This window comes from Marmota monax, unplaced genomic scaffold (assembly GCF_021218885.2).
Source record: "Marmota monax isolate L192 unplaced genomic scaffold, Marmota_monax_Labrador192_F-V1.1 WCK01_AAM20220418_F8-fsc00048, whole genome shotgun sequence".
NCBI classification, from domain to species: Eukaryota; Metazoa; Chordata; class Mammalia; order Rodentia; family Sciuridae; genus Marmota; species Marmota monax.
In genome coordinates this window covers 11056952-11345309 of record NW_026694895.1, presented here as the reverse complement: position 1 = coordinate 11345309, position 288358 = coordinate 11056952, and positions in this window count along the sequence as shown.

Sequence of the window (288358 nt, the reverse complement as noted above, 5' to 3'; positions counted from 1 at the left end):
TGCATACAGCATATATTTTAGCAGTATTAGAACTGAATCTTTATCAATTATTATTACTTACTAAACTGAACTATTAGATTCTCTTCAATTTGCAGTTTTATTTCATCTCATGAGTGAAAAAAAAATTAAAATTCATATGGTGTCTTAAACTTGCTTGCTAAAATGTATTCTTTATCCTCATTGGAAATTATCTAATATGATTTTTATATATTTCTTACAACCAACTTTAATTTTTAAATATTCCCAAATCCACCAAATATATTGTACCTTGGTTTACCAATTTCTATCCTTATTATAATATTTGTGGAAATATCTGAGATTTAACAATGTAGTGACATTTTATCTCTCAACATTTATGCACTCATTTCCTAAGAACAATAACATTATTCTATATGAATCTGGAAAGTGTTTACAGGAAGGAAACTTTAACACATCTAATATTTAATATATAGCCAAAATGTAAATTCTCCCAGTTGTTCCTTTTCTGGCTTTGTTCCTTTTCTTCTTTAACTTAGTTGTCATGTCTTCTCTTAGCAGATGATGAAGTGTTCAAAATCGTGGCAGGCCATATTAAAAGGTTCTAAAAGAGCTCATTGGCCAAATTAGAGACAAGCTAGAATGAAATAAAAATTGGCCAATACATTTTAAAATATTGTTAAGCAAAGGATCCACATGGACTTATTGATGGTATAAAACAAATCATTAAAATCAAGGCTGATGTGAGTCCTTTTTCTAATAAACTTCTGTATACTTACTAATAAAACAGAAGGAATAATTGAAATAGAAATAGAAAGTTATCACCTTACTACAAGCATAGTCACGATTGTTTCAAGAAAAAAATATTGATAATAGGTGTTAAATGGGTGACAGAGAACTGGAGAACAGAACACTCAGTGTCAGTGTATTATCCCACAGACTACATATTAACAAAGAAAGAGAAGAATTAATAACTGATGATCTCATGGCCACCTGAACCAAAAGACTACACTTAGCATCACCCATATGGGACAAACTGACATCATATGTCCTCTGATGTGATACTGGAAGGACATTACATCAATTTAATAGCAAGTTCAAGAAAGAATTATAATCTATTTTGCAATGGACGGTTGCAAAACAGCCCAAGAAATTTATCAGAGATGGAACATCTAGATGATTTAATTTATCATGCTCATTTTGTTTTGATGACATGTATATGGAGTCTAATTTACAATTAAAAAGATAAATAAAACCCCTCACTTGTTAAAGTATCTGACTCACTGACTGAAAGATTTAGTAAAACACTTAAATATTCCTAAATATGCAAATGTACCTTATGGGAAATCAATCCAGGTATGACTGAAATTTTCAATTTCCCTGAATTCTTAGTTTTAGAAAAGGATCTCAATATATAATGAAGTTGGTAAATTACATGATTTTTGAAATTAGTTTTCTTTCCCATATAAAAGGATAGAAACTTAAGATTTCAAATAATAAGCAGAGAATGAATGATAGGATGATAGCTATTTTGTCTCATCATTCCTATGTCACTCATCTATTAGCTTTTAAAGATACTTGAAAAAATAAATTTGTGTAATGGAGAGCTATTTCTCCCTGTTTTTAAAACACAGTAACTAGAAAAAACTATAATCACATGATATATATTTACAATAGGAATAAAGAAAACACATGGTTTGGGGATAAGGCCATCTACGTTTTTACTTCATCTACTTTAAATGCCATATTTTGTAGGTACTCTTTTTTAATTGGAAAAAAAAAATTCTTTCCCAGGCTGCCCTTTAGTACTTTGGAAAGTTAAATGCAAGAGGAATTTTTTTTCATAGTGAAAAAAACCATATAACCCCATGAAAACCAGGGTTTATGATGGCCTTCAGCAACAGTACGATGCATGGCGCCTCTATAATTTTATTTGATCCAGAAAAAAAAATAGTTTAAGTTATATAACGGACATTCCCTTCAAATTTCCTTTCTTTGCAGACTTGCACATGTATTGTTTTATATATATCAATGTCAGTCCTTATGATATGATGCTGCCAAAAGTACTCTTTGATGAATGCTAATAAATTCAAACGCCTAATATTACCCTGTAGTTTTTAAGATTGGGTGAGGGGTGGAAAAGAACAAAAGCCAAGTCTGAATAAATTATAGTCCACACTTGACATTGAAAGTTGCGCCAAATACTCATGGCTTCAAAAGATGGAATCTGTCCAGCTAGAATATCTCTTTCTCCCACTGTCTGGGTTAATCAGTAGGACTGCTTAATATAAAAAATCTTTACAGTGCATACCAGCAAATATGGAATCAAATGTTACAACACAATAGTCTACAGTTAATGGATGTAGAGGTTTTAGCAAAATTCCATGACATGTTGGAATGCATGTTATGGTTATGTTTCTTAAAAATTAGATGAGTAACACATGATATTGGGATTCTGAAAAATTCATCTATCCCAGCGTTAGAATTTTGTCAATGCTTTCCAATTGAATGAGGAATATAGAAATTTTCACTCTATATTTAATAGTAACTAATTATGAAAATGATTGTTAAGCCATTATCTATGTGAAAACTAGATTTACATAATCTTTCACCAGAACATGATGAATACTCATTTTTGACTATCCTACCATAATTTCATGTCAAAATCAACTGGCATTTATTTTTCATAAATAAATTTAGATATTCTGCCTAATAATTCAAGGAGGCCATACATTTGTCCTAGAAATTTATGAACATTTATCAAAATATGGCATGAAAAAACTGAAAGAGTTAACATATGTAGGATGGCAATATAAATTATCATTTGAAGAGAAGCACTTTAGAGGACAAAATGGGGTACTATCTAGGCATGGTGTCAGGTAACTAACAGGGCTTTCCTGTGGGAAAATGAGACCCATGGCAACTCAAGAAGAGCAACTCTGAGACTGGAATGTCACAGACCTAATAACTGTGAAGTTCTTGGACTCCAAAGACTTTGGTTTTATATTTTCTTATATGTCATGACACCAACCCAAAGTTAAAATGCCTCACATAAAATACTCTGTAAATTTGACTTCTACACTAACTTGCTTGTTTTTATCAATAGTAACATCCTTCTCCATTATACTCAATTTTACATGAAAAATAAATCTATTTGGCAATGTTAATCATTTTCCTTGTGGAGGTTGTGTCTTATTAATTAGGCAAAACTTTACTTAAAATTGTTCTTTGTATGCCAGAAACTGCAGGCATTTCCTAAATTACATTTGATATTGCTATATTTCTTCATTTTCCAATTGTTAATCATATCTCCTAGAGTTTTAATTGATAATTGCCTAAATACTACTGAGTTTATGTATCATTCTCTATGCTTACTGGTCATTTGTTTCTTTTCTGTGAAATACCTGTTCATATTGCTTATCACATTTAAACTGAGTGATTGTCTTTTTCATATTGATTTGTCATTCATTTTATATGATAGAACTTGAATTTTCTTTCAATTAATAGAATCATATCTATATTGTATGTATTCTTAACTTTATTCATTACTCCTGTAGAGTAAAAGTTCTTAAATCAAAGATGTCAAATTTCTCATATATTCCTTTTATGAGTTCTTTTATCATTAGTTGTGCTAAGGAATTCTTTTTATAATTTTTTTAGAATAAATGCTATTTTAACTATACTTTCATATGTCTGCTCCTGTTGAATAGAGATGCCATAGATTTCTGTGTATCTATCTTATAGATACCTAGAATAGTGATGAAACTATTTTTGTGTTGTATATGTAAATAATCATAGTATCTGTTGTATTTCCTCTTTTAAGATCATTTACTTGTATTTGATTATTGGTCACTATTTTCTTATTCCTTCCTAGAATTTTAATATAAAATTGAATGTAAAGGAGATGATGGGCATAATTTTTTATTTAATACAAAAAGATTAGAATTTCTTCAGTTGACAATAGTGTTTTCTGAAGGTTTTTTGGTAAGTAACCTTAAGGGATTACTTTGTTAGTATAGTCAATGATAAATATATTTTAAACATTATCCAATATATTTTTTTTGCTTCTTGTGAATTTATGACAAGTGGTTATCACACATTCTCCTGTTTTAATCTTTTCTGTGATAAATTAACATTTTACACTTTCTAATGTTAATCCAACCTTTAAATCCTGGTATAAATTCAAGCTTGCTCATAATGGATAATCATTTTTTATACATTGTAATACTTGATTTGTGAATAAAAGACTTTTGATCTACATTCACAGCAAGATTGGCCTGTAAATTGGTTTTCTTGTGCTATCATTGTCTAGATTCAGGATAAAGATTATATTGGTTTAATAGAAATAATTGTGAAGTGTTCTGTCTTGGTTGTTGCATATAATTGAAATTACCTGTTCATTGAAAGTATGTCAAATTTTCCTGTAAATCCATCTGGACCTGGAATTTTCCCATAATGAATTTAAACTACTTCTATTTCTTGATTAGTTGTAAGAGTATTGATGTGGAATTTTTGTTTGTTTGTTTTTTGCTAATTTGGTTTTGGTAACTTTAGTTTCCTATGTATTTAACCATTTCATCTAACTGTCCAACATAATTGGGATAAATTTAATAACATTATTTGATTTTTTTTTGTACAAGGGATTGAACTACTGAACCATGTCCTTAGCCCCACCACCACCTTTTTTTTTTTTTTTTGTACTTTTTATTTTGAGACAGGGTCTTGCTAAGTTGCTTAGGGACTCACTAAGTTGCTGAGGCTGTATTTGAACTTGAGATCCTCCTGCTTCAGCTTCCTAAGCCTCTGGGAATATATGCATGTGCAACCTGTCCATCTACTAATAATATTCTTTATTATATTATCCAACTTATTCTCAATTCATGATGGTTTTATGTGTGTCTTCATTTTTTTCTCATTAACCTAGAACATTATTTACTTCTATTATTGGACTCTTCAAAGCACAAACTTGCTTTCTTGATCCTTTCTGTTCTTCTTTTGTTGTTTAATTGCTTTTTGTTTTGTTTTGGTTTGGTTTTGGTTTGCTTGCCTGTTGTACTTTGAACTCAAGTCCCACATAAGTTAGACAAGTGCTCTATGACTGAGCTACACATCTTGTTACGAAAAATTAATATTACCTTTGTTTTATCTTATTTTTTCCTTAGTTCAATATTATTTACATGTATTGTTAGGGTCAGTATTTCTAAAGTATGATGTTAATATATTCATTTTTTAATAATCTACATAGTAATGCTATAAATATTATTTAATATTACCCTTTCTTGTTTCCCAAAATTGTCATAAATAACAATATCATAATAATTTATCAGTAAGTCTTTTTTGTTAAATACATCCATAAATAGTCTTGTGATGCTACAACAAATAGTATTATTTTGTATTTTATTTTGTAGTTGTTTATTTAGTAAGTGGTTGATCAGATTTTTCCTATGGACCTCTCATACTAGTATGTAAATATTTTACATTTCATTTACGACCATTTATCTTTTGTTCCATGAGTTATTGGAAGAATTTAATTACTTTTCCAAACACATGTGCGTTTTTAAATATATAGTTTGTACATATTAATTTAATTGAATTTTTTATTCTTTATGTTTTGGATTTTTCATTATTTATGATTGATAAAAAGCCATTTTATAAAAATGTTTCACACTAATTGAAAAGAATGCGTGCCCTTTTATTTTAGACCTAAAAGTTGTTTTTATATTTTATTTTCACATTTTTTATTGCTAAGATATATCCTACTGTTTTAACAAAAATTGATTAAACATATTTACTAAATTAATTATTAAAACTGTCTATTGTACTCATTTATGTACATATGTGCAAAGCTTGTGTTTATGTTAGTGCACCTTGTTAAATATATTGTTCATATTTAATGATTATATATTTTTATTCATCTTTTTCTGCCTAATCTATCAAATACGGAAAGCAATTGTGCATGCCTATAATCTCAGTGCCTATGTCACAAAAAAAGGTTGAGGCAGGAGGATGGCTAGTTTGAGTCCAGCCTCAGCAACTTAGTGAAACCCTATCTCAAAAAAAAAAGAAAGAAGGCTCGGAGGGTAACAATGTAGTCAACTGGTAAAGTGCACCTGAGTTCAATCATCAGTCCTAGAAAAAAAAAAAAAAAAACTGGAAGAAATCTCCATATTTTGTCTTATAATTTAGTTAATGGGTAAATATTATTTTGTTTCATAACTATATTGAAGTCTAAAATAATATTTTTCTATGAATATTTTAAAAAATATTATTTTAATAATCATGTTGCTGATTTTGTACATAATAATACTTTTTTCTTTAAGTCTATATTGGCTAAAATTAATATGAGTACTTCAAGTTATTCAGTATTCTCTCTGTGAGATATATCTACTTTTATATCTACATCTATATCTATTCAAAATAAATTTTCTCTCAAATCTTCCATTTTAGATATTTATATATGTGTGTGTGTATATATATATATATTTATTTATTTATTTCATAGCATATATCTTGAATTTTGGTAAATTATAATGTTACAACACTGAGTGTAAATTGAAAATTTGTATATTTAAATTTTTTGTATGCTTGAATTATTTAAAATGGTAATTGAAACTTTATTCATTTATAATCAATTTTTTTACCTTTTATTTTTAGATAATTGCTTGTGTGCTCCACCCCCTTCTACTTGCTTCCCTCCTTAAAAATAAAAAAAAAAGAATAAATAAGAATAACACATTCTATTGTTTTATTCTTATAGCGCTTACTTTTAAAATTTGGCTATTTACTTTCAGTCTGCCCAAATTTAATTACAAACATTTTCTTAGTATCTGTATTAGTTTATTTTTTTGTTACTTTAATAAAATAATTAAGGTAGGTTAAAGAAAAAATTTTCATTTAGCTCACAGCTTTTAGGAATGAAAGCCTAAACACTATAGCTCACCTGATCTAGGAATCCCCCTGGCTCTGTCACCTCATGGCAGATGGTAATGGCAGAGGTGCCTGTGAAAGTAAGCAAGAGATCACCTTTTGAAACAGGACACCAAAGAGATAGGTGTTCCACAGTCCCCTTTGAGGCTATGCTCCTAACTAACTGATCTATTAAGCCCACCTCTTCAAGGTTCCATGCCACATCCCAATACCACCAACCTGAGTACCAAGTTCCCAATGTGTGTACCTTGGAAGACAGGCAACAGTCAAGCCATAGCACTGGCGTTCCTTAACAGCAGAATGTTGTGAAAGCTCACAGCAGCCTTTTCCAACTCAAATGTTGTTTTATACCCAGAATTTTAGTTTTGTTCCTTAAAATACAATAACACCATATTAGCTGTTACTTTTGTTATTATTGCTTCATGAAAAACATTTTTGTTTTCCCCCATGTATTTGCCTACTAATTTATTATCTCTTCTTGTATCTAATACCGTTTTTCCAGGATTAGTTTCCTTTTACTTAAATAAATTCATTTCAGGTTCCTTTAGCATAAATTTTTTCATAGTAATCTGTTTTATTGTAGTTGCATATTTCTTCACATTGTTTTTTACAAGATATATTTCTGGGTGCATAAGTATATTTAACATTATTATGTGTGTTCCTTGAAGTTAGATTTACATCTCTCTTGACTGTCATGCTATTGAGAATTCTAACTATTTATAAACATTTCTTTGTATATGTGATTTTCTTTTCTATTCTAATGTAGCTGATTTGGATTTGAAAATTTGTGATTTCATTACAAAACACCTTGCATGAATTTCTTTTCTATTTATCCTCTTTGAAATATTTTGTTTTTCTAAAATCTAAAGATTTGTGGATAAATGATTAAATAATTGTTTTAGAAAATTTCTGAGATATTGCTGCTTTAAATATTGCTCCTTCTACATTCTATTTTCCATTTTTTAACTCTAATGCTCTAAATGCTAAATCTTTACCCTTTTTATATACCTTAAATTTTCTATCATAGATTCCATCTTCTTTCTCCACATATTTCATTCTCAGAAAATTTTTCAGATATATTTTTTAGTTGTCTAGTTTAAATACTTGCCTAATTTACTCTTTATTATAATCAACATATTTTTAATTTTAATATTTTTAGATTTGTTTTAGTTAACATTAAACTTATATAAAATTTACATATATATATTTATATATCATATGAACTATACATTTGCATATATAAAGATATGTACTATTTATTTAATATGCATAGTCATTTTAGAAAATTTCTTATTGCTTTTACCATTCATATATTTGCTAAATATTTTACCATCGCAATTCTGGATTCCTAATTTAATCATTTCAATATGAACTTAATGGAGAAGGAGCATTTATATCTGCTGTTTTTGGTTCCTCTTTTGCTCGCTGTAAGTCAGGTATTTGGTAATTCTGGATTATAAATTTATATATGCTTGATTTTTTATCTATTCTATGATATTGAGCCTAAATTGAGGAACATGTACTCAGAATTATTTTTTTTTTCCGGTTTGAGCCAGTTTTGTGGGTCCTGGCTGATCTTCTTCCTCCTGGCAGATGACAAATCTTGCACTATGAGAGGCATTTTCCCCCAGGGCAGCTGTTTTTTTCTCCTTCCTCCCATGTCATTTATGGCACAAGGTAAAATCCATTTGTTAGGTGGTTTCCTTCAGATGTTACTTCTTGATTACAAACTCACCAAAACATCCAGAATTTCTTATTTCATATGATATGTAGATTATCTATTCAAACTTGTAGTACTGATTTTAAGTTAATGTCCAGATACAAAAGTTAAGGTGATCAGATAACATACAGACCTGTCTATTGTCACTTATTACTTTTATTGAACAATGATGTATATTTCTCTTCAGATATACCTGTAAATCATATTGATTAAGCAAGGCTAAAGTTTTAATAAATGAAAATTAGAGTTAGAATTCAAAATATTATCATGAAAAACCACCGTGTTCTCTAATGAGTGTATTAAATACAGTTGGAATGATGCTGAAGTGATGGAGAAAGCAGCTAATTGCCCAGCTTTCCCTGTGTGTGTGTGTGTGTGTGTGTGTGTGTGTGTTGAATTCAGCCCATCATTGTTATGTTTATATTCCTTAATTATTTATAATACTCACAGTACATAAATAATAGTTGATGTTTTCACTGATAAAAAAGAGGCCCATTGTGTAAGATAGAGTCCACTTTGGATCACTTCCATTTAGATTAATAATAAATATGATATCAATCTACTATATGATCTTAAATTCTTAAGATATTCTAGAAATTTTAAAATAATTGTTCCATGTGTTTGTGTTTTATTAGATTACCTGTTGCATATTCTTTAAGAACCCTAAAAGGAATATACATATACACACACACACACACACACAAGTAGGCAGGATGATGTGAACATTCAAAAATATTAATGAATGTTAATAACACACTTAGCCCATGTCTATCAAACTCAAATAGAATTTTAAACTTCCATCACTGTTGAACTTCAGTTTAACATTTTTGCATAGCGATTTAATTTTGTTCTATGAAGTATGAAGTCAGACATGATTCCTCCTGTTTTATGTTGGTTTGCATTATGATTTGCTGTTAATATTGACTTTTTATCTCTATTAAATCTGAGTTGCAATTTTGAACACATACCTGGCACCAACCCTACTATTTAGCTAAAGAAAAGTTGTCACTTGATTAATGAATTTCAAGTCTTTCATGTGTGTCTCAAAAGAGACATCAAATATATATTATAAATACCATAATGTATAATATATACACTGTATAATATTTGGGGTCTATAATAACCTGATCATAGCTTTTATCCTAAATTATATGAAATTGTGATCTCCCGAGCGATACCTGTGCTGCCATGCTCATTGACACATTACTCATAATATGCAAGGTATGGAAACGATCAAATTGTACATGGACAGACAAATGGATAAAGAAAAACTCGTATATATATCCACTGTAATATTATTCTGCTTTAAAAAAGGATTAAACCCTTTCGTTTGTGACAACACAGAAGAACCTGAAGGATATTATGCTAAGAACATGAGCCAATTATGGAAGGACAAAAATGTGCTTCCATTCACATAATGTATGTGAAATGATAAACTTATGGAAGCCAGAACTATTATAATGAATTCATAGAAGTAGAGTGTTATACTGGTTGCCATGGGCTGGCCTGCAGGGGTAAACAGGCTTCTCCGTGCCTTGGGTCTGAAGTTTTCGTTTTGCTGTTTGAGTAAGTTCTATAGATCTGCTCTACAGCATGGTGCCTATAGTTAATAATATCATATTGTGCACTTCAAAATTTTAGAATTCATTCTGAGTATAGATCTCATGTCAAGTGTTCATACTAAAAACAAGCAAGCAAAACCCCCAAACAAAGAAAAAAAATGAAAGCAGGGACATATTAGGGAGTGTGTGAAGTATCTGTTACCTCCTTGGTGATGAGGCTGTCATTGTTTGTTTATGCCCTAACATATCCAGCTGTGTGTATTATATATGTATAGATCTTTGTATTCAATTCTATCTCAAAAAATCTGTAAATGAATAAATGCATGCTAATTAAAATTAGATACAATACTTTGTGTGGTGGTTTGGGTATGATAAGCAGTCAATTACTGCGGTTCTAATTTTGATTCAGTTGGAGCAAAATTTACTTTTTCTTGTAATTCACTCCTATTTTGAACAAATTAAGATATTGTAGTAAATTCACCTTTGAAAACTTCATATATCAGTTGCCACCCCGAAAAAAATAAACCTAAATTAATTATTATAAGTCTTGATACCTCTGAACTTTTAAAAAAATGATAATTCTTCCAAAAACATTTACAATAATGACGAACATTTATAAACTTCCTTTCAATACACAGTAATTTTTTTTTTCTCATAACAACTCTGCAAATTGGGCTGGCATCATTGACATAATCCACTTTTTTTCTGATATAAGATATTCAGAAAAGCTTAGTAATATGTCTAAAGTAATTCAGCCCTCATAAAGACAGAAGAAGGACATTAACTCATGTCTTGGGATTCTAAAACCGTTTCACCTTCACTGCAATATGTGTACATTTCTTTCATGAACTTCAATGACCTCTCATCAGACATCTCAAAGTATTAGTGATCTGGAGCACCTGGGTCAAAATGTATAAAGTCCCTGATTAGGATAATCATTATTTAATTTTTTAATAGTGTTTCTTGAAAACTTCTAAAACCCACATGTTTATAGATACAATTTTGCAAAGTTTGTCTTCTGTATTTATTAAAACATAAGGGAATTGTTTTTTTTTATGGTCCTTACTGCCTATGACAATTAAGAGTTCAAGCACTTACAAAATCCTGTATGAAATTTAATATATATTTTCTTATATTGTTTTTTTCATTCTTAAAAAAAAGAGCCAGTGTTTCTTCACTAAAATTACAAAGACAGGAAAAAAATATTGTTTTCAATTTCTATTTTTATTTTTTTTTCACAGCATTTGGCTTTAGAGGCTTTTCTAGAGTTTTGTTTCTACAGAGGCAGTTTGGATCATAATTTATGAGGTAGGTTGAATCAGATAATAATGTATGTCATTTATACTTTATCATACTCACATAGCTTTATGGGTGTGTACCTTAGAGGCACAGAGGCAAATTTTTATTAACACATGTTTATACATAATTGACCAATTGGGAAGTGGTAAGAAGTAATGGCTGTGATTTACATAGACTAAGAAATGTCTTAGAGCACCTCACCCTGTCTGGAGCCCCCACTGTGACAGATGAGCCAATGCCTGTGGGGGATGACAGCATGCTATTTATGGCATTTCCTTCAGAGACAATTAAGTAACATATGCCAAGACCATAGGGATTATCTTTGAGCTACACAGTATGTAACTCTATCTGAAGAGAAATATAATATTTTACAAATTTGACAAACTATAAGAAAGCTTAAATTGATTCACTCATTTTAATAAATGCAATAACATTTTTGTGCCTTAATAAGATTTACTTCCTGATAAAAGTATGTTATAAAAGATTAACATTATACACATGTATTATTCAGAAAATATGGCTATTTATTTTGTTGGGGTACAATGTTCACAATAAACTCTTACATAGGCTTCTAAATTTAACATGTTTTTAACAATTTATTTGAACTAATACAAATGGAAAATTTGGTTCACTTTAGAAATAATAAAAGCCAATGTCTTATAGTAGTATTTCACTGTTTCCCTGCATGTTACAGTTTGGAAAAGACAGTGGGTTGACTAGGGCTAATGAGAGATAAGAGGAAGAGTTAGGAATCAGGATGAATGCATTGCTTTGACCTTGTCCTCAGTGATGCTGGTGACTCAATTCAGAAGGAGCCTGTACATAGTCCTGACTGTGGCCTCAGGCTTTTTAGGCATATCCTTACCATTTTATTATAGAAGTCATTGAAGTCTAGGAAGATTTACCTAAAAATTGATGTTCCAATGGGAAATAGGTTAAAAATTACAGATAACACATTAATAAAGCTGGGATTAAAAAGTCCATAAAGGATAAATGACAAAGTCAATTCCATACCTCCATAGCCAAGCTGATTTCCTTGGCACAAGGTAATAATTGAGGAAATATTTGTTAGATGAATGAATGCACAAAGAGTAGACATAGTGTTTTTTCTCCATATCTTTACGGATTTCTTGTCCCACTCTATGTAATCTATGACTGAATTTCTCTTGTGTTTCTTTTTTTTAAAAAAAGATAGACTTTATTCAGAGAGAGAGAGAGAGAGAGAATTTTTCAATGTTTATTTTTTAGTTCTCGGCGGACACAACATCTTTATTTTATTTTTATTTATATGGTGCTAGGGTCGAACCCAGTGCCATTTCATGCAGCATGCCCATGGATTTCCACAAATATTTTGGATTGTATGTTAAGGTGTGTGTGGGATCCACTCTGGTAAATGAAGGAGCAAAGGTTGGAACAAACAAGGGAAGAAAGGAAGGCAGGGAAGAGAAAAGAAGGGAGGAACATGTGAAAAACTAACTTCAATAGAAATTAACTGACCTCCTGGATGCACACAAAGTTATTTCTTAGTCTCTCAAATAGTAGCATTTTATTAGAGTTTCATTATAACATTTGTGTGTGTGTGTCTTTTGTTACTGGCAAATGAATCCATGGTGATGTACCACTTATCTACATTCCCAGTGCTTTTAATTTTTATTTTGAGACAGGGTCTTCTTAAGTTGATAAGAGTCTCACTAATACCATGACTAATGATCCTCCAAATTCAGCATCCAAAGTCCCTGGGATTATAAGCATGCACCACTATGCCTAGCTACTTTATAACAATTTTTGAGCCAAACGACACACATGGCATATCATTGCTTATGATATAGCCATGAAATGATATTCCTATTTGGCCATTTGAATAGGTGAGGAGACCTGAGATTGGGTAGTAAAACAGTGACAATTTCAGATATTAATATCAGATCCATAGACCTTTCAGTGGGCTTTGCTGGCTTTTTAATAATTTGATATATAAAAATACTTCATATTTATATAGTGCTTTGGTATTTAGAAATTACTTTACACATAGATCATTCAGTCTGTACTCTTAACTTTAGTAGCAATTTATTCTAGAATCAATCAACTCTTTAAAATACATCAAGGCATGGAAAAAAAGCAAATTCTCTTAACTTTGTGACATTCAAAAATCCACCTTACATTTAATTCTTCTTTCTGTTTTTTGTTTGTTTGTTTATCTTACTAGTTTATTTTGGTAAAGTAGTATATTATGATAAAATTATGATTCCTTGGTTTATAGTAATCTTTACTCCCTTCTCCTTTCCTTTGCTGTGTTTCTCTCTCTTTTGTCTCTCTCCTTCCTTCTACTCATTTCTTCCATGAGGCAGTCACTGCAATAAATGCTATTCTCCTCATTCTGTGCAGTTCTTCTTGGTCCTCCAAAACCTACATGGTTAGAATCACAGCAATCTTTTGGCTCCATACCCTAAATATGTATTTTTTTAATGTATAAGGAATAACACAAAGTAGCATGAAAAGTATTTATAAGCTAGGGTTCATATTCATGGAAGAATAAGAGAGAGTGATAGTGACCTATCATAGAAGAATAAGAGAGAGGGATAGTGATTTTTTTTAAAGAGAGAGAGAGAGAGAGAGAGAGAGAGAGAGAGAGAGAGAGAGAGAGAGAGAATTTTAATATTTTATTTTTTAGTTATTGGCGGACACAACATCTTTGTTTGTACGTGGTGCTGAGGATCGAACCTGGGCCACACGTATGCCAGGCGAGCATGCTACCGCTTGAGCCACATCCCCAGCCCGGGATAGTGATGTTAATCATCATAATTTGCTGAATATGGGTATATTAGGGAGCACAGGTGAGAGTATTGCAGTACCTATGCAGAGGCACCAACACAGGATATTTTTCGAGTATTACTTCATGAATGCTGCCTCTCATATATTAGCTCCTAAAGTAAGTGGATTTCCATTAATTATTTCTAATTATATGCAGTTCCTTCCCATTAAGAAAAGGTGATACTGATGTAGTCCTGTAACATAAGCGTTTAATTGTCCCAGCATTTTTCACTGTTCATTTTCACTATTTTTCAGTAAAAATGAAAGTTTTATTTCCAATCATTACTCCCATGTGACCAGAATAAACTTTCTGAAAAATAATAACTTCAGTGGAGAAGATATATATATATATATATATATATATATATATATATATATATATATATATGTATATATATATATATATATATATTTGTGTCTCCCTCACAGCCCTCTCTCTATATACATATATCATGTGAGCAGTTTCCCCAATAATTTGCCTGATGCCTACTATAAACCAGAGAAAATTACATATATACATATCCTTTGAATTATAAATAACAGAGTGAGTTAATTTATTAGAAGGATATTGAGAATTTTCAAGATTGTCTAGAGAGCAGAGAAATAGTGCTGGAAATGTCTGCAAAAGTCCATTTCTAAGGCTGTGAAGTGAGGCCCAGCCATTATACATTTAGTTGGAATGACCAGACCAGGACAGAGGAAAAGGAATGAATTAATCCTCTGCATTTTAAAACTTTTATTTAAAAAAAATCATATTTGTAACTCTCCAGGAATAGAAAAAAAATTCTAATGAGAGTAATAGAGTTAATTAATCACCCCTCTTTCTTCAAGTCCTTGAGTTAGAAAAAAGACGCACTGAAGGCTCACTGGGCCTTCAATGAGCTGAATGTAGACTAGGTACTCTTGCACCAGCTGCCAGCAGCAAGCAGAGGGCAAAGCATCCCTTTCCATGTCTAAAGATGGAGATGGGTGAAAAAAAAATGGCCTCTGGGGTACCATGGCAAGGAAGTGGGAGCAGGAACAATTCCTAAATGTGAAAGACATGTGGATGCCAGCATTCATGAAGTAATAGTCGAAATATTTTAAAGTTTTAAAATATACAGGAAATAATAATTTTAAGTGATAGTAAACTTATTGTAATATGAAGAGTGCAAACAAAAGAAATAGGTAGGAGGAATTTGGCAGGCAGCTAAAATCAGAGATTGCTGGAACAGCATGGGATCCCAATTTACAGAGTCATACAGCTAAAGGCAGATGAAGAGAGCCTGCCATTGACAATAATTTTGTTGAGAAGTAAGCTGATACTCCAGATAGAATTATTTGTAAACTGCCACCATACATTTCCAAAGAAGGACTTGCATCCAGTTTTTTGGAGTCCCTTCTAATGCTTATTCAAATTTCCTAAAGACTGCATGTTCCTCAAAAGTAAATGAACTCCTCCCAGGGCCTCCCTTCACCCACTCAGTCCTGCCAAGGCATCTGTGACATTACTTGTTGAGTTTCCAAGAATTTCTTTAAAGCAACAACCAAAGCAGAGCAGCTGATCACAAGCAATAAAGTGCTGGGATCATAGTGGTGGTGCACATAATGTCAAGGTTAAACACAAACCTAATCATTTTGATAAACTGACCATTTAATAACTGGATATTAAAATATTTCTTAAAGTGAAACGCATGGTTTTCAACCACTCTATTGTAACTATACAGCAATTCTATTTATGTCATAGGCATGTGGAAAATATCACCTCTTTTATCAGCTTTTCTTTATTCCTTTAAATTGACCTAATATATTTTTGTCCCGGAAGCTTTTTATTTTACTTCTAGCTTTTGTGATCTTAAGTTAGGAAGCTTGTTTTACTTATGTTCGCATATTTGTATCTCCCTCATCACCCTCTCTATATATACATATATCATGTGATCAGTGTCCCCAATAATAGCAGTGTCCCTACTATAAACTAGAGAGAATTACATTTTTAAGAAATCTATCAAATCCTCCAAAATGGGTCAAAGCATCAACCTCCTGCTAAAAGGGAAAAACAAATATTGACCCTCATGGAAAATTTGCAAAATCTCATGCTAAAATAAAGGAAAATTTTGCAATACTGAGAAAACTGTTACATTTTTGTTTTGTTAAGTTTCTTAAGATTGAAGTAGAATATTAAAAATACAAAATGTGCAAGAAACAGATACTCTACTACTCTGCTTATAGGCATGTAAATTGCTACAACAACCCTGGAAGAATAGTTATCAAAATTCAACGCAATTATAAATGTGCCTGCCCTGTGATCAGCATTTCTGTTTCCAAGAATGCATCCTAAAAAATGTCTAGAACTAGTGCACAAAGAAAAAATATAAGAAGACTCATTAGGACATGGTTACTAATATACAAAACTGGAAACTACCTGAATGTACATCAGTCAAGTTATGGCTAGTTGAGTGTGGTATATTTTTATTAGTAAAATAATTTACAAAATATAAGAAGATAAAATTATGGCATTTGGTGGGAAAGGGATGGAACTGGAGACTATCATATTAAGTGAAATAAGCCAGACTCAGAAAGCCAAAGTTTGAATGTTTTCTCTAATATGTGGAAGCTAATCCAAAAGAAGGGGGTTGGGGGATGGGAGGGAAACAGCGAGAGAAAGGGGAAAAGGGTATGTTTCCATCAAAATAGAAGAAAGAAGGAGACCACTGAAGGGGAGGGAGAAGGGATGGGATAACTGAAGAATAACAAAATGAGTCTGACCTAAGTTTTCTATGGACCTATGTGAATATGCCACACAGTGAATCTTACCATCACATACATCCAAAAGATACTAACAACAATAACAGTAAATGTTAAGGTCTGTAAACAAGTCTGGATGGCGCCTGGCATTTTGCCAGAGGGAGTGGTTTGTGAAGTAATGTCAGCTAGCTATTAAGTGTGGAGATTCCTTATTGGTTGACTGCTGTATCTAGTTTATGTTAATTAAGATAAGCTGTGTGGAATATATAAATACCTCTGTTGTCCTACAATAAATGGCTCCCTCTCCTGCTGTATCAACGTACACAAGTTGTTTGTCACCCCCTTGGTTATTTTGCCCAGCCAGCCGGACTAAGGCAAGTAAATAAAACTAAAAGTAAAAAAAAAGATAAACAGCAGAGAGGACAGTAGAGCAGAGAGAAGGGAACAGCATCAAGCAGGTGGGGGAGGGAAAAGGCAAATACTGAGTGCTGAATTAGAGCAAATTTTATCTCATGATTTTATAATTGTGTCAAAATGAATCCTAATGCTATGTATAAGTATAAAGTACCAATTAAAAAAAGAAACAAATTGAATGGATCATCATGTAGTGAGTTGAAAAGATGATCAAACTATATTGAAATAAAAAGCATGATGCTTATGTTACAGGGCTAGGTCTTCCAGGAAACTGAGGCAGTGTGAAGATCATCCTCCTTCAAACTGATGCTTGTGGTGAGGTAAGAATGATTTTAGAGATGTGGCTCAGAATAACAGGCATGAGTTTATTGAAAGAATAGGAAAAAGAGAAAGGGGACATTCTCAGGGGAGAGAGTGGGTCCTCTCAGAGAGGAGAGGAACAGAATGCCTCTCCTGCACTCCGGTTTTATTGGGTATCCAAAAGAAGTTTCCAGAGAGTCCTGCCCAAGTCCACCTCTTCACTTGTGACTGCTGGCAGAATGACATCAGACTTTCAAGTACCTACTGTCATAACAACCCTAGATCACTTTGGCCCATGCTGACCAGTTCTAATTGGATTCTTAATCACAAATTCTTACAGATTTAAAAGGAAAATCATACAATAAACTATTGTTTCATAGAGTTAATAAATATATAGCAATGAGCTGGGAATGTGCCTTAGTGGGAAAGTGTTTGCCTAGCATATAAGAGGCCCTGGGTTCAATCCCCATTACCATTTAAAACAAAAACATCAATAACAACAACAAAACACACAAACCAACATTCTAACTTGTTTTTTTGTTTTTAAAGAGAGAGAGAGAGAGAGAGAGAGAGAGAGAGAATTTTTTAATATTTACTTTTTAGTTTTCGGTGGACACAACATCTTTATTTTATTTTTATGTGGTTCTGAGGATTGAACCCAGCGCCTCGCGCATGCCAGGCAAGTGCACTACTGCTTGAGCCACATCCCCAGCCCAGCATTCTAACTTATAAATGATTTAGCTAGTATTGTACATATTAAAAGATGGTTTGATTTCAATGAATCAAACCTCACATGGATATTTTATAGAAAATTTCAACAATTCGTCATTTAATTTTTTCAACTATTATAATTTATCCACATTATATAATATATTCACATTTACCATTTATGTATAGCCAACTTTTTCATGAATACCAAATAATGAAGTTTAACATACAGGAATTTAGACTGTTGGAATGCTTCAAGAAACTTGAAGCTATACTCAGCAATTTTACAATTAAAGAAATAATTCTCAGCAAATATTGTGTTATCTCCTAACAATAATCTTAAGAATAATCAGCATTAGAATACCCATTTTACTGATGATGAAACTTAGGCACAGAGAAATTAAATAACTTTCTCCAAGATTAGGATTCAAAATAGCAAAATATTCTAATGATTGAATCACTAGAAGGCCTTATATCCATTAAGAAAGAAGTATTAGTCAAGGAACTTGGTAGAGTGTACATACTCTAGTGTTCTTCATGGATTTAGGACACAATCAGTACTTAGGGTCACTTATGTTCCCCAACTGTCCTTTTTCAATTCCCATGCTACCAATTAATCTATAAGATAAAAACTTACATCATTTAATTTGTAAGAGTTCTGAGAAGATTCTAGAACAATGAGTTAAAATCTCCAAAGGTTTTCTTTACTTTATTGAAGTTATTGTGTGTATATTGGATTGCAAAATCGAGAGCATATTTCAAGTTCTGAGAAGACAAAGAATCCATTTGAACACATCTCCTTTCAGTGTCCTGATTTCTGGCATTTCAGTCTATTCCCTAGTTATTCATTTGGTGCTGATATTTCTCAGCTATGAGTTTTCCAGTAGAGGTCAGTTAGAATGTTCTGTGGAAATACTCATTAATAAGGTCCTATTTACTTGTGCATGTATATGTTTTTTAACAGCATTATGACCTTGGTTTATTTTATTTTTCTATGGTGCTGAGGATCGAACCCAGTGCCTCACACATGCTAGGCAAGCACACTACTACTAAGTCACAAGTGCAGTCCCTGTGTTTAGATTTTTGAAAATTTACATATAATATTTGAAGACAGAAAGGGGATTTAAAATAAATGATTTTATAGCAATAAAATTTTGTGAGCATGAGATGTTTTGGAATAGACAGTTTTCTGAGTACTCCATAAAATCTGCCACACAAGCAAACCTTGATCATACTTTTAGAGGAATCTCATTAAAACTATTTTTTTTAACTCATGGCAGTGTTACAACAGGCATTGTATACCTGTCCAAAAAAAAAAAAAGAAGAAGAATGAAAAGAAAAGGAAAAGAAGAGAGAAGAGGAAGGAGAAAATAAGTCTTACAATACTGAGGAAAAACTTCATAATTTTTATTCAGATTTGATTACATTAAAATAAAGTTATAAGACTTCAATCATATCTAATTCTTTCTTTGTCTGCTGCACCTCTACTTACTGCCTCTTCCCTTTTTCCCATGGTTGGCAACACACACACATTTCATTAGTTGAGTTTAAGGCCAAATCGACTTGATTTGGAGTCCACATCCTTCTCATATTAGCTGTGTAGCCTTTGGCGAATTCTTTAACTTCTCTGTGCCTCAGTTCCTGATGCTATAAAAAGAAAACAATAGTGGTATCCATGTCAAAGGATGCTTATGAGGATTGAGTAATTTAATACACACAAAGTTCTTAGAAGAGTCTCTGGTATATAAATGAGCTATATAGTGGTTAGTTATTACTGTTTTACAAAGATTAAACCAGGCATGCTGTAGTTTAATGTAGTTCTATAGAACACTTATTTTTAATTACATATTTTTATTATAAAACCAATACATGCTCATTACTCAAACATCAAAAAAAATACATACAAACCAAAGGAATATAAAATTCCCCCGTGTTGTAACCCATAGACAGGTAGTGGCAATACTTTAATCTTATTTTTATATGCACTTATGACACATATTATACACAAACATAAAGTGCTATTTTTCCCTGATTATAAATAAGTATAGCTCTATGGAATCTCAGGTCAAGATGCTAGGGTGAGAACACTTATTTTCCAACCTTCCATGTTTTCCTGTCTTCAACTGTCTAAAAATAATCCAAAATGTTGTTTTTTAAAAATGTTTTAATGATCTAAGGAAACAAGTGATAAGTCACGAACCCTTACACATCTAGGATAAGCTTCTAAAGACAAATAAAAGGAGTCAGAAAGAATAGAGAAAAATTAAATTACAACCCTCTAAATAGTACATTTGGAAAACTGTTGAGGAGAGAATATATCCAGAAAAAACTAAACCTGAGAAATCAACAAATATACAGGGAAAAAAAAAAACAAAAACGTGTCCTGAAATAGAAGAATCACCTTGAGTTTGGCTTCCGAAGAGCAGCCAAGCTGCTCTGGTTTCAGTCCTGGCATTCATACAAGGAGCAACAGGCCCAGGAAGCACTGGACTCTGAGGACCAGGGAGGGGCGTGCATTCTTTTTCCCAGGTGGTCACCAAGTTGAGTGAGGGAGAAACCGAGGTAACTACAGATTTTAAAGCAGGACTACCAAGAAAACCAGTTGTTAAGGAGAGAAACAACTGAGTTTCACCCAGTGGCCAACTCAAACAATCCTCCCTTTAGAATCTGGAGGACTTAAATTGCTAGCTATCACAATATCAAGGTCCTCCATAACAAAGCCTTTATCTTGTGATCTTCAGTCCCCTTACAAGGAGCCAGCAGGCTTCCAGCCCATTAAGGGATAGTCTATTTTGGAAACATTTTAGTAAACTGCTGAAGGAACCAACACCACTACCCACCATAACTGAGTTAGTTCATCACTCATAACTGATGATGAAGGACAGAAACCTATGGACAGAGAAGGACCATGAGCATTTAGAACAGCAGACCCGTAAAACAGGAAGCCTGCAGTGACTAAGAGCAAAACAATAATTGACATCTTTAGAATAGATGACAGGCCATTTCTTTGCGAACAACGGAAAGGGAATGTTCAGAAAGCAAGGAAGTTACTAGGAGATAAAACTGATAAGAAGATCTCAATAATAGAATGGGCTTACTTGACATAATAAATCTTGGCATTGAAAACATTCCTGGAGTGGTGGTTGAATGGGCTAAATTTAAAAATTCATGATTAGACCTATGATATTTCTAAAATTACTAAGAACTTTTCTGATAGTAAAAAAAAAATAAAAATAAGAGTCAGATTTATAATTAAGTAGAAGTTAGGCCAGAATGTCTTGATATAGGGCAAGTTCTTTATGTAATAATGATTTTATACTAAGGACCCCCGGACTAGTTAAATACAAAAGAACAGCAAAATAAAAGGAATCTACATCAGGAAAATAACAAGATAATTTCCTTTTGAAATTCTCCCTCTGAAAGAATCAGAATGACTGTAACAAAGTGAAAAAAAAAAATGTACACACAGAAGAGGAATTGTGAACCAGCAAACAGCAGTGGTATAGAGAAACCACTAAGTGGTTTTAATTAACACATCCAACAAAACCCACATGAATGATTTTCTCCTTCTTAGACACATTTGGCAAATATATTTGCCACAAATGGAAGATTGATAGCATTTTAAAAGAAAGTTTCTTGAAAACAAGGAAACGTAGCCCAATAGGTTTATTTTTAAATAGTTTGCAGTTTACTTGATAAAACACACGTGGCCGTAAACAAATGAATGTGTTAAAATTCATAAGAAACTAAGACAATACATACGAAAATACCATAACTTCATGTTCTCTTCCATACATTGGAAAGAAATACATGTATGTGATAATATCCAATGGAAGGAAGATGCTCAATAAGATGGAAGAATTAGTTAAGATTCTCCAAATGCCTAGCAAAATTCAAATTACACATGTCCTCTAACCAAGGAACTATGCTTCTATATATGTACCTTCAGAAATGCAAATGCATAAGTAAGGATATTAATTCCCATATTGATATCAATAATCAAATATGAGATGCCACCATAGCATCTTTTAACAAATAAAAATAATGATCTCTTACTGATGTAATATAATAATCCATATTAAGTAATATCTGTATGCATTAGGATAAAAGTATCTTGAAAGTATCACTGAGCAAAAGCAATTTTTTTCGGCCCTTGCTAAGATGTGGAGGCTGGTCTCACTCCGGAGATCCTCTTGTCTCAGCCTCCAAAGTCACTGGAATTACTAATATGCCTCATCATACCCAGTCTGAGTAAAAAAGCAATTTGGAACCCAGTAACTACTTTGATTATGGTATATAAAATAAGAAGCAGCTGTAGTTTTAAGTGTACGTACTCTACTAATTATAAGGACTTCAGATCTACCTCTTGAAACTGGAAACATAAATAGGAGCTGTTTAAGCAAATTGGGGGCTTTTGGCTTTGTTTGTAGAAAGAAATGTAGAGATAAACCATGCAGTATTAAAACATTATCAGGAATCCAGCATCCAGAATTTCCTCTCTTGGCTGATTTCAAAGTGTGGCTCCTTGTCATTATGTTTACAAGACAGGCTGCTGACTCAGTGCCCTCTTCTCTGCACCCAGAAGTCTTGACGGAGCTTTAGCAAGGTCAGTAAAAGACAAGAGGTAAAGTGGAGTGTGACCAAAGAATGTTCCTACCTTTAAAAGTTTCTCCAAAACTTTACTTCTGCTGATGTTCTTCTGGCCAGATGGACATTATACCCCTTTCCCCAGGGAAGCAATGAGAGAAGGTAATTCTTTCCCTTCTCTAAGGCATTAAATAACAAGTCACTGTTTCCTATAAGAAGAAAAGTAGAAAACTAAGTCTGGAGAGTTCCCTGGGAAAACACTGGGTTATTGATTTTAGACAACTGGAGACAGAGGGGAAGAGTCAAGGCATGAAGAAGTATTTTGATGTTTTATACTACATTTCTGTAGTACGAAAGATCACCTCTTCCTTTTCATCCCTCCTACCCTTTTTCCTTTTAAGACAATCTGTTGAAGATTTATTTCCAAAGGTTTCTCTCTCTCTTAAAGCTAGTCCTGTATCCTTTTAATGTCATCTGAATGTAAGATATCAAAGCAGAACAAGAGAGTTGGAGAGACCACTAAAACTCAGACACATTCTCTTGCTTCTGGGGCTACTTCCTTATCACCCAGCGTGTGATGACAGCATGGAGCACACTGACTCGGCACAAGAATTGTCTTCAGGCTACTAACCTAAGAGAAAAGGAGGGATTTAAATTCAGGGAAATTTGGAGAGATATTGGATCTGGGCAGTTTTGGTCTAGTCTCATGTAGAGAGCTGATCCTTCCAGGATAAGGTTGATAAGAGATAGGTGTGAATAATAATCAATTTTTGGCAAAGTTGCACAGATTAGGCAGTTGTTGCATCTTTAATTGATGTATCATTTAACCTTATGTTAATTATACATTTTTAGGATTTTGTTTCTTCACACAGTAGGTATGTGTGCTAATGTGTCTGGGTCATTGAGAGATTTTTTTTCTGGAGATACACAGGAACCTAGACCATTTTCTTCCCTGTAATCACATTTTAAAAATATCCATCAGTGTCACAGACCTGGAAAAGAATTTCTTCATATATACATGCACAAAATTTTCATGTTTGTGTACAATTCATCTGAATAAAAGAACAAACTTTTTTTCCCCTTGTATACATTAATTGGTACTAATAGACACAGAAGAAAATAGCCTTATGCTCTTATTTCTGTCATTGTTGTTTCTATTCTAAATTTTAATAATTAGATTATTATTATTCTTTGGCATGTAATTTTCCTGGATGGATGCTTGCAAGTGTCTTTATTAAAGAAATTATAACTGCTTTAAAAAGTAAAAGCTTAAAATTCTTGCTGCAAAATAAGAATGTAATTTAATAAAGTATTGATGAAACATACAATTTTACCAATGTTCAATAGTTTGAAGGGAACATGGAGGAACTATTTTCTTTATCTTTCTCTGATTATTGTCTCATTCATGATTTTTTAAAGATGCTTAAGAGTTTCATGATTAAGAGAAACATTATCAAAATGTATTCATTTTTTATTTAAACTTAGTGTCTTCAAGATCTTTGGCAAATATTCAGTTAATGCTTTTTATCTCATAGGTGAGAAAATGATATACTTGGACAATACTATATCTTTGACATGAGTGCAGCTCTACCAATATTATTATAATTAATGATTACATCATGCTTTAGGAGGATAGTACAGAGAAAGTTGTATTAACATGCACCACACACCATTGTGATATCAATACTCATTTTACTGTTCAGATTTTTTTAAAAGCTAATAGCTGTCAAAAATACCCATTATAGGCTAGTCTATAATTTGTAGAAGTCAAGTAATACATTTTTTCTGAAGGTATAATGGATGCTCCATGGAGCAATTATTTTAGAAAGACAACTTCATCTCAGCTGTCTCGTGCCAGCAGAACTATTTAAGAGCCCGAGATGCATAATTCAACATGGAAGGGCTGTCAGAGTTGAGAATACCTTTAAATTATAAAAACTTAGCACCACGAGTCAGTTATAATTATAATGGAAATGTAGTTTTCTGTCATTTTATCATGGCAAACATCTCTCAAGAAGCAATTTTGCGTGTTAAAATATTTTGGCAAAGTGACTTTTGATTCCAAAGGGATACAGATTATCTGGTTTTATACCTGAATATTTTTCTTACAAATTGAGTTTAACAGCCTGCACTGCTTATGATGGCAAACATAAGAGTGTTATTAAAATCCCATTGGAAAATCTTTCAGGGAGACCACAGGCTATAGTAACTCACTAAGGCAGGTCAGGTTATACATAGAAATATATTATTTTAATAGCAAAATATGACAGGCAGTTCTTCATCTGACATCCAATTATTTTACATGGCAAATATATGAATATAAAAATGGCTGCCATTTCAAACAATCTTTTTTTTTCTTAGCAAATGTTTACATGATTGAAAATTAAAGTTTTAATAGTTCAATATTCTCCAGGATATGTGGCCTTTGCCTTTAATGATTTTACCCCCAATTTTATAGACACCAGGTGGTGGTCTTTCCTTCCTCCTGTTTTTACTTTTACAATGCTTTTACTTTTGTATAAGATTTAAAAAACTAATAATAAAGTTGTTTTTAAGAAAATTAAGCTACTATGTAAGAGCATGGAATCATATTCTCCTTTAAATTCTAATAGATGGAATATTAAAATGAGCTCAGTTTCCATAGCAGTATTCTACTTAGTATGAATAACATGGATTACACAGATCACTGAATTTTGTAAATTGACATCAGAACCATTATCTAGCATAAAGAGTATACATTTTAAATTTATTTTACACTTTTTTATATTTATCATGAAAATAAAATATTTTTTTCCAAATAATTTGAGTAAACTTTGGACACTTATTTCCAAAAATGAGTCAGCTGAGTCAGAAGTCTTCATTTCCTCAGTACATTTATTGAGTTCTTACTATATATATACATCACTCTTTCCAATTTGTACTTGAAACCAAAATATGAATAATTTCTCAATATTACTCAAAATATTAAATTGTTCTTAGTAAAATGCTAAGAAAAAACTATAATGAATCCACATAGACTGAGCAAAAAGTGTAACAACTCAAATACAGATTGTATTTTCAAATCTGTAAATGTTTGTTGAGCAAAAATATATCTGACTTATTTTTCTAGCCACTGGAGATGTATCAATAAGAAAGGATTAAAATGTTTCTACCATATGATTGTGTTATTAATCTAATGAAAAAGTAGGAAGTTTGGTGAGCTAAACACAAGCTTCAGAGATAATAAATATATTTAACTCAGATTTTTTATCATAAGGCTTTCATATTTTCTTGAAGACATTATTCAATAGAACAAGAGAGCTTGATTAATACACTTATTTTTAAAGATACAAGAAATGGAAAATCACTACCCTTACCTTAAGAAATTTCTGAAAGTAATTAAGAAATTAATTTTTTTGTTGTTGTTGTTGTTTTTTCTTAGTTTATACTAGATGCTTTGGTTTTTGTTATATCCCTTTGCTTACACAATGATATTAGGGAATGAAATCTCCATTCTGCAGGTTAAAATTAAGAATTAAATGGGTAAGTAGCTTTTCTAACAATTTGTAAGTTTTTTATTTCTTTTCAAAGTAATGAAATGAAAGTATTTCTAATACTCTAACTTCTCTGAATTATTTTTAGAAAATTTTCACAAATTAAACAACCTGAAATTATATTTTCAGACACATTATTTAATTTCCCTCTGGAGAGTTCCATGAGTTTTCCAAGAAGATATTTTTAAAAATGATTTAAGTTATATGTTTCCTTTTGTTCTGCATTGATTTTTTACCATATATATATATATATATATATATATATATATATATATACATTCAGAGTTTTTTAAAAAACATCTCATCAAGGATTTTGGATAATTTTGAAATGCCAAACTAATACCCTGTCCCCTATTTGCCTACTATAAACAAAATTATATAATACTTGAAATCAGTAACTGATTTTTTTTCTATATTGAGATATAGATATGGCTATAAATGCTTTGCTGTTCATGTACAAAATGGTACAATCTTATAGACATTGTAATGCACTGATTTCTTTATCATTACCAGAATTAAGTGTACTTTGCTGAGAAATTGAATGTAGTTACAGCATTATTTTTATTGTATCACGGAGGTAATCATTATCTAGAAAATAAGGAATAATGCATTACAGTAATGCACCACACATATGATTACTTTTAGTATAATGCAGTATAATGCTTAAATTAATTCCAAGCTACTTCCTAATTTTATTTCAGTACCACTAGATCTCAAGTCATTGGAAAGGAGAATATAAAATGTAACCAATATTATATTTGATTCATTTTGACTATATCATGAACTGCTATGACACAAGAAGGTTCTGAAAATGTTAATTGCTTCAGAAGAAAATCTAATCATTTCTTTGGTCATCATTCTGAGTAAATGAATGGAATTCAGAGCTGACAGTAATATGCAAAGTTCTGTTTGTTTGGTTTGGGGTGAAGGAAAATTTTAAGAAAGGAATGAGGAGAGCAGAAGAAAAGAGATAGTGGGAAACAGATACAAAATAGTAGTGTGATTTCACAGGGTACATAAGAGGCAAGAAGAAAAGAGCTTATATGTGTGTTCAGCAAATTGGGAAACTAAATAGGCAAAGCTCTCAGTTTAACTTTTAGATTTACCTTTTTTGTATTCTTCTCTAATATAACAGTTCAAATGGGGACTTAAAATTAATGCTATAAATACAGCCTTTTAATACAGTGCTGCAATGTGCAGAATATCACATTAGGTCTTTCTAATGAGTCAACAAAATTTTTACATTGCCCTCTAATACTCTAAAATTAAGAAATTCAATAATAATTAATAATAAATATATGCATTTTAATAGAGGAAGAGTTAGTTGCACAACTTTTACCGTGCCAAGCTTACTATTCAGCTCCAACTGTGAGGCAGGGTGTTTGTGGTGTGGAATCCTGTCAGTACATTTCTCCAGTTTGAAGACAAGGATGTGGTTTATTCATAATTTCATCAACTAAAGGGACAGTGTGTCAGTATTTTCATCTAGGTATAGAATTTTACCAAATATTGCTAACATAATTTTCTTTCTCTTATTCATCTGTTTCTTTACTTTTGCTGTATATCTCTCTGTTGATCTCTTTCTTCTTTGTTTGACTCTCACAACATTAACTAAAACCCAACTATTAATTCAATGAAATTACATACTCATATTCCTAAGTTCAAAACTATTAAGTATAGAAGTAATGTTTTTATTCTGCTTTACTTGTGAAATTTGCTTGTATATTGTTAACTGTGTAGTTAAATTGATCTTAAAATTGTTTGATCCCAGTTTATTTAGCATTAGGAATGTCATAGAGTGTAGATTATAAAATATCAAATGATTAAAAATGTACTTTTGATGAGAGAGTGATATTTACATCACAGAAAATTCAAAGATGTTAAGGTGATTGAAACTATCTGAGTGTACCCCATTTTGGATGACTGTCAACTAACACTGCCCCCAGAAGACCTAATCATTATACTCCACCACACTTTTTGCTTAAGTAATGTAGTCCCCAAAAACATTTTTCAATAACTGTAAATGGCCAGAATATTATACATTCAAGCAGAAAATTTAGAAAATACCTAAAGGCTCAAACACCACCAAATCACCTGACACCTTACTATACCCTCAAAATGATTTATATTGTTCTGTGTGGAGCTTCCCATTAATATATATCAGGCATGAGTGTGGGTTTATGCATATTTTACATCTATGAGAGTTTTTTAGCTTGGACTTTGCAATGTGTAGAGAAAAATAATGAAAATGCTTTGTTCATAATCAGTGTTTGAATGAATGGAAAAAGACAAAAACAACATTTATAGTTGAGTGTCAAACAATGAGGGAAATTATTTCCCAAGCCATCTTCACAGTATAGAAGATGAATAGTTTGAACATAATGTGGTTCAGAAAGGGAAGGGAAGTTTGGGAGAAGAGATGACAGCAGCAGATTAAAACCTTGGATTCTAAGTTCACTGTTTATTTTGATGGCTGTCTGATTTGGAGACATCTTTTTGTGGGTGAAGTGAATGTAGCAAGTATTCTTTGTTGTACTCAGCTTTTTTTATATCCCCCAAAGTTTCAGACTCCGTGTGTTGTTTAGATTTGTTCTCTCCCCTGATTCCACTTTCTTTACTTCCCTCCACCTATGTACACTTCATAAGCTCACATAACTTTTTAATAAGAACTGTTACAAAAATTCACAAGTACCTAAAAAACCTCTTGTGGCTTGAGGGCTGGTAAAACAGTTATGTGGGCTGAGCTGAAGGAGCAGACTCATCTACAGGGAACCTAATGCCAGTCTAACGTTCTAAAATCAGTAGTTTTAACCCAAATTTCATTTTATAAGACTATGTTAAAGCCAGACCCTGGAATCCCATCATAACCAGGCCCAGCCTTTCCCTTTCTTCCCCTTTTCACAAAGACTTTATGATCTAAAAAATGTCTTGGTCCAATATTCGTGAATTCTATTAGCAGAGGCATTCTTGCACTTACGTCAAGTTATACTGCATATAAATGGAGGATAAAAGGATTACCAGATTATAAATCAAACGAGAGTTTCTGGCAATATAAATCTCAGCTATGTCAGGCTCTCGTGTTAATGGAATTGCAGGATTCCATTGGCCAGTAAGAATTTAAATTCTGTGTTAGAGACCTCGCTAATTTTTCACAGGACTCCTTTGGTAAAATACTGAAACATAAAGTGGAAGGTTTGCTCACAAATTTGTATTAAGTCTTAATGTTGTTTTCTAACACAGTTCCAGAAAATATTACTGTCATTTGAAAATACATGATAAAATCCACATTTCACAATAAAAAGGTAGTCTCAAAATTCATGTAGCTCTCTTATTGCTTAAATGAATGCAGCTAAATTGTGTAACATACAAACTAAATAGTATATGCAACATTGAGACGAATAGTGTGATGTCGTCAATGGATTAGAATCCAATAAGGCAATGTCAACCTAACCCATATGTTCAGGCTATTCAATCAATTCACACAATTATATAAAATTTTTATGTTTGAGATTATATATCTTATATATACATAAATGCAGACTTAATGGTTTTTGGAATTAACATAGGTTAAGCAGTTGTGTTTGGATGATAAGGATTTTCTTTATTTCTAAATATGTACCTAATATTGACACACATGGTGGTGTTAACTTGATTTATTAAAATTATATTTAGTACATAGTGGTTATATATTGTGGATTTGGGGATGATAAAAATAATTTTTAATGGAAATTTTGAAAAAAAATATTTTTATTTAAAATAATCTAGATATTATCTAATATATTGAATATTAATTCATTCATCATATTATATTTCATGAGCAGCAAAAATTTATAAAATGTGTTTATGCAAAAAAGGAAGCACAGATTTCTACTTCAGTAAGAACTGAAGCAATTATTCTTTCTGTGCAACCATTAATGATCAAAAAACCACTACTGCTGAATCTTTTACCAACATTCTCTATATAAAGTAGCACGTGACTGGATACTGTCCATCCACACAAGGTCATACTGAGGTAATCTTTCATTTTATTCTCAGATATCCGACCACCACAGACAATACAGCTCAGATCTCTCAGTGCTTAAGAACAATGACCCTGACGTCAAAAATTCATTATAAGAGGAAATGGATCTCAGAAGGCAAACTTTTCTGACTCCTTGGCTCCCAGTATTCCCTTTTATCTTTTAAAACTGTTTTAAAAATACACTTTAAATCAGGGCAGAAAACATTCATTACTTTAGGTAGGACCCATGTTGAGTCTTGGGTGTAAAATGCTTTTAAAGAACTGATTTCCCCCAACTTGGTGTTCTCCTACATTATTGTAAGCCCCAAGAGACCATTCTTCAAAAGTGGAGTCTGGCACCCATATCTTACTAGCAAATATTGAGTATAATATAACATAATCATGAATGGAAACAGTTTCTGTGGTTTATGTATTTACAGTGTATTTAGAAACAGAGACCATATTTTAGCAGACTTTTTTAATGGAACTTTTTGACATGGCCATCAGGAATAATAAGGAGTATGTCAGACATTGAAAATGAGGAAATGTACAGAAAGCCAAGGAGAAATAATAGGTAATAGCATCAGGTAGGTGCCAAATTATGGTGGCTGCAATATCTGAAGGAGCTATCATGTGGATAGAGCAGAAAGAGACATGAGGAAATTTATGTTTCATGGTGATGTCTCTGGGAATAATGTGTGAAGTAGAAGGAGGAACTGAACTCAGAAACAGTCATTGGGCAATTATTACAAGAAATCATAAAAAAGATAATAAGAGCCCGATAGTTAGAATGTTAGAACTCAGAGGAGTTAGATTCAAACATCAGTTCTGCAGAGAACATGAGGGTGACGATCTCACCATTACTCTGTCCTGTCATCTGTTGATGTGGGAATGCATACTGCCCAGAGCTTGACTAAAGTCAATATATTAATGGTACAGCTTATTAGATATGTAACCATGCCGCAGTCTGGCTGGGCAAAAGTCACGAGCCACTGAAGCAGGAACAAACTTTATTTTTAAACTGCAGGAAAACACTTCACACAGCTCCCGGGGAATCCTCCCCAACGCCACGAGGCTTGTCCAGGAACCCCCAGCCAGTAATATCTCTCCCGGAAATCCCTCCTCCTGCACTTCCCCAACCAATGGGAACTCTCGGGGAATCCCCGGAAATCCCCAGGAGAACTCCAAAATAGTGCGAGAACTCAAAAGTTGTGGCAGAGGCGGATAGTAATGCCTCGCCTGTCAATCAATACTGTTGGCAAAATGCCAGGGGCCATACAGACTCGGCTGTGGCTCTCAGCATAACCATGGACAAGTTATTTCATATTTCTCTTTTTTTCCCTGTGTTAAAAGCATCAACACCTGATAGTGGTTGCAAATAAAAGTTGTTTTAAAGCTAGTGTGGATATTTTGTCTTTATTAAATTTGCAGAAAAATCATATTCATACAGTAAATTTGATTATAATCTCTAAACTATGGAGGAAGCACACAGCATATGCCATAATGTTATTCAGGCTCCAAGTTGGTGGTTCTCCAGAAACTTGAAAATGGTATTCCTGGGATAAAGGAATTTTGAGGAATCAGGATATTGGAATAGAATACAAGAGTCATTTTTAAAGAAGATTCCAGGTGATTCTAATGCACACCTTAAACTGATTACCACTGCTGGAAGGGTTTCAGTTCAATAAATCTCAAAATTGAATGTGCATAAAAATCACATGGGAAACCTGTTGAAATTCACATTGTGATTCAGTAGACCTGGGGTGGAGTCTGAGATTCTACATTTCCCACGAGATTGCAGTGATTGGCTCATAGCGGGTAAGTGGGCTGTTTTAGTCAGCTTTTTCACTACTGGCATGAGAAAAACAATTTTAGAGGAAGAAAAGTTTATTTGGTACTCATGATTTCAGTGGTCTCAGCCCACAGATAGCTGGCTTCATAGCTCTGGACCCAGGAGAGGCAGAACATCATGGTGCATAGGTGTGGCAGAAGAAAACAATCCAGAATGTGGAACAAGGAAGCAAACATAGAGAGACACTTTTCTTTCCAGACACAAAATATAAACCCAAAGCTTTGCCCTCAGGGACCCACCTCCTCCATGCACACCCTACCTGCCTACAGTTACCACCCAGTTAATCCCTAGCAGGGGACTAATGCTCTGATTGAGTAAAGGCTCTTATAACCTAACCATTTTACCTCTGAACTTTCTTTCATTGTCTCACACATGAGATTTTAGAGGACACCTCACATATAAACCATACCATGGACCAAATTTTAAATAGAATCTATATGATTGAGAGTGAAGTGATTGCTATAGACTAGGAAATCTGACAGTTGAATGGGCTGGATGTCAATGGTTGGGGATTCCATTTCAGATGAACAGAAGGGGATGAACAAGGAGTATAAATGGACAATGCATGCAGAACAACAAGATTTAATGCACAATTAGATTTTGAGGGAGCAGTAGAAGATAAAACTGAAGCATGGGGGATGTAAGAGACCAGAAATCTTTGGAGAGATGTCCAGGCTTTTCCTTCTGATTTAGAAAGAAACTGGTAAGCAGTGTGGATCTGAGGCACACTGAACTATGGGGAAGAGAACTGGATTTTAGAAAGATGCCTCCATGGGAAGTCTATATACACAGAATCAGAAATGAGAGTTGAAGTAAGGAAGGGGTGAATGGCAGTCTTTCCCTAATAATAAAGGGCCTGTGGCAAGAGAATAAATGGAAGTGTAATTTTTATAAATAGTTGCAATAATTATAATAATAAATAACATTAATTGATTTTATATATGCCAAGTGCTCTGATAAACACTTCTGGCTGATTGTATAATTTCATTCTCATAATGAATCTGTGAGACAGGTAATATTATTCTAGTGCATTGTTTGTGAAACTAAAATAATTGGAAAATTAGTATCCTGCCCAAAGTTACAGAACTGAGTAAATTCAGAGCTGACTGATCCATTATCTCACTCATTGCCAATTTTTCAGAGACATCACACTACCATTTCAACTTTAAAAAAATTTCAAATTACCAGGTTTATAATTTTTTACTGATACACTACTAAAATACAAGTTTTAGTGCAAACTGAGTAAGCTACTACAAATTTGTCCAATCTCAGCTGAAGATGCAGAAATACTGTGCATGCATCAGTTTGTGAAACCATATAAGTTTCAATATTTGTAAAGGTTTATATATAATCATTTAGAAGCATATCTTCCAAAATAATATTGATTTATGGGTATTAGGATTATACAATCAATTTAAACTGGAGCACATAATTCCACAGAGAATTTGTTCTTACACTTTAATCATAAATGTATAGTAGTATTACAGTATTAATATATTACTATAATATACAGTAATACATTCATGCTTAAAGTGTAGGAACAAATTCTTACACAAAATTAAAAAAAAATTCTGATATAACCTGATTAAACTGAGCTGTTACAAGGCCCAGGAATCAAAAATGTTCGCAAGAAACTTATGTAAAAAAAATGTTATCCAAGAAAACCTGTTTGAGAAATACTACCTTAGATCAACAAATTCTACAAATGGTGATCATTTTAAGACACCTTTAGCAACAGTTTTCTGAAAACCATGATTAACCTAATAGCAATGTGGATACCTTTACCCTAAGAAATAGATGATTTTTTTTCTGTATGTCATGTATATAGTAAAAGATAGCTTAAATAGTCAAACTCTTCTAACTAGGTAAAGTAGCTACATAAATTGTATCCTGCATAACCCTGAATAATGCTGCCATGAGGATACAGGGAGACAGTTACCACTGTCATTTTCCTATATAACAACAGCTCTCAGACAGTTTTATTTCTACATGAAGAAGAAAATAGTTTGGGACAGAAATGTTCTCAGATATCTGCATAACTTGCCTGCCCAAGGCAAATATTTTCCTGAAAAATTTCTTCTGGTCATCCGAGTTCTGCAGTTTCTTCATTAAACTCAAGTCTCTGGGCCACAGATTTCTACTGGGTATGAGAATGAAAGCAATTCACAGAACAATCTCCAAAATAACGTGGTGACACCTTAAGTGTGAAATCAGGATACAATTTCATTCATTCAAACACAAATAACATTAGACAGGACAGACTCTTGTCTGAGCATTGAGCAATTGTGAGTCCATTGTACATTTTGCCAATGATAGAATAACACAATTGTATAAATTCTACTTCATTGTAATGTTTAGGCAGAAATTGAGTAGAATTTCGCTTCTGAGGTTTAGTATTATACCTAACAAAAAATGGGAAGAAAGAGATGAGACTGAAAACTTTATCTGTCTGACAGCGATGGTGTTTAAAGCATTTAATGATTAGAAACTTGAAAAAGACAGATTGTCATTGAACTATAAGCTATATCTTTTCCTACAACTCACAAGGCCAAATAATGTCAGATATTAGAAACACAAAAATAAAGGTAAAAGAAAATTAGTGCCTGAAGATGCTTCTCAAGATGATAAATTTAAGATACCTCTAAAAGTCACATGGTAGGGTTTTAGGAAAATTCCTGACAGCTCAGAGAATACTTGAAAGAGAAACAAAATGAAAAATATCCCCAGGAATCAGAGAAAGATAAATATAAAATAGTGATTCAAGGACAACATGAACTTATTGCCTTCTGATTTTCCTCACAATAATACTTTTTTGCTGATTATTATAAGAAATAAATGTCAATGAGACAATCTGGCAGGAGTTGATTCTGCTGGGTTGGTAAAAATTTGAAGGATATTTTTTACTTGAAAGGTTGGCTGAGAGTTTATAAATATGGTTTCTGGACAGATTGAAAACAAATGAGCTTCAGTGTAAGACATTTCAAGGCATGTTTTATGTTTTCTTGATCTATGAACAATCAGGTATTTAATGTTTAACTAGGCATGGGATTATTTATTGGGAAGGAGGGAAAAAAATCAACTCTGTTTTATAAGAAAAAGTGCAATGGGAAAGTCCTTTGAGTACTGTGTTATATTACAAAGAATTTCCAACAAAAAGGTTTCACTAGGTGCTTACAAATGCATGCTCTACATCAGGACATACCACTAGAATAATTAGAACACACTGAGAAGACATGACCCTCGACAATTCAGGGGGCTGAAGAGGAGGGAGGCAAGAAGATATTAAATCATGTTTCCTTCTGTCATTAACAATTATATATTCAGGCTCCAAGTCAACGTTTAATATATCATCAGAGCAATGCATTACCATTCTAGTAGGGCTGGCACAGCCAAATTAACATCACTCTGATGTCATATTAGACCCTGGCACAGAGCCACAATGAGCATGAAAGTTTAGCCATCCTGAGAAGTGTCTCTGGTATTTTTTTCTCAAGTAAATGATTAATATTAAGCCAAACTAAAGAAACAACTCATTTGAAGAAGTGGAGGTCATTTTCCAACTGTTACTTCATAGTGTACACTGGCATTATGCCAAAGAGACAGAAGGGAAAGCCCTGTAATAAAATATGTTTTAATAAATTATTAATTTTTTCATTGCCAGGCTAAAGATTTAGAAGGAGGATGGCATTTCTAACTAGGCCAGAGGCTTATTGAGGTTAAAATTCTTTTTCTTTTGCCCAACATTGCAATATGGATGAGCCTTTGCTCTGGCTTATGGTAACTGCAGTGCACAATCGATATTTAAATCCTGAAAGATCAGCAATAATGGATGCAAACTGAACAGATCAATATTTAGCCTTTTGTGGACTGTAACTTTTATCTTAGCCCCAATTACTCCATGGCACAAGGGTTGATTTTTAATGTCTTTGGGTGTTTAAGATCTCAATAATTTTAATTTTAATTTCAAATGATAGAGCATACATTATGAAATACCTGTGGAGACAACTGTTGAAAAAAAAAGTCCAAATATATTTAAATAGGTTTAAAGTCTTTTGAGGATCATTTAGTATCAACAAATTTCAATCGTAACATATATATTGAATTTCTTTTTAAATTTAGAATGTTTCAGATTATTTTAAAATTCATGAATAGATATTTCCTTATGATGTCCTGCAGCTGTATTGCATGGTCATATGAGAATCATTGTACAGTTCACATTTTTAGGATGAAAACTAATTACCAATCTGATAAAATATTAGCACCCAAATAGTGTTCAATTTTTCAGGTATCAAAATTTAATCAATAAAAATAAAATCAAGGCATTAGCAGGTAAATGGATGAAGATGGAGCATATTATGCTAAGTGAAGTAAGCCAATTCGAAAAACCAAAGGCCAAATGTTTTCTCAGATATGTGGATGCTGACCCATATTGGGGTTGGTGGGGGAGCATGGGAAGAATGGAGGAACTTTAGATAGGGCAAAGGGGAGGGAGGGGAAGGTCAGAGGCTGAGTTAAGAAAGATGGTGGAAGGAGATGGACATCATTACCCTAAGACATGAATGGTGTGACTCTACTTTGTGTACAACCAGAGACACAAAAAAATTGTGCTCTATATGTGACTAATTGAAATACATCCTGCTGTCATATATATAACAAGTTAGAATAATTAAACTTTAAAAAAATAATTTGTAACTAAAGTTATATAAAGGATTTTAAGGAAATCAAGATTCTGGGGAAGAATTCATCCTTACAGATAGCAATTTCCATTCATCACTCCTGAGAAAATAACTATTCATAAATATAAGCTCTGTTCCATAAGCTCAACCTTTTCTAAGGATAAAAAAAATAATTGAATAAATAGTACTTTTTAGTAGTTAAGCAAATTAAAACATATACTATAAAGAAGTGCAGGGAGTAATTGCTTTGGAAAACTTCTAGTTCTGAAGTGTGTGTGTGTGTGTGTGTGTGTGCGCGCGCGCGCGCGTGCGTGCATGCTCACATGCATGTAATTGCTTCAGAATTTAAGGGGAGAGGTGAGATGTAGTTGAAGTAAGCATGCTGTGGCACATTGGTACTTAAAACTTGGCAAAACACAGAAAGCAATTACCTGAAGGATCTGAAAAGAAAGAACAACAGACAGTATATTAAAACTTAAATAACAATGAGTAATTTCAAGATTATTTCTTGCTATTTTTTTGTTGTTGTTCTTAATCTCCCCACTGTGAGAAAAATAAAACTGCATACTAGACATTGCCATCAAAATCACTTAGTAATCCATATTTCCAGCCAGAAGACCAGAAGCCTCCTTTAAGCAGAAAAAAGAAAAGAGCAATCTTCATTTCCTTCCTCCATTTTGCTTCCTCTCCCAGCCCAGCTCCAGAGCCCTCCTGACCTGGGATCCTTCAGTACAGCACTGGCTCAAGTACCTACAGACATGAAAAAAGACCATCACTCTAGATTTGGAAACAGAACAGTTTGCTATTGTACAAAGAATGAAGAGGGATTTCCAAAGCTTTTCTCTATTTTGTCTGTATTTGCTTTGCCCCCAAAGACAGGTTCAGTTGTATGAAACTGTACCATAGAATGAAAGGCTAAAAAATGAAACAATTTCTCTTCTCTCTTCCCCCACTTCCCTTAGTTTAGAAGAACCACATCAAAATACCCCGCATATAATACAAAGCTTGGGAGAAATCTCAGAGAAAAATGAGCTGGAAAAGGGGGACCTGTATTTGTATGAGCCCACACAAGTTCTGAGCTCATCTCAACTATCCATGGGTAGAACATACCCTTTCAAAGCAAAGTGAGCAAGAGTTGGAGAAGTGAGCCACTCTACACCCCTGCTGAAGACCCAGCCCATCTTTTGATTTGCTCAGGAGAGAGATGGATTCAAAGAATATAGTAAACAGTTTAAAAGTCAAACTTATATAGGAATCACCACATTAGAATTACCAGATTAGACTCAAAAGGCAGTGAGTTGCATTCTATACTTGAGTTGATTACCTACTAAAGGAAACAAAAATTTAACATGCATACTGGATTTGAGATGACTCAGTTTCTCTCTGAAACTACTAGAAGAAAATTACTAGAGTAAACGCTTCGGGACATTGGACTTTACAGCTTTTTTTTTTTTTGGCAAAACCCTCAAAGCACAGAAAACAGTAACAAAAATAGATAAATGCTATTTAATCAAACTAAAAATGCTTCTGCACAGATAAGGGAGCAACATCAAAAAAGTGAAGAGACAACCTATAGCCTAGAAGAAATATTTATAAATTATACATCTGACAGGGCTAATATCCTGAATAGATGAGAAACTACAAAATTTAATAGAAAAAAATAAATTATCCAATTTAAAAATTGGCACTAGGCATGGTACACACTAAAATCCTAGCTATTTAGGAAGCTGAGGTAGATGGATCACAAACTCAAGACCAGCCTGGAAAACTTAGTGAGATCCTGTCTGAACATAAAAAGTAAAAAAAAAAGGACTGAGGATGTAACTCAATGGAAAAGCACTCCTGGATTCAAACCCCAGTGCAGCAATAAATATAAACAAACAAATAAGCAAGTAGCAGACCTAAATAGACATTTCTCAAAAGAATATTCAAATAGCCAACAGGTGTATGAAACAAAAACACTCAACATCACCATTCATCAGGGATATATGAATCAAATGCAATGAAATATCACCTCACTGCAAAAATTCTAAAGATTAAAAGTGTTGGTGAAGATGTGTAGAAAAGGGAACTCTTATGCACTTTGTTTAGAATGTAAATTAGTACAACCTTTCTGTAAATATCATGGAGTTTCCCCATGAACTTAAAAATAGAGTTACCTTATGTCCCAGAATTCTCACTATGGGTTATATATACAAAAGAAATGAAATCAGTATGTCCAAGAGACATCTGCATTCTTTTCTTCATTAGCACTACTCAGACCAACCAAGAAATAAAAACAGCTAAAGAAACCTATGAATGGATAGAGAAATTGTGATACATATACACACATTGGAATATTATTCAGCCATAAAAGAGTGAAATCATGCCATTTGAGACTACATGGGTGGAACTAGAGATGACTGTATTAAATGAAATAATATAGGCACATAAAGACAAGTACTTCATGATCTCCTTCCCTTATGAGAAAGAATTTGATCTCATAGAAATTGAGAGTAGAATGGTGTTTACCAGAGCCTGGAGAGGAGAGGGAGGGATAGTTGGGAGAGGTTGACCAGTGGGTACCAAATTATAGATAGACAGCTATAAGAATGTCTAGTGTCCTATTGCACAGTAGGGAAACCATAGATAATGACAATATGATATGCATTTTTAAAAGTTGGTGTTAGGGTCTGTAAACAAGGCAGGATGGCACCTGGCAAAATGCCAGAGGGAGTGGTTTGTGAAGTAACGCCAGCGAGCCATTAAGTGTGGAGATTCCTTATTGGTTGACTGCTGTATCTAGTTTATGTTAATTAAGATAAGCTGTGTGGAATGTATAAATATCTCTGTTGTCCTACAATAAACAGTTCCCACTCCTGCTGTATCAATCTACACAAGTTGCTGGTCACCCCTGGTTATTTTGCTGCAGCCGGACTGCGGCAGTTGGGAAAATGAGTTTTGATTAACATAAAGAAATGGTAAATATATATATATATATATATATATATATATATATATTACACAGTATCGGTCCCAATATATCCAATATGTTTTATTCAACATGTTTTATTATGTTTTAGCTAAAACTTTAATTTGAAAATAAAACAGATTGAAATTTGTAAATATTCATTTTCTTTTTTACTTGTATTTTTTACAATTTCTATCAAATAATTGTTTTACCTTTTAAATTTAGAAAGGTTATTAAAAACTCTATTTTGAGACTTATCTCTTAATATGTAAGTACAAATTTTTCAATTCAAAGACAAAGGAGGAGAAGGATAAGGAGGAGGTAAAAAGAAAATCTTTACAAGAGTTTCCAAATGTCCAGGTTACAATCCAAAGTTACTCAAAATATTAAAACCCAGGAAAATATGATGAACTCTCTAGGGAAAAGATAATCAATAGGTGAGAATCCTGAGATGATCCAGAAGGTAGAAATACTAAAACTATTATAGTCTCTCGTTTTATGAGGTAAATGTCAACTTTCTTGAATAGAAGTTAGACATTTTAAAGCAGAAAAACAGATCCTTGATTTTAATCATTTCTTGTGCTTTAGGAGTCTTATTAAGGAAGTCAGACCTAATCATATATAATGAAGATTTGGGTCTACTTCTTCTTCTATTAGGTGCAGGGTCTCAATTTGTAGGTCCTTGATCCATTTTGAGTTGACTTTTGTGCATTGGATGGATTCAAACTTAAAACATTCTTTACAGCAAAAGAAACCATCAGTGAGGTGAATAAACTAGCCTACAGAATGGGAGAAAATTTTTAACACACACACACACACACACCAGATAGAGCATTAATCTTTAGGATATATAAAGAACTCAAAAACCTTAACACCAAAAACACAAATAACCCAATCAATAAATGGACCAGGGAACTGAACAGACACTTCTCAGAAGAAGATATACATCAATCAACAGAAAATGTTCAACATCTCTAGCAATCAGAGAAATTAAAATCAAAACTACTTTAAGGTATCTCACTCTAGTCAGAATGGCAGCTATTAAGAATACAAACAATAATAAGTGTTGATGAGGATGTTCGGGGAAAGGCAAACTCTTACATTACTGGTGAGACTGCAAATTGGTGCAGCCCATCTGGAAAGCAATATGAAGATTCCTTGGAGAACTAGGAATGGAACCACCATTTGACCCAACTATCTCACTTCATGGTATATACCCCAAAGACTTAAAAACAGCATACTATAGTGATGCAGCCACATCAATATTTATAGCAGCACAATTCACAATAGCTAAACTTTGGAATCAACTTAGATGCCCTTCAGTAGATGAATGGATAAAGAAACTGTGGTATATATACACAATGGAATATTACTTACCCTTAACAGATAATAAAATCTGTAGCATTTTCAGGTAAATGGATTGAGTTGAATATAATGCTAAGTGAGGTAAGCCAATCCCAAAAAACCAAATGCCAAAGGTCTTTTCTGATATGAGGATGCTGCTCCATAATGGGGATGGGGTGGGGGAGACCATGGGAGAAAAACCTTACATAGGGCAAAGGAGAAGAGGGGAAGGAAGGGGGCAAGTGGGTAGAAAAGAGGGTGGAATGAGATGGACATCATTATCCTAAGTACATGTATGAAGACACAAATGGTGTGACTCTACTTTGTGTACAACCAGGCATGAAAAAATGTGCTCCATATGTGTACTATGAATTGAAATGCATTCTTCTGTCCTATATAACAGATTAAATAAATAAATAAAATTTAAAAAATAAAGCAGAAAAACAGAAAGTATAAAATCAGCAGCAAATGAAAATTTTACAACAGAAATGCAATAATTGAAATAAAATTACAATTTGGAATATAATTCAGCCTATACAAAGCAGGAAATTCTGTCATTTTTAACAACCTTACATGAACCAAGAGGAAATTATGCTAAATGAAATAAGCAAAGCATAGAAAGTTCTCACCTACATATGGAATTTGAGACAATTGAGATCATGGAAGTTGAAAGTGGTGTGAGGTTATAAAAAGCTGGAGGTGAGGAATATGGACAGAAGAAGGAGTAATTTTGGTAAAACACCACAAAATTTCAGTTAAACAGCATTGGACAGCATTGTGGCTATGGTTAATAATAAAATATTGCATATTTCAAAGTTGCTATAACAATGGATTTTAAATAGTCTCACCACAAAAAAATGGTAACTATTTTAAGTTGTGGACATGGTAGTTCGACTAACTTACTAATTACACAATGCACACATGTTGCAAGACATGATATTGTAGCCAATAAATATATACAAGTATTATTTGTCAATTAATGAAATAAAATTTAAAATGAATAAACCATCCCTCGGTTGGTTTGAATAGAGATGACAGAGAAAATAGTAAAATTGAAGACAGAAAACTAGAAACAATCCAATCTAATCAACATAATGAAGAAATGAGAACAAAAGGGAACAGGACCCTATGTATCTGTAGAATAATATTTAGATACCAAATATTTTTGTCCTTGGAGTTACATAAAGTGTAAAAAAAATGTTTTGTTCAAAGTATATTTGAGGAAATAGTGGTTAAAAGAATCCCAAACTTGATAAAAGGTTTGCATTTATAGATTCAAGAAGTTCACTAGCCACTGAACACCTCATCTTAATGTATTACATCAATAATTCAAAAATATGGAAAAATAGTAAAAATTGAGAAAAAAGATTAATAGAAAAATATATCCACAGCACTTAAAGGATTAAAATTATTACTGTTTCATGGATGTGAGCTAGAAAGTCAACAAAATTTGTGTTTTTCACAAGTCATTGGAAGAGACTGGAAAAGAATACAAGTAAACTGATTGTATCTTAGTTCTTCTCTGTCCTAGAAGCTGACATGTATTCTGTGAAGGCAAAACATTTGTTGGTGTGGTGCTAAGGTCACAATCGACTTCTATCTTTGTCTTTCTTAACCCTGTGAAATGAATTGCATGAAAGTGTATAAATTATAATTCATATGCTAGAATATACTCTGCATTTCTTTAAATATTTTCATGTTACCTCACTAAATTTCCCAGTGAGATTAAAGTTTCCAATAGATAAAATTAACATCTTTAATCATTCATAAAAAAAGATATCTGAGTCCTTCTTCTGTAAGATTGAATTGAATAAGATTTATTTCAATCATTAGTTTATCTGAACCCCTTGATTCTGGTGTAATCTGGATTTAAGTCATTAAATAATTGTTATGTTGTAATATGACATAGAAGAACTCAGAACATATCAGCACCTTAAGCAAAGGTGGGGAGATATAAATTAAAAAGAATACTTCAGAACTGCTTCTTGTTAAGAGATGTTTCTGATTTGCATTATTTACCATCTTTCAATTTTTACTCTAATCTAGTCCTGATAAAAAGCTATATCAATTTCACATTTTTGGAAAGAACTATACCAAAATCAAACAAATGTTCATGGGAAAGTATAATGTTTGTTTTTTTCCACCAAATAAAGGCATTTGGATTTTGTTAGTAGCCTCTTTTTCATCTGTGGGTTTACATTCCATCTTTAATTGATTTCAACAAACTTCTTTATGTGCCAATTAATAGGACATTGACACATGGAAGGGAAGTTCAGTAACTGACCAGGCTTTTTTAAAATGAGAGATAATGCTCTTTACAAAGATAAATTTTTAAAAATCACCAGTATATTATTTAGCATTTCCTGTCACTTTTTGGTGTATTTTAAAGAAATATGTTTGATTTACCACCAAGAAAAATGCTACAAAACATATTTTTTAAAAAGTTACTTTTAGTTAATATTATTACATGAGTAGTCAATTCTCCTCTAAAATCGTTTAGTATGGCAGACTTTTTAGAATTAACTCTTTCTTTGTAATGTACCATCCATACAGTCATACATTTTATTGTTGGACAAAAATAACATACACCTTCCCGTCCAATGGAGCCTATGCCTCATTTATATATTTAATCATTCATTTGATTTCACTGATAATTATTTTTTATTCACAAATACAAGTTTTATTTTTAATAATTTCTCATTGATTTTTGGTCATCTGAAGTTTGCTCATGGATCCTATGGGAAATAAATCTTTAATCTTCCTAAAATACACCACAGCTTCTTTAAAATAAGAGGCATATGGACTAGCCAACCTGAGCTCATCTACATAATGACTAAATATTTAATGTTGTCTTTTTGTGGTTAATTAAGTCAATGAGTAAGTACCCCCCAGCATCTTCTTTTTTTTTCCTGCCTTAAATGTCTGACCCTTTCATAGACACATTTTTTGGGGGTGTCCATACAGCATAATAAGGAAAATAGGCATACAGGAGGAATAGGAAGGCAGCAGAAATCACTGGTTACCTGTGACTGGAAAGCATTCATAGGTAGGCTCAGTTCTGCTACAATGCCAACACTGCACAGAGTCTCTGTTGCCTGAGTTTGCCAAGGGATGTCATTTACACTCCATTACTTGAAATTTCCCATCAGAATAATCCATGTGGGGGTCTTGCCCAGGTTCTCCTAGAACTTTGTGGTTAGATCATGTCATGAATCTTTCAATCAATTACTCTTTTTCTTAAGTTCTATTTTTTTAAAAAACTTGAGAATTTTTCATTCTATAAACCCCGAATAAACAGGGACCAAAAAAACACATGCTGAGATATACTGGAATGTGTCTGTGTCTGGTTCTTAATATGACTGTCAGTTTCTTTAATTCTCTGAAGTTTAATAAATTGAAGCTCTTGTACCAGTGAGAATAGGGACAACATGAAAACATGTCACATGTTTTAAGGTAATTGAATAGCTGGTGTGCCTTTTGTGCAAGGAAATTTTATTCCTATGGTTACTCTGATTATCAACATCATTGGTTTAAGCAATAACCTATAATATATCAAAAGTCAGAATTGTTGCTGAGTGTAGTGGTACATGCTTATAATCCCAGCAGCTTTGGAGGCTGAGACAGGAGGATCACGAGTTTAAAGCCAGCCTCAGCAAAAGCAAAGAGCAAAGCAACTCACTGAGACCCTGCTCTAAATATAAAATACAGAATAGGACAGGGGATGTGGCTCAGTGGTCAAGTGCCCCTGAGTTCAATCCCTGGTAACTCTCCCCTGCTCAAAAAAGGAAATCTCTTCCACATTTCCCTCTTCTTTAAATGATAGAAGAAAATGTACTGTGTGCTTAAGTTTAAATTTACCCTCAAGTTTGGGAACTCTTATGTATTAGTTTGAGGAGCAGTTTGGGGTAGAGCTTACAGTTACCATATGGAAGATTCTTTATGGGTGTAAATGGCTTGAGGGACTGCTGAGATGTCTTCCCTGAAACTCAGAAACGTTCTCTCTCCCTGAAACAAAATCCTTTATCACATTTTTCTAAATTAATTATAAAAGTTAAAAATGAAATCTTACTTTTGTCCCCACCATTAATCCTAAGTAGATCAGGGTTTTTTTGTCCATATTAATGGGAGCATAGCACTAGTGAGATTTAATTTCAAACTTTTGTAATTATAGCTAAAATTAAATTTTACCATGGATGAATTGTCCATGTCCATAGATGAAAGCAGAGTATGAGGATTAGCAACTGGACCTCCAGTATGACTTATGTTATCTTTGATGATTAATTAAAATCAATGTGTAGAGGCCTATATTTGGAACACTAGGAGTTTCCAAGCAGGGATTTTTCAAATTCCTTTCCAAGTTTGGTGTATGGAATGGGGAAATGGCACTGCTTTGGTGAAACTCCAGTTGGCCAAAAAGTAGAGGGGTAAACCTAATTGTACCTTATTTTCTTTACTGTAGCATACAGAATTAAGTGCTCTTCCTGCTATACTCTAGAAATCTCACAAAGTTGAGACACTGTATTTCTATCTCCTTAAAGGATAAACTCTTTATAAGCCATTATGTTGAGTGAGGAGACTGGATAATTTATTGTTAAAATCAATCCTATAAAAAGACTTACAGGTAAGTGGAGGAGGAAGCCTATTAACCCGAAGAACTTTTCGAAAATGAGCAAATATAAAACTAAAATTCCTAGTTAAATCTTAAAGCATAACTATTTTAATGGTAATGGCCAGGGTAGATACAAAATGGTGCAATGGTGTTGTGGTATAACTACATATTAGTAAAACAGGATATCATTTAAAAAGAATTGCCAAAGAGAAAGTTTTTTGAAGCCTTTGAAGACAAAGATCCTATAAATTCCCAAAGTAGTAATCAGAGCAAATAACATTATCAAGTCCAGGAACCTAAGCCACTAAAGAATTTAACTGGATTTTTAGCTTTTTTATAAAAGACATACCAGAGCACAGAGCATTATATAAAAGTGTCACACCATTAGTAAGTCCAGCAGACATCTGCTTCCCTTATCCTGGTAGCATTATGCTCTCCAAGCAGGTTGGGGCTGTACTGAAGAAGCAGCATCCCCTCCTTATAGCAAGAGCCGATGTCTTAGTGTCTCCATAGCAGGCAAAAACTAATTTGAATAATATATGTTAATTAATACCTTTTGTCTCAACATCTTTCCACTACCCTTGTCCAGACTTTAACTTAAGAAATTTTTGACATTCCCAATAATGTTGATTTTTTTTCATAAATTAAATACACAGGTAAAACATCTGAAACTTTAACTTTGCATATGATCTTGTAGCAATTGTGTCTGTGTGGAGAAAGAGGAAGGAGGACCTTTATCCTAATACATATTTACTTGAGATTTGATGGATTTATTTCCTTCAGATCTTCCTTTGACATTTACTTAACAATTTAGTGTTCTGATCATTTGAGTTTTCAGGGTGAGTTGAATCCCACTCCAGTACAAGCCAGAGAAGCCATAAATTGGACTTAAAAATATTATATATCCCACTTCTGTGCCTGATCAATTGTTAATGTGGTTGTAGCTATATTGACTCTTGTGCCTGAGTTTTTGCTCATTTTCAGACTTTGTTTTTCTCCCAGTTCTATCAGTCATTGATGTCAATTGTAGCCTCAGTCTTCAAAGATTTCCCAGCCCACTCCAGACATTGCATGTACCTCCACTCTACATTTGTAGCATTTCACTTCCTTACATTGTTCTGTTAAATCAATAACTAAGGTTGGTATTTGTATATTGTCCATAAATGCTTATTTCATTTCTGTAACTAGAATATAAGGTGCATCATTTACATTTCTGTCTCCTGCCATCTTGACCTTTGTCCTATATTTAAGATGAATTAAGACAGTGTCTTTGATATTAAAGTTGCTCTCTTTTTCTCTGTTATGAGCTCCCTCTTCTCCTCCTCTCTCTCTGTACACAGACCTTGGGCATGCTAAGTAAGTGTTCTACCACATAGCCACCTCCCCAATACTCTCAAGTATTACAGATTCACATTTATAATTCACATTTTGGTTGCCAATTCTAAGTAGAGTCCACACAATTCCTTAATTATAATGCTTAGGCATTTTAAATAATTTGATATGAACAAGAAGATACTTAATCAAAAAAAATTGGAGTAGAAGTGAAAAAAATCTGATAAGGAGCAGTAGCTGAATTGGTGTCTACCAATATTTTGTCTTAATGAATGATGATTCAATGACCAACTGTCATTCAGGAAAAATAGATTAATTTTGTCTTACAGAGTAATAATAAGAACTTCAATAACTTTTTTTTAAATGAAAAGCAACATGTTTGCCTCCAAATATATAATGGAGAGACCGTAACCTTCCATAATTATCACTATCTATAATATGATCCAAATCATCAATACCACCACTATTAGGCCACTAATAATTGGCAGTTCACAATCACAAATTTCCTTTGACACAACAGCATGTCCACATCTATTATCACTGCACTCCACTGCTTCTGCATATTTATATTAACATTCTATTGACCTAATATTTGTCATCTCCTACTTGTCACAACATAAGGACATAGTCACAACTCCTTTCTGAGAGTTATAGGGATGACACAAGGTTATATAAAAGCCTAGATCCTGAAAACCTGTGCCCAAGAGCTGTTGAATCCTTGGTTAGATTTTATGCTGCTTAGCTAGAATTCCACTCAAAAGCCATTGAACACATTAGAAAGATTACTTTGCCCCTTCTGACTCTAACAGATGCAATACACCCAAACGCGATGGAAAGACTATGAATTCATGGCCTCTGAGCTTAACAGTTGGAAATAATAAATGACCAGGCTGGCTGTTATGACAGTGTCCATCACTGAAAGTCCATAGGCTTTTCCCATCTGTATCTTCAGTTTGTTTGGAGTAGGCATTTTCTTTTTTCCACTATAAGAGTGTTGACTTAAATGTTCAAGATACGTTCACTAATCTACACGGCTGCTTTCATGTTTCACTCTACCCTTGCCATGGGTTTCTAGGGGCTCTCATCTTGGGACTGACTCCACTGTAAAGTTTTCATTTATTTAGCTAATTTGACCCTTCCACTTTGTTGGCAGAAAGGACCTCTGAAAATCACAACTTTAAAATTAACCTATGCAGTTCACTTTTTTCCCGGTGTCTGAATAGTTTCTGAGATTAACACTTTAGTCATATGGTTACTTTCTTGCCTTTGCCCAGAAATGCCTTTAACAAATGGTACATTCCTGCATGCTTTTATTCCTCCTTTTAATCTATTGCTGATTTTTCCACATCCCCCAAAGCAGTCATTATATCTAAGTTTAACTGACATGATTGATACTGACTAGCCTTATACCTTTACACCTGAGAGTCCTTTTCACATATTCCCCAGACTGTATCATCCTTTACAAGAGTCATGCAGACATCAGTTCCCAAAATGCCCTCAGAAAATGGAAAGCAAAACATTGTGGGTTGGTGGGCATAAAACCTCTAGCTAAAATGTGTGCTGAGGACATTTTCATGGATTAATGTTCTTGTCAGGAACACACAGTTATTAGACCTACCAGAGCTATTGGATGATGATAGAAATGGAAGGAAACACAGGAAGATTATGAACTTCCAAATACGAGACTGAATGTATGTGGCAATCACTATCACTTTGCTTCCTGCACCAAGAATTACCAGTTCTTGGGTAGAGTGATAACTGGGAAAAGAGACCTCTTCTTTGTAATAGGCAGGTGAGTGAACACCAGATGAGTTAAGTCAAGCAAGGTGGGTGGGGTGGGGTGGAATGCATCCAAAGGAGACCTGAGTCTTTTTTGGTGATGCAACATCATAACTCTTTCTTATTATAGGCATTTGAAAGAGGGAGGGAGGAAAAAGAAGTAAAATATCTAGTAAGAGAAGGCTTTGGTAAATTTTATGGACTTTCAGAAGAAGAAAAAGACTAACAGATTAATAATAAAACAGTACTAATTTAAAACACTTTTATTAGTACTGTTAATGAAAAAAGATATCACTAGACACCCCAAGATAGAATAGACTTGATCGGATTAGTCATAAGTACTAGGAATGACTGTTCTTTATGTACTCTATGTGAGAGGGGCTGTTACAAAACACTTACAAAGTGCTCTGAAAGCATCACCACACTTTCTGAGGTTGGTGAACCACTTTACAGAAGAAGACAAATGAAGCCTGGTGACAGTGGATCCATTTAACATCACACAGCTAGTTAGGTAGTAGAGCTGAGATTTAAATGCCATTAGGTAATATCTAAAAATTTTTTTTTCATTTGTTTTGGCTTTTACTAAAGATGAAAAATATTTGACACTATATCTTAAGATTAGAATCTGATAGACAAAGCAACATGCTTACTCTGGGGTCTAGTATGGAGGTAGATCTTTTTATTCCTCTGCCCAGAGTAGGCAGCTTGGAGAAAGAATGATATTTTCCCATGCACTATGTTATCAGGTACATACTTTAGAGATCAATATGATTTTTTATGCTTCCCCTAGAGAGAACATAATGATGCAGGATTTCGGTTTGAACCATCCACGCACAGGAGAAACAACAATAGTTTCCATCTGTGTAAATTAGAAGACAAACAACAAGACTTGTTGGGAGTCAGGTACTTCTTAGGTTTAAATCACTGAAAAAGTAAGATTCTGTCATGTCTTAATAAGGCGTGTGTTTTAAAATAGCAAATGCAGTAACTTCAAATAAGAATTATTTCTGAAAGAGGAAGTTCAAAATGATAGAATCTTACATGATGTCTGAAATCCAGAACTGTTTATATGTCTTATGTCAGCTGAGGGTACCCAAATACTTAAAGTCTGTGATTGCATTATGTATTTCAACTACAGATGTTTAGCTTAGGTTTTATTTTTCATTTTATCTTAGACTTCTTTTAATATGAACAAATGAACAAAGGAAAAAAGTATACAATTTGCTCTGAGGGCCTGAAAGTAGATGCAGATTTCAGTAGTAGATTTAAATGGCTGTGAATTTACCTTGACCTTTCAGTGTCCCTGTTTACCCTAACATGCACATACCATTCTCCCCCTTTGGTGCCTTTGGTGACTTGATTAATGACTCCTCACTTCTTTTCTGTAGTTTCTCTTTTTCTTAACTTCCCTGTTGATAAGTATGTTTCAATTTGAAAGCAGAGTGTCACCACAGAGCTGGGGGTCACTTCCTGTTGGTCTTAGTTACTTGGAATTGTCAGCCCCATGGGTTTAGCTTTTGCAGTGCTACAAATATTTCATCTTGCTTTTGTAGGCCCTGTGACTGGGCCACATTGTCTATTATTTTAGATTGAGTGGCCCGTGTTTCCTTTTTTTGTATGGCACTTGAGTAACACTGTATGACTGCTGTCCCCAAAGAAAATGAGATGTGCCTCCCACAAGACAAAAGCAAGTACTGACACTTCTAAATAATGTTTAAATAGAAGTCAATGCACTAACTCTGGACTATAAATATAGGCATGCTTTCTAAGTTCTCAAACTTAATTTTTCTTACATCCCCCAAGTGCCAGTTCCACTTGCACTGAATCGTGAAAACTGTAAGATCGTTAACCACTTTGTCCCTTTAAGCATCTAGGGTGCACAGACCTAATTTTATTAGAGAGTGAGAACTTCTCTGAAAATTAAAACTCAAAACAAGACTCTAGCTCTGGGGGTTCAAATTCTTGGTTGCAGCCATTTCCTCCTACATAGAAGACCCACAACCCTCAGGTAAAACTGATGTGTCTGATATTTTTTCATGACCTGACAAAATGAACTTCAACATTTTGTTCCCCAAATGATCAAATAAAGTTTTTGAAGTAACTTGAGAGTAACAAAGGTGGCGATGGAATCATTCCCTTTCTCTCTCCCTCTTTCTCTCTCTCTCTCCTTCTCCTGCTCCCTCTTTTTCTGTGAAACATGCAATAAGAAAACAAATCTCCATTTTAGTTGGTTACATTTTTTCCCATGATGCAGTCTGTCATTATTTGGATGACTAAAAGCTTTAATTATTTACTTTTGGGAGTCCCTGAAACCCATGTCATCGCAAATACTGAAGAATTTTCTGGGAAAGCTTTGAAACGCTTCCAGTTATACTCTTGTCTTAATATCTCAAGAAGGGAAAAAAATAATGTTTCTACCACATATTTTATTAAACCCTTTAGGTCCTTTTACAAGAGAGGAAATACCAATTAACGTATAATTTAGCAGAACAAAATATTATCCCATTTCAACCAGTACCCACTTCCTTGAAGTTTATTCAAGCATTAATAACCATTTAATGCAATTTAACTAGACTGAGGTATCCATTACATTAATATAATATATCCATCAGGAAATTATAGTTTTGTCTCCATGAATTTTGTATTATAAGAAGGTCCTTATAATTTTATTCTGCATTTTATGATGCTTCATTTTAAATCTTCAGTCTCTGTTACAGTGTGAGATGATCAAAATGTCCCTAATGTTAAAAGATTACAATTACTTGATTTATTGAGCCACACGTCACAAATGTTTTTCATGTATACATGTACATATCATTCACATATTTGAGCATTTAAACCACTAGATGGATCAGGATCATCAAACCTCATTAGGAAATGTAACAATGTGACCACATTTTGGAGAAATAATCATTAACAGTGATCCTTTTAAAACATATGTATTAGAGTGGGCTCTGTACATATGGTCTGGGCCTACACAATGATTCCAAGGATAAATTATATTACCTGCTTGAACAATCTCAGCAGTGATGCATTTCTACATGCTTTAGCTCAAGAAGTATCTGATCACTGAATCTTTGCTACCATTAGTCTGACAGCCTATGTTAGAACACTAGATACTTGGAGAACCTGAGAGGCTTTCTATTATATGTCCTTTATTTTTTAGTAAATGCTTACAGTGCTAAAAATCTCAACAAAACCAATTTGGCAACTTAACATTGGAATCAGAGCTCAAGGTTCTAGGTGTCCAGGTTAAAGGACTTCCTACAAACCTATCAGGCTCTCTTTATCTAGGCAAGGAATGAGCATGTGCAGACAGCAGATACCACTCATACTTTGGAGTGTGTGTTTCTACATGGAGAGTATGGAGGGACATTCTCTTAGGCTTTCTGCACCCTTGCCAGGTTCTCCTCATAACACCACAGAATGCAGCAAGCCTTACTGTCAAAAGTCACCCTACTTTCATGTAGAAAAGGCTATGAACCCACCTGGGTCAGATTTGATGTTTTTAAGTAAAAAGTGGATTATTATCTCAGGTTTGTTACTCTTTTGCATATATATATATATATATATATATATATATATATATATATATATATATACTATCATTATTAATATTATTACATAGTGTTTACTTAAATGTCATCTGCAAAAAGAATATTTTGAAATTAGAAGTCTGAAAGATAAAACAAAAACAGTGAGAAGCTCAGAAAATCCTGCTAACTGAATGCCTCAGGTCATAATTTCATTAACTCAAGGGAAAAATCCAGCTACTGAAGAGATCAGAATGGTGTTAGTGTTGGGGAATATCCAGGAAAAGACTGGCAGGTATTCTATGAATTTCAGCAAGGAAGATCAACAATATGGACCTGTCTGACTCATTGTCTACTCAAAAGTTGAGACTTTCTCTGAGGAAACAGAATAATTTTCTAAGTTTTCCTGCCCACATATCCTAATTGATGCAGTTGAAAAGGTTACTCATGATGACTCTTCTAAATGCTAAAAGGCAAACAAATGTAAGAAAGATAAATGTATTTCCCCAAGAACTTTTAGCTCAGTCCATCTGCATAAGTGTTTGTGTCCCTAGCTCTCTATTTCTACTCCATCTTTACAATCTATATACCTTGTAATGAAATGAAGTAAGATTACCAACATATGTTCTTTGTCCCTATTTATCTTACTGATCAGTTAGGATGAGGTTCTTAAGGAGCAATGCCTCAGAGAGAATAGATCATTAACTTCAAATTCAACTAAGAGGATTTTCATGCTATGAGACAAGGAGGAATGAAGACAGAAGAGAGTAAAGAGAGGTAGCCAAGTACGTGCTTTGGCATAGAAATGGGTTCTGGAAGGACCATATGAGCATTTTGAAAGGAGGTAAGTCCACTCCAGATTTGTCATGATTTTTTTGGAGCTTCACATCTTTTCTTGCACATGTCCTCCATCCCCAATTTTCTCACATTTGTTTTTAGGTAAAATAAACAACTTCTCTTGTTGTTTTTATTGTATTATGTGTCTATCAAACTTATAAGCAAACTTTAATGCTTATTTATTCATTAAACAATCATTAGACACTTACTATATACCAAACATGCTTAGCTTCTGGCTCTTGCATCTCTCTTTGGTCTTGCCATCTGCTTCCTAACTTTGTTCCATCCTGAAGATGTACTGGGATGGTAGTGCTGTCTGCACCAGCCAAGTTCTGGCCCACAAATCCAGATATTCAGGGGCTGTATATGTATCACAGAACATCCAACTCCAAAATTATTCATCACATTTCATCAATTCCCCAGTTCTACAGAAGTTAATTTTAGCCAGACTAAAAAGAAAAAAAAATGTTACTTTATTCATTGAAAATAAGATGTAACTGGAATATGAAAGCCCTTATCAAGGGCATTTTCATTTAAAATTCAAAAAGTAATTGTTGAATAATTTTTAGATGAATCCTCTCATAAATAAATTATTACAAAGTTTTAGAGAAATATATTGACCTACATATCTGTCAAATCCTGAGCTCTTATCTATACACCTTGGAATCTGTCTCTTCTATCAGTGTATTAAATCAAAACTGACCTAATGAGTTAGTCATTATGACTGGCTATCCATAAAACCGACAGACTGATTCTTAATGTATCTGTTTATCTTTCCCTGAGATAATGTAATCATAAATTTGAGGAAAAAGTATTGAATACAGATGCCAGAATTAATTTCTATGAAAGAAAACAAGGGTCAAAGCAAGAAATGAAACAAACAAGAAAAATCTTGGTCATCTTGGGAAAGTCATCATGGGAAAGTTGTATGAAGGTTTTTTTTTTTTTTTTTTTTTTTTTTTGAGAATGTTAAGGAAATTTTGTGAGCATATCCATCACTAACGTTCATGTTACATGGATTTTGTGTTCTTTTTCACTGTTGATTGCATCTCTTAAGAGAAGTTTATTAGAACAAACTGAAATGTATTTGATATTTCATATTTTGGTGTCCAGAATCCTATTCTGAATCAATGATTTGTATTCACCAAGAAAAAAATTAATACTTTTTTGTTTTACCAACAGAATATATAGATAGAAAAAATTAAAAAAAATAGAATAACTCTTGCATCTATATTAAGCAGAACCAATGTGGAATCAGTTGATTTGCCAATAGCTTTATGGATGAGGAAATTGTTTTTAACCAATATAAAATATAATAATTAGTAAAATATTTAACTTATTAAAAATAAGATGCCTTTAGTTTCAATTGTCAGGGATACTGACAGAGTTTGCATGTTTAATTTGACTTGATCTTTTTAGATTTAACAGTTAATTCAAATTAAAATTAATGCTGAGACACCCTTTCATTATGACTGAAAGTATAATGCTTGTAGTTTAAACTATGTAAATTTCAACTTGTTCAAATTAAACAACATGTTATACCCTGAAAAAATTAAAATAGCATTGGCACTATATTCATTTATTTACCCAACTTTTACATTTTGCTCCATTAATACTATCTTTTAAAATATTAACTCTTAAGTCATTTCAATAAAATTATAATTTTTATTCTCTGAATGCTCACAATATAACCAGGATTATGGGAGATAGTATCAATGAATCAATCACAATGTGTGAAAAAGTATTATTTCTGATTTTCAGTGTTCAAATATAAAGCTTTAAAGAAGCAAAATAACTTAGCCTAGGTAACTAGTGTTATAAACTATAGGGCCTAATGACTCAAATCTGAGTCTACCTGCTTCTAAAGTTTTTGTCCTTTTAATCAAACTTCACAAACATGAACAATTTTTATGTCTGTAGCTCTGGAAGATAAGATCTTGTCTGTATTCTAATACTAAGATTTTTTTTAATTGGATGTAAATGCATATATGTGCTAAAGTTATTCTTCAAGATATTATAAATATGAAACATTAGGTATAGAACAAATTTCCTTTCACTTGAATTCCCAATTAAGAAAGCAAACACTGAAGAGAAAAATTCAATCATTGCATCAGTTTACACACACATACACACACACACATATACACCATTTGCTTAAGTTTTCATGTTCTAAGCATCCAAACTACAAGGCATTGCTTAACTACAACAATTAGAAATGACAGATTTTGGTATTATGAAAGATATAGCACCCAGCAAATAACTGGTTGGTTTTTCAAAATAGTTCTTCCTTTTTGATGTTGATTTATAACTGTTATTTATTGTATCTACTTTTCAAAGCAGATACAGTTTATTTATTCTAATAAAATTAGTTTTCTAAAGGTTTACTGCTCATCCATTTTGCTGTAAATAAAACAAACAGAAAAGATAGGAGGTGAAGACTTGGATTTATTTCTGTATCCATTCCTTGCAGAATAAACACAAGAAAGAATACTCTACAATCAATAATATCACTTTAAAAAAATCTTCTTATTCTTTTAAATAATAATAGCAAAAGAATAGATATTCTGTTTATAAAAGTTTTTCTAATTTCATTTTTTTAATAATTCCATTATTTTCATATAGATGAAGTGTAAATTATAAAATGTGTATATTCTGGAGTCAGTGATACCTTCTCTATACTCATAACTTCTCCGTTTATTGAGTTCTACCACACTGAGATATCACCCAGTCTTCGATGCCTCAGCCTTGTTGTCTGTAGAGAAAATAATCTGTACTTTTCACTATTATCATGAAGGGAAAAGACTGTACAAAGCAAGCCCTCAGTAAATAGTGGTCATTATGATTGTTTGAGATTTGCTGTGAGGACAATTACCCATTAGACTTGTACCTGTGGCATTCTGTACCTGTGGGAATCACACACACACACACACACGCACACAAACGCACACCCCCACACACACTATCTACAACAAAGTTGTCTTCAAAAAGAACAAATGAAGTACTATAATCCAAGCTACTTTTTAAGAACTATGTTAATTTTGTTTTGTCTTGTTTACTGTCAACACAGAATCGAAAGACTTGAAGATGTGGGTAAAATGGGATTGTAATTAAAATGGAGAATTATGCTTGGTGTTTCATTTCCCTTTCATTTTGCCATTTTTTTCTTAGTGGGCATCTCTCCAAGTGGAATTAAGTAGATGTCACAAGCTTCAGTAGGATAAAGATTGGTCCTCACCACAATATGAAAACCCTCCCAGGAAGACAGGATGACTACCCACTTCCCTCCAGAGTTAGGGATCAGTACAGACATGGGGACATTGGGATCATAAATGTGACTCCTCCTCATCACCAGAGAACATACAGAGGACACTAGCTGAACAAATGAGGCCTGCTGTTTTAATCAAATAGTATTTTATTCTCTGCACTAAATTAAATGTTATCCAATATTTAGGCACTTACTTAGCGTTTGGTATTTCTGTTTTTTTTAGATAATGAAAATAGATGAGTCGAGATCCATGCATTGTCTATAATATTGTGTAGTAAATAAGTTGGTGCTTACCTTCTAATCATGTTTATTGACAGTGGATTTGGGTGGTAATATCTGCTGACAAGATTGTCATGACTCACAATTTGCCAGGCATGGAACCTCTTCCAAACTTGTTGGCTTTAAAATGATCATTAATACAATTGAGTCCATAATTGGAACAGTGTATGAAGATGAAAAATTATCTCAGAAATGCAGAGATACTATGTTTGTCCTCTCCCTCCTCTTTCAGTAAGTGGATGGATATTTGCTCTGGGACTTTAGTAACCTCTGCTAATTTCCCCCACTACCTAGATACCTCACTGCTGTCTATGTACATCACGCAATTTTGCCTTTCATTCATTTAAGTCAATTTTGCTTTCCTATTATTAGTTCTTCTTACAACTAGAAGAGAAGTGTCTTGGGAAAGGGGCTGTGTCTTATCCATGTAATCCTACATAGACCACAATCTCCACAGTGCAGACAGAAGTCACTCAACTAGTGCTCAGTTAATAAATCTTAAGTTTTCTAGCTCTAGCATAGCATGTGGGACTGTGAACCTGCTTGGGAACAATCAGTGGGAATATAAATTTATACAGCCTTTCTAGAGAATTTATTGTGTATCAAAATGTAAAATGTTAAGTCTTGCCATTTTTAATTTTCTAGCTGGACCCCTTTTTAGCTAGGAAAAGCTATACTATCTCACCTTTTAAAAATGTTTCAGAGTTAAATAGTAATTATTACCAGCTTTCTTAAGACATAACTGACAAATAAAAATAGTATATATTTAAGATGTACAATATGTCTAGATAAAAATGTACATTGTGAAATTCTTAGCACAGTTGAGCTAAACAACATATCCATCACCTCGTGGTAATTACGTGTGTGTGTGTGTGTGTGTTTCAAGAACCTTTAAGATATTAGCTTAAATACTACATCTTTTTGAAACCTCTTCTGAATCTTAAAATAGAGGTTTCATTTTGGTTTCCCTGATGTATCTATTATCTCAGTTTTTGTTATTTATTTATGCAACTGCTGTGCCCTCTATGCAGACCAGAGTTTACAGTATACTGTTCATACTTAGCATCTATTAAATTAATGAGTAAAAGTGAGTGGATGAATGAACTGATGCACTTGAACCTATGTTCTAGATTAATTGTAAATATTTAAAAATCACAACATTAAAATTTACCAACCCCCATAATATTAAAATGTACCCACCATCATAATGTTAGTATCTTTTTTATAGTGGAATATCCTTATTTCATTAAAAGATAATTAAAATATAAAAGCAAAGCCAAAATTGATGTTTTTTTCTATTATCACTGTATCAAAGAATCATTGAAATGCCTATTATAAACATCCTTTCAGTAATTATGATAGTGAGGTCTTTAAATAAAAAATGTATAGAACTGGGACCTCAATTACAGGGATCATAGAATGGAGAATAATCCACTCTGTGATCTCTGAAGTACTTTTGCCCATATTTTCCCACACCAACTGGGATTTATTCCTCAAGATCACTGCAGTGGCATGTCTAAGCAGGGGATCTTCTTGTATGTGTGTGGGGGGGGCGGTTTTCTGTAAGGACTGAGCATAAACACCTAACAGAGATGACACTCTTCACCCCCAATCTGGTTCTTGGTACCCCACAAATTACCTCCCACTTCAATCATTATGTTACTTTAAAGTGTTGTTAATGACATTTTAGATTCTAATATTTGTAAATGTCTATCTAATACTCACCTATCTTTGAACTCATTTTAATTAATACTCTGAATTTTTTAACATATTCACCAAACATGAAAGTGCCTAAAACACACATATGCATATGTTTTCTCTCTCTCTCTCTCTCTCTCTCTCTCTCTCTCTCTCTCTCTCTCTCACACACACACACACACACACACACACACACACACACACACACACATACACACACAATCACATACTGCATTTCCTTACTAAACCAAGGGTTGTAATAGTTCCTGTCCAAAAGAAAAACAAAAATCAATTTATTTATCATGCAAATATTTCCTATGACTCTCTTCCCCCCACCACCCGTTGGGGAGATTAATTGTGTGACAAATGACATGAGATGGCCTTATGAAATTTCAGTCTGGAGCAATTTTTACTGCTAATGGAAATTATAAATAATATGTGCCTTTTGTCTACTGCATTCTTCAGTAATCTAATTGTACCAAGCTAATGAGACCTGGGTTAGGCAATGTTCTGAGGTTCCCATGCCCCAGGTCAGGGAAAGCTGAAGACGTCGCTGAGCAGATGTGCTCAGTCTCAGGAGGATGGCAGCTGGAACACTTGGCCACTCCCCAGAGCGCTGGCTGTGCAGCAGCCTGTGCACTTGACCTTTCTGCAAGAGGTAAAGGGCTTTCCTGTTGGTTAGCAGCAAAAAAAAAAAAAAAAAAAATGAGGAGGGAGGAGGGCAGAAGATAAGATCCAGATTCTGGCCCCTAGTTCCCCCACCTTTTCTTTTAGTAATTGTATGGAAGATTCTTCCCAGGGAAAAATGGCTGAAAATGCTGCCTTTTGATAAACTAACATGTGTGTTGATGTCTGTGTGGGTTGAAGGAGGGCAAGGGGCCAGGAGAAGGGTTGCATGAGAACTAAAACACCTCTTTTCTCCTTTTCCCCAAATCAATATTGTTTACTCCACATTTCCAAAGGTTGATGCAACATCACTTCAAGCTGTTATTGACTTCAATTGCTTCAAAGATGATTTTATATTACTGTTGGATGAGATGTCTTTACTGAAAAATTTCAGCATGTTCTAAAGTGGCATGTACTGTAGCCCTGCTCCAACCTTGAGGTTAGGAAGTGTGGGCGGCAGGGCTGGGATATAATTACCTACATCCTACAAATGATGTCATGTAAGGGCAAGACAACCTTAGGAACTGATTCCAATATTTTGTTTAATCTCCAAAAATCTAATATGGAATTTTTCCCCCATAGTTACTAATGTGTTTTATTTAAAAATCATATATATTTTTAGACTTCGATTCAGCTGGGAAATAGTTTTCTTTCTCTTATTTTTTCCTTTGTTTTCATTTAATCATAATACAAGGAACCCTACATTTCCATTCTCCCAAACCCCACGTACCCAGGGACTAAAGATGCACATGTACACACGTGAGTCTGTCACATCTGTGCTGCCTTCCTTTCTCTGTCCCAAGGGACCACTGAATCCATAGTATCACACTAACAAAGAACTGTTCCTTTAGTAAGTCTTCTGGGGTTTTATTTAGAATGTTTCAAATGTCCCAAGAATGAGGACACCCACAGCTTTTCTAAAACTGCAGTCCGTTCTCACGGTGAACATTTCCCCCTCTCTTCTCATATTTAACTCAAGTTCTTCCCTCTGGTTTCTTTGTGCTCTCCATTTGCATCCTGCCAAAGGATTCTTCCTCTCTTGAGGCTTTTACATCTCTCAAATATTTGCAGACTGTTATCATTTTCCTCTTAGCAATCACTTAGCCAAAATATACATTACTCTGTACTCTTTTAATCTCTCCACATAAATCACAGCCTTGGTCCCCTAATCATTTGGTCATTCTCCTGTGAAGTCACTCCAACTTGGCTTTGTGTTCTGAGGTGACAAAAATGGAAGACAGATTTCCCTGTTTAGACTCAATGCTGTCATGTTGCGACACCATTGCTTTGTGCTCCTCAGTATGAAGCTTTTCCACAATGCCAACTGAATCAATATCCTCTCCTATTGTTGGATCCCATTGCTGTTACATCCCCTTCTCCCTGGAGGTCCAACCTGGTGGGAACCTTGAAGTGGTTCATTATGTTATTTTTGAGCAATAATAAGAGTAGAAATCATATGCACTTTTATACAGACAGTAGAAACAGACCTCCATGCCCTCACCCCAAACTTCCCAAACATTTATTGGATCTATGTTTTTTTGTTTTTGTTTTTTCACATTTTTTCCAGGGAGTTTCCATTAAGAATGAAACCAGACATGGAAATTTCTAAGCCCCCAAAGGAAAGATTTTTTTTTAGGAGAGGAAAGAAGGAGTTTATAATGAAAATACCTCTTTCGACTTTCTCAAATATACTTTGATACAGGCACAGAATCAAAAGTAGTTTCTTTTATAAGCATTTGCTAAATTTCAGAAAGAAAACTAAATGAAATCTGAATACTTATGAAGTTCTTGGAGGCATTTTCTTCCATAAGTGTATCAAATTGCTGCTTTTAAATTTGTGTCATTCAGTGATAATCCCTCAGTTTCCTGATTGGGTAAGTATTGGAACTGGCTTGCCTTTGAATCACTCTTTATGCTGAGGGCGGGTGTGGATGTTAATCTGTAGGTCATTAACACCTCATATATGTTAGTTCAGAATCTGGGGCATGCCTGTGTCTGCACTGCCAACATTTGTAGTATTTCTTGGAAATTCAGAAGTTTTGTTTTCTGAGGGTTTGATTTGAAATATTTTCCACAAAGGCATGCTCACGGTCACTCTGAGTAATCACTTTTTTTGGAATTTGGTTTTATTTTAATTCTTCTTTTCTGAACTCATTGATTAGTGGTGATATGTACCAGCTGGAATGTTGAACAGGAGATATGAGGCTTGCTTAATTGCTCACTAGAGACAGTATCTTAGGTAAAATAAGCATCTCATCTGTTTCAGCTACACCTTGTCTCCAATTCTGAAATTTGGTCAACAGAAAATACTTTCATTCTTGACAAATTTACAAACCTCCAAATTTGACTGGATAAATTTGATTCTCTACTTTTCTATTTATGTTAAAAAGTGAGCAAATTTTCATTTCATCCTCTCCAGAATTTGACTCTTCATGCCATCTCGTATCAATCTTTATTTTTAATGTAAATATTACAACTAAGTAGATGAATTTATATTTATGTAAAAGTATATATGTGTTACCAACACCCATAATATTAAAATGCACCCACCCTCATAAAGTTAATACCTTTTTATAGTGGAATATCTTTATTTCATTAAAAGACAATTAAAATATAAAAGCAAAGCTAATGTTGATATTTTTTTCTATAACCACTGTATCAAACAATCATTGAAATGCCTACTGTAAACATCCTCTTACTAATTATGATCATGAGGTCTTTAAATAAAAAACGCATAGAACTGGGTCGTCAATTAAGGGAATCGTAAAATGCAGAATGAACCACTCCATGATCTCTGAATTACTTTTGCCCATATTCTCCCACAGTATGTATCCAACTGGGATACATTCCTCAAGAACACTGACTGCAGTGACATGTCTAAGCAGGGGAATTCAAATAGTATTCAAATATGGGAAGAGGTTTATAAGGAGTTCTGAGGTACATGCTTTTACTGGATATTTGTACTTAATCATATGGATAAAGAGGAAGTTTGATTTAAAGGGTGAGATTGGTGGTCATAGAGGTGAGACAAACACAAACACACACACACACACACACACACACACACATATGGCCCTATATTTCTAATCACATCTCCATGTACATTAATGTGAAATTCTTGCTTTTCTTTCATTAAAGTAAACACATATTCCAAACCATACAATCAATGAAAAGTTCTTGCCTATTTTGCACATAATTTCTCAAAAAAACAAGAATTCCTGAGAAAATAATCTATTGAAAGAAAATCAAGGTAAATAAAGTTAAACACATTAAAGAAAAGTTTGTTTTGGAAAACTTATATATTTGCAGATATGAAATAAGTCACTTTATAACTCCAGAGCAAATAATCCAAAATGGTAATAGCCAAGCTCAACTCCTTGCTGCAGCACAGCAGGAATCCTGGACCCTGACTCATCTGGGCAGTGTTTTCCTGACACCAATCCTTTGCAGCTGATGTTCCTTCCACTTACCACGGGATTCCCTCAAACACACATCACTTTTGCTTCCATCATAATTTTAGTGAAATGTTCCCTTTTTAAAGAGGTCACCTTCAGAAGATATAAATTGCAACATTCATACAAGTTTCATTTCGTTTCCCTATCATATATTAATATCAAGCATATCAGATGCTTTGCATATTATCCTGTTTTTTTTTAATCTCTCCTGCTGCATTATAGACCACAAAGGGAAACACTCTTTTCGAATTTTTATGTCTTTATAACTCAACAGATATTTGCCAAATGAATAAACAAATCTAAAATTCTGATAGGATCAAACAAATTAGAAAGTACCTGGAAGTTTAAAAATATATTTATTTAGTTGTCAATGGAACTTTTATTTACTTATTTACTCACTTATTCATTTATTTATTTATATACAGTGCTGAAGATTGAACCCCAGAGCCTCACACATCCCAGGCAAGCACTCTACCACTGAGCCACAACCACAGCCCAAGTACCTGGAATTTTCTTCAGACAGATTGATGTCTAAAATATACCTTTTAGTTAAAAACGATGTAAGTATAATTGAATTGCAGAATTGAATTTAGGGGACTCTGTATCCAATAAGAATATTTTATTTCACCTTTATTTTTACATTATACATGTAGACCCATTTCTGTAAGATATAAAATAGACAATATTGATTCAATTAAGAGTGCTTATGCAAAAAGTAATATTTTCCAAATTCTCTCCTTCTACAAGGATTAAATGAGATCATAGCTCTCAAAAGGAACCACTGCCAGCTACTCCAGTCCATAGTATTATTCCCTTCTCTGCATCCATATACTTATTAAATGTTTTTTTGAGAATTTCTTATGCCACACACCATCTAGGTGCTAGAGACAAAGCCAAAGTGACAAAATCTGATGAGATAGAGTCTTTGTTAATTGGATTTTACTATGATCTTGTTTTATTAAAAAAAATTCACTTGTGGTTCACACTTACTGCCTTTGTTAGTTCTTTGCATATACTAGTATAATCTACCATATTTTACTTTTAAAATATTTTAACATTTTAGCCTACTTAATTTTTTATCCACTTACTTATAGTTCTTCTCTTTAATGAAAAGTATGTAATTCTTTAGCATATGTAAAATTCTTTAGCCTATGTATATAGAACACTTATATCCTGTCTTTCTTTGACATCATCTGAAATGTAAAAAAAAAAAAAAAAAAAAAAAAAAAACTACTGTATCCACCAAGATTCAACTGGAATAAAAGCACAAACTACTCTATCTAAACCATTGGGAATTCAAGATAGGCAATTAGTTACAGCAAGATCTAGAAGAGGCTACAAAGACAGCCAGGGTATATGGAGACAACCCAGAAATTAGCAATAACAGAAAAGTGCTTATCATTTTTACCCTGAGATAAAATGAGCCAGATGGGCTGTTAGAACCCATGTTCATATGAAGGAAGTTAGAACCATGACAAGCTCCTGCAGTAGGAACTGAGCCACAAAAGAAATGGTATCTGCGGCAGAGACACTGCTAAAGGACAGAGAAGTAAACTCATTCCATTTTCCCTGTTCCTGTCCTCCAACTTCCTTACAGTGCCTCCTACTGGTGAAACTTGACAAAATGTTGTTGAACTTGAGAAACCCATTCTTCAGAATACACCTAGAAGCAAATTAGACAGACTAGGGGGCAAAGGTGCCGGCAAATTCCAAAATGTCCAGCAACTGAAAATGCCTAACAAGGCAAAATTTCTGTCCAACACTATTTAAAGGATTTAATCCAATTAAGTTTCCTAACCCGCATGAAGATTCTATAAGCTTTCTGAAAATTATGCCAGTGAATATTCGAACAGTGAAAAGATGGTTCAGTTATGGACAGAGTTTTATAAGGAGTTCTCTGATACGTGCTCTTACTGGATGTTTGTACTTAGTCTTGTAGATACAGAGTAAGTTTGATTAAAAGGGTGAGGTCAGTGGTGGAAGTTGGTGGGAGGCAGGTACTTAAGATACTTTCAGAAGAAAATTTAGAGATTGGAGTTAAGAAAGAAAAGTTGTAGGGTCTAATCTCTTCTATTTGAAAATATAAACATAACCCAAAGAATGTATTTGCTTGTAATTTATATTTTCTATTTAAAGAAAATAAATAATGGATACAAAATTGTTGGATAATTTAGGTTTTTAGGTGACCGAGAAATAAAAACTAAGTGCTCTTTGTGACCTCTTATGAAGAAAATGCAAGAAGAAAGAAAGGAAAATTCTGGAAATACTATATTAAGAAGGATCCTCTGTAAATTCAGGATTTTGGTGGATATTTTTCAAGCTACTTAATACTGCTGACTGGACATCTTAACATGACAAACACCAGATGGAAAAATCAGTTGAGAGTCACAAGCTGAGGATGATTTCATTATAAAATGAACATTTACTCATAATTATCCAGAAAAGCCCAAAATTCTACAGTACTTTCATAATAACATTTGTGTTCCCAAAACACAGCATGAGTATACTTTTGCTAAAAGTTTACATTCTAATCTGCAGGGAAAACCTAATTATTCTAATATGATAAACACATAAAATGCCTGTCTAATTTTAAAATTGGAATTTCGATTTCCAGGAACACATATCACCATGACACCATTTGCAGTTTTTCTCCTTAACTGCTATCTGCAAAAATATTGTAAAAACACAGCTTCTCTGATTAACCAAACAACAAATAGTCAAGAAGACAGAGTGAGTTACTCTCATCCATATGTAAATAAAAAGCTTATTTTTTCTCTAACAGCTTCTCATAACAATAAATAAAATGCTTTTAATAAGTTCTAAAAGACTTAGACTGAAAAATCAATCTACCAAGTCCCCTTTCAGTGACTGCATCAGAACATGTTTGTATGGTTATTTGGTGGTAAACAAAATGAAAAGATCTGTCACTGAAACTTAAATAAGAGAGATTGGTTACATAAACTGCACCATTCTAAGCCTTGGTACTGTAGAGTCAACAGCTTGAAACTGCTCTCCCAGCCAAATACAGTGGATTGTTTTTCCAGAGAGGAAAGATTAATAGCTAAAAATCATGAACTTTGACTTCTGGCATAAATTCTTAGAAGTGAAATGCAATTTGAAAAACTGGTAAAACCTTAAGTTACTGCTACACTGCAGAATAATGATCATATATCTACAATAACTAAATATATATATATCCTGTTTGGAGTCACAAATTTTTTCTCCAGCCTAGCGACTATTCAATAAATGTGCAGGTCTAGTATTCGATCCCTTTTGTACATTTACAGAGTAAAGACTCAAATTGTTGATCCCCTAGATAATGCACATTATTTACAAGTATATCCAGAAAAAATAAGCCTTTATTAATACAAAGAATCTGTTTCCACTGGCATTTTAATAGCCCCTATTTAGAAGTCACATTATATAGGCATTACTTTGTAATATTGTAATTTTGAGACTTCTTGAAGAACAGAGCCTGATAAGTTCTGCTGTACCTTAAACAAGCTAAAATTAGACAGTTATCATAAAATTTTGCATATGTATCAATTCTTTGAAAGAAAAACATATATCTCTTATTATTGACCACAACTTTCCACAGTAATTTATTTAAAATTGACACTACAAAAAGAATATTATAGCTTAACTATAAATAATACAAAATGTATTATGATATCATTCATTACTCATTTGTGACCATAATAAAATATCAGATATAGAAAACTAGCAGGAACAAGTCAAATTGGTAACTTAATTGCCTTCAATCATGCCTCAAATAAATAAGTGATTAAATTAATACCTATGTACCAAATGAATGTGCAATAAAGAGTTAATGGTCCTTCCTTTCACTACAATGTAAAAATGGAATTCCAAATAGTATTCAGTGGCACAAAAGCGGCTCATCAAAATTCACTTTTCTTATTACTTGAGGAATAACCTATTATATTGTAAAACCAAAGGAAAAAGATCCCAGGATGACAGAACTGATAAGTACTGATGAGTGAGATAAAACCTTCCTGTAAAAATAGAAAACACCCTTTTTCATAAATCCCATAATACTGGGTAGACCTATGCAATGACACATAGACAGTGTCATCAGTTTTCAAAAGAAAAGAAACACACACACACACACACACACACACACAAACTGTTACTCACTCAGTTCATTTTTATAATCTTGAGAGGCCAACCCTGAACAGATGACTCAATTTTGAACTTCAAATTTTCTGTTCATTCATTGGTTACTATAGACTTGCTTCGGTCTTGAAGTGAAAAGAAACCTTAAGGAAGAATTTCCCTTTGCCAGTCTTCTCTTAAACTGTATCATTTTGCTTACAAGAGGGTTAAGATAACTTGTTACTGTTCTTGCAGAAAAGAGAGGCAGGTGTTTTGCTGTATATTTTAAATGTGTGTGACACTAATATTTATTTCAGGATGAACTATTAGAAACCTGAGCATTTGTTTATCTCTTCTTGACTTTCATTTGGGAATAGTGTACTGAGCAAATGGATTTATCTCCTTCTCTAGAGATCTAGTTGAGAAAAATATAGAGAGAGGGAAAGAGATCCACCAGTCTGTACAAAATGGATAAAAATAGAGAAGGTCACAGCCTTGACTATCAAGATCCTAGGGGTGTCAATGAGGTTTGGGAAGACTGAAAGTAGACATAGTATGGAAATCAACCATCAGACCAGAATTTGCCATTAAGGTACTGCTCTGGTTGAGGGCCAACCTTCTCATCAGAAATAAAAAATGGCTTTGGTCTCAGGTTGCATGAGAGGGTGAGAGGTAGTACAAAAGTGAGATGACAATTATCTATGTCAGTATTTGAGATTGCTGTCACAAGCATCCCAGCTAGCCCCCTAGCAGAGCCCAGGCAGCCCAACATTTTCTCTCTGTAGGAAAACAACAGAGATTTCTTTACCAGCAAAATTAAATGAGCTATCTAAGGACAGAAGCTTCAAGAAGATGGGAATAAATAAATCTTTTTCCATTGTGACACCTATCTGTAACCATACACCCAGCACCTTGCCTGCTAAGGTGAAGCTTGCCAGGCGACCTTACTTACTCGTGCACAAATCCTACTTATTCAAGAGAGGAGCAGAAATATAATTATTTGCAAATATGTCTAAGAAACCTATTCCTGTTAACCTATTCTGATGTTGCACTTTAAATATGAATAGGCAAAAGATAATTATCAGATGTGTACAAAAATCAAAAGCATAGAAAAGAAAAACCTAGATAAACAGCAAAGGTAATAACAGAGGAAAGGTAATTTAGAAAAGAAATAAAAAGAAACAAACAACAAAAACTCTCATCTGTAAAAAGTAATTGGAGCTAATATTTCCACATAAACAAAAACATGATATTATAAAATAGGGGAATTGATCAAAAACCAAATATATGTGCTTAGATATATAGAAATAATAAAAAAATAGAAGAGGGAGCATAGAAGTATGTTCTAATATGTGCAAGAGAAATATGAACCAAAACTGTAAGAGAAAAAATACCCTTCACAAAAGAACAATATCCTACTAAAAGAAAATTGAGAAGGAATGATGTGAGGAAATTATCTCATTATCAGAAATGTTATAGGTGAGAACTTCACAGACATAAGTCAGAATACCAGACTATTAAAGAATTCAGCATTTCAATAAAAATAGGAAAAGAAGAACTTAAATTATCACTATTTGCAGTTGACATGATTCTATACCCAGCAGACCCAAAAGGGTCTACAAAGAAACTATTAGAGCTAATAAATGAATTCAGCAAAGTGGCAGGATATAAAATCAACACGCATAAATCAAAGGCATTCCTGTATATCAGTGACAAACCCTCTGAAATGGAAATGAGGACAACCACTCCATTCACAATATCTTCAAAAAAAATAAAATACTTGGGAATCAACCTAACAAAAGAGGTGAAAGACTTATACAATGAAAACTACAGAACCCTAAGAGAGAAACCCTAAAGAGAGATCTTAGAAGATGGAAAAATATATCCTGTTCATGGATAGGCAGAACTAACATCATCAAAATGGCGATATTACCAAAAGTTCTCTATAGGTTTAATGCAATGCCAATCAAAATCCCAACGGCATTTCTTGTAGAAATAGAGAAAGCAATCATGAAATTCATATGGAAAAATAAAAGACCCAGAATAGCAAAAACAATGCTAAGCAGGAAGTGTGAATCAGGCAGTATAGCGATACCAGACTTCAAACTATACTACAGAGAAATAGTAACAAAAACAGCATGGTACTGGTACCAAAACAGGCGGGTGGACGAATGGTACAGAATAGAGGACACAGAAACCAATCCACAAAACTACAACTATCTTATATTTGATAAAGGGGCTAAAATCATGCAATGGAGGAAGGATAGCATCTTCAACAAATGGTGCTGGGAAAACTGGAAATCCATATGCAACAAAATGAAACTGAATCCCTTTCTCTTGCCATGCACAAAAGTTAATTCAAAATGGATCAAGGAGCTTGATATCAAATCAGAGACACGCCGTCTGATAGAAGAAAAAGTTGGTTACGATCTACATACTGTGGGGTCGGGCTCCAAATTCCTCAATAGGACACCCATAGCACAAAAGTTAATAACTAGAATCAACAAATGGGACCTGACTTACTCAAACTAAAAAGTTTTTTCTCAGCAAAAGAAACAATAAGAGAGGTAAATAGGGAGCCTACATCCTGGGAACAAATCTTTACTCCTCACACTTCAGATAGAGCCCTAATATCCAGAGTATACAAAGAACTCAAAAAACTTAAACATTAAGATAACAAATAACCCAATCAACAAATGGGCCAAGGACCTGAACAGACACTTCTCAGAGGAGGACATACAGTCAATCAACAAGTACATGAAAAAATGCTCACCATCTCTAGCAGTCAGAGAAATGCAAATCAAAACCACCCTAAGATACCATCTCACTCCAGGAAGATTGGCAGCCATTAGGAAGTCAAACAACAATAAGTGCTGGCGAGGATGTGGGGAAAAGGGTACACTTGTACATTGCTGGTGGGACTGCAAATTGGTGCAGCCAATTTGGAAAGCAGTATGGAGATTTCTTGGAAAGCTGGGAATGGAGCCACCATTTGACCCAGCTATTCCCCTTCTCGGTCTATTCCCTAAAGACCTAAAAAGAGCATGCTACAGGGACACTGCTACATTGATGTTCATAGCAGCAGAATTCACAATAGCAAGACTGTGGAACCAACCTAGATGCCCTTCAATAGACGAATGGATAAAAAAAAATGTGGAATTTATACACAATGGAGTATTACTCTGCATTAAAAAATGACAAAATCATAGAATTTGCAGGGAAATGGATGGCATTAGAGCAGATTATGCTAAGTGAGGCTAGCCAATCCCTAAAAAACAAATGCCAAATGTCTTCTTTGATATAAGGAGAGTAACTAAGAACAGAGTAGGGACGAAGAGCAGGAGAAGAAGATTAACATTAAATAGGGATGAGAGGTGGGAAGGAAAGGGAGAGAGAAGGGAAATTGCATGGAAATGGAAGGAGACCCTCAGGGTTATACAAAAGTACATACAAGAGGAAGTGAGGGGAAAGGGAAAAATAATACAAGGGGGAGAAATGAATGACAGCAGAGAGGGTAGAGAGAGGAGAGGGGAGGGGAGGGGAGGGGAGGGGGGATAGTAGAGGATAGGAAAGGCAGCAGAACACAACAGACACTAGTATGGCAATATGTAAATCAATGGATGTGTAACTGATGTGATTCTGCAATCTGTATATGGGGTAAAAATGGGAGTTCATAACCCTCTTGAATCAAAGTGTGAAATATGATATATCAAGAAATTTGTAATGTTTTGAACAACCAACAATAAAAAAAATTAAAAAAAAAGAATTCAGCATTTCAGAAGAGAAACATGTTTTTTTGTTTGTTTGTTTTGTTTTGTTTTGGTGGTGGTGGGTGGGGGGGATATAACAGGGATTGAACCAAGGTGCTTAACCACTGAGCAACATCCCCAGTCCATTTTTATTTTATTTTAATTTACTAGAGCTTTATAGTCATACATAACAGTTGGATTCTTTCTGACAAACTCGTATATGCATATGCTTCTATTTCAGTTATTGATTCTGCCTTTTCCCACACACTTTTTCTTCCCATCCTCCTTTTTCTCTTCCATTCTTCTTGGTATACCATAATAAACTTCCTTTCATTTGTCTATTGATTTATAATTGATTGGGTTTTTTTATACCTATGCATAAAGGTGAAGTTCCCTGGCATATATTTGTATAGGCATATAATATGATTTTCTAAGGATTCATTCTGCATTGCTTCCCCTTACCCTCCCCTCTAGTCTGCCTCTCAATCTCCTTCTTCTACATTATGACATTCCATTGTCTTTATGTTATCTTATCCTTTTCTTCCCCTTTCCTTTATTTTACTCTAGCTTCTGCATATGAAAGAAAACATTCAACCTTTGAGTTCCTGAGTTTGGCTAATTTCAGTCAGCTTGATATTCTCCATTTCTATTCATTTACTGGCAAATGTCATAACTTCATCATATTTTATGGCTGAATAGAAATCCAGTGTGTGTGTGTGTGTGTGTGTGTGTGTGTGTCTCACAATTTCTTAACCCATTCATCTATTTACTGGCATCTGGGTTCATTCCATCATTTAGCTATTGCAAATTGTGCTGCTATAACATTGAGGTGCCTATATCACTGTAATATGCTAATTTTAGATCTTTTAGGAAAATACCAAGGAGTGGGATAGCTGGGTTATGTGGTGCTTCCATCCCTAGCTTTTGAGGAATCTCCATGCTGCTTTCTAGAGTGGTTGCACTGGTCTGCAGTCCCACCAAAAATACACAAGTGTCCCTTTTCCCCTACAATCTCACCAGCATTTATTTTTGTTTATATTCTTGATCATTACAATTGTGACTAGAGTGAGATGAAAAATCTTAGTGTGGTTATAATTTGCATTTCCCTGATTACTAGAGATGTTGAATATTTGAGAAATATAAGTTTGGTTGAACTAAATGTCATGTCAAATTTGAAGCCCAAATTGACCTTCTCAAATGGACAAGTTTTCCAAAGATACACCTTTTATATATCACTCTTAATAATAAAATTATTTGAATATATGTCCCAAAACAGATATATGCAAAATAAAAATAAGAAGATATTGGATATAAGGAGGGGATATCCTTGAAGGCACGTTTGGCTTTATTGTTGTACATAGGACTAAAAATGAACTGGTCCAAATTGGAGAATGCAAAACACAGGTGTTGAACAGAAAGGCCTCTGAGTGACAGAGGCAGAGATCATGTCACATAAGAGAGTGTAGGAGAGGACAAAATCTGGAGATATAGATAAAAAAATAAAGAGGCATTGAAGTTTTATAAAAGATGCTTAAAATTCTATACTACAAATATAAGAATAAATAAAATATTTAAAAAAGGAAATAAGAATCCAATTGTCATTGGTGCAAAAAAAGACTTAAAAAAATGTCCCAGGCATCCAAATACTAGATTGTTTTGAGGAAGGAAATTTAATCCTATTTGTTTTGGCACTGAACAATATTCATGGGGTCATGATAATGCAAACAGTCTAAATTGGTTTCCAACTTTAAAACTCAACTATGGACAAAATGTGTAAGAATTGCTTTGATATGAAGAAGAGAATGTTAAATATAAACCTGCTGTATGAATTAAACCAGAAGGATGGATAAAGGGGCAGGTGAAAGGAAGCAGAATTTAAAACTCTAACTGAAGTGGATGGCTCAATGAACACAGGTGCAGGCACTCTATTCAGAGGTAACACAGGGAAGAACTCAGTGATAAAATTGGGATGGGAATCTGAAATAGAACTAGAGTTCAGGATAGAATATAACAGCATTGATTTATTTTGCTGGAAAACATCTTCTTCACCCCATGCATAAGGGAATTTCATTCAAGTCTCCTCAAGTCACCTATTGAAGAGAACTTTATGGATATCATCACTTAAAGTACCACTCCTCTGCCTCCAGCACAATAGCCCCTTAATTTCACTTTTCTTTACAAAATATTCCAATGCCAAAATTTTCTCATACTATATGCTATTTTTTTACTTTTTTTTTTTACTAGAGTGTAAACAGCATGAAGACAGGAGTTGTATCTGTTTTGTTCACTGATTTGAGTAGGCAATGACTAACCCTTGGCTGGTGCTTAATAAATGAATTTAAGTCTTATGCTCCTTGAATGGAAAATAATTTTGTAGTTGAATAGCCATCAACAAGCTTCAAACAAAATCTGACATTGATTCCACAAGGGAATGTTTGACAGGAAGTAGACAGGACAACAGGCTGTATCATAACTCTGGAAGGAGACACTCAAAGTCTAAACCAGTAGAGGTATAGGAAGGGAGCAGGAGGAGCACAGTTTTGCAGTATAGGCAGAACATTTATTCTAAATCCATCTGTATCTCTGTTATTGTGGCTACAAGAAGGAGCATGATTTTTGTATTACCATGAGTATGTAAAAAGGCATTTATATTCATTACAATATTAGACAAAAGTTCTATCTCACTATGGGCTGAATATTAAAATTATGACAGTGCCCTTCCTGGTCTCCTACTCTTTTCTTAGTGTTTACTTGATCTTACACTTAGCATTGTAGTTTTCTTAGAACATGTTTCTAAATGCAAAAAACTGTATTCCACATAATTATTCTTTGCACTGGAAAGTTTTAAATGTTTAAAATATTGGAAGTATATTGAAAACTTATGCCAATATCAACCTTGGAAGATAAAGTCTTTAGAATTGTGATTTCTCATTTTTCCCCTAATATTTGCTATTATACAACATCAGTGCAGGGAGATGATAATTTCACACTCAAGTATAAACTAACCAAATTGAAAAGAAAACTGCTTTATGGTAGCGCTTTAAATAATGCAAAATGTAACTAAAATTTCTGTTCCATCTCATTTGCCCAATTTGATCAACTGGTGAAATTTACTAGCTGATCGGAGAACTAAGAAGGGGTAATTATTATTATTAACAGCGGGAATGGAGTCTCAGAGAAAGTGAACAAAATGAAACACACTTTAATTTGGTGTTGCTGCAGAGTCTGGAAAAATAAGGGGTGTATATTTATGCTGGCCACCAAATGAGACAAAACACCACAACCTTTCTCAGTCAATTGCATTGTAAAGCAGAATATATATAGTAACGTTAAGATATTAACATATGCTCCTAAAATCAAAATCACAGAATTTCACAGCATCACAATCCATATCCAAAAGTAAAATAACTGAAGCCTACAAGAGTCAAACTGAAGAAGGGCATGGTAAGACTACCTGGAAAATCTGCTGTATGCCCCAGAAACCCATAATTCCACACCCACCATGGGTGTGAGAACATCCACGCTGTGCAAATGGGTGAGGGTCCACCCTGTGTTTCTGGATCTCATCTTGTAAGCACAATTACAGCATGGCCCCGGAGATCTAGACTACCCAGATTGAAGTCTGGACATTTACAATTTATTGCATGTCTCTGAGAACAGAAAGCCTCTCCTAAATCTGTTTCTTCATATGTTAAAAAAAGAGAACATAATCTGTTACTTGCCCACAGTTGCTGGGAGAATTACATTACCAAACTCATGAAAAGTTCTAAATTCATACCTGGCACATAATAAACACTCAATAAATGTTAAGTGTTACTTTTATTTGTAACCAAGGCCAAATATTCTCAGTACACTGTAAGATGTACTCCACATTCATGAGAAGGTTTTTGTTTTTATTTTGGTGGATTTTAGTGATAAAAATTAATGGATTTGCTTTGCTTTGTCTTAAAGTGTAGAAACATGCTTGGCAACTCCAAAGGACTGCTGGGCCTATGATTTTTGTTCATACATGTCTGCACAGGTATTCTCTTGTAATCTTGTGCTAGTCAACCTTCTAATACCATGACAAAATGCCTGAGGTAATCAAGTTATTAGGAAGAAAGGTTTATTTTAACTTACAGATTTACAGATTTCAGTGTGTGGTTTGTAGGTTCATTACCTTGGGGTCTATAGTGAGGCAGCACATCCTGGTGGGGAGCACATGGCAGAGGAAGCAGTTCATCTCATGACAGCCAGAAAGCTAAGAGAGAGAGGGTAAATGCCAAGGTCCCAATATTGCCTAGAGAGCATGCCCATGCATGATCAGAAAACTGCCAACTAGGCTCCAAGTCTTAAAGGGTCTACCACCTCCCAGTGGTACCCTGGACTGGAGACCAAGCTTTTAACCCATGAGCCTTTGGAGGACACTTAACAAACCATAGAAAATATCCTCTAGAACTGGTACCACTGACTACTGTTATTGCCTCTGGACACTTGTGCCTCAGTGTTTCACATACAGGGAGATCAAACCTCTAAAGGAATGGCAAATTTCACTTTTAAACACAGTTGACCATCCATACAATAGATCCTCACATAGACATATTTTTTTCAATGAAATTTTCTTATCCCCTCAGTTATTATTATTGTTTTCATCTTTTTATTCATTCCATTAATATTTCCACACATATTAACTGAACCCAAATTTTCTCAAATCAACCCTTTCATTAACACATTTCAATTACTTTCAATTGCTTTAAATACCAGTTTACTTTAAAGACTACCCCCCACCCCAAGGCTACACCCAGCCCATTGCTCTAGTTTCTTCTAGAAGTAGCTTGCTCATTGCCTCCTGATCCTGGCTCACTTCACTCTTTCAGTTTTGTAGACACTCTTGTTTCTTTCTGATTTCTCTCACAGCACCTTTCTATTCCGTTTACAAAGTCATCTTCCAAAAAGTAAGCCGCCGTGGCAACACTTGCATTTCTCTCTCTCTCTCTCTCTCTCTCTCTCTCTCTCTCTCTCTCTCTCACACACACACACACACACACACACACACAAATATTTATATATACACATGTGAATGCTAAAATGCATAAATATGTACGTAGGAATATATAATAGTGGAGTATCATGAAGCCAGGAAGCACCATATTTCCTGTGCTCTGCTCCAAATTTTGGATCCCTGGGTGAAATGAATGATCTTTGTGCCTTTAAGCCATTAAGTAATACAGTAGTTAAGTACCAACCAATAATTGCAACACCTTGCTTGCATCCAAGCAGACAAACATCACTAGAAAAAAGCCCACAAGTGTGATGAAGCACAGTTTATGTAACTTGTTCAAGATCTCAGAAAATAACAAATGACTAGGAAAATAACAAATGACTAGGATGGACTAAATACCCAGACATGGAACTTCCAGAACCTGTGACCTTGAATGGTCATGCTTCTAGAATATCACACACATGCACAACCTCACAACATACTCCTAAACACCTGTACACACATATGTGCCATTTGTATGAGGGAGGAAGAGGATCTGCATGCACAGTTTTTCTAACTGAATAGTTGCCAGCATGGTAGGAAGGGCAGAAGGGGTGCAGAGTGGTGAAGAGAGGCCCTGTGAACCTCTGTCATGGTTCCCCCTCACTATGTAACGCAGCAATCCCTCAGGGGTTGGTAGACTCAAAGCCCCCTTACATTTACAAAGCCCTGGGATGAAATGTGCAATGCAGCACCAAGCACCCAAGGTTAAGAATTAGCACACTCCTCCGTCATTATCAAGCAATTGTTCAAGTAAAGTTTGTAGGTCTGCGCGTCTACCTTACATAAACAAGCATAATACCTATAAATACACATATATTTTTGTATATGTAGTATCTGTAAAAGTACTCCTTAGTCATCCTACTGTAGCTAATGACTTTCTTTCTCCTGTGCATTTATTGCAATATAATAACAGAAGATCATCTTGGCCTTTTCATGAATCCTGTGCTCATAGCACATTGTTTAATCTGTGTCCGCTATAGACTCATATTTCACATGAAACTCCATCATCTGTCATCTTTCTCTCAACAGTAAATAGTGGACCAGAATAAAGAACAGAATTATATTTGCAATTATGCATCAATTCAATTAAGTGAGTGAGGCTGAGAGGAAATGCAGTTTCTCTGACAAACACCTAAATTGGTGCTTAGGACGCATTGGGCTCACCACTCCCACCACCCGAGTGTCTCCCCCAGGATTTACAATGGCATAGCTCCCCTTTTTAGCAAATTAAACCTTATGTCAGGGCCTCAAATTAAATCCAAGTCTGTCTCCTTTCTCTGCAGAAGGAATAAATTGGCCCCACATGCTAGTAGTTGAAGAGCACTGGCAGGAAGTAGAGTGGAGAGAGAGTCCCCAACCTGGATGGCATCACATGGCCAAACCAACTGGGAGACACAGGCAACTCCACTTGAGGTTTTACATAAAAAGACTGGTAAAATACAAGAGTTTAAATATAAGTTTTTTTTCATACCACACAAAACTGACTGGGTGCCAACATTTTACATTTCTGTGCTGTGCAAGCACTTTATAGGGAATGTGCTTTTTATTCTACTTTTACATGTTTATTATGAGTCTGTTTTGCAAAGATCGCTCCAAGCCTAGGTAATAAAAATAAAAATGCACACAAATGGCCATGATTAACACATAGAGCAATCTATGCTTCTATACATATGAAATGCATAATATCCCTTTCTAGATATTTCAATACAGCAAAATATGTGTATGTTGCTCTAGTTTACACAAATTCATTGTAGCAGCACATCTTGCTGTGGAACTATTCTGAAAGTCCTAGTTTTGTAGACTTATTTTGCCAGGAAAATATTCTGAGTCTGTTTCTTATATGTTACTTGGCATCAGGGTCTATATTAAGAATTGACAAGAATTGCTTCTCCATAGAAATCCGAGAAAGTGCCACGCATATGAAAAACTTCTAAATACATTATTAGATTGTCATCTTAAAATGAGATGTGTGTGTTGGTCATTGCACAAATAACTGTCATATTTTGGAGGACACTTTGATCACCAAATCAGTGTGATGACTTCCAAAATAAGTGGAACAAAATCTGGTTGAAAATGTAACCAGCGGGGAATGGAGAGCAGTTCCTGATGAAAAACCACTTTTTTACCATTTTATCTTTAGGATGCATTTCTAAATGTGAGTATGTTTCCCCACTGTTAACACAGGAGAGATAGGCATGTGAGTTTTTCATGGGAAAGCTGACCCAGAGAAATTTAAATTTTTATATAGTGTGCATGTATCCTTACCAAGGTGGAACACTACACAGTTCTAAGAGAATGTCATTCCTGTGTGTGTCAAGATAGATATATATTTTTTTTGTTCCTTAAATATCTCATGGAAAAGTTGCCATTTTGTTGTTGTTTGTTTTGTAAATATAGGATATCATTTGGGCTAAGAAGATAGGCATTTCAGAAGTGACAGAAAAACAACTTTCCTTTTAATGACCCAATGGATGAGGAATAGATGTAATAAGAGCATGGGAATTCACTTTTGTTTTTTGCTTGCTTCTGTATGGAATGTTTTAAATTTGGGCAGAAACTTAATTTAATTCTCTCAGTATCACTTTGGTATTTTGAACATAGTTTTCAGAAACTAACATCTAAAAGTGAAGAATTTAGGGAACAAGATAAAGAGGCTATCAGCATATTATTAAAATTAATTCTCATGTATTTTCTTCTCTCATATTCTTTTTGTTTTCCTTTGTAATTTAATTCCAAGTTTGTTCATCCCCCATCAACACCTGGCAGCATACAGGGAAGAGTATGTTAGTTGCCAATTTATTTTGTAGTTATTTAGTTTAGAGTTACATGTGGAGTGATATAAAAAGTTGATCTCTTTGTCTAATGGAGTACCCTAAGTTCAACTTCAGTTTCACAAAGTCGTGGATAGACAGCAACTTCAAGTTTACTTTCTTAGAGAAATTTTATTTTTCATAAATCAACTAGGTAGATGTTTGAGGAAAATAAAGAGAAACCTGATTCATTCCAAGACATGCAATTTCATGTATATGCATGCCCCTGCATGCCTTTTTTAGAACAGATAAGTCAATTCAATGATGATGTATTTGTTGCAGTTCAGTTTGGAAATCAGTAACAAAGAAGTCATCCTGGAGGGAGGCATGAATTGTTGAATTGTTCTGAACAAGTTACCCAGCAATTTCTGTCAGTCATTGAAGAGACCTACACCCATTTCATCAATTTGTGAAATCTGTCCACATCCTTGAAAGATTCATTCCAATATTGCCCATAAGTTGAAATGAGAGTAAAATAAGCTTTTGCCCAAGTTTTACCTTACTATTTAGTCTGGATAAGGTCTTTGAGGAAACTCCTCCCTCTAGATAGAGTGGTGCTTGCTGGAATCTCAGCTACTCTGGAGGCTGAGGCAGGAAGATCCCAAATTTGAGGCCAGTATGGGCAATTCAGTGAGACCCTATCTCAAAAAACAAATAATAAACATAAAAAGTCTGAGGATGTAGCTCAGTGATGCAGTGCCCCTGGGTTCAGTTCCCAGTACCTTGAAAAGAAAAGACAAAAAGGAACAAAAGAGCTTCCTTTCTACTTCCTTCCTCCTGCTTCCCAGGAAGAATGTCAATAATTGAATCCCATAGAACAGAATGGACCCTTTACATTCCAATTAAGTGGATTGTAAAATGCCAATTATGTGTCCCAGCAGTGTCAAGGAAAGGCCATGGAGAGATCTTCCAGAAATGTGAAGCTATGAATGAGGCTCTGTCTGCAATTTCAGGTCATTTTCCTCTGGCTGTTTCTCCAAAACATAAAATTTCTGTGTCCCACTAATACAATGGCAGAGAAGCGATTGGTTCATTGAATCTTAATTTTGGAGCATGTTCTCACGGGCATCTGAATTTTTTCAGTAGTTTTTGGTTTTGTCACTTTTGGCTTCCTGCAAACCAGCCGTAGGTCCTTGGAACTCTTTGTATGACCAGGTCTGTCACCTCAGCAGTCCTCATCTATCTGTTTCCAGGCTGCCCACATGGCCTCCATGGACCTGGGAAGAATTCTGCTGAGATTGGAAACTCATTTAAGTTCCCATTCATTACTTGTATTTCATAAAAAGAGGTGGATTCCAGAATAATCACACACACACACAAAATTCAGAATGTATGTTGAATGAACATTGGTGGCTGCTTTTCAAAGTGAGGTATATCTCTGAAGGTAGTTTGCATAGAATTTTTCCTAAAACTATTTGTTGATTTCAGAAGAAACTTCCAACTCTATTGTTATTTATTTTTATATGAAGCTGCAATTATATTTAAAAAGATTTTTATAAACTGTTCCAAGATTTATTTTCTTGTATAGAGCAGCTCAGGTGACATTGTCAAAAAGAGACTAACAAGAAATACTATTCATGAATTCTCAAAATCAAACTATGGAATATATGAGCCTCTAAGACTTTATTTTAATATAATTATAAATTTATTAAAATATTTTTAACTTGATATGATGTATGCTATAACATACAAAATGTCTTGATAGTATTTAATAGTCAATAACATTGTGTTATTAATTATCACAGTAAGATTAAATGTGTTCCATTTTAAAATAAATGCTCCATATTCCCCATTACAGATGGAAAAGATAAAAATCAATTATAGCGCATTTACCAAAATAATAGATTTTAAGTGTAATCAGAGCAACCAAACTGTCAAAAACAAAAAAAAACCTTGTATATCAAATTTTTCTGGTTCCAATCTCTCTTTCTCTCTTGCTCATTCTCCATGTCTTATTCCTCACTCTCCTCTCCCCAGCCCTCAATTTCTCTGCTGTTCCTATAACTATACAATTGAAAGTTATGGGAATTTTGCTAACAGGAAAATACCGTGGGGAATGTAAATTAGACAATTCCTGCTCTCTCCCCTTTTGCCATTATATATATATATATATATATATATATATATATATATATACACACACACACACACACACACACACACACACACAATCCCTACTTAGAAGCTTTCTCTGATGTCAAATTAGGATGCTTGCTACTTGGAAAGACAATTTTGTTTTGAGTGAATTGTCAAAACAGGCAAATACATTTCTGTAAATAGAACTGATTCTATTTTAAATAAGTTATGCCAGGATCCAAGTGACCATTTTAGCGGTGAGACTTCCAGGCAGACCCAGGCGTTCTTACCGTTATTTGTTATTTATCTCCATGTCATGCCCCATCTGATGTCTAGAAAAATATACTTGGGTCGCCATAGTCACCAGAAACAACTGCCTCTCTCAATTTGGCAAATTAAAACCAACCAACCAACCAAGATTGCCATGAAGAGAAAATGATATTATTGATAAAAATACAATTTGAAACTGCCAGTTGTGAGGACATTGTTAAAAATAATGAAACTAATATGGCAATCGGAGAGTCTGAATGTCATTGACAATGATCAGAGACATCCCACAAATAACGTAAAATTCTAAAGTCAAATTACACCATATAAATGCTCTCCTCTTCAAGGTCCTTTCAGGGAATGGATGGAAACATTTTGAGAAAGAAAGTGAATAAATGAAGTATTTTCAAAGATAGAGGCAAAGTGTAGTGTACCTTGCAGGAGTGGTGACACCTGGGGCTGGCGATAATGGCATACCTAAAGACCTAGTCTCAGAGTCACAGTAGGACAGCTGCTCAGCTCAGCCACAGAGCTCTGTCAGCAGAGAGGACCCCAGAGCACATGTCCAGGACTGTAAATTCCCTAAGTAACTCTCTTTCCAGCTCCCCTGACAAACCCCTCCTAGGCCAAGTGGCAGGGGCTTGTGGCTATTGCTCAGGTGTGGCACTGCATGGGCAGAGGCTCTGTTAGAACAAAGGGACATTTGGATCATGAGAAGGAAAAAAAAAAACACAAAGAACAATTCTGATGCCTAGTGATTTATGTACACAGATTAGGATTAGAGTTAAGATCAAGTCAGTGAATTTCTTTTGGAGTATGTTGTAGAGGTTGACATACATGTTCCTTTTTATATAAAAGTGCTATGTACTCTCCTGTGAACTTTACATATATTAACTCTTCCCTGGTTGTCCAGTGGTTTGTGGTTTTTCATTTCCTTTTCTTTAATCACCATTGTTAGTCTCACCATTTGGCAGATGAAGGCACACAGAAACACCAAGCAGTTAAGAAAGGTTTCACATATAGGACTTCCAACCAGAGCTCCCACCTGTTACTCTCAATCCAGTCCATACTCTGCAGTGGCCACAATGTCCCTGTGTTTATTCCATTCATCTAAGTGAGTTTGACAGTATCATATATCATCTGAATTTATTCACTCTTAGAAACACTTATGTATATAGTACAATATTAATAATACACTCAATACATTTTCATATCATCCAAAACCATTATCTTTTTCATCCCAGAGTTTCCACTACCTAATATAATATGACTTAAAAATCAAACACATACAGAATTCAAAGGCATATTTACAGGAGGAAAATCAAATTGTATTGTAACTTCTTGTTTTAGTTATAACTGGGATACATAAAATCATGGCATGACACTCATAGTTAAAAGTTATCCATTGCTTATCTAAAATTCAAAATTACCTGGATGTCTTTTTTTAAAATTTGATGAATCTGGAAACCACAGGATAAAGAGATGTCTGACCCTTGGAGAATTTTTGAAAGGCATTTCAGGCAGAACAAATGAGAGAGAAACCCAGTGCATAGAAGTATCCGTGTATGTTGAATAAGTAAATGTAGAAAGGAAAGACATTTTGGTCTGTGAGATAGTTTTATGATGTCAGGAGCCTTAAAAAAGTTGTCTCAAAATATTGGGTGAGGGCAGATGAATAAAGACAAATAGAGACTATTCTGTCAGAAATAATCAATATGAATCATGTGAGGTATTACATAGGGATAGTCTGTGATCATATTTACATTTTAGAACCATAATTTAAATGGTAGTATAAAGGATTAAGAAACATAGAAAGGGAAGTGAGAACACTCCAAATTATCCAGAAAAGTCTATAGTAGATGCTGTATATGAAATGTGACAAATTTCTTCTCCATTTTTATAATTTCCTCCTCACTTTTAGATTTTGGTCTACCTACCCCCTCATAAGCTTGTTCCATTTTGGCTTTTTTTTTTTAACTCCACAAATTCTACAACGTTTGAAAACTGGCCTGTGGGCACTATAGTGACCCCTGCCCTTCTTGGATTTGTGAAAGAAATGATGAATTGCCCCTTGATAAATTCAGTTGGCCATGGCATCTGGTGACTGCTGTCTACTTGTGAGACTGTCCAGGGGCTACCACAGCAAAATGGAAATCTAAAACAAATGACCAAATATGTTGGCATAGTTTTAACTCTGCAATATTTTATGTTAATTTTTTAAGTATGACTTATTATAAGTCCATTCTGCAACAGTTTCATTCTAGTTGAGTACACCAAAAATGAATTCCCATTATTTCCTCCACAGGTCTCCTTGAATAGTTACAAAGAGGGAGGTTATATTTAAATATGTAAAACTGATTGTAAGAAAAATATTTTCAGAAAGAAATCACTCAGATGAAATGGAGGCTGTTTTCTGAACTTTCATTTTCAATGAAATAATCATTCATGCAAAACACATGTTCTTCTTATATTACCTACACAATTCCTGAAAAGTTGTAATTTGATGCAAAATACAGTGGTTACAAAAACCTGGATGTACTTATTTCATATAATTCTAATTTGCACAGTTGTTCTGTTTTAAAGTGTACTTTTTCAAAAAAAGAAAAAAAAATCACTTAAGGTCTTATTTTTCTTTCAGACCACAACAGAACATGATTCGAACGAGAAGCAACATGAAAACAAATGAATCGAAAGTGCCAAATAATAGTAATGAAAACATCCATTGTATTCAATCTATTATGTGACTAAGAGAGAGTTTTGTGTGCTGAGGGAATGTAGAGAAAGTGAGGGCTTATATCCTATTATAACATAAAAAAAAATAGCTGAGCTTTACCCTTACACAGTTGAAACCAGTCTAGATTGATTAGGAATGAGCTTTACCTTGTTGAACACATGAATGTTTCCTACAAGGAAAAAAAAAATCAACAGCCCCACCTATTTAAAAGCCTGTGCATAAATTAAAATAAAGACACAAAATAGGAACATATTTTGATATGATTCTATAAAAAATAAGACCTTCTAGTTTATCAAGCAGCCATTTCTGTATGCAAAGCATAAAAACAGTAAGGACGAATTCTGTACTAACTACGGGGTGCTTACTTTCCCTTCAACGATAATTGTCTTAATGCCTGTTTTAATCAGTATTAACTACTAGCAATAACACGCTTTTAATTATGTTTTAAGTGAGCCCTTTATTGGGCTGTTTTGGGAAGCAAATTAGTCAAAAGGAGCTGTTAATCAAAAACATGTTACTGGCACAAAATAAATGTTCATTTAAGGAGCCATTTGAAATAAACCTGGCTCATTGCCTCTGACAACCTGCAAGGACACCAGGGCCTCCCGAGGATAACTTCTTCAGTACTTGCCTGGATACGCCTTGCTGCTCAGAAGTTATAAGGAGAAACATTAAGCAGTTTAGGTCATTCATCAGCTAACTTTTACTACTGTACTCAAGAAAATGAGCCTCCTAGGAACTTCACAGCAGATCTATTCCTTCATTAGCTAAGTAATATTGAGAGAGATGTTCCTGTCACTTCCAATGGAGAAATCTATTGCAGTGAATTTTAGTGGTATCCCTTTTGTCTATGAGCTGTCTTTGCAAATTCCAAGGTATTTAGGCTGAAAAACTAGCATAATTATCTCTGAACATTTTTCGTATATATTCATTTCCTTTTATTGAACGATTTCTGGCCAGAATGTACCACTGGGCAAGATTATATATTTTATGTTACTCTCCAGTCTTCGAAGTGGGATTTTTCACTATTGGCCTCTATTAGCAGGATGCAAATTGAAATACAACTTTGGAAAATATTTCAGAGCCATTGAATTGATGATTTAATTCCTCAATTTAAATATAAAATGACACAAAAATATTCCATATTATGGTAAAAACATTAATTTTAAAATTTTACGCATATTCATTTGTTGGCTAGTCTAATTGTACTTAGAATTCTTGTTTGCAATTTGCTATTGTTTTCTATCCTTCACGTTAGAAGGTTAAGCCTACTGAAAGTTGGATGTCTCTCAGTGAAATTTACCCACTCTCATATCTAAAGGTATTTTGAGAAAATCCAACCTTCAAAGTAGAAGTATTCTTTCTGAACTATTATTATGTGACTATGACATTGTTTGTTATATGGGCCAATTCCCTTACCACAATGCCTGATGTGCAACAAGTAAGTCATAAAGGTAAATATTCATTCAACACATAAATATATGGAGAACTTACTCTTGATCCAACTTGGAGCAAGACAGTAAGGGTCTACAGAGAAGGAGAAAGGAGTTTACAGTCTGCTGCATTTTTTCAACATAAATATTAATCCAATGTAGCATTTGGAAAGCTCTACATGACCATCTGAGGGTGTCACAATAGACAGTATCTATGTACCACTTGCCTTCCTGTATTGCTACATTTTTTTTTTTTTTTTTTTGCGTTTGTTTTACTATCTCTGTCTTGACTTTTGGTCTTTGAAGAAAAAAAAAAAAAAACTAAATAGGAGGGAGTGTCCTGGATGCCCACTTGTGGTCCAGTTTGCTAACTGGGAATGAAAGACTGAGGGTCTGGTTGTGTGGGTGTCCTCATATGACTCTCAACAAGAAAATAGGAAATGGAAGGGCTGGTTTCCTCCATTTCATCACTTAGGAAGATAACAGGAACCAAAGGCAAATATATTTCCCGAACAGTCCTTCACTTTCAGGCACTGTCTCATTAGGAGTCAGAGTCTGAGAAGATCAACTCCCCCAAACTGATTTCCCAATCCATGAGGAACGAAATCTCAAGAGATGCACTTTGAAGGAAGAAAACTGGTCAAGCAAAGCACCTCAGAGGTGGATTTGCCAATTCCAGAAATAACAGACATGACAAGAGTCACTAAGGCCTAAGGGCATCTCAAGAGCAGAGCACAACTATGCAGAATGAAGGTTTTCACATTGGCAGACACTGCCAGAGACCGTCTTAGAGAAAGTGGATAAGGGAAAGGAAGGGCTCATTAAACATGGATACAGGTTTGCTCCTATACCGATTGGAAGTGAGAGAAAGTTTCTGCGGAGTGACATTCCTGTAATCCCAGCTACTTGGTAGGCTGAGGCAGGAGGTTGCAATTTCAAGGCCAATGTGTTCAACTTAGTGAGACCTTGCCTTAAAATAATAAATAAATAAATAAAAAGCATGGGGGATGGAGATTAGTGGGAGCACCCTTGGCAGGGTTCAATGTTCTATACTACAAAATACAATAAGCGGGGGGGGGGGGGAAGAATGTGTTAAGATATATGGCCATGGCTTTGTTATCACAACAATTTATTCCCAGAAAAAGTGTGACTCATTAATTGAGTGCATGCTTTATGCCAATTTGGTGCAAAGACCTTCATACACATCATCTCACCTAAATTTCTAACTAGCTCCTATTTTTGTTTTCAAATTAAAAGCAATGAAACATCACATAAGGCTAGAGGTTTATAAGTGCTCACTGATTGAGCACTTGCCTAGAATGTGCAAGACCCTGGGTTTGAGCCTCAGAACTGCAAAAAAAAAATTAATTTTAAACATTACATATTTTTTTAGTTCATCTCAGAGATAGGACTTGAACCTATGTATCAAACCCAAACTAAACTCAAAGCTGAAAGAAGGCAAGGAAACCTGCCAGATCAGCATCCGAGTGTGATATAAACCAGGGATCAGCATTATATTACTGTAGTGAGATGTTGTGCTAATTCTCTTTGGAACCCTATCTGTGCCCCAGACCACATCCATGGTTACTCTCTAAATAGTTGTGAGATGGACACATGGAGGAATAGAGTAAATGAATATAGAAACTAACCGAGAATTAAAATGTCTGTTTACACCTGCTAAATATAATAACATTCATTTTGCCAGATTGGTCCAGACTTTATTATGAAGCTCTTTTCACTAATCTGGCTATATATTACTTTATGATATTTTACATTTGTAAAATATTTTTCTCATAAAAATCCAGTGACGTAAGTTACATTATTCCCTTTACTTGTTTTACTTTTTCCAGTGAAGAAAAGAAGGAATATGTATTTTAACAGACAAAAGTTGACATAATTACTACATGTCCAAGCCTAATTTTAAATGCAAATGTTATTATCCAAGGTGTAGGTATTTTATTCTATTTTTGCCCTCTCCAATTGTAGCTCTCGAGCATTCTAGAAAATAAATGAGGCAAAGGTTCCCTTTTTTAAGGCTTGTCTCCATTTATTAACTTGCTAATGTTGCAATGTGAATTTGAGTGATTTAAAAATCATTTCTGTATATAATGGACAATTAATATATCAAAAATTATATACTTAATCTGTAACATAACTGTTATTTTAATGAAAATATATGTTTCAATTTAAGTTGTGTCAACTTAAATCATACTCTCAATTGACTAATTCCTGTCATAAATGAAGTACTCCTATCATAAGATTTTTCTAACAGTAGAATACTTTTCAAACTCTTTTCTGAGAAAGCTACAGGCAGACATGAAAAGAGGTCAGGAAACAGGTGAGAATTGTGGGGAAATGCTCTTAAAAACCAAACTTAATTTTCCTTTGTATTTGCCTCTGTCCCAGTTCTGCCTTGCCCTTGCGTGGTAGTGGCCCTCTCCTACTCTCCTAGCTGTCACAGCAGGTGGACAGGGGAAGGGTCCTCCCAATATTTCTGCAAAAAGACATGTATGAGCAAACAGGAGTTCTGTTCTGTTATGATAGATTTGCTCAATTAATATTTGTTAATTGACTTAATATAAAAGGGTTAAGAATTGAAGTTCTGGTTTATCATGAGCAATTGGGCAATGCTGATTTTATTGATTCCCAATAAATTTTATCATTCTGTTTCACTATTGACCATTAGAAGTTTAATTCAGCATTAAGCATGACTTAATTTTATTATGTATTTAAGTCCTGTCAAATATCTCTTATTCAAGCATGTTAATAAAATTGGAAATTACAGATGGTTTCTGAAAATATGAAAGGTGCACAAACATGTTAAAACATTTTTGACTATATTTTACATTTTAAAGTTAATTATTTTTGGAAGAATGTATATATGAAAAATGACATGAGGTTGTATTCGAAGTGGCTCTCTGAGTATGATAGGGACTGACTGCTCACTTTTCAAATGATCATTTTCCTCACTAAGTATTATGTCAGGGCCTCTCTAGTGCCGTCTTGCACTAACCACAGTAAGAGATTACTTCTGACCCCATTCCCCAACTAAAGAATTTTCCAGTTAATGATACAACCACAGTCTGCCTGTCTCAGACTTTGGAACACTGCAGAAATCTGATCTTCCCAATATGAAGTAATTATCGACTTTCCTGTCTATATCACGTGACACATTTATCTTCATCAAAACTGATGCTAGCTTTCTTCTGGTTTTAAACTTCCATCAAACTCCGCTTTACTTTGCTGTGGGTATGGAGTCAAACAGATTTCACTGGTGGAAGAAAATGGGAAAGTCAGCAACTAAACCCATGCTTGTCTCAAATCAGAACCACCCAGCCTCCATTTTCATAGCCAAGTTGGAACAAATCCTTATTTGGAGATATTTAATAGAAAAATAACAGCTAGCTTTAGTTTTCACAGTTGGATGTTTTTGCCTTTCTGCACATCATTAAAAATGGAACCAGATGTTATAGAAATTTGTAAAAATCCTATAGAAAACATATTTTAGGCTGAGTATTTAATTTGTAAAAAATCTTAACAATGATATATAAATTTTTCTTTATATATAGAAAATTATATATATTATATATATGTATGTATATATATGTATATGCTTTTGGATAAACACACATACCTTTGATGACCTACAAAACTAAATTTAATTTTAACATTTAGAGTTATTTTTCAAAGGTGGTGATGATGTCATTAATGGGACAATAATTAGTTCTTCAAGGGTTGAGAAAGATCTCATTTTTCAAATGTAAAAATTCCAGATAAACATGCAGCACATAAACAAATATAAAGTATACACACTAAAGGTCAATGGAAGGGATTCAATAAAATGACCTTCTTTGAGGAGAATAAATAAAAGGAAGGCTGAGAAATATCATGCTTTTCTATGACATTTAAAGATCAAGGGAAAAGGAAGCTTATGATATAATTTCATAGCATTTTATAGAATGATTCAGATTCCAGTTGTTGCATTTTATAAGTATCTTATTTCCATCTCTGGGACATGGAGTTATAAGTCCAACATTTAGCCACTGTGGAATGTTTTCCTCATATCCTAAGTAATTATTTGTATTATAATTATAATTATAATTATCATCATCATCATCAACAACAACATTATATTTTGAGAGAGTCTTGCTCAGTTGTTGAGGCTGGCCTCCTACATCTGATCCTTCTACCTCAGCTTCCAGAGTCCTGGGATTACAGTGTTGTTTCAATGATAATTTTGAATTCATAGGACGTTTTCTTGTGAATCATCACCTAATATAATGAATTAATTGCTATGTGGCTCAGTGATTGATCTCAGGTAAACAGTACATGAATATAAATCTAGGTACCACTGTTCTCTAGGTGAAATCACTAACTAGATTGTCATTTTTAAGTGATGTGCTTCCATGAGTATAAATGATGTTTTTCAGATTCTTAGACAATAGGCTGATTTATTTTAATTTAGAGATTTACGTCAAATATAAACATGGCTGGTAATTAACAGTGACGTGTAGAGCTGTTACCACGAATAATTCTTCTTTTTATTTATCTCACAATGTTTAAACTTGTATCATCACCATTAGGCAAATTTTCATGAGTAAAAAGACCAAACCAGGAAAACAATATTGGTATATCACTTTGGAAAGAAAATTATAACTGGTCTTGGGTCTACCAATGAAATAAACTTGAATTCTGATATAAAATAATAAAAAAGTCAAGAATGTTTTAATTTATTTGTATAAGATATGGTAATACAAATAGCAACACAAAATAAATATAAAATGCCTTAATTTTTTCACCAATAGTTTCTTTTAAAATTGATTAATTGAATAATTATAGAAAAACAACTAAACATATCACGTTAAAAAACATTTACAAAGCTCTTAAAATAATGCATACTTGAGAAAATATCACATTTGGGTGTATCGGAGGATTCAGAATAAAATACCATAATATATCTATCCTAAGTTCATATTTAAGATATCTAAGAGTATCATCAGCAATGAATAAGTATTATAACATACATAAACATGATAAGAACAGATTATTAAAACACAATAAAGTATATATATTTGTAATAGGTAAGTATGATAATATTAAATAGAGAAATTAAGACCAAAAATAATTAAGCTTTTTATTAATCTAATGTTTGTACTTGGTCTTTTGGGGGGTTTTTTATTCTTATTTTTAAAAATGTATTCTAATTTGTTATATATGACAGCAGAATGCCTTATGATTCATATTACACATATAGAGCATGATTTTCACATCTCTGGTTGTACACAACTTAGACTCACACAATTTGTGTCTTCATACATGTACTTAGAGTAATAATGTCCATCTCATTCCATTGCTTTTCTTACTCCCATTCCCCCACTCTTCCCCTCCCTATCTAGAGTTCTTATATTCCTCCCATGCTCCCCATCACTCCCCATTATTAATCAGTCTCCTTATATAATAAAACACATTCAGTATTTGGTTTTGGGGGATTGGCTAACTTCACTTAGCATTATATTCTCCAACTCCATCCATTTACCTGCAAATGCCATGATTTTATTCTCTTTTAATGCTGAGTAATATTCCATTGTGTGTGTATAAGTATGTGTGTGTGTGTGTGTGTGTATCACAGTTTCTTAATACATTCATCTACTGAGGGGCATCTAGGTTGGTTCCACAGTTTAGCTATTGTGAATTGTGCTGCTATAAACATTGATGTGACTGTGTCCCTGTAGTATGCTGTTTTTAAGTTCTTTGGGTATAGACCAAGGAGTGGTATAGCTGGGTTAAATGGTGGTTCCATTCCCAGCTTTCCAAGGAATCTCCATACTGCTTTCCATATTGGCTGCACCAATTTGCAGTCCCACCAGCAGTGTATGAGTGTGCCTTTTCCCCCACATCCTCACCAACACTTATTGTTGTTTTTAATTCTAATAACTGCCATTCTGACTGAAGTGAGATGAAATCTTAGAGTAGTTTTGATTTTCATTTCTCTAATTGTTAGAGATGTTGAAGACTTTTTCATATATTTGCTGATTAATTGTTTATCTTCTGAAAATTGTCTGTTCAGTTCCTTGGTCATTTATTGACTGGGTTATTTGTTTTATTGGTGTTAAGATTTTTTTACTTCTTTATAGATCTTAGAGATTAGTGCTCTATCTGATGTGTGTATGGTAAAAATTTGCTCCCATTCTGTAGGTTGTCTATTCAACTCATTGATGGTTTCTTTTGCTAAGAAGGTTTTTAGTTTGAATCCATTCCATTTATTGATTCTTGATTTTAATTCTTGCACTATAGGAGTCTTATTAAGGAAGTCGGGGCCTAATATAAAATAATGATAGCTTTTTATCAATTTAATGTTTGTACGTAATCTTCAAAGTATAAAGATAAAGAATAAAAAGAAGAATTTATTTTAGACTTTGTTTCATCAAATGCAAATCAAGATGTGCCAATCATTGGTTACAGCCTTGGAAATGTTTCTCTGACCTTGCAAATCTATAATTAATTCTATTGATAAATAGAAACAATCAGAGATAGATAAATACAGAGTTAGAATTCCTAAATTATTATCTTAAGAAGGTTTCATTTAAATTTATAGTATTCTATCATTCAAAATATGGTAAACCATATTATTTTAAGAACTAGAAGTTTTACATCTAGCAAATAAAAGAAAATATTACTGTGAGATAATTGTTACAGAGAATGCAAAAATCTAACTTCTTAAAGACTGAAATGATCAAATGACAATGTGTCTTTTAAGCCCTCAAATCTTATACATGAAACTCTTTAAAAATGAAAGAAAATGAAGTTCTTTAAAAAGAATTTCTAAAAAGGTGCAAGTAAAACATTTTGTACCATCATCTGTAGCAAAACAAAGAATTTAAAAGTGGGGGGAGCCTTTGCTAAGATAAAAACTTGGCCCAAAGCAGGGAAGCACTTTCCGTGAGGCTGTGTTACCTCATATGCTATGAAAATGCAGGGATGCCATTTTCACATGATGTTTAAGGTTAATTATTTTCTAGTATATCTTTAATAGGAGGAAAAGAAAACAACATTTACAGAAAGAGCTGGGTAGACTTAGGAATGCTTTTGAATGGAACTTGTTTTTCTCAGGTTTTTTTTTTTTTTTTTAAGAAAGTGATCAATTATTTTATTTTATTTTTTATTTTTTTGCTTTTTATTTTATTTTATTTTATTTATTTTTTTTTTAAATTTTTTTATTGTTGGTTGTTCAAAAACATTACATAGTTCTTGACATATCATATTTCACACTTTGATTCAAGTGGGTTATGAACTCCCATTTTTACCCCATATACAGATTGCAGAATCACATCAGTTACACATCCATTGATTTACATATTGCCATACTAGTGTCTGTTGTGTTCTGCTGCCTTTCCTATCCTCTACTATCCCCCCTCCCCTCCCCTCCCCTCCCCTCCCCTCCCCTCTTCTCTCTCTACCCCCTCTACTGTCATTCATTCTCCCCTTGTATATTTTCCCTTTCCCTCACTTCCTCTTGTATGTACTTTGTATAACCCTGAGGGTCTCCTTCCATTTCCATGCAATTTCCCTTCTCTCTCCCTTTCCCTCCCACCTCTCATCCCTGTTTAATGTTAATCTTCTTCTCCTGCTCTTCATCCCTACTCTGTTCTTAGTTACTCTCCTTATATCAAAGAAGACATTTGGCATTTGTTTTTTAGGGATTGGCTAGCTTCACTTAGCATAATCTGCTCTAATGCCATCCATTTCCCTGCAAATTCTATGATTTTGTCATTTTTTAATGTAGTGTAATACTCCATTGTGTATAAATTCCACATTTTTTTTTATCCATTCGTCTATTGAAGGGCATCTAGGTTGGTTCCACAGTCTTGCTATTGTGAATTCTGCTGCTATGAACATCAATGTAGCAGTGTCCCTATAGCATGCTCTTTTTAGGTCTTTAGGGAATAGACTGAGAAGGGGAATAGCTGGGTCAAATGGTGGCTCCATTCCCAGCTTTCCAAGAAATCTCCATACTACTTTCCAAATTGGCTGCACCAATTTGCAGTCCCACCAGCAATGTACAAGTGTACCCTTTTCCCCACATCCTCGCCAGCACTTGTTGTTGTTTGACTTCATAATGGCTGCCAATCTTACTGGAGTGAGATGGTATCTTAGGGTGGTTTTGATTTGCATTTCTCTGACTGCTAGAGATGGTGAGCATTTTTTCATGTACTTGTTGATTGATTGTATGTCCTCCTCTGAGAAGTGTCTGTTCAGGTCCTTGGCCCATTTGTTGATTGGGTTGTTTGTTATCTTATTGTCTAATTTTTTGAGTTCTTTGTATACTCTGGATATTAGGGCTCTATCTGAAGTGTGAGGAGTAAAGATTTGTTCCCAGGGTATAGGCTCCCTATTTACCTCTCTTATTGTTTCTTTTGCTGAGAAAAAACTTTTTAGTTTGAGTAAGTCCCATTTGTTGATTCTAGTTATTAACTTTTGTGCTATGGGTGTCCTATTGAGGAATTTGGAGCCCGACCCCACAGTATGTAGATCGTAACCAACTTTTTCTTCTATCAGACGGCGTGTCTCTGATTTGATATCAAGCTCCTTGATCCATTTTGAATTAACTTTTGTGCATGGCAAGAGAAAGGGATTCAGTTTCATTTTGTTGCATATGGATTTCCAGTTTTCCCAGCACCATTTGTTGAAGATGCTATCCTTCCTCCATTGCATGCTTTTAGCCCCTTTATCAAATATAAGATAGTTGTAGTTTTCTGGATTGGTTTCTGTGTCCTCTATTCTGTAGAGGTCCACCCGCCTGTTTTGGTACCAGTACCATGCTGTTTTTGTTACTATTGCTCTGTAGTATAGTTTGAAGTCTGGTATCGCTATACCGCCTGATTCACACTTCCTGCTTAGCATTGTTTTTGCTATTCTGGGTCTTTTATGTTTCCATATGAATTTCATGATTGCTTTCTCTATTTCTACAAGAAATGTCGTTGGGATTTTGATTGGCATTGCATTAAACCTATAGAGAACTTTTGGTAATATCGCCATTTTGATGATGTTAGTTCTGCCTATCCATGAACAGGGTATATTTTTCCATCTCCTAAGATCTTCTTCTATTTCTCTCTTTAGGGTTCTGTAGTTTTCATTGTATAAGTCTTTCACCTCTTTTGTTAGGTTGATTCCCAAGTATTTTACTTTTTTTTAAGATATTGTGAATGGAGTGGTTGTCTTCATTTCCATTTCAGAGGATTTGTCACTGATATACAGGAATGCCTTTGATTTATGTGTGTTGATTTTATATCCTGCCACTTTGCTGAATTCATTTATTAGCTCTAATAGTTTCTTTGTAGACCCTTTTGGGTCTGCTAGGTATAGAATCATGTCATCTGCAAATAGTGATAATTTAAGTTCTTCTTTTCCTATTTTTATGCCTTTAATTTTTTTCATCTGTCTAATTGCTCTGGCCAGTGTTTCGAGAACTATGTTGAACAGAAGTGGAGAGAGAGGGCATCCCTGTCTTGTTCCAGATTTTAGAGGGAATGCCTTCAATTTTTCTCCATTCAGAATGATGCTAGCCTGAGGCTTAGCATGCATTGCTTTTACAATATTGATGTATGTTCCTATTATCCCTAGTTTTTCTAGAGTTTTGAACATAAAGGGATGCTGTACTTTGTCGAATGCTTTTTCCGCATCTATCGAGATGATCATATGGTTCTTATTTTAAAGCCTAGTGATGTGGTGAATAACATTTATTGATTTCCGTATATTGAACCAGCCTTGCATCCCAGGGATGAATCCTACTTGATCATCGTGCACAATTTTTTTGATATGTTTTCGTATCCAATTCGCCAGAATTTTATTGAGGATTTTTGCATCTAGGTTCATTAGAGATATTGGTCTGTAGTTTTCTTTCTTTGAAGTGTCTTTATCTGGTTTAGGTATCAGGGTGATGTTGGCCTCATAGAATGAATTTGGAAGTTCTCCCTCTTTTTCTATTTCCTGAAGTAGCTTGAAAAGTATTGGTATTAGTTCCTCTTTAAAGGTTTTGTAAAACTCTGCTGTATACCCATCCGGTCCTGGGCTTTTCTTAGTTGGTAGTCTTTTGATGGTTTCTTCTATTTCCTCAATTGATATTGTTCTGTTTAGGTTTTCTATATCCTCCTGACTCAATCTGGGCAGATCATATGACTTAAGAAATTTATCTATGCCTTCACTATCTTCTAATTTATTGGAGTATAAGGATTCAAAATAATTTTTTATTATCTTCTGTATTTCTGAAGTGTCTGTTGTGATATTGCCTTTTTCATCCCGTATGCTAGTAATTTGAGTTCTCTCTCTTCTTCTCTTCGCTAGCATGGCTAAGGGTCTGTCGATTTTGTTTATTTTTTCAAAGAACCAACTTTTAGTTTTGTCAATTTTTTCAATTGTTTCTTTTGTTTCAATTTCATTAATTTCAGCTCTGATTTTCATTATTTCTTGCCTTCTACTTCTTTTGCTGTTGTTTTGCTCTTCTTTTTCTAGGATTTTGAGATGAAGTATGAGATCATTTATTTGTTGTTTTTTTTTTTCTTTTTTTAAGGAATGAACTCCACGCAATGAATTTTCCTCTTAGAACTGCTTTCAATGTGTCCCATAGATTCCGATATGTTGTGTCAGTGTTTTCATTTATCTCTAAGAATTTTTTAATTTCCTCCTTGATGTCTTCTATAACCCATTGATCATTCAGTAACCTATTGTTCATTCTCCAAGTGATGTATGCTTTTTCCTTCCTTCTTTTATCATTGATTTTCAGTTTCATTCCATTATAATCAGATAAGATGCATGGTATTATCTCTACTCCTTTATATTGTCTAAGAGTCGCCCTGTGACATAATATATGATCTATTTTTGAGAAGGATCCATGTGCTGCTGAGAAAAAAGTGTAACTGCTTGATGTTGGGTGGTATATTCTATATATGTCAATTAAGTCTAGGTTATTAATTGTGTTATTTAGTTCTATAGTTTCTTTATTCAACTTTTGTTTGGAAGATCTGTCCAGTGGAGAGAGAGGTGTGTTGAAGTCTCCCATGATTATTGTATGGGGGTCTATTAGACTCTTGAACTTGAGAAGAGTTTGTTTGATGAACATAGCTGCACCATTGTTTGGGACATATATATTTATGATTATTATGTCTTTTTGGTGTATGGTTCCCTTAAGCAGTATGTAGTGTCCCTCTTTATCCCTTTTGATTAACTTTGGCTTGAAATCTATTTTATTTGATATGAGTATGGACACTCCTGCTTGTTTCCGAAGTCCATATGAGTGATATGATTTTTCCCAACCTTTCACCTTCAGCCTATGTATGTCTTTTCCTATCAAATGCGTCTCCTGTTGGCAGCATATTGTTGGGTCTTGTTTTGTGATCCATTCTATCAGCCTGTGTCTCTTAATTGGTGAGTTTAAGCCATTAACATTTAGGGTTATTATTGAGATATGGGTTGTTCTTCCAGCTATATTTATTTATTTCTGTTACTAAACATGGTTTGTTTTCCTCTTTGATTATTTCCCCCCCTTTACTGTCCTACCTCCCACTGTTGGTTTTCATTGTTATTTTCCATTTCCTTTTCCTGTAATGTTTTGCCAAGGATGTTTTGAAGAGATGGTTTTCTGGCTGCAAATTCTTTTAACTTTTGTTTATCATGGAAGGTTTTAATTTCATCTTCCATCCTGAAGCTTAATTTCACTGGATACACAATTCTTGGTTGGAACCCATTTTCTTTCAGTGTTTGAAATATGTTATTCCAGGATCTTCTAGCTTTCAGAATCTTTGTTGAAAGATTAGCTGTTATCCTGATTGGCTTACCCCTAAATGTAATCTGCTTCCTTTCTCTTGTAGCTTTTAAAATTCTCTCCTTATTCTGTATGTTGGGCATCTTCATTATAATGTGTCTAGGTGTGGATCTCTTATAATTTTGCACATTCGGCATCCTGTAGGCTTCTAGGATTTGGGATTCTGTCTCATTCTTCAAGTCTGGGAAGTTTTCTCATATTATTTCATTGAATAGATTGCTCATTCCTTTGGTATGGAGTTCTGTACCTTCCTGTATCCCAATGACTCTTAAGTTTGGTCTCTTAATGTTATCCCATATTTCTTGGATGTTCTGCTCATGGTTTCTTAACAGTCTTGCTGAGCTGTCTATGTTCTTTTCAAGTTGAAATACTTTGTCTTCATTGTCTGATGTTCTATCTTCTAAGTGTTCTACTCTGCTGTTAGTATTCTCAATTGAGTTTTTAAGTTGGTTTATTGCTTCCTGCATTTCTAGGATTTCTGTTTGTTTGTTTTTTATAATGTCTATCTCCCTGTATAGTTGATCCTTTGCTTCCTGGATTTGTTTGTGTAATTCATTGTCGAAGTGATCTTTCATTGTCTGATTTTGCTGTCTAATGTCTTCCTTGATACTCCAGATCATCTGAAGCATGTATATCCTGAATTCTTTATCTGACATTCTATCTGTTGCAGCTGTTACCTCTTCTAAAGTTGAGTTGACCTGCATTGCTTGTGGTCCTTTCTTTCCTTGTCTTTTCATACTGCTTGCGTTTCTTTCTTCTTGGTGAAACTGTTGTGTTTTTGAAATGTTTTTTTTCCCCTATATATTTATATTGCTCTTGTATAGTTGAAAAGTCTCCCTTGCAGGGTCGGGCGGTGGTCTGCCTACCTTGCAGGTGCGGGCCGGGGCTCTGCTCTGCCCCTCCTCCAATTGGTGTGAGGTGTCTACCACACTCGCGGCCCCCTGGGCCTGTTTTGCTGGTCGGTCGCAAGTCTGCCTACCTTGCAGGAGCGGGCGTTGGCTCTGCTCTGCCCTTACTCCAATTGGGGTGACGTGTCTACCACGCCGGCGGGTCGCTGGGCTTATTCCGGGCACGGGAGGCGGCTCTGCTCTGCCCCTACTCCAATTGGGGTGATGAGTGTACCACGCTGGCAGGCTGCTGGGCCTGATCCGCCGGTCTGTCACAGGTCTGCCTACCTTGCAGGCGCGGGCGGCGGCTCTGCCCTGCCCCTCCTACCACGCCCGCAGACCGCTGGGCATGATCTGCAGGTTGGTCGCAGGTCTGCCCACCCTGTGGGCATGAGTGGCGGTTCTGCTCCGCCCCCACTCCAATGAGGTCACGTGACCACCACACCAGTGGGGCCTGATCCGGGCGCGGGTGAAGGCTCTGCTCTGCCCCTACTCCAATTGGGGTGACGAGTGTACCACGCTTGCAGGCTGCTGGGCCTGACCTGCCAGTCTGTCGCAGGTCTGCTTACCTTGCAGGCGCGGGCAGCGCCTCTGCCCTGCCCCTCCTACCACGCCCACGTACCACTGGGTCACAGGTCTGCCCACCTTGCAGGCGCGGGTGGCAGCTCCGCTCGGCCCCCTCTCCAATTATGGTCACGCGACCACCACACCGGCGAGCCGCTGGGCCTGCTCCGGGCGTGGGCGGCGGCTGGCTCCTCCCCTCTGGCTCGAAGACAAAGCGAGAGAGACTCAGGTGTCTGTGACTCACCCTCCCTACCAGGAGACCAACTGTTTCTGTCGCCACTGGTATTGATGAAGTTCTCTCATCCGCCGCTTTCTGATGTCATCAGATCTCTGCCATGTTGGTATACTATGCGAATGGCAGCACTTCGTTCCCTTTGTCGGGTGACCAAAGCAACGGGTGATTCCTGACCGGCCCTCACAGGCCCCGTCTCAGTCCTGTTGCCACTGCCCACGAAGGCTCGGTTGGTATTTACCTTCACAGTACTCAGCAGGACCCGGACCGAGAAGCAGTTTCCGCGGGCTCCTTAGCCCTGTGCCAGAGCAGTTCCGGGAGCCGGAACTCAGCCGCTCCGTGCTCGGTGTAAGCTCTGATAAGAGCAGGCTCCAAGAAGCAGTCTCCGCGGGTCATCTAGCACTGAGCCTGAGTAATCTGTCTGCAAGCCGCAGGCGAATGGCAGCCTGAAATTACCTGTTCTATGGCTGAATGAGCTGCTGTCAGTCGAAAACAGGGATCATGACGTCAGCTCTCCAAGATGGTGGCCGCTGGCCTCCTCTGTGATCTGACCGGTGTGGAGAACTGAATTGGACCGCTTCCTTCCCCAGTCTCGAACCCAGAATTCAGCACTGAGTACGGTGCTTGCATGGCTGGCAGAAACTGCAGCGCTGTATCCCTGCTTCGCTATCTCTTCATTTCCCAGTGCGCGCTGCAGACTCTAGCCGCGGGGCGATTTGCTGAATAAGCAGTGTTACCCTCCGTGCGACAAATCTCTCGCATTTGAGTCCCCGCAGCCGATCCTCCTGCGATGGAAATCCTTCCTCCAGGTTCCGGAGCACCCCACTATTGCTGGAAATTCCTAACAAGATAGCCTTTAGCAGTCCTGACTCGTCATTCTCCCACACAGTGACGCGGCACATGGGGGCAATGCACTCCCCTTGCCGCCATCTTCTCAGTCAAGAGTCGTGATCAATTATTTTAAAGAAGGCTTATATCAGGCAATACTTACTTTAACAGCAAATTTCTTAGATGCCATGGCTTACAGATTCTCCACAGCAATCATAGGGCCTATGATGGTGGCGGGTTTGGGTTCGGGCTTTGTTTGCTTTGTTACTATCCAGGGCCACAGGCGGAGTAGTACCTGATTGGGGAAACTTACACTAAAAAAGAAGCAAGTTACGCAAACCAAGCTTCAGAAGCTGGGGGGAATTCAATTTTTAAGCCTGCTTTTTTTTTTTTTTTTTTTTAATGAATTACTGTAGGCCAGGTATTGATGCTCCAGAAGTGCTTTGGTAGAAGGAGGCTGACTGGCAATGATCATGGACACTAAAGCTTCCACTTGCAGTTGTTTTTGACACTGAACACACATTTCTGAGTGAATTTTCATAGACTGATTTTGTATATGCCAACAGAAGCTGATTAAAAGGAATCTCAGTGGAACCATTAGCCACAGTGTGGGATTTGGTAATACATGGATCCCATCCATAGTGTTTAGTGACTAAAGTGACAAACATCCTCCCATATTTTGTAGTGCCTCATTTGTCACTGAGGACGGTATTCCAGAAGGTCTCCAAGATATTGTCATGATATCAATTTAGAAAGAATTAATGCATTATATATACTGACTGAATAAGAAATTTTAAGTGTTACCAGAAAAAAAAAGTGCTAAATTTGTAGGAAACGATTTAAGAAATAATATTAAGGAATTAAATCAAGAAAAGTAAGATTTTTAATAAATGTAAAATATATATTCTTTTTTTAGGCATTACAGCAGATGATATTTTAGTTATATTATATAAATAATACTGCAAAATTATTTAGGGATATAAGTTTTAGAAAACAAAATAATATAATAACCTAAATCATATATACATATGTATTTAATATATATGTGTGTGTTTGTGTGTGTATATATATGTGTGTATATATATATGTACATATATATGTGTGTATATATGTGTGTGTGTGTATATATATAATTCCTATGACAAGCTGACCAATAATTCATAGTCCCTGGTTACAAATAATTTAAATTGAAATTATTGACAGAGGAAAATGACACTCTATTACAGACTATGGTCACAGCATGTTGAGAAGCTATGAAATATTTATACCATCCAAAGTGGTACCATACTGAATTATGTGTTATTTAGTAAATTTTTGTGTTCAAAGCACTATTTTTATTGTACGTATAAACTGTAGTCTAGTTCTTGCTATCATTTTAATGTTTCCTGTAAATGCCAGGACTAGGAAGACTCATTAACATCTATTTTAGTATATTTTATATGTTTTTTTTATCAATATTTGGCCGTAATTTCCAGAGCTCATTGTAAGCTAAGATGAAATGGAATTCAGTGGAAAACATATTTGGGAAGTGATTATTTGTTTTATGTACCTGGTTTGGACTTGAACCTTACATGTGAAATTTAATGAAGAACAAAGATATTAGACAGTACCCAGTAGAAATTAGTTTGCAACATGCTAAAACTGAAAGATATTTCCAAATTAATCTTTTTTTATTTCTAGTTTAATTTTCTCAAAAACAAAACAAATTTTATTTTTATCATGAGAGTCTCCATGTTCATTTCTCTTTATTTTTTCTTAGGTCTGGTTGAGAGCAAACCTAATATAAGTACTTTAATTGTATCAAACTAATTAACTAGTTGTTTTCATAAAAGATCAAGCTTCTGTTCTGAAATGTCTCTTTAGCATCCTTTTGTAATAAACTCTATACTGAAAAACTACACAGAGAAAGAAAATGATTAAAATTACACTTAAACTTGTACAGAATTTATCAAATGAAAATATGGCACATTTTTTAATGTTTAAAGTATTTTATCTTATTTGATCATTTCCTGAGTGACATGTAGAACAATAATATATAATGTACATGGTTTTTTTTTTTGTGTGTCTGTGTGTTTATAGACCAACAAAACTATAAATATCATAAAACATAATAGTGAAATCAAATAACCGAAATATGTCTGAAGTAAAAGGAGAATATAGACAGCTGACAGTGCCATGAAAACCAAAAAGAAGGAGATTTGACTTTTGTCTTAAAATACAGAGTAACTATAATTAATAATAGTTTTATAACTGACCAAATATGAAACAAGGGAGAAGTGGAAAGGAATATATTTCAATTCCTTATCTTCCATGTAGACAATTGGTAACATTAACTAGGATTTAGAAATAAACAAACAATTTTAGAGTTATTTTTGTATCAGATAAAAGAAATATAAACGGAAAATGCTTAAGATTTTAAAATTTTGGACACAGGAAAGGGGAAAAAGTATGGCAGAGAATTTTACTTTAACATATTTTATCTTGGGGAATTTGCTTTTAATCGATTTGTTTATACACTAGTAAAAAGACCTTATGCTCTTTATTTCCTGGTACCTCAAACCATTTTAACTTTTTTTTTAGTATTTTTTTTTGCTAGGCATTCACCTTAGGACCTTTCCATGAAGACCACCCAAAAGTCAGAAGCTAAGTAATTACTCAATGGTTTGGGTCACCTTAAAGTTCCACATTCCTTAATAATCGCCCATTTTACCCTCAATAGTGTTCAAGGTGTAAAACTATGGTTCATAAATCTCTAAATAACTGAGTCTTAACTGCTATTGAGCTTATGCTCTGCCCTGGGCTCATTAGGACAATTATAAGGAGCCAGGCTGCTGCTCCATCTGAAGGTCGATCTGCGAGGAGTGACATAGGGTGTCTCCCAGGAAAGACCCTGTCCTGTAGACTCCTTGAGTTTATCAAGCTGGGGCTGTCATTCCTAACAATGTGGCACAAGTTTTTTTTGTTGTTGTTTTTTTTTTTTTTTTCCTGAAATTTTGTTTATGGCTTTATTAGATAGAATACTGCAGAGTAGCAGTTAAAATGAGTGGATTATATACAGAAAGGGAGAGAAAGAGAGACATTTTAAGGAATTGCCTCACACAATAGCAGAAGCTTGCAAAGTTAAAGATTTGCATACTGGAGACCTAGCAAATAGCTGTTGGGTCACTTCAAAGTTAGAGGCAGTCTAGAAAGAGAATTCCCTCTTTTTCAGAGGGCCACAGTCTCCTACAGATAATTTCATGCAAGCCACATCCTTATGAAGAAAAATATTCTTTATTCAAATTCTACTGATTTAAGTGTTAATGTCCTATAAAAAATAACTTTCTAAGAACTTCTACATTAGTTTTTGACTAAGTGTTGGATTCCATCACCTAACCAAGTTGATCCATGCAATTAACCATCATGCTAACAATTATTATTATATATAGCTACTTTAATTTTTAAATAACTATATAAGACTGCTACCAAAAAAGTTTAAAATAAATGACTAATTACAGCAAAAATGAAGTATTGAATCTCAGTGATCAGCAGTGCTAAACCACCACACACATGCAACCAGTTGAGAACTTGCTCCTAGTCTCCCAGAATTTTCTTTTTCTTTTTCCACACCAAAAGCCCTAGTATTTCTGGATAAATTTGTAATGACTGTATGAAAATTAACAACTGGAAATTTATTCTTTTTTTATTTCCTACTGTAATTTTTATAAGATAGCTATGGGTGGTTTCTCAATTTCTCCTTCTTACTATGTAAAAGTTTAGCTATTAAAAATATGTTTCAGCTCAATTCTACATTTGACTTTATTTCCTCCTATAGAAAGCCATCTCAAAAAGTATGTATTTAACTGAAAATAATTCCAGTACAGTTTAAATAAGTGACATTGTTCTAGCCTACATTGCACAAATAGATTTTCACTGTTAAATTTTTACATCTTCATGTGAAGGAGCAAAACCATTCCTGTAAGTGGCAATTACATTTTATCTGCTTTGTAGTAAAAATTGCAAAAATTCCCACTGACCTGCCAGCTTTTTATTTCCTACTAACACTGCTTTGCTGACTTCTGCACACCCATTTTTGAGGAAGATAGATTTAAAAAAATATATAGGTGTATTATACATAATAGTAGAATTTACTATGATTTATTTGTACATGCATGTAACATAATTGGTCCATTTCATTTCCCTGAACCTCTCCTTCCCCTCCCCTCAGCCTTCCCCCCTCCCCTTCCTCTACTATACCCTATTCTATTTTCATGAGGCCCTTTCTTTTTTCTTCTATAGCTTCCACATATGAGACAAAACCAATGACTCTTTACTTTCTGAGTCTGGCTTACCTCACTTAGCATGATGTTTTCCAGTTCTGTATACCCTTAAAAATGGATGTCATGTTATGATTTTGAATATATGAATTTTAAGAAAATATTAGAGAAGAACATAAGGGCATATGGTCAATCCACACACATTCTGTGTGTATATACTTACATATCAATATCTAAAATATATGTGCAACTACATCTATAATGTATTTACCTACTTTGTCCGGGCTCTGTCACAAGATGTGTATATACTGTGTGCATACAGTTGTGAAAAAGTTGTCACTTATAGGTTCATATTCAAAGAGAGTCCACATTCAAGAAAATGTGAAACACACACACATGCACACACACACACACACACACACACCTGTACATGGAGAAAAACTAGAACAGGCATCCAGGTTTCTAATCTAGGTATTATTTATATGTTGACATATGAGATTATTCAGTGATACATTTGTAAATGGTTGAAGTTTTTAGAAAATATAAAAAAAATTTGCTAAAATTATTCATCTTAAAGTCAAGTATTATGGTACTTATAAAAGTTGAATTATTTATCCAATATCATGTATGGAATAATTGGGTAGATTGAAGTTAATAATCATGAGGATTAGTTTAGAACCACACTTCTATTCTATTGGGACTCAGTTTTTAAATTATGCTTCATACTTAGGAGATTCCATATGCAAATATATTTATAATAATTTTAAATAAACTTGGAAAAAATAAATTTTTTCAGTAAAAATTGAGATAGTTTTTCTTGTTGTATTTTTAAAGAATGAAAACCATTGAGTCAGAAAGATAAGACATAATTAAGAGAAGCCATTTGAAATGATGTGAAACATAACTAATAGAAAATTTCCGAGTGAAAAAATGTAAAAAAAATCAGTAAAGTGGTATATTCTACTGCTTTATAGAACCAGTAATGCATGTCTTGATGCACAAAACAATTATATCATCTATCTATTGGACTGACCAACTGTCAGCTCTTTCATGAGAGACATGGCATGAAGTTTGAAGTTCTACCACAAGTTAGTTTAAAAAGCCAAAAATACATCAAAACTTTATAAAGATTATAATGGTAAACATATACACTTTATATCAATTCCATGTTCTGGAAGAATACTTTCAGAAATGATATAAAATGTATAGTTTTCATGTAAACCAAGTAGTCAAGAATGAAGACCAGCTTTTTTTCTAACATTATATACTAGTCATGCACTTGAATAAAAATGTAAAGCAAAATATTTAAGCAAATCACAAGGTTTAGTGAATTACATGAAAGCACTCACAGTAACATTTGCTATATCTTGACTTTAGTGAAGAGAGGTGATTCTTGTGAACTCTCAGGAATTGAAGAAAACCTTGGTGTCAGGTGTATTAAGCTTGTTCTGCTTAAACATGGAATGACAGATCCCTCCCTGCTCAGGTCTATGATTTGACTATATGTCAGATCATGATAGTAATGTCTCATGGATTGCTTTGCAAAAGGAAATTGATATGAACTCTGGCAAATTATTAAACTTTCTGGGCCTTAGGATTCATATGTAAATGAGGTTAAGCTACAGTAAGATTTTTATAATATCCCTATTTATCCCCAGATGCAGAGGTATGACATAAGGCCAACTGAACAAGTTTCACCACTTTTCTCTATTTCACTTGATACAGAAAAGGAAAAGGAGTCACTCATACACTTGTTAGGGTAACAGCAGCGTCACAAATATTATCCACTGTCACTACTTTTCTGACTGCTATTTCCAGAGCTGAAATGGTAACAAAGTAATGCTTTTACTTCAAGTTCATCATGTTGTGATGCAATTTCTTTATCACTTAAATAAATGCATATTGTTTTGTTTTATCATTTCAAAGACTATTTCAATCAATACATATATCCATTTTTTTTTCATTACTATTTATTTTTCACTGGGCATATATGTGGAGGTAGAATCCTTAGGTTCAAATATTGGAATATTCACATGATTCATGATATAAATCATCAAATTATTTTTAAAAAGTTATACACGATTCATTAGCAAGTACCCAAATCCCATTCTTAAGTAGTTTTGCAAACACTAGAAATTACTTATTTTTTTTGCTAATGTATTATGTAAAAAAAATTACACTTTCTGGTTTGACTACTTTTGTGGGGGGTTGTGTATTAATGGGAAATATTGCTTCCATTATGAGTTAGAGTTTGACTCTGGTAATTTTTTGAGAGGATGAATTTTTTTATCAGAAATACTACTAATAATCAACATTTAGATTAACAGTTTTGCATGTATTATCTCAGTCTGTAAGCTACCCTAGGAACATAGTATTTTTTTAAGCATAAACTACTTTTTATAAATTTGGAAACTTAGACACAGCTAAGTCACGTAATTCATAAATTTTGCATCTCTGGCCATCAAACTTATCCAAGTCTTTTTAGAATGGAATGGAAGGTATGAAAAAAAATGTAGGAAAATTCTATTAAGTCCTGTGGAGGCTCACAAGTCTCCAAACTGAACTTTCATATTTATTATTGTCATATTTGTTTTATTTGTTACTTTTGCTGTTTTACTAAAAAAAAAAATTCTGTATACTTCACAATCATTCCTTCTTGTGTGGATGTTGGGGTGGTGCTGGGGATTGAACCCAAGGCAGCCTGTATATTAACCACACACTTTATCATTGAGCCATGCCCCCAATTTTTACAGTCATTTCTTAGAACTATATGCCACCTGAATTCCTAGAGACCATGGTACAAAATTCTCTTTACCTTTATTTATAAGCAACAGATAACAATCTATACTAATCCTCTAGGTGAAAGAAATCTTATGTGTTACTTAAATCAATGTAATTACAAATTTTCAGTTGAGTAACTTGAAACTTAGCATGTCAAGTAATTGACTCAAACCTCAGAAAGTAGAACTGTGACATTTTGTTACTTGGTACTTTCTTGCCCTATGACTGAGAATGAATGTTATTATGTCATTGTAACATTACTAAATCATAAATTCTCACTATGAATAATACTATTATTATTATTTTCAGGTAAAACACACTACTCACTTATGTGAATTATCATAAAGTATAATCTATAATAAACATAATATTTCTCATTTATATATTAATCCATTAAAGATAGTCAAAATAGCAGAATGCAATTCTTTAAAATAAAAATATGTTTTCTTTAAGGTTAATAAACATAAATGTCAGAGTCTCTGTTTTACCATGTATTCCTAACAAAGTCTTAAATTCCTATTTTTCTAAGTTCATACCTGTATATTAAATCCTCATGCAAAAGAAGAATTTGAGAGTGCAATGCATGCTTCCAAGAAGGATAAAATTAACCCCATTCCTATTTGTACTGCATGTCACATGGTCACATTAAAAGATTTTATTGTTTTGCAGATAAAGATTGTTTGAGGCATCCAACGTTAATCTTTAATTATTCATGAAGTGTCATTATTTATTCATTAGCTCCTGAGCAATTTTCCTTAGCCCAAGTACCTATACTCTTTTGTTTCTTGTATGAAGACATGTTAGGACATTAGAATTCTATGAGATGTACTGCATTAGAAGGCAGCTTCTAACCATTTATGATAGCATGGACATTTAGAAATGGAACTTACTGTTAAGAAATATATAAGGAAATAAGAGACAGGATGCTAATCAGAAACGATGTTAAATCTGTTTGCACTAGCAGACAATAATTCAAATCCTAGTGTCTCATAATTAATAGTGCTTATTGAGAATCTAACATTTGTGTCTCTGAAAGGACTCAAAGCCTGCAGGAACTCAAAATATCAGTTTTGTACTATGAGAGTATTCACAAGCCCTGGCTTTAGAACATATGTAAATGATCCCAAATAAAGCTTTATGAACCTGTTGACTTGAGTGTAGCACATAACCTCTGTGGGGAAAATAGGAACTAATGATTTATGAATGATCTTATACTGAGAAATAGTAGCTCTGAATGAGGAATTAGGCAGCTAACAAGTAGAGGTTGAAGGTAGAAACAGGAAAAGTGGGGTGGGAGGAGGTTCATAAAGGTCTTTATGAGTCAGAAGGTATCCTTGTTTATAAGAAGGGGATTGAGTTAAGAGTGACTCACACAAAATTAGGCAAGTAAGCTTACATATAACCATTTAATCTATTTTCCAAATGAATTCCTTTTAAGAGTGAAAGGGGATGGTTCTATTACTCCTGGGCAGCAGTAACCATAAAACAAAACTATTTTAGATCAATCAGGTCATGTTAGTATCCAAAATATAAGGTACCTATAAGAATACTTAAAATTATCAGACCACATTATAATATATTGAGCACTTTTGGGGTATCCTGGCATCTTATTTGAATAAAAATAATGCTAAAAAAACACAGTGAAAAGTCTAGAAAACATATGTAAAATTGCTGGAAAAAAACCACAATATTTGCCTTGTATAAACAAATACATACCCATGACAATCATTTTTATATGTAGTGTTAATCTGATTATTTCTAATACTAGAAATAAATGTATGTATGTTGATTTCATATGAGCAAACTTGTTGAACCCTTATGTGTTCTGGTAATATGTCTTTGGATAGCCATTTATTTATTTATTTTTTTGAGGGGGTGGGTGGTTACTGAGGATTTAACCTAAGAGCTCTTAACCACTGAGCCACATCCCCAGCACCTCTTTATTTTATTTTTTTTAAATTTTGAAACACGATCAGACTAAGTTGTTTAAGGCCTTGCTAAATTGCTGAGACTGGCTTTGAACTTGTAATCCTCCTACCTCAGCCTCCTGAGCCATTGAGATTATCGCTGTGTGCCACTCTGCCTGTCTATGATAGTCATTTTGAAGTACTTGAAGGCACATCACGTTATCTATGGATGTGGTTTTCTTGAACTAGCTACAAGGATATAACTGGGACTAACATGAGGGAGATGCATGAAATATTTCAATGTAACCCAACATGAGTTTATGTTATAGTGTGAGATGTTTAGGGAGTTGGAGTTCATCCTTGTTGCAATCACAGCTTGGCTTTAATTAACTATGTGACCTTGAAGAAGTCACTATCGTTCTGTGTCTTTTTTTTTTTTTCATACTAAGAGAGAGACTTTTAAAATATCCACATGGACTTCTCAGATTCGATGCTGCTACACATGCCTGTAAAGCCTTTACACAACAATATAGCTAGACTGTCAACCTCCAGTCTAGTTAACAAGATGTCTCTAAGACATCTCTAATTACAGTTAATGTCCCATCTCCTTAGAGTTGCACACATTGCTGTTCTTTTAACATCATATACTAGATATATGTAAAAGTTTTGCTGGCATCAGTCTAGAACATCTAGAAAAGTTGACTGAAAGTAATATGTTAACATGAGGAAGAGGGAGAGCAATGTCAAGCAAGGGAATCTTGTACTTAGAGAAGGGGATAGAGCTTCCACTTGCACTATCCCAGTCACTGCACTACTTATGTTACTTTAGCTTTTCCAGGAAGCACACATCAACTGGGTGAACTCAGTTTTGTCTCACACTAATAGAAAATTTATATGCAGACTTTGAAAGGAAAGAACCATTTGCAAGTAATTTAACTGTATAGAAAAATTAAATGTAATTATATCTGTAGAAATACAAAAATACCCAGCACTTAACAACATAAAATACACTTTGCTCAACTCCAAATAAAAAATTGCTGAGTGTGCAAGGCAAAGAAATGTGTGACCTATAGTAAAGAGGAAAACTACTTAACAGAAATTAATTACTAAATAAAAACATGAAAACAGTTGCATAAATTATATGTTCCAAATATTTAAGATTGTAAAGTCTTATATGAAAGATGTACAAAATAGGCCTAAATAGCTCACCCCTAATAGTGGGGTGACATATAACTGTAAAACCAGTAACTCAGGAGATTGAAGCAGGAGTATTGAAAGCTTGAGGCCAGCATAGGCAACTTAGTGAGATCCTATCTTGAAATAAAAGAAAAAATATGAAAAAGATATTTGGATGTTGCTCATTTCAATCCTAGGTAGGAGAGAGAGAGAGAGAGAGAGAGAGAGAGAGAGAGAGAGAGAGAGAGAAATATGCTCAAATAAAATTATTAGAGATGAAGAGATGATAACTAAAATAATTCAGATGAAATGCATACAAGATTAATAACAGACTAGACTTTAAAGAGAAAATATTAGTACACATAAAGAAAAAAATATTGTCCCAAATGAAACACTTAGATAAAAAATACTGAAAATGAATGAACAGATTATCATTGAGATGTGGGACAATTTCAGACAGCTGTGTGACTGGCTTCTATGAAGGAAAAGATACAAACTAAGGAAGAGGAAAAAAAAACATATGAAGTGGTTGAATAAAGGCAAAGTGGGTAGGGAAAATCTAGAGTAAGGGAATCCTAAGGGACATAAAGGATTTTGGGGTGACTAATGAGTGCATTTTCTTGGTTATAATGATGACTTCATGAATGCATATATATATGCAAAGAATGTATTCATTTATGATATTTAAATATATGTATGTTATTATATTTTATGAACACATTAATAAAACTGAAAGATCAATGAAAAATAAGTAATAAATGGTATGTAATGTGGAAACACCTTACTATGGGAAAATAAAGATTTACTCATTGCCTTTCATAGTATACAAAAGTAAATGTTACAGATATTGATTTAAGATCTAAATTTGAAAGGTAAAATTTGAACCATCAAGAATAAATTGTTGCCAGGCACAGTGGTGCATGCCTGTAATTCCAGTGGCTCTGAAGGCTGCAGCAGGAGGATCGTGAGTTCAAAGCCAGCCTCAGCAAAAGAGAGCTGCTAAGTAATTCAGTGAGACCCTGTCTCTAAATAAAATACAAAATAGGGCTGGGAACCTGGTTCAGTGGTCCAGTGCCCCTGGGTTCAAAACCTGGTAAATGCCCCTACCCCAAAGAATAAATTATCTGTAGGATTATAAGATAGAGATCATTTTTAAAATAATACCTAAAAAGCAAAAATCCAGAAGAATGACATTGAAAAATTGAACTAGATTGAAACTAAAACATCTCATACATGAAAAGATTTGCAAAATATGTGAACAGATATACTGCAGAAAATAATTTACAACATAGAAGATTAATGTACTTAATATATAACAACTTACTTCCCAGAGACAGAGAACTTATTACACTTATTTGAAAAAAATGGTTAAATGTGAAAATATCTGATTCATAGTAGAATAAATTGAATGGCAATATAGAAAAGATCTGAACCCTCATTAGTAATCAATATAGTATAAAGTATAATTTAAATAGCTGTGAAATTTTAGTTGTATTTCAAGAAGTTTGTCAAAAGTTTAAAAATCCTGGGGGCTACAAATGTGGCTCAGTAGTAGAGAGCTTGCCTAACATATGTAAGGCACTGGTTTTGATTCTTAGCACCACATATAAATAAATAAATAAAATAAAAACTTCATCAACAACTAATAAAAATATTAAAAAATAGTTTAAAAATCCCATATTATACATTTTGATAAGAATTTAGAATAACGAGCTAACATTATTGTACAATGTTAGTGGAAGGTTAAATTGCTTAAATTCTTGGCAAAGCAAATTTTAAATATCTGTTAAAGTCATAAATTCATAATTCATACTTTTTGTGGTAATGAATATTGAACCGAGGGTGAGTTAGCACTGAGATACGTCCTCAGGCCTTTTTATTTTTAGTTTGAAGTAGGGTTTCACTAAGTTGCCCAGGCTGGCCTTGAAATTGTGGTCCTTCTACCTCAGCCTCCTAAGTAGCTGAGATTATATGCATGTGACACAAATTCAGTGATAACACATACTTTTTAGTTAGAAATTACAAACCTATTTTTGTTCTATAAAAGAAATATCACATGTAATTTATTGAGAAACATACTAAAATTGACCCCAAAAATGTTTTAAATTTTTTTCAAGTCTATGTCTATCATATGAACATGATTTTAAAATGGATTTTACATATTTAATATAATTCCATGCAATTGATAAATACATAAACTAGCTATATATATATATATATATATATATATATATATATATATCAACATATTCTTAAAAACATAACACTGAGTTATCATAAATAATTAGCATAAAGGCATATAAGGCAAAATAACAAAAAGTACATTCTGTATTTGTCCTTTATTTTTGAAATATGTATTTTTTAAGTATAGGATTTTGAATTGACTTCTTTTTCATTTTGATACTTTAACAATGTCATTTTATTCTTTCAAGTGTGCATAGTTTCTCAGGAGAAGCCAGCTGTATTTTTTATCTTTGTTCTGTGCACATCACTTTCTGTTTTCTCTGGATGCTTACAAGATGTTTTATTTGTCTTTTTTGTTATGCTTTTTGATTTTATTAATTTAAATATTGTATGCTTGGGAGTGTGTGTGTGTGTGTGTACTTTGCTAATTATCATGCTTGTTTGTCTCTTATCATCTTGGTTACTCTTTTAATATCTTCCAAATTAGTGTTGAAAATTTCTGAATTATTATATCTCAAATCTCTCTTTTGCACATTCTTTCTCTATTTTCCTTGAGGGATTCTAACTTTATGTATGATTGGCTATTTCATATTATTTATAACTGAATAATAATGCTTTATTTCTTATATTTAATAGACTTTTTGAATGTTCTGCTTTATTTTGCCTTTTTGCAATTAAGTTCAAACAATTTGATTATCTAATTATCAATTTTGATTATCATTCTTGGAAAGTCGACTCTTTAAAAGTGATTAGGAAAAGCAGTTATGAAATTCAGTTGGAAAATTAAGAGACCCAAAATAGTCAAAGCAACCCTTAGCAAGAAAAGTGAAGCAGGAGGCATCACAATACCAGACCTTAAATTATGTTACAGAGCTTGGTAACAAAAATGGCATGGTATTGGCACGAAAAACAGATTCATAGACCACTGGTACAGAATAGAAGAAACAGAGTCAAATTCACATAAATACAGTTATCTCATACTGGACAAAGGAGCCAAAAACAAACATTGGAGAAGAGATAGCTTCTTCAATAAATGGTGCTGGGAAAACTGGAAATTCACATCTAACAAAATGAAATTAAATCTCTATTTCTCACCCTGCCCCAAAATCAACTCAAAGTGGATCAAGAGCTTAGGCACTAGAGACCTGTGCCTAATAAAAAAGAAAAAAAAAAGTAGGCCCAAATTTCCAACATGTCAGCCTTGGAACTCACTTCCTTAACAAGACTCCTAAAACTCAAGAAGTAAAATCAAGAATCAAAAAGTGGAGTAAAATCAAACTAAAATGCTTCTTCACAGCAAAGGAGACAGTCAAGAGTGTGAAGAGAGAACCTACAGAATGGAAGAAAATCTTTACCACGTGCATCTCTGATACAGAATTTCTCCAGTATGTATAAAGAACTCAAAAACTTAACACAAAAAAACCCCCAAATAATCCAATCAATAAAGGGACAAAGGAATTGAAGAGACCCTTCGTAGATGAAGAAATATAATCCGTCAACAAATATATGAAAAAATGTTCAACACCTCTAACAATTAGAGAAATGCAAATCAAAACTACACTGAGATTCCATCTCACGCCAGTCAGAATGGCAGTTATCAAGAACATAAGCAACAATATATGTTGCTGAGAATGTGGGAAAAATGTACACTCATACATTGGTATTGGAACTGCAAACTGGTGCAACCATTATAGAAAACAGTGAGGAGATTCCTTAGAAAATTTGGAATGGAACCACCATTTGACCCTGTTACCCACTCTTCATTTTATACCCAAAGGACTTAAATTCAGCATACTACAGTGACACAGCCACACCAATGTTTGTAGCAGCTCTATTCACAATAGTCAAACTATGGAGAACCAATCTAGATGCTCTTCAACAGATGAATGGTAAAGAAAATGTGGTATATATACACAATGAATATTACTCAGTCTTACAGAATAATGAAATTATGGTATTTTCAGGTAAGTAGATGGAACTGGAGAATATCATGCTAAGCAAAATAAGACAATCCCAAAGAACCAAAGGCTGAATATTTTTTCTGATATCTGGATGCTAATTCACAATAAGCAGGGGTGGTCTAGGGAAGAACAGAGGGACTTTGGATTAGAATGATGGGAATGAAGGGAGGGGAGGGGGTATGGGAGTGAGAATGATAGTATAATGAATCAGATATTATTACCCTATGTGCATATATGATTATATGACCTGTGTAACTCTATATTATGTATAACCACACAAACAAGAAGTTACCCTCCATTTATGTATGAAGTGTCAAAATGCCCTCTGTCATGTATAAGTAATTAGAACAAATTAAAAAAATGAAAAGAAAGCAATTGTTGTTGCTGTTCTCTTCCACCTTTTCTATTATTTTCTGTTAATTCTTTGTCTAATTTTCATCAGTATGCTGAAATTTCCCATTTGTTTCTGCATATTATACATCTTTTCTATTGGATCCTTTAATATATTAATCATAGTTATAAAAAATTTTATAAAAATATTTATAAAAAATGTATAGCTATGTAAAATAATTACATAGCTATTCATTTTTTATAAAAATTTAAAGTTTAATGTTTGAAAAATTTGGGTAACACCTATGTGTAGTTCAGTTTATAACTTCTTATAGGTATATTTTTCTTTTTATTTTATAATTTTATTGAATATTGGTCATTAAGTGTAAGACAGTACAGACAGACCAAATAGTATCACGGCTGAAAATGAATAATTTGCCAAGGTGTTAGTATTGGATGTTAACTAATTTGTTTTTCTATGACTATCTTCAGGGACAAAACATACTTCGAATTTCTAAAGAAACAAGATTCTATTGCGTAAACTCAAAGTGGGGGCCATAGAGTTAGAATTTTCTCATTTTTCTTGTCCCACCCTATTTTTCAGCTTTAGTTACATGGTTGTGACAGTATGCATCCTTTCTCCAAGATCTACCTTCTTTAGCAAAATACTGCTGCTGCTTCTTAGTAGATGGCTGCTCATTTGATGAGGGTTTATTTTATATGTTTTCCTGGTTCACCCTGACTCTTAGTTAAACCCTGAGTGCTTAAGTCTTAAAAGGGTGATTTTGAAAAATAAAATATGAAGCTATATGTTGCTTCTTGAAATGTACATGTATTTGAAACAATAAAAAAAAAAGAAATCAATATAAAATACCAAACTGTGGCATATTTTTGCAGAAAAAAGGTGGAGAATAAATTTGAGAAATGGACAAAAAAAATCAATAACATGTACAATCAATCATTTCTGAATCTAGTTAGTTGTCAGGGACAGCTATTACATTGTTATGTTTTTATACTTATTTTATGTTGAACACTATTGCACACAAAATTTATACTTAAGGCTGGGGATGTGGCTCAAGAGGTAATTCGATCGCCTGGCATGCACGCGGCACTGGGTTCGATCCTCAGCACCACATAAAAATAAAATAAAGATGTTGTGTCCACTGAAAAATAAATATTAAAAAATTCTCTCTCTTTAAAAAATATATTTAATAAGAAAAAGTCTATAATTTATCTTGAAATCTTATTCTGATTAGCTTTATTCATTTTTCTATAATAGTAGTCAAGTTGTATGAACAGACACAATGCTCCTTTATCAGTACCACTCAAATTTTTTAATGTGACAATTAGAATATAAATGAAATATTACTTTTTACCATCTGTAAAATAATTACATAGCTATATATTTTTATAAATACTTGTTGTGATTATATTAAATTTAGTTCTATTAATTGTCGATCATAATCTCCAGTATAAAATAGACTAGTTAAATGTACTATTTAGAATATAAAATCTAGGCCAATCTAAGAAGCTATAAACATTTGAAGAACGGTCTTTAGTTAGCTCTTGCCAGGTCAGAACCTCACATTATCACTGGCTAGGTACATATACTTAAACAAGTTAATGTACCTAACTTGTACCTAATTTAGTATCCTTAACTGTAAAATGAAGATAATAATAGCCTCCTTGAAATAGTTATTAAATATACAGACAATTCACTCTGTTTAATATTTTCCTTTATGTAGACTAATAAGAGGTAATCATCAATTAGTTCTATTATCTTATGAAAATCATTTCCTTTTTATGTGCCTCAGTTTCCTTCTTTCCAATTGAAGATAACATTTTAAATCTACCCATGGAACAAAATAAGGATGAAAAAAGAAGATGTGTGAAATCTGCTTAGAACAGTTCTGTGAGTTTATAAAGTTAATTTATTAAACTTTTTGAGTGTTTTATTGAAGAAAAATGTATACCTCAATGAAGAAGTACTAATTTAGAAGAAATTACAGATATCATTTTTCAGTAATGAGGTAAACAAATAATAGAATGTTTATTAGTCTAAAGGAAACAGAACTGTGAGAAAAAATTTGAAACACACATGAACCAAAAGGGGGGCGGGGCACACAAAATAACCTGCAAATTTTGGATTGCTTTTTCTTTTTTACTTTTCTTTACTTTTGTTTTAAATATCTTGATTATTAGGTTGCACATCTTTTTCAGTTCAATTACAGCATGCTGTATAAGTAGATCCATGGTAAATGCAAGCCATAAATCATAAAACCCTCTATACTGAACTGAAAAGTATAGAAAGGACTGTTCCAACACCCTACAAAGCTCTATATTTTTGATTGTATAGAATCAGTTTTAGATATAATTTAGAAGCAATATAAATATTGTCCTCCATACCTTAGTTAAGAACGAATTTAATGCCTAAGAAGAACGTGTGATAATTTCACTACCTTGTAATTGTTTCCATTGCACATAATCCTAACATTTAAAGTTGATCCCAAAAGACTTCTTCCTGTGTGTTTATGTATGTTTACTCTTTTCCACCTAAAAGAACTGAAATTATTCTAACAAATCCAAATTTGTATACACAGACTTTACATATTTTGTTTGCCTTGCTTTGGTGTTTGGCAGTTGTCCACCAGTAGCTGTGACAACTTGTCTCAGTTCCATTGCATCCCAGACTTTTAACCATGGTGTTGAAAAACAGTTTCATGAGGAGCATTAATTGTTTTCATGTTCTGAAAATTTTGGAAAAAATTAAGACACACATGAGATTTCACAAGACAATAGTTTTGGTCAAAGTATGACCTCATAGTTTCTCCTAAGTGCAAACAACACGTGTAATGACTGGCTTGGATACCATTTTTTCAAATAAGAGATAACATTCGATTGAACCTTGGGTTAGATTTCATACTAATCTGACTTATCCCACTGCTGAAAGAGCTTGGCTCTTAAGGGGATAAATTTAGTTTAATTATCAACCATTTATGTCAGGGAAAAGTTATTATGAAACATTCAAACCTGTTTCTAAAGTTCACCATGAGGCTACAGTTGTAACAGGAAGAAAATATTAGTGACTTGAAGCTCAATTTATTTGGTTTTCACTATGGTGGGAATAAGTGCCGAAAGTTGAGACATTTTTTACCTTTTCAACAAAATAACTGAAGTGCTGGCTTTTTGACCCTATTTGGGCACCATAGATGGGAAAAGAAAAATGATGTTGAATCCGAGCCACAACATGTGAATGTGTTTTTCTCCTTTCCCTTTTTGGTTAGTGTCCCTCAGGCATCAAAAGTATAAGATATCTCGGCATCTTCTTTTCACAGTATGAAAGTCAGTAAAGCTTTCAACAATCTCTTGTCCTTAAAAGCTTCCCCCCATCTTGTATGTATGTATGAAATTTTCCCCCAAGCCCCAAAGCAACCATTAATAGTCACCATCATCTATCCACTTTTTAAAGGCAGAACAGAGTAGAGCTAAAGAGAACTGTGTGTCATTGGTATGAAGCCAGAAATGCAAGCCTGATTTCTTCTGCATCTATTTCTTGAAGTACAGAGGAAATGTCCCAAAGCAATTGCCAATTGCAGCTTAAGAGGACTTTTCAATATACATACATATATATATATATATATATATATATATATATATATATATATATATATATATTTAAATATATATTGTATATAAATTAAAAATATATAGAAAGAGAAAGAAATACCCATGAAATGGACTAAAAACTAACTTGATTCTCACATTTATTTTTAAAAACCCTTCAAAAAGATAAAATTTTAGTTTCTTTGACCAAGCTGCATGAATTTTTTAAATTAAAGTTTTTATTGTTGCATAATGTGCGTGAACCTGCCTTAGAATGGGTTAAGCATAATAATTTAAGAACACCAAAAATCTCTTTAACTTTGTTTGCTAACTGACAGTTCTTTAAAATTAAATGAACATGCTGTAATCTAAGTTACTAGCCTTCAAGAGTAGGATGGAATTTGAGGATCCAGATTGCAAAAAGAGCCCTTAAATATTCTTTGAATTCTCGAAAGATAGAAAATATTATGTAGCAAACCTGCTTATTATTTTAGTGCTAAAGGTACTCAAAAGTTTGCTCCATTTGGATATTTCTCTCTAGGAATCCTATTAGTTCTAGAACATTTTATGACAGCTATGATCTTAATTGCTTTTTATTTTGTTTTAATGTGCGTGTGTGTGTGTGTGTGTACATATGTATGCACAATTTCTTGGTCCATCTATCCATAGATATGGCATTGTCTTGAGAATTCTGGCTAAGATGTTTAGAGAAATAAGGTACTTATAACTATATACCATATTTTAAAAAACAGTGTAATCATATTACTTGGTGTAAGAGAAGTAAGTGGGTAAATATTATGATGCAAATCTTTGTCACATCATTCAGTTCAGGTTGCAAGGGAAGACTCCAATTGTCCAATGTTCTGAGGAATCCCACCACTCACTCTCAGCCACTGTGTTCTAGCATTCCCTGGGACCATCAATGCCTTTTTCATATTGGCTATCCTAGGTTGTGATTAAACTCCTATTCAGGAGTAGTTCCAAACCCCAAGCAACCATGGAAACCAGTAATATACTGGTATACTGGTAGTATATGCATGGCCCTATTTGATACTGAATTGTCTTAAAATCAAAATGTGTTTGTTTAATATATAAAACTGAGAGTTTTATTCAATGTTTCATTCATATGTTTGTATTTAGGAACTACCAGTAAATATCACATTAAAAGAAAAACAAGCAAAGAAAATTATTAGATAGAATCCTTTTATAAATTTGTTCCTCAAATAAGTTCAAGGACTATAAATATCTCCAAAGGCCAAACTGCAGGGCTTCACATTCTTGGTCATGTGCTCTACTTTATTTGAGTGATATTAGGGGCTGGGTTCAGGTGGAAAAAACAAACTTCAATATTTTAAAGAACAAAATCTCACAGTTAGGAGGGCAGCACTTTTTCTTAACTGCTTTCTCACCATTGTGTTTTAAATCTATTACAAAACTTAATTAAGTCTAAATATTTCTTAATTGAAAATACTTCATTATATGAAATGACCTAAAGTTTACACATTCCTTTTTTTTTTCAAGTGAAATCTGTTATTTAGTAGTAAAAGAGAATTAGGAAACTAAACTTTTAACACAGATTTATGCAGCCAGAATGAAGTTTATAAAGATTATTTTTATTTAGAAAATACAGCAAAAATGTAAACTTTTACTCTATTTTTTTTTCAATCATTTAAATTGCATCCCAGTTTCTCAGGAGGCTGATGCAGAAGAATTTCAAGTTTGAATCTAACTGAGGGATTCCCTGTCTCAAAATAAAAATAAAAAATGGCTGGGGATGTGGCTCAGTGATATAGTACCACTAAATTCAATACCAGTACCAAAAATAAATAAATGAATAAATAAACAATAAAAAATGTTCTCATGGTAAGTTGCCTATACCAACTGCTCTTTATAAGGCTCTCACCTCAGCATTTCTTTTTTTTCCCCCTATTTTCCAGTACTATGAATTGAACCCAGGAACACTTTACCACTGAACTGCATCCCCAGTTCTTTTCATTTTTATTTTTTAGCTATTGCTTATAGTCTTGCTAAGTTCGTGAGGTTGACCTTGAACTTTCAATTCTCCTGTCCCAGACTCTCAAGTTGCTGGGATTATAGGCATGCACCACTGTGCCAGACTCATTTAAATGTTTCTAACAATTGTCAAAAAATGAAATAATCCCAGATCATCATGTAGAAATAAATCTACTAAAGCCAAAAGATGTCTCATCAAAATCTGAACTCACATTTTTCTCAAGTGCTGTAACCCTAATATGTAAGTTTCATTGCTTCCCAAGATTATATGATTAAAAGGGGAGAGGAGTTACAAGCAGATAGTTCCTATTTTGGTTGTTTTGCCTAACATATTTCAAGCACCATGTCTTGAAGAGAATGAAGTTGAAAGGGGGCTAAAGCACATTAGAACAAATCTTCAGAACCATTTCTCATATTACAACATTGATTATAAATTTATGAGTCTTAGGAAATTGAGGGTTAAATGTTGGGGTAAAAGTTCAAGGAAGAAACAAGGTTCAGGGGAGTTCAGAGGGCACTCAAATGAAGAAAGACGAGAATGGGACACAGAAATGGATACAGGGAACGAATATTTGAAATACATTGCAACCATTTAGAACTAAACTGCAAATCTGCAAAAACAAAAAGAAAATGAGCAGTCATTCACAGTTACCCATTGTTCCCCATTGCAGACATGACTGATGGAGATTACGTAAATGAAAGCCAAAAGCTATTATTCTCCACCTAAATGTATTTTGGTTCCCATTATCCAGCTTCTCTTTATCCTCCCTTCTCTGCTTCCATTCCAGGCATCTAGTAGCCTCTGTTCTATTTTAAAATTCTATATGATCAGCTATTTTAGCTTCTACAAATGAGTAAGAATGTATGGTATTTGCTTTTTATACCTAGTTTATTTTTCTTATAATGTCCTTTTCAGTTCCATCCATATTGCCACAAAGCACAGGATTCATCCTTTACATTGTTGAATAATATTCCATCACCACACATATGTTTTTAACCATTTATTTATCAATGGATACCTCTGTGGATTTTATGTCTTGGCTATTGTTAACAGTGCTGCAATAAACATGGTTATGCATATATCTCTTTTACATAATTAGTACTCACATTCTATATACCACAGTAATATAACTGCAGTCTGCAATTTATTATACATTTTTAAATAACTAAAGGAAAAAAATCAGAAGGTTCTCATAACATTTGAGGAGATAGAAATGTTAATTACCCTGATTTGATGGCTATATATTGTATACATGTATCAAATTGTGATACTATCCAAGTTTTGTATGTTAATTAAGAATAATAATTAACCAAAGCTATTATCTTTCAATTGCCCTCTCCTGCTGTGGGGTTTAGTAAATGGATAAAATTTTAAAATAATTGTATCTGCTTACTAATTTGGAGGATGAACTTATCTTTATTTTAAGGTCAAAACATGACAGAATGAAAATAAAAACTATTCTCTACATGGGAAAATACACTCTTTATATTATAAAATTTGGTAACAGCAAAACTCCTTACTCCTTACCTCAAGTTTCACTGGTGTTTCTCCTGAACTGACAACAGCTCCTCTTCTTTGCTGTATATTAATGAAAATCTCTATTACCTGAAGAAAAAGCAAGGACAGTCCCATGTATGCTGAACTCAGCCTTGTGTTAGAGTTAAGTGGTCCTCATTTGTGTACAGTCAAGGCATCAGACTTAAATGCCTTAGGTTGGGTCATTTATAAGGAAAAACGTATTGCTCAGTTTGGGAGGATAAGAAATTCAAGATGAAGGCAAGCACACTGAGCAGCTGCAGAGGGCTCACTCTGTCTCAGGGATGGCACCTTGTTACTCTGTCCTTACAAGGCAGAAGAGGCAATCAGGCTGTCTTCAGGTTTCTTTCACCTGAGCACTCATTCCATTCATGAAAGCTTAACCACCTCCTACAAGTCCCACCCATTATCACATTGGGTACTAGATTCCAATATGTGAATTTTAGGCGAATACTAATATTCAGACACAAAAACATATAAAAATATTAGGTATATGTGAGTTATGTGTCTCAATTGTCTCATCCTGATTTTTAATAATAATTCAGATATCCATATATTCATATATGAATTCTCTTCTTAAAAAGTAGAGTTAAACATTTTCCCAATCATCTTTCTACTGAACTAATATGTCAATAACTTCTTAAGGAATAAACTTATGCTTGAGATCACATAAATGCCAGGAACTACAGTATAAGTGAATTATGATAATGGGCATGAGTTTTTTTAATTTTATTTTTCAGATAAAGAAACTGAGACTCCCAGAGGTTAAAATCTGTGTTTGCCATTTTATAAGTCCAAATAACACCAGGGACAAAACTGAGCTGGATGTCAAAGAAAGAGCAAGAGCAAAAGTTATAAATGAAATTTGAAAAAAAAATTCCAAAACAAATTATAATTATTTTTGTAGCCTGCAGAGAAATAAGTATCTGTGGAATACTTGCATTGAAGGTCAACTGCCTTAACTTTGTACAATTTGTATACCTTTAAAATAATGGTATTACTACAGTCACACATATCTCTCCAAGAAATCAAACTTGGAAAGACTCAGACTTTTTTTTTACCGTATCTGCAAATTAAATATAATTTAAATTCTCAGGAAGTGAAATAGAACACCCTGATTAATGTTTCCTCTATTCCTAATGCACATTTGCTTAAAATTCATGTCAATATTTTTTTATTCAAGTACACAATGCAGACTAGGGATGTGTATGGTGCTTGCCTCATATGTGCAAAGCCCTGGGTTCGATCTCTAGCATGACAAAAGAAAGACACAATAATCTATGTTTTAAACAGCATTACTGTCAATTTTCTGTGGACAAAGTCCAATGCTATCCCTGCTCTCTATAAACTTACAACAATCGAAGAATCCTTGTACTATTCTCTAAATTTCTGATTTTTTTGTTTTTAAAATAACAATTTTCCATAGCTTCCCTGTCTCTCTTCTAGTTCTGATTTTTAAACAGTAGTAAATAAATTGTACACATGCATTTTAGGAAAAAGTCAGGTACAGGAATAGTTGTTTGCTTATTCTGACAGATTGGTTTACTATCTTCAAATCTTCAGAATGGGCCTCAACAAATATTTACTGACCTGAAGTGAATTAAACTACAACATATGGAATAATGTGTTTCAACTAGAAACAAAAATGTGTTCATTTCAAGAGGCCACTGCATATAATAAAGTACCTTATGGGGTTTCACCCAATCACTCTGTTACAGAGACCTTCCTTTAGGTACTAGGAAAACAGTTACACTCGAAGCTAAACTTTATAAGTCTAAATCCAGGGGAGTTTCATTCTCAGTGCACCAAGTAATTCAGAGACACTCTGTACCTCAACAAGCCCCAAATAACCCATGATATCCAGAAAGAGTCACAAATTTCTAAGTTATATGCTAAATGAGAATTAGCATATAATATGAGAATATTTTATGTAATTATTTAGAAACTTCAGAATATTTCATTTTGAAAATGCTATAGTATATAATATGTAAACCAAGGCAGTAAATCTAAGGTGCCTTAAAACACATTTCACTATTAGAAATTTAAAATAAGATATATATTTAAGGATGCAAAGTGGAATTTTCCTATATACATGAATTCATGTGATTATCAAGATTATTGAAACACTCTTTAAACTATTTCTACTGTAACAGTGAATGCCTCTTTCCTTCAGTTCTCCAAATAACCTGAAATCTGATCTCAGTAAGACAGGAAAACAAAATTCATGACAGATAATAAAAAGGTATGTCAGATTCTTCTACCCCAATGTAAGGGGAAAAAAAAAACACCTCATTTTTTACAGGCATGTACCAGAATGGCCTAGAGCTCACATTCTTATGATCTGGGTGCGATAGTACCTTACATTTATCTGAAATTCAAAGAAGGTTAAATCTGCAAAATCGGCCTCCATTCTCTTTAGTGTCTGCCTGACATAAACATCCAGGGCTTAGAAACACCAAGCATTACAGGGCCACTGTTTGCTTCTGATGTGTTGAGAGGTGGGAAATTCATAATTTTTCCCAGATGGAAGCAATTTGAGTTTCCTGGACATTTAAATTCAGCATTTAACTCTTAAAATGTGACTATCTCTAGATACCTAAGTATTTATTTCAGCCTATTAATGAAGGTAACCCTTTGACTTTTTTCTTCTTTATCTTTGTATTTATTTACTTTTTTTTTTTTTGCACCACTAGGGGTTGAATCCACGGGTGCTCTACCACTGAGTTACATCCCCAGCTCATTTTTATTTTTTAAGTTAGGGTATCACAAAGTTGCTGACAGTGGCCAGGAACTTGTGATCCACCTGGTCAGGTTCTCCATTTGGGATTACAGGTGTGCATCACTGCACACAGCCAATTTTTTTTTTTTTGAGGGGGATGTTGTGTTGGTTTACTTGGTCAATGAAATCTATATTGATCCACTAAAGGAATTATAATATGTTTTATTTTACACACATCCTTCTTAGAAGTTAAATTTCATGTTAAAGTAAATTAAATAAGAAAAATACTTATTGTCAGAATAATTAAAATATCCCAATGACCCTTAACATTTTTCTAAGGATATGTTAGAAAAACAATTAAAATGTAGTAATCCAGAAAGAATGATAAACTTAATAATACCCATATAAGAAATACAATGAGATTTTTTTCAAAACTGTTTCTTGTTTTGTTTACTTAATTACCTACATATGTTTTTGGAGATATCTGATTTGCTATCTACAAACTGAAAAAAAAAAGTGTTTCACTTAGAAACAAAGAAGGAAGAAGCTACAAAGTTACAGTGTCTAATTTTTGTTCAGAAATTTCTCTTGAATACCTACATACACATGGTGATCATTATCATTCATTGACTTTTCAACATGCAGTTTGATTTCAGATTCTCAATTTTGCTAGATAAATTTATAAAAAAACTAAAAGGAAATGAAGGGCATGGCCTCTCATTGAAGAGATTAGAAGTCTAATCAGCTAGTATGTACATGGAAATTCACATTAATTTGGAGAGAGATCCATTTGTGACATATGCTGTCAAGAGTTTAAAAAAGTAGTTTGAGGGTGGAGTGAAGATTAGAAAGACCATTTTTTACATTAAGCAAATGAAATATTTTCTTGTCACAGGCCACTCTTAAGCTCCTTTCTTCTGATTTATCCAGAAGGAAACTGCTAAAAATTTAAAAGAATGTTTAAAAAACATTCTGATCCAATACAAATGCAATGAAGTAAGCTGAACTCTCAGTGGAAGGAAAGCTCACACCTACAAATATCCCTGAAACTATGGTTAATCATAGTGTCAAACTAACTAAAGCATTTATACAGATTCTATTGAAAATAAAGCACTTTGTCATATACTCAAATGTGAGTAATGATTTTCTCATGCAGAGTTCTTCTTGGTCTCTGTCGTTTTTTAATAAAGTATCTCCTGCCCTCTTTAGTCCAGATTTTATAACTACATTTAAGAAAGAGATCTAACTCTACAGTACAATTCTGACTTCAGCTTCTTCAATTTCTTGGTGAAAATAGGTCATGATTAGCCATTTCTGGCAGGAACAGTTGACAGGAAACAGGACAGGAAATGATATAATGATTCCAGAATTGTATATTTCCCCTCTGCCCTGCTGTTTGGGGAATGACCTTACAGTTAACCAGGAAATAGGGAGGTGCTATTGAACCTCCAATATTCATGCAGTTGAACTCTGCTTCTTTTTTGTCCCTGGGTCTTTTTTGTAAAAAGAAATAGACTACAATCCCAGCACCAAAAAAAAATGCAGATAAATATAACAAAGAAAATATGTATTCTCCTAAGAAATTATATATTTCTAGAATTTTGAGCAGACTATTTAAAGCACACATGAATATAAACATATAAAGCAAACATAGCATATAAACACCCTAAATATTAAAATAACAAACCTCTAGTGCATTAATATTTATGTAGTGAAGCTATTTTATAATGAAAATGCAACTTTGACACCATTTTTTAAATACCCAATTTAAAAAAAAAAAAAAAACTTACAGTTGAATCACAATTTTAAAACTGCTTTTTAGATGCGCTTTTATATGCCACATAATGATAAATTACATTAATATGTGGTCCATTGTTCATTTTTTTCTCTAAGATAGTATCTCCTATATAAAAAAATATTCAATAAAAATGACATACCAAAAACTCAGACAAATACATAAACATAAAATGCAAACTCCTCCATTTAAAATTTTACTGAAATACAGCATCAGTATAGCCCATGTATACTTTTTGTGTCATTTAAAGTTACTTTGTATCTTTAAATATAAATCTCCAGTTTGGGACCTCACCTAAGGTCCTTAATTGCTCCCTGAACAAAAAGTGCAGAATTGTCAAGGGGGTCTGATTCTCACTGTGTGATCTAAACCTTTTTCTGTAACCCCAGCATGGTATTAAGCCCTTTAATATTTTAAAACACTTTACTATGTTATTTATATTCCCTTAGTCATTAAATTCAACCTGTTTTAAATTTATGTCTCTAGAGGATCGAGAATAACAAAGCTGTACAAATTTAACAATTAGCCTTACTATGTAATTGCTTAGAATAAACATACTGATTAGTCAAATCACTATTAAATTTTAATCAATGTGAGTGGGTGTTTCTATTTTTGATTGGGGATTTCACATGGATCTTCTAAATGACTCCTTTTTGTACATGAAGTTGTTTTCTCTCTTTATATCATGCTTAATCGACTGTATCTCAATTTTACATCATGTACAGTTGGTGAAGTTAAAACAAGTTTTTTAATATGATCTTGCTTTTTACAATAATTATGGCATTTTTCTAAATTCATTCTCTGTGTTGAAACAAATAAATGTGTCCATAGACATAAAAATGTGATTTTTTTAAATTATAGCTTAAGAAACCCAATTAAATTTCATGCAAATATTTCATATTCTTTTAGGAAAAGAATTGCAATTTGAAAAAAAAAAAAAAGAGTTATAATTTGTCTTCAAAGAGTAATTCTTGTTACTTGGAAGATCAGGATAAATTCGGAAAAATAAAATATACTGTAATTTTACCGCCAGAAAAGGCAATATCAGAAATTAATATGATAATTCCTAAAAGTCCCTAAAATTTAAAAAAAAAGCAGGTTTTTTTCAGAAGACACATTTAATTAAATAGGCATATGAATCTGAGCATTTTCATTTGTTTGGCGTGGGTTTTGTTGTTTGTTTGTTTGCTGGCCTGCTTGCTTGATTTTGATTTAACAATCTTCTTAACCAATATAACCAATCAATGTAAAATAACATTTTGTGTGTTCAATATATTTGAGCCATCATCTTTGTATGCTTCTTTAACAAATGTTTTTGAGGTCTTTAGGTATTTTAAAATGAATAACCATTTCCTGTATATTGTCTTATACAGTCATGGCGACAGTGCTATCTATCCCTGCAGTCAAACATTCAGAACAACTCCATCTCTTTTAGCTTCTCTGCTAATTCAATATAGTCTACCAAGGGACAGGTAGAATGGCTTTTGGAGTAACAGGCTCTATTATAAATACGATCAATTCTGTGAAACAACACGTTTCATTTTTTTTTCAGAAATGTATTCGGTTAAAAGAAAAATAAAATAATACATGCACAACATTGCATTTATAAAAATGAATAAAATATTTTTCCCAATCATAGAAATCACATTTTCTAAATGCAGTCTTTGTATTTCCCTTGCCTTTTATTAACTAGCCAGTTCTGAATAGGACATTATTTTGAAACTTATCAGAATAATGCACTATTGAAATGGCACTTTGCTCCTTTTTGTTCAGTGTACAGTGTGTGTTCAGTGATTTCAGTGTGGTTTCTTGCTCTTAATTAAATAATTATTCTTTTCTTTGAAAAATTACAACTTTAATATGTGACTGTGTAAATCTTCAGATAACTAAATGTACTTCTACTATTATTTACCAATTGTGGAGACATTTGCATGGTAATGATAGAGACCTTATTTTAAAAAATGATGACAAAATTGAGAATTATTATTTACTCAAGTTAAGGACAATTTTAAATGTGCCTTTTGCTTTTTGTGTGGGTCATTAAATGGTTAATCCTAACAAGCATGGGGGGGAGGAAAAGAAATTAACTAAAGTAAGGCCCTTGTGATACAATGACACTTGCTCTGTGCTCTTACAGAAAAAAAACATGATGATAAAACAGCACAAAGTGGAGTGTTATGAATTTTATTAATGACTAGGAGACAGTGTGCAAAACATCAAAGGTCTGTGGAAAAGATTAATGACCCCGTGTGAGACTGTTTAATTACCTCCAGCTAATTAGATTCTTGACCAAATTTTTAATATCTGCATTCCTTCTACAGCCTAATTGAGATTCCACATTATTTATCAATCTTTCAAAAAGCCCTTAGTGGGCTGCTTTTTTAGTTTTTCCCTTTGCACTTTGACTCCATTTATGGTCAATTATTAAATAAATAGCAAAGTAACTATTCCCCACAAATTGTATATGTGGAACACTTTATGCCTGTTTATTTTGACTAGGAGACTATCATTGGCATCTTTTATACATAATGAAGCACTCTAACTAATAAACTGACTAACTCCACTGTAAACAACGTGGATAATATTTTTGTTATCTGGGCTGTCCTCAGAAACTCCTCATGTGAATTCTGTAAATTAGCCTTTGCAGTAGTCAGTTAATCCTTATTTCAGTTTACCTTGGTTGGGGCCCAGAGACCCATGGAATGTTATCCTACAAATTGGAGATGACAACTCAATCAACTCTTTTTCTTGTGCTCGAGATTGAACTCAGGGCTTTGTGCATACCAGGCAAGCACTCTATAGCTGATCTACATCCCCAGCCCTCAAATTTTATTTTGTTCTGTTTTTTTTTTTTGGGGGGGGTTCTTTTATTGGTAAAACTAGGTTGTCCTTTAGTATTCAGAAGGTCCTAATTGTATGATCATTTGCATTTACAAATATCAAGCAGCTTTTTTTCTGAAATGACAGAAACCCAATTTCAATTTATAAAATATACATACAATACACTATAAACACTACATATATGTGATACATATTTTTATAATACACCATTTCTGAAGAAGAAAGGTTTGCTATAGCACATCAGCATTATTATGGGAAACCCACTAATCACCTAAAAACACTAGAGACAACAGATTTCCTTGACACCCATTGAACAAAATAGGAGGTCAAATGCAGGAGTGCCTAGCAGAGTTACCTCTATCGAAGTGTCTCCTTCTACAAAAAAAATCTTTTTGAATTTCTGTATTTTATAGGTGAAATGCACTAGCATGGCAAAATATTATTCTATCATTCATGTCCTTAGAGAATTAATGGTAGATAAAACTATCTTAATATAAATAATTTGATTATGATAAACCATGATAATCTGTGGCTCTTGACAATGTGATTTTATTGAGATATACCATATATTATATCTCTGACAATAAATCTGAAAAAAACACATTTTTGGCTTTACAATGCACAACAAATTCTCTAGTATTAGTAATAACTTTCTTCTATTTATGTGTTTCTTAGCATTAATGTTATGTTACAGAGGGGAAAACAGCATAATTATCTTTTTTTTTTTGACATTTATGTATGAGACCTGGCAGTTTTTACTAGTTCTTTCATAAGAATTGGAACTTCTTTACTATAACATATTTAAGCATGGCCAGAAGATTCATTCAATATTTCATTTCTTACACTCAGTGCCTGGTATAGTCCACCCTACCTAATGTTTCATTTATTTCTGTTGGTGATCATCTATAAAATGAAAAAAAAAAGACAATATAATTTCTAAGATAAATTTCTGTCTTAAGCTTTTATGACTGGGAAAAAAATAAAAGTCTCACATCTCTATATATCAGTTACTTACTTCAGCATACCAAGTTTCACATCATGGTGAAATTCTAGAAGTCCCATTAATAACTTCCCTTTTGGCCTGCCTTATACTCATGTCAAAGATTCCCACTTAAGTTAATTACAATAATTGGAGCATCAACGCTCTGTGAAACCTCACAGAACCGAAAACAAAAACTGTGAGCCTGTGATGCTCCCCTGGAGAGACAGAGCCCAATTACAGGAATGTGATTTGGGAGGTCCAAAGAGGATGGAATGTGTCCTGAAAATAGCAATGGTGAAAAGATGATCTCCCCATCATAAGCAAGGAAATAGAAAGATATGAGATCCAAACTAATGAGTTGACAGCAAAACATCAAAAATTTACCTCAGGTGAATCTCTGAACACCCAAATATCCCCACATACCCGGATCTTCATATATAACCATTCCTTTGGCAAAATTCAAACAAGCTTTTTCTAACATTTACTATTTTTAGTTGTAGGAGGACACAATACCTTTATTTTATTTGTATGTGGTGCTGAGGATCGAACCCAGTGCCTCACATATGTGAGGCGAGCCCTCTACCTCTGAGCCACAGCCCTAGCCCTTCAAATAAGCTTTTTATATGATAATAGAAAATGGTTAGAGAGGTGAAATATTAGCCACCTCATTCATTTTCACCTCTAGGAAACTGAAATTTCCACATTCTTTCTCCAGGACAAGTTTGAGTGGGAGGGAGGCATTTGGAGGAAATTGGACACTGATATTCAAAACAGGGGGAGAATGACAAGAAGATGAAGTCTGGGAAGTACCAAGTAAACTTTGATTTCTTCTTTGTAATTCTGACTAGACTAAACCATAGACTTCATCACAAGCAGTCTTTGATATTTAGACCCAGACAATGAAAGAGATAGAATTGTACTGTGTATCAGGCAACTGTCTGAACTTTTAACACAACAAACAGATGATCTAGTGAGATCCTTGGAAAGGTTTTAGATCAGAAAAGAAACTTCAGAGCAGCCCCACACTTAGGTGTGGCCTTAGCTAATAGCATTCATTCCCTCTCTTTGTCCACACATTGACTCCTTACTCAGTGTTTTAAACCAAGTAACCTGTAATGACATATAATGATTAATCAACCAGGGCTCCTGTCTTTCAGGGATTTGCAATGTAGTATGCCCTTATGTAGTGTCTCTAAGCTGGAATGGACCTTCTGGGTTCAGTCTACCATTAATCTATATCCCAAAAGAAATGCAGTAAGATCTCACTTTGTCCTTCCCAGGAAGAAGGAAAAGAAGAAGAGGAGCAAAAAACTAAAGTACAGCTATTCATCCTTATCAAAATGTTCCTTATAAATAGTGCAAGGGCCTATTATAAGGTCAAAATAAAATATTAAGCCAGACAAGGTAATGCACACCTGTAATCTCAGCTACTCAGGACACTAAGGCATAAGGATTTCAAATTTGAAGCCAGCCTGGCCAACTTAGTGATAACCTGTCTCAAATTTAAAAATTAAAAAGGGCCATAGATGTAGTTCAGTGATCAAGTATTCCAGCGTTCAATTCTCAGTATTGAAAAAAAGAAAGAAAACATTATAAAACTATTATATAATTATAACAAATTATTCTAATTATAATTATGAATACATGCATAAGTATAATTAATAATGATTCCATAAATTAAAAATAGAGAATATAATTACCTTGAAGCCTATATATTTTGCTTGTCTTTGAGAAAGAAAATGTTTCAAAAGGATACCTATAGATTCACTTCTTTAAAACTACTTAGGTATAACTTGCTATCTATTTATATCTTTTTAAACACAGAAGATGTTAGCAAAACTATACAACAAACCACTAACATTTTTATTGCTAAGATTAAAATATTGAGCAATATCTATGTTTTAGCATAAGTTTCAATAATGTCTGACTGCCTACAATAAGTATCTATTTTCTATCCATGAAAATTCACATTTATGGATAGAAAAATTAAAACATATGTACATAAGCCTGAATATATAGAACGATAAAATGTGAAAAATGTCCCTGGGTTTCTTTCTGTTATTCTGTATTTTAAAAATTATCTAGCCAAATCACAGATTATTTTTCATTGCAAAAACATAATTTTCATTAAGTGAAATTATCTATGTAAGCATGGCAAATGGATATATAAATTAAAATCTAACTTCAGATGGATTGCAGAAACAAAAGAACTTCAAGTAATAAACCATATATCCATTAATATGTCAAATATAATACCAATATAAATTACTTTTGTGATACTCATATGTATCAATTTTTAGAATTCATACCATTAAGTTTTGCACTCCTAAAATGTTAGTCATATTTGGAAAGATGTACTTATGGATATATGAAGTAGACAATTTTAGATCTCACTTTTTCAAGACTTCCTAGAAAGATATTACATGAAATGTAAATTACTTCTAAAAATGAGACATACTCTATTAATTTTAAATTGCTTTAGATCATACGTCTTCCACTTATCAGTTCTTCCTGTATTTTCCTTAGAAAGATAGATAAAATAGAAAAGTGCATGTTTGCATCAAGGCAGTTATTGAATCTAGATCATCAATACTGTTAATATTCCTAAAGAATTCCAAAGGAAGATGCATGTGCTCCTGCCTGGGTCTGTGAAATCCTCCAGGTTTTCACTGGCAGTTGTCCATCCTTGGTTCTATAAATAGAAAAAGCAGAACCTCTTAATCAATAAATTAGATAACATGCATGTCACTTATTTTATACTATTTGTTCACCAGTTTAGATTAATTGCTGCTACCTGTAGCCTAAGCCACTAAACCTCTCTACCTCAGTAAACTGAGGTTTCCTAGCCAAAAAGGAGAAAGAAGAAAAATAAAAAAAAAAAAAAAAGAAAACTATGCTACTCAAAGGAAGTCACATTTCCAACAGGACAGAGAGAGCACTTTGTTAATCAACAGAGTCTACCACACTGCATTTGAGAGCTCATGAAAAATTGCGGTGGCGTTCTGTATTTTCTTTCAAAAACAGCTTCTTATAAGCTCCTAAATGGACTCTCCTGATTCCCAGCCATGAAAAACAGCAGTGTTTCCAACTTTTCACCTTTCAACCAATGTGTCCCTGTAGTATTCACTGTACTAATGAAAGAGATTCTTGACAATGTCACTATGGACCACCCCAGAAGTGGAGTCCTGCCAATGTAAACCATTATTATAGCACTGACCGCTCGTTGTCTCCTGCTGTGAGGTCATTCAGATACTTCCCCTGCTTCCCTATTGCTCACTCTGTCTCTGAAGAGTGACATCCCCCCACTGAACCATAGACACTGAGGCAAACCCCCTGCTACTGATTCCCATCCAGATCACTATGGACAACATCCACTTTGATGCTACTGAATGGACTTTCTTTCTTTTGGAGGGAGAATCAAAGAACATTGGAAGAAAAAAAACAACTTATTGATGACACAGAAATGTCCTCAAATGGAGGCAGTCTTTGCTTTGGAATTTTCCTCCCATCTGAGCTTGTAACAAGAATGAAGCTCCTTGAGAATAATTATATAATAATAAAAGCACCAAATAATATAAGAGCTATGCTTTTGCCAGAATCACATTTAACTTCTGGGGGAAAAATGATTTGGATACAAATTTAGTCTTTAGTTACTGACATGGGAGGAATTAAACAAAATGGATTGTGAGACATGTTGCCTATTAGTCCCATATTAAATAACTGTGACCTGTCACAAACAATTTGTGTAGAATGTACCTAAAGGTTAGGTTGCTATATTTTGAGAAAGTCCAATGCAAATGCAAGGGACAATGGATAAACAATGTTGATCAAAATAACCAATCTAATTATTTCCTTAAAATATCTGTCAAGAATCTTGGCTTTTTCATGTATTTGCTCAGACCATGCCAGATTGCCCTATGGAAATAGGAAAAATTCACTCTCAGTCTTTAATAAACAGTACTTTCTGCCTCTGCCAGATTGGAGAGCTTGGCCTTTACATTTTCATCGTATACATTTGTGTTTTAATTCTCTGCCTTTGTTATTTAACTCATCTGCCAAGAAATCACCTTGATTTAAGCAAGAAGTGCCTTAAATTCCATCCACAGCTGCCAAGAAATCACCTTGATTTAAGCAAGAAGTGCCTTAAATTCCATCCACAGAGGACTCTGATGGCAAGAACCATATAAAGATACCTAATCCAAAGTAAAATATTGTTTTCTTACCCTCATGAAAGTAAATCATAGTATTCAAGAAGAGACAAATTATAAAAAGATAAGTCAAAATGGTAGAAAGAATTTTAATTATAAATTAACCAGAATTATTCCTGTCTAAAACTGGAGAAGAATTCCTGGCAAAGCTGATACATTAAAAGGATGCTAATATAAAATTAGGATTTCTCCAATGTAGGAACTGGAAAGTAAGCATTTCAGGGTAAAAAGACAACAGCCCATGCTAAAGTACATAGCAGGGGGAAGTCTGGTGTGTGCTGTATCACTTGAAGTGCTACAATGATGTGTTGGTAAGTGTTAAAGCACCAGTTTTCTAGGAATAAACTACAGCAACATCTAAACAACAGGACATCGCAGGGTTGGGAAAACAACAACAATTAAAAAAAAGCACAACATTGGCTGTCAGAAGCCAGTAGAAACTTGATTCAGCATACCACCAGAGCTGCAAGACATATAGGTCCCTCACCTTATTACATTGGAGATATAAATATAGTTGAACATTTAATAAAATACTTAATTTCACCAAGTAGTTATGCTAAAGTTTTAGCTTCCCCCCTACTCCTTACAGAGTGTAATTCAAGCATCAAAGTATGTTTTGTCACTTTTCCTTTTATAGCTGTGGTTAGGTTTAATGGTATTTCTATTCTGCTCTTGGTTGATGAAAAGATAATCAAGCTCATTAGAATATTAAGTAACAGTTATTTAAGCAAGATGTTTCTGACACCTTTTGTAAGAATTTATTTCCAGATTCATGACTGGGAATTGAAGGGTTGAAGTGTCTTGAATATAATAATACAAGGAGTTTTAATGCATGGATGTAAATATCATAAGCTCTCAGATTATTTTAGTTTAATCTACAAAATATAAGTTAGTTCTTACATGTTAGAAAGAAACAAATGCAAGAACAGCAACCAACAAAAAAAAAAAACTGCCATTATTTTACTAATAAGAAAAAAAAAGACTAGTGAATAATGATGACTTATTTAAGTAAATTGCTCATCTCATTAATTCAGGAGCCCTAAGCAAAATCCTTATAGTGTCTATCAGGTCATATAAATGAATACAACAGAGCCAAGTGCAACATAGCAGAAATAAAATAGAATATTAGGGACTAGGATGAATCAGGGAAGGAGCACCTTCTACTTAGGCATTACTGTCATGGAATGAAGGCCCCTTTAAGAAGAACTAGGATTTTGTGTAAAATTTTGATTCTTAAAGGTTGGCAAGTAATTCATACTTTAAACACACTGTGTGGGCCAAGCAAAACATGTCAGTGGGCAAGATTTTGCCTGTTAGCCACCAACTTGAGACCTTCACTTTCATTCATTCTAAACAGTGCAATGTGGTTTGTATTATGTGGTATTGGCAGGCAGGTAAGATATGGGGCTAACGTGCCTGGATTTATTTTACTTGTTAATTACTTTATATCCTGCCTTGTCCCCAGATGTATTTGAGATGGTTTATTAAAAAAATATTATACAATAATATGATAGAATATTGAGGTGAAGGTAGAAGATGAAAATTCTATAGAATAGTACTAGGTAGAGGTAGTATAAAGAAACATAGGATACAAAGTACAATAAAATTACTTAAGATAATAGACCTGCATTGAGTTTTATACCAGCCAAAGCAAAGACTAAAAAAATTAAAATCTGTTTTAAAATTTATTGACATCATGTGTGAGGCACATTATACAGTCAGGACAGACATGGTTTCACCAAAGATTGAGATCCGGGAATAATTTCTTCTAATATTTCTTTGTATTTTTCGGCAATGGAATACTTTTGCTTCTCCTACAAATGATCTGGTAGCTTCATCTTCAGTAGCTGAAGTCAGAAGCATCACAGTCTATGCCAGAAGCACAATATTTATATGGCATTTTCAGTGATTTGTCAAGGAATACTATTTCATCCTTCCTGCCCAAATGAGAAACAAAGGAAACTTCCCCTGACCCCTCTGGTGGATTCACTCCCTAGTATCAGTAAACTTTGTGGCCAGAACTTTAGTTAAAACCAGGACAGTTAACAAAATTGAATTCCATCTAATATTCATTAAACATTTACACCATGTCAATCATGGTGCGAGGTGCTGGGTAACTTGCAAAGCTGAATGAAAAGAAAGTAACCTCCCTTTAGTGAATTTGCTTTCTAGTAAAAGAAACAAATGGATTGTCAAATAATTGTAAGACAGTGAGCAAGGTCATGTTGAAAACATAGACAAAAGGTAAGAGAGAGAAGAGCATGAATATTTCTCTCTCTCTTGGAGAAAAAAAAAACTTAGGAAAGTTATGTATAAAAGGCTTCTGAGATTATATTGAATGATGACTAGAAGTTCAGATGTCATTGGGAAAGGAAAGGTGCTACCTTGAGAATAGGAAAAAATCTTTTTCATTCTTCTCTCTTAGAAGCGTCCCCACTATTGGTAGCATCTCACTCTCAATTATACTCACATCTTAGCATTAAACAATATATTCTGGTCCCTCCCTTTAAATGCTCCCATTGCCTCCATATCACTCACTCCTACTGACCCATTTTTTAGGATTCAGTTCATTCCAACTAGGTATCATCTCTCTAGCTTCCACGGAGTTCCATGAAAAATGGTCTTTTCGATTCTTGTTTCACACTATCCCTTATGGCTTTGAGTTAGATGATATTTGTAGAATTCATTCTCATTCTGGTCTTTGGACAACACCTTGGGAACTCAGACTAACTAAAAATTTCAATTAACTGGTACCCTGTTGCTCATATTTCCTGGCTGTTTTTGTCAGACTCACTGACTTTCTCACTGATTCTTTTCCTACATTTTCAGTCTCTGGGCATTTTTCCCCTTATTGATGAGGCAAGTGTGATGTGGGGCTAATGTGCCTGGATTTATTTTACTTAATTACTTTATATCCTGCTTTGTTCCTAGATGTATTTGAAATGTTTTTTTTTCTTAAATTATGCAATAATATGATAGAATATTGCCTATTTAAAAAATCATAACTTCATAAAATACCCCAATAGTTCTTTGAAATTCTTCCACTTTGCCAAGTATGATAATCCTTATTCCTCCTCAGGAGACATTGGATCAATTTATCAGTGAATCTTTCAGCTGTTTAACCAAACAATTAGATCTTTCAAAACTATTACTAATTCCAAGTTTCCTGTTATTTTAATGTATCCAGTCCTCCCAATCTTATCTCCATAGTATAAACTTTGTTTATGGAACACAACACTCTTGACAAGATAGAAACAGTATTTTCATACTCTATATACAAAGATATAAAAAAGTGTACTCTATATGTGTAATAAGAAATGTAATGCATTCTGCTGTCATGTATTTTAAAAAATAAAATCAATAAAACTAAGAAAAATAAAACTGAAAATATATATATTTACCATAAAAAAAGAACTCAATGTATTTTAGCTGCGTATCCTAAGAGAAGGAAAAGTAGATACAGCAAAAGGGTATCAGAGGTGTATGTCTGTAATTATGTTATGTTCTCTTTCATGTTTATCCTCAAGGAACACACTCTCATAACCTCTATTGGAGGTATCAAGGTGGTTCTCTTTCTAAACTTTGGTTATAAACTCTGATCTTTCTAAGATGCACAAGATTTCAGAGCTAAGTGATTTTAGACGGCAGAGATCAGGAACACTGATGACCTAATGTATTTTAAAGAAAGGGTGATATTTCACTGGGGTTCATTCCTTTAAATACAAATCTTAGATAGAAGCACCATGGTCTAGTAAATAAAAGTACAGATTTATGTTATAAAAATTTTACATGCCTTGATTTGGATTTGTGATACATATGAATTGTCTCCAGTGATTCTTCAGAGCAGTGAGCAATTTTCATCTGGAATAAGTTTCCCCGGGAGGAGGAAGGTGATCAGAAGAAGGTGATTCAAAGAGTTAGGAATTACCAGAGATTATGCAGAAGAAGATGATTCTTCATCAAGTGTTGGATAATAAAACAGAGAAGATCATGAAGAAAGTGGGCAACAATCAAGAGTGGAGCTTGTTTCCACAATTATTCATTTTACTAAGAGCTCATTTTCACTCCCATTCCCATGACATTTCTTTTTGTGAAGGTCAATTTTAGTCATTTCCGTAGAGACAAAGAATGCGGGAAGAGCTACAGTCTTCCAGATCACAAACAGCTGCTCCCCATGGTTATTAATAGGTCAGCCTTAGACCCCAGATCTGTACCAGTTGGTGAAGAAAAGGATACTCTGTGTTGTTCTACCAGCCTCTTGAAGGGGGTGAAGCACACACAAAAGTTGCTGAGTCAGAGAGTTAGGAGAGACATGGAGGAGGGTTTTATTGACCCAGGACTTGGCATTTATTTTTAAAAAATGGTTAAAAATAAACCCATTAATTTAAGTCTCTAAGAACATCTTGGGTCTTTACTTAATAACAGAGTTGGCAAAGCTACTGTGAGAGAAACAAAAAGAAATAAACTTAGTTTTCCTTTTAACATACAATTATTGTCCTATTAAATGTAAATTTAATCCCTATTTGAGACATGCAATTTAAATTGTGACCAAAAATATTATAGGCATGCTGAATACTTCTAATTAAATCAGGTGGCCTTGTTTTAATGAAGGGAGAATTTGGAGGTGATACCAATTGCAGTAACAAGCTGATGACTTGCTTTTCACAGTCAACATATCATTAGCATTTGGACACCAGAAAGAGTAATTATTTTTTAAATAAACTTTTAAAATTAAAGACTAGGTATACATAACATAGTCCACCCCTAATTTGTGGGTTGTTTTGTAAGGGCTATTTTAAATAGACATAGACTAAACAAATTAAAACCTGCAAAAGCACACCTGGTCCTTATCTGCTCAACAGCTAACTAATCCTTGGTATAAGAACTGCATAAACTTATCAGCTACTTCCTTTGCTCAGTTAGCATTGTCTTCTGGGTTTATTTTTTAAAACCCAGAATATTCATGGTAACCTCTTAGATGTTGAGCCTTTGTTCAGTCATATGGAATTAAATCTAAATTGTTTACTGCATCAGGGTATGAAGAGAAAAGCTAAATTTCCTTACTTTTAATATTCCTCTTTGAAATCTGCCCTTCTGGACAGAAATTTCAAGCAACAGTTCCCAGCAAACATATGGGGAAGCCCACTGGAAATATTGTAAGTGAAATTAATAATGGCAGATGCCGGCATGTCTGGATGTTGTTTATGCTGAAGAGTCTTGCATTCTTTATGTTTTGAAATGATACTGTTGTAACCGTTTTCAGATCCCTTTAGTTTGGCAATGTATTCTGCTCTCCAAAGGTGTCTGCATTTATTTGACTACAGAAAATATTTACTTTAGTAAAGGGCAGCTTAACCTTTGTTTAAATTTGAGGTGAGTTAAAGGTCATTGTAATTATTTGCTGTATTATTTGTGTCAGATTTGAATTACTATGAATACAGCACATGCATTGCCCTTTATTATGAAATAAGCTAAAAGAAACTCAACTTCTGCATCCAGCCAGCATATTTTATGGAACCAATCAGTGTTGCAGAACATTTTCAAGGTTCTCTCTTGGACGGTGATTGACTGAAAGTGCTTAAGGTTAAGGTCCTTTCCCAGAGGGAGGGAAGGAGGCGATTTAACATGGCAGCTCACTCCCCCACCCTACCTCCAGCTATGTTTTTGATGGCTAGCAGCCAGCATACAGACAGAGTGGGGTTCAAGGCTATTAGAGAAACACTGCAAGCAGTCACATTGGAAAAAATATAGAGACAGGGAATGAGTGGAATGGACTTGCTGAGAAGAGGATGATTTCAAAACAGATGCACAAGAATATTCAGGTTTTCACTGAGGAAAAATCCAAAGTTAAAACATGTACAGAAACTCAGTGGAAAATAAGAAGATGATAGAAAAGTTTTGAAGTTAAATAGGGTATAAAAGTGGATGAACCTTCATTCTTGGTCTTTACCCTTCAACTATGGAGAGAAAATGATGTATCAAAACAAGTTGACCCTACCTTTAAACACATACACACATGCCAGCCAAAGATATTTATGCAAGATTCTAATGAGGATGAAATACCAAGGTTCAGTTAGCAACTGAACTGTAGTAGTAATGTGGGGTTTGTTCACTTGGGAGGACACTTGACAGAATAGAAATGGGTGGAACATCCAATACAATGAAAACAATACAATTTCTACTTCCCAAATAACTAGATGTTGCAAGCAAAGAGTGCCCCTCCTTTCCTCCTAGGAAGAGAATATTATCATTACTATTGTATTGCTTGTATTAAGTGTATTAATACATTTATAGTACTTAAAAGTGACTCACACATAGAAAACACTTAATAAAGATTAAACAATATTTATTGTACTAACATTATAGCAATTATTACTGAAATAATTAAGGCTGAAGAACATTTACAAAAAATGTAAACTTCTGGCACAAGCTAAGGTACAGGTAGGCCTGAAGTTAACAATATATCTCTATGCCAAAGTAATTAATATACATATAAGATTTGGGGGAAAATACCAATCAGGTTATGGGATGAGGTCCTGATATAATTAATAATATGCTACAAGCAAACACAAACATGTAATATGGAAATGGTCAAAGTAGAAGAAAAAAAGCCAATGCATCTAGAAATATTGGTGATAAAGATGAGGTTTACCTAACATTAACCCAACAGCTAAACAGGACTTTCTTGAGTTCTAGGATGAACACTGTATCTGATTAATGGCCAAAATCTTCTTTTAAGATTCTCCACCTGGGGGCTGGGTCTGTGGCTCAGTTTCAGAGTGCTTGCCTTGCAAGCATGAGGCACTGGGTTTGATACTCAGCACCACATAAAAATAAATAAAATAAAATAAAATAAAGGCATTCTGTCATCTACAGCTACAAAAAATAAAATAAAATAAAAAAGATTCTCCACCTGTTATTTCCTACCACAGTATAAATTATCACACAAACAAAATGAACTATCATTAATAGACTATATATATAGTCTATTATATATATATATATATATATATATATATATATATATGTATACATATATACATATATACATTTGTATACATATATACATATATACATTTAATTGTTGATGTACCTTTATTTGTTTAATTTATGTATTTGTATGTGGTGCTGAGAATCAAAACCAGCGCCTCACACATGCTAGGCAAGCACTCTACCACTGAGCCATAACCCCAGCCCCTTCTTCTCTTATTTTACTCACTGTTTTGAATCAACACATGTTGTTGGATTTTGCCCAAGATTTTCTTTGTGTCTATTAAGTTGTACTAATGGTTTTGATCTTTTTCCCCTTGATCAGTGATTTTCCTCTTATCTCAAGTGATTTTCATATGACCCAGTGGTGTATTCTTGGGATAAATCCCATGTAGACGTGATGTATAGTTCTTTTCATTTGTTGCTAGATTTGGTTTGCTACTATTTTGTGGAGGAATTTTTATGTTGGAATCTTAAGTGATAATGCTCTATAGTTTTCTTATGATGCCTTGGTCTGGTTTTGATATCAGAGTACTATCATCTCCACAGAATGAATTGAGATATATTATCTCTTGTACTTTTTGGAAGTTTGTAAGTAAAGGAGATCAATTTTCTTTATGTATTGGGCAAAATTCACAAGTGAAGGTATCTCTGCCTGGAATTTTCTCTTTGTGTTTTGTTGTTTGTGTCAAGTTTTAAAATTATTAGACTATTTTCTCTATTTATAAGGCTATTCTGATATATTATTTCTTCTTGAGTCTGTTTCAATAGTCTGTGCCTTTTTGATAACTTTTCACTTTTAAAGTGAAAAAATTGCAAGTTCAAAGCCAGCCTCAGCAATTTAGGTTGGCATCAGCAACTCAGCGAGACTCTGTCTCTAAATAAAATACAAAAATGGGCTGGGATGGGATGTGGCTCAGTGTTTAAGCACCCCTTTCAATCCCAGGCACACACACACACACACAAAAAAAAAAAAAGACTTAGTGGGTCTTTGCTTTCATTTTGGATTTTAGTGATTTGAGAGAGTAGTTTCTCTTTCTCTCACTCATTCTCTTTCTCCCTTCTGGTCCAACCAGCTAAATTTTAATTCTTGATTTTTTTCCTCTACTTTTTCATAATCTGCTTTAGTCTTTTTTTTCTTTTATGTTGGGGATTAAAACTATGGATGCTTAACCCCTGAGCCACCTCCCCAGCCCATTTTTGTATTTTATTTAGAGACAGGGTTTTGCTGAGTTGCTGGTGCCAACCTAAATTTCTGAGGCTAACTTTGAACTCGCCATCCTCCTGCCTCAGCCTCCCGTGTGGTCATGCTTCGGTCTTTATTATTTTATTACTTTTGCTTTCTTTAGGTTTACCTTCTTGTTCAAAGGAACTAATAGTCTTGGTATACTACCTCCCTATTCATCATGGTTTTCAATATAGCATTTAGACTTGAACTTCTCCTACATTCTACTCAAAATGGTCAATTGTTTTGAGTAGAAATTCAAAGCTTTCTATTGTTATAACTGGCTTCTTCCCCTGTACAAAACCTCTGCCCAGTGCTCTGGAATTTGAAGTACATAAAATATTCCACTTTAGTTGGAGTGGCATCCTGTCTCTATGTAAAGAGCTATGGTCAGGGGTGGAGAGGTGGTAATAGCCTTATTGTCTTTTCAACTTACTTCTAGCATGGAACTCTAGCTGGTGTGAAGCCAGTCATAGCCGCAGTATTCTCAGTGTAGTGTCCTGAAGGTAGAATTTCTACCCTTTGCTTTGGCGCTTATTGGAAAATGAGAGCCCTTCCCCTCTCAGCTACTCCCTACAACACAGAGCTAGGAGTATGAGAAATGCTGTTATCCTGATTCTCCCGGGGATATACTGTGAGCCTCATTTGGGAACTGGGAGAAAATCTTCAGTTCTTGGATGCTCAATGTGGAGTTTCTATCATACCGAGCAGGGAAGAAACAGGGAATTAACTACTTGTATATTGAATGCCATGGACTATTGCCATTCTTTTAGATCTTTAATAGATTTTCTTGGTTAAATATTTGTTCGTTTGTCTGCATCTATGTACAATTTCAAGATATTATAAATGGTTGGCTGGGAGCAGTGGTGCACTCCTTCAATCCCAGTGACTTGGAAAGTTTAGGTAGGAGGATTGCAAGTTCAAGGCCAGCCTTAGCAACTTAGTGAGCCAAAAGCAACTTAGAGATAATTTGTCTCGAAATAAAATGGACTGGGGATACAGCTTAGTGGTAAATTGCCCCTGGGTTCAATCCCCAAACCAAAAAAAAAAAAAAAAAAGAAGAAGAAAGAAAGAAAGAAAAAATTAAGGGAGTAGGGAGTGGAGTGTTTAAATTAATTGTCAGGGCTGGGATTGTGATTGTAGAGTGCTCGCCCAGCACGAGGTGGGAGGGGGGGGTTGGATCCTCAGCACCACATAAAAATAAAGGCATTATGTTGTGTCCATCTACACCTAAAAATATGAACTAATAAATAAATATTTAAAAAAATAAAAATAAAATAATTGTCAGCAGTTACAATTATTTCACTTCATTTAGGCAATGGTCCATTGAGCTTTTCATGCTGTCAGTCTTGCAAGTCATGCAAATCCTGTCTCTAAGAGTTCCCCCCTCCATTTTTAAGGAAATAGGTAATTTGCTGAAATTGAACTTTTGTAAAGCAATGAAGCACACAGAAAGTCAGGTAAAGAACTGTCATAGGAAATTACTATTCAGGAGGCCATGATACCTTATTGTCACTTCCTCCACCCAGCTATTGAGTCAATAGATTTCAGGAAGAGTTCATCAATTTGTATTTAAAATCAATGTCTTATTTGACATTGAATACTGTTGTCAAAGAATTCAATTTTGACTACTGTAGGGCTAGAAAAGTTAAAGGCAAAAGAGCTGGAATAGAACATCTAACAGAAACATGGAGGGAGAGAAAAAAGGGAGTTAGAGAGATGTATTTCCAAGAAAACAGAAGAACTGTAAAAAGTGGAAAACACTTCTTCAGCATTAAATGACCAGCCCTAGAACTCAGAGACCATAACACTTGGACTGATTATGAATATCTTGAGTTATTTGTAGTATTTTTGTGTGTGTGGATTAAGTTTTTTGAGTTCTTTATAAATCCTGGAGATTAATGCTCTATCAGAGGAGCATGTGGTAAAGAATTGTTCCCATTGTGTAGGCTCTCTCTTCACAGTAGTGATGATTTCTTTTTTTTCTGCACAATTGTGCAATTTTATTTAATGTTGCCATGTACATAGTGAACAAATTCTTATATGAAATATCTAGTGTTTCTACACATTTAGAAATGTTTGATGTAAAATTATAAGTAGCAGAATAACACTTTGTAAATATATTTTTATGGTAAACCACTTCTGTAAACAGTAAAAAAAAAATCTGATTATTTCTATGATTCAATCCATATTCAAATTTCCTCAATTGTCCCTGAAAGCTCCTTTGGAGTTGGTATTTCAAAGAAGGATCCAGTCAAAGTGCATGACAGCCTTTATTTTTCTTTGTTATATTTTAACCTATATCATTTTCTTCATCACTTTTGGGTGTGTGTGTCACATTGACTTTTTAAAAAATTTATTTATATGTGACAGCAGAATGCATTATAATTCTTATTACACATATAGAGCACAATTTTTCATATCTCTGGTTGTACACTAAGTATTTCCATATCAATTCCTGTCTTCATATAGGTACTTTGGATAATAATGCCCATCCCATTCCACCATCATTTCTAACTCCATGCCCCCTCCCTTCTACTCTCACCCCTCTGCCCTGTGTAGAGATCCTTTATTCCTCCCATGCTCCTTCTCCCTATCCCACTATGAATCATCCTCATTATATCAAAGAAAACATTCAGCATTTGGTTTTCTGCAATTGGCTAACTTCACTTAGCATTATCTTCTCTAACTCCATATATTTACCTGAAAATGCCATAATTTTATTCTCTTTTACTGCTGAGTAATATTCCCTTATGTATATGTGCCACTTTTTTTTTTAATCCATTCATCTATTGAATGGCATCTAGGTTGGCTCCACAGTTTAGCTACTGTGAATTGTGATGCTATAAATATCGATATGGCTGTGTCCCTGTAGTATGATGTTTTTAAGTCCTTTGGGTATAGACTGAAGAGAGGGATAGCTGGGTCAAATGGTGGTTCCATTCCCAATTTTCCAAGGAATCTCCATACTGCTTTCCATATTGGCTGCACCAATTTGCAGTCCCACCAGTAGTGTATGAGTGTGCCTTTTCCCCCACATCCCTGCCAACACTTACTGTTGTTTGTTTTCAAAATAGCTGCCATTCTGACTGGAGTGAGATGAACTCTCTGGGATAGTTTTGATTTGCATTTCTCTAATTGCTAGCAATGATGAACTTTTTTTATATAATTGTTGATTGATTGTATATCATCTTCTGAGAAGTGTCAGTTCATGTCCTTGGTCCATTTATTTTTTTGGGTTATTCATTTATTTATTTTTGGTATTTAGCTTTTTGAGTTCTTTATAAACCCTAGAGATTAGTGCTGTATCTGATATGTGAGTAAAGATTTGTCCCAAGATGTAGGCACTCTATCCACCTCACAGATTATTTCTTTTGCTGAGAAGAAACTTTTTAGTTTGAATCCATCTCATTTACAGATTATTGATATTAATTCTTGCACCAAAGGAGTCTTTTTAAGGAAGTTGGGGCATAATCCCACATGATGGAGATTAGTGCTTACTTTTTCTTCTGTTAGACAAAGTGTCTCTGGTTTTATTCCTAAGTCCTTGATCCATTTTGAGTTGAGTTTTGTGCATGGTGAGAGATAGAGGTTTAAATTCATTTCGTTGCATATGGACTTCCAGTTTTCCCAGCAACATTTGTTGAAGAAGCTATTGTGTCTTTAATGCATGTTTTTGGCACCTTTGTCTAATATAACATCCAATATCACCCTATTCCAAAAGGAGACAAAGACACATCAAAACAAAAAGAAACTGTCAGACCAATATCTCTAATGCACATAGATGCAAAAATTCTCAATAAAATTCTGGCAAATAAATACAAAAACATATCATAAAGATCATGCATCATGATCAACTGGGATTCATCCTAGGGATGCAAGGTTGGTTCAAAGTACAGAAATCAATAAATGTAATTCACCACAATAAAAGACTTAAAGACAAGAATCATATGATCATCTCAATAGATGCAGAAAAAGCATTTGACAAAATACAGCACCACTTATGTTCAAAACACTAGGAAAAATAAGGATAGCAGGAACATATATCAACACCGTAAAAGCTATCTCTGCTAAGGCCTAGGCCAACATCATTCTAAGTGGAGAAAAATTGAAGGCATTCCCTCTAAAAACTGGAACAAGACAGGGAAGCCCCTTTTTACCACTTCTATTTAACATAATTCTTGAAACATTGGCTAGAGCAATTAGACAAAAGAAATTAAAGGGATACACATAGGAAAAGAAGAAATTAAATTGGCATTATTTGCTAATGATATTATTCTATACCTAGAAGACTCTAAATGTTCCATCAGAAAACTTCTAGAACTAGTAAAAGAATTCACCAAAGTAGAAGGATACAAAATCAACACCCATAAATCAAAGACATTTCTATATATCAGTGACAAATCTTTAGAAAGGGAAATGAGGGAAACTACCCCATTTACAATAGCCTCAAAAAACAAACAAACAAACAAACAAACAAAAAACTAAAACACTTGGAATCAATTTAACAAAAGAGATGAAAGATCTATACAATGAAAATTACAGAACCATAAAGAAAGAAGTCAAAGAAGACCTTAGAAGATGGAAAGATCTACCTTGCTCTTGGGTAGGCAGAATTAATCAATATGACCATACTACCAAAAGCACTATACAGATTTAATGCAATTCTGATCAAAATTCCAATGGCACTCCTCATACAAATAGAAAAATCAATCATGAAATTCATCTGGAAAAATAAGAGACCCAGAATAGCTAAAGCAATCCTTAGCAGGAAGAGTGAAGCAGGTGGCATCACTATACCTGAACTTAAACTATACTACAGAGCAATAGTAACAAAAACAGCATGGTATTGGCACCAAAACAGACGGGTAGATCAATGGTACAGAAAAGAGGACACAGAGACTAACCCACAAAATTATATTAGTGATGAATTCCTTTGCTGAAAAGAAGCTTTTGATTCCATACATTTCTTGATTCTTCATTTTACTTCTTGCATTTTAGGAATCTCATTAAGGAAGTCAGATCCTAGGCTGACATGGTGAAGATTTTTCTTCTATCAGCTGCAGGATCCTTGTTTTCCTGCCTAAGTCCTTGAACCACATTGAGTTGAGTTTCATGCAAAGTGAGAAATAGAGGTTTTATTTCATTTTTTTAGATGTGGATTTCCAATTTTCCCAGCCCAATTGTTGAAGAGGCACTTTTCTCTGAATGTTTTTGGTGCCTTTGTCTAGTAATGAGATTACTCTATTTATGTGGATTTTTCTCTGGTCCTTCTATTCTATAGCATTGAGTTAAATGATGGATTTTAGGTTAAGTCAAACTGTTAAGTCTTACTCATATTCAAAACAAAACAAAATGGAAATCAAGAGCACCATCATCAACCCAGAAACATATATGAAGAAAGTGAGTCTAGAATATAGATCAATGACCAAAGATCAATCTGAGGGGAAAAAAATAATAATGATGTGAATATTGTGCACAGCCAAAAAAAAGCCCAATATATGGATTATTAATAAATCTGTATATCAAGGTAGAGAACAGTAGGAGTTCAGATGACATGAAATCTCCAAAATTTTAGAATTAGAGGAGATTTAGACACTATAAAAATCATTAAAAATTGATATAACTTCATTAATTTATTAGTTCATTTATTAAACAAGTGTGTTTTTGAATGTCTCATGACCAGGCACTGAATAGGGGCTTGAAGTATATCTATGTGCAAAATGAATGACATTTCTTGCCATAAAGATATTTAAACCTTAAATGAGCTTAATTATTGGTATAAGAAAGGGTGGAGCCCCAGAGTTATAAATAGCAGTTGCAGATTCTAAGCTACAGTGAGAATAAACATAAAATGGTTCAGACATCAAAGAAATACTATGTAAAAATGGTAAGAATTAAGGTATTTAGAAACTCACATATCAGTTTCAAAAGGAACCACCAAAATTTATAATTCAGTGCTCAACTAAAATCTACTGTTTCAAGATGACATTGGCTTCCCAATAATGATTAGAGGTTACTTCTCCAACCACCTAATTAAAGGAATATTGGACCAGAGTGGTAAACCATGACCTTTTGGAAACAAAACAAAATAAAAATTTTGTTTAGTTACTCACTAGCATTCCTATACCTGATCCAAAATTTTTAAAGAGATAAGTGCTTGAGAAGACTTTGGGAAATGGAAATTATGATCTGAATGAGCACTGACTATGTGTCAAGCACAATGGTCTGGATTGTACTACATTTTACCTTAAAACCAATTATGGTTTTGATCTGGACTATCCCCTGACAAGCTCATTTATTGGAAGAATGCAGCAACACTTAAAGGTGAGGCTTTTAGTAAATGGGTATATTGTTAGGGTTGTTACCTCATTAATGGTTACTCTATTTGCTGGATAAATTCTTTGAGTAGATTACTGGAAGTTAACTATAAGCAGGTAGGACACGACTGGAGGAAGTAGGTCATAGGGGTGTGGCCTTGGCAACTGTATCTGTCCCTGGCTTTTTCTCCCTTGCCCCACACACTCTCTCTGCTTCCTTATTTCCAGGAGCCAAGCAGCTTTTCCCTGTCATGCCTTTCACCATGATGGTTCTGCCTTGTAACTGGGTGAACATGGACTTAATAATGTAAAACCCTGTACCAAAATGAATCCTTAGTCTAAGTTGTTTTTATCAAGTATTTGGGTCACAGTGAAGAAAAGCTCACTAATATAATACCAAAACAGTCAGATGTGCTATGAAATGGTATTTCTCTAACTTCACTGTTGGGAAAAATTGTGATTTATTTCTCCATATTACATGTAAGCTAATGGCAGAGGTGGGGCTGGCAAGAGAGCACTGTCCCCAGCATGTGGCATGAAAATAAAAATAGTAGATGATACTGGACTCAGTAATAGGATGAAAATAGAATATTAGAAGAATGTAAATAAACAACAACTAAATAATATAACCATTGGGTTAAATATTGGGATATACAAAATGTGGAGTAGTCTACATATTTCAGTAACTATGTGAAATACTGACATTTTAATAACTATATAGTATATGACTTATATAAATAGCCCTGTGGTTATATGGTTATAAGAATGATTAAGATGAATCTTCAAATGGTTAACTATTATATCCTTTAAATTTAATTACATGCCTTAATGTATGTAGAGAAAGGGAAAGATCAATTTATTTTCTATACTGGTAAATATTCATAATTCATTAATAAAGTTTGAGCAGCTCCTGAACTAAGTAGTATATTTCAGACCTCTGAAGATTTTTTCAGTTGATTAAACCATACGTCCTCTTTTGTTTTTGTTTTGTTTTCATAAACTAAAAACTTGAGCACCTTAATAAGTGTGAGGCAATTTCAGATTCCGTTGCAGGAGGAAAAATTACATCCATCTCTACCTACATTCTGGCGCTAATTGCAACTGTTCAGGGAATTGGGTGAGTACTGTGCATTATTCAAAACTACTAGTTTTAAACTAAGGCTGCAGTTTAAAATATGTCAACAAAATTAGGTATATACATGTAGTAACATTCCATTCCCTGAGCTGGAGAAGGATATTAATCTTAGAAAGTGAGGTCAGTCAATTTTGTTACAGTGTACATGGTAGACTCCATTTGGTAGCAATCTTGGGTTGGAATGGGATATGGGACTCATTCAGAAAAGTCTGCTTCCTCTAGAATTGTTCTATACAATTTTACTGTCTATGTAAATATGAACTTGAGAAAATGATTCTGGTTTCATGTTTGCCATTTTTAGATGGCAATATTGTACAAGGATGTTGATTCTTCTCAGTGATAATGCTGAAACATGAAGATCAGACTTAGAAGATGGAGAGAAAATGTATCTAGGAAAATATGTTAGAATGAGATAATGACACTACCCCCACGGGCACGTCAGATTCATGTGATTTATCCTATTTATAGCCCTCTGTGTAACTGCAGTATTTAACAGCAAATAATTGTATAATGTTTTTTTCCCTCTTCAATTTTAGGATAGAGAATCAAAGATAAATTCTGCCTTAGTGTATTGTTGTAGCGGAACTGAGGACCCAGATGGATGAAGAAGCCTTTCTTTCCAGCCAAGGTCATGGCATATTTGACAGGAGCACACCTGCTCTGTAATGTAGCTGAGCAAATGTGTAACTACAGCGAGGCTTCACATACTGTATATCCAGCTTTGTTAAAACAACAGCAGTGAGAAAGCAAGAGTGTGTTATGGACTAGAACTCAGGATAAAGAATAACAAAATAAACATGTTGAAAAGCTTTTAGCAGATGGAAGCCCATTTTGAATTTATAAGGATGCCCAAATGGTGTAAAGAGAGCAAAAATGATAAACTCAAGAGACCCAGATGTTGTTTTATAGCCAATCTAGTGTGAGAAAATAACCCATCTTACTTTGTAACTGGGGAAAAAAAAGGCAAGTAGTGTGAAGTGCGGATATTATAGAACTCCACCAAATTATTTCTTTATTCTATAAATGAATCCTTAATAGCAGAAGATAGAATAAGACACATAGTAGCTAAACAAATTATTAGCCATTTAAATAAACACACTTTGAAATGTCTTGTAAAGCAAGAAAAGGTCAAAAGATTACACCAAAAACATTATGTCTTAAAACCAATATCTAATGTTTACAGTATTGCTTAGTTACATTTGTCTCTGATTAAAAAAAAAAAAAGAGGCACAAAGGCCATTGAATTTACATCAGTTTGTCCAGTCTTTAAAAATAGGACAAATAAAATTAGAAAATGAGTCAAAACTCTAAATTGTACATTAGCAATAACTGCAAATATGTCAACTAATTATACTAGATCATCATGAAGTTAACAGATGTTACATTCACACGTATTATTAAATAAGAATTATTCACGTATCAGAGTTTGTTGATTCAACAAAGCATATGTCAATGAGTACAGTCCAAAAACTGAGAAGGTTCTAAGGTTGTTAATGACAAGGAATCAGGCCATTACAGTCTAGCTTTCTCATTTGTCACATATTTACCCTCATTTTTCCTTTCTCAATCAATAATGAAAAAAAAAAAGACCAACAAAATAGGTGCAACTCTTGTATACTTCAATTCAATTTGTCTTTGATAGAACAGAGATTCTGAGTTATCATTGTTTCCCTCTGCCTTAAACAACCTCATTCAATTCAGGCAACAACTCTTCAACTTTCAAGAACCAAACCATTCAATTTAGGTCAGACATCATATCTTATAGAATGACTTTCTGAAATCCATAGGCCATGTTACAGTTTACAAACCTACTTCACAGTCCTACCACATTATTTGAAAATTGGACGATTTTTAGTTTAATTGGGTGAAGCAGATCATCACCTAGGTGAAACAGAACAATATGTTGGAAGGGCATGGTAAATGGAAGTTTCTCAGGTCATAGCAACTGGAAATCAAAGAAAGAGACAGTGGGAAAAGCCAGTGACAAAATATATAATCCCTAAAGTACCCCTCCAGTGACCCATCTACTCTAGCCATGCCCTACACTAATCCATTAAAACTATTAGTCCACCAAGTGGATTAATCCACTAATCAGGTTACAGCTCTCATAATCTAATCATTTCAGCTCTGAACATTCCTGCATTAACACATGAGCCTTTTCTTTTGGAGGAGTGGGGGCGAAGAGATACCTCATATCCAAGCCATAACAGAGACTATGCACTTCATCATATCTACATCCATGGGTTCCAGTGATTGGCATATTACAAACCAATCGGGCCTGTAATGGGTATTACAGGCCACATTTTGGTAAATATTTGTTAGACAACATTGAAATTTAGGATAGTCTTGTGGGAAATAATTAACCCCATATTAAAGTATTTTAAGTGTTAGAATGACATTAGGCTTGATGCAAATTGTAGCCATTTGACTGAAAAAATCTAGGTTGTTAGGAATGAAGCAATATTCTAGGATTCAAATTCAACATCAACATTTAAACTATTATTTTGAAGCTATAACTCTGAGCTGCAGGATTTTCATTCAATATTAATATTGATAATACTTGGTTTACTATATTCCTCATAACATAATCAATAAAATGATTACTTGACTCATTGTAAACACCTATTAATAATATCTGCCATTGTTAATAAGATCATTGTTGTTAGGACTGATAGCCAGTGTTCCACAGGTAGCAGGGTAATTGGAATTAAAATGAAGTAGTTAAGAAACTAATAACACCAAGTGAGCATCCAAGAGGGATAGTGTACTTGTTTTACCTGCTTATTCAGAATAAATATAAATATAATGCCCTGCTTTTTTTTTTTGGAGATAGTTTTCCAGATTTTGCTTTCTGATTGTGTATAATACATTTCTATTGCCAAAATAAAGTGACCAAACATGTTCACCTTCTTTAATAATATTATTTGGATGTTTTAGAAAGTTTGAAAATTTTTAAAAGAATCCATGCTGTCCTCACTAATTAAACCATAAGGCAAGCATTATGGCACACACCTGTAATCTCAGCTACTAGAGAGGCTGAGGCAGGAAGATCACAAGTTCTGAGACGCTGTCTCAAAATGAAAAATAAAAAAGGCCAAGATGTAGTTCAGTGGTAGAGCAACCCTGGGGTCAATTCCCTCTACCACCCCAAAATAGACTATAAACCTGTGCATTCTCAATTTGAAATTTAAAGAAATAAAATTAAAGACACGTTGAATTTGATATGTATAGACAAGTCAATGTTTTAAAGGCAAGCTAGAATTATTTCTAAGGGTAATTACTGTCTAAGAGATGCCTGTTTTGGACTAGCATTTAATTTGATAAAACTATTAAATTAATAATGCACTATTGTGTGAGGTTTGACTCAGTCTGTATATGAATATTCTCTAATTTAAAATTTGTGAGAATATTTCAAAACCTGAATTTTTACTAGTTAGACTTAAAAGATATTTAATTGAGCCAGGTGCAGTGGCACTCTCCTGGAGTCTCAGCTACTTGGGAAGCTGATGCATAAGGATCATGTGAATGCAGAAAGTTCAAGGCCAGCCTGGACAACACACAGCAAGACCATGCCTCAATTTAAAAATATCTATATATTTAATTGGAAATTAAATTGCAAAAGCAAGATGCTAAGCAACTCAGTGAAACCCTGTCTCTAAATAAAATACAAAATAGGGCTTTGGATGTGACTCAGTAGTCCAGTGCCCCTGAGTTCAATCCCCAGTACACCCTCCCCACCAAAAAAAAAAAAAAAAAACCCTAGGCAATTGTGTCCCTTCGTAACACAACTTGGTTTATTAACAAACTATTTATTGTAGTAAGCTTGAACTCACATTTGAAGTATGATATGAAACAGAAATATCTATCTTTGGTTTCAAACATATTGGGAAATAACAATTCTGTGCATAACTGTAAATTTATTTTATTTGCATTAATCACAATGGCATGTTCCTGCCTATCTAGTCTTAGAAGACATAAACTCAATGAATTTATACCCAGTTTCATTCACCAATGAAATGTGCTCCTGAATTTTAACATGCTATTCCTAAAACTATTAGCTGTGTGTCTGCTTTATGGGATGTTCCTACATAAGCTGGCTGTTCATCAATTTGGTGTCCATACATTTCTTTGAAAGCTATATTATAATTAGAGTTTAGGTTAATACTATTCAGTAACCATAAAACAGACATAAAATAATTATAACTCATTTAGTGAAATTAGAAAAGGAGCAATTATTAGACTCCCATTGTGAAGCTTTGCTGTGAGGGATAGATAATCTATCTGCAAGATGTACTTTAAGAACACCATTTTCAAAGAAATAAACGAGATAGATTACTGCTATGTTTTTGTGCACTTGAGGCAGAAGGGGTGGAACTGAAAACTAGTGTTGTATATGTTAGTTTCCTGAACTTTTCTGAATGTTTAAGCAAAATTAAAAAAAAAAATTAAGAAGAGTAAAGCCCTCAAAAAGATTTCTGCTCATTCTATTACTTGAGAAGCTAAGAAAAATTTTTATTTGAGAATTTGTGAACATGTTCCATGAATTGATTTGTATTCATAAAGTATATTTTCCATAGATCTGCAAAAAACAACTAATATATTTAAACCCTCTGTGAAAATCTTGATGATCAGTCTTTTTTTTTTTTTTTTTTTTTTTTTTTTTTTTTTTTTTTAGTATGCTCCAAATTGATTGATTTGCGTCAGTGTCATAGGAAGCATTTGGTCTTTATGATTTCCCTTCTTAACCAATCATCCAATCATCCACCCCCTGACAAGGTATGTTCATTCATCCAGAGATAAATGATAAGAGATCATGTATGACTCAGAAATTTAAAGTAGAGGCAGTAATGGTCATTTTCTTCATTCTGTTGTATAATATCTTGTTTTGTCTAAATAGTTTTATGGTGATATGACACCTTCAATGTCCAAGGAAGAAAAAAAAAAGCAATCCATCATCTATTATCTATTTTATGTTTTATAAAAATAAATCAGACAGATACAGTATATCTGTACACTAAATTTACTCCAACTGTTGCTAGGAAGCCTATCTTGTGGCCAAAATTCATATTTATAGGCTAGGAAGATGACACATTTTGTGAAATAGAAGAACACAAGATAACTGTGATGATGACACAGAATCACCCACCCCATGTTGCACTGAGAAGAAAAATAAACTCTCTTTACATTGACATTAAGAGAGGCAAGAAGAAATGCCATTTTTACTTCTTTATTATCCTCAATTATCAATTAGTATTTGCCTTATATTATACAATTGTCAGATCTGTAGTATAATCCCAATAAAACTGAGAATAAATTTGACAGATATTGTAGTTGGGAGAGCACTAAGAAGTAAAGCAAAAATCAAAACAAAATAGAAAATCTGGGGATAGACTGTTTAAAAACAGTTGAGTTTATCACTAATTTGATTTGTATAGTAATATGTAACTTCTGTTTTGATTCTTGCTTAATGAAAATGAAGATACACCCAGAGAATTACCTCTGACAGCTATGCACAATAAAACAAGAAAGAAAAAGGTTTTCTTCCGAGAGTACTTTTCTGTCATTTAAGCTGTTTACATGTTTCTTTGCTTTACCTTTCTTGCTTGCTTCACAACCACTAGGGATCCCATGTTAGTAAGGGGTCATTGGGGCTCTGTCCAGCTCTAGACAGATGTTGCTATAGTCAGGGTTTTATGATGACAGAATGAGATTTCCAGAATGCACTGGTGAATTCTGTGACAATTGTTAAGCTTGTCATTTAGAGTAAATAAAAGGCAAGTCATTGATTACTCTCAACAGTCACTAACTTTTCTTTGAGTGTGTGAAATGCTTTTGCTTTTCCCATCCAAAAATAACAGTTTGATAGCAATCCCCAAATAGGCCACATTATTCATAGTCCTGGGAAAGACTCTCAGGCATCATAATTTACATTGAGCTGAAAGGAAGTAAGAATTTTAAGATGAGTTCAGTCTTGCTAGACAAGTAAGGGGAATTAATTGAATGAAAATGCAAAATTAAAAGCAAATGATGAATTTGGCTAATTTCTTCCCTTTCCAATGTTCCAGTATATTCCTCTGACCATTCCCTGGGAACATTGCTTGAACTAACAGCTGTGAATTATAGGTTTTCAGTAAAGTACTGAGGTTTCTTTCTTTCTTTCTTTCTTTTTTTTTAAGAAAAAGCAACTGATGAACAGTTGTCTCCAAGATTTAGAGGATTCATTCCAGTTTTTAATAATCCCATGTGGCTTTAAAATATTTTAATACTTTCTCTCAACATGTTTCCAACTATACAGCTGTGAAATTAGTAGGGCAATTGACATAGGACTAACAGTGCTCTTATTTTTCCATGTAAGTATTTTTAGGGACCAGGTAAGAATTAAACAGCAAAAAAGAATTATAGTCTTAGCCAATGCTTATAGTTTGCTATAATTAATTAATCAAGTTGAATAAATTATTTGTTGACAGTAACCAAACTGATTTGATTTTAAAAATTAAAATTACTTTCTATCTTTAAAATGTCAAGTCAATTTATTCAAAATCATCAAAGAGATTAAGTATAAAACATATAGCAGAGAATTAGAAAATCCCTTATTCTGGCAAACTGCTTTATGTTTGCCAAGGAGACATCCTCTGCCTCATTTCTCTTAGATAAATAAGATAAATGTTGTAATATTGATAAAATTTCACCATCAGGTGGAGAGGTTTCAAAAGAAAGGGGGTACAGGACTATATTGATCATTCAAATATATTTATTAATAGCTTTATATAAATCCGTGCTAAAAACTTTTAATAAAATACCTAAATTAAAATAACCCACAATATTTCATGTACATCTTGGTGGCATTAACTTTAAAAGGTAGATATTTTAAAAATCATACTGTAAAAAAATAAACATTTTCATGAAACATCTAAATAATTTTTCCTACATTGGTATATATTTCTTATGTTTGGGCTCTCACGGTCTTACCATAGGTAGCTTTTTACTAATAATTAACAATGAAGAAATAACTGATTATATGAAAATGATAAAAAAAATTTGCTGTATTTGGGAGTGATTTTGAAAATAATATATACTCACTTTTCTAAATTTTCAAGTAATTGATCCTTCTCAATTTATAGGTCAGAAAAATTAGGATTCAAAGATCTTAAAGATGACACTATAGTTTCCTTTTTAAAATTAGGTGTGTTCTAACCTTTAAATATGATATCTTTCCCTAAGTATAATAACATATTTTACACATTTTCTGTGTGATATTTACTTGTGTAATTTATAATGTATATAATTTATTTGTACTACATCTGGCTTTTAGGCTCTTAGATCTTTCTTCTTAATATTCATGAAATTTATATAGAAAAGAATATTACATATAACATATATTTCCAATATACACGGAATAAAAAATAGCACCTTAATATATTGCCAACATATTATGAAATGTTGACATTTGTCTTAAGCAAAAATGTGAAAGATTTTTGCATAAAATAATAAATAACATTAGTTTTTATTGCAAGTATGTGGAAACCGTGCTATGTATATTTTTACTGCAGTCCCAACATGATCAAATAAGCATGACCTTCCTCTGTTTTCAGACCACTTCAGTCCTAATGGTGCCCTTCAACCTCCACCTTGAAGGACTTTTTATTAATTTATTTTACCTTCCCAATTTTGATTTTTTTTTACTGCCTGCTATACCTCAGTTTAATATTTGTTATTTTTAATATGAAAAACAAAGTTCACTCATTTGGGAATCTACTGCAGTAAGAAGAAAAAGTTGTCATGATGTTTAAGTCCTAAAAGCTCAGTGAGCCTTTAAGATTCCTAGCAAAAATATTGTTAGACTACAAATCTAAACCTATGCCATTCTTGAAACCAAGCAACACTCCCATCCTTTCAGTGTTCTTCAGTGTTTTTCTTCTCTAAAGAAGAATCTTACTTTCTGGGCTGACTTATTAAAAGGTAAATATGAAATTGAAGCCAAAACAAACCAAGGTGTAATTTTAATCATCAGATATAAACACATTTCCAATTTCATGCCATTATTATTCATTACTAGCTTAGAAAGCCATATTATTTTAGCAGAATAAAATTCACTTATAACATAGATAACTGACACAAAAATTTAAAATATGTTTAGCTAATCTATATGTAAAACTACATATTTAATCTGGTAAGAAGTAAAATAAATATGCAGAAACATGCTGGAAGAAAATCCCTATGTATTATGTTATCTTGCAATAATACAAATGTGTGACAAAATGTAGTTAAATTTTCACATTTTGGTGACATGATAATTTTTTTTTTTCTCCAGAGTCCATAATGATACCAATTTAATTAAAATTTATATTAGGTCCACTAAAAATGTAAAGAAAGAAGAGAATAAACTAAGGTTTGGAGTGAGAAAATATATAGGAAAAGAAAAGAGAAAGAAAATTGAAAATATGTAAGAATTAACAGAAAGCTAAATAAAATATTACTATAATTTTGATAGACATAACCAGTTGGTCAGGGTAAAAGCTTTTATTGCATCAAACCTTAAAATTTTTCTTTCTAGGATGGTAGTTATGATGGTGTTTAACTGCTTTCTTTTTCTAAATCAAATATGTACACTGTGTTTAACATATATTCTTTCTATAACCCCTCTCAATTTTTATAGCAATAAATTAGCACAGATATCAGGAACAGAAGGAAGCTCTCCAAAAAAAGAAGACATCTGTCTTTTTGAAGTGGGATAGAGGGCATGAAAGAGGAACGAAGCAAGAATAAATAACTATGCTTCCCATTGAAGAGAGTGGAGAGAGAATTGCCCCAGCTACAGAGCAGTTCAGACTCCATTGGCTTCAATGGGAAGCCTGGTTATTGCTGCTTTGGTACCATTATGGGAAAGTCAGAAAATTGGGAAGGATCTCTCTCTCTCTCTCTCTCTCTCTCTCTCTCTCTGTGTGTGTGTGTGTGTGTGTGTGTATCTCTCTCTCTCTCTCTTTAAAACTATTTTTGTTTTATTTTTTAGTTGTAGTTGGACACAATACCTTTATTTTATTTATTTATTTTTATGTGATGCTTAGAATTGAACCCAGGGCCTTGCACATGCTAGAGGAGCACTCTACCACTGAGCAACAATCCCAGCCCCCACCTCTTTCTCTTTCTCCCTCCCTCTCTTGCACACACACACACACACACACACACACACACACACACACACATTATTCAAAATAGAATTAATGAGGAAACATATTTCTAGGCACAGGTAGAAATCACCTTACATTTGAAAATTAATGAGTTACCTGAATTTAAACCAGATTACAATACCAGAAGCTGGATATTCATGTGTTAATATAATTCTGATTATGTGTTGTACCAAAAGAAATTGTTTGACAGTGGTATAAGCAACTCAATAAAATGAACACTGTTATTGGTTATGTCCAGAAATACTTTGTTTAAAAAAAACATACTTTCTTCCTAAAATCAATAAAATAATTTTGAAGAAACATTTTCTTTTTTTTTTTTCTTTCTTTCTTTTTTTGGTACCGTGAATTGAACTCAGGGCCCTCGAACACTGAGCCACATCCCCAGTCCTATTTTGCATTTTATTTAGACACAGGGTCTCACTGAGTTGCTTAGTGCCTTGCTTTTTGCTGAAGCTGGCTTTGAACTTGTGATTCTCCTGTCTCGGCTTCCTGGCAAACAGGGATTACAGGCATGTGTTACTGCACCCAGCTTACAAACAGATTTTCATGGAAATTTGTTGCAGTAGAATCTGCGTTAAAGAGACAATCAGAGTTTAAAGAGTTTTAAAGGAATAAATATTTTAATTTTTATTTAATTCATATTTTTTTTTGAGTTTATTTTTTTTTAATTTTTTATTGTGGGTTGTTCAAAACATTACAAATTTCTTGACATATCATATTCCACACTTTGATTCAAGTGGGTTATGAACTCCCACCTTCACCCCATACACAGATTGCAGAATCACATCAGTTACACATCCATTGATTTACATATTGCCATACTAGTGTCTGTTGTGCTCCGCTGCCTTTCCCATCCTCCCCCCTCCCCCCTCCCCACCTCTCCCCTCCCCTCCCCTCCTCTCTCTCTACCCCCTCCACTGTATAACCCTGAGGGTCTCCTTCCATTACCATGCAATTTCCCTTCTCTCTCCCTTTCCCTCCCACCTCTCATCCCTGTTAAATGTTAATCTTCTTCTCCTGCTCTTCGTCCCTACTCTGATCTTAGTTACTCTCCTTATATCAAAGAAGACACAGTTCACAATAGCAAGACTGTGGAACCAACCTAGATGCCCTTTAATTCATATTTTAGACATAAGAAAATCAAGACTCAGTGGTCTAAACCTTTCCTATCTAGAAATCTCTTCACCACTGATATAAGTTGAGAGATAAGATTTGGATATACTAAATAAATAACATGTAGATAGAAGATAAATATTCTATGATTATTGTAACTTTTCTATGTGCATCATATTATGATTCTGTGATTTTTGTAACATTGTAATTCTACTTTTACTTTAGCACACACTATAAGTTGCTTTCTTTCTTTTTAATTGTTGTAGTTTAGATATTTGAAGAATAAAAAGTTCCCAATGATGTCATAATACATTTTCTTTTAAAGCAAACACTTAACCTGATATATTTGCTAAAATATTTTCCACTAACTGTTTTCAGAACAGAGCCTCATTAGAAGAAGTTACCCCAGTCTTTATAAATGTTTTGTAAGTTTATATGTTTTATCAGAAGGAAGCCAAAGATGAATATTTTGGAAGTCATAGAAGTTTTTCTTTCTCCAGATAACACACACACACACACACACACACACACACACAATTTTTCACATGTTCAAATCTCCCATTTCCTCAAGGTATAACTGATGCTGTGTGGTATTTTATTTAAGCATCAGTTGATGTGTCTTAGGCAGCGTATAGCTCTTCTGTGTCAAGCACATATTCTTTAGCTTATTAAAGAGAGGATTGAATTTTAGTTTCTAGAATTTTTCACATTCCTCCTGACTCATTTGCAATGCTAGGTCCAATATATATCATCTCTTACCTTTGCCTATTAACATCAATAGCACTTCTTTCTATTAGACTCTTGGTACTCACTGATGTTTTATGCATAATGATGCTTAAATTTAATTGAGTGGTAAGTTTCAGTTTAATTATGAGCCTCCTTGTACCTTTAGCACTTTTTCCTACTATGATTACTGTATTTTTTTTCTATAAGCTCTTTAAAACTCTTCATCTGTTACACACCTAGTAGACAGGCCATATTTAAGAGAACAACTAATTTGAATATTGTGATTATCTCAATGTATTTTTGTATTTAGCAAAAAACTTTCCTTAATTGCACCTTATGGAATAGGCTAACCACTTGCCTGTAATGAACTAGAAATGTCTTTGGTTTGAAAATCAGAGAATATGTCTGTGACTGCAAAGATGGTGTCATATTCCAATTGTGCATAGTTTTTCACCCTAATTCTGTTCTTTAACTGATGCCTGCTATTTTATCAGTGTGAGAGCTAATCTGATGGTTCAGAGAGTTGGAATTGTCCATTGCAACAGGTGTTCAGTCAACCCCTTCACAAGTTTAACTGTAAAAACTTCATCTTGGCTAATATCCACAGGTAAATTTTCAAAAGTATTGCTAAATTGCCAGGCATGGTGCTGTGCACCTGTAATCCTAGTTTTTCTAGAGGCTGAGGCAACAGTATCGAAAATTCAAAGTCAGCCTCAGCAATTTAGCAAGGACCTAAACAACTTAACAAGACCCTGTCTTAAAAAATATAAAGGCCTGATGATGTGTCTCTGTGGTTAAGCACCCCTGGGTTCAGCCTCTGCTACCAATAAGTAAGTATGTAAATAAATAGATATTTGATACATTATCTGGACAATTTGTCTTTACCTTAGTTCTATCCCAACCACCTTGTTATTTAAAGTGTTTTCTATTCTTGTTAGAGTATAAATGTGCAGATATTCAACAATGATAACTTTAAATTTTGAGTTTTCAAACCAAACTTTGAAAGTAAAAATGGCTATAGAGAAAATAATGATTTTAAAATTCTCTCATGCTGGAGCATAATTCAAAATCTAAGGCACTTTCATTAATCTGTCTAGTTAACTAGGCTTGAGGAAACCAATATGGCAAATAAGCTCTTTTCTGTTCCTTTTGTGATAATTGCCAATTATTTAAGCTATTTCTTAATTTTTTACCTGAAGACAGAATTTACAGTGAATTGGATCTTTCTTACTGAATAAAATCTGCAGATAATATTTTATGACTTTTGTGTGATGGAATTTTCTCATGAATTTATTACTTTTATTCCACCATTTGGGCAAAAATGCCCTAAGAATGAATTGAATATGCATGAGTAAAATTCTTCACGCCTTCAGTTTGGTTTCCTAAATGCAGAGCCTCAGAAAGGAATCCAATTACACAGAATTCTTTGAGTGAAAGTTAATCAGGAAAAACCTGTAAAGAAGAAGGATGCAGTACAAAGAAGGGCACAGGGAATAGTCCAAATAAATAGGTGTTAAGTTAAGCTATGGCTTACATCATAGTGTTAAGTTCCTCTTCAGTGTTGCACATTTAGTCAAGGAGATCTCAGCTGTTTATGGCCTTTATAGATTCTTACTGGGACATTTGGAGAGGTTTGCAGCTTTTGAAGTATCCTCTGTGAGGTGGTTTCTATCGAACTAGATCAAGTGTCCTGAGAAGCTCATAAGTATATGTAGTTAGTCATGACCATTTAATCAGATAGAGGGAAATATGAGAAAGGTGATTATAGCAGTATATAAACCAGGCTTTTATTATTTTAAAGCAATAGGTCTCACAATGTAGCCTCTGGAATGACAGCATCCGTAACACCTGAGTACTTGATAAAAACACAAATCTCTTGTTCCAACCCTGCTCAGTAAATCAGGGACTCTGAGATGACCCCCAGAAATCCATGTTTTCCAAAGCATTCCAAGCTACTATGAAAAGTTTGAGTGACACTATTCTAATGTAATCTTTCTAAATCCATAGCAAATAGAATAGCTCTGGAAGAATATCTGCCCACCTTCCACACTCCCACTTTAGAAAAAGACAAGATTACTGGCTTTAGAAATAAAGAATGTTTAGAAAGAGTAAGACACTAGTATTAAATACTGAATTTGAGATCCTAAGTTTGGTCTCCCTGATAAGATCAAATAGCAAGAGATAGGAATGACAGAATCCCACAGTGAATAAAGAATAATCCATAGTAGAGTAGAAGGTTCTCTGGAAGACAAAAACTGAGCAAGTTCCTGAACCTTGAAAGTGTCTACAGATTTTCTGTTATTACAAAATATCTCTGAGAAATTTACACAAAAATGAAAACCCAACACTCATGAAAAATGTTTAGGATTAAATAAAATGATAATCAAAATTTCATCATTTGAAACTCTTAGTTTCAGTAAAGACAGAGTAACAGAAAAAAAATGTACCAGAATGAAAAGAAGCCTCACAATATAGGAGCCATCAGATCAAAATTCTAAATAATAGTAAGGCTAAAAAGCAAAGATTGCTCTTTGTCTGACATAACACATCTTAAAACCAAGTTATCAAGGAGATTCAAATGACTGAAAGCAATCAAACTGATCTGCAGAAATAACAGTGCTGCTACAATTATCAAAACATAGTTGTCTTAGTAAAAGGAAAGGCATATAACTCATTATAAACAATAATTCAGAAAGATATACATTTATGGCAGATTAACTTTTAGTCAAGGTACTTAAATAATGAAAAGATTAAAAGAATCTTAAATGAATAGTAGTGGTGTAACAGACATATTGGTTATTGAATGCTTCATAACAGATTACCCCCAAATGTTGGTTTAAATCATTACTATTTGTTATATCATTATTTTTGAGATTCAGCAATTCCAGTTAAATTTAGCTGAATGCCTCTTCCTCTCCTGGGCTGCAAGCAGCATGTCATGTGTGAGTATAATCTACTTGTCAGTAGAATTTAGTTCCTCATGGGGTACTGGACAGAAGACTTCAGTTCCTCAAATGCAGTTGTCCAGAGTCTGTGCTCAGTTCCATTTCATGTTGAATCTTTCTATTAAGGAAGCTAATGACACAGAGTAGGATGGGGATAGAAGGAAACATTTCAGGAAAAAAGGAAGATAGCCTGTTATATCGTAATCACAAGTGTGACAACCCATCCCTTTAGCCACACCCATGTTTTTTGAAAAATTACTTTGACCCATTCCTGAGATTTCCAAAAGTCTTATCCTTTTACAGTAGCAGATTAAAATCTGAAATTCCACTATTGCTTTGCGGCGTGGATGAGCCACCCCAGGTACATAGCTCCTTAAGTACATTTCTTAGACAGTCGTTCCAGTTAAACAATAGATCTATAAAATTACCTGTAAAAGTTATCTGTCTCTCCGTGTACAATTTTGAGACAGGAACGGGATAGCTTCTATAAATGGTCACTGATATAAAATAAAAAAGAAGCACATACTCTTATCTTTATTTTGGTACCATATATAAACGATTTGTTTAAGGTGGTTCATAGACACAAATTCAACCATCAAAATTAAAGAAATCCCAGAAGAAAACATAGTAGAAAGTTTTGATGTCCTCGAGGCAGGCAAATATGGTTTAGTTATACATATTTATATTTTTACATTTTTATTTATATTCATATAAATTGAACTTTATCAGTCATAAACTTTGATACTTAAAGATTTACTTTAAAAAGGTCATGACAAACTGTAGTAATTTCAAACTATAGTTTAGAGAAGACCTTTTATGAATTATATATCTAATGACATATATTCAGAACAAATAAAAATTTTTATAACAAAAAGAATGTTAAAACATCCAGTGAAAAACACAAAAGCTTGCATTGCCACCTCACTGAAAAAGACATATAGATGTCAAATCAGCATATGAAATATTTCTCTATATCGTTAGATATTAGGGAAATGCAAATAAAACCACTATATAATAGATAGACTTGTTAAAATTAAATATTAAAGATATAGAGTGTTGATAAAGATGCAAAATGGGCGAAACCTGCAACCGTTGTCAGTGGGGAGGGGTAAAATAAAACAGCCCTACTGGAAAATGGCTCATCGGTTTCTTATGAAGTCAAACTTTCAATTCAATAATTTCACTTTCTGGTATTTACTCATAAAAACTAAAATATGCCCACCAAAATACCCATATACAAATATTTATAGGCACTTTCTTCAAAAGCTAATAAGTGGGAACAACTGAAGTGCCCTTTAACCCTCTCCTAAAGGTATAAAAATATGACCTAAACGTGGACTTCCTTCATAATCCCAAATGTAAAAGCACCACAAATGTCCATAAAATCACCTCCAATTAAACATATTCAATAATACTAATGAATGAACTACAGATGTATGTAATTATATGGATGAGAATCTATAAACCTTATGCTACATGAAAGAAATCATACATAAAAGACTATGAAATATATAAACCCATTTATATTGAATTTCCATTTTGGAATAGGTAAAGCTCAACAAAGAGGAATCCCTGTATGCCAAGAGCTACTACTGGAAGAAAGTCATTGATGAAAAAGTACACGGGGAAATCTCTGATAACTCTGGAAGTAATCTATATCATGGATGTGGTGGTGATTAATGGCTATATGCACCTAAGTTTATTGGAGGATATACATATAGAGAGTTTTACTGCTTTGCTGAATTTTATTGTATTTCAATAAATATGACTTAAATAGATGAACTATACTGAAATCTCCCACTATAAGAAGGATATAATGCATTGCAATAGGCAATATTCTCACTGTGACAATTAGAAAAATATCAATATATTTCAAAAATAATTTTTATACACAAGAAATTTTAAAGAAAGATGAAATAGATGAATTACAGTTTCAGAAAATAGAGAACCTTTTTAAAGAGGCTTCCCATGTATCAAACAATTTCTTCAGGAGAATTTGCCAAAATATGGACAGTTTCCAGTTCAATGCTGATGCTTAGGCTTACCCAAATTAATGTCCTCTGATGGGATAAAGATAAAGCAACCCTTAACATTCTACCAGTACAGAAGGAATGATTTGGAAATTTGTTCAGCATCATCAATAGGCTTATGTTTCCTAAAGGATATTGTAGAATTTTAAGACTGTGCAAAGGATTGGAAATTCATTTTGAAGTTTCTAAAAGGCACATAAACTATCTCATTTAGATATTTTAGGAAACAAAGATCTGGTGGGGGAGAAGACTGATTCAAATGCTTTTCTGTTTTCTAAATCAAGATATTTGCTTTATCTTAGTATGTGTGGAATTGGAAGCTTGAGAGCTGAGTTGGAAAACTCCAGAGGGTAAAATTAAGTTTCCTATAATCTCACAAAAGGTAAAGACAGAAAGAGCCACCAACTTTCAGTCAAAATCTCGAAAAACAGAATAAGAAAAGAAGCTGTTAATCAAAAGATGGGAAGAGAACAACTATATAAGTAAAATTAAAAAATGGCCAAACAAAAAATTAGGAGTATGGTTATAGTCCTATTCTTAAGTATATCATTATTCATTTAAAGCAGGTAGACTCGTTACTCAAGTAAAAGTCTAAGATGGTCAAACATATTTTTAAAATATACACTTGGTAATCTACTCATGAGATTTAGTAAAAAAGCATTCGAAAGTACAGCATACAAATACTGACTAAATCAATATTGGTACTAGTTTACTAATATCAGACAAATGCACCTGAAATCAAAGGTGTTGCTAGGAATGATTTTCTAATGGTTTCATTATAAAGGGGATAATTCAGTATATAGTGATCTTAAATTTGTAGGTATTCATTACATACTGTAAAATATATAAAGTATAATACATAGACTTAGGTAAAATGGTAAATAGATAAACCCATTATAAAGCGAGAATTTAACACTCTTCTTTCAAACTGAGAAAATTTTGAAAATATGAGAATGATATATAAGATTTGGACACATAGATCATCTGATCTAAGAAACAAATCTACAATCACACAAAATGTCTGAAATTTTACCTCAACATTTGGAAATAAAACAAATTAATTCTGCTCTTGATGTTTAACTGCTGAGAGATTTTACACCCTCCTGCTTCTCCTTCCCCTTATGCTTCATATTTGAGCAAGCTGATAGAAGATCCTGAAGTCCCGCTCCCTCTCCTCTCTCTCATGGGAACTTCAAGGCACTGAGACCCAGTCTGCACAAGGGAACTCTCACCTTATTCCCATTCTTAAAGCAATATAAAACTTCAAACCAGCTGCTTCTACTAGATCTATATCAAGCCACATTATACTTGTTTGGGTGCCTGCCATTCTTTCCCTAGACAAAAATATTATTATGACAGTAACAATCATTTTTGTCTCTCTTAATGCATATGGCATCATTACTCTCAAAATCCAAATCAAACATTTCATTTGGTACCCATCTTCTTTCAGGGAGCAAGGATATTTTTATCACTATTTAATTTCATTAAATATTTTACTGGAGATCTTATCTAGTGGAAACACATATACAAAGAAGGAAAGATAAATAAAAAATATAACATTTCAAATAGAAGAAATAACACTTATAACTTAGGGATGAAATGGTTTGATACCAATGAAATTTAAAAGAGTTGATTAAAATGCTTTAGAAAGAAAATCTATGAATTAAATGAGGTTGCTATACATAAAATGAGCAAAGAAAAATAAAGTGTACTTGTATATACCAACTAGCAAGTAGAAAATTAAATTCTTTAAAAATATAGCCATTATATTAGATCAAAGCCATCATATCCTACCAAAAGTTGATTTCCATTTTCCTACACAGAAAGCTATAAAATATTTCTAAGCTAATTTTGAAACTATTTAAATAAATGGAGCACTACAGTATGAATGTAGAATGAAATGGAAGACTCAATATGCTAAAACGTCCATCCCCTTTTGGCCAAATTAGCCTTTGGTTTCATCCCAGTTCTACTCAAAATAAAATGGTGTGTTTTTGTAGCAATTCACAAGCTGATTCTAAAATTCATATGAAAATAAAAAAAGAAAGGATAAGAATAGAAATGCAACGATATAGAAGATGAATAAAGCTAGAAAAATTTTACTATCATGAATCAAGCCTTAATTAAACATTTAGTAACTAATGCTAATTAAATTCCAGAGTTTTGGCACAAGGACAAAATACTGGCCAAAGGAACAGAATGAAATGCCCAGAAACAGATGGGTATATGTCTGGTCACATAATTTATAACAAAGGTGATATGTGGTTGGTACAGTGAAGGTGAGGTTTTCTGTAAATGGAGCAAAGTTGATTTTTAAAACCTAAATTCAGACTGCTTTTTTTTACAATAAATACATAAAGATATTCCATATGGATTATAGATCTTAATGAGGATATGAAGCAATTAAATTGGAAGAAAAAATAGAAGAACATGTTCATGACTTTGAAGCAAACAGAACTTTTAGCAGGACTCAAAAGTGATAACTATAGGGCTGGGGTTGTAGCTCAGTGGTAGAGTGCTTACCTAGCATGTGTGAGGCTCTGGGTTTAATTCTCAGCATCATATATAAATAAATAAATAAAATAAAGGTTCATCAATAACTAAACATATTTTTAAAAAGTGATAACTATAAAACAAAATGTTGAGAATACAATTAGACTATAATTAAGAATTTCTGTTAGTCCAAAATTTAGTGAGTGAAAGACAATATATAGATTTATAGAATGTACATGCAAAATGCACCTGACTAACTACGAGTGTGGAATATATAAAAGCATAATAATCAGAAAACTTCCATATTTTACAATATACAGACTCAAGGCAACCCATCAAAATATCAATGACATTTATCACAGAATTAGAAAAAAAATAATTCTTAAATTCATTTTGAAGAATGAGAGACCCAGAATAGCCAATGCAATTGTAAGTAAGAAAAGTGAGGCAGGAGGCATCACAATACTTGATCTGAAATAATCCTATAGAGCTATAGTAATAAAAAAGCATGGTATCGGCATCAAAACAGACAGGAAGATGAATGGAACAGAACAGAAGACACAGAGACAAATCCACATAGCTACAGCTGTCTGAATTTTGACAAAGTTGCCAAAAAAATTTTTTTGGAGAAAACACAGCCTTTCTAACAAATGGATCTGGGAAAACTGGATAGGTATATATAGAAAAATAAAACTAAATTCCTATTGCTGACAGTATACAAAACTGAAGTCAAAAGGGATTAAAGACTTAGGATAGACCAGAAAATTTCCAACTGCTGGAATAAAACATAGGGTCAACACTCCATCATATTGATGCTGGCACTGACTTTCTTTCTTAATAAGACTCCCCAAAGCACAAGAAATAAAACCAAGAATCAATACATGGGATGCCATCAAACAAAAATCTTCTGCACAGCTAAGGAAACCATTACAAGCATGAAGAGAGAGTCTGCAGAATAGGAAGAAATCTTGGCTAGCTACTCCTTCAATAGAGGATTAATATCCAGACCATATATAAAGAATTTTAAAAAACTTAATGCGAAAAAAAATAACCCGATTAATAAATGGGCAAAGAACTAAAAAGAAACTTCTCAAAAGAAACAGCACAAATCACCAACAAATATATAAAAAAAATGTTCAACATCTTTAGCAATCATGGAAGTGCAAATCAAAACTACACTAAGATTTCATATCACTCCATTGTCAGAAAGGCAATGATCAAGAATATAAACAATAATAAATGCTGGCCAGGTTGTGGGGACTTGTACATTGATGGTGGGACTGCAAGCTGGTACAACCATTCTGGAAATCAGTGTGGAGATTTCTCAAAAAAATAGGGATGGAACCACAATATGACCCAGCCATCCTACTCCTTGGCATTTTCCCCAAAGATCTAAAATTAGCATACTACAGCAATGCAGCCACCTTAATGTTTATAACACAATTCACATTAGCTAAATAATGCAATCAACACAGGTGCTCATCAGTAAATGAGTGAATTAAGAAATTGTGGTATAAACACACACATACACACACACAAACAAACAAACACATGCACACACAATGGAGTTCTTCTCAGCCATAAGAAGAGAATGAAGTTATGGCATTTGCCAGTAAATGGATAGAAATGAAGAATATTTTGCTAAGTGAAATAAACCAAACTCAGGAACTCAAAGGTCAAAATTTTTATCTCAGATTAGCAAACTAGAGTAAAATAAAGTAAAGGGGGAGGGAAGGATAGGATAACATAAAGATCAAAAGAAGATCAGTAATATAGAAAGAGATGGACAGGCAGAGGCAAAGGATGGGTAAGGGGAGGCAATGCAGAATAAATTCTTTAAAAATCATATTATGTGCATATATAAATATACCACAGGGAACTTCACCTTTGTGCATAGGTATAAAGAACCAATCAAATGTAAATAAATAAATAAGCAAAAGATGTCTAGTAGAGTAGAAGGAGGAGGATGGCAGAGGGAAGGGAGGTCAAGAGGGTAAAGAAGACAGGATCATGAACTGAAATTGAATTCCATTCATGTATGAGTTTGTCAGGATGAACCACTACTACGTATAAATATAATGCCCTAATAAGAATAAAAGCACATTTCTTAAAATTAACTAAAGACTTAACCACTATGACCACTTAACAAAACAAATACCCACACAAGCAGTAAATGTTAGAAAAAGGGTTTAATTTCATTAGTTACTGTGGAAATGTGAAATAAAGTTTATTTAATGCACCACTGCCCACTCACTGGAATGTCTAAAATTAAAACAGCAGAATATACCAAGTGTTGGTAAGACTATAGAAAAACTAAAAATTCTGATAACTGCTCTTAGAAAGAAATTAGTAGCTTTTAATAACATTTTCACATCATTTAATTCAAATAACTATATATACTATGCAACATAGTATAGTTATTTCATGCTGCCATAACAAAATACCCGAGACCCAGTGGCATAAACAGCAGAAATGTATTTTCTCACAGCTCTGAATAATAGAATTTCAAAATCAAGTGATATTAGGATGGTATGTATGAAGTCTCCTTCCCTGGATTGCAGAGGGGCCACTTGTTATCATGTATTCTTCTCATGGCCTTTCCTGGGGCATTTATCTGAGGAAAGAAAATGCAAGTTCTCTGGTGTCTATTTTTATAAGGATATTAATCTTATCAGATGAGTCCCCCTCTCCTATGACCTGGTTTAACCTTAATCTTAATTCTTTCCTGAGCAGTTCCATCTCCAAATATAGTGACTTAGAGTTTCATGTGTGAACTTGTTGGGGGACACCAATATTCAGTTCATAACATTTCAAAGTTGACCCACCCCAAATCCATGTAATTCCTTTTCTTCTCGCATGCAAAAATTCATCTCATCCCAACAGCTAATAAATAAATTAATAGAATCTCCCACCTTAACTTCAACTCTCACTTCCAAAGTCTCATCTAAATATCATCTAAATCAGATATGAATATAGACTCTAGGACTGACCACCCTTATGACAAAATTTCTCTTCTGCTATGAATCTGTGAAACCAATCAAGTTATGTGTTTCCAGAGTACAATAAAGGGAAATGCTTGGGACAGATATCCCCTTACCCAAAAGAAGGAAGCAGGAAGGAAGGAAGGGATAACAGGTTCCCCCCAAAAGTTTCAAACCATATAGATAAAACAACACTACATCATAAAGTGGAGAATCATCCTCTTTGGTTATCTGTCCTGCCTTTCTCACTACTGTGTTCTCAACTCTGACCCCAAAGCTGTAGATGGTGGGGGTGGTGGCAAGTCCCTCATGGGCCTGTGTATATGATGGAATCTCATACTACTAATTAAATTAGATGACAAACTGAGAGAATTTTTTTCAGATACATGAAGGTTCCTAATCAGTTTGAGTAAATAAAAACTTATTATGTCTAACCTAGCTTAATCAGATAAGCCCTCTTGGAGAAGATGGAAGAATACTGTGGCATGAAGAACAGTGCTCTCTCCAAATCTCTGTGTTGGAATTCTAACCTCGGATGTGATGGTATAAGGAGGTGGGGTCTTTGGAAGCTGATAAGAGTTTCTGGGGAGCTTACCTGTCCTTTCTGTCATGTGAAATTAGAGTGAGCATATGGCTGTCTATGAACCAGAAACTAGACACCGACTATGCCAAAGCCTGATCTTGGACTCCCCAGCATCTTGGCTATGAAAAATAAATTTATGTTGTCTATAAAACACTCAGTTTCAGGTAGCCCAAGAAAAATTATCAAGAAGTCAGAAATATTCCAAGGACAGAGATGTTCTCAGCCATGTTTTAGAAAGTCTCATGGCAGAAAATGATAGGCAGATTATTGCAGCTGAGGGCTTCAATTCTACAAATGCAAGGAACTGAATCCTTGGGAGAAGATCCCAGTCCTCAGATGAGATCACAGACCAGCTGACACCATGAGTTCATCCTATTAAGAACCTAAACAAAGAACTCAACTAATTAGTGGGAGGAAGAGTAACCATAAAAACTGCATTCTCACCTATAAAATAAAGGCAATAAAGTTGCTTTATGCCCTAATTTGTCATGATTTGTTGAACAATAGAAAACTAACACATACGTCTTTTAATTTCTTTTTCTTTTTTTTAGGAAAGAGAACAATGAATTTTAAGATACAGGCATATATTCTCAAATCCCAGCACTATATGTGCAAAAACCATAGCAGAAAACGTATTTTCATAAAAACAGATTTACCACTCAGAAAACTTAATGATTATTTTGCTCAACTGACCTAAAAAGGTAACTAAGTAGAATTAGTCATTGATACAAATTTCCAAATGCTCAAGACAATCACTTAGCCTATATCTTAAAATGAATGTTCATTAAAATATCAGAACTTAGAAGCAGGCCATTGCTTATTCTCATGTACCAAAAGAGAGTCTATGATGATAGATATGATATAGGCCACTTCATTAAAATTTGATATCCATAGGAAATTCCGTAACAACACCAGCAATGTCCATGTGTTAATCAGCTTTTCATCACTGTGACCAAAATATCCAACAAGAACAACTGGCTCACAGTTCTAGAGATTTAGTGTACCATCAGTACTTCTGGTGCTCTAGTCCCAGGGTGAAGCAGAACATCATGGCCATAGGGTGTGAAGGAGGAGGCTGCTCCATTCATGGAAGCCAGAAAGAGAGGATGAAGGGGGAAAGGGGTATAGGGAAGATGCCCCTTTCCAGTGCACATGCCCATTAACCAATCTCATCTAGCCACATCCCACCTGCCTACAGTTACACCCAGTCAATCAATTCAAATTACTATGAACTGATTAGGTTCCAGTTTTCATAATCCAATCATTTCACTTTTGAACATTCCTGCATAAACACAGGAGTGTTGGAGAGACATCTTATATTCAAACCATAACAGTCCATAAATGCCATTTTTACTGTTTTTCGCCCCGTACTCTCTAATTTTTATTATTGAGTTTCTTTAGAATTCATTCATTATATCAAATTTGTGAGATGATTAATTCTCCTTTAATGTGATTTCTAAAAATAAGAAAATAAATGTTATATGGATAGCATAACTCTTTTGAAATGAATCTGGTAGCTGTTATTACTAAAATCACTCTATATATGTATAATGTGTCAAAACACATTGATACCAGAAGGCCAAGTCCTTTCTTCTTTGTTACCCTAGTTGTGAAGTGAGCGCATATCAGAATTACTTATCCAATTTTCAGAAGGGTTCTTTATTCTCCTATACCTGAATAAGTGTAGGTTCTAGGGCAATAGGGTAGAGCCTTATGACTCAAAGTGGCACAGGAACATGGAGTACCTGAGTATCCAGTAGAGATGTAGAATCTCAAGCCCACCTTTGGCCTAGTGAGTTGAAATATGCATTTCCACAAAATTCCCAGGTGCCCTGCAGGCCCTGTAGAACTGTCATTCTTAGTCTCAGTCATCCATTGAATTACCAGGAAATTACACCTCAAAACCAAGTAATCAAAAAACCAACCAACCAAATAACAAGAGGAAAAAAATTCTTAAAATCCAAGTCCCACATAATTTAACTGGTCTTGTGGCAGGTGCCAAGTATCTGGATATTTTAAAGTGATGGCAGTTTATTCTCATAGGCAAAATTATTGAGAATTTCTCTTCACCTTCCCCCCTGCACATATTACACTCTTAGAATGAATTCCTTCATCTGAATCATAATGCAGCAGTCTTCACTGATAGCTCAGAAACACACTGCCACTTGGTCTTCAAGTACCAACTTCTCTAGAATTCCTCTTTCTATGCTCTTCTTGTGTATTAGGAATTAAAGTTATCTTGCATCCCTGAAACCAATCATCATGCTAGAATATAACAAAATATTTCCAGAATCTGCCCACACAAAGGGCTTTCTTTTACTATCTGCAAACAGTGAGAAAGAAGAAATCCAGGTTCTAGCCCTTGTCAGACTCATGCACCACTTTTGTACTAGCATTAATATTTATCCCATGGGCTGGACAATGACAATCTATTTTGTACTTCTGCTCTTCTGAGCGTGTGTGTGTGTGTGCATGTAGTTGGGTGCACGTGTGTTCATAAGTGTATATATGTGTTTAATAAGGTCTTCTTAAGGTTTGGATATTATTTATGGATTACACCATAATCAATTATTTTACATGCATTTATCACTTTATTGTCTCTAAAACAAAAGTCTTATCTATTGTTGATTCTGGTTTAGGATTCAGGGCTAACTCACAAATAAATGATATTCCTTCCTGGATCCTCAATGAAATTAATAATATTATATTATTTTTTAAAAATTTTCTCTACATGAACCTCATTCTTACAATAATATTTATTCATTGCAAATAAAAAAAAACTATACAATATATTTTTTAAAAAAAGTTTGCTTTCATATCAAAATAATTTGGTCAAATATGGAACAAGAATATTTTATAATGAATATATTTGTATACACATAATATAAAACATAATTCTTCACTCCACTGATAGTGAAGTATTGAATAGTATTTCTGATTTAACTTACAAGTATTTAACTTTTAAAATTCTACAATTAATGTAAACCTACTCCCTTCAAATGAGTTTAGATAAATGCTTTTATCCATGGAATACTTTTCATTGAAAATGTCAACTCAATTCTGCAAACATCTTTTGAGTGATTTTTGTATGTTCCACCAAGTATATTTCAACAAGTAAAGCACTCTGAAACCTTTGTAACTTCCACCACTGTTGAGGACCTAGAAATCTGATAGAGAAGAACTGGGTAGAGCAGGCACTGAAAAAATAATAAAGAAAATAACTGCCTTAGAGATGATGGAATAAAATAGACTATATAGAATTTCCTTTGCTCAAAATTGAGGGTTTTTTTCTTTTAATAAAAGCAAGGGACTAGAAAATTCAGACTGGGCCTGAGTAAATAGTAATACTTATATGCATTTTGTCTGAATGTTAAGAGAATTTGAACATTATAGAAGGGGCTTTTCTGAGGCACTGGAAGATTGCATCATGATAACTGCTTGATTGGTCTATTTATGGTAAACAAAAATGAAGATCTACCCCATCATGAAGATGTTAAGATTGACTCTGAAACAAACAAATGAAAAAAAAAAAAAAAGATCCTCCATAAGTTTTGTGTTGGGTGTCCTTCACTTCTAAGAGGCTGTTAAGACAGGCACTGATGATATAGAGTCAGTAAGATAAATAAATCATCCTCCCTGCCTCTTAGGGTCTTTTAACTTAGGGAGTAAGATTCATAAATAAAACACCCAGCAACTTAAGATAACTTAATATAACAAACACACTATATCATTTGGAAAGTAAATACCAATTTTGGTGGATATCAATACCGAACTTAATAAGGGCTAGTTTAAGGACTGGATACCAAATACAACTAATAATATTTTCTCTACAAAACTCCCAACTGTTGTAGTTTGTGGTGCATTAATAGAAGTCTGAGAATATTTGCATAATAATCAGAATTTTAATATTGGCATTTTTTTACCTATATTTTTTTAAAAGAAGGTCTTTGTATTTGACAAATACACCATGGTGTTGAGGGGACAAATTTCTTAATATATCTGTGTTTAAGTTTCCTTGTTCATAAAATAGATATAACAATAGTAACACTCTTGGGATTCTCTTAGAGTTAAGTGAATTAACATATGTAAAGAGCTTAGAATTATTCCTGGCATATAATGAAAGCTACAATAACATTTGATGTTATTATTATCAGGTAGAAATAATAAATCATGCATTAACATAACCATCTTAAATCATATTTTTTACAAAACCCCCCATTTTGGTAATGCATCTTGAAAATTATCTCCCTATGAACATTTAAAACCACTTTGCTTCTGAATAGCATTACAATAGTATTTTTTAAGCAAATCACATTGCATGACATAATATTTTTACATTGAAATTCAATTTCAATAAAAATGTCACAAATGTGCATACTAAAAAATTAATCAAACAAGAGCTGGTATGATAATGCACAGATACCTGAGATGGAAAGTTAAGTCAAAACATACTCAGAAACACAAATGGAGGAATTGGGAAGTAAAATCAATTTTAGAAAATGAAATCCTTTAGGAAGTTTTTAGAAATTTTTGTTTCAAAGTCTGCTCAACAAGAGGGAATGTAAACCAGTGGCTATACTTTTTGGAATAAAAGAGGAATAAAGGATGAAGGAAACCCTCATAATTTATCCATGCAGATCCTGCCCTTTCAGACACCTTAAAAGCTTCTGACAATTTTTCCTAATGTAAATTCTTGGATAATGTTGTAATAGAACAATTTGGATCTTTAGTTTTGAAGACTAATATTTTATCTAGGTTCTCTTTGGGTCAAGTGTGGTATGTAGGATGAGCTAACTTCATTCCAAACCACATTATCAAAAGGTGGAAATAATAAGAAGTCTGCCTTAAAAAATTCATGAGCAATTCAAATGCCAAAATAAACTGGGTGGACAACTCATAGAGCAAAAGTATTTTAGGATTAGCTGGGGCTGGGGTTTTGACTCAGTGCTAGATTGCTTGCCTAGCATGCATGAGGCAATGGGCTCCATCCTCAGCACCACATAAATATAAAATAAAGATATTATGTCCACCTAAAACTAAAAAATAAATATTTAAAAATATTAATAAAAAGATTATCTGGTACCATTCTGAAGAAACAAAGGAAAAGTGAAGAAACAAGTTTCCTGATTTCAGAAAAATGGTTGCATTCCAATCCAGTGAGAGGCATGTTTATCAGTGTTGATGGCTCTGAGCAGGGCAGTGATTTTATCAAGGTTGAAAGGATGAAACCTCACTTTGTACTTCACTTAAACAACCGCCCATGATTCCAAACCTTGAAATTAAGAAATCAGAGGGAATATTTTGATTTAAATAGCCCTTTGCCTATTAAATGACCTGTCATATTTCTGTAATCTAATGTCTAGTTATTTGGCATAAAATTTTACTGGGAAAAGCCTTTATTATCCTCTCCTATGCTTAACCCCTCCACCCCCCCCCAAAAAAAACCCAGATTCATGTAACAGTTTTTTCCTAGGTGATCCCTTCAAAGATCAGTATCTTTTGATAACTGGGGTTTAGGCCTTGCTCCTGTTAAATGCTGGCTGTGTGACACTGTGGCTCTTCTTTAATTCTTGAATCTTTAATACAGGATCTAGACTGAAGGCTCAGCTCCTTTCTGGAACATTCTATCCCTGTCCTGGAGGCAGAGGAAAAACACAATCGCTAAGCCACTTAATGAACAATGAATGTCTGCTCAGATCTGCCAGCACTTCAGTCTTTTTTCCCCTGGCCAAATTAAATCACCAGGATACAGCTCATATTAATGAGACACAGAAGTAAATGCCACCTAGAGAGACTCACCTTCATTTATCTGGTATTGTTAGTAAGATGTAAAGATTAAATTTACATGACAATTTGAACTAAGGGATGGCTGGATAGAGAGTACATATTATTTCTAGGTATATCTGAAGGGTGCTTTGGAGAAAAAGTTGGCATTGAAATGGCATACTAAGTAAGATTGCCTTCCCCAATTTGAGTGGACATCATTTGATTCACTGAGGTCCCAAGTAGAGCAAAAAGTCTGAGAAGGGCAAATTCTCCCTATTTATACTTGGGCTGGGAAATCCACCTTCTCTAACCCTGGGACAGATATCTCAGCTTCTTGCTCCCAGGCCTATGAACTCGGGGAACTTACTATTCTTACTAGAGGAATGTGATTGGCAATAGTAATATAATCTAAAATACCCTACCATCTTTGTTAAATATGTTTATGTGCTTTTAACCTGCACCAAGATAAAAACACCTTTTCCCAAAGAATACACCTTAAAATGTTTCCAAAAAATCTTTGTCTTTCACCTGAAAAAAATCATGTCTTTAACCTGAACCATGTCTTATACATACATGATTCAATTACTGGCAATACATTAAGTTTTATTTTTACCTCATGTTAGGTTAGCAAAATAGCAGACAAATGTATGACTGAAATTGTGTAATTCTATATAAATTAATGGAAAAATAAAAGCATCCAGAATTAACATAAAGTTCAGAACTCTAACTCTTCAGCTTTGATGATAAACTGTGCCTAAATCTTGTATCTGCAAGGACTTAGAAACTGAATGATATATAGAAGGCTAAGAATTTACCAGACACCTTTTCTTACACAACTGAAAATGTTTAATAAAAAAGTGCATACATTATGCCACTCAAACAGATGTGCCATAGAAATAGAAGAACATCAGCTTTGGATTAAATGAGTCTTGTCCCAAGGAAAGGAACTAAAAAATTCTCTCCTTGCCTTACCAGCTGTGTGAGCCCTTAACAATGTTAGCAGTTAATGGAAAAGGTGACTTAGAGGCATGATTCTCACAGGAGCACCTGTGGGACTTATTCTACCCTTGATAACCACTACTAAATATAGTCTTCACAGTTCTGAACATAAACTGAATGTAGAATCCAACAAAAGAGCACACTCAATTATATCAAATTAGCATCTGAGTGTATGTAATCATGGAGTTTAGACCAGAGTTATTAAGCTGTCCTTTGTAGCACAGTGACAACGATTGAAAATGATCCCATGGAATAATGTAAGGGGTTTTATGAATGCACACTGGCATCCATTATAATGTTTGGATGCTGACACTGGAGTTTTATAGAATATTTCCACATATGCAGGGCTGAAAGAAAGAAACAGGCTTCCTCTTTTCCAAAGTAATTTCTGATCATTTCAAAATTTGCCATCTGAAAAGATTTATATTTTTGATACAAATTCACACTTAGAAAAATGGAAGTATAAGTAGGAATAAGATAATGTTTATACTACCTGTATATTTACATATGATAATAATAATAATTAATAATAATAATAAAGGACACTCCAGAATATCCCCAAATTTATATACACACACACACACACACACACACACACACACATACACACCAGGGGTACTAAAACACACACACAGCCCTTTTAATTTTTTATTATGAAATAGGGTCCCACTAAGTTGCTTAAAGCCTTGCTAAATTACTGAGGCTGGCTTTGAACTCGAAATCCTCCTACCTCAGCCTCGGCAAATGCTAGGCTTATATGTGTGTACCACCTCATCTGAGCCCAAATTAAAATATTTATAGTCACCAACAACATTTCCTGTGCACCAAAGTGGGGAGACTTTCTGGGCAAACACTGAAGAAAGAGAAGGTTTGGGATTAAAAATCCTGGTTTTAATATTTTAGGCAACATTTCTAAATAAGCAGCTGCTTCACTTCTGTGACTTCTGTGACAGTATCTTAAAATTTCCATCTGAATGCAGGGCCAATTCTAAGAAAACTGATGATGAAAAATCTGGTGTACCTTTGAAGTGTATAAGGAAAACTAAGGCCATAGGTTCAACAACCCACCTGACATCTTTGTAGCAATGCTGAGGTATTGCCATTGTCTCTGTAATTTAGCTTTTTCTTAATATACTTTGGGTTCTTTGAGAGCAGAAGCCATTTGTTAGACATTGCTGCAATGTGGAAAATGCTCTGGAGTCAGAAAAATCTGGTTTTGAATTCTACCTGTTCCACTGACTAGCCCTTATCCAAAACCAAGATATAATTATTGTGTACAATGTGTGTGTGTGTGTGTGTGTTTCTCCTCACCTTCTCTTCACCATTTTACACTCTCATCTTTGAGACTCACCTGCAGAACCACTTCAGTGAGCTTTTTAGTCATTTAAGTTTTAGAAATTAGGTAGTAAAAGGAAGTGAAATATGAGTCACCTAGGGTCACCGAGGACTGTGTATTTTAGTCTTTGTGAATGTTCTTTTCTGCAGTAGCCCTTTCTCTCTGTCTTGGGATTTGGTTGCCACTCTCTCTGCTACATCAGACCTAAAGGTGGCAGAGTTTAGCATGCCTCTTCTCAACTTCAAGTTACCAAAATTTTGCTTGTTCTTTCAAATTAATCTGTTTATTAATTAATTGAATAGTCTTAATTTATATGGGACATCTGTTTCCTTGAAGATGCTGATTGATAATGGAGCAATATATTTTTCCCCTAGATTTTTAAAAGGTACTGAGATTTATATATGTGTTTTTATTCTTTATGTAAAGATAATTATCAATATATTATACATGTATTAAAGTTTCAATGACGAAATTAACAAACCAGTTAAAATAGAGATGGAAAATATAATGTTTCCACAAATATTGGTATAGCATATTTTCCAGTGATGATTCAAAAAGTACAGCTTTTACTCCTCAAAAGAATCATCTGCTGATGGCCAATGAATGTGCTTAACATCAGAAAATCATTGTGAATTCTTAGAAGAGCCTGGATATTCAGGTCCTTCTGCTCATTTTTCTTTAATAAATTAGTCCTAGATAACTAGGGCAAATTTGATGACAGAGAGTTTGCCTTTATTCAGAGATATTAACCAAAGTAGTAGGACTTCCTATAACCCAAAGCCAATAATAGGAATAGTAATCCAGATCACAGTTGACAGCTGGTTCTTGAACCTCATACACTTTAAGACTTGTTTTATTTTTTACTAACTTTAATTCAAGAGGCAGAGAACTCCTTTATTGCCAGAACTTCTGATTGGAAAACTTTTCTCAATTTTAAAAATCCATCACAGTTAAATAATTATAAATTTTTATTATTGTTATTTTCCTGAATTACCAAAGCTATCAGATCAATATCCCTGAGGAACATAGATGCAAATATGCTCAATAAAATTCTGGCAAATCACATATAATATATTTTGTTAATACCTTACATAAAATGATATGATTACTTTTACTTAGTATCAAAGCAATCAATTATAATAAAAATAGTTTCAGTTTTTAGTAACAATTTGTTACTTGAATATCTTGAAAAAGATTTGTCAAAAGTAAATTTATTTTTCACCTTAGTTTCAACTCATTTTTTTAACCATAGCCTTCTACAACCACATGACACAAATATGATACAAAAAAATGATACCATTACTTCTAAAATATTTTGTTGTTTACTTAAGTATGATTGTGGAAAAATTATGAATGCCCTGAAAGATATTTACAAGTAAGAGTGAGATACTGAAAATTCAAGGGGATTTGAGATAATTACTTAAATTATTTTAAAAACAAAATTGATATCCATAAGTAATCATAAGATAATTTGGTTTACTTTGACAAAATCTTAAATAAATTCTGATGTCAAAATCTATTATGACCAAAGATGAACTATCAAAGTCATTAAGATATGCGACTTAAACTTAGAAAAGTGAAATTTACATGGTAATAGAAACACCAAAATTCAATACATAAATACATAAATTCTGCCTTTCATTTATAGAGTTCTCCAAAACCCATCCCTTTTTGCCTCAAAATATGATATTTATGATATGACAACTTGAATCTTGGAAGAAATCTTTAAGTGTTTAATTATTTAAAAAAAAAAAGCAATATCTTGTTCCAGCAAAATCTAAATGGTAATGAAAATTCAAGATGGTACCCTAATATACCTTGCTAAGCCTACTGGTGACCTTACCTACCAATGTTTATATCACTCTTGATATGGGTTCTATATTTTAGGAAGTTTTACCACTTTTTATAAGATCTCTGAATTAAAGGCAAAATACTCTATAATCAAATTTTCACTTGTTAATTCAGACTAATTTATCCAACAAGAGCAGAAGGATCTGAATTTTATGAATGAATGTCTTTGTATGTGTGTGTGTGTGTGTGTGTGTGTGATTTCTGTCTAATTATTTGACTTAGAGATTTAACTGAATTTCTAAGAAAAAGTACTACTTTTAGATAATAGAACCTACCCATTTTTATCAATGTCCTAATCAACTTTCAAACTTATTTCTACAAAATATTCAAAGACACAATTCTTGTTGAAAGTCCTATTATGTATTTAGAATACTTAGATGAAGAAGAAACTGTTGTATTAGGGTTAGATGAACTTGTGCAGAAAAATTATCCTTTACTATGATATAGAATGAACACCATAATAAATGTATTTTAAAAATATTTTCCTTATTGTAACTAATTCTTAATGTTTGGATTTTGAGCACCATATATGCAGGATATGCCACAGTTAGAGAACCACTAGGTTTTCAAAAATATGAGGTGTGTTTTGGGAAAAGAGAATAAAATAATCAAAGTCACAGAAGCTGAAAATCACAGAATTTGAGAAATTAAGCAAGCCTGTTATATATAGAATGAATGTACGGCAGGGAAGTGGCAGAAATGTAGGGAATTTGATATGGGCTTTGGAAGGAAAGAGTTTTAATTTATTCTGTAAGCAACAGAAATTCACCAAAGCTACCTGAGCAGTGAAGAAACAGAGAAAAGGCATGCTTTGTAGAAAGTACCTCTGATGGCTAAGAAAATGTATTGGAAATAGAGTGTTAGGAAGAGTTTAAACCACTGAAATATGTTGATCCCATGCATTGGTGTGTAAAGTACTATAGAATTGTCTTTCTCTTTTGTGTTACAGTTCAGGGCAGGACCTGGGAGAACTTGGGACTGGGAGAGGTAGACATAGGTTGACAGTACCTTGTCCATCATCAGCAGGTGGCTTTTAGAAGCAGAACATTACCATTTTTCACCTGAGGGGAAGGGTTGTGAGAAGCAGATGGAGTACACATGGGAATTTTTAAGTTAGTGACAAATATCATACCCACACATCTTCCATGAAAGACAGGTTAGCCACGTGGCCCCAGTTAACAGAACAGGAAGTGGGACACTGAATTGTCTGGCTGGGCAGTTCATCTCAAGTACAATTTCATAAACATGGAAGAAAAATAACATAGATTATTCTGGGTAACAGTTAGACTTCCTTACAAACAGCAACATCTCTCTCTATAGTGAACTTTCCCATTTGAGAACAAAGTGATTCTGAACATCTTCCCTCTCCACTTAGAGACTGCTTGGATTTACCCTGTCTAGTTGTTTTGTTAATGAAACTATCAGCACTGCTCTGATTTCCCTGATGCTGATCCTACTATAACTCCCACCTTCCCTCACCCCATTTTAGAAATAGAATAAAACTTTTGGAAAAATGTAAAAGTTACAGAAACAAAGAAACATATAGGCCTGCAGTTAGATGTTCTCATTTCAAAGCTGAGCAATGAGACAAATTTGATAATTGTAGTAACAGTTATAAAATTTTTTATTCTTCCTAGAGCATCCCCATTCCCTTTGAAAGAATATACATTGCAATTCATTCTCCAGTGACCAATAAAGCCTTCCTATAATTGACATGTAATATAAGAAATGTATAAATTTGATGATTACTTCTTACTGAGCGTAACCTAGCAAAAACTAATACTCAAAAACATGTCTCCCTATTAGGTGTTTTTCTTGATTTGTAATTAAATACTACAATGTGAATTTTTCATTGGCATACACAATACCAAACTGAAGATATCACTCTTTGCTACATAGAATGAATTTCATTGAAACAAGATAAATTTGATGTATTAAAAAGAAAAGTTATGACCAATGAGAAAAAAATAAAGAAAACATTTTCAAGCTAAAACCATCCCATTTGTTTTTAAAACCCAAAATGTGATTTTGATTATTTCTGTTAATTTTATAGTTCGATGTACCTTAAAATGAGCAAAAGAGTGAATTTACTCTACCCTTGCTATTTATAGACTCTGTGTGTTTTTCAAATATGATGATTAAGTTATGATTAATTTTTCCATTGACAGCATAGTTCTTTCAATTGGTTGACTGGAATCCTCTTGATTTTTTTCTACTCCCTTTCTCTTTCTAAGTAGATGTGTGCTATATAGATTGTAATTTTCTTTTGAAAATTCTAACAACTTTGTCTCACTATATTTCTTTCCTCTACAATTTAGTTCCTATATTTATATGATTTCTAGTTAAAAAGATTTTGAGTATACTGGTTATTTTCTTAGTTCTTCTGGTTTCTCTGTGTTGTTTCCATGAATTTTCTATCACCAAGTTTTTATGTTTTTCTTGCAGCAAATTAAAATAAATGCAATGAAAACCATTTATTTATAATTCTTCAGTGGAATAGAGACTGCCAGTCAACTTCCTACTATCCATAGCTATTGCCTTTTAAAGAGGATAAATATCACTTTAGTCAATTTGGAAGACTTTTTAATATATCACAGAATGTTTAAAATCATTATTCATAACAACAATATAAGCAATATCTATGAACAAGAAAGAGTTATTAAATAAATCAGCAGCAGACATTATTAAGATGAGGTCTATTACACAAGCTTAATATCTTATTGGAAGTTCTTTGAATTTAATTAATCTAATTTTAAATGATCCTGAATTTTCATTCTGTCAAATTCTGTATGCGTTTTACATGGTCACACTTTGAAGATCTATAGATCATTTGTTGTATGTGCCAAAAAGTAATATTGCCACAGATTTTAAAAAGATATATTTCCATAATATCAAGTATAAAATAAAAATTGTAAAATGTTTTACATATATATGCATTCTCATAAAGAATTCTGTGCATAAAATGATAAAAATGGGCAGGGATTGTGGCTCAAAGCTGGAGTGCTTGTTTTGCATATATTGGGTACTGGTTTCCATCCTCAGCACCACATATATAAATAAAATAAAGGTATTGTGCCCATCTACAACTAAAAAAAAGTCTTTAAGAAAATGAATGATAAAATTGACTATGTACCCATTGGCTAGTAGGGAGTAAAATAGAAAATAAAGTTGTTTTGTTTTTATATTGTCTTACATTTTTGTTAAACAATTTTCTGTCTACATAAAAATATACATTTCTGACTTTGTACTAATTAAAATTTACTTTGTCTTACTTTATAATGTATTTTTGGAGTGTTTGAGGTCTTAAAGTCATTTTTATAAATTATTTGTACAAATCGTATTATTTCTTAGATTTTAGAATAAAATATTAGAGGAAAATCGAGAAATTTCTAAGAATAAGACTTTTTTCTATTTAAATTATCAAGATTGCACTGTATATAACTATATAAAAATATAGAGTAAGTTTATAACTTCTAAATACAAACTTTTCAGAAAACTCTTGATTGGTAAAAGTAATATTTCACCCATAAACTTAATATTTAATTATAAATTATCATATTCACTGTCAAAAACTTTCCTTATATACTTAAATCGTTATTTATCATTAATACCTACTGATAATTTCTGGGTCTTTTTCTTTTTTAGTTACAATTTTTCACTACATTTTGCTAGAGAGCTACTAATAAAACTTCATATTTTACATATATTTTGTAATATTCTAAGAAGCCCAAAACACTTTACTAATTTAATGACAATATTAGCAACATTGGTTTGCCATGAATGTCCTCTGAGAAACATTGCATGTTAAAAATAAGGTCTAGTTTCTATTTAATACTTTATTTAAGACAAGTATATCATTCTCTGTGCATCACATTCTCTCTTCCCATTGCTAATTTAAAAGAATAAGAACTATCTGTAGGCAATATTTGTACCCATTGGCTAGTAGGGAGTAAAGTTTTATTTACTCTTTGGAATGATAGACTTCCCTGAAAACACACACACACACACACAATCAAAAGAATGCATCTCTCCTTGAAAATCTTATCTGATAATAAACTTTCCTAATATTTTCCTCCCAAAGATTAATAAACTTATCTTGAAACTTATATCTAATTTATGTGACTTTAAGGGTCATGCTTTAATAACAATGATGAAACAGGATTATTACTTCCTAATGCTGAAATTACAGTTTTTACATTGTAAATTTTTCCTGCTATGCGCCCTGTGGCACTAACATCTTTATCACTCCATGTGTTTCTAGTTTTAAAACCTTTACCCCTGCTGTTTGAAAAATATTTCTCATTTTCGTCCCCTATGGAGTACAGAAATCCCTAAAGGCAAAGCCATTAGTGATCTCTCTGCCTTTCCCCAAACACGTATTATGATCACCAGTGCTGTTCCCCCTGCCTCATTGGCTTTTGGTAAAGTATGCAAATGAGATGTTCAAAATACACACTTTTTGCAACTGTGCAAGTTCATACTGATTTATAAAATGGGCAGGCTATTAAAGTGACTGAAAATGTCAGCAAGATTTATGCATGGGTGACAAATTGTATTGGAAATGTTCATTTTTAACATGCTGCCCTAGGTTTTTTTTTCTTTTTTTTTAACAACCTAGATATTCTCTGTGATACATTTGTTTTAAGGCTATTTTTCCCTCCTCAAACATACTTTTGACAGTGACTTTTTGACTGGAAAAATAAACAATGCTACTTCACAATCATACAAATTGTATTTTATCGCAGAAAGCAGTACTTGGAAGATATAATAAATTTCCTTTGACACCCATTTTCCCTATGTACCATTAGTCCACTATGGTTAAATAGTTTCCCTTTATAACAGATAACTTGAATTGAATGCATAAATATTTCATCACTAAGATATAAAATTATGTAACTATCAAAACAATTACCCACTCACCTCTGAGGAAAATATTTCATTCATATTAAAAATCATGACTTAGGGAACAAAAGATAGAAGTGATGGCTAGCATATATCTTCTGGAGTTTATGATTCCATCTTTGGAAAATTCTTCATCGAAAATGGTCTAAACAATATTCAGATCACTTTTCTCTGTTATTTGTGAATATGTTCAGGTATACAGCAACTCTGTGATTCAAGGAAGCAGTTGCGGTACTTTTCCCAGTCCAAGTGTGGTCTCTAAGCAGAATGGTCTTGATATTTTATATCTCTGAGTAAGAGCCATTCATTCATGGAATAAAGCAAAGGAATAGGAAAAAATGATACCGAAACCAGTTTATGCAGTGTTATTGAAGAGAATAACTAGATCATTCTGACAGATCTCAAAACATGCATACACACAGCAAAAATATCACAGGGAAAATAGTGTGGGGTATCACAACAACAACAGAGCAATGCATTTAGAAATCAAATTTAGTAAATGAAGTACCACCTAGGATTAATTTTACAAAGAACACATCTACACAGCATTACTATCTAGCCTTTCTAGTTGGAAAAGTTTTGTATTAGAATTCTAATTCTACTTTTTATATTCAGATCAGTTTGTACCAATACTATTATTGCAACTGATTTTCCTAATTAGTTCATTAAGTTGCATAACAATTGGTTTATAACTAACAACTCTTCTTGATGTTAAAACAGTGGAGATAAAATTGATTTAAAGCCCACTTCTGATCATTCATTCTTACACATTCATATGTCCTGGTGTTTGATGAAGCTTTCCTTGTAAGCTTGTGCCAGCCTTTCTCCCTGTTTTCACTTAAGTGCCATGGCTATGTTCTTGCTTATTAAAGAGGGTTAATATTATGCATTGTACTGAAAAAAAAATCCAAACACTCTTAAAATAAAAAAGAAACAACAAAAACATCTGCTTTTCATCAAGGGGCGCCATCTTATAGCTTATACAAGAATGAAGGTTTTAAGAGAAAGCAATAGGAGTTATGAATACACAAAGATTTGTGAAGGTGATGATGCAGTCGGAGAAAGCAGAGAGAAATAGTTTTATTATTTTTTGCTGTTTCTATCTAAAAAGTTTTATTTTCAGAGAACAAATGATAAAATTGTAAGTTGTTGTTTGTTGAACCATTTTCTAAGCAATGTGAATAATATTTTATTTTAATACTGAAATAACCTCATAACAAAATTTGCCTTTAGATTTTTAACTTTGCTTCCATGACCATTAGGAACCATCAGACTATTCCCAGTGCTTTCCAGTTACTATCAAGAAACAAGATTTCCTGATTTAAAGTCATTCCCATAGAAACATTTTTACCCCAGAGGACACAAGTAAGAAATATCCAGAACAGAGGAAAAGAAAGTGCATTCAAGAACATCTGGTAGAGTATCAAGAAAATCTGTCTAAGAGAGAAGCAAAGTCTATCTTCTTACCTCTTTCCTGCATTGAGACACATTAGAGGAATAATTTATTTGAGTGATTCATTCAGAATTCTAACTCATGAAGCTTAAAGTTAACATTTAAAAAAGTATATAGCATACAGGTACGTTTATGTATATAAATATAACTTCTTGCCTATACTATTTAATATTACTTCATTTTGTTATTGTCCTTAAATTAAGTAAAATGAAACAATAACCCCACCAGTAGAGCCTTTACCTTGCATTCAGACTGCTAAAAGCTCCTTATGCACAATTGGAAATGTCCCCATTTTCTTAACTGGGTTGTCTCTTCCACCAGAAATCTCATATTGATTTATTTCCCTACTAATAATTCCTTATTTGCAAAGATAACTTTACCAAAGCTTAATGGATTGGTTTAGTTCAAGAGACATTAACTGAGCATGTTATAAATGTTAAAAACTGAGCTAGGCTATGGTGGTACAAAAATTTTTAAAAAGGCATGCTTTTACCTCTGAGGGGGTATAGGATAGCTGTAGTGAGTAGAGAGCCTAGGGTGTCCCTTGAGTAAAGATTCCTTTGTCAATGTTGTTTGTGGAGGGTGGAAAGATGGGGATATTCTCACTGAGACTTAAAATTTTGTGGTTTCATCCCTTAACAAGAAAGAGTAATTTTCCTTGCATAAATTGGTTTAGCTCCAATAAGACCATCTATTTAACTATTTCTGTATTTTTAAAATATATCAGCTCTCAATAATATAAATACATTTCTAAATTCTCCAAAAACTGTTCATGTAAAAACAGGCCTTTTAACAAAGTCCCACTCTACTTATATCATCCTCATTTATCTTTTGAAATTTCAGCCTTGATGTTATTGGACAGTAAAAAAGGCTGCAATGGGACCCCTGTCAAAAGACAATTTCCTTTCTTGAATGATAAGCAATGGGACATGTGAGAACAAAAAGCCAACTGATTAATGGCATGCAATTCATCTACAATTATCCTGCCCATGTTATACAGTCATTGTATAGATTGGGCTACATCATTAAATTATGTGACAGCAATCAGCCATCTAACTTTAAAAGAGGTGGGAAGAGCCAATTTAAAAACTTAATATCTCAGGATGATACAGTAGCCTGAGAAAACCAGCCAATTTAGAGAAAATTACCATATGTACCAACCGGAATGATAGATGTGAGTTTAGCTAAGCATTTGTCCCTGTGCTGATGATGTTTTGAAGTGAGTAAAGAATCTTGTTCTTTAATGGTGGTCAAGGGCATTAAACACTTAGAAAACTGAAATGCAGACTCCCAGAGAAAATAAGTTCTAATGATAACTTTCCATTTTCTGTTTTTCCTGTCCTCATGATATTATCTAAATTTAAGTATAAGCCAAATGTCCCAACTCCAAACACCAGGATATTGACGGCTAGCATTTCAACATACCAAATTTTCAGGGACACAATTCAATATACAACACATACCTTATCTCAAATGAATCTATTTCATTGTTATTTAGTGATAGTTTCATTATTTGTAAGATGATTGCTTTTTCTTTATCTTATATGTACAATTAAACCTATGTTGAATGACTCTCACAATATAACTCCTAATTGACCCAGGAGATGAGGAGTCTCACCTACTAGAACTTGTATGGCTTACTTAATTGGATTAAATCAGGTGAATTTTTGGCTTAATGATAACACTGATAATATTAATAACAGTATTATTCACAGTTTATGGAGAATTTATGTGTTAGCTTTTCTGCTAGATTGAATGTGTTTTATCACTCAGTCCTAGCAATAGTCTTGTGTACTCCACTGAAGCAAAAAGGAACCAAAAAATTGCCTCCACAAGAATGGTAAAAAGAGAATGGGGTGTGGATCACCAACAGGCAATCAGCCCCCACAGACAATTCTAACCAGCACACCACAGTAGTTGCTGATTCAAAGTGAGTGTTGCTCTTTTCCTGAGAACTCAAAAGAATCAAGACCTAAAATAAAGATCAAATACAGTATGCAAGGGACTTTAAGAACTTGTAGAAAATGAAACAATCTTCATACCAGTACATCAAGCTTAGTTTTTAGACATTTGGTAACCCTATTTAAGAGGAAGTATACAAATTATTAACATATAAATATTGATTTAAAATAAGAAAGCATGCACAGATACCAATTTGTAGCAGATGAAATTATAACAGAAAAATCTTGAAAAATAGTACTTTAATTTTTTTTCTGTATATTTTTGGAGTGCACCTTCCTTGATCATCTCCTTAAATGATCCTGATTTATTACATGATTCTGATTTTCTAAACAGTGAGGAGGCATGTAAATATTTATCTGTTATATTTAATCTTTATTTTTTAATTAGTGGTTTTAAACAGTTTCTTTCAGAATCACAGCTTGCTCTTTATTGGCAAAAGCACTGAAACTCCTTGAATTGTTTTACCCAAATGTGGGTAAAATTTTCTCAAATTCTTTTTTGAAATTTACTTTTCATTTTTTAACATGGGCCACAAGATTTAGGAAAGATTTCGACAGACTAGTTTCTGATTTAGGAAATTCTGAACATTGTTTCTTTTCCACCACCTACATTCTTTCTGTGCCAGGATTTCATAGACCATGGTCCTTCTGCAGTGTGACCTCTACCACTGCACCACTGAGTGGCCCTTCTTACATTGAGAGCAGGAACTGTAGGTGGAGAGGCACACTTGATGGTTATCCCATGCCAGGATGACTAGCAGAAATCAAGGACAAGAGCGTTAATAGTAAGATTTAACATGAAAATATAGGATACCCGGCTAAAGTGGGCTCTCAGATGAAAACAAAATTTTATTTTAGTATTTAGGTATTAGTGCTGGTTTTATGGAGTGAATTTTCCCAATATCAACTTATTATAAAAGAGCAAACTTGGCCACATAATCACTCTCTAGATTCCCTTTTCATCATATGATTTTCCCCTCTCTTGTATCTCCTTGCTAGGATGGTATCCCCCATTGGACCCTCACCAGAGGCCAGATAGGGTTGCCAGATCTTGAACTTTCAGCATATCTCTGTGCTAAGTCAGCTTCTTTATGTCATAATTAACAAGTCTCAGTTATTTTTCTATAACAACAGAAAATTAACTGATACAAATGCATTGATATTTTTGTATAATTAGGCAGCTGTATAATTTATGTAAGGTGATATGGCCTTTTGTTTAGGTAGTTTTCTGAAAAATCTCCTAAGATATTTAAGACAAGTCTACAAACATGATATTAGGGAGGAGGGCAATACAAAAAATAATAACTGAGCCATTCTACATAATTGTTGGAAAAGAATAATTCAATAAGCAACCCAGGATAGAAAGGGTCAAGAAAGCAATAAATGTGTAGAAGGACTAAGTAACAATGCAGAGCCCGAGTTTCCCATAAAGATACCAGAGTTCTGTGGGAAGATACGGCCAGTTGTATTTTCCAAACACAAAATGGTAGATATTTTTCTAGATATGTCAATGCATAGTATTTGAAATCAAAGATTTTTTTATTCCAGTAAGTTCTAATAATTCTTTCATATTCAAATTTTTTTCAGCCAAACTCTCATGCACACTGTAAATTTGAGCTAGTGATACTTTGAAAAAACTAAAGAGGACAAGGCATAGCCATTATCATAGGACAAGATGGACCAGTAAAATAAGAAAATTGGGATTTAATTCCAAAGTAGTGACTTTGCCTAAAGCAGACTAGATTTTGGAATGAGGGGGCAAATTGATCAAAAGGCCAATTGAGCTCCATTGAAAAACTGATGGAGAGTGCAGTATGTATATGAAACACTGGTCTAGAGCCATAGTTTTTGAGCAATGTTTATTGTAAAAAGAAAACTGGAAATAAAAAAGGATGTGAAAATACTATAAAATTTTAAATCATACAACAATCTGTACCTATTCACTTACCAACTGCCCATTCTTTCTGTTGCCTGCTAGAGCTTCTACCACACTTATTTTTTGTTCCTTTATCCCTAGCCCATCAATTAACTGGAGTAAGGCAGGAAGAAAACGTTTTTGCTAGCTCATACCACCTCAAGCAATGTCTACCACGTATTGCATTTGATTTTATTCTCAGTCCTGTTGAATATCTCTTTTGTGTCCTTACTGTCCTTTATTCATATGGCTTTCAGCTGTGTGACCAACACAGGTAAAATGTCAGGCAGTGTAAACCTTATTTCCCTGTAGCCCTTTGGCCAGAAGATTATAAAGAAAGCACCTTTAATTTATCATGTCCTCCTTGAATGGCCACAGCTGTTTCACTTAGCAGAGCAGGGTCCTTCTGCAGAGACCATGGAGTGATGTGACAAGATTATAAAATGAAGGGGTTGCATGGGGTGATCCCTTCGGGTCCTAAAATTCTCTGTTACTGTTACTGCTCTCCATACATAAATGTTCAACTCAGTACAGAAAGACACTGCCATACTTTACTCTATCCTTTATTAAGGGCAAGACCCGATGGTAGTTTGCATAAATCCTGGCTAAATATTTGTCAAACCATTCTGTAATATATATCTTAATATTTCTAAAACTGAAGTTAAATTTCTAGAAAAGTCTATCATACAGTGTTATCCATATACTTATTTTTGAGAGAGAGAGAGAGAGAAGAGAGAGAGAGAATTTTAATATTTATTTTTTAGTTATTGGTGGACACAACATCTTTGTTTTTTGTATGTGGTGCTGAGGATTGAACCCGGGCTGCACGCATGCCAGAGGAGCGTGCTACCACTTGAGCCACATCCCCAGCCCCTATGCATATACTTTCTTGAGGAATTTTAATTGAAGAAGTAAAGGCTATAGTAAAGGGCATGCGTATAGGGTTTCTTAAAAGCATTATTTAACATGGAGTGAAAAGAAGTTGAAAAAAATAAATATATTCTTAAGGGTAATTTTATATTTATTGCACTTAATTTAACAAATTATTGCAGGAAACACATAGACAGCATTTTCCCAGTAAAATTATTATACTTAAATGAACTTTTGACAATGTATTAATTACAAGGACATGACCACATTTATTCTGCTGATCCAGTAATTACACGCATTAAAGAAATATTTATCCACAAACCGTGCAGTGTACTTCAAAACAGCATTTATTGCCAAATTACATTTCCTGGATATCTGTGCCCTATTTCCAGTTACTGGTAATTTTTTAATTTTAAGAGGAAGAGGGAAGCGATGAGAAATTTGAAAATACTGTATATATAAATGCTTACTGATGTGAAAAATTTGAAATGTAGATCTTTTTAATCATAGGCCACTTTTATTTGGAGAAGTAATTCTGAGACACCTACATTCATGTGTTTCAGATGGAAGGATGATAACAATAATCACAATATTTCAAGCTCCTTTTTTTTCCTGCTAATGATTTCCTGTCTTCAGTAATGAATAAAAACATAATGTAAATTTTAAACCACAGTATGACCTCATTCTAGATGACAATGGAAGGAAAATTAATAAAATTTGCAGCAATATGAAAGATTCAAATATTCAGTTTATTTCAGAATGCATGAAAACTTTTATGCTGTTAATCAGAGCACAATCAGAAAAGTCCTACATCTGTAGCAATTCCTAGAAAAAACATGCCTACAACCTTGGATATTGTAAAGCATAAGAGAAAGGAGGGAAGGGTGCCTGGCTTGCAGTTCCACAGTGAATTGTGAACTGAAGAACTAGCCTGATAAACTTAACCAGAGATTATCTCTTTCCTAGTGGTATATTTTATTGTGCTTGCCTAATATTGAAAATCTTTATCTCCATAATGGCATTTTAAGCTCTGATATTCAATTCACTTCCCCATATCTTTGGAAGAACTCTTTTTAACTGAGCACCCTAAACATAACACTTATTAAGCATTTTAAGCCTTTGGGTAATTGAAAGAAAATGCAATATCTACCTTGATTTTGAATTGTCAATGAAAGGAAAGTCCACAGTCTAATATAGTTTCTTATTCCAGGTTAAAAAGTAAATAATGTTATTAAAAGCTGGCACTTATAGTGAAAATAATAATAATAGTGAAATTAGAAAGAAAAAAATGGAAAAACATAATTCTTGTTAAATACTATCTTTCAGCTAGCATTTTATATATCTTAGTTCATATAATCATGACTTTCTTAAAAATGGGGTTAATTGAAAAACACACATCTTATTAGGAAGGTTGAAACTAGTGTAATGCACATTGTGAGCTGACCAATCTGAGGGGCATTCTTAGAACACAAGACAACTCCAAAATACTCGGTTTATTCTATATTTAAACTTTTCAAGAATCATTATAGACATCATCACATTGATTTCTATACTAAAAGTGGCAGTGTATGTATTCCTCCTAAATTCCTGTATCAATTCCCAAAAGCTATTTGTGCATTTTAATTCTTAGGAAGTAGAGGAGAGTTCTTCTTCAAATACTGAGAAGAAAGGCATGCAAAAATTTAGGTTATAAGAGTAATATTTGAAAGCACTAAATTTTGCCTAGGGCTTTAGGAAAATATATCACCTGGTTTGTCTATGGTAGTATTACATCAGAACAAGACAGAATACAGAGCAATGAGATGGCTGGCTGTAGGGCTTACACACAGTCAAGTATCTCTGACTATCTTTCTGCTGTAGGAACATGGAAAAATTAGGGCAAAGTGAAACCTAAAGTATGTTTAGCTCTAGATTCAATGAAGACATTTCATAAATTATAAAAGAGTTCTTAAGACAATTCCTTTTATAAATTTAAACTACTCTATAAACCCTCCTTAGCTACATGTTCCTCATCCACAGATTCAACCAAGTGTGCATAGAAAACATTTGAAAAAAAAAAAGCATCTATACTGAATATGTACAGATCTTTGTTCTTTCTTTAGTGGCTGCAATATACAATAGAACAACTGTTTTGCATACCATTTGTGTTATTACATATTATAAGTAATCTAGAGATGACTTGATGAAAACAGAAGGACTTGCAAAAGCTTTCTGCAAATATTACACCATTTTATAGAAGGTACTAGAGCATCCACGGACTTGGCATCCACAGAGTCTTGAAATCAATCCCCACAAATACTAAGTGAAGACTGTATTACCATTATCAAAACACTGAAGGGTGTTATTATTCAAAAGTTTGTTTTGAAAATATATTTAGGCATAGAGAAGTTCAATTTTAACTTCAATAGAATGAAGAGAAAATAATAGGTATCTATATCTAGTATCATATGTACTTGAGGAGAACACTCAGCCAAACCAAATTTTACTAGAACATCTCATTGTATTTCTGCCTAAGCTACTAAAAAATGTTTCTACTGCTGGAAGTGATTGAGAAATAAGTTGAACTAAAGTGTGTTAGATCAAAAAGATAAATGCAGGTATAGCAAAAAGAAAAATGAAAGATTGATACAAATTATCTTCATTTGTTTTTAAATCCCTTATTTTGATATCCCACTTTCTGTAAAATTATGTGTAAATGAACAGAAAAGAGAAAACTCAACAGTTTAAAAGATTTCTAAACCAGTCCACAAAACTACAACTATCTTATATTTGATAAAGGGGCTAAAAGCATGCAATGGAGGAAGGATAGCATCTTCAACAAATGGTGCTGGGAAAACTGGAAATCCATATGCAACAAAATGAAACTGAATCCCTTTCTCTCGCCATGCACAAAAGTTAACTCAAAATGGATCAAGGAGCTTGATATCAAATCAGAGACACCGCGTCTGATAGAAGAAAAAGTTGGCTACGATCTACATACTGTGGGGTCAGGCTCCAAATTCCTCAACAGGACACCCATAGCACAAAAGTTAATAACTAGAATCAACAAATGGGACTTACTCAAACTAAAAAGTTTTTTTCTCAGCAAAAAAAAAAAACAATAAGAGAGGTAAATAGGGAGCCTACATCATGGGAACAAATCTTTACTCCTCACACTTCAGATAGAGCCCTAATATCCAGAGTATACAAAGAACTCAAAAAATTAGACAATAAGATAACAAATAACCCAATCAACAAATGGGTCAAGGACCTGAACAGACACTTCTCAGAGGAGGACATACAATCAATCAACAAGTACATGAAAAAATGCTCACCATCTCTAGCAGTCAGAGAAACGAAAATCAAAACCACCCTAAGATACCATCTCACTCCAGTAAGATTGGCAGCCATTATGAAGTCAAACAACAAGTGCTGGTGAGGATGTGGGGAAAAGGGTACACTTGTACATTGCTGGTGGGACTGCAAATTGGTGCAGCCAATTTGGAAAGCAGTATGGAGATTTCTTGGAAAGCTGGGAATGGAACCACCATTTGACCCAGCTATTCCCCTTCTCAGTCTATTCCCTAAAGACCTAAAAAGAGCATGCTACAAGGACACTGCTACATCGATGTTCATTGCAGCCCAATTCCAATAGCAAGACTGTGGAACCAACCTAGATGCCCTTCAATAGACGAATGGATAAAAAAAAAATGTGGCATTTATACACAAAGGAGTATTACTCTGCATTAAAAAATGACAAAATCATAGAATTTGCAGGGAAATGGATGGCATTAGAGCAGATTATGCTAAGTGAAGCTAGCCAATCCCTAAAAAACAAATGCCAAATGTCTTCTTTGATATAAGGAGAGTAACTAAGAACAGAGTAGGGACCAAGAGCATGAGAAGAAGATTAACATTAAACAGGGATGAGAGGTGGGAGGGAAAGGGAGAGAGAAGGGAAATTGCATGGAAATGGAAGGAGACCCTCGGGGTTATACAAAATTACATACAAGAGGAAGTGAGGGGAAAGGGAAAAAATAATACAAGGGGGAGAAATGAATGACAGTAGAGGGGGTAGAGAGAGAAGAGGGGACGGGAGGAGAGGGGAGAGGGGATAGTAGAGGATAGGAAAGGCAGCAGAATACAACAGACACTAGTATGGCAATATGTAAATCAACGGATGTGTAACTGATGTGATTCTGCAATCTGTATACAGGGTAAAAATGGGAGTTCATAACCCACTTGAATCAAAGTGTGAAATATGATATATCAAGAACTATGTAATGTTTTGAACCAACAATAAAAATTTTAAAAAAAGATAAAAAAAAATAAAAAAATAAAAGATTTCTAAGCCTAATTCTTACTCATGTAATGACATATTTATTATTCCTGAGTCACAACAACTGATGTGTTTGGCTTTGAAAGCACTCTGAAAAATTCAGTGATAAATGCTTTACTTTGACTTCATGTACCAAAGCCTTCACTATCTGTCCAGAAATCTATTTTTGTGGGTTTTGTGGTTGTGGCAATTATGCTTCCACATCTGGCTATGTCCCAAGAGTCAGAGTCTGACTGTTAGGAGACCAGACTTCCAGCATAGAATACTATTTTGGTGCACTTAGATTAGAAAGATATGTTTCCCTTAAAAATACCAAAAATCAGCATGAACTCACATAGATCTCATCCAGGATTCCTCCTGCTTATCACTTCTTTCCCACCACTTCATATCCAAGGTGTGTGTACTCTAAGAACAGCAGACTCCAGAAAGAGGTAAATGCTCACTTATTGCACACTACATTACCAAGCACTGAAGAAACCCATGGAATTAATATACATCTAATGTATGATAAAATTAAATTCCCTTTTTTGAAAATAATTCCACTGAGAAATACTTTTTGTTTATTTTTTACCTAAAGTCAATTCTCTACTTATTGGTAAATACTTATTGGTAAAACTCTAAAATCAAGAAAAAATGAACAGTTTTATCATCTCAGTATAGATTATAAACATTACTTTGGAAATTCTAGTTTCAGGAACAAATTATGAAATGTAAATAAGAAAACTAATATTAGAGAGAATGGTGAAAATAACTAGTTTTGTTAATTATTTTTTTCTACATTAAGAATAACTAGCTAGTTGGGTAACAGCAGAAAATGTAGCTAAATTAGAAAACTTTTTAAATTAAAAGTGAATTATTATTATAATATCTATATCCATTTATTTTAAAAAATACATGTAAAATACTATAGTATTTTAGTAGATACAATGTAAAACATAATTTTCTAAATATTTAGAAAAATTCAATACATAAAAATAACAACTGTTGAGATTTATAAGTTCAGTGCCACATAATTAAAATCTTAATGAAACTATTTGTGGATATTGGCAATATAATTCTAAAATACATAAGAAAGGAAATAAAATGGGTTTTTATGTATATGTGAGCATCCTTCAGTGTACAAAGATATGTGCCTAGGTGATTCCAATTGTGAAATGATGAATCCAGAATCAAAGAACAGATTCTTTGTCCTTATGCCTGAAAGAATAAAAAGTCAGGTTCTCATGTTTGAAAATACTGTAAATTCCAAAGAAAATGTAAGAACTACCTATTAAGTGGATAGCCAAGTATTTTCCTACAAGTCTTCCCTTTGCTAAATTACATACACCTTGAATTATCTAAAAAACGTTTCATTTAAAAAAATAGAATAATAAGGAGGATTGCAGGTTTGAGATCAGCATGATTAACTTACTAAGATCCTGTCTCAAATAAAACTTACAAAATGGCTGGGAATATAGTTTAGTAGTAGAACACCTCTGGGTTCACTCCCTAGTATTTCTAAGTAATAATAATAACAGAAACAACAACATTGACATACATTGGAAGGAAAATAATATTGGCCTGTCAAGATTGGTGATTTCAAGGCAGTAAATTTCTAGATAAATTTTTATAATATTTTATACTCTTGCATCTTACAAAAATTTCCCCATGATTATATATTGTTTTATTAAAAAGAAAGGAATTATTATGAAAAGTCCCTTGTCAAACCTACCTTAACCAGCCAAGTTGGACATTCACTGGCAATTTATTATGGGTCAATTACTGTTTTAAGCGATTTTACAAAATGGACCCATTTAGCAACCGCTATTTTACAGATTGGAAAACTTAGGTATCATTTACTGTAAGCCAGTGTTAGAAGAAGGATACGATAATATACGATATTTCTCCAGAGCTGAAAGTATGGAGCAACCCTCATGAATGACATTGGTTTTAGGGTTGCATTAGGTTTCTTGATTCTTGGTTTGTCACTTGCATGCATAAAAAATTTAGCATAAGTAACTTCATTCAATGCTTCACTTTTGATGAATTGTAAATATACTATTCATATAACTGTGTCCCTCTTTTTAATTAATTTACCTGAATACCCAAATATTTCCAAGTAAGGAGGAATGTAGAAACCTTGATTACTATGCATAATTGCATAATTTAAGATTCTACACTTTTTTTACATGTTATAGAGAAGATCAACCTCTCAGTTATGATAGCTTAAATGTTTCTATTTGATACTCTAACAAGGTGAAATCTGAATGCTAAGCATGCTAGGAAAGGCCTGCATGGGTGGATGAGCTCTGCTGCTTGGTAAGACATTGTTGCTGACCAAAGAACTTTCAAGTATCCATGCCCCAATTTATCTGTGAAACAAAGTTACTCATTTTAGCTAAACAATAAGAATTATTATATAAGTGATAGAAATTATCCTAAGAGCAATAGTAACTGAGAAATAAAAAAAAGTGCATGCTTATGCTTTTGTTTCTAAGGAAAAAGAGAAATTTTGTTTTGAAGCAGTAGCTGTCAAATATTTGTGTGCATGTGGCTGGGGGTGGGTGTGTGGGTCTCTGGACCAACATCCTTAAAGCTTTTTAAGGATCCCAAAGAATCTTTGTTTATGGGAGGCAATTATAAATTTTAACATTGGATTTATTAGAAATAAATCAAAGCTAAAAATTATTAAGTTATACATTCATGGAATCATTTGTAAGCAACAATGAAGAATATGTCACCCATTAACATGAAAAATACCTTGGTATTGTTTAGAAAATTGATATTTGACCTTTTAGACTCTGAGTAAGAACCATGGTCCTCAAGTAAAAGATCAATTTGTATTAGATTTTGACAACCATAGTGAAAGAAAAAGTTTGGGAAGTAATTTGCCCTGAAATATAATACCTAAGTCTGTAAAGAAGTGATGAAAAGCATTAAAATTTTGACAAAGTTCACTTGATCTTAATAGGCTTTCTTCCTTGGTTTCATGATTAATGCCTTTAACCACAGTATGAAAAGTTTTTACCTGTTTTACTCAATCCGCCTGGAAAGCAAATGTTACAAATCTTACCAGAAAGACTTTTTCTGTGCTTTATGTTGACATAGTTATGCCCTTAGTTATTTAAAAATCGGGGGAGGGGGCTCTTTTACTTAAGAAATATTTAGCATTCTTCATAAAAATATTACCTTCCACATTTATTTTTAAATATTTCTTGTCACTGTGATTAAACAGAGAGCTAAGTGTTGTTTTCAGGCAGCAATGATTCCACAAGTGTCTAAATCTTTTCCTAAAATAATTCAAAATTGTCTTTCCTAAACCATATTTTAAGTATGAAAAACAATAAGCTATTTTATTAACTGCAGCATAACTTTGACACCTAGAATTACCTCTAAAATTTCCCAGAGAACTCATGAGAAAGTTTTAAAGTATCTGTTTCATCATTTTATAAAATAAAAGAGACATTAAATAGTATATCTGATTCTCACTGACCCCCAGAATCTAGAACTTATTAGTAAAACTTCTTTATTACTTTAAGAATATAATTATGTTTTAGGTTCAGAAACAATCTGTCTTCCATTATTTCTCAGGATATAGTTGGGATATCAATTGTATAACCAAGGCCTTTCATAGAATATTACATTTGAGAATTGCCTCATTTTGTGATGTAGCACAAGGCACGTTTAAGGAAAAGAATTCAGTTTACATGTGGAGTCAGTGCCAATAAATTTCTCCTCAGGTAACTGACCTGCTTCTAGTTTATTCCATTCCAAAATTACAGGGACAGGTCACTTCAGGGCAGACCATGAAAATTGTAAGAGAGGAAGTCATCACAATTTTCAGATATAGCTGATTAAATCTAGTGAAGTTTCTTGGGTCTAATTTCTTTATGTTGTAAGAGTACATTTCCAAGCTTTTAAAAGTATAATGTAAAGTTGGACGCGAAGGTGGTATACACCTGAAATCCCACTGGCTCAGGAGGCTGAGGAAGGAGGATTGCAAGTTCAAAGCCAGCCTCAGCAAAAAGCAAGATTCTAAGCAACTCAGTGAGAACTTGTCTCTAAATCAATACAAAATAGGGCTGGGATGTGGCTCAGTGGTTGAGTGCCTGAGTGCAATCCCCAGTACCCCTCCCTGAAAAAAACGTATAATGTGAGATTCTTTATGAAAATGTCAAGATAGAATTCAGTTGATGCCTTTAGACATTTCAGTAACTTAATTATTAACTCGAGATATTCTTTGAGACTTTTATGATCATGAGGATTTGGTTAGGAAATATTGTGAAAGACTTTGACATTAACATAAAAGATTAGTAGATATCATGACTAGGGCACATCTCAAGACTTTCTACCACTGCCTGCTGTTGGAACACTTCCGGAATTTAGTGAACTATAGAAAATGGTAAGACAAATGATTCTTGTCCAAAAAGATGCAATCCAATTTTGTACACTGGAATGCAATTGATTGTTGCTGTATGGATATTGGCCCATAGTGTATTGATCAGTTTTAAATGTATTTGTAAATTTCTTTCGGCAGTCTTCCTTATCACTTTTTCACTCTTTCTATCACTCCATTTGTTTACCAAAACCCATACTTGTATATAAGTATATAATGTATTATTTTAATTCTATTTTTTTGCATATATATTTATATAATATGTTGAATTACCTTGGATGAAGCTATAATTTCTTTCTGTTTCTCTCATTCATCAACTAACTAAATAAAACCTTGCATCTAAATCCATGAGAGAAATAAACAACAGCTCTGCAGATCATTTGTACAGATGACAATAGGAGACAAGAGGAACAAATTGTGTTCAGAAAGATAAAATTGCATGAGCAAAATCCCTGCAGTGAGACCTATTCAAGAAACTGAAGGAAGGGGAGGAGGCACATGGGTCAGATACTACGAGAAAAGGTTAAGAAAGGTTGGCAGGACCTTGTGTTAGAAACTTCAGGGCATATTGAAGAATTTAAATTATATTTTTTATCTCAAAAGCTATGGAAGTCTATAAAAGTTCATTAAGGTAGATAAGGGGAGATTTTAGATATTTCTATCTGACTTCTAAAAGAGAGTTTGTGCAATATGGAAAATAAATTAAAGAGGACACTGTAGAAGAAGGCTTCTATCATTTAAGTGAGATATGGCATTTTTTTAAAAAAGTGGTAGCCCATGGAAATAAAAATGGATGAAGCAGAGACACATTTCTTAAAGACTCATCCACTCATTAATTTTTCCACTTTTGAAATTAATATACTCAATTTTGCTTTATAATACAATCCACTGATAAATGAGAAATGTTCTAAAATTTCAAATATAAATTAAATATACATTTAATTTTGTATGTGAATTTGAGTCACTATTGATTTGCGTGATAGAGAAGGAATACAGAGGGAAACATTTAGCAACTCACTAATGACAGGCAGCATTCTGGAGATGGTTTTTTGAAGAACAAGGATTGAGGCAGAGTAACAGGGCTATTGTCATTGACCAGATAAAATAAAAGTTTATCATAATGTATGTACAATGTGGGCTGTCTTCTTAGTTTCTAAGGAGAGGATATGTGTATGTATGTGTGTTTATGTTTGTGTGTGTGTGTATGTGTGTGTGTGTGTGTGTGTGTGTGTGTGTGTGAGAGAGAGAGAGAGAGAGAGAAAGAGAGAGAGAGAGAGATGGGTAAGGGGCTGGGTGGGGGTACCCTGTTGACAGTGCTGGGGCTTCTAGTCAGTTACTGAGATATGAAATAGGATCAGTGTCACATAATTGAAGGAGGTGGAGCTGTAAAGGTTGTGGCTCTGAGTCACAGCATACCATCACCCATCCCAGAGGAATCTGGAACCTCAGTTACCAGATTCATTCACCTTTAACACCAGCACTCTGTTTCATTGTTTTAAATATATCAATATTCAAGAACTCACATGAGTGTTTATTTTAGAAACAGAAGTCTTAAAGATTTCACCCCACATATAGAAAATAATTTCATTCGAGTTTCTAATACCTTCATATAAGAGGCCACCTTGATACTTGTAGAATGTTCCCTGGGTGTGTCTAGAAGAACAAAACAAAATGCAATTAAATCACAGAGTTTGGGTTTAGGGGAACTGTGCTGATTCAGTTAGGAATAGGACAGTGAGAGTAAGAGATACTACATCTAAACTAGCATGTTTCATGTTTTGAGGGTTTTTGTTGTTATTGTTTAAGCATCCTGGATAACAGAGATAAGGAGGAAACTACATATAACTATTAGAGATTCTAAGCTTTTAAAACTTATCTTTTAGGGAAATCTGTAATGCCCTTTTGAATAAAATCAGTATGTTATCACTATCATAGGTCACAGATAATTTACAAAAGAAAAGGTATCATTATAATTGAGAAATATGGCAGGCACTAACTTAAGTAAGCAATGATTCACCCTCCCCAATAATGAGATAAACAGACATTGCTTCTCTCCACATTGATGAACTGAGGACAGACACATCATCTGATTGGAGCCTTGCTAAAAGGTTTAACTAGACTCTGTCATGAAGAAACAGTGTAATGAATCCAAGTAGAGAAATACTAAGCCGAGTATCTTTTTTTTTTTTTCTTTTGAGATACAGTCTTGTTAAATTATCTAGGTTGGCCTCTAAGTAGCCATTCTCTAGGTTAACTATAGAATCTTAAGGTATCAATGTTATTGATTTTTAAAATGCTGAGGAACCAATAAATGTGATGTGTGATCCTTGATAGCATTCTGGAATAAAAGCACAGTGAAAAATAAGGAAACAACAAAATAAATTACAGAGTGCATAATATGATAATCAGGAAAGCCAAATGTGGAATACATATTAGATAATAGAATAGATCTGTGTTAATGGATGTTTTAGGGTATGTGCTTATGTAGATGAATGCTCTTGCTCTTTCTAGATGCACACAAAGATAGTTTAGGATGAAGAGTGAACAGGAGATGAACAGGGAAGACTGTTAACAACTGACAGGTTATGTGTGTTCATATTATTATTGCAGCTTCCTGTATGTTTGAATGTTTTCAAATAATAACTCAGGAAATATGATTATTAAAAATGAAAAAACAATATTTTTTAGTGTATAGATTTTTGTTTTGTTTTGTTTTGAAACAAAAATCAGTGCTGGGTCATTTATTTGGTTTAAAATGCATTATTTGGCAAACAAAGGTGCTCCTTTATTCAGAGATGAAGAAACATAAGCTAAAGCAAGCTGGAGCCACTACCAGCTCCACTTCTCCACACTCAATGCCATTGGTCTCTATGCCTTTCAGAAGAAGGAAGCCCACCATTAATCTCACACCAGTTTATTGACCTTTCCCAAGACCCAGATTAAAGAAAATGTCATAGAAAAAGTGAACACTTTTCAGAAAACTAGGGCAATGATTGGTCTCAAAGAGAAAATTTTGTTTCACTTCTATGCCATCTTCTAATCCCTAGGTCATCATTTCTACTATTTTTAAAAGTAATATTCATTCAAGTCCTTTGTACATAAACAACAAATATTTTTTTTCTTAACATTTGCTTCAGTTCCTCCTCCAGAATCTTTAATTTTCCTTAAGTCCTCAAGTTCAAGATTGTCTAGTGAGTTTATCTACTAAAATATCAAACAACTCTTTTTCCAGTTCACATTTCACTGTGGCCTATCTAATTGATTTCACAAAAGCAGCTAACAGCCACGTGATCTCTGGTGCACACCTTGCAGATATTATTGTGTTATTCTTGGAGGCTTCCCTCCAGGGCTGTTCCACTACTGCTAACATTAGACCCCACCATTCTCCTTCCTGAGGATCAGCTGCTCAGAGCCACTGGCACTGTGGATATCAGAACAGAGCAGCTGCTGTCAGACACCTTTTGCCCTCTTCTTATTTTGTAAATTTTGCAACCAACCTGGCATATGTATAATCAGCATTATTTTTTTCCTACTTTCAACATGATACTCGTATGTGTTTCTTTTTCTTTATTTTCTTTTTTGAGGGGAAGGAGGAGGACTTGTTTGAGAATAGTTTTTTTTTTTTTATTGGTTGTTCAAAACATTACAAAAAAGCTCTTGACATATCATATTTCATACATTAGATTCAAGTGGATTATGAACTCCCATTTTTAACCCAAATACAGATTGCAGAATCATATCAGTTACACATCCACATTTTTACATAATGCCCTATTAGTAACTGTTGTATTCTGCTACCTTTCTTATCCTCTACTATCCCCCCGCCCCTCCCCTCCCATCTTCTCCCTCTATCCCATCTACTGTAATTCATTTCTCTCCTTGTTTATTTTCCCATTCCCCTCACAACCTCTTATATGTAATTTTGTATAACAATGAGGGTCTCCCTCCATTTCCATGCAATTTCCCTTTTCTCTCCCTTTCCCTCCCACCTCATGTCTCTGTTTAATGTTAATCTTTTCTTCCTGCTCTTCCTCCCTGCTCTGTTCTTAGTTGCTCTCATTATATCAAAGAAGACATTTGGTATTTGTTTTTTAGGGATTGGCTAGCTTCACTAAGCATAATCTGAGATAAAACAGAATGAGTTATTTTCAACTCCTCCCATCTTCTCTAAGTTGAGGATTCAACTTCAGCTTGAAATTATATAATTCTAGAATTCAAAGATTTCTATATTTATCTGAAGACCCTGAAGACCAAGAAGAATAGGCTCAATAAAAATGAATTTGGATTAAGTGTTTGAAATGTTGTTATGGAGACCAAGGATACCTCAAAGACAAAGAATAGAGCTGGTTCAAAGTCAACAGCTAGATCAATAAAGAGTGATTCGTACCAACTCCCCTAGTGCTTCTCCTGTGAACTCAGGCCTTATTCTTGAGAAGAAGGTAAGTAAATGAATAAGCTCCTTTCTCTATAATCTTCATGGTTCCTGAGAGCACTTTGTCAGTGTAGCTCAGCATTGGTGAAAGTGCTAGTGGCTGTAGCACGCTTGTGGCTGAGATAGGGGATGGCCTTGTATCACCACCTGTAGCAGATATACTCATGATGACAACTATCTCCTTAGGGGATTTAGCTGAAAAAAAAATGTGCCAAAGTACCCATGATTCTGGTCTTAAGCAATAGAAGCCTTCCCTTAGCTTCCTGGAGCACTAGAAACCCCTGTAGGTATTGGAGTGGTCCATCCATTACTGGCAGCTAATGCAAGAAATGAGCCACAGGAGAAAACAGGGAAAAGTTTCCATGCCACATACTGGTAGAAAGAGTAAATTCCTAGAACACATCTGAGTTCACTGTGGAATTTCCAAAAATTAATTGAGACAATTAGAACTTCTAGCATTCCTACATATTAAGTGAAGAGGGGAAAGTCAAGCAGAAAAATAATAATTTGCTCCACTTTCAAGTTTGGATACTCACAGGTTCAAATGTTAAGCAATATATATTACTAGGGATGTAAAAGACTTACTGACATCTATTCTAGTCCCTGTATCTTTTCACCACTTTTCTTTCCCCCACAATATATGTGTATATTTGAGGGGAAGGTACTGGAGATTGAACCCAGGGTCACTTAAGCACTGAGCCACATCCCCAGCCATTTTTTGGTATTTTATTTAAGACAGAGTCTCACTGAGTTGCTTAGGTCCTTGCTAAGTTGCTAAGGCTGGCTTTCAACTTGAAATCCTCCTGCCTTCCCCTCCTGAACTGCTGGGATACGGGTGTACTACCACACCCAGCTTATAAATTGCTTGATGCATTTACATACTTTCATTTTAACTTCTCTCACTCTTACTTTTAAAAATTCATGCAAGACCCTTCTCAGAAGAAGATATACTCTTGATCAACAAATATATGAAAAAATGTTCAATGTTTCTAGTAATTAGAGAAATGAAAATCAAAACTAGCTAAGATTTTATCTCATGTCAGTCGAAATGGCAGTTATCAAGAATACAGACAACAATAAATGTTGGTGAGGATGGGGGAACAAGGCACACTCATGTATTGCTTGTAGGACTGCAAATTGTTGCAACCAATCTGGAAAGGAGAATGGAGAGGTTTTAGAAAACTTGGAATGGAACCACTCTTTGACCCAGTTTTCTTACTCTTTAGTCCATACCCAAAGGACTTAAAATCAGCATACTATAGTAATGTAACCACATTAATGTTCATAGCAGCTTAATTCACAATAGCTAAACTGTGTAACCAACCTAGATGCCCTTCAATAGATATGAATGGATAAAGAAACTGTGGTATATATACAAAATCGAATATTACACAGCATTAAAAGAGAATAAAATTATGGCATTTGCTGGCAAATGAATGGAGTTGGAGAATATACTAAGTAAGCCAATCCCAAAAAACCAAAGGCTGATTATTCTCTCTGATAAGTAGATGCTGATCCACAAGGGGGTGGGGATTGGGGGGGAGAGGCATGGGAAAAAAGGAAGAACTTTGATTGGGCAAAGGGGAGGGAGGGATGGGAAGGTGCATGGGGGGCAGGAAAGATGGTGGGATGAGATGGACATCATTACCCTAGGTACATGTATGATTGCACATATGGTGTGACACTATGTTATGTACAACCATAGAAATATAAACTTGTACTGCAATTGTGTAAAATGAATCAAAATGCATTCTGTCATATATACCTAATTAAAATAAACAAATAAATTTAAAAAAAAAATCATGCAAGATTTTACTTTTTAAAAATTTCTTATCATTGTGGAACAACAGTAAAAGCAAAACCAGTCTTCACCACGTATCTATCTACTCTTTTCTGGTATTTTTAAAATCAATCCTTTATTATTATGTTCTATATTTTCTTTTTTGTATTAAAAAAATTGCTGGAGTGCCACTTTTAGAAGTTTAGTCAGGATCAACCATGTGTAGTTAATTTTTCTAAATCATTACATTTTTTGGCAAGATCTATTGTGTTCAATCGTAAAACTGTTTTCTCTTAGGACTTCATAGGTATTGCCATTAAGAAAGCTGATGCCATTGTCATTATTGTTCATTTGTTTAAATTTAATAACAAGATGATTTTCCCAAATAAGATATGGAAAATAGTAGATATATTTGCATTTCCTTGATAATATATTTACCTCCTTGCCCCCTCTTTTTTCCTTTTCAACAGTGTGTATCACAACAAAACCTTATCAGAATCCTTGTAAATGTTAGGAAACTTAGTCAACTTGTTAGAGCAGTAATTAGAGTCCTCAAAGTCAGAGGCAAAGGAGGCACTACTAAAGCAGTGAAAGTGTTGACTTAGATCAAAGAAAGAATGGCAAGAGCAAAGAATCAAATGTTGAAACTTAGGACAATTCCACAGCTGGGGAGAAAGTGCTATTCCTTTGGGAGTGTGAATAGGTGATGGTATTTTCTTCTGTGTCCTCTGCAAATAGCCTCATTAGCCTAAAAAGGTTAAAAAAAATCACATGTAAGTAGTGGTACATTGAATTTGTTTCTCCAGCAGCCTATTTTGTCCAAAGTATTTTCTTTTGCCATTGTTTTGTCAACAAGCCTAGGAAATAATAGAGAAGTTTTCAACCTCAGCCTTGATGATTTATTTGTGATACAAAAGTTGATTTTTTTCTATGACACCAGAGCTTTGCATTTGTAGGTCTTAAATAGTTCTTTCAATAATTAGAGTTATCTGTCAATGTATAGAGATATACAAAGAAAATTACTTTTGAACTTAAATAGTATAAAATACTCAGTGCATTTTATAATTTATATTGTTTGTATTATAATTATATCACACCCTGATTATTTTAAAAAGTGAAACATTGATGTAAACAAAAGGAAGTGAAAATCACATGTATTCTATTAATCACTAAGGTGCTATAATATTTTGGTGTACACATTTTCCATTCTTTCTCAGAGCCTAAGTGTACTAAGATTTAAAGAGAAGAGCCTTGTTATCAGCAATGTTTCAAGAATGCATTTGAAATCACATTTTTATTTATGTTGTATTTGTTTCCCTAAATGAAACTTAAATGTGTTTTAAATTTAAATCATTAGAACTTAAATTTTAAATTTTTAATGAGTCTTAGACTATGGTATTCTATAAAGGAAAGGGACTATGAATCTCATCTACTGTGAAGAAAAATTTACAGAAGGAAACTAAGGGGCACATCTTCCCGACACTGTGCTCTGATAAGATGAATGCCTATTTAGATCTTCTGAGGTGGTTTTCTCTAGGAACCCAACTGATCACCTCTGAATGTGTGGTCTACTTGGTGGGCAGAGCTTTCAAAAATACTCCCCTTTTTTTGGAGATCTGTGCAATTATAAAATCCCAATTCACTCTTTCTGTCCTTACTAGACTCTTACCCTGGAGTCATTGTGGACTCTAATGTCTGGTTAGTTTCTCTCCTGGTTTCTTGTATTTTCAAGTCAACATAAAATTATTGCTTGTTGAGACAAATTCTGATACAGTATAGAAATTCTCCTTCAGAGTGAATTTTCTGGCAGATATGTAAAAAAATCATTTAAAAAAATTTGATATCTTAATCCTTATGATACATTCATGTTATATTTTTAAGGCTGAGAAAACTGAAAAAAGGAGGTTGTATCATTTGCCCAAGGTCATATAATTGGTAGCTGGCAAGGCTTTCTAATTCTGAAAGTGAGAACTGTTGAGAGAGACAGTTTCTAGAATCAGAAAGCTTTGCCTACTATCAAAGTTAGGATGTACTCACTCTTTATCTGATAAGAACTACTCCAGTTACATGTCACAAGAAAATTTCCCACCTTGAATGTGCGCTATGCCCTCAGTTGTAATCATGGTAAATTGGAAGTGAACTCAATGCTCAATACAAGGCAATATAGTATGTTATACTTACATATAGAATACTATCAAGCTGCTACAATGTATGACAATGCTATAGATACTGAAATGAATAAATCTCACACATAAACTAAGTGAAAGTTAGGAAGATACAAAATGATTGCACTGTTGAACCATTCACTTAGAATTTCACACTTGTGAAATCTTAACTAATAATTTTTATTTCCAACCATCTTGACCATATGTATTAGAAATATTGAATAGGTGGGTATTTTCCTAGGGGAAAGAATGGAGAATGGATACATAGGGGTACATAAAGGGATCACAACCTTACTATTAGATCTGCATGGTGAGTTCTCATGTGTCCAACAACTCAGTTCATTTTATAATGATGGGACACCACTAAAAATAAAATGAGCCAGATGTGGTGGTATATACCTGCAATCTCAGCATCTTGGGAGGCTGAGGCAGGAGGATTGAGAGAGTTGAAAGAATTAATAACAAGAATCAACAAATGGGACTTACTTAAACTAAAAAGTTTTTTCTCAGAAAGAGAAACAATAAGAGAGGTAAACAGGGAGCCAACATCATGGGAACAAATCTTTACTCCTCACACTTCAGATAGAGCTCTAATATCCAGAGTATACAAAGAACTCAAAAAACTTAAACATTAAGATAACAAATAATCCAATCAACAAATGGGCCAAGGACCTGAACAGACACTTCTCAGAGGAGGACATACAGTCAATCAACAAGTACATGAAAAAATGCTCACCATCTCTAGCAGTCAGAGAAATGCAAATCAAAACCACCCTAAGATACCATCTCACTCCAGTAAGATTGGCAGCCATTATGAAGTCAAACAACAACAAGTGCTGGCGAGGATGTGGGGAAAAGGGTACTCTTGTACATTGCTGGTGGGACTGCAAATTGGTGCGGCCAATTTGGAAAGCAGTATGGAGATTCCTGGGAAAGCTGGGAATGGAACCACCATTTGACCCAACTATTGCCCTTCTCAGACTATTCCCTGAAGACCTTAAAAGAGCGTACTACAGGGATACTGCCACATGGATGTTCATAGCAGCACAATACACAATAGCTAGACTGTGGAACCAACCGAGATGCCCTTCAATAGATGAATGGATAAAAAAAAAAATGTGGCATTTATACACAATGGAGTATTACTCTGCACTAAAAAATGACAAAATCATGGAATTAGCAGGGAAATGGATGGCATTAGAGCAGATTATGCTAAGTGAAGCTAGCCAATCCCTAAAAAACAAATGCCAAATGTCTTCTTTGATATAATGAGAACAACTAAGAACAGAGCAGGGAGGAAGAGCAGGAGGAAAAGATTAACATTAAACAGAGACATGAGGGGGGAGGGAAAGGGAGAGAAAAGGGAAATTGCATGGTAATGGAGGGAGACCCTCATTGTTATACAAAATTACATATAAGAGGTTGTGAGGGGAATGGGAAAAAAAAGCAAGGAGAGAAATGAATTACAGTAGATGGGGTAGAGAGAGAAGATGGGAGGGGAGGAGAGGGGGATAGTAGAGGATAAGAAAGGTAGCAGAATACAACAGTTACTTATAGGGCATTATGTAAAAATGTGGATGTGTAACCGATGTGATTCTGCAATCTGTATTTGGGTTAAAAATGGGAGTTCATAACCCACTTGAATCTAATGTATGAAATATGATATGTCAAGAGCTTTGTAATGTTTTGAACAACCAATAAAAAAAAGAAAAGAAAAGAAAGCCAGCCTCAGCAACTTAGCGAGGCCCTAAGCAACTCAGGGAGACCCTATTTCTAAATAAAATACCAAATGGGCTGGGGATGTGACTCAGTGGTTAAGTGCCCCTGGGTTCAAATGCCTGGTACAAAAAAAAAAGGAAGAAAGAAAGAAAGAAAGAAAGAAAGAAAGAAAGAAAGAAAGAAAGAAAGAAAGAAAGAAAGAAAGAAAGAAAGAAAAAAGAAAAGAAAAGAAAAAGAAACACAAACAAATACAAATGAAACTGGAGAAATCTGCATTGTACCAGTGTCTGTATCCTGGTTGCTGTGTTACTACAACTTTGTCTTATTTTCACCAATGGTAACATCTTACAAAGTGTATTCAGGACCTTTCTTTGTAATTTCTAAACTAAATGTGGGTGAAAAATATTCTCAAGAAGAGTTTCGGGGGCTGAGGTTGTGGCTCAGCAGCAGAGCATTTGCCTAGCTAGTGCGAGGCACTGGGTTCAATCCTCAGCACCACATTAATAATAATAATAATAATAATAATAATAATAATAATAATAATAAATTAATTAAAGGTATTGTGTCCAACTGCAATTAAAAATATTTTAAAAAGAAGAGTTTCAATCACAAATAAAATAATATAAAATTTAAAGTATAATATTTACATAATTAAATTTAACCTACTGACTTTAAGGGGCAAAGGGTTTGGGAGCATTTGTATTAGTACAAAATAACTTGTACATGAAAACAATTGTTGCCTTGTGTGAGAACAGGAATACTTATCTTTTTGTAGCTAGCTATATCTAACTCATGGTCTCATTCAAAGTAAAAAAAAAATAAATAAATGTGGTTCTTTTAAGTACAATACTATGAGAACAGGGGTTGGAAGTTATTTTCTAAAGTACCTTTTAACTAGACTTTGGAATAATTAGGTTGTTCTACTGGCAATCTCACTAATAATTGGAGGTAGATGTCTAATTTCAATGTCTTTTCACATTCCCAAACTATTTTGAGATCACCTGATTTTAACCCATATCCAGAGCCCTCTTGCTGGGCTAATGGAGAGGCATGTGGTACTCCTCAGGAGGCAGTTAAATAGGATCACTCCTGCTGCTTCTCTCATTGCCCAATTACCTGATTGACTCTTGGAAGTTACAGCTCATGGAATCCTGGAACTGGGCACACCAGGGCACTTGATCAGACAAACATGATTCCCCAGACTCGGAAGTCATATTTGAACTCTATCTCAGACTAAAAGGCCTGCTAAGCTCCCAGGATGATTGAACCTAGATCACTTTTTAAAGTGCTTAAGAGAATACAAAACTTCCTGTCAGTTTCAATGGTTCTTGTCACTTTCTTAGAACACCTGGCACTCAAATATTTAAATTACAATTCCAGCTTTAATTTGAAGGAACTAACAATAAGCCCTTTTTGTTCCCATAGTACTTTAGGTCTGACTTTAATTTTCTGAAAATGCAGATTTGGGAAATGAAATTAGCAATGCAAGGTGAACCTAGTGTGAATTTTACTGAAGATTATGCAAATGCAGGAAATTATAATTCTATCAGGATGTCATTACATGTGTCTACTTAGACACACATTTTCTGCTATGTTTAAGTTAAACAAAACACTAAATGACTATGTAGTATGACATCTCATTAATATGTTTCCATTCACATCTGTGCCTTTAGTATAAAAAAACCGACTGCTTCAGTGATAAGAGATTAGGTCCTTTAATTAGAAACAAATGACAAATCACTGTTAACCCCATGTGATGCTTTCTAAAACTTCCATCAAATATTCCTCTTAAAACATTATTAAACACAAGTTCCCCAGATCTACTTCCTAGAAAGTGCCATTTAACAAAACCCAGGCAGGATGTTAATACTGGGGCCGAATTACAGGTTGCCAAAGCATTTCCTGTGAGGGGATTGACAGGGGATCATTTTGTTATGGGGCCACCTCCAGTGTGTTGTGACAACCACTCATTACACCTCTAAGCAGAGCACTCAGCTGTAGATTTCTACAAGATGCAAATAGCTCCAAATGGGTTCAATTTAGAGTGAGTGGATAATGTATCACTCACTTCTTTAAGGTAGAAGCTTTTAATTTCTCAAGAACAGGGAGAGAAGAATATTTCAGTTTCAGGAAATAAGGATTTAGTTAACCAACTATGCCTGAGAAATGGAGTCACAATAGCAATATCTGTTACATTATAAATAAAAACACTTCACCTGCCTTGTTTCCCTTGGCCCGAAACAAAACACCAAGTGGTCAAGTGAGCATCACCTCTCAATAAATATAATTATCCACTTAAGAGCTCAATGTCAAAAACTAGTAACCTCTAAGTGATGGTAGGTTTTTCTCTTACAAAAGGAACTGCTTACAAAGCTACTGTAGTTAATTATAATAATACTCAAAAAGTGTTTTAAACACATTTTTATATGGAAAAAAATATCATGGAAAGCTTTTCACAGTTGGACTTTAATATTTTAGTGTGCTGGCTTTTATACCCCTCTGTGATTTTACTCCTACTGTTCTATTACTGATTTCAGTAAGTGTTGCTAACAATGGAATACAGCAGTTTCTACTACCAGCTATTTAGAAGAAAGGTATGCTGATGTGGATTGGAAAAAGTCAATAAGCCCATTTAAGATTCCTGTGTTTAACAAAGCCACAGGAGAAACCAGCAAGCTACAAAACTTGTCCATGTGAAAGGCATGGTTGTTTTTTTGCTATGAGTACATTAATGAGCAGAATGTTCTTTGCTATAACTCACCAGCATCACTCTGGCCACGATGACTAAAATCCTCTGGATGTTAATGTCCTTTCACTTTGGGCACTTTACTAAGAAATTAATTATCCACTAGAAATCCATAGAGATGGTTTTATACCTGACCTATATAAAAATAATAATGAAGCTGTCTGAAAATATTTGAATTCAAAATACAGCAAAAAGTTTTCTTTTAATCTACTATGGATGAAAAATACTTACTGAAGCAATGATTATTAACATTTTCTATTCACTTTTCTAAAATTAAACTATAAAGATCATTTTTCAGAGCTACGTGTGGTAATACACACCTGTAATTCCAGATTCTCAGGAAACTGAAGCAGGAGGATTGCAAGTTCAAGGCCAGCCTTGGCAACTTAGTCAAACACTGTCACAAAATGAAAAATAAAAAGGACTGGGGATATAGCTCAGTGATGAAGTACCCCCTAGGTACAATCTCTAGAATAACAACAACAACAAAAAATTCCAGGGTATATCATATATTACCACATATAATTTTATGTTGTAAAAATTATATGTAATATATAATAATATAATGCTATATATAACATATATATGCACATACATATGTGTGTATGTGAATTCTCTCCCTGAATATATACATATTTGGAAAGTCATCCCCGGAAATGTTGGTAGGAGAGAGCGAAGTTATATAGGGGGAAAAATGACAAAATTATTAAATGTGAAGCAAGTTGGCATTTCTGCTGAGGAACTCTGGGGGTCAGTGTAATATGCACCTAGACATATCCAGCATGCAGCAAGGGAGGCAGGAATTTACAGACCCATGTACATCAGTCACTGGCTGGCTGCTTCTAGGTTGTAATAATCACCAACTTTTAGATAATTCAATTAAATAAAAAAAGCCAAGAAATGAGACCAGTGGCTTTAACTATTGTTTCTTCTTTCTTTATTAACAGAATGAGTTCTTTTTAGTTTTATGTGGCTATCTAGACAAAAATTATATTCCCCATCTACTTCTCACCAAGATTTATCCAATGAAAATGTCAGACTCAGGGAAATGAGTACTGGCATCTGAGTACTTTGAACTGAAGGCCATTGTCAAGAACTCAGAAGCAAGAAGTTCTCCTGCCTTCTTCTCTCCCTTTATTCTGCTACACTTTCTTCTCCCAAAGGCAGGTGACAGCATTTCTTTTTCTCAGGGTGGGCCATAAATACTAGAATACTAATCCCCAAAGCTAGCCATAAATCCTGGAAATATTACTCCAACCTTCCTCTACTCTTCTGTATGAGAAGTCATCTTACACAGGAGACTCTCTGACCCAATATATGTTATCATTTAAAATGTTTTAATATTTTTATTATTATTTTCTACAGATAGGAATATATCTTAAATTTTCTACATATATATATGTATATTTTCTACATACATATATATCTTGAAGAAACTCTTGCTCAGAGTCCTTGGATACATATAGTAGAATGTTCAAAACAGCAATGCTATAATAAATACACAGCTTTGCGGGGGTGGGGGGCAGCCTATAACAAGATGATGGATAACTGTTGACTTTTTATACATTAGAATGCTATACAAAAGGAAATAAATGAAGTATAGTTATATCCAGACACCTATGTAAATCTCTAATATTGAGCCAAAAAAATAGAAGTAAGCCTGATTCTATTTATATAAAGTTCAACATAAAAAGCAAAGGAATAAGCAGATTTCCACTTCTGTCCCTGAATTATTATTGGCGATGGGAACTGGCATTCCATTATAAAAAGTAAAATCACATGACCAGAGATGTAGCTTAGTGGAAGGGTACACAATTGCCACGTATCAGCCCTGGCTCAATCCCCACTACCACTCCTTCCAACAACAACAACAACAACAACAAAACCTATAAAATTCATAGACCTGTTTTCATGTATTTGACAACAGGTTGCCCTGAACTGCGATTCCAAACAGAAAAGGAAAGAAACAAGCTGAGCCATTTCAGGACCTGGGTTTACTATCAGCATTAGAATCCTTGGTAGGAGGAAAATAGTCAGGGGCACTCACCCAGATGAGGAGGAAAAAGCAGGGAATGGAGGGAGGCTGAGGCTTTAGGAAAAGTAGTAGAGGGAATACTGAAATGATAGAACTAAAGAGCAGCAAAGCTCCCCAGGTCTTCTGAAGGAACCCTTGGAATACCTTTGCTATGTGCCGGTCTGAGACACGGCATGAACACCATCAGATGGGGACAGACCTAATGATTCCTGCAATAGCCAAAAGCTGGGAATAGTTGGAGTTATCACTACCTGGAGAAACCTCATTTCAAAAGAGACATTTGGTTAGAATTTTCAGAAGCCATTTCCATTAGCAGCCAAATTAGCCTCAGAATTAATGCTATGTTGTTTTTTGGGTTTTTTTTTTCCCTAACAAAGCTTAAGTAAATGACACTAAAAAGCATTAAACTGGCCTACCTCATAACTTTGCTGCATGCTAGAACAATGTCTAATTCTCTTTAAAGGAATATTACAAATGTCACATTAAAAACATACATTTCAGAATGCCTGTAACCCAAATTATGGTACGAGCATATGGAAATACAAGAAAAAAAAATCAATTAATGGAAACAGACCCAGAGATTAGAGAGGATAAATTTGGGAGACAAGAGTCTTAAAACAACTTTCACAAATGTTACCATAGGATAAAAAGGATGCTATAGATATAAAGAAGAGAGAGTATTAAGATACAAAACACTCAACTGGGAATTCTGGAGATCAAAATAAATACAGAAAATTGAAAATATACTCAATGGTATTAGCAGGAGATTAGATACTAGGAAAGAAGAACAATTTTAAAATTTGAAGGCATAGTAATAGAAATTGTTCAAAATGAAGCACAGTGAAAAAAAAAAAGGTAATCAGAGAATCAGTGATCTGTGGAACTGAATTCATTTTCTGAGGCCACCATAGAAATTACCACAAATTTAGTGACTTGAACAATTAAATTTATCAACTTAGAGTTATTTGGGTTAGAAATCCTACACATTCATTATTCATTAGGCTACAATGAAGTGCAGGCAGGGCTACATATTTTTTCTGAAAACTCTAGGGTAGATCTATTTTCTTGCTTTTTCCTGTATCTACAGCTCCCCTGCTTCCTTGTCTCAGGGCTTTCTTCTTCCATTTTAAGTCAGCAATGGAGTGTTGATGTTATATTTTGTATTTATATTCAAAATCTTAAAACGTATTCATAGGTTCCTGGAATAAGGAATTGGATTTGATTGGGAGGCACTATTTTGAGTACCACAGGAACCAAACTAAAGAGTATATATTTATGTGTATGGAATATATACTTATACAAATATGTGTGTGTGTGTGTGTATACACACATACATACATATACATATATTACATATGTATATATGTATTTTCATACATATATACGTATATATACACATATATAGTATGTATATGTAGATATGTATAAATATATAATGTGTAAATATATATTTTTTTACATTTACATATACATGTATATGTGTGTATGTGTGCCTGTATTCCAGAAAGAAGAAAGGGAGAGGGACAGAAGATATATAAAGAACTATTAGTCCAAATTTGAAAAATCATAAATATATAGACCCAGAGTATTGTAAAAACTGAGGCAAAATAAACAAAAATAAACTACTTAAAATATATCAAAGTCAAATTCCTAATTAATACTACTACTACTAAAAAAAACCTCCAAAGAGATCTAGGAAAACAAGAAAACTATCAGACTCATCATAGTCTAAAACCATTTGTTTAAAGACAATAGAAACAATAGAGAATCATCTTTACATATTAAGCAGTGGAGAATGGAAATGGAAAACTGTCAACATAGACTTTGACACTTTGCAAACTATCTTTGAAAAGTGAGGCCAAAAGGAAGTCATTTTCAAAAATTAAAATTCTGCTGGTGAAAATTTATCAGCAGCTGATTTAACAAAAATAAATATATGGGCTGGGGTTGTGGCTCAATGGTAGAGTGCTTGCTTGGCCTGTGTGAGCCACTGGGTTTGATCCTCAGCATTGCATAAAAATAAATAAAATAAACTCATCTACAACTAATTTTTTTTAAATGTTAATGAAAGTTATTCAGGAAAAATGAAACAAATGCCAGATGGAAATTGGATATATAGTAAGGAATGAAGATCACCACTGATGGCAAAGAGGTGGGTAAGCTCACTTTGCAAGCTATCAAAGTCAAATTCACACACACACACACACACACAAAAAAAAAAAAAAAACCTTCTCTATTCATTTTAATCTCTGTATAAGACAATTGACTGTTTAAATTAAAAAAGTGGTATACTTTAGATTTTGCATGTGCCTAGAAAAAAATACCAAGGATAGGAGAGTAGGACATATACTGTTGAAAGTTCCTGGACACTATGTGAAGTGGTGGATGAAAGTTAGGATACCCCATAAGAATCTGCAAAGTGTCTCTTTAACCTTATAAACCACTAAACCATAAAAGTAAAAATGGGTTATAATCTAATAGTAGACATAAAATATAAACATAAAAACTTGGCTAATCCAAAAGAAGGAAAATTAGGGAAAAGATAGAGAAAAACAAATAACAAAATTGTAAATGTCAATGCAATCATATCAATAATTACATTAAATACAAGTGACCTGGATATTGCAACAAATGAAATATCACATAATGCATTAAGGAAAAATAAAACACTAAAAACAATAACACACACACACACACACACACACACAAAAGACGCCCAAATTTTCAGACTGAATAAAAAAGATTTAAAGCATATACAAAGTTTATACAGAGACTTGATTTATGTATAAAGGCAGTATCTGTTAAAAGTAAAAGTTTAGAAATATGTACGATACAACCTTTAATGAAAATAAAACTGAGAAAACTATAATGAAATTAAGCCTTAAGCTAAAAACAAAAATTCAGGGAGATTTACCAAAGTAAAAACTGGTATTAGCTGATTAAAAGGGCATAAAATCCTATAATTTTATGTACTTAATATAAGATTAAGACAAAAATAGGCAGAAATTAAAATAATGAATACAAGAAATATATTATTATTAACAACTATACTTTGAGATTAATGCTTTTTTAGAGATCAATAGAACATATATAGTCATAAATCAAGTCATAATAGGGAAATCTTGTACTACATATCAATTGATTTGACCTAATGGACATTTTAGATCACATGATCCATAAACAACAGAATATATCACACTGTCGAATGAACACAAATATTGACAAAGATAAACCATATTCTCTACCAAAACACATGGCATATGATGTATGTTCCCTGACCATACCAAAAACAAAGAAATAAACTAAACACCTGAAATCAATTTAAGAAGTCATGACACTACACAAATATTTGCCAATTACACAACTTATTCATTCATTTATTCATTCATTCATTTGCAGTTCTAGAGACTGAACCAAGGAACATGCTACCAGTCAATCAAATCCTAGTCCTTCTTATTTTATTTTGAGACAGAGTCTCACTAAATTACCAAGGCTGGCCTTGAACTTACAATCTTCATGAGTTTGCAAACTATGCATCTGACAAGGGGTTGATATGCAGAATATATGAGGAACTCCAAAAAGGCAACAGAAAAAAAATAATCTTATTTTTTTAAAAAATGGGCAACAGACATTTCTCAAAAGAAAATATACCCAAGTGAGTAATGGGTAACAACAACAATAAAAACAAACAAACAAGAAACAGTCAATATAATTAATCATGGAGAAAATGCAAATCAAAACCATGACTCATCCTCACCTTACCCCAGTAAGAATGGCTATTAGAAAAAAGACTAAACATAATGTGTTTTGGTGAGGATATGAAAAAATGGGAATTCCTGAACACTATTGGTAGGAAAGTAAATTAGTACAGCCATTATGGAAATCAGTATGGAGTTTACTCAAAAAAATTCATATAGTAATAGTAATTACTATATGATCCAGTAATCCCACTCCTGGGTATTTCTCCAAAGAAATGAAGTTATTATGTCAAAGAGACATATATCAAAGAGACATCTGCACTTTCATGTTCATTGTATCATTATTCACAATTGCCAAGACACAGAAATAACAGAAGTCTTCATCAACTGATTTTGGGAGAAAGAAAATGTAGTAGAGATACTCAGGGAATACTATTTGGACATTTAAAGAATGAAATCTTGTCATTTAAGACAAAAAAAGATGGAATTGAAGAATTAAGTACAATAACTCATGCACAGAAAGATAAGTACCCCATGATTTCATTCACATGTAGCATCTAAAAAAGTTGATCTCATAGAAGTTTAGAGTAGAATCCTAGTTACCAGTGGTTGGGAGAAGAGAGGATGGGACACAGAGTAGGGTGACCAATGGGTGCTAAGTTACATTAGATAACAGCAAGAAATCTAATGTGCTACTCAACAGCACCAATGGTGACAGATAATAATAATGTATTTTTTATTTTTTAAGAAGAAGCTGGGCAAAGAGACACATGTCTGTATTTCCAGTGACTTGGAGGCTGAGGATGGCAAGGTCAAGGCCAGTCTGGGAAACTTAGTGAGATCCTGTTTCAAAATAAATATAAAAAGGGCTGGGAATTTTGCTCAGTGGTAGAGTGTCCCTACATTTAAGCCCCCATACAATGAAAAAAAGAAAAAAAGCTAGAAGATAGAAATTTAAGATTTCACCATAAAGAAATGATAAATATTTGAGGGAATAGATATCTTAACTTGACTTAAACATTGCCAAATATAATATGGAAATACCAATGGGTATCCCATTAATATACATGATTTTTTATTTGTATATTTATCAACTAAAATAAACTCAATTTTTAAAAAATTTAAAAATAATAATTTAATAAATTCTCTATTAACAAGGAATGTGAAGAAATGCATCCAATTGATTCTTGACCATTTATTTGATTAAAATTATAGTACTTGTTTATTTATACATTCATTTATTTGTTAATTTACCTATATTTTTAATTTTGTTCTATAACTGACAATAAAAGTCTATATACTTACCATAAATAATATGTTGCTTTTAAAATGAGATACATGGTGAGCTGTCTAAATGACCTAACATGTTATCTCACATATTTATTTTCTATAGTGAGATCACTTAAAATCTATTCTGTTAGCAATCTCAGGAATACAATTCATCATTATTGAATATAGTCAATGAGTTGCACAGTAACAACTATTTATTGAACTGTGTGGGATTTGACATAAAAAGATGTGAACTAACCTTTGGTTGGCCTAGCTGACATGAAACATGGAGTGGCTATAAGAAACAACAGTTAAATGGCCAAATGCAAAATAAAAGTAATTACAAATGACTAAGAGCATTATGAAGAAAAAACATTAGGAGCAAGGGTGTAGAATCAGGGTTATGGTCCTCTAGATAGGATTTGAGTGTGAAAAGTAGCCAGAGTAAGGAGTACTACAGTCCAAAGAAGCACTACTCTTGGAGGTCCAGAAGAATTTGGAGGCTTGAAGAATATAAAGGGTGCAGTACTAAAAAGAAATTGAAATAAGGGGATAATGAGGAAAAATCTCAACCAATTCACATGCATAAACCCTGCTTATGTAAAGTAGTTTGGATTTGGTATAGCTTTTTTCATAGACTTAATTGAGGAGCTTGTTATTTGCAGAAATACAGAACAGATAGAAAATATAATTGAGATTAAAAATATAATTTCAAAACATTTTTATTTGCCTCTGAAACAAACCAAGGTTAAAAATGTGAGGAACAATTGGCAAGCAATTAAAATTAAAGAGAATTTAGAAATGCATTCTTTCTTACTCAAGAGTAAAAAGAAATGTTCATAATTATTTGGAATGGAATATGAAAATAAAACTTCAGAGTCTTATTCAAGTGAATTTCTCTGACACAGTTTACCAGTCAAGCAAATGGGTATATGCAAATATACGGTTCATCTTTATAAAATCATGTTGCAACTTTTATTATTATGATTTACAAAGAGATTGAAATCTCCACTGGAGTTCTGGATGGAAGGGGTGGGTCATTAGGTTTCTGCCTCAAGGAAATAGGTCTCAGCATGCCACCAACAGAGCTCAAAGTATAGTAATAAGGTCATCAATTATCTTGGCCTGGATATAGTTTGAAACCCTGGCTGGAGAAACTTATGCCCAGAAAAAGATAAATTACCTTTCTAGGGGATTAAGCAACATTATCATGGAAGACAGGTGGTTTGAATGTCCAATATGATCTAGAAAATGACTCAGAAAAATGAAAACCAATATCTCATTCTCTGAGAAATGGGACTGTTTAAATGCCCTTAACCTGAACCTATTTCTTGGACAACTAAAAAAGACTCATTCTCCTTCATATATATGTATATGTATCCAAAATAGAAAAAAAAAATTGCTTATTTTGGTTTATGTATTAGTATATAAATAGGAATATGCTTCATAATAAACAGATCACAAGTGTAAAACAAAACAAACACATTTGGGTGATACATACAATAAGAAATATGAAATTAATTAAAACAGCAAATTAAAATACCATTTTAGAGAGCCACTACCTTAAAATGTGCCCTCTTGGGGTGAGACCAATTTAAATAAATGGGCTGTGTATTCTGCAGTCAACTTCTCCCGGCAGGGTGGTCAGAATATTCCAAAGGGGTCTTGGCATGAAGGCCAGCTCCCTGGGGATGTAACCTAGCCAGTGGGATCTGTCCTCAACTAATTAGTTGAGAAGTAATGATTTCCCTTGGGTCCCACTGTATTTACACACCAACTCCCTCTACTTAGCGCCATGCCACTTACATTTCCTTGACTATTTGCACAGGTTGTAAATGATTTACTTATCCTTTGTGTCACTGAGCTCTGTCCTTGGAGGCCTACTTGGCTTTAATTCTATTTCACATTACTAGCTCAAAGGACCAGGGTAAATATGCAAAGACCTTAAGGAGCCTGATGAGGAGGGCTTATGAGAGGAAAAAGTTACATTTTTTTTTTTTTTTTAGAAATTTTGCAAGCCGGTTGTAAATAGCCACCATTATTTATGATTATATTATATAAATATTCACTTAAATGAGTTATATTCAAAATATAGAAAATAATTCATCACTTTCTAATTATTTCACTACATTTCACTAGAATGTGTACCTTTGAAGGTATTTACATCTATTTTACCTTTATGATGAAATACCATACAGTGAAGTGATCCTGTACATCTCTCACCAGCTGGACTTTCTGTGATGTCACATTAATGACTTCAAACTGACTACATAGATAGTCACCAACCTACACCACAGCAATTAGTAGACATCAAGAGACAAAGCAAAGTCCCCAAACTACCTACCTATGATCAGTCCTTAAAGATTTATCAGCATAATATGGTAAATATGCTTTGACAGTAACTTACCTGGGACAGAAGAGAGAAAGACCTCAGTTCTTGCCTTTGGCATTAGGAGTAGATGCCACATCCATTCTATCCAATGGATGTGGACAAAGTGTTACATGAAAGGGGTTCCATCAATCATCTCCATCACGTCTCACAATAGTCAGAGGGGAATATCTTATTATTCAAATATGAAAATTGAACTTCATAAAGGTTTATAACATACTGATGTAGCAAGGATTATCAGGCTAAAAGTTGACCTGAATCCTTAATAGGGACAGACTTCCTGGACAGGAGCTTTGCTACCATGACAAACAGAAGCTCAAGGTATTTGACTCTAATCAAAGTCTCACATCTAAAAATCAGTTCCCTAAAAATCCTCACTCTATCTCAGAGAATTTGAAAAAATACATGCATCTGAAAAGTCAGAAGGGGGCAGTCATCATGTAGCTTTTCAAAAGAAAACAAAAAATGAAATAATGAACCAATCTGAAAAGCTCCTGGAGAATACAGAAAAATAAGAGAAATGCTGAAAAACTCACCTGCAAATATATTCTATTACTCAGAGAATGAAATAACAGCAGAAAAAGGTATGGAGCTATTTTCACGTCAAAAGGGTTTGATGAAAACTTTGTGCACATTTGTAATTTTTCATTTTCCTCCTAGGGTTACATTATACCTGCTATAAACAAAAGAAGATTGTTCATACTGAAATAATGCTGAAAATACCATTCCTCAGGGAGTTCCTTCTAATGCCTATCCTTTACTCTTTACGCAATAAGTATGTAGCAACCATTCATGCTAAATGCCAATATACTTGAAAACTGACATGTTGATTATCATGTTTGGGTGTTATTCATTTTATTTATCTTTGAAAATACAAACACATGCGCCCATTCTATAAATATTATCTCCATTGGAAAGCTACTACTAATAAAAAATCTACATTTTTTTTGGCTACCAGATCCTCTGAAACTCATTGTAAACATACAGTTCATTATAATAACATATTTTCTTCAGCACACACAAAAGACTATTGGGAAGAAGGGAGAGGCGGATTGAGGACGGGGTGGATGGGGGAATCGGTGGAAAGATGCAATTAGAGCCACATTGGCTTGGCAAAGCCCCACTGAACAGCAAGCTTGGGATTTCTTTTTTGCCAAGCCACTCCAAGCTCCTTAGGGGTCTTATGTCTGTTAACAGGGCTTCATTCCAATAAGTATCTTCTGTAGTAGGAGGGAAATAAAGATGTAAAAAGATTTACCAAACTAAAACCAACATGCAAGTGCACACACAGACATATACACTTGTACTCTGGGTGGGAAATACTCCATGTGAAATAATTGTTCTTGCAGGAAGCAATAATAGCTTGATGGAGGATATCTCATCTCTGGGAGGTGGAAATTAAGAAGTCACAAAAAATAGTAACCAGCAAGGTAATGTAAAGTATGTTTAAAAGTAGAAATATGAAATTGATATATTAATAGGTTGCACCAGCTAGGATTATGATTGACAGAGAAAGTTTTTTTATTATTTGATATGTTATTATTTATTATTTAACCCTATATTTATTTTAATGGGGAGGGGTTGGTGAGGAAAATTTCTTATAGTTGTCTGTGTAACTATTTAAGAAAGCTTATGTTAACACACTAAATTGGATTTTGTAGAAGACATGCACTCCCCCCAAAAGAAGTTACTTTTCCAATAGGATGGTAATATCATCCTTATAATTGACATCAAAAGGACATTATCTTCATCATGACTGTGATCATCCTCATAATCACCAGCAACTAATAATGTCACCAAGCCAGACTAAAAAGTTGGTGGTGTAAGAATGTGCTTGATTTTCATTTGTATGCTAAGGTATTAAAGGAGTTTAAAGTTTTATTCAATTTGAGAGATGGAGCCACACTGAACTGCCCAGAAGGTCTCAAATATATTTGCCCATTAGAATCACCTGGGGGAAATGTAAATACCTCTTAAATTACAAATCTAGCCTGCACTTTTAGTTGCCATACTGAGTAAATAATGAGGAAGGAAAAAGACACGGGGGTGGGGCGGGGAATGGATTTTTAACTTTATTATTGTGTGATATTATAGCTCAATGCAAATCCACTGTGTTATTTTTTTCAAACTTCCCCCCTGTGGAGCTTCCTTCAGGTGGAGGCAGGGACTGTCCCTTCTGAGCCTCTGCCCTAACAGACACACTGAGTCATATAAAGTGACTCACTTATTACTCTTATGTGGATAAGAGCAGGTGAAAAAAAGTATAAGAGTTCTAGTAATAAGATAATTGTACTTAAAGCATTTTGTCTCATTTTGTGAACATAATATATTGCAATTAAAATGGTATGGTTTACTTATTTTAAATCTTTACTAGCTGTTAAATTCTATTAATGACAATGATAATTAGTATTCTTGAAATAGAGGATATTTAAGAAAATAAATTAAATAAGCATAAGATATGAGTGAATAGGAAGTACAGTGAGACAGAGGTAGGACTATTGAGAACTTGCTTGTACAAACAAAGTCTTTGTTTTATTTTTAACAAAAAGCACACAGATTTCAGCTAGTGTTTTAGTGAACAAGCTGAGTTTCAGCCATGGTCTTAACTGGTCTGTGAAGGGTCTAACTGTACAATCTTTGACAGCCTGAAAAAGTGTTATTTTAAAAAAATTAAAACTAATGAAGCTAATCCATTGAATCTACTTTCTCTTCTAAGATCATTATTAACCCTCTGCTGACTGCCCTCTTGTCAGTGAGTACCTCCTAATCCCCACCTCATCATATACACCTGTATGAATGACCTCTGTGGACTGAAAGGCACACACAGAATCTACATGAACCTGCTCACTGTCTGTGCATCTGAATAACCTTTTCCCTCTTGCTACCTTAGCAAGTCCTGGCTCCTTCCATCTATAATGGTTAACTCTTATAAGTGTCATCTTTTCTCTTTAGGATACAGTCAAAGAAAATTTAATCACACATTCACTCTTTGGTGCTCCCAGAAATTTTTCCATATTTCTAATATTAACATTGAATTACAATTTAGAATAACCCATTAGAATACAGAATCTTTGTAAGTAAGAATTTGCACAATTCCTTGTAGTTTTCCCCAATGCTTACCACTTTGAGGAGCCTGAACCCATATTTGTTGGAAGACTGACTAAAAGAATATGAAAAATATAAATGAACAATCTACTTGACAGTAATTATAGATCCAATATTTTAAAAAGCACATTGTATATGCACCTTTGGAAGTTGTGATTACCTCATAGAATATTAAACCATTGTTATTAAATTATAAATTTCTTATTAACATCTGTGAATGACACATTTAGGGGAAGACATTCTAGGTTAAAGTCAGAATAAGTCTAGACATCTCAAAATCTAGACATCTTATTGTACCTGGGAAGGTAATATATACTCATTGCTATTTCCATTAAAAATCTATATTGGATAGCATACTGCTTATGGTAAAATTAAGAATATATTACCCTATTTTTCTATGCTCATTTCCTCTTCCATTTTCCTCTACATGCATTTGTTCAGTTAATTGTATTCAGTGTCAGTTGCATCAATATCAACTGTATAATCATCAGCATAGCACGAATACCATTGATGAAATTAGCACTTAACCAGTTCTTCAAATGGTATCATTGCTATGATTTATTTTAGCATATAACAAAATAGTGATAGATGACAACTCTCATTTTGGAAATAAATATTTAACAAGGCATAGGTTAACAAACAAATTATTTGGTTCATTTCTTTTGCTCATAAAATTGCCTGAACTAATTATTTTCTCTTTTGTAGAAACTATATAAGTCATGACTCAAAATGATAAGACATCTAAAGTAATGTTGGTGTTTTACATTTGAAGAAACTATTGTTCCAGCAAAGTGACAGGACTTTCCCAAGGACACACAATACATGGAATGAAAGTGAAAGCCCAGAGCTTTCAGTTTTCTAATGAATATTCTTTAAAAATGTTCAGAAGATTTTTAGCAATGAATATCATCCAATGTACTCATTACTGAAACTAAACCATCTCACTTTGCACTATCGTGGTTCTGCCATTAAAACAATTTATCAGTCTCATCACAATTTTCATGAACCTGGTTCACCAGAGAGGCTTGACACAATAGGAATGCTGTTGAAGGAAATTCTTGCTTCCTCACAATCTACTTCTTAGGGACCATGACCTTATCTAGAACTTTCTGAATGGGTATCTTAAAGATAGGCCTTGGCCTGCTTGTCCAGCAAATTCAGTAATTATGACCTCAACAGATCTGACCATAAGTAGAGTCTTGTGGAAAAAAAAAATTATATTGTCCAAGCAGAGTCAATCATTTTTGTTTGTTTTTGTTGTTGTTGTTGTTTTTTTTTTTTTTTCAATTTAAACTTAAATGATAATTTGTGGTACTCTGGATATTCCTGATATCTTGTGGAATTGAATAGAAAAAACAGTATTGGTTATTCATTAACTCAGCAAACATCTACTGAGAGCCAGTTATGTGCTAGGCACTTTTCTAAACAATTGGGGCATAATAGGAAATAAAAGGAATAAAGACTCATGCCTCTGTTTACAATCTGGAATGTACACAATATATACAATAAAGTTATCTGATACCTTGAATACATTTAAAAATAATATTTAAAATAATTCTCAAATTCTGATGCACTAACATGAGAAATATAAGTGTTTAGTGCAATGAAATTTATATATCTTAAGTTAAGATATGTAAGTATTTAATACTTATATAAGTATTATAAGTATTAAAACAAATTAGTGATCCAGATGTAATCTTGGAATATGGACTAAATTTAGGCATGTTTGGTATCATGAGAACTAAATTTTTGAAATGAATAATGATGAAGATGCACAATAAAACAAAATGATTTAGGGTCTGGATTTAAGTTAAAACAATAAATAATAACCTATGGAGAAACTCAAAACCCCCAAAGGAAATATGATTCCTAGAAGTTAGTTACCTTCTGAGATAAGAGATTCAGGTAAACAAGAGAAAAATAATGAAATTAACAAGTTAGTTAGGCCCTTTTTATTGTCTTTGCAAAATAAAGAATCCTACTGGTTCATCCTAAAGGTCTGTCAATCACAGATACCTCTGTGACAACCAAACCTACCTACCAATGAGTTAGCAGAAACCTTATATGAAGGTTCTTTTCATGGCTAACCATTATGAACCAAGCCATTGAAGACCTAAAGAATAGAAAATAGCCAAATCCAGGGGTCAGAAAGTGTGCTTACGTTAAAGAGTTTCTGAAATGCTTGAAAAGTCTAAATACCTAGTAAGGTCAGGACCTTACCGCTTAGAAGGTATATGGAAGAATTGCTAAGGAATCTCAGATCTCCTTGTCTAAAGAAAAATGACCAGGAAACATGACCTTTGTTCTTATAGTTCACAATATTTTTTTTAAATTATAAGAGATCCAAAAGCTAACATAAAGCAGAACAAAACAAAGCAGCCAATCACAGTTTCCCTTATTTTGATTTTCAAGAAAAGTGTAACATTGTTTTATATCACAAAACAAGTGGCAGAGCTGCCATGTGAAGTCTGATCTTTTGATTTAGTGCTCTGTTTCTTTACCTAAACTCACATAGTGATTAGTGAGCTTAACAGCGGAGATCTAACCCAAATCTTGGTCACAAAGTACGAATGCCCTTTAGCAAAGTTCTGGTACTGTGAGGTTTATACTGAGGGATTTTCAACATAGAAGATGTTAGAAAAACAGTACACATATTTAAATTGAAATAAAAATATTAAAATTCTGAAATATAATAAATTAAAATTGCTGAAATAGCCAAAGATAAACATTAGCTGGAACTGTATCCTGAGTAGCTTTAAATGAAAGGAGTTTCCAGAGAAATTTAGAGAGAAATCAGTCTGGGATCAAGTTTTAAACCTCCCATCTTTTTTTGGTCTGAGGAATTTGCATGTGCAATTGCTACATTTACATGCATAATTACCCCATAGGAAGATACATATGCCAAATGGCATTTGGAAACATGTTAGCTGCACACACAGAAGAGTGGCCCTTTAAAATATCGTCCATAAGAATTTAGTCATTAAGAATGGCCATGTGAGACAGAGTAGGGAAGGAAAAGATAGTGCATTTTGAAGCAATCTAAGCATAGCCAGTTTGGATGCACACAAAAATTGATTGATGCACAAGTAGATGAAATACTGGATTTTGAGTAAGTACTTTGGAAACCACCAGAATCTGTAGGGAAAGCATTTCAGGCATTAGCTAATTGGATTAGCTGTAGTGTTTTCCGTACATCCTAAGGAATTCATAAGCTATAGATTAAAATCATCAAACAAGTCTGGTCACAGAGGTGAGGAGGCTGTTTGCTTGTGCTAGTAAACATTTAGTCCTGTGGACTATAAGTATATTCAGTCTTCTTCTTCCTTTAAAGCAGATAGAATATATTTCTGGGAGGGTGTGTCTTTTTTTTTTCTTCTGAATTTTATCAGAATAATTTGAGGGAGTTGAATCATAACTTTGAATAAATACTTCATTGTATTATAACAAAGATCTCCTGTTCTTCCAGAATTATGTGATTTCTTCTCAGCAGGAAATAATGGAATATTTCCATGGCCTAGGATAACCCTACAGAAGACTCTTCCGGCAATACAAAAATAAGAAATTGAATATTCCTTCAGAGCCAGATACAATCCTTGGGAATACACCAGTGATTCTAAATCAGTAGCTCATTTAGTGGGCAATGTAAGACTGAAACACAGATTGGTCACATGAACGCCAAAAATTGTGTGGTCTAATTTCTAGACATACATGTCTCTAAATAACCTCAAGTTCCACTGTGGAAAGTTTAACTTGAACTATTCATATATTACTCTGAAGCCTATCAAGATGGTTTCTGAATAGCCCTAACAAAGCCATGAACACATTCAATTAATTAAGTAATTTTAAAAGGAAAGGGAGAAACTGAGTGGTATTTAATATACCCTGTCTTTAAATTTCTCCATGTAATATGTAAATGCCTTTCTGTAGACAATTATTTTTTCTTTGGACCATCCTACCAAAGGTAGGCCTTTCCAGATGAGAATTCAGAAGTACTTTATTGTCCACATCATCTAATTTTAGTCATCTAGTTATAGTAATTAGACAAAGTGAATTTCCAAGACATCAAAATGTTGTTTTCCTAATTTTAAGTACTGCCTAATTTATCTTAAAAATATCCAAACAAGCATTACAATGCATTATCTTTTGTGCTCTTTTATAATGGCTTAATGGAATAGTTGGAGGAACACATTGCATCTATAAATTCTGGGATTTTATAAATCTATGAATGGCTACCAAGGCTCCTTCTTATAGTCCATGCTCAACTCAAATGTGATCAATGCTGTTTATCATCTATGTCCCGCTTTTTGACTCCACTTGAGAAATATCTTCCCTGACTGACATGGAAAGTAGACCTCCATTTGCCTAGTATCCTTCCTATCACTTAGTAGGATTTAATTCCATGGTCTTCCCAGCATTACTATGCCTCTACAATTACCTTTATTTCAGTTTTTCTATCTCATAAACAACACACAAACAACAAACAGGTAAGTTCTATGAGAGTAGAAATAATTATCTTTTTCTAGGTCATAGTACTTGCTCCATGAATATTGTTTCAATGAATCCATTCAGCCTCTATCACATGCATTATCATTTTTCAAGCCTTATCCCATCTAACTCACAAGGCAAACTTACAAGAAAACACTAGAATAGGATGTTGACATTCTAAGAAGTTGAACATTTTAAAATTATATTACTGACACAGCTATTATACAGGAAGTTAGGTTTTGTTGTTTTCAGTTTATGTTGTTGGCTATATTCTATACCATGTCGTGATTATAAGGATGTTTCTAGATAAATAATTTAATATGGCCAATTATTAGTTTTTACCCATAAAATGAAAGATTTATGCTAGAAGGCTTTAAATTCTCCATTAACTGTGGAAGGTAGAAATATATGAGTTATTACTCCCATATTCTCCAAGAAAATTATCACATATATTTTACTTTTCTAAGGGACAGACATAACTATCAAAAAAACAAATATACACTTTGATTTTTTTCATAATGAATTAAATTTAGAGTAAATGCATCAATATAAAATTTACCTATTTTTAAAATTAGTCAACTCAGAACTCTCCCTGAATATGGTTAAAATACAAATATATTTTTCAAAACAAGCCAACTAAGACAAAGGGTGGTAATTCTGAGAAGTTCAGGAACCAACTTTCAAGAAATATTCTTACTAAAATTATATTACTGTCAAAGTCTTTTTTTAAAAAAAAAATTCTTTCCCCTCAGACAAATTTTATTTAAAATCACATGTAATCCAATAAGGCTATAATGTTTTCTTCATTTTCCTAGCATATTATTGCCAATGCTGTCTGATATTTAAATTATTCTAATCTCTTAAAATTTTTGAACTTAACATATAAAAACCTTGGTTCTTTGAGGATTTTGTTTGCTAAGAAGAACTATCAAAATGAAAATCAGTGTGCCTTTTTGGCTGTAGTTAGACTATTGTGTAAGGAAATACACAAATTTCAGTTTAATTCATGATACTCTATAAAGTCTGGAACAAAGTTTTTAAAAGTAAATTAGAAGCAATTATTGATTTTTAAAAAGCTCACTTTATCCAACAGTTTTCTCTCTCTTGCTCATTTCCTTATGTAAAAGAATTTAACCAAAGAAAGCCAGCATTCTAATTCAATTTCTCCTCCAAAGTATATAATTTTATTTCGTCATAATGGCTGCTTTTATTTCCAGGGTCAGATTTTATTTAAATTTCAGTCCATTAGGAACAAAAACTTGCCATTTTCTGATAAACAAAATCAGCAGGGGAGCCTCTTCAAACGAGAAATGTATTTCCATCGACCTTTGTTTTATTTGATCTAAATGACAGGTATACACCACTTTTCCTGTGTTTACTTTTAAAGATTTTGAAAAAAAAAGAGGGTGACATTTTTAACAACAAAACTAGCAATCACCCTAGTAATCCTGTGACAGGCAGATGGAAGAAATGATAAAAAGATGTAATCCATTGCTTCAGACCACCAAAGAGGCCTAATATGAGTCATTAGCAGAAAACCGTTAATTTTCTTTTTTCCCTATTCTGACTGTTGTTTGTAAAAGTGCTCAACCTCTTAGGAATTGGAACATTTAACTGTTTCTTGCTATTTTGCAAGAGGGAAGCCAAAGCATTAACAGAAGGGAATTAAGCAATATGTCATTATATAGTTTGAGAAATCTGAGTGATATAGGTAACATTTTAGATCCCCTTAGGTTCAGCTTGATAATAGCTAATAAGAAGAATTAACATTAGTAAAGCACTTCAAAGATTATAGAGGGCTTTCATAAACAGTATCTCATTTCTTGGACATCTTTGCAAAAATCTGACTTGCAGAAAGTCAATCATCTTGAATACAGAAAGCTAAAACTCAGGTCCTCGTACTCCAAAATTCAAGACTGTGTTAATCCATGCATACTAAACAATAGTGATATTCTAATCTAATAGGAATAAAACCACTTTGTCTAGGTTGTTTGACAAAATACCTAGCCTCTCTGATTGTGAAATGTATTAAGTTGCAAAAAGGATCCAGGTATATATTTATGTATCTATAATGTACTGAGTAAGCTACAACATAAACCCTTCAAAAGTAATTTCAGAATATGCCAATATAAATTGAAGTCCACCTTCAAATTATAATGATCAAATGTTTATTATAAGGAAGGTCTATTGGGAAGCTTTCTACAAATTAGCGTTAGAGAGAAGTCTTGGTGAATTCTTTACCAAGAATCCATCACTTTATTGGAATAGTATTTATTTGTCTATCTCTGATATAGATAGAATGGATATACATTAGAATAAATACAGAGCTATAGACGCACACAGATTTTATACATATAAATTATATATATGTACACATACATACATTATATATACACTTTATATGCATAAATAACTTTTATGTTGATAAGTGCTAGTATATATCTGTGTTTTTTTCCTCATTGTGAATACATACATTCATTGTGTACTGGATTTCTTTTAATCATTCTTGGTTATATAAATGTTTCCCAATCATTCTGATATGACATGTAATTAGTGATATACTTCAAAGCACTGGAAACCTAAGTGCTTTTTCACTCAATAAAATGTGTCACTTACTGTCAACATTTAATTTAGACATGTTTATTTTAACAACCTATGGTGTGGTTAACCATTTTTTCATAATTATGTGAATCTGATTAAAAACCATGTTTTTAAATGTGAATACATGAAGGTGAATTTTTTAAAACAATGTGTTATTTGTTTACTTATGTGAGTCAAAATACTGAGTAAAACATAAATTATACAAATCTCACTGTATATGATGTATTCCTAGACTTCTCAAAGACCAGACCCAACCTCACTACATCTTTTTTTAAAAAGGCAGAGAAAATAAGATGTTCCATTATTAAAGGCCATTTTTTATATATAGATTACTTTTCTTATTCTATTTATAGTCATAGCTGATGCAGAAATTATACAAGGCTAGAGATCAGAATAGGGACAAAATAAAACCTTTGTAAAGAATTCAACCTTATTGGTAGCTCTCCTCTCAAGATTTATCATTCAAGGATTAAGATAATATATATTAAATAATTAACAGAATTATTTCTATTACCCTTTGCACAATATTTACAGGTAGCACTCTCTATATAGAGAAATGTAACATTAAATATTTAATGTGAAGTCTGATTGAAACCACGACATTTTATTTCAGTTCCATCATGCTTATATTCAAGTCAATTCAATATTTGGTAAGTCAGACCATTAAAACTTCTGAATGGTAAAATTCATGATTTTGGAGCAGACTTCAAAGGCAACTGGCTAAAAAAAATTAACTTTATCTTAAAATTTTTTGACATATTACAAATAGAAAAACGTGTAATACTTAAAGTATAATCTAAATATTATTTCGAATGTATCATGAAAAATATAGACAAGTTCAAAGATGATCAATCACTTCATAACAATCTAAGGAAATCTAGAGCTCTTTGAGAAATTCTGTCAGTTTTGACTTTAATAATGAAGTATTTCTTACTAGAAACAATTTCTTAAATAGGGAAAATTATAAATAGCAATTTCTTTTTTAGATCACATCTGAATACTATATTAGTTGGTCTATAAAATCAAGATGCTAAATCAACAATGAAAATTCTAAGAACAGTTAAATTTTTATAACTTGGAAAATATGATTGTATTTGACTTTTTTTCACATACCTTCCCAATGAAATCTTTGCTATAATTTTAAAATAGAGAAAATTAAATCAAAATTATTCTGTCATATATTTTCAATAATGTAAAGACATTGCAAGTCCTAGCTAGTGGTTCCCAACTGAGTACAATTTTAACCCATTCCTTCAACCCAAAGACATATGGCAATGTCTGGAGACATTTTTGGTTGTTACAACTGGGGAGTGCTACTTGGACCTCGTGCAAAGAAGACAGAGATACTACTAAATACTGAAAGTGCACAGGACAGTTTCCATGGCAAAGAATTATCAGGCTCAAAACACTGAAGTTGAGAGACTCTGTCCTTCTCAGACTATTGGGAACTTAATATTTACTTTTAGATAATATTTTCCCTAAAGAGATTGAGGTGTTTTGTAAAAAAGTGGATCAGTGAAGTAAGACTTGATGAATTCCATGACAGTAAACAAAATATCAATGACAACTGCATATTATAATCAGGAGAAAGAGCTGAATAGGTAGCTCAGTGGTAGAGGACCTGTCTGCCTGGCATGCTTGAGGTCTGTGTTCAGTTAATTCCCAGTGCCACCAAAACATAACATAAATAAAGAAACAAACAAATGGGAAAAGCAGAGTATGGGAGTGAGACTAGGAAACAACTGTAGGCCTTTTCTTACAAAGCAACTCTCAGAATACCTTACTTTTCAATCTAAAGTGTTTTAATTAGCTTTTTCCCTGCTATAACTAAAAGATCTGAGCAGACAATTTTAAAGGAGGAAACTTTTACTTGTGGGTTCACATTTTCAGAGGTCTTAGTCCATAGACGGCTGGCTCCATTCCTCAGGGGTCAAGGAGGCAGAACACCATGGCCGAAGAGTATGACAGAGGAAGCAGCTCACATGAGGATCAGGAGGAGAGAGAAAGTTTCTACTCTCCAGATACAAAATACATACTACAAAGCCACAACCCCAAGTCCCACTTCCTCCAGCCACACCCTACTACTTCAATTACCACTCAGTTAATCTCTATCAGTGAATTAATTATCTGATTGGGTTAAGACTCTCACAACCCAATCATTTCTCCTCTGAACTTTCTTGCATTGTCTCATACATGAGCTTCTGGGGGACACCACATCTAAACCATAACACAAAGTTAATGCTCAAATGTTAATGAACAACAGAATTGCCCTAGCTTAATCTTTGGGAGTCCACATATAGTATGATTATTTTTTCCCTATCTAAAATAGAAAATGCCTTCCATTCCTGCTATACTTAGTTATCTGCTACTCATACTTCAGGGTTTTTAATGCAGTATGATAGATTTATTTTTAAATACTTTTAGTTTACTTTTCAATTTAATGATTTGTTACATTATTTACAGGCTAATTTAGTGAACCTCCTTAAGATTAATTGCATGGTCTTTTAGGATATGTGACAAATCATTAAAAAGTGATAAAACCAGGCAAGTGAGAAACAAGCCGGTTGTGGCATATGAATGAAATTCCCAGGACCATTTATTAGTGCGATTTGGTGAGATATGTTACAAGATCTAAAGCAATAATAGGTCAAAATTAAACATAGCAACGTACAATATTTGAAAGTAAGATACCTGAATATTCAATAGACCAGGAGAGCTTAATGAGCTTATCATTGTAAGTAGAAGAAAACTCTGGCATACAATTTTAAATTATCAGTGTTTAGTGGCATATTTCTCTTAAGAACTAATTAGCAAAACTTTTTAGAGAAGCTATTTAGTTTGAAAATGAGAAATTCCTAATATATACTATTTTTATGCAGTTTGTGTTTTAGTATCTGGATAAAATCCATGTTAGTATAAATAAAGGGCTAGATGCTTCAATAAACTTGAGTCTGAGAGTATAGTATTTGTAGCAAAAGGTTAAATAATCTTGTCTTCTATTTAAATATAGGGAAGGTTTTATGGGTGATATCCAAATTATGATGATGAGGTGAAAAGGAAAAGATATATATATATATATATATATATATATATATATATATATATATGTGTGTGTGTGTGTGTGTGTGTGTGTGTGTGTGTGTGTGAAAGCTGCTCCTGAATTAATAGTTTTGTGTTAAATATATTAAAATCAATATATTTAGCGTATATTTCCAAATTTACTTCTAAGGCGCCAATGGATATGAAGTAGGGAGACCAACAATTCTGACATGCTCAATGCCAAGGGGCTTAACCAGGGTACCAGACTTCAGTAATAAAGCCAGCGTACTACTAATAGACAAGGATAATTGGTCACCATAGTTAGAAATTTCTTGGTAGTAAATGTTAATAATTACAACAGTTAGGGTAACAGAAACTAACATTGAGCTAAAACCTAAAGTTGGTTTGCTATATCACAGTTATATGATGGAATTGAATAGGTGAACAAGGTGAAGGGCTAATAAGATGATATAACAGCATGGAAGATGGAGAAATCACTGGCTCTCTAGATAAGAGGATAGCCTTCCAGCTATTTGGACTAAATCTCTAAGAACTAGTCACAGATTTACCATTGTAAATGAAGTAAATAACTGATATTAGTGTGAAAGCTTCAAGTTTCTCATCAATATGTATGATTGTGGATATATAGTTTTGGTAGATTTTCTTTATCAAATTGAGGAAGTTCCCTCTATTACAAGTTTCTGAGGGTTTTTATTATAAATATAATTGGATTTGATCAAATTACTTTTATTTACTTAAAGTCTGCAGATATGACAAATTGCATTAGTTAATTTTTTTAATCAAAAATTGATAGATTTTTTTTTTGTCAAGCCAGCCTTGCCTACCTGGGATATATCCAACTTGATTGTGTTGTATAAATCATATATACTGTTGGACTAAATTCCCTAATATTTGGTGGAGAATTTTTGCATTTATGTTTGTGAAATATGTTGTTCTGTAGGCCTCTTTTAATGTCTTTGTCTACTTTTGTTATCAAGGATATGAAAGTAACACTAGCCTTGTAGAATGAATGATGAAGTATTCTTCACACTTACATAACCTGAAACAGATTGTAGCCAACTGGTATACTGCTTTCCATAGATGTTTGGTAGAATTAGCCAGAGAACCTATCTGGGCCTCAATCTTTCAATTTTGTAAGGTTATTAATTATTGATTCAATTTCTTCAAAAGATTAAACCTATTCAGATTATTCATTTCTTCTTATAAATTTGGCAGCTTGTGTTTCTCAAGGAATTGGTTCACTTCATCAAGGTTACAAAATTTATGGGCATAGAGTTGTTGACAGTATTCTTTTTACATCATTTTAATGTCTATGAATTCTGTAGTGATGCCCTCACTTTAATTTCTCATATCAGTAAATTGTGTTCTCCTTCTGCCCCGCCTTTTTGGCCTAGATAGAGACATTGACTCTATCGATTTTTTTCTTTAAAAAAGAAACTTACCTTAAAAGAGCGTACTGCTGGGATACTGCTACATCGATGTTCATAGCAGCACAATTCACAATTGCTAGACTGTGGAACCAACCCAGATGCCCTTCAATAGATGAATGGATAAAAAAAATGTGGCATTTATACACCATGGAGTATTACGCAGCACTAAAAAATGACAAAATCATAGAATTTGCAGGGAAATGGATGGCACTAGAGCAGATTATGCTTAGTGAAGCTAGCCAATCCCTAAAAAAACAAATACCAAATGTCTTCTTTGATATAATGAGAGCAACTAAGAACAGAGCAGGGAGGAAGAGCAGGAAGAAAAGATTAACATTAAACAGATACATGAGGTGGGATGGAAAGGGAGAGAAAAGGGAAATTGCATGGTAATGGAGGGAGACCCTCATTGTTATACAAAATTACATATAAGAGGTTGTGAGGGGAATGGGAAAATAAACAAGGAGAGATATGAATTACAGTGGATGGGGTAGAGAGAGAAGATGGGAGGGGAGGGAGGGGGGATGGTAGAGGATAAGAAAGGTAGCAGAATACAACAGTTACTAATAGGGCATTATGTAAAAATGTGGATGTGTAACCGATGTGATTCTGCAATCTGTATTTGGGGTAAAATTGGGAGTTCATAACCAACTTGAATCTAATGTATGAAATATGATATGTCAAGAACTTTATAATGTTTTGAACAACCAATAAAAAAATAAAAAAAAAATAAAGTTTAGCACATTTTCAAAAAAAAAAAAAAAAGAAACTTAAAGAACAAGTTTTAGGTTTTGCTAATTTTCTCTATAAAACATTCTTAGTCTCAATTTCATTGATTCCTGTTCCAATTCTCATTTCTTCTACTTTATTTGCATTTAATTTGGCCTTCATTATTAGGTTCCTAAAGTGGAAACAGACATTTTGGGATGGATGAACTCTTGTGTAACTTGACACTAGTAGTGGGCAACAATTCATGTGTTAAAATTGCATAAAACTATACGCAAATGTGAGTGCACACAAACACATACAACTACCTCTGCAATTGGAGAAATCCAAATAAGATGAATTAATGAATGCATGTCAATCTCTGTGTTTTGATATCATACTATAATTTTACAAGATGCTATCATAGGAAAATCTCAAGATCAAATAAGAACTTACTTCTTACTACTGCATATGAATCCATAATCATCTCAAAATAAAATATGAAATTAAAAATGACATGTTAAAGTGTATTTAAATTAAAATGTATGTTAAATTATGTTTTATTAAAAAGCAAACATTTGGGCTGGGGATGTGGCTCAAGCAGTAGCGCTCTCGCCTGGCATGCATGTGGCCTGGGTTCGATCCTCAGCACCACATACAAATAAAGATGTTGTGTCCTCCAAAAACTAAAAAAAAAATATTGAAATTCTCGCCCTCTCTCTCCCTCTCCCTCTCCCTCCCTCCCTCCCTCCCTCTCTCTCTATCTCTCTCTCTCTCTCCCTCTCTCTCTTTAAAAAAAATTTAAAAAATAAATAAAAAGCAAACATTTTATTGTAAAATAAATACTTTTGCAGATGATTATGATGCGTGGTGAGTTTTGATATGAACCCCTGGTTGGGCTGGGATTGTGGCTCAGCGGTAGAACCCTCGCCTAGCAAGGGCAGGACCCAGGTTCGATCCTCAGCACCACATTACAAAAAAAAAATAATAAAGGCATTGTGTTGTATCCATCTACACCTAAAAAATAAATGTTAAAAAAAGAACCCCTGGTTGAAACATAAGACAGTGAAGACAGGAGCCAGATATAAATCTGGAGCTGTAGTTTAGATAATAGAAGGTCTTAAATATCATGCTTGGATTTTTGTCTTTTCTTCCTTCAAGAAAGCATGAAGAAATATCAAAAATTGTTCAAAAGTAGTGTGAAATTTCACCAATGATTTATATGATTTCCAGCTCAAGTATAATCCTTTCAGGTCTTCCACAACCAACCAATCATTTTACTTTATTCTAGTTTTTGTAAAACTTCTGTCATTGCCTAAATTCTCTTTGTATGTACTCATTTATAGTTCTATTGTGTCTGTATGAATCTTCTATTAATTTTTTCTTATATGTGGAATAAATAACTCTTCATTCCTAACAATGAGAACACAGCCTGTGAATAGAAGTCATTCAATTAATGTGTGTTGAATGAATAAATGAATAATAAATGAACAAGTGAGTATAGAAGATAAAGAGTATAGATGCTATACACAGGGAAACAGATTCCTTCATCCATTTATTCATTAATTATTAACTGAGTACTTACTACTACCTGGCATAGTAAAAGGTACAGTAGACCACTGGGGAAATAAAGACTAGTATTATTACATCTGCTAAAAAATAATTTCTATCTTGTGAATCTATATCATAAATATTTCATGCCCGCAATGTGCCAGCACTGCTCTGCAGCCTGAAGATATAGCTGTGAAGACAGACAAACTTCTTCACTCCTAAATTTTACATTATATTGAGTATCACATGACAGCTATTGCTTACGTGGACCTGAAGACTCATTATGCAATTAGATATTGGCATTGATAGGAAGAAAAGAAATGAAAATATGTGCAAAATAAGAGAACTTAGGAATCAAGGGATTTTGTTGCATTGTGAAGAGCCAGGTCTTGGGAGATACATCCCTCTTCAAGCTGTTGAATCAAATGGATGGTCATTGGTGGTGGTCTTACTCTATTCCATCCTATTTCTCACCCTGAGGTTTTGCCAATAAATTTAAATAAAGTGTGATTTTTATCTCTCACTCCCTGCATGTGCAGTGTAGGTCCACTGATCTTATAAATACTCAGAAGGCAGCACATACTTACTTGCTTCTCACTATGAGGGAAAGGAAACTCAATGAATCACACAATTTAGATCTAAAAGTTTCTGATTTAACACTCTACTAAGTTACTTCATATGAATGAGAAACTTTTAACTTGTTATATAATACACTTGGAAGGAACACTAGCAATGATTTTTGATATTTTACATTTATTGATTACATATTTGAAAACTTCATGATTTGCTCATCCCAATGTAAATGTATCTGAATTTAGAAATAATTACATGAATTTTTTAAAGACTTTTTTAATTCTTAATTTTAAATGGTACATCATTCCTTATTACTTTTTTTTTGTAAAATTGGTTTCAGAATTGTTTTCCCAATCACTAGAACATTATACTTATGATTTTATAGTTTCAACCATGCAAAGTTAGAAAATCCACATAATAGGTGATATCCTGAATTTTGCACATAGACCTGGAGATAACAATATTATCTAAGGTAGTATCTAAAACTAAATTATTATATATGTATATATACTATATATACACATATAGTATATATACATAATAAACATCTATACACATAAACATCTATTAAATATTTATATACATGGTATATAAACAAATATATTTAGCTCATATATATACATATACACATATATGAAGAGAGAGAGAGAGAGAAATCAAGTATATTGAATGAAACAAAAAATCCTTTTACTCCATCACCTTTTTCCTTTTCCTACTGTTCTTCATATTCACTTACTTTCAAACCTTCCAAAAGTTAATCCAAGCTCCAGAAGTCATTGTATTAATTAGTGGTCCTTTTAAAGAGGTCTTATTATTTTATTGACCCAATGAAAAATATGCAAAATATGATTCAGGAGATTGAACAAAGATGAATAGAAGGTTTAGGAGAAAAGGAATAAAATCTAGGGCAGCCAAGAGGATTTAGATATATAAGGTGTAGATTAAAAGCTTATCTTCCTCATTCTAACATTTATTTTATCCTCTACCTTATTCCTGTGAAAACTTTTTCTATTCTTCAATATTTTTTTATATTGGATTTTAAGGTAAAGGTGTAATTCCATCACTTTTGTTTTTTCTCCTTATAGATTTTTTTTTTCAGGACCTTGAGGGTCATATTTAAAATTGGTTGCTATTTTTAGTCCTACAAATGCCCAGAAGATTTGGCTAGCTTTTCTTATTCAGGGTTCTACTCAATTTACTTATCTGTTTATTTTTGCCAGTCAAATCCGAAACCCTGCATTATGAAAATGAAAAGAACAACAATTACTTAAAAAATACCTCTAAAGGGGCTGGGGATGTAGTTTGGTGGTAGAGTGAATGTTTAATATGTGTGAGTCCCTGGATTTGATCCTGACCTCAGAAAAACAGAAAATATAAGAAAAAAGTGAGAGAGAGGGCTGTGGGGAAGGAGGAAGGGAAGGATAAAGGGAGAAGAGTAAGTTTATAGGAGAGAAAATAATTTGTAACTAAAATTCAGTGGGACTTTTGGAAGAATGGCATGGTTGATGCTGTCAGTCAAAGTAAAAATTAAGAGTTATAAGACCCTACCTATACTTTCCTGAGAAACCAGACATTAAATAGGAGATTAACACAACCAGGTGCTTAGCAAACAGACTTTTGCCCATTATATGAAAACCACTATCTTACTTAGATTTTAAAAGTACCCCTTGAGGTAAATTCTTACAGTTTAAGGCTAATGTTTTGTTGTTGTTGTTGTTGTTTATTCTATTTGCTTTTGCTTTTCTAAAAAATATAAATGTTTTCCAGTTAATAGTTGCTTTTTGTTGTTAAGGGTTTTTTTTTTTTTTGTTATTGTTGTTGTTGTTTGTTTGATTGTTTTGTTTTTAGCAAAGCATTGGAGAATGAATGTTTTTGAACTTTTTGTGAATGTTCACTGGAACACAATGTACTTCAAAATATTCTTTAAAGTAAGACTCTTAAAGACAAATTTCCTCTGTCCTAAATTCTTCTTTTTCTCCATCTTCACTTCCTTTCTTTTCTTTCTACATTATCTTCTTATGGTGATACACAAGAGAAAAAGGAAAAATCAATATTAAAATTTTATTTATAACTACCTACAAAGGTAGATGGTGCCTTTCCCAAAACAAAACAGAAAATATACTTCCTCTAAATTTATACCTCTATTATTTTATTAATATTAGACTAATATTAACCTCAGTTCACAACTGATTTGCAGCTGATCCATGGAGCCATCTCCCCCAAACCTAAAGAAAGGGACATTTAGACAGGGTGTTTAAAATTTGCTATTGAGGTTGATTATTTTCACACTGTAATCTCGTCTCCCTTTATACATCTTGACTACATTTTACCGTTTCCTGCCAACATGTTTCCTAATCCACATGCATATCTTCCTTCTGTGCTCAACAACCTGTATAACTGGCACTGCACTTTCCATGTGTTTTTTGCATGTTGTGTCAGTCATACCACCAGCAGAAGAAAGAAACCCACATTAGATATTCTGAAGAATGTTTAATAAATTGTCTATTAAAACATCTATCATAAGAATTTACAAAACCATAAGGGTGTTGCAAGGAGAACATGGGGAGAAAGACTCCTGCCCTTATCACAGAAAGAACAAGGAGAAGAAAAGATTGCTAGAGTCCCCAAAGAAGCAAGAATATTCCAAGGAAGCATGGTACCAACCTGAGACAGCCTGTAAGAAGGGAAATAGGACTCACTCATTGTCTCCTCTCCTTGTGTTTCCCTTTCACACTCCCCATGGGTCAAACCTAACCCAAAGGAACACCACAAGGGTTGAGCATGGATGTAGTTCATTCACAACAGCCTTAGTAACCAACAAAGGGATAGAGATGAAAATGTTTTCAGTCATTAAATCACCCACCAAATTTTGTCTTGAAAATTCTGTTCACTCAAAGATATATCAGTACATAAAAGACAAATGTTTCACTTGGGCTGATGTCATAACAGGCTGTTTCTGACTTTTGCCAATATAGTGTATAGAAGAACACTCTGTAAACTAGTCTCAACTTTTTATCTTTCTTAGTTCATTCATTCCATAAAGCCAGGGGCCTGGGTTGAGGCAAAGAAAGCAGTAGAATAAAAATAGTACATGAGGAAATGATTCACCTACTCAGGCAGCTTACATGTAGCTTTAGGCTAGAGAAGTACATATCACCCAAAGAATGAATAGATGCCAAAATGGCAAACTAGATGGAATGCTTAAACAAAAAGCACAAGCTGAGACTGTCCTGGGAAAACAAATTTTATATATATATATATATATATATATATATATATATATATATATATATATATATATTGTCAGTCTACTCACTTGATGATGGATTTTTTCCTCCCTAGCCCTTGATGATGATTTCTGATAGACATACCTAACTTTATGGATTGGTAAATCTTAACAATCTTTAATGATGGATACTTTGGTCATAGGCTCATTTAGTGTCTTAGGGAAATGGTTAAATCTCAGTGAATTGCAGACAGAAACTGCTTCTGAAAACAAGAAGGGTTACTTTACAAAGCAGTCATAGCTTACTTCAGATCTTAGGGGTTTTAGGTAGAGCACTTGCCTAGCATCTGTGAGGCACTACATTTGATCCTCAGCACCACATAAACACAAATAAAATAAAGGTATCATGGCCATCTACAACTAATATATATATATATACTAATATATATATATATATATATATATATATATATATATACACTAATATATATATATATATACATATATATATTTTTTTTCTTTTTAATTGTGGCTGTTTTAAGTAGTGTGCTCTTATTCAGACTGGCTGCAGGCTCTGGGTAGTATTCCAGTATGTTACAAACACTTCATGAAATATTGATTCTGAAAGATCATCAAGCCTAAATGACAGAGCTACTTGAACTACCTATTAGACCAGATAGATAACCTTCTTTTAGTCTGTGCTCCACTCCAATATGGAAGCTTTAAAGGTGACAAAATGCCTCCCTCATATCTATGAAGCACTATACTTCTCAGCACTAGGATGGCTTAGGTTTCTTTTTTTTTTTTTCATTTTATAGTAGATATTCCTTTATGACCAGGACCACTGGGTGACAAAACCCTCACAAAAGTGTTATAATCCTTAAATTCCACAGTGTTTATATCCCACTCCCTGGAACAAAAGTATCTCATTAAGCCATCAAGGTTATATTTTATATTGTTCACTTTGTCTTACCAATATGAACTTACAGGGCAGACTGGAAGGATGTTCTTTATGATAAGAGAATCAAGGTCTTTTTAGAATTAAGTCATGATCCAGATGCATGGTAGATACATACCTTAAGGAAAGACAATGAATGCATATGCTATCTGGTCCAGGAGAAAACAAACTCTGTTGTGCTATGTTTATTAGATTAGGAAAAAAAAATACATTTGTCTGATCAATAACTATATACTCAGTACTGTGCTGATTTGCTCTAACAAATAAATTATATCTTAATCAACTGGTATATTTATGACCACACTGTATTAGGTGTAATGTATAGTAATCTACTTTAAATATCTGATATCTATTTGTCCTCTGTATAAGACAAGGAGTTCTATGAAAGGGAGAGGTGAAAGAGATTACAATCTGCTTTTTAATGATCAATTGGTGCCATGGATTTGGAGAGTCCCCTTGCAATGTGATACTTCGCTAAAGAAGTTAAACTCCAACTTCAAGTTGACTAGTTCTATAATGATAACCTTTACTCCATGCATGGAGTGAACCAGTTTGGGGATTCTGCTGGTTTGCTAAGAATGTTTTAGTCATATAAAACAAGGAGTGGAGTAATAATCATGAGTGAGCTCAGAGACACTATTGTATCTCTGTGAGACAAGCCAGGGCTCAGGGCCATTTATTATGGTCATTTTTTCCACCAGGTCCCCATTCTGATTGCTAAACAGGAGTAATGTTATGCAACCCCACAATTAGCACCAGTTCAGAGGCAGTGAGAGGCAGGCATGCTTAACTGTCCTTAGTGCACAGCCAAACTGGCAAGGGACTCCATACCCATCAGGGTCCTTCTCAAGGGAAACTGTTCTCTCCTTAATATACAGGACTCTGTAAAATCATTTAGATAGGACAATTGGAATTTCTGTATGGTCTGCTCTTACCATTCAATCAGGTATCTGGTCACCACATTCGGGATACTTTTATTATACAGAGCAAGCTATGCCTTGCATAGCTGCTTCTTTAGTTCTTCATTAGGGTCTTCCTAAAGTTCCTTATGAGGTAAGCATGTCTGTTACCACCCTAAGCCTGCTCATTGTGGGGGAACCTTGCCCTACGGGCCCCTACACTTAGGTCTTATTTAGCTTCTGTTATCCTCAGATCCCACCATTTTTCATTAAAATTGGGGATCTTGTACCAATACCTACATTTTCCACTTTCATTTTTAAACTATAAAGATCAAGTACTTTCAAGAATGTTGGTGCTCTACTCACTCAATATTTTGATGAAAGGAATGTCCTTTGAGGGCATGTAGTTAGGGCTCTGTGAAATAAACATACATGATAAATCTGCTCAAGGTTATTCATGTAAATCTGTCTACAATATACCAGGGAGTTTCCAACATCTCAACTTCATTCATCATGGGCCACCTTGGAGAATCAGTTCCACATGAGCTAGCATACTGAATCCCTAGCAGTAAATTCAGCCAATTCAGCAAGTACATTTCTTCTTTCCTGAGAATTTCTTTCTGCACATTGTACACTTGTCCTTTTTTAATATAAATGAGCAGTTTTGTCATTCTCTTGGTGAACAAACCTTCTGTTCTGAAGCTTGAATTGCTAATTGGCCCCTATGGCGTACAAAGTGCTAACTGTAGTTATGCACCTGAAGGGATCACAGGGGTGTAAAATGAGGAGAATTGGTGTCTTGTTATAAGATGCCACTCAAGCAAAATCAGAATCCGATACTTATGTATGATGAACCAGCTTCCTCAGACAGAGGATACTTTTGCTGGAACAGATACTCAGTACTAAATTTTAGATTTCAGCAAATACTAAGTCATCTGAATTTTCGCATCTGCTGCCACTTCAATTCTTGGGGTGTCTTTCTTTCTAAGCTGTCCTTCATTTTCACATGAGTGATTTTCATCTAGGTTGTTTCAGTTACTTGTGACATTTTGTGCCCAAGTTTTGACTACATCAATGCTGACAATAGATGATGCATGAAATTGTTTTAAAGAGGTCTTAGAATATTTGAGTTTTCTAAAACTAAGTTGGTGAAGTGATGGTGTGTTTATTATCTTGATCTAATCTTTCTGCAGTGTACACATGGGTCAAAACCTCACATGACACCCTGTAAGTACACACAATTATTATCCATCAATTGAAATAAATATGGAAATAAAGCTGAATTTTAAAAAAAAAATTGAAAGACAGGAACACCAGAGACCACAATACACACAGATCCCGAAGTAGTTAGATAGCATGGTCATGAAAATCAAAAGCCAAAATTTTACTATACAGTTAGATAAATAGGACATGATTCAAGAAATATCTGACAGAGGTCTTGATTCAAGATTTATCTTATTGGAAAATGTATTATAACTGCCAATGGACAATGAATTTTTCCACAGTTTGAATAACAAGAATCAGTTTAGAAAGGTCAATTTACTGAGTGGTGGAATGAGAGGTAGAAAACGTATGCAGGCTTCAGAAACAGATAAGATGTCCTTAGATTGCAATCATGTTACTCCTACTGCAGGATTTTTATTTTATCCATGCATTACATATACATAATATTAATAGGAAATGTGTGAGCCTTTTCAAAAGTACTTGACAATTTTCTAAAATTTTTCTACTGCATTTCCTTAGGCCACCTATTTTACCACTTTGATTTCTTATTTTGTATCTCCAACTTTTCATTTTTTCACAAAATATATCAAAGGTGACCTTAATCCTCCCACTTGAAACTACTGAAGAACATTGCCTTGGCCTCAAAATAAAATTCAAATGTCTTATTTCATGACACCTGACCTTAGAAATCTTCAAACCATGATCTGCTGGGCAAATCCATTTTGGTACTTGATTTTGTAAATGAAGTTTAATTGGCTTAGAGCTCTGCTCATTTATTTAGGCATTGCATTGACATCACTTTTGCACTACACAGGTATAATTGAGTAGTTGCAATGGGAACCATCTACTTCACAAAGCCTAAAGTATTTACTATTTTGCCCTTTATAAATAGCTTACAGATTCTTTTCCTGTATTACCAGGTACCTGCCTATATGTCTTTTCTATTCTCCATTCACTAAATTTCAACTATGTTAACACTCTTATTTTTGTAGGAAACCATAAATTCTTTCTGCCCATGAGGACTGTGATCATTCTTGTCCCAATATCTAAAGTGGTTTGGACTCTGGCATGACTTGGTTCCTCTTTAACTTGAAGTTACTTTTCAAAGGAGTCTTCATAGACTACTCTTCCTTAATTAGGGTCTCTCTGTTATTCTCTTAGTCTTTCTTTCTGTCATAGCATTTATTATAACTTGTAGTCACCTTACTACTATTAATATAATATTAATATTTCAATATATCTGCTTTATCAAATATTTATCCATTAATCCACCTCTATTTTAAAGTTTATTTTGAAATAATCAAAACCCACAGGAAGTTACAAAAATAGTGCATGTCCTAACACATCCTTCACTCACTTTCTCCCAGTGGTTACATTTTAAATGATGATAGTATGTTATAGAGACCCTGACCTTGGTTTTACTGCATGTGTTGTAACCACCACTGTACCGAGTCACAAAGATCTCCCTCATGATGCTTCTTTATACATAAAACTTCTTCTTCCACATGTCTCACCGCATCCCCAGCTAGGGCAAGGGCTCATCTGTTCTCTATTTCTATAATTTTTAAATCTCTTCTTTTTTTCTAAATGGTTATTCATTTTTATATGTCCCCTCTACCAGTACTTAAACCACAAAAAGGCAAATACATACCTGTCTTAGTCACTTCTTCACCCTAATTTTTGAATGCTCTAGAATCTGAAATAGGGCTCTTGTAAAGCTATCTGATAGATTTTCCTAATCCAATAACAATACTGTATTTGAAAACCTGTTTTTTTAATTAAAGAGAAACTCAATCAATTCAATGTCCTGCCAACATTTTAGAAACAACTATTTTTTATTAATAAATACTATATTATTCACTAGCAATAGGTTGAAAAATGTATGTGATAATGCCGATCAATATATTGAAAAAAAGTGCATCATAAATGAAACTTAAAAGTTAAGGGGCAACAATATCAATATACAAAGAATCATAATACTCTATAAGAAATCTACCTTGTTTCAGTGTTTGGGAAATATTATTTATTACAAAAATTGCACACTTACTAAATAGCCAGATAAAATTAACAGCTGGATCTAGTTTTGGAAGCATTTGCCATTTAGTCTTATCTGATTATACAAGGGTAGCTCACAAATTTATAAAGATCTTGAGAAATATTTTATTCAAAAATAACTTTTCTAGGACTGCATATAGTTTTTGTACATATTTTATCTGTCTTCTATGAGTGTATTTTTGTTTTTTGTTAACTTCAGAAATACTTCCCATCCCTAGGAAAAGTGATTTGCACTACAGCCGACTCTTAGATTTTAGAACTTCATCTGTCCTGCTACTTACTTGTCTCTAACATCATTTGTTTGTGTAATCAGGACCATTTGAAATTAGAATTCTTCTATTGTCATATGCAATGAAGAATTGGAAAAAAAGATGTCTATTGTGTTTAATTGTGTCTCACAAGCTATTAATTCTATTCCTACTTTATTCTGCACTTACAAAGCACCTGTTAACTTATCCTAAGGATTGTTTAATTCAAACTTACAGGATCTTTATTTCCCCCAATAATCCTTGTGAAGATGCAGAAACTGAAGTCCTTACAATCACATGGGTTATGAGAAGTTGCTGTGTATGTGTGTGTTTTAGCAAAACAGCATTTAAAAATAATCCTAAAGTCAATCTGCATTGTTCAAAAATAATTGTTTTCTCTCAAATAATAAGACAATCAAGCTATAAAAAATACTTTGGATATAAACAGGTTTTCCAAGAAAAAAAATAACATTCCTTTTGCCCATAGCACCATACATAGAATTTCAATAAACACTGACATGTAAAGAAACATTTTGACTTAGGATACTAACAAAAGGACTATGGTAATAGTGTGTAGAAGTCAAACCCATCAAAACTTCATGAAAAGAGCTGAAATATAAAGTAGAACTGTGCACAAGTCATACCTTTAGGAGACATTATAATACAGATTTCATTGTCACCTATTAATCATTTATAATAAGAGCAAAAGCATTATAAAATATGTATTAAACATCATTAGGTAATGTTGCTATTACCATTTCTTTTGAATACATGATTAAGTCTTAGGAAGATTTATAAGCCCTATTACTTTTTTCCCAATGTGTCTCTAATAAAATCTTGTATTTGTTCTGATGATGTATCTGAACAAATGTCTGAAAGAATCCAAAGCTAAAGAAAGATAAGTGATAGACACAACCAAAAAATAAATGACTTAAATTAAAGTGTTTGACTCAAACATGGAAATTTATTGCTTAAAAGGTTTATCATCACGGCTTCTGTTTCATTCAACAATATATGGGTAAAACAAAGCATATAAAAACATAAATGAAAGATATAAAATTATGATACTTGGCACTTTGAAACTAACCCACACAATGGCTTTTAATTTGAAATATAAAAAGTATGGGTTTGGGAGTCACCAACATTTAAATTCAAATATCAATTCTAACATTTCCTAGTTAAATGAAATGGCCCAAATTGCTGATTCACTTTGAGTGAGGGTTCTCTTATGAATAAAATAGGAATATTGAACTCTGCTTTATAAAATTGGCCTTTGGATTAAAAGAGTATATGCATATTCACACATACTAGATGCTCAATAAAATTTCCATTCTTCTTCTCATTTCCTATTCATTTTGTTATTCTTCTCTGTACGTTGTTTTATGTTCATTTCCATAATTTTAACATTCCTTAGAATTTCAACTAAAGCCTGCTCTTTTCTCAAACTGCATTTTTTTCTCCCAAAATATGATTTATTTCCATTATTTCCACTTCTCTTCTGATTACTTATGATGTTTAGCTCTGCTTTTACAGCTTCTATCTCTGAATGTCACAGCATGCCTCAAAATTATCATATCCTAAAGCACAACTATGATCCAATTATCAACTATAGCTATGCTATTCTCATTTGATACCACCATTTTGATAGTCATCCAACATTTCAGAGTGGTGGTGTATGCCTGTAATACCAGAAGCTCAGGAGGCTAAGGCAGAAGGAGTGCAAATTTGAGGCCAACCTTGGCAACTTACTGAGGCTGTAAGCAACCTAATGAGACCCTGTCTCAAAATAAAAAAAATAAAATAAAATAAAAAGGGCTGGGGATGTAGTTCAGTGGATGAGTGTCCTTGAGTTCCATCTCTGGCACAAAAACAAAATAAAACAAACAAATAAATTTAAAAAATGCAAAACCTTCCCATTCATTCTTCACTGAATCATCAGTCCCTCTCAATTCTACCTGTGATCTATTTTTCCTACCCTTCATTCATAACATTGCTTTAATTACCACAGTTCATGCCACTGCCTCACCCATTATATGCTCCTTCTCAACCATTCATTATAAATGTTAGATTTTTTACTTTTAAACAACATCCCATCATAATCTGCAGAATGAAACTGAAATGTAGAAGACCCCTCTCTAGCTCATCTCCTACCTTTGCCTTGAGAATGTACTTCACACTGAGCTACCTTTTGGTCTCCCATTTCACTAAACATACACATATTTTTCTCATTGAAGATCATAAGTATCCTTCCAAGATTAGCTGAAACACAGAACAGTTTCTATTTTGGAAGGCCTCATGATATTTTATAAGCAAATTTGTTCTACTATTTTTTGTTCTCCAATATCTGTTTCTAAAATGTTGGATTATTGTTTTTTTCCCTAGGATACATATTTATTTGTTCATAGGTTTTTATAAATGATATCTGCCCATTTATAAAATCTAACATTTATAATTTTCCCACTACCTTAACAACTTCTTAGAGGTAGAGCCCTGGGTTTTATTCATTTTTGAGTCACCTTTGTAAACTCTACTTTAGAAAAATAAGAAGCACTCAATACCTCAAGTTGATGAATGAATTGTGTGGCATCCTCTCAGCCTGACTTATAGATCTGCAAAAAAAAAAAAAAAAAATTTGTTAAATTTAATTTAAATAAAATCGTATGGATGGTGCTAATTGTGTCTTATTATGCATAGAATTTTACAACCTGGATACCAACTGCTTTTGCAATATGTAATTAAAAATTAATAGCAAGCTATAAATTTGATTTTATCAATAAATAATTTGTTGTCCCTAGACAATATGGCATATTTCTCAAACTGTATTTTACAAAATATTTGCAAAATGACTAATGTATCATAAGCATTTACTGGTTTGAAGTAATGTTTTGAAATATACCAAATCTTTTTTTTCTAAATGTACCATTGTTTTTCAAATCAGACATTATTCAAGCAAAGTCTTAACTTTGCAGTCACATTATTCAGCAAAACATAAATGTCCCAAGCTGCAGTAAAGCCCAAATACATAGTCCTTTTGTTTTTGTTTTTGTTTTTCTAATGGTCGGAGATTTTCCTCATACTTTGGCTTTCTTAAAGGAGTTCCAAAAAGCATCATTGTGGGGAAAAAAAATGAGTAGTTTAGCAACTCTCCCCCCTAAGAGACTACCATCCATAGCAGTAATCAGTGATTTCAGAAGCAAGAAATTGGGCTGAAGCAGGGTATATTTTGAGTGGATTAACTGACTTGGTCATTATTTAAGTTTGCATCTCTGTTATTTCCTATGCAAAGCCTTTCATCTGAAGCCTTTGATTATATTCTGTATGATTCTAAAGAAGACAAGTGGCATGAAGACACCAGTAAATTGCACTAGAATGTGTCCTGAAGATATTTATTTTTGCTCTTTCAAAAATTCTGATACTCAATTTTAATTTTTAATCTTGATTTTTTTCTGAAATTTGGACAGATTTTATGAGAACAGGGCCAACAGTAGGATAAATTGTATACTATCAAGTAGGACATAGGAACATTGAAAATGCTCAATAAAAATATTTAAATTATATATTACAAATTCCTTGAAGTTCTGGGAGAGAGAACATTTAAAATGCCCTTTTAGGATATGGATTTTTATGTTGTGAGTCAAGACTACTATACTTCATGATGATTTTTTTCCTATTCTTTCTTTATATGGATTTCAGTATTCTCTTTATTCATCATTTTTCTCAAGAAATATTGTTTACTCTATGTGGATACTATTCTGCATGCTAGGAATTCAGAGTGGACAAACATCCCTAGTCACACAAGGCTTATATTTTAGTGGTGAAATAGACCATAAGGATAAATGAGTCAACATGGAGGTGTTTCTCTCAGTAATAAATACTACCTGTAAATTAGTATCAATATAGCCAAAAAAGATCCCACTTTATTTCCTATCTTTAACTTAAACACTCAGTATGTTTTTCCTGAATTTGTCTTGCTCCTTAATTTTCCAAACTCCTTAGTCTTTTCCTCTATGTTCCTTGCTCGCAACTATGTGATTCTTCAGTCCCTACACCCTGTCCTTCTCTAACAATTTCTCTCCCTAAATGATTTGTGTTCTCTGGCAGCTCTGTGCTAAAGAAAGTGATATATCCTGATGAAGCCATTAAGCACTGTACTACAGACATTAAGAGGATGATATAGGCATGATTTCAATCATGCAAAAGGAAACTACCCTTGCTCTGAGAAGGAAAAGCACCAGAGAGCTTAACCCACCCTAGTCTACATTTTCATTTCATTAGATTCAAATCTTGGGATGTCAGAACAAATTAACACTTTTCCCCCCACAAGGCAATCACTATAAGTATCATCATCATCAGATTCATGTCGCACACCCGCAGGGAGAAGGATCAGCACTGAGAATATGCAGCATGCTGAAAAGAACCAAAGTACAAATTGAGGAGAAATGGGTTGATAATATGGAAAAATTATGAAAAGAAAGTGGGATCATTCACTCTGGACTGTCAGGAAATTTTTCCTTAAGAATGGTTATTATACAAAATGCATAACATTGTTTTCAAGCACTGTTAAAATCCCAAATTATGTTTGATTATCTGTTTAATTATGCACACATAAAGTATTTCAAAAATTCAATATTCTTTGAAATATAGATGTAACCTGCTTTATAAAATAGATCTTTAAATGGCATGTAGAAATTGTGTATGTTCTGATGAGGAAGAGACAAATGATTATGAAGAAATGTGCTTATTTGATGCAAAATTTAATGATGGTACTGTTATGGGGATAGATATGAAATAGTAGGGTGTTTAGGTCACTTCATACATATTGGCTGTTTGTTAAGGTTTGATTCTTTTAAACTGAAATACTTTCAGTTTATAAGATGCATCCTATGCCTCTCTCCACGATGAAGGGATGTGCCTTTATTTGTGAGCTCTGACAAATAAACTCTTGTGTGTATCAAAAAAAAAAAAAAAAAGATGCATCCTATGGGTACCATTTGGTGTGTGTATGTGTGTGTATGTGTGTGTGTGTATGTATACTTAAGTGTGCATATATATATATATATAATTAATTTCTATAAATATGTGAATATTTTAATATTTAAATATGGATATTTTGATATTTTGTTAAAAATATCAGTAAATCCTATCTAACAAGTCAGAGATGTTTACCCTGTAGGAAGGTTAATCAAAAATTTATCAAAAATTTGAAAATGTTTTAATTTCTTTGCCCAATACTATTTTACAAAAATACCTATTATGTGATTTTTAAATACAAATGCAAAAATTAAGCATTTAGAATTAAAATTATGTTAAAATATACAACTCACCTTCTTAAAGACAATTTGAACTAGTTCAACACAAAGATTATTTTCAACACAAATCTCCTAATTCTCTGTGAAAAATATTGAATATATTTCAAACGTTTATTGGTAACCTAGGTTCATAATTTTAATACTAATTATTGGACTGAGCTTTATTAACATGAAGACCCTAGGGCCTATGGAACTGTGAATGGCAATTTGCTTCTATATATGATAGCAATGAACTATTCAGCTTTAAAGGTGGCCTGTTTTTCATAGCTTATATATTTATCAATAATGTTATATTAAAAGCTTTTAGTTTTCAACTACATTTCTGCAACTTATAAAAGCAACTCCTCTATTTGTAATTTTATTTTAAATTAATATGATTTTAGAAAACTGAAAACAATCTCATTAGAATTAAGTAAAAAACTAAGAACATATAGATCTAAGTAAGAATCCTAGGCTCTCCTCTTTAAGATATATAAAAAGTAACTGAAATTACTTTGTACCAATGATAATTTGATGACTTGTGTGTGTGTTGTGTGTGTGTGTGTGTGTGTGTGTGTGGTGTAGAGTGAGAGAGAGAAAGAGAGGGAGAGAGATGAATTACTAATTTGATTTATTTTAATAAAAATTAGGTTATTCTTTAAAAACACAAAACTAGCATATAAAATATGTCAGAACTTGGAGCAATGGTAAGATCTGGTAACTGGTATGTTCAACTTTTCTTATATTTGCTCCTTTGACCCTTTTTTTTAAAAAAAATGGGTGATACTTCTTATATAGGTAAAATCATATAACATGTGCTTAACATGCAAAGGCACAATTAAGCTGCCAATCAATTCTTTAGAAATCAGGTCAGCTGCTTTTCAGTTGCTTTTTCTCTCTCTGTAACTGATATCCATCTGTCCCTTACTTCTGAATTGAGCAGCAGAGAAGGTAAAACAGTAATGTTATTACAGTCTTTTGGTGTGTGTTCAAAAATAGTCTTTTGGAGAGGATGCCCTGCTTGCCCAGTTTATGACATCTGTCCCACAATACATCCTCTATCACTCACAAAGTTACCCAAGTCTGGAAAATGATTGCCATGGTCACACTAATCCTAAATTAACAACTGTAAGTGAGAGATGTGGAGAAGTGCATTTGGACCTAAATAATTTTATTTTCTGAATTTTGAAGTGTTTCTGACCCAAAGTGCATAAATATCATTCAAATGTGATTTTCTATAAAGGAGAGATTATATAAACTTTTACAGGTTGATGGTCTCTAAAATATACCCTTAAGGACAAATTCTCTACTCTTATCCTTTTGCAAGGGTTGTGGGGGGAGCAGTTAGGAAAAACTTTCTAATGTCAACAACTGCAATGAAATGTAATGTCAATAAAATGTCAAAACATAAATCTAAAAATAATTTAATTTAAAATAAATGAAGCCATCATTTATATAATTCCATTAGGTTTTTTCTGCCAGACCCTAATTCGAAATGTGTAAATTATTAACCACATTACATTGTATTCAGTTCTTCATTTTTCACTAATAGGTGGCTGCCTAAATTTCTACAGTTGCCATAATTTTTCTTGAGAATTTATAGAATTTTAATATTAGATTACATGGAAAAATACTTACTAGAGTTTTTTTTAAGCTTACGTTTTTACTCATCCTGTTCAACTACTAAAAATCAATTTATTAAAAGTGTATAAGCAGCTGGATAAAAGCAGGGAGCTCTGCTGCAGCTATTTCAAACCTAAATTTCTAAAAATCGGGAATCTCTTGCAGAATATTTATCCTCCATACCTTTGAATTAACATGAAGCAGATTTGTACTACAAATATATACCCTCTCTTCTTAAAAGTTCAGGAATGTGATTATTGTGATTTCAGCTTAACACCATAATTTTGAGCGAACTTCACATTAATTTTCAGGATTTTTGTTTACCTGCCTGCCCACCTTTTTGTTTTGCCACCTAAAACCCCAAATTCCCCTACCAGGATCCTGAGTCAAATTCTGTCCCCTGTTGAAACAAGACCTTATGCTTTGGTTTTCTCATTTGTGCTGACTATATGCCTCCAACATTTATGCTGATGTCTATCTCAACAAAATGCCTGTACCTGAACATTATTCTCTCATTCTTGAGAAATAACCCAGGCATTGTAATCAGCTTTTTCTCTGCTATAACTAAAAGAACTAATTAGAACAATTGTAGCGGAGGAAAAGTTAATTTATGGGCTTATGATTTTAGAGGTTTTGATCCATAGACAGCTGGTTCGCTTCCTTGGGGCTGAAGGTGAGGCAGAACATCATGGCAGAAGAGGGTGGGATGAGGGAAGCAGCTCACGTGATGATCAGAAAGCAGAGAGAGACTTGCTAGATATTATATATATATATATATATATATATATATATATATATATATATATATATATATATATATATTCACCCCCACAATACCCCACCTCCTCCAGCCATACCCTACCTGCCTTCAATTCCCACCCAGTTAATCCCATCACAGGATTGAGTCACTGATTGGTTTAAGGCTCTCATAACCCAATCTTTTCACCTCAAAGTCTTCTTGCATTGTCTTGCACATGAGCTTTTAGGGGATACCTAATATCTAAATCATAACACTGGGTGAGGACCACATTCACTCTCATTCAACTAGCTATGCTGGAAAGACTGTTAGCCAAGTCCTGAAATAGAGACATCTCCATGTAGTGGAGGGGGCCAGTGAGGATCAACCTTCCAAGTCTACTGTGCAGGTATGGTTTTAGAATCCGAGTAAAGTGTCTCCTGCTAAAGCAATGTCAATGGAATAGAGAATAAAACAAGATCCATTGAGAAGACGATTTCTTTGGAATAGTAAGTTAGTTCAGAGAAACAATGAATCTCACTTGGTTCAGGTAAATCACCAGTCTCCTGGAACAGGGTCCAAGCACAGTTACATGGGAACCAAGGCAGTTACTATCTTCAGGCTAGCATTTTAGCATCATTCATTGATTTCTCAGATTGAAATGATAATTCTTCCCCCTGGAAGCTTAACTGCAGTGTTGCCTATTTGAATAATAAAGTTTAGGCACACTTTTGGAAATTCCAAGTTTTGTGGAAATATACACAAGCTTGTTTCATGGGTTGCTTTAAAACTTATTGAGTGAGCAATCCAGATTTTTCCAGGTGTTGGTTAAAAGAACAAAATTGGGTGATATTCATGATTACTATTCTGATCAAAGCTCCAGGCAAACACAGAAGGAAAACAGAAGACTCTAAAAGAACTTCCCAAGCAGACGTTGGAAATGGGCAAACAGACCTTTTGAGAGCCCTGCTGCAGTTTTAGATAATTGGTTTCTGTAACTTGTAAAGTGTTCAATGTAAAGATACCATGCTTAACCTATGATCAGGAAAAACAAGTCAAAATGAAAAATGAAAAAAGGAATAAAAATATAATAATATTCTTAAGTAAAAGCTCTCTAATATTTAAACACAAACTTGTTGAATATTAAGAATGAATCATATATCAAGTTCATTCAAGGTTTATAATTCTAGTAGGTATCCAAAACTATTTTCAGGACACTATAAAATGTGCAAGATGGTTCCACATGGGTTTTACCTCAAAGAGAGTGTTCATGAGGAACTGTTTAAGAGACCATCCAGGGGAAACATGTAAACAGTGGATCAATACTACCATTTAATTTGTGCTAGACTTCAAAACTGTGATATTCTATATTATACAAAAACCTTGAAATCCACATCTCCACATTTGCAACATTCCTCTAAGAGTTTTAATTTACACACAGTTAAAAGCAAAATATAGAACAACTGAGTGTTTAAGAGCTTACCTTCAAAGAGAGTCAGGCTGTGCTGACACCATTCACACATTGTCTGTGGAAGCAGAACATGAGACTAGAGATAAATAAAAGTACATCTTATGTATGTGATAATTTTGTTCTTGATAATGAAGAAAAATGTCATTGGTCAATGGCTGTGACCCTCATAAATTTACAAACTGATATCATTGTTTAAATTTGCAGACACTGAATTGATGTGGTACATAAAACTTTTCTGTATAGATTTAGCAAATGTTAATGACTATATTTAAATGGTTCTAATAGCAAAAAGTTCATAAATGAAAAATAAAATATTGAAGTTGGTTTTCAGGTCTGTAAGTGAAACCCTACATGTTTGAGCAGACTATTCAATTGAATGTTGTTGAATAGTTCATAGAATAAGAAATATTTCAGTAATAACTATGTTCCCAGTTACCTTTAGATTTTAATCTAATATTGATTTTTAAATATTTTGGTATCATCATTATCAATTATCATGAATAATATTCACTATGAATAATGTATTCTCATGGTACTTATTCAATACTAAAGAAACATTTACAGTCATTATTTAGTCTGTTCTGTGAGTCAGATGTACTTCACAAATGAAGAATCTGAGCTTTTGAAAGCCACCATGATTGACTTAAGTTCACAGAGCTGTAATGTGTTCCAAACATGACTTATAATCTGTCATTATGCATAAAATCTAGACATGCTTAATATATAAAGTATTGCAGAAGGCATTTCTAGAAACCATAAATGCAAATAAATTATATGTAAATATACTAGCGGAACTTTTTTATTTAATTAGTTATACATAACAGTAGAATGCATTTATGTACTTTGATATATAATACATAGTTGGGATATAATTTCACTTTTCTGACTGTACATGTTGCAGAATCATATTGGTCATGCAGTCACATATGTACTCTCTCCTATCCCCACATCCCCTCCCCTCCTTCCCATCACTTCCCTCTACCTAATCTAAGGTAACACTATTCTTCCCTAGTGCCTTCCTACCTTATTGTGGGATTGGTTTATTTCACTTAGCATGATATTTTCCAACTCCAACCATTTACTGGCAAATGCCATAATTTCACTCTTCTTTAAAGTTGAGTAATATCTACTGAGTATATATACCACATTTTCTTTATCCATTCATCTATTGAGGGACACTTAGGTTGGTACCATAGTCTAGCTATTGTGAATTGAGCTGCTATAAACATTGATGGGGCTACATCGCTATTATATACTGATTATAAGTCATTTGGGTATAAACCAAGGAGTGGGATAGCTGGGTCAAATGGTGGTTGCATTCCCAGTTTTCTGAGGAATCTCCATATTGCATTTAATAATGGCTGTACCAATTTGTGACTTAGCCCAGGGATGCAGGGTTTGTTCAACATATGGAAATTAATAAATGTAATTCATTATATTAATAGACTTAAAAACAAAAATCATATGATCATCTCAATAGATGCAGAAAAAAGCATTTAAAAAATACAGTATACCTTCATGTTCAAAACACTAGAAAAATTTGGGATAGTACGAACATATCTCAATATTGTAAAGCTATATGTGCTCAACCCAAGGCTAGTATCATTCTAAATGGAGAAAAACTGAAAGTATTCCCTCTAAAAACTGGAACAAGACATGGATGCCTTCTTTACCACTTCTATTTCACATAGTTCTTGAAACACTGGCCAGAACAATTAGATGAAAGAAATTAAAGGGATATGGATAGGAAAAAAAGAACTCAAATTGGCACTATTTACAATGATATAATTCTATACCTAGAAGACCCAAAAAAATTCCACCAGAAAACTTTTAAAACTAATAAATTAATTCAGGAAAGTAGCAGGATATAAAACCAACAACCATAAATCAAACACATTCCTATACATCAGCGATGAATCCACTGAAAGAGAAATTAGGAAAACTACTTCATTCACAATAGCCTCAAAAAAAAAAAAAAAGCAATAACAACAACAAAAAACCTTGGAATCAATCTAACAAATGAGGTGAAAGACCTCTATAATGAAAACTACAGAAAAATAAAGAGAGAAATTGAAGAAAACCTCAGAAGATGGAAAGATCTCTCATGCTCCTGGACAGGCAGAATTATTATTGTCAAAATGGCCATACTACCAAAAGAATTATACATATTTAATGCAATTCCTATAAAAATCCCAATTACATTCTTCATAGAAATACAAAAAGCAATTATAAAATTTACTTGGAACAAATAAGAGACCCAGAATAGTTAATAGTTAAAGCAATCCTTAGCAAGAAAAGTGAAGCAGGAGGCATCACAATACCAGACATTTAACTATACTACAGAGCTATAGTAACAAAATCAGCATGGTATTGGCACCAAAATAGACTTGTAGACCAATGGTACAGAATAGACAACACAGAGACAAAACCAAGATAAATAGTTATCTCACACTAGACAAGGGTGCCAAAAACATTCACTGGAGAAAAGACAGCCTATTCAACAAATGGTGCTGGCAAAACTGGAAATCCATATGTAACAAAATGAAATTAAACATCTATCTCTCAACCTAAACAAAAGTCAACTCAAAGTGGATCAAAGATTTAGGCACTAGAACAGAGACTCTGTGCCTAATAGAAGAAAAAATAAGCCCAAATCTTCACCACGATGGCCTAGAATCTGACTTCCTTAACAAGACTCCTAAATTGGAAAAAGTAAAATCAAGAATCAATAAATGGGATGAATTCAAATTAAAAATCTTCTCAGCAAAGGAAACAATTAATAACATGAAGAGAGAGCCTACAAATTGGGATAAAATCTTTATCACATGCCCCTCTGATAAAGTATTAACCTCTAGGATATATATAAAGAATTCAAAAAACTTAACACCAAACAAACAAACAACCCAATCAATAAATGGGCTAAGAAACTGAACAGACACTTCACAGAAGAAAAAATACAATTGATCAACAAATATATGAAAAAATGTTCAACACTAATGAAATTGAAAGTGATAATTATTCACTGTCAAAATACCTATTGAATTTAGGCAAATCTCAGTGTCCATAGCTACCAAAAATGTTTTCAACATGAGATGCTAGACCACATAACTGTGATCTCCTGTGTTACATTCATCTTTAAACTTGAATTCTTCTTTGAGGAATTCTTCTGTGATTTAAAGTAAGATATAATCCCAAGTGAAATCCAAATACTTTATATTTGTTTTTATGAATGGATAAAGTTATTTTATCAATTAATCCAGAATAGCACTGTTCCATAGGATGTCAGCATGGAATTGCTCTACGTTTATACTGTCTCCATGTGGCTACTGTGCACACACAACAATGGGAACTGGAAAAACAAGTTTGAAATATTTTTTAATCCAATTAACAGAGCCCCATGAGGCAAGTGGATACTGCACCAGGCATCACAACAGTAGAACCGCAGAACTTGAAGAGTGATCTGAGGACCAGCAGCATACTATCCTAGGAAACTTGTTAGAAATGTAGAATCAGGATGTCTTCTTCTGAGCACTCATTGGCAAGTTCTCTAGTTGATTGAAATGCACTTTATAAGGTTTGAGAATGAGAGTTTTAATGCTATTTTCTATACTTACAGTTTTAAATTTTATCAGAAACATGAATCACGATGTGGTTTTCAAGAGTACATAGATAATGACTATCAATCTGGAAAACACAATATTTCTATGAACATTAAAAAGCTAACCAATGAGTTGAAGATTTCCAAATATCCAGATGTTTGACATTATGTTTCCAAAGTATCCAACCTCCAACTTCCTCCCTATGAAGGTTTGCCTCCAGATGTCTGGCATTGTGTAGGTGTCTAGGATGTCTCTTGGAGCCACTCATGGCTAACTTACTCATGGTACACTTGTGGATTTCCAAGATGATCTGAAAAGGAAAACAAGTGCTATTTTTCTGAAATGGTTCTGTCATATGAAGCAATTAAACATGTTAAGGGAAAGTGGGCACTGAAGTGAGCAATGCTGCGCTCTTTGGCTCTTCCCATTTCCTAAACACAGACCAGAAACCTCAGCTCACTAGAGGATAAGTATTAACACTGACTGAAAATGAAAAACAGATTATCTCCATCTAAAGCCCTGCTTCTCTTCCATTAATGTTTTAGTTTGGGGGAGCTTTATTTAAACGTAGGCAGCTGTAAAGTAGACAACTAATTGCTAAATACTGGCCTCCTCTGACTTGTCAAAGAATAAGAAAGGACAGAAACGCTTTATGTGCATTAAGAATCATGATTAATGTTTTTAACTTTTCTTAGTAAGTTTATTTTATTTTAATTTTCTGGTATGCTAAAACCATTTTAAGTAGAACTCATACTGATCATTTTAATTGAATTACTAGAGCAAGACAATCAGTATCATTGGGTTCTTGAGGAATTAGGTTTTAAGGCCACTGGACAGGCATAGAGCAGGTGGCTCTTCCCTATCATCATCTGGGGCATGGCTTGATGCCTACCCAATTGCCATATTTTTCTGTAGCTTATCAAGTTTGCATTGCATTTAGGAGGGAGGTATAAAAAGAAAATTGTACAATTGCCAGTAATCCATTAGAAAACAAACAACCCTTTTATCTATTTTTTTTTTCCATTATTCTTCTAGCATTTTATTCTGATTGTGGAGGCTTAGAAACCAAAAGTGCCTCTAATGGGATGGTACTGAAGAAGTAAGTTCAAGTCAAAGAAATTGGGAGGGTAGTGGCCATAGGCAGGCTCAGGAAGCATTCTGTGCACACTAGAGAACAGAGAGCTATGAATTGGACCATTAAAGGACTCACAGCCATAGAAAGAGGGTGACTAGGGTGACTTCCACTGTGAAGTCTCAGGTCAAGCTGGAACCCAGAATTTCTGGAAAATATTTTAATATTTATAGCCAACTCTCTTGCCTCTTGACAGATAATTAATAGCCCATTAGATAAGAATTATTTTCCCTTGCTCTCTTCTAACCATGCATTTCTCCACAGAAAATCCCACCTTTCTCTTCTTTTCTCCCATTTCAGTGGCATGAATTTAATCTCCATCCTAGTAGTCATCTTTCCACTTATAGTCTAGATAATATTCTTCCCTCTTCCTTGGGGAACTCAATGTATTCATTAATACCTCTTACTTCGAAGATCCATTCTTTAGTAATTTTTTTCTATTAAATATACAAAAGAGTACATAAATCTAAATTGTTAAAATTCTATTAAAAACAAATTTCTTCTTGACATTATGTAATATTCTGGTTGCATCTTCTGTATTTCAGAGGCAAACAAACAAACAAAACATAATCTATTATTAAATCCTCTCAATACAGAGAATCTTTATTCTCTCTAACCATTATTTTTTTTGTCTTGGAAATTGATTGAACTCAGGGCCTTGCACATGGCAGGCGAGTGCTCAGCAACTGAACTACATCTCCTCTAAATAATTTTTTTTAAATGTACATATTTTCTTAACAGATTTTCCAGTCATCTATGATTATTTCATTTTACCTCTTTGTGTACGAGAGAGAGAGAGAGAGAGAGCACGTGAGCACATATGTGTACAGATGTTTAAATCTTGATCAATAAGAACATTTTATCTTCTTCAGGAAGTCAGATCTGTTCCATATACCCATCTCCTTCATCCCTCTTTTCTAACAATTGTTTTGTTTCATTAACTATCTCCAGTGTATTTGGGTCTTTAATAAATATCTAATATTAGCTGATACCAACTAATTGTATGCATAAGTACTTTTAATTCAAAAATTATGAAATCATCCATCAAAAATCCTCTTATGAATTGTATATATTCTTGTTTTAATTCTGTCTGAGTTATGGAGAAAGAATAGATCCCATGTGTTCTGAGACATGCTGTGCTGATCCTAAGTTTCCTGGGTTTCTTTGTTAAGTGCAGACATGTCTTTAAGTATATTTTTGAAGAAAGGGATGGTGCCATCTTCATTTTTGCATTCCTAAAATAGGAAACATATTTCATCATAAATATACATTTAAAAATGTGTACTCATATGAATAATCAGATAATTAATACTTTGTAAATGGACCGAATTGATCTGTGCTATAGTGTGTCCTGGAAATCACAGAGATAATGAGACTTAAACTTTCTCAAAGTAAGGCTAAGGCCAATTTACCAATTTTCTTCTCGTCTAAGCATTCCCTAGTGGTTATTATTGTTCCTATGACAACTCTCATAAGAATCCTCTTTCCACATAATTTCTACAATCAATTTATTATTAAGTTTAATAATCTTCTACTTCTAAACATTTTAAGTGTGTCCACTTTTATCTTTCTTTATTGAGACTATTCTAGTCCAGGTTACCACCATTTCTTTCCAGATCTACTAATACAAACCTGGTTCCCTTGCTTGACCTCCTCGTATTCATTCTCTACATGATAATCACAGATTATATTGTAAATAAAAGGTTCATGTCATTCTTTAATTGTTTTTCATTTATGTGTTTAATAAAATGCCAACTACATACCACACAATGCTAAATCCTACATGAAGGGCCTTCCCTTCCCTCTCCATTCACACTTTCACCCATCTCTGTCTCTTCCTGTGACAATTCCCTGGCCTCCTTTCATTATCTTCCTTATAAACCTCTGGGGCTCCACACAATGGGGTCCCTTGGTCCATTTGCCTTGCTGTGGTACCACTCCTCTGGCTTATGTGCACTTCTCTAACCTCCTCACGAGCAGCTCTTGTTGAGGCTCTGCTCTTTGGATACCTATTGGAACTTCTTTTCCTGGTCATGAAATGAAATGGAAATGCCAGGGAGTTTTTATTCCTCTCGTCGAGCCCTTCACAAGGAACTGACTGGTTCAGAAGGATGAAGGCCAGATCCTTGACCTCATCGCCAATCACTTTGAGCTTTGAGGACACAGATCAGGATGAGACTGGAGCTGAAACTGGAGCCTTGCTTTGTTTTTTCCCTTCTATGTTCTGCTTCTGTCATATGTAAACTGGGGTATCCTAGGAACATTTCCTTAATAAAACCGACACATGAAGTCTCATTTTAAGGTCAGCTTTGGGAATGACAAATTAAAACACAAACCAAATTATTTCAACGTTAGGCCTTTATATATATGGTGCTTCCTCTATCAGAAGAGTTTTCCCTTCAGTTTTTGCACTTCTTAGCTTTCAACTCTTATTTCATATCACCTAAGTGTGGAGGCCTTCACTGACCACCTGGCTATCAAACATTATTCATTTTCATTAGGGTCCTTTGCCTAGGTTGCAACTCTTTGTTGTCTATCGGTTCATACTTTTGATTACAAGTCTTTCATTACACTGAATTTCCATGAGAGGAGACATGATGTTGTTTTGGCCACACAACTGTGACTAGCATCTGGCCCAAGTCAGTCCCTGGTAGTAGGCATTCAAATATCTATCAGCTACTTCCATTAAAGACTACTAGTTTACTGAAGGGAAAACTAGTTGATTTTACAATTGTGAAAAACATCAAACTATAAAAAATCAAGAAAAAAAGCAAAAAATGTTGCATAAATTATAAATTTGTTATCTTCCAATTCCAAATTATCTCCCAATTATCCTCATTCTCTGATAGACATACAAAATATTAAGATGCTTACATCTTATACTGTTATAAGCCTGCATTTTTAAAATAATCGATAGGTTATAGTAGTGATTGTTGTTCTATTTTCCATACCAGACTTATTAGGAGGCCTTTTTCAAAATAGATCTTTTATTCTTTTCTATCTTGTTTTATTTTTAACAGTAGAAATCTACTTAAGTGCTATTTTCTTTCTCACATGATTATTTCACAAGAAAAGCACAATTAATTATTGCCTCCAATGAAAGGACAAAACTTTTATATTCTCTTCTAGATTTATTTAAGAAATAAGGGGAAAAAACTAATTTTAAAATTGAGGGTCAGATAATGACATATGTCATTTTGTGGGTGCCCAAGAAAGCACCTTAACAAGGAATTGTAAGAAGTAAATAACTAAACAGGCAACAGAAAATCAAAGGGTAACGAAGTATTCACCACATAAACAACTTTCGGTAGCTTTCTAACTAATGTACAATTTATATTCATACGTATTTCAATAACCTACGTCTGCCTCTTGTGCCTTACACAGAAGATGTATTGAATATATTTCTACTGAATAAGATGTTTTTCATTTCTAGTGGGGCCTGGTCTTTTCTTATTGTTGGTCTGCCTCTTTGTTTACTTTGGAATACTCCAGGCACCTCAGATTATTAAGCCAGACCTTTTGCATTTTCTCCTAGAACATATTTATCATGACAAATTTATTATTGCTATTTCTAGATCAATTTCATGCTAGAAATTGATTGATCCTGAATAATAAGTATAATTTTAATTGTAACTTCCTGACTACATGTAAATAAGACAGGATGTGTGTGCTGAAGACTTTTATGTATCTCAATATTTTCCTCTTGAAATTTGAAACTCTTCCCATTAAGTAAGAAACTTCTGGAAATTAATATGGAAATTCTATGTAAACATTTAAACACAATATAAATATATTTATATATACATGTTGATATGCATGGATGTCAAGCTAAAGTTATAATAATGAAGAAAATAATAGATGATACAACATTGTTATTTGTCTCACTGTAATAGTTCATTTCTTTTGCTAATGTTAATATAGAATAAAACAATTATTAATATTTTTTAATTTTACTAGGAAAGTACATTAAAAACTATCCCCAATGGATACTTAATATTAACTTGCAACATCTGTTTTCTTAATCAATTTTAAACATTAATTTTAGAAAATAAAACTCACTTATTGACAGCTGAATATTTTCAGTGTTATAAAGCTCAACATGATATAAATTATTACATTATATCAAATGATCCCTCTAGACTGAACTGTAACTAATGTTAATAAGAACACAGTGTCTGATACATGATACAAACTCAATTGATATTAATTAAAATAACAACACCCTGCACAGAGCTACTGATAGAAAATATTGTCTTTTGAAAGATACATCAGCATTCTTTGGGTGGCAAGTAAGTCAAAAAAAAAAAATACTGAGTAAAATATGCCTGAGGAAAATGCAGTAATTTATTAGATCACATAATCTAAGCTCACTTCAATGAAATCAGCAGGTCATACAGTCTTTTCATCTTTTGTCCCTGTTATCTGCCATGTTGTATCATTCTTAAATCTGATGTGGCGGCAAGATTGATGATAGCACCTCTTGCCCAATATTCTCCCAAGTTCAAGTCAAGCTAAAAAGAGAGAAGTGAAGAAAAACAAAACGGGAAGGGAAGTGTTTTTTTTTTTTTCCCCCAACAGTCAAAGAAAACTCATTTACATTTATATATTATCTTACGTGTGTATGTGTGTGTGTGTGTGTGTGTGCACGTGTATGTGTTGTGCTAGGGATTGAATCCAGGGCCTTGCCTATACTACGCAAGTGCTCTACCACTTACAACCAGCCTCTAAAATCTATTATGACTAAACTGGATAAAACATGTGAAATAATTATTGAAGGAAATTTTCTTAAGGGAAGCATAGGATTCAAATTCCTTGGAAGAAAGGAATTTGAGGTTGAGCCCAGCAACGGTCCTGGCATTTTATTTGGTGACATTTTCTGGACCATGGCACTGAGGATGGGAGACCCAACAGAGATCATCAATATCAATGAGGTAGAAGATGGAGATCCGAGTATGGGTCTACTGAGAGAACTGCATTTTATGGGATAGTGTGCTACAGGGAAGGAAGCTATGGAAAGAAGGAATTCCAGAAATCAGCCCAATACTGTCCTTGCAACTTTGCATGAAGATTAAAATATTACATACTCCATATGAAATCATGCAATGTCAGATAAGGAATAACAATGCTGAAAGGAACACAACAGAAGAAGGAATAATTAATTGCCTGTGGTATCATAAGCAGAAAAATTAGTGGGGTTTACAACAAGCTTGGCAATAGTTGCAACAGCCAGAAAGAGAGAATTTATATTACCTAGACAGTCAGTAGAGATCCCAGAAATTTTTCTAGCATTGCGTCATAAACCAAACCATACACCTTCACTATGACTATCAGTATCAACTCTGTGTCTACAAAATATTGCAAAGAATACTCAGAATAACAACTGCATTTATAAAAACTGCCCCCAAGGAACAATACAAATGTTCATCAATTAAGAAAAGAAGCATTTTGCGATACAGAACAAACTCAACTATAAATAGGAGTGAACTGATGAACCAGTGAAATGTGGAACATCATCAATGAAACTAAAAATTTTATGCTGAGCAAAAGAAACCAGACACAAGATGATATGTGATGATTTCACTTATGTGATGATCTAGAAATATATGGTCTACTATGTGATGACCTACATGATCTAGAAAGTTGTCAATATTAATCTAGAAAAGGCAAAAGTAATAAAATGTGGATGATATGAGAAAACTGGCTTCTTCTTGACTATAAAGGCCCAAAGACATTTTTTTCTGGATAATAAAAATAATATATCTTTTGATAAGAATATGAATAAAATGCTATATGCAATCATCACAACTCAGTAAACTATACATTTTAAATCTCTCCTATCATATTTATATTATATATTAATCACAAAAGTACTAGAAGGATTAAACTAGATTTTATTTTACCAGTCTAGATTCTTATATAAGAAACAAAATAGTTATCACCTGTGCTACTACCATATATAAAACTATGACAATGCATCTCCCTTTCTCCTTTTCCCAGCCTCCCACACTCTTTCGATCCTCCTTTCTTTCTTCCTCTCAGTAAGTTAGAATATTAACTGCTGTTTCTGTTAAGGTTTTACCTATTATTATGAGAAATGTTCTGATTATATCTACTTTATCCTCAAGGCACTATTTTAAGGGTTTAAGAAATTTTGGAGTATAAGTTTAATTCAAAGAAATTAAATTACGCATGTGCCTATTGCATGACTAATTGATTTTAACATAGATTGTGTGCTTATTTATTTAAGACAAGGTCTCACTAAGTTGCCCAGGTTAGCTTTGACCATAGCATCCTCCTGCCTCAGCCTCTCTAGGATTACTGGCACATACTATAATGCCTGGCTATATAAATAGTTTGGAATGGATCTTTATCTGTCATCTTTATTTACCTTAAAAGAGTATTTACTTCTAGAAAGTTGGGAAATAATTTTTACTTTCTGATATTAATGTAGTCAACCGTCAGGAATAAGAAGACTCTAATTATAAAATATTATGAATATAAGTTATGAAATATAAGTAGTAATTTACCTCTGCTCATTGTTAGTATGAAAAGAACAATATTATACCTTTGCTGACTGTGAAATATCAAAAAATTCCTTTCTAAGCTTTATCTTCTTAGTATACCAGAATAAATAGATTGAACTAAAATGCTTTTATGGCTCTAAAATTGCTATGAATTCTGCTCATTACAGTATTATTAATGATATCCAAAAGAATAGAGAAATACAGAATAAAAAGTAACATAGTTTTATGAGCATGTAGATCATGTCCTGCTTATCAAAATTGTCCTCACAGCTCCTACGGGAAATCAGCATTCTTCATCTTGTTCTTTTCAAAAATTTCTGTCTTCCCTGCTAAACTGCAAGCTCTATGAAAGTAGGAACTGGATATATCCTCCTAATCATTGTGTGCCTGACACCTGGTACTTTTCTTGGTGCAGAGTACGTACAAAAAATAAAATTTAATGCAATTATTAGCATTTAATTTGTGTCCTAGTTACTCAAAACTGTAGCTAGTCATTGATTTAGGTACTTTCAGGACTGTCATATTTTACAGTTCAAGGAAACACTATTCACATTTTATCGTGGGTACTCCTTATTCTACCCAGAATAAAATAAAAATGTTAATTTTAATGGTGACTTTTGGAATCTTGCAATACATTGCAATACATTGATGGACTCTTAGGACAGACTTACAAGCTAAGTATCAGTTTTACCTTTCATTAAAGAACAAACTAAGGCACAGACAGGTTAAGTAATTTTTTCACAATAATCTATCAAGTGGTAGAGTCAGAACGTGAACCTTAATGATTCAAATATAGAGACTTTATCCTTAGCTTCTACTAATACTTTCTCCCTAAGAACTATTTAGGAATAAATGGATTTCTATCACTTTTTACCACTTTAGCCTGATATTATCCATACTCACATTTAGTCAATTTTTTCATTTTCCCTTAATTTTCTACATGTACCTACTTTCCCTTTGGAGCAGAAAAACTCATGTGTAATGGAACAATACTGCTTAATTTTCTGCAATGAGTTCATTGACCAAGAACCGGAGTCTAGCTTTAAAAGTTTTTCAGAGTTAATAATGATGTTTTCTTTCATGTTTGGAAGAGTTAGTTTATCTAAAGGAATGATAAATGGGATGGCTTGGAGACTGTACCTTTTCAAGATGTTGTGTCTTGGACTTTTCCCTTGCATAGAGAAGGAATTTTATAACAATCCACTCTAAGAAACTTCTTGTCCCTATTTTGTTCAATAAAACAATTTGGATAACCATAAAGGTTTATAGATATTTCTGCACACCAGTCCCCCCACCACCACCAATATATGGTATAGCCGAGTTTTTTAAACAGGGGAGCAAAGAGGAGAAAAACAAATACGCATAGCATTCTTCCAAGGACATGTCAAGAACAGCAATTCTTACCTTCACAAACAAATTTAAAAAGTGGATTATAACAGTGATAAATGTTATCTAGAGAAATCACATTTGTGTTCTATCTTCACATTCCATGTCTCCTCCTATAGAATGTAGGGAAAGAGGGAGCATATAAGGATTTAGGGCAGGATATACATGCATAACTTTCTTCATAGTACTTTGTGGTCAATGTTTTATTATGAATATTAGACCAGATTTGACTGAGGAGGGTCACATGATGTTTTACTTCAGGCTTAAACTAAAACTATGAAATGAACAATTTCTATTCTTTGAAATATTCTGTTATTCATAACCCAAGGAGAGAAGAAGGAAGAATTATATTTTGAAGAATTATTTCAAAAACACCAAGAAACTGTTATGAATAGAACAAGAACTTTCAAAAAGGAAAATATATTTTCTCATGGAATCATCTGGTGAAATCTAGTTAATTTTTAATTTATAGCTAGAATAATAACCTTTTAAAATATTTTTTCATTGTTGATAAAACTTTATTTTATTTATTTATTTATATGTGGTACTGAGAATCAAACCCAGTGCTTCTCATATCTAAGCAACAGCTCTTCCACTGAGCTATAACCCCAGCCCTAGATTAACCTTTTAAATGAGCCCATTCACATTTCCCTAGTTCATTTATTCATTTCAGTATTTATTTAGTATCTGTTCCCAGTTATATGAGTAACATGAAAATAAATGACAGCCTGCCTCCCCTCAAAGAACTTGATTTCTAGTAGAAATGTTTCTGCATCATGACTTTGAACATGACATAGTACCACTGACTATTCTACTTTCATGAATACATTCATTTATACGTTGGTCTGAAGTCCTAGGATAAATAACTGTACAGGAATGCAAAATGATATTCTTAACCCTCAAATATTATAACTATACATTATATACTATTATAATCATTAGGAAAATTACAACATATTGACATACCCTGTATTTTCTGATATAAGTAACGTGTGACAGTGTAAAAAGCTCTATGACACAAAGGAAAGGCTCCCTTAATCCAGCTTGAATAATCAAAGACCACTTTTCAAAACAGTAAGAGTAGAAAGTTGGATGGGCTCAAAATTTCAAAATATGTAGGGAAGAACAGGGAGAGACTCTGTGGTAGGATTCATTACAAACACAAAATAGCACAGTAAAATCAAGGGTGTTTAAAGAATGCCAAGTTAAGAATATCTCAAGAACAGACTATTCGTGAATCATTCACTAGAAAATGTATTCTCTGAGAAATGCAAATCAAAACTACACAAAGATTTTATCTCAGCACAGTTAGAGCACAAACAATAATACATGCTGGTAGTATGTAGGGAAAATGTACCCTCTTACATTGTAGGAATGTAGAAAAGTACAACCACTCTGGAAAGCAGCATAGAGATTCCTAAAAAAGACTAGGAATAGCACCCATATGACCCAAATATCCTAATCATTTGTATTAACCAAGAGAACTAAAACCAGCACAGTATAGCAATACAGCCACCTCAATGTTCGTAGCAGTACAATTCACAATAGCCAAATTATGGAATCAACATAGATGCCATACTCATGTTACTGTACCATGTACAGCCAGATGAAGAAGTTGTAATCTATTTGTATAAAATGTGTCAAAATGCATCTACTGTCATGTATAACTATTTATAACGGATTTAAGAAGACATGGATGCCCATAGATAAATGAATGGACTAAGAAATTGTGCTTTGTATACAAAATGAAATTTTACACAGCCATAAAGAAGACTGTAAATGGATAGAAATGGATAACATCATGCTAAGTAAAATAAGTCACTTTCAGAAAATCAAGGGATGGGTATTTTCTCTCATATTTGCAAGCTAGAGTAAAATAAAGAAGGAAGGGAGTGTTGGATATGTCATAAAGACCAAGGGAAGATCAGTAGAGTAAAAGGAGATTGAGAGGGAAAGAAAGAAGACAGAAAAAGGGAGGAAATGAAGAATTTTTTTTTTTTAAAAATCACACTAAGTACATATATAAATATACCACAGGGAATTTTATCTATATGTATAAGTTAAAAGAACCTTTCAAAAATAAGCAAACATATGAGCAAAAGGAAGATCGGTAGAGAAAGAAGAATGGGAGAGAGATAAGAAGAGAGTGGGAAACATGAATTAAAAAAAAATTTATGCATGTAAATTTGTTGAGATGAACCAATTACTTTGTAAAACTATAATGCTCTAATAAAAAATTAATATGTATAAAGAGAAGATGTGTTCCCTGAGCTTAGACAGAAATTCTTCTTAATACCTATTGAATTTGTAATATCACCATTATGTCCAACATGGAAATGATGCTTCATAACAGTTTGACAAATCACAATAAAAGTTTTAATAAATTGGGACAAGCACAATTTAAAGATCTTTGAATTATAGATAAAAGGTAAGTTAAAGTGAGTTATAAAGCAAGACATAGAATTTTTTGGACTTTGTGTATGAGTGGGGATGAATGCTAATTAAACAGGAGAATGTCATTGTAGAATCAAAGTCCTCTATTGGAAAATTAAACTGATGTGCAGATTAAAACAGAGAAGAGACTTCAGAAGTAGATGAGAGAACTTTGCAAATATGTCTTCATTTTTTAAAAAATATTCTAAAGTTCAGTATTAATGAAATATTAGAACCACACATTGAAGTCTCCATTTATCTTTATATGTTTAGGTGCAGAAAGTTCTTGAACATTGCAATATTGTAACAATTATATTATTGTATAAACACTTATAACATATGTTATAACATATTCTAAGAAGGTTGTTACCCAAAGATTAAGAAATAGCTTTGAAGGACGATAAATGTCTTAAAACAAAAGAGGAGAGTATGGTGATGTAATGAATATAACCTGCATTATCAAACCTGGTTTTTTCCTATAAGTAGAATTAAGCATTTTTCAACGTGGTTGGATAATTATGTGTTTATCATTTTACTATAGTTTTTATATAACATTTTAGTTAGTTTCAAAAATTTCTATCTGCTAACCTCTTCCATTAGACTGAACTCTTGAAAAATAGGATGTTTGAATTACAATCTGAGTCAGTATCCAGTACATACCTGGGCCGAAAATCGGTCTTTTTATTTAAGGAATTTTATTTACACAGCTCATTCTTTTTATGAAGATTTTTATGAACTACTAAGACTCACCATACCTTTGTACTACACACAGTGGAATTATACTCAACCATATGACCCCTCTCAGAATTTGCAGGGCATTCCAACTTAAAGCAAACAAAGCTCATCAACAGGGTGGCCCATAAATACCAATGTGTACCTGTCATATCTCTTTCATCAAATCCCTTGTATTGTGCATTTTCAAAACCTAGCCAGAATGGAATGGCTTTAAGGAAAGACCTCACTTTTTCTTTTGTTTTTCCTGCATACTAAACCCTCAGGGCACTGTTCTAGTATTTCATAGCTCATAATTTTAAGTCTTATTTGTTCTATTTTTCTCAACCTCTTTGGTTTTATCCTAAGCTTCTTTGCATTTACATAATATTGCTTATTCTCTTGGCTACAGTTATTAAGCTGACAACTCTCAAAGCTATAGCTCAAACCTGAGCCCCTTTTGCAACTCCAAGTGCTAATATCTGGTTGAGTTTTAATTTGCTCCTAGACCTGCTCCTGCTCCAGTGTCCCTTAGCTCAATTGTCTCCATGACACACATTTTACATAAGTCATACATGACAGTCATTCTTGAATTCTCCACCACCCACACTTCTCAAATCTCCCAAATTCAGTAGGTCAAGATTAAATGTTGATTTTTTTCTCCCAATGAGTTGACGAATCCTGGTTGCCTTCCCTTGTCCACTAGCATGACCTACATCTTCTTTTCAGGCTTTTGCTTCCAGTGAATGTTATTACTTGCTACAGCCAACAAATTAAGAATCATCCTTGACACTTTTCTTTCTCTTTTCACATCTAATTATTAACAAGTCCTATAAACTCAAGGTTTGGAATTTATTTTAATCTGTTCAGTTATTCAATATATCACAGCTTCCTTCTCCTTTTAGAGTTTGCCCTCCCAATATCTATTCTATTCATAAGAGTAGCAATCATCTTAAAGAATTCAAACAGCTAGCTACAAAAATAAACAAACAAATAAATAAATAAAGAGGGACAGTCCAATAAAGGAAGTAGCATTTTTTAAGGCCCTAAATCTTACAGATCTCTATGTATTTGTATCAAAGAAGAATGGAGACTGCTATTTGCTGTACCATGAGAGGTGAGCCGTGGGGGATGACTCATCCTGAAGTGAGAATAAAAAGAGAGCCAGTTGTACATGGCACTATAATAACGCCATCCTATTTATTGCCTTAAAACATCATTCTTGTTACTGTAAAGAAATGGATTATGAGTAAGGAGAGGGCAAGAAATAAAGTGGGGTTAGATAACAGGTAAGAGGTGATGATATCGAAGAAAAGGTTATGGGTGTAAAAATGAAGAAAGTGACTGGAATTTAGATTTAATTTGAAGATAAAATAAATGGGATTGTCTGATGGATTGAATATGAGGTTGAGAGAAGAGTAAAGAATGACTACTGTAGTTTGGCTTGAGCAACTGGGAAAATGTTGGTGCCACTTATAGTTATAGAGATGGAGAAGAGATTTCAGGGAAGGGAGGTTATAAATCAAAGTTTCAGGTTGAAGGCTGAAGATGAGATGCTGTAAGACACTCAGTTGAAATGTCATAAGAGTAATTTAATGAATAGGCCTTCCTTTGATTCCTGTAGCTTCCTGATGTAATTCCATTACTAGATACACAGATGATCTAAGAAATGTTCTAGCCAGGTTCTGAGCATGTGCATACACGAGAGGTAAGTTTGGGGATGAGCAATTATAGGAAATACAGAATAGTTTTCAAAGAAGCCAAAATTCACAAATAAGATCATCTGTCTTGGGGAAAAAAAAAAAAAAAACAAACTTCCAGGTGAACAACAAAAAATAATGTGTGGTAAATGTTTTAAAATGGTAATCTAAAAATTAAAACACACATAATCAACTTCAAGGCAAAACAATATGATCATATTAAAAATGTTTCTAATTAGATTATGTGTAAGATCAATAATATGCTCACTGTCAATATTCTCAGATATGGTCATTGTTCCTATAAGAACATGATAATGCTGGTAACAACAAGAAATTTGCACCAAGATTTAGAGTTCTGGGATCTATATAACAGCCTATGAGCTATTAAATTTTTAGAACCACAATCAGTGAAATAATTTTGGAATATTATTATAATGGTAGTAACTCAGAAAACCATAAACAGTAAAATGATAGCACATGATACATTTACGAAGTCCAAAAGAGAAAAAAAAATCCAACTTCGAATTTAAACATATAAATATCAGAGTGAATGCTGTATAAAGACCAAGAAAATAGCTATAGGACACTGGCTCTTATGGTTTTGAGAAATACATATCCTAATCGTTCAAATCATGGTCTTTTCTAGAGTTAAAGGAAACTTTAAAAAATAAATACATAAAGCAAAGCCTGTTCATAGGCATTTGAGAACATATATTAAACATCATCTTTCTCAAGAGCATCTGAAAGTGATATGATTTGATGAGGGTTCATATAGCATACAGAAACACTATTTATGGAGTAAAAGGTTAAAATTTATGTCCTCTGATAGCTCCTTTGATATTTTATAATGCTTTTATGAATGTCAATTTTCAAAGACTCTCTGTTATCTAACTTTTACTACAAGAGGAAAAAAACAGGTTCTAATCACATCAAGCTACAGGATGATGTCCTAAAACAATTAGTATGGTAGTGGGTTTTTTTTTTTGATAATAATTTATTAGTATAAATCAGGGAGCATTTTAAAAATATGGGTGTTTAGGCTTCATCCACAAGGAATCTGAATCATTCAATCTGAGATGTAGCTCGATGGCCCAGAACATCTGAAATAGACTGATAAGTAAAAAGACTCTATGCACATTTCTGGCCATTTAAGACAATTTAGTATTAATATAAACATTTTACAAGAAAGGATGTATAAGAAAGAATTCAAGACTTTTTTTGCTTGCCTGCATTATATACTATATTCAGTTTTAGAATTAAATCTCTATAATCTTAAGAAATGTTAACCCTGGAGGGGTTAAAGAGGTTTAATGTTGTACCAGTTGCATAATCAGGTTAAAGAGATCATAAATGAATAAACAAATTCTGTAATTCAGATTTGTGTTGTGAACAATGGATAAAAGAGAAGTCCTTTTCCCTCTACCTGTTCTTCTTTTTCTCTTTTCCTAAAGGTTCATAGATAATAAATTGTTCATAATATTATTTGAATGATTCTCTTACTATGAACATAAATGTCTGAGTAGGGGTAGAAAAGCAGAAATAAAATCTGATTTTATATTAAAATATAACTTACTATTATAAACTAAATGGTTTGAAATGTTTTGCATATGTTTATGTCTTAATATACTATGGTAATATAAAATAGTTACCAATTCTTCATTCAAATAAGCACAGATGGATTACTTCCATGTAATAATATGATTTTTATTAAGACAAGACATCAGAAAGAAAGAAACTCCAATGCCACAGAAAGCACAAAATGAATATTTGTAAATTGTTTGATCAATGTTTTTTTAGAGTATGGAAAAAAATTAAAGGAATTTTCTTAAGCATCTAGTAGAAAGTAAGCATTACAAGCTCATCTACAATTTATTTATACTATGTAGTAGAATTTCTGACACATGGAAAGTTTTCAACATGTATTTGTTTTTTTTCCTAAATATAAAAATGCAGTATAAATATATAATTTACTTTATTTATTTATTTCTAATTTGTTATGTATGACAGCAGAATGAAATTCAATTCATATTACACAAATAGAGCACAATTTTCATGTCTCTGACAGTATGCAAAGTAGAGTCACACCATTTGTGTTTTCATAAATGTACTTAGAGTAATGATGTTTATCTCCTTCCATTGTCTTTCCTACTCCAATGCCCCTTTTTTCTCCTCCCTCCCCTTTGCCCTATCTAAAGTTTGTCTGTTCTTCCCATGCTGCGCCCCCAACCCCATATGAATCAGCATCCGTATATCAGAGAAAACATTTGGAATTTGGGGATTGGCTTACTTCACTTGGCATTATATTCTCCAACTCCATCCACTTACCTGCATATTCTCTTTTAATGTTGAGTAATATTCCATTGTGTGTGTGTGTATGTATTTGTATGTGTATCACATTTTCTTTATCCATTCATCTACTGAAGGGTATCTAGGTTGGTTCCACAATTTAGCTATTGTGAATTGTGCTGCTATAAACATTGATGTGGATCAATCACTGTAGTATGCTGTTTTTAAGTTCTTTTGGTATAAACCTAGGAGTGGGATATTTGTTAAATAAAATCTTACAAACATTGCAGATAGAATAATTAATTGCTTTGCCCAAATTGAAGTGGTCTCTCAGGGTGAGAGAAAGGTGCATGAAGAGGTCCAAATAAACTCATACTTGTTCCTTTCCCAATTTTGCATATTGAACCCTAAAGTTCATAGAAAGTCAGCATTAATGGGCATGTTCACGAGCCACTCACTTACCATTGTGAGAGCAATGATACATCATGGATCATCCAACGTTCAGAATGTACATATTCAGCCTTGAAAGAAGATTCTGGAATCAGCAAAAATGAAGAATTTATATTATACCTGGAATTTTGCAGGATTCTGAGAGGCTGTAGGCAAACAAATTTAGTGTAAAATTCTTGATTTCAATTAGTTAAAGTCAGTGAGCAAAATTAAGTTCATAGATGAGAAGATAGAATTTACACTGAAATTGTATTGAGCAGTATGTGATTGACTGCTTATATGTATGGTATTGGGAATGTCACAATTTATTTAGAAGTCTGTGATTTGATGGATTTGTAAAGATCAACAATGTGGGAATGATATTCATATATTTTAGGCAAGTGAGAAAGAGTTCCTCATTTGAGCCTGAAAAAAAAAAATAGGGAGTGTTCATGTTGTTCAATGTTTGACCATTTGGGGTTTAAAATTGAAAATATTCTTCAAAAATTGCTTTTGTCATATTTTAGTAACATTTTTTTAATTCTGGAAGGAAAATATTTGTAAAATTTTTGTGACCTATGTACCTTCTTATGTAATAATTTATATAAGAACTAAAATATTAGATGTAGATATAACTAACTTTGCTTATATGCTACCTATCTCAACGTAAGATGCTTTTAAGTATTCCATTACATATCTTTCACCATTTCTTTTTCAAGAGAAAAGTGTAACCTTTACTAAAAAAAGTTTCTAATGTGGCATGTGATCAATAGATATAAGTACCTTCATTTTTTAAATTAGTCTAAGGCTATTTTCCTTTTACTGTTGTATAAACAGGGAATTGAAGGGTAAAATAGTTAAAACTTAATGCTATAGTGCTAATGTGGCTTTTAAATCACGTCAGCTGCAATCACTGCATTATAATTAACAATTTATTGAACCAGCAATAAAATGAACATCACATTACTTCTTAAAGCAGCAGAATAAAATGGCTAATAAATAGCATAAGCCAGACAAATTGCAGAGTAATAGAAATTTTCTTAAGATTTATGGTGTGCAGAAAGATGGATGTGCTATTAGTAGGAGCTCCAATACTTGACAAAATTCTTTTACAAAGACATTGTTACCATGCATGTCAGAGTTCACAAGTCTAAGTGGTTTATCCAAATTTCAGCTCTCTGCTATTACAGTGGAAAATACTCATTACAAGGTTTTGAAACTGCAAGCAATGTGTACATTTGCCAACATTCAAACTGCTACTGCCAAAAAGATACTAAAATATTTTATAAACTGTCAAATAACAAGTCTGCTAGCTTAATCTGAGTCTATTTTATATTATACAGACTGTAAAAACTATTACATTAATTCACTTCCTACAAAACTTTTTAAGAGCAGAGAACAGCCTATGAAGAAGCGGAACAAAGTAACTGCTTTTTACCTCTTAAAACCCTAAAAATGTCATCATACTTCTGTTTCGGAGGCACCATTGTTTCCTTGGAATGAAATCACTGTTCCTTACTAACGGGATCTATTAAATAAAGTGAGAACACATAAATACATTGGAATTCAACTGCATGACCCATGATAAGGGGAATATATCAATGAAAAAATTTTTGATATTTCTGTTGATAATATTATTATGATGAATTGTGACATGGAGCTATTGTTTGTAAATCAGAGTGAAAATGCATTTTTATGTGACATGTCTACAATAATTAGCAATGTTTTATAAGAGATTCATTTATATGGTTTAATTTTAAAACTATTAGTAGTAGTAGCAGTAGTAGTAGCAATTGTAACAGTGATGGTGATAGTTAGCAGGATCAGCTCTGCTCTAAAATGTGGAAGGAGAGTTGGCTTTCTAGAATTTTATCATTAATTAGGTAATTCAGTACAGGGGACCACCTACTCATGTGTAAGAGTTGACTTTCTAGAGTTTTATCATTAATTAGGTAACTGAGTAAAGGGGATCATTTAATCATGTGTAAGTTGTGATGTTTGTATCAAGTATTTATTCTGTATCCCAGGTCCAAATCTTCACATTTAAAATAAAACATGCAGTAATATCTATATAATTACTTGATAAAGACAATTCCTGTTGATTAATTTACATGGCTCTTGCTAACATTTTCTTTTTCATAACAGAGACTAATGTATGATTTTCTTATCTTATGATGTAATACATATAAAAGTATATGACTTAAAGTAAGAGGGCTATCACTAATGCAGAGGAAAATGTAATACAGAGGATAAATTGAACACAAAAAATTTGAATTTTTTTCCATTGGGAAAGATGCACTGGACTGGAATTTCATATCACAAAGCTACTGTCCACTTCACATTTTTCCAATTAGTTCTTGGAATTAAGTGCTCTGGTTTGCCTTGTAACCTTTTGTCAGTGCCTGGAACTATGGAATATGTGAAGTTCCTAGAATATAGTTGCATGAATATGTGTGTATGTCAATTCTCATTGGACTTCTCACAGTTCCACATGTTTTATGAACAGAGGCATTGAGTACCATTGTTCCAAACTTTTTGAGTGACATGAAAGATAGAAATAGCCTCTCCTGCAGGAGAGCAAACAGAATCACTGTCCAATAGGAAAGATGTGATTCCCTAAGCTCATGGTTTCTCTTTTTGGTTTGCAACCAAAGTATGTACATATGTCACCTATCTCTCTTCATGTTGTCTTATAGAATTTGTGCATTGGGGAAAATGTATGAGAAAATTCTAAATATCTTGGTACTACCATGGTTTTGAATAGTAAAGAGTCTCTTGTCTCTGAATTAGACATTCCAAGTCTTTTGCTAGTATCCACTTAACTGTCACAATCTAAATTGTCAATTTGTAAGTTAAAATTTAAGCATTTCTTAAGAATTTGAAGAAACAGATTTTTAAAAAATTAAATGAAAGTTAATACTTAAAGTCCTTAAGTGGTTTACAACTTTGTAGGTGAGATAACTAAACTATACAGATGCAAATAATGCAAAGCAAAGAGGGAAACATGGGGTGCCAGGGATGTACAAAGAGCTCCTGCTTCTTCAAGGGGAGAAAAATTTTGCACATTAGGTGATCAGGGAAGTTTCAGGGACTGATGACATTTTATTTCCTTTTAAAAAATGTGGAGGACTTTGAAGGATGTGTATGGAAGAGGAAAGATAAAACTTCAGTAAGCTAAGGACATGCATTAGAGTAAGATTTCATAGACAAGGAGCTTTGCAACATGTTGATAATGGCAATGTATCTCATTTAACTAAAAGTGGTTAGCAAAAAATAGATGTGAAGTTGAAAAATAAGCAATGCAGCATAATTAAGAGGAGTTGAAACTTTTTTCAGATATTTTAGAAGTAATAATTTTCTAATATTATGCCTATCATTGTTTTCATTTGAAATTTAGGAGAATTAGAATAATATGCCATAACTTTTGGAAATGAAATTGAAATTCGTTCTCATATCTTGTGTCCCATTATTCTATACCAGAAATTTTTATTCTATTTTTATGAACTATATAGTCTTATGTCAAATAAAATATTAGTAATGAAAATTTAAAAAGTAGTAATTTTCACTTGATAGAAATAAAGAAATATGCTAAATGTACTCATTGTCTTCTCTCTCAACCTCTTATTCTCTTTTCTGCTCACAATATTTTGGTCTCTGAGGTATTTACAGTGAATCTTATGGTTGTTTGTTATGCAATTTTATAGGCATTTTTTATTAATATACTCATCGAAGTATGTGCTTTTGCTTAAAATACCTTTACCAATATATCCAACACATTCATATGAAAATATATATTTTTGCTTTCATCTTGTTGATAACAACATATGACTACACAAGGAAACACACACACGTCTACCCTAAAATATAACACTTTTTTTCTTCTTATTTAAATATATTAACTAGATTTAAATAATTTTTAAATATAAAAATTTATAATAGAAAATACATACGGTATTTCCTAGTGAATTGATGATATCTACATATAATTCCCCATTTTAATGACCTATATTTAATTATTGTTGGTTATGTCCAATTATCCTATGATTTTCGAGTAGTAAGTGGATTCATGGCTACCAATTCAGCTCAAAATATTGAGTAATAGAGAATCTAATTTCCTAAGTCATTCACTTCAACCATTTTGAAAAGAAAATATCTACAGTGTTTTTTCCTAAAAACTTAGAGTGATTTGGGGCACTGTTTTTCCCTCCTCAATCCTTATGCCCTCCAACTCAAAGCACTATTATTTTTTCCCCCAATAACATAATAATTCATTATAGATTTTCTCTGCTAAGGATTTTAAATTGATTACTTATATTTCTGATTGAATTTCAAAGCCAGGATAGGGGAAAGAAGATTAACAAATGCAAAAGGTTCTGTATTCCAATAGTTATTTCAGCACTGTTCACAATAGCTAAGATATGGAACCAAGAAAAATGTCCATCAACAGATGAAGAGATATAGAAAATGTGTTATATAGACAAAATAGAATACCATTCAGACTTAAAAAGAGGGAAATTTTGTCATTTTTGACAAAATAGATGATCTTGGAGGATATCGTTTACATGAAATAAGCCACAAACAGAAAGGCAAATACTGCATATATTTAAATGTAGAAAGGCAAATACTATATGATCTTAGTGACAATGTGGACTGTAAAATTGTCAAATTCATAGAACCAGAGAGTAAAGTGACAGTTATCAAGGACTTGGAGGAAGGAGACTGGTGAGATGTTTGTCAAAGGAAATAAAATTTATTTATACAGGAGAAATTAGTTCAAAAGACCTGTTTTGCACCATGATGACTACAGTTAATATACATATTTGACATGAGAAAAGCACTAAGAGAGTGGACAAAGTATTCTCACAACAAATGAGTAAAGTAATGCAAATAAGTAAAGTAATGTAAAAGTAGCTTGATTTAGCCACTTCACAATGTTTGCATGCATCAAAGCATCATGCTGTGGACCATAAATCTGTATCCTTTTTAGTCATAAATTAAAATTTAAAAATAAACAAAACTGTCAAATATGAAGGAAATGACCAATGTGGTTCTTTTATATTGAGAATCAATTTTAACTATGCAAAATGGCAGGATGTGATTAGAAAAGCCAGTTCAAGATTTACAAAACAATGATCACAATGAAGTATAATGATTTTTACCTTTCAAGTATAACAAAACACATACATTAGAATATTCATATGTTTCAAATATGCATTTTAAATAAGTGAACTTCTCATCTTAATCATGAAACTCCTTGAGGAAAGGAGGTACAGCAATTTTGGAAAATTAACCTTGGTTGTTGTAAACCAAGAAGTTATCCAATTAGCTTACCCATAAAAAGAGCCCCAAAACCAACCCCCCAAAAATTGCATGAGTGTGTGAGCACTTGTGCTTGGTGTGTCTGTGTCTGTCTGTCTGTCTGTCTGTCTCTCTCTCTCTCTCTCTCTCTCTCTCTCTCTCTCTCTCTCAAATCGGGAAAGTCCTAGGCAAACCAGGAAGATTTGATAACTTTATAAGGTGTCTAATGTCAGCTCTGGACCCAGTAAGTTCCATTAAGAATTATGCGAGGGATACTTTTCATCAAACTCTCTTTCTATTAAGTGTTCCTGAAGAATTTTCTTTGTTCTCTGTACCCTTGTTCAAGAAATCATTGGTCTGAGATCTTTCCTCTTTACCTGAAGGCTCCTCTTCCAACCTTCATTTTGCCAAACCTAATTATCTTGTATTCTTCTTCACTGTGTCTCCATAGCAGCTTTGTCAACATTTCCAAAAAGCATATATTTAAGAAAGCATCTTACATACTCATTCATGAACATATAAATGGATTTAAGGTACTAATAGGCTAACACTTAGTTTAATATTTTTTCTAGGAACCTTTGAATTTTAAGAGGAGAAACCTGACTCATGAACAAATAATGAAATTACTGTTATGTAATTTCATGTATAAGAAAATCAAGTGGACCAAGCTTTCTCCTTACTTCCTTGTCCTGACTTTACCATGTATCATCCCAACTAGGCCCCCTGTTTTCCCTATTTGGTGATTCACCTATATCCGAGTTATCAGATCAACTCTGACTATGGGCACTATTCAGAGAAGTCTCAATGTCCACACTTAATCTCTAATATGGAAAACTTATTGTTTTGTCTCCTCTGTGGTTGTATGTGTGCCATTGTAGATCTTTACTGTCTTAGCACCTTAAATTCACAAATCTTAGTTGCGCATATTTTGGGGATTGTTGCCAAGTTATCTACACCTAAATACAAAAGTTTAGTTCATACAACTATTACCATAGCGTATACTTGTTCTCACAATTAATTCATTCTTTTTTTGGAGGGGAGGGTAACAGGGATTGAACTTAGGGGCACTAAGCCACTGAGCCATATCCCTAGCCCTATTTTGTATTTTATTAGAGACAGGGTCTCATTGAGTTGCTTAGTGCTTCTCTAAATTGCTGAGGCTGGCATTGAACTGGTGATCCTCCTGCCTCCACTTTCTGAGCTGCTGGGATTACAGGCATGCACCACCTTACCCAGCCTAATTCATTCTTTTAAAATAACAAAACTTTATCTTATTATAGTATTCCTTGTTTTGTTCTGAATTGTGGCCCTAAGTTCAAGTGACATGTTTTTGAACTTGGTTTGGGTACACATGCTAAAGTGAAACACCAAATGTCAGCTTGCCTAGTGTTCTTCAGTATCACAAACCTATATTCACAAATACTATTTCAGAACAAGTTAGGAAACTCCACTAAATCATCTTGAAATGCTTGCACCAACCAGTTTCATTGTGTGTAAAGATTTTGAAGTTCATGACGTGGGGATATAGCTCAGTTGGTAGTGTTTGCTTTGCATTCACAAGGCCCTGGGTTCTATCCCCAGTACCACAAAGATTAAAAAAAAAAAAAAAAATGAAGATTTTGAAGTTTAGTTAAACACTAATCAGGTTGCTTAATTGATGAATGAGCCTTCCATTAGTTGGATTTAGAACCCTATAACTATCCAATCATACAAGGATATTTAATACAGAGATGAAAGAAATATAACATGATCTATGTTAATAACTTACATATACCCATGCAGATATCACAAATCAATCATAGCATACTAAACTGTTGGGTTTAAATAAGGTCTTAGAGTCCTTTTGTCCACAGCTCTCCAGGAAGCCACTACAAATCAACTAGACTTGGCAGGAAAAATAAAACATATTTACCATCCTTGATCTAGTGACAAGCTTCACCTTTCTAATGACCAGCCTCGCTGTGAATAACTTATTATGCTAGGCAATGTCTATGAACAGCCACCTCCATGATACTCTGAGGATAGAGTTATTCCTCCAAAAGCTGCACAACTATCCCTTTATAAATTCAAAATGTCTCTAGGCTCTTTCTTCAAACTTTCACTGTTAGTCATCTTCTTTGCCCAGTTCATAGTTTCCAAACCCACTGAATTTCACCAGATTATCTTTTCCTGCTAATTGCACCACAAGGAGAAATCACCTTGACAGTCTGCCTAGATACCAACTTGACTTTCCCTCAAGCTGCCTCTTAGTTTTCTCCTTTGTCACCTTACTCTTCAGAATACAGGTGAGTGGCATCCTTCTCCCAAGGCTGACACAGACTCTGGAGAAAAGCATTAACCAAACTAATGACGAAAAGATAATCAAATAAATCTTAGGATGGGACAATGAGATGGGCCAAAGTGGCACTACATGGATACCTATATGTACCTACTCATGAGGCTGATGCTGATGCCTCTCATTAAAAGTCTTAATTTACATAAAGGATTATATCAGTTAGAGGGGTATATGTGTGTTCTAAAGTGTATGCACATGGTCATTTGTATTACAAAAGTAAGTTTTCTAGAACTCCTTATATAAAAACCAAAATTTGACATGTTTTTAATTTTAAAATAGATAAAATATCAATGAAATGTCAAAATAATTGTATATATGTTGAATCGAGTATCCCTCATCTCAGTGTGTCTGTGTATCTGGAAAGAATAATGTGAAGCTAATATCTCAAAAATGGATTCATGAATGTTCAGTAGTTACACACAAGGGTTTTAATTTCATATCAATACCAACAAGCTACCAATACTTTTTGTTAATATATTTTACCTTTGTATATTTCAGAACCATGATCTAGGTTGATGTCTCATGAAGCCTTCAAAATATACTTTATATGTGCATTTCAACTAATTCCTCTACTAATGGCTCCGTTAACAAGTTGAGTTCATCTAGCATCACTTTGATACGTATATTCAAAGACCCAATAGATAGTCTTTGCTCTATTGGAATAAATAATAAATACAATTCATAAGTGATTCTGTTGAAAATTTTAGGGACATTTCAAGTCTAATGTTCATTCAGAAGGGAACAGGCACAACAGGTCTGCAGACTTTCATGTTTGTCTTAAGTTTAATAAATCATTAGCTCTGCATTCTGGCTGACAGTCTCCTGATACACATAGAGGTCTTTTAAATTTATTTTCCTCTTTCTGTGTTCAGCTGTGGATCTGGTGTGAGGCCTGGATAAAAATTCTCAGGAGTTGTCAAGGTTATATATGAAGGCTGAGAGTGCTGTGTAAGTATAAACTGCGGCTAGGCTGAGTTAATAAATGAGTTTGATATTCTTCCACCTATTTTAGGTTGATAGGAACTTAAGTTCACCAAGAATCCAGATGTGTGGAGATGATCACAAATACCAGTAAATGAGGAACATCTCTGAGGAACTTCGAACAGTAGAAGCCTATAATCTTCCACTGAATCCAGAAGCTCACAGATGACAGAGGGAAATCGAATCCAGGTGAAAATTTACATATCTTTTTACCTTTTTTTTTTTGACTATCATTTATATAACATATTGAAAGAGAGATAAGAATGAGGGGATCAAGTAAATTTCAGATTAGGATTCCTTCTGAAATGTTCCTATAGCAAAAATGTAGTTAGGCAAGCACATAGCAAGTTTACAATATATATTTTAAAAACTGCAAGCATAGTTGTTTACTCAAAATAATTGGCCTACTAGGTTGGCAAAATGATATGGTATAAAGTTCACCAAGAAAAGAATCATTGGTTCTGTTTGAAAGACTGTGTGCTTTGGGTCAGGATAACTCCCAAGTATGATTTGCCCCCTTAACTGTATGACTTAACAAAACATTTTACATATTATGTCAAAATTAAATATGACAATGAAACTTAAAAGCCTAGCTCACTACCTCGTGCATCTCAGGTTCACTACAAAAGTTAATTTCTCTTGTCCTCTTACTTGTACCTCATTTTATATAAATTGCTTTGCTTCTTTGGATTCACTTCTTAATCTTAAATATCAAGAGTTGTTGTGGCTAATATGATTCTATGATTCTACCTATACTACATTGGGTGGGTATGGGCATCAAAGTAGGGGTTGCTAACCCAGGTTTCAATATCAAACAAATAAAATCAATGTGTGAGGCTGTCTCATAAAAGATGGTGAAGAATGATAAACTAAAGAATACACAGATATTCTTAAATTCATCAAACATTTTAAAACCTTAAATAATTTGCTTACCAAGT